At 43.1% G+C, this 287,641-nt stretch overlaps 12 protein-coding genes, 2 long non-coding RNA genes, 1 other non-coding gene and 1 pseudogene across 36 annotated transcripts; 8 read left to right on the forward strand and 8 right to left on the reverse strand.

The window, feature by feature from the left end:
* The first annotated feature begins 13,083 nt into the window (after positions 1-13,083).
* On the forward strand, positions 13,084-16,193 carry LOC147200786 (uncharacterized). Its single transcript, XM_086120558.1, has 4 exons — positions 13,084-13,495; positions 13,684-13,840; positions 14,181-14,468; positions 15,248-16,193. The coding sequence occupies exons 2-4, from the start codon at positions 13,766-13,768 to the stop codon at positions 15,845-15,847; spliced, it is 963 nt and encodes a 320-aa protein (XP_085976684.1). The 5' UTR covers positions 13,084-13,495; positions 13,684-13,765; the 3' UTR covers positions 15,848-16,193.
* A 581-nt stretch (positions 16,194-16,774) lies between these two features.
* On the reverse strand, positions 16,775-20,156 carry LOC147200787 (uncharacterized). 2 transcript variants are annotated; one of them, XR_015101876.1, is made up of 3 exons: positions 18,612-19,876; positions 17,232-18,360; positions 16,775-17,155 (listed from the first exon to the last, which is right to left on the reverse strand). It is a non-coding gene; the product is annotated as an uncharacterized LOC147200787 (long non-coding RNA). The 2 variants fall into 2 exon arrangements; XR_015101875.1 differs by lacking the exon at positions 17,232-18,360 and having other exon boundaries at positions 18,612-20,156.
* Positions 20,157-21,373: 1,217 nt separating this feature from the next.
* On the forward strand, positions 21,374-43,942 carry scrn2 (secernin 2). The gene is made up of 9 exons (XM_086120556.1): positions 21,374-21,604; positions 22,501-22,663; positions 28,773-28,954; positions 33,085-33,284; positions 34,096-34,311; positions 36,184-36,349; positions 39,380-39,545; positions 42,822-42,977; positions 43,281-43,942. Exons 2-8 carry the CDS (start codon positions 22,502-22,504, stop codon positions 42,972-42,974), a joined length of 1,245 nt encoding a protein of 414 aa, XP_085976682.1. The 5' UTR covers positions 21,374-21,604; position 22,501; the 3' UTR covers positions 42,975-42,977; positions 43,281-43,942.
* A 1,798-nt stretch (positions 43,943-45,740) lies between these two features.
* On the forward strand, positions 45,741-62,074 carry LOC147200789 (uncharacterized). Of its 5 annotated transcripts, none has more exons than XM_086120551.1 (5): positions 45,799-45,885; positions 45,957-46,017; positions 47,109-47,772; positions 47,852-47,941; positions 53,216-54,568. In XM_086120551.1, exons 3-5 carry the CDS (start codon positions 47,149-47,151, stop codon positions 54,416-54,418), a joined length of 1,917 nt encoding a protein of 638 aa, XP_085976677.1. In that variant the 5' UTR covers positions 45,799-45,885; positions 45,957-46,017; positions 47,109-47,148; the 3' UTR covers positions 54,419-54,568. The 5 variants fall into 5 exon arrangements, with proteins under 5 accessions (XP_085976678.1, XP_085976677.1, XP_085976680.1 ...); XM_086120554.1 differs by adding an exon at positions 61,243-62,074 and having other exon boundaries at positions 45,873-46,017; positions 53,216-53,419; XM_086120553.1 differs by having other exon boundaries at positions 45,873-46,017; positions 53,216-53,419; positions 53,495-54,568.
* Positions 62,075-64,923: 2,849 nt separating this feature from the next.
* LOC147200790 (uncharacterized) lies at positions 64,924-68,053 on the reverse strand. 3 transcript variants are annotated; one of them, XR_015101941.1, is made up of 6 exons: positions 66,896-68,053; positions 66,635-66,755; positions 66,391-66,530; positions 66,244-66,321; positions 65,282-65,385; positions 64,924-65,207 (listed from the first exon to the last, which is right to left on the reverse strand). XR_015101941.1 is itself a non-coding variant. In XM_086121229.1 (6 exons), the coding sequence occupies exons 1-6, from the start codon at positions 66,953-66,955 to the stop codon at positions 64,926-64,928; spliced, it is 816 nt and encodes a 271-aa protein (XP_085977355.1). In that variant the 5' UTR covers positions 66,956-68,053; the 3' UTR covers positions 64,924-64,925. The 3 variants fall into 3 exon arrangements, 1 of the variants encoding a protein (XP_085977355.1); XM_086121229.1 differs by having other exon boundaries at positions 65,282-65,416; XR_015101940.1 differs by having other exon boundaries at positions 65,282-66,321.
* A 4,713-nt stretch (positions 68,054-72,766) lies between these two features.
* Positions 72,767-81,851, forward strand: LOC147200791 (uncharacterized). 8 transcript variants are annotated; one of them, XM_086119461.1, is made up of 7 exons: positions 72,767-72,910; positions 73,689-73,750; positions 73,833-74,208; positions 74,302-74,448; positions 76,759-78,207; positions 79,577-79,645; positions 80,174-81,851. In XM_086119461.1, the coding sequence occupies exons 3-7, from the start codon at positions 73,867-73,869 to the stop codon at positions 80,192-80,194; spliced, it is 2,028 nt and encodes a 675-aa protein (XP_085975587.1). In that variant the 5' UTR covers positions 72,767-72,910; positions 73,689-73,750; positions 73,833-73,866; the 3' UTR covers positions 80,195-81,851. The 8 variants fall into 8 exon arrangements, 7 of the variants coding, with proteins under 7 accessions (XP_085975587.1, XP_085975588.1, XP_085975589.1 ...); XM_086119462.1 differs by having other exon boundaries at positions 73,689-73,738; XR_015101781.1 differs by lacking the exon at positions 72,767-72,910 and having other exon boundaries at positions 72,968-73,750; positions 80,174-80,293; positions 80,376-81,851.
* A 148-nt stretch (positions 81,852-81,999) lies between these two features.
* Positions 82,000-93,078, reverse strand: LOC147200792 (group XIIB secretory phospholipase A2-like protein). Its single transcript, XM_086119464.1, has 4 exons — positions 92,787-93,078; positions 90,390-90,478; positions 88,750-88,915; positions 82,000-82,806 (listed from the first exon to the last, which is right to left on the reverse strand). The coding sequence occupies exons 1-4, from the start codon at positions 93,046-93,048 to the stop codon at positions 82,688-82,690; spliced, it is 636 nt and encodes a 211-aa protein (XP_085975590.1). The 5' UTR covers positions 93,049-93,078; the 3' UTR covers positions 82,000-82,687.
* Positions 93,079-94,448: 1,370 nt separating this feature from the next.
* Positions 94,449-103,500, forward strand: LOC147200793 (uncharacterized). Of its 3 annotated transcripts, none has more exons than XM_086121185.1 (9): positions 94,449-94,605; positions 94,704-94,785; positions 96,341-96,700; positions 96,807-96,905; positions 97,018-97,404; positions 101,073-101,227; positions 101,329-102,500; positions 102,574-102,663; positions 103,262-103,500. In XM_086121185.1, the coding sequence occupies exons 1-8, from the start codon at positions 94,529-94,531 to the stop codon at positions 102,654-102,656; spliced, it is 2,415 nt and encodes an 804-aa protein (XP_085977311.1). In that variant the 5' UTR covers positions 94,449-94,528; the 3' UTR covers positions 102,657-102,663; positions 103,262-103,500. The 3 variants fall into 3 exon arrangements, with proteins under 3 accessions (XP_085977311.1, XP_085977312.1, XP_085977310.1); XM_086121186.1 differs by having other exon boundaries at positions 97,018-97,132; positions 97,295-97,404; positions 102,574-103,500; XM_086121184.1 differs by having other exon boundaries at positions 102,574-103,500.
* Positions 103,501-105,168: 1,668 nt separating this feature from the next.
* Positions 105,169-125,995, forward strand: LOC147200794 (sodium channel and clathrin linker 1-like). The gene is made up of 17 exons (XM_086119231.1): positions 105,169-105,197; positions 105,314-105,443; positions 107,475-107,597; positions 116,252-116,317; positions 116,520-116,590; positions 116,732-116,822; positions 117,800-117,882; positions 118,018-118,183; positions 118,328-118,426; positions 119,269-119,340; positions 119,486-119,560; positions 119,661-119,800; positions 119,903-120,095; positions 123,646-123,842; positions 124,416-124,494; positions 125,644-125,739; positions 125,948-125,995. The coding sequence occupies exons 1-17, from the start codon at positions 105,169-105,171 to the stop codon at positions 125,993-125,995; spliced, it is 1,758 nt and encodes a 585-aa protein (XP_085975357.1).
* A 109-nt stretch (positions 125,996-126,104) lies between these two features.
* Positions 126,105-156,646, reverse strand: LOC147200795 (integrin alpha-M). Of its 3 annotated transcripts, XM_086119399.1 has the most exons (30): positions 156,541-156,646; positions 151,872-151,989; positions 151,612-151,703; positions 150,747-150,829; positions 149,791-149,905; positions 149,546-149,676; positions 146,918-147,060; positions 145,947-146,103; positions 145,587-145,799; positions 144,438-144,555; positions 142,824-142,966; positions 142,155-142,301; positions 141,871-142,068; positions 139,223-139,353; positions 137,328-137,485; positions 135,542-135,708; positions 135,322-135,438; positions 135,160-135,230; positions 134,939-135,086; positions 134,564-134,662; positions 133,070-133,149; positions 132,915-132,992; positions 129,205-129,280; positions 128,834-128,941; positions 128,706-128,747; positions 128,502-128,627; positions 128,295-128,411; positions 128,146-128,211; positions 127,935-128,045; positions 126,105-127,847 (listed from the first exon to the last, which is right to left on the reverse strand). In XM_086119399.1, exons 1-30 carry the CDS (start codon positions 156,581-156,583, stop codon positions 127,662-127,664), a joined length of 3,582 nt encoding a protein of 1,193 aa, XP_085975525.1. In that variant the 5' UTR covers positions 156,584-156,646; the 3' UTR covers positions 126,105-127,661. The 3 variants fall into 3 exon arrangements, 2 of the variants coding, with proteins under 2 accessions (XP_085975525.1, XP_085975526.1); XM_086119400.1 differs by lacking the exons at positions 151,612-151,703; positions 151,872-151,989; positions 156,541-156,646 and adding an exon at positions 150,921-151,078; XR_015101773.1 differs by lacking the exons at positions 126,105-127,847; positions 127,935-128,045; positions 128,146-128,211 and having other exon boundaries at positions 128,502-128,614.
* Positions 156,647-161,181: 4,535 nt separating this feature from the next.
* Positions 161,182-165,442, reverse strand: LOC147200796 (nicotinate-nucleotide pyrophosphorylase [carboxylating]-like). The gene is made up of 4 exons (XM_086120419.1): positions 165,129-165,442; positions 162,413-162,723; positions 161,641-161,772; positions 161,182-161,564 (listed from the first exon to the last, which is right to left on the reverse strand). Exons 1-4 carry the CDS (start codon positions 165,394-165,396, stop codon positions 161,373-161,375), a joined length of 903 nt encoding a protein of 300 aa, XP_085976545.1. The 5' UTR covers positions 165,397-165,442; the 3' UTR covers positions 161,182-161,372.
* Positions 165,443-169,183: 3,741 nt separating this feature from the next.
* Positions 169,184-207,797, forward strand: ppp1r12c (protein phosphatase 1, regulatory subunit 12C). Of its 4 annotated transcripts, none has more exons than XM_086121231.1 (20): positions 169,184-169,523; positions 180,289-180,460; positions 180,542-180,672; positions 185,727-185,845; positions 189,208-189,367; positions 189,506-189,650; positions 189,742-189,816; positions 189,884-189,963; positions 190,461-190,549; positions 190,630-190,736; positions 193,280-193,413; positions 193,533-193,620; positions 196,511-196,628; positions 199,066-199,181; positions 200,329-200,375; positions 201,280-201,313; positions 201,539-201,643; positions 202,239-202,289; positions 202,402-202,452; positions 206,943-207,797. In XM_086121231.1, exons 1-20 carry the CDS (start codon positions 169,315-169,317, stop codon positions 207,027-207,029), a joined length of 2,118 nt encoding a protein of 705 aa, XP_085977357.1. In that variant the 5' UTR covers positions 169,184-169,314; the 3' UTR covers positions 207,030-207,797. The 4 variants fall into 4 exon arrangements, with proteins under 4 accessions (XP_085977357.1, XP_085977359.1, XP_085977360.1 ...); XM_086121233.1 differs by having other exon boundaries at positions 190,669-190,736; XM_086121232.1 differs by having other exon boundaries at positions 169,185-169,523; positions 190,461-190,573; positions 190,669-190,736.
* Positions 207,798-207,980: 183 nt separating this feature from the next.
* On the reverse strand, positions 207,981-220,559 carry LOC147200798 (rho GDP-dissociation inhibitor 1-like). The gene is made up of 6 exons (XM_086121235.1): positions 220,433-220,559; positions 216,970-217,158; positions 214,855-214,938; positions 213,721-213,797; positions 212,302-212,365; positions 207,981-209,562 (listed from the first exon to the last, which is right to left on the reverse strand). The coding sequence occupies exons 2-6, from the start codon at positions 217,154-217,156 to the stop codon at positions 209,363-209,365; spliced, it is 612 nt and encodes a 203-aa protein (XP_085977361.1). The 5' UTR covers positions 217,157-217,158; positions 220,433-220,559; the 3' UTR covers positions 207,981-209,362.
* Positions 220,560-224,078: 3,519 nt separating this feature from the next.
* LOC147200799 (5S ribosomal RNA) lies at positions 224,079-224,197 on the reverse strand. The gene has a single exon (XR_015101949.1). It is a non-coding gene; the product is annotated as a 5S ribosomal RNA (ribosomal RNA).
* Positions 224,198-224,550: 353 nt separating this feature from the next.
* LOC147200800 (5S ribosomal RNA) lies at positions 224,551-224,669 on the reverse strand (annotated as a pseudogene).
* Positions 224,670-226,154: 1,485 nt separating this feature from the next.
* Positions 226,155-231,159, forward strand: LOC147200801 (uncharacterized). Its single transcript, XR_015101923.1, has 2 exons — positions 226,155-227,324; positions 230,400-231,159. It is a non-coding gene; the product is annotated as an uncharacterized LOC147200801 (long non-coding RNA).
* Positions 231,160-287,641: the final 56,482 nt, after the last annotated feature.

A 287,641-nucleotide genomic window follows, 5' to 3' on the forward strand; every position in this document is an offset into this window, starting at 1 on the left:
TACTTTAGTGTTAATTTAAAAATTTAATTTAAAAAAAACTCTCCAAGTGTTAAATATTTAAACAGTGTTGATTTAACCCTGGAAAGTGTGGAGCTATATAAACTCAGAAAAAGTGTTTAACTCCGTGGGAGTCAAGTCAACATTGGACTTTTTACTTCTTACTTCTATGTCTACTGGCCGCCTATCCATCTACACATGATATGCCGTTGTAGCATTTCTTTGGAGGGCCACTATGTAATAAAACATCCATCCATTCATTTTCTGATCCGCTTATCCTCACAAGTGTCACGGGGCGTGCTGGAACCTATCCCAGCCGTCTTCGGGCAGTAAGCGGGGGACACGCTGAACCGGTTGCCAGCCAATCGCTGGGCACACAGAGACAAACAACCATCAGCGCTCACACTCACACCGAGCCATTACGTCGATTACGATTGACTGGTAGGTTGCGAACTGGTCCCAAGTTGATTGCGAGGGGTGTCGAGGAGAAAAAAAACACACAACCATTTGTGTGCGTCTTTGTGGATGTTAGTAATATCTTTTTTGTGTAAATGTACACTGCACCCTAATCATCCTATCAGTCTCATTTTCACAAAAGTATTTAAAAAATAAAATAAAATAAAGCAGGTAAATCTTTAACCTACGGTGGCGCGTGACCTGAGTCACCGGAAGTTGTTAGCACTCAGCAGGCTGCAATTGCAGCTTGTGATCGGAGCTGTTGCGCTGTATCTTTTATCGTTACCATTATTCTCATTCAGAGTTTGTTTCGTGTACAATTCACCGAGGGCATGGGCAAAGAATAGGAATCTGGAGTGCCAGGAGAAGCATTTTAAAATGGTACACGTGAGCTACGATAGTTAACAGGCTGCAAACGTGCGTCGCATGCCTCCGTATCAGGCTGTTGCTCATCACGGCGTGCGTGTGTACGTGTATGTGCGTGCGCGGTAACGGGTCGATCGCGGGACGTTGGTTGATGGAAAAGTAGATCTTCGGTCAAAAATTTTGGGCACCCCTGATTTAGATGTTCCATCAGTCTGCCCAGGCGTGTTTTTGGAATGTGGGAGGAAACCCAGAGAAATCCCACGCAGGCATGTGCAGAACATGCAAACTCCACACAGGCAGGCCAGAGATGGGATCAAACCCACAACCTCTGCACTGTGAGGTTGGCGCGCTAACCACTGGATCACCGGGCCGCGTAATAAAACATGTCGGAAATAATTGCAGCGATCAGAACGCAGTGACCTTGAGCAGCATGATCTTGTAGTTCCAAGACCGATCATCTTCTCTCGCTCTCCAGCAGGGCATTGTGTTGTGATCAACCCCCTCCATTAAAAAAAAAAAAAATCATTTTAGAAAAAAAAAGGTTTTGGAAAGAATGAAAACCTTTTTGGATGAGTAATTATACAGATTTTTTTTTCTAATGTAGGCTACGTGCATGACATGAAGAAATGCCGATCAGTACATAGACAGCATGTAATAGCAACTTCCGAATAGTTAAGACTCAGAAATTCTTTAATTGGTGACACTCCTGGGATGTGGTTTGAATTCAACCGATTTTGGTCACAGAACAGGACATGTTTCTGCTGCTATGGCAAATTGTTTTGCAAAAGTGTTTGTATAAACAGTACTGTATTTTATATTGACATTAATTCTTACAAAAGTCCAGAATCTTGAATATCTTGCTTGTAAGAAGACTGAGTTTGATGAACTGTTGCATTGATTGATTTGGATGCACATACCAAGTTTGAATGTCACTCCCTCTACCTTTGTGTCTTGGTTTCTTTCGGGGGTTTTTTTTTTTTTTTAAATTCAGTCCCCACTGGTAATTCCTTACCTGTCACAGCATGTTGGTGGAGCTTCTTCGAATCAACTTACAAACACAGACGCATTAGGACAGACTTATCATTGCTGCTCATTTTTGAAATACCAAAAATTTACCAAACGTAAAGGCAATTGGTCTGTTTAACACACGCCGATGGTCCGCAGAACTGGTCCCAAGTCGTGTAGGGGAAAATGGTGGGGGTGGGGAACTTGTGCATCTGTGTGCATGTAAGTAATATGTACATATATATATTAGTGCACACTGCACCCTAAGCATCCTATCAATTTAAAAATATATTCATTTAAAATCAAGTAGATGACGTCTAACCTTCGGTGATGCATGCCCTGCATCACAGGAATGTTAGCGGTCAGCAGTCTGCAATTGCAGCTATCGATCGGAGCCGTTGGGATAAATCAATTTTTATGTTTATTCCCTTTTACGGTTTGTTTGGTCTGCAATTCGCCGATGGCATGGTCATAGAATGGGAATCTGGAGCGCCAGGAGCATTTTATAACAGTACACGTGAGTTACGATCATTATGTTTCTGCACTTAACGCGCTACAATAATGCGTCCCGGTTTCCCTGTGTCAGGTTCCCCACTAAGGTAGGCAGTGTTTTCCTCTTTCCAAACTCAGTCTTATCTTGTCCATCCATCCATCCATTTTCCGAACCGCTTGATCCTCACTAGGGTCGCGGGGGTGCTGGAGCCTATCCCAGCCGTCTTCGGGCAGTAGGCGGGGGACACCCTGAACCGGTTGCCAGCCAATCGCAGGGCACACAGAGACAAACAACCATCCACGCTCACATTCACACCTAGAGACAATTTTTAGAGGGTTCAATCAGCCTGCCACGCATGTTTTTGGAATGTGGGAGGAAACCGGAGTACCCGGAGAAAACCCACACAAGGAGGCCGCAGCTGGAATTGAACCCGGTACCTCTGCACTGTGAAGTCGACGTGCTAACCACTGGACTACCGGGCCGCCCAGTCTTATCTTGTGTATAGTTTATTTTTCTGTTTCATTCATGTTGCTCATCATGGCATGTGTGTGTGCGTGCACGTGAGGTCATTGATCGCAGGAGGTTGGCTGCTTGAAAAGTCGATCTTCGGTCAAAAAAGGTTGGGCACCGCCAGTTTAACAGAACATGATTTGCTGCTGATTTAATTTGCTATGTATTGTGACGATAAAATCCATCCATCCATGTTCAGATCCGCTTATCCTCACAGGGGTCCGATCCCAGCCGTCTTCGGGCAGTAGACCCTGAACCGGGTGCCAGCCAATCGCAGGGCACACACAGACGAACAACCTTCCACACTCACACTCACACCTAGGGACAATTCTTGTTTTATGTTGAGAGGGAACAAATTTCATCTGTGCTGTATGTTACACATACAGAACATTTGACAATAAGGTTTATCCAATCCAATCCAAATTGAGAGTGTTCAATCAGCCTGCCATGCATGTTTTTGGAATGTGAGAGGAATACCGGAGTACCTGGAGAAAAACCATGCAGGCACAAGGAGAATATACAAACTCCACACAGGAAGGCCAGTGCCGGAATCGAACCCTGCAGCTCTGCACTGTGAGGTGGATATGCCTACCGGATGTCCACTGTGCACTAAAGATACAATTTGAGCATGTGTTAGAATCATGTGTTAAATATATTCAGGCGGCAAGACAATAACTAATTAATGAGCTCAGAGGTCAGACAGTGGCTTTGAATACTAGGGAAGACAGTTTTACCGAGAAATTCTTGTGAGTTATTTTGGGAAAGACTAGGGTTAAATGAGAGGTTCTGACCCACACTCCATTTCAGAAGATGGCGGCATTGCACCAAAAGTTATTTACCAACCGCCGAAAGAAGGGGGAAAAAAAGATGATGAACTATGACGCAGGGCACACAGAGACAAACAACCATCCACGCTCACACTCACACCTAGGGACAATTTGGAGTGTTCAATCAGCCTGCCATTTTTGGAATGTGGGAGGACACCGGAGTATCTGGAGAAGACCCACACAGGCCCGGGGAGAACATGCAGACTCCACACAGGAAGGCCAGAGCTAGATTTGAACCCGGTGCCTCTCCACTGTGAGGTCAACACGCTAAGTAGACAATGCAGAGAATAAAACCTAGCTGTTTTGTACCATTCTTAAATAGTGTTAAATCTTTGATTAAGATATCCTTTGACTTTTGGGTTGAGTGAACGCTGGCGCGTTTTGGCTGCCGCTGCTCAACCCGTATTATTTTGTGTTTTTTGTTATTGTAAAGTGTCCTTGGGTGTCTTGAAAGGCGCTTATAAATAAAATCTATTATTATTATTATTATTATTAACCACTGGCGCCCCGGGCCGCTGACTATAAAATCAAGCAAATAAATAAAATATCAAAGTCATTGGTATCTATTTCATCCAGAATCAAAAAGTACTCCAATTGCCGTATATTTGCAGTACAAAGCCATGTATGATGAGTTATGTTGTGGTGTTACAGATACATGTTTCATAGCTTGTTGACACTTTATCCTTGACACTGCGAACATGCTGATGTGTCTACACAGTTCCTGTTTCTTGAGCATGACTTTGTGGTCTGGAGCCTACACTAAAAGGGCTGCGGTTCCCAAAACAATCGTGTTCTTGCTGCGGTGTAAGTTAATAAATACAGTAGTTAATAGGTTTGATATTCATGTCACTGCAGTGTGCACGATTACTGTTGCAATTAGTCAGCTGAAGGTGAACATCACTTCCATGAGACATCAGAATGAATTCCTAAGCTTTGTGTCATAACCTTCCTTCTGTATGCATATGTTTAGTACACACAATTGCCCTGACAGCACTGGGTAGCTCCTTCAGCCAGAGACTGTTACACCTGCGCTGCAAGAAGGAGAGATACCGCCGCTTGTTCCTACCGACTGCTGTCAGGCTGCTGAGTAAAAAATAAAATGATGTGAAAAACAATTGTAAATAGCACAGCTACCTGATCTATATCTATAATTATATTGCACTTAATTGAACGGTGTACATTGAAACTGTAACATTTATTTTGTGGATGCAAACACTTTGCTTTTCTTCTTTCTTATTTCTACCCACAATCTTGCTGCTGTAGACTGTAGATTTCCCCAGTGTGGGACAAATAAAGGATATCTTATCTTATTTTAAAGTTCTGTATTTTATGCACAGGCATTAGTCGTTGATAAATCCCATGGGAACCTTCTCAACACCTTCTTCGAACTTGTCAGACTTAGGAGAGCAAGGCTAAAGCCTTACATCCCTTCCATCGGTGAGGAAAATCCAAATAATGTAAACAGCAAACACAGAAGTTATCGATTTTCTTATCCTCGTTAAGTATTCAATATCCCACAGAGTATTCTGGCCCATAGCGTTAAGATACCTTTTCCCCCTCAAACAGGTACTCAATCATCACACAGGTCGACCCCCCCCCCCCTTCTCCTGCCTCCTCTTTCAACTTCAAACCTAGTCATTTCTGCAAGCTGTGCTTTGATTGTGGCAAACACCTGTATTTTACGAAAGAAGACTTCCTCGCTAGCAACCGCCTCCGCAGTGGCGCCATCATTAACGTCTGTACGACTGATGCCGCCCATCTTCTCCTCCCATTTTCCCCCTCTGTCTTTTAAGCACAAATATAATTGCTTAGAGATGTCTAATTGCTTTACTTTGTCTAATTTTCAAAATCCCCTTTATGTTTTGTGTGTGTGTGTGTGTGTGTGTGTGTGTGTGTGTGTGTGTGTGTGTGTGTGTGTGTGTGTGTGTGTGTTAAAAATCTTAAAATAAATATGCTGTACATTACACACATGGCAAGTGTGGCCATGGACTGGATGCCAGAGGGTGGAAAGAGGAAGAGAGGTAGGCCAAAGAAGACGTGGAGACAGACTGCCAAAGAAGACCTCAGTGAGATGGGTGTCAGCTGGCATGGAGCAAGAAGGGTCGCCAGTGACCGGAACAAATGGAGGAGGCTCGTCGCCCAATGTTCCAAATAGGAGCGGGCGGAACTAACTAACTAACATTACACTTGAATTGTGTTTGGAACCACACGAGGAGCGTCCTATCTTCAAAGACTATATTTTTCATAATTCCCATTATGGCTTTTTTTTGTACAATAGTATTCATTAATTTGCCATTCTAGTTGTTATATATGTGTTTTCCAGAGAGATATAGACTCCATTCAATGTCTTTGGGCTCTTGATTTAAAAAATATGTAGATTAGTATATTTACATTGTTCTTCCAGGACTTCAAAGGTGGCAGCCTGAGTGTTTCTCTCACTTTTCTGTTTGGGTTGGGGTTTTCCACATTTTCTTGTCGTTTGGTGTGCATTGTGCATCGTATTTTTGGTGATTTTCGCTGTGGCGTTTGCTGTAGGGGAGTGTTGGTGCCTGTTGTTTTGCACCTTACATGAAGACAGCGTTTTTGATATCAGCCCCATTTTTGTGTGCGTGTGTGTGCGTGCGTGTGTGTAGGTGTGTTGGGCGGTGACTGTTGGTGCTGCTATGCTGTGAACGATGGTACAGCTGCGAGGGCTGGGTGAGAGGAGCTAATGATGTATTTTGAATCGGGAAGAAGAAAATGTCTGGTGTTTTATGATTGTATTATTGTGATTATTGTTGTGGTTGATGATGCTAAGATGATGATTTGTATTATTTTGAATATTGCTTTGTTTTTTATGATGTGGTTTCTGTTTTATTTGGAGTACAGTTTGTGTACATCACATTGTGCAGGTTGTTGTGTCTTCAATGGCTCTGTTAATAAGTCTCTGATTATGTTTGCTGTTATTTAGCCTGTCTGCAGCCAGGTCAGCATTCGAAAAGAGAATTTGTTCTCAGTGGCCTTATCTAGATAAGTAAATGTTAAATAAACAAATAAATACTTCTCTTTTTGTTTAGTGTGTGTTAGTGATGTCATTTGTGTTTGCCGTTGGCTCAGGGCGGGAATGGGGGGGATCTATTTCCCATGGTGTTTTTACTGTTTGTGTACAAGGACAGACCGGATGTGCAATGCCTGTCAGCACACATCAGAGATGAAAGGCCAACAGGGGTGTGTAAGAGGATGAGTGCCATTCAGGTAACAAGTTGTCTCCTCAAAAACCTCTCAAGAATTCATTTTGGGTGCCTCCGGCATTCCAACGGTGCCATGAGACTGTTCCCCGCAGACTTCATCAAAAATAACCCAAAAACAATATCAAAACAAAGAGTATCTTGTGCGTGATGGACTTTAGGCGTCTGTCATTGAGCTGCAATCATAAATATGACCACAGAAAAGTCTCACAGGTGAAACATGAGTCACCTTTGTTCATGTTATTACTCATTTAAATGTCAATGTAAAGCAGTTATTGGGACAACAGCATTCTGGTTTCGACAAAGGCAATGATATACAAAGCATGTTGCAATGCAGTTGAACAGGTCGTGCCTATTTGAGATTGGAATTCACTGGTGGCACATATTTGCTCCTATTTTTAACACAGATGAAGTTATTTCTTGGAACTTAACGCACATGCACACACACACACATATATACTGTACATATATATACAGTATATATATATATATATATATATATATATATATATATATATATATATATACAGGTATATATATATTTAATACACACACACACACATATACAGGTATATATATATATATATATATACATATGTATATATATTAGAGCTGTCAAACGATTAAAATATTTAATCTAATTAGAAATGTCATAATTAACTCAAATGAACAAAAAAATTAATCGTGATTACTCACACATTTTTAATCTTTTCTGAATTTCCTTTTACATTTTTTGTCCTATTTTCCCCCATTTTAATGCTCTCATCAACATGGAATCATGAATCCGTTTTCTGTGTGCCAAATGCAAATATTTACTGAAATAACAATTTCGATTTTCAATTTTACATGAACATTTTTCACTTGGAGCAGTTATTCACACATAATCTCTCACACAATATTACTGTCCATCAACAACAGTGAAAAAAATATTTTGTCACACAATAGCTGCTTTAACAGCTTTTTTTATGAAATCAAAACAGAGCAATATAACGTAAAGTGCACATCTAAGGTAAACTAGTACTCAGCCTATAGTGGATTTAAACCATGGTTGCATACTTCGTTTTTCTCAAGTTTGCTTTGAACACAGCAGTCTGTTTCTGTATGTTTGTTGAAGAATAACGAGACACCGGTGTTCGTTATGTGCCGCTGTATTCAAAACTGCCGGCCTACAAACAAACGCACGCACTTCCCCCGTGCTGCTGGGGCAAACCATTCGGAAAGAGGGGGGTTTCACTCCCCCTAACACAGTCAGGATATGTTGATTGTGTTGGTCCTTCTTGCGTGGAAGTCTCTCTACGGTTTTGTGTAAACCTCATTTCGGATGACTACACTTGGTTCGATGACAACACTGGAGACGTTTTATTTTCGCTAGGTCGCTACCACTGCAGCGCACTGTCACTGTCGGACAAACACAGAGAAGCTCCACCCGCTCTCTTTATATGGACACAGAACACTGTAACCTTCCACACAAAATTGTTCCAAACAAGTAACAATCGCATCAGTGGCATACATCGTATACCTGTATGATACAGAGAGAGAGAAGAACAGGTAACTTTGGTCTTGTCAGTGGAGCAATCTGGCAACTTTTTAAAAGTAAACTTTCCATTCATAAACTCTTTAAGTATCCGTTTTCGGTGTCTCGCGCTGCCGTGGCTGGCAAAACAGACATGGGCGTGGACTTCTGCAGCGCGCTTGTTGTTTTGTTTCTGGTGTATTTATAGAGCAACGTAACATCCGCTTGTGACGTATGCCGCGTTAATCTCGCGAGAAAATATTTAATCCCGTTAAAATTCAATGCCAATAAAAACGCGCTAAACTGACAGCTCTAATATATATATATATATATATATACACACACACACACACACATAAATAAAAAATCCTCATCTCACCCCTCGGGTGGTGTCCGTCCCTCATTCAGCTTGGGTCCTCTACCAGAGGCCAGGAAGCTTGAGGGTTCTGCGCAGTATCCTTGCTGTTCCCAGCACTGCACATTTCTGGACTGAGATGTCCGATGTTGTTCCCGGGATCTGTTGCAACCACTCATCTAGTTTGGGGGTCACTGCCCCGAGTGCTCCGACCACCACAGGCACGACTGTCACCTTTACCTTCCAGGCTCTCTCCAGCTCCTCTCTGAGCCCTTGGTATTTCTCGAGTTTCTCATGTTCCTTCTTTCTGATGTTTCCATCACTTGGGACCGCTACATCCACTACAACGGCTTTCCTTTGCCCTTTATCTATGATCACGATATCTGGTTGGCTCGCCATTACCATCTTGTTAGTCTGGATCTGGAAGTCCCACAGGATCTTCGCTCTGTCATTCTCCACCACCTTCGGAGGTGTTTCCCATTTTGACCTTGGGGTTTCCAGTCGATACTCCGCACAGATGTTTCGGTAGACTATGCCAGCCACCTGGTTATGACGTTCCATGTAGGCTTTCCCTGCCAGCATCTTACACCCTGCAGTTATGTGTTGGATCGTCTCAGGTGCCTCTTTGCACAACCTACACCTTGGGTCTTGTCTGGTGTGGTATATCTGGGCCTCAATGGCTCTGGTGCTCAGGGCTTGCTCCTGAGCAGCCAGGATGAGTGCCTCTGTGCTGTCCTTCAGGCCAGCCCTCTCTAGCCACTGATAGGACTTCTTGAGATCAGCCACTTCAGTTATGGTCCGGTGGTACATCCCGTGGAGAGGCTTGTCCTCCCATGATGGTCCCTCTTCCAGCGCCTCATCCTCTGTTCCCCATTGTCTGAGACATTCTCTGAGTACGTCATCCGTTGGAGCCTTCTCCTTGATGTATTCATGGAGCTTGGATGTTTCATCCTGGACAGTGGCTCTTACACTCACTAGTCCCCGGCCTCCTTCCTTTCGGCTTGTGTACAGTCTCAGGGTGCTGGATTTCGGATGGAACCCTCCATGCATGGTGAGGAGCTTTCGGGTCTTAACGTCCGTGGTCTGAATCTCTTCCTTTGGCCACCTTATTATTCCTGCAGGGTATATGATCACTGGCAGGGCATAGCTGTTTATTGCCCGGGTCTTATTCTTGCCATTGAGCTGGCTTCTTAGGACTTGCCTCACTCGCTGGAGGTATTTGGCTGTAGCCGCTTTCCTTGTTGCCAGTTCGAGGTTGCCATTGGCTTGTGGTATACCGAGGTACTTATAGCTGTCCTCAATGTCTGCTATTGTTCCTTCAGGGAGTGAGACCCCTTCAGTGCGGACTACCTTTCCTCTCTTAGTCACCATCTGACTACATTTCTCAAGCCCGAATGACATCCCGATGTCGCTGCTGTAGATCCTGGTTGTGTGGATCAGGGAGTCTATGTCCCTTTCGCTCTGAGCATACAGCTTTATGTCATCGATGTAGAGGAGGTGACTGATTGTACTCCATTTCTGAGGCGGTATCCATAGCCTGTCTTGGTGATTACTTGGCTGAGGGGGTTCAGTCCTATGCAGAACAGCAGTGGGGAGAGTGCATCACCTTGGTATATGCCACATTTGATGGACACTTGGTTAAGTGGCTTGCCATTGGCTTCAAGTGTGGTTTTCCACATCCTCATCAAGTTCGCAACGAAGGCTCTTAGGGTCCTATTCACCTTATACAACTCCAAGCATTCAGTGATCCATGTATGTGGCATCGAGTCATAGGCTTTCTTGTAATCAATCCAGGCTGTGCACAGGTTGGTACGTCGGGACTTGGTGAAAATGGTGACCCAGATGGCATTCCCTGGCCTGACTCTTCGAGTCAATGTTTGAAAGTAGTTCTTGCGTTTCCTCTAAAATGACAGGTCAAAGTCTACGTCTAGAATATCCCAACAGGCATCTGTACTTACACGACAACAAAGACGAGCTGCAGCTGAAGTAGTAGCTTCTGAATAAGTCATTAAAATAATGAAAATGCAACATCAATGTGTGGAAGAAATAAGAGAACTTGAATTTGAGGATGTAAAGAAAAGAGCACCACAATAAAGACTAACTTCGAGAAAAAGAGGAAATAAGCGGACCTCTTAAAATAAATGCAAAAGCACAATGCAGCACAAGCACGAGACGACTAGAGTCTAAGCAGCGAAGATGAAGAAAAGACTCCTGTTTCATATTCTGAAGACTAGATAGTTCACTCCCGCAACCAAGCATTCTAAATCATTTGCCCCTTCTCACATTGCAGCTCTCACAAGTCAATCTGTACTCCACCAAGCATCTGTGCCTAAAATGGCTATCTCAAATGCAAATGAAGCAACCTCCATTTGTCATGAAGCAAAGTGGTGGAGGACCCCAAAAAGCAGGCAGGAGAGAGGAGCAGCCCATGAGTAGTCGGCCGAGAGTCCTTTTAAAGCCACGAATTACCTAACGACCAACAGGTGTGCAGCTGCATGGAAAAGCCCCACAGTGCCACCTGTTGGTCACAAACCGAAACATGACAGTACCCCTCCCTCCCAGACGTCCCAAAGTTGTCAGAAGCCTTGCCTCGCCGGGGAACGGAAACAAAAGCGACGACGACCTTCGCCTCGCCGGAGAACAGGAACAAGAAGCGACGGCAACCCTTGCCTCGCTGGAGAACAGGCTCTTTCGGCTCCCAAATGGCTCCTCAGTTTTTTTGTTGCTTAAATTAATTTACTACCAAAAATAATGTAAAATTATGTGTAAAATGAATTACGAATGCAAAAAATATACAGTATATCAAATATTTATATGGCTTTATTTATATTCTTGTGAACATACTCAACATGGAGTACAACATGGAGTGCTGCAAAAAATAAATTACAAAGTACAAAAAGAAAGACCCATCTCAAAACAAGTCAAGAAAAAGTTCCAATCTCTGATTGTGTATATTTATAAGCTTTTAACTATTTACAGTCAAACAACATAAGTAAGCTTTGATTACCACACAACAAATTATAAATTAAAATTTGATATTTTAACCTTGCACAGTCTACACCCTGCCTTTGAACTATCAATTAAGTTGAAATGAGTCCAAATTTCACTGCGTTTCCTATCCATTTTCTCACCTTTCCACTTTGCACCGTGTTGTTTTTTTCTCTGCAGCGCTATCGAGCTCTCTCGTCTCCCTGTCTCTCCTGATAGTGTGCTGCTCACAGTGTGCTGCTGTGTCTCCAACTCCTCCCCCTTCTCTTCACTGCAGCGTGTATGGAACCCGCCCCTCCCCCTTCTACCACGGGTCTTGACCAATCACGTGCGGCTTTAACCGAAAGGGGGGAAAAAATAGGAGAAAAAAAAAGTCGGCTCCTATTCGGAACGGCTCCCTCTTAGGAGCCGGATCCCGTCGTTCACTTCAAAGAGCCGTCTCGAGGGCCCGGTTCGTTCGCGAACGACACATCAATAGAGCAGAAGGCACGGAGACCGAGAAGGAGAAGGGCGTCCCTTAGTGATGGGTCCATGAGGCCTCATGAGGCGTGTCGACACAATGACACACTGTGTTGATACTGTACTGATACTGTGTCGCTGACCACTGCCACCTGCTGGACCTTCAAAATCCCTGCAGCCAACCCACTTGACAGACTGAACAAACTGATTTGATGATGACGTGTATACAATGCACTACCTCACTCTACCCACAATAGCCACAAGCGCCATTGTTTATGTTGTTGTTTATGCTGTTTATATTGTTTATACTGTTCAGATTACATGTCTTTTTTATACAGGGTAGCTGCTATCCTTTCTTAGCTGTGTGTGTTTAATGCACAGCATGTTTGCATGCATGTATGCACTGAGGATTGAGAGGAAGAAATTTCATCTATGCTGCATGTCATACATAAAGCATATTTGACAATAAAGATGACATTGACCCTTGACAATATCATTCACATCCATGCATTCATATTGTATCATTCAATGTGTTTCAATAATGTGAAAATCATGGGAATGAGGATGCTTGTGGGCTTTGTCTTCACAAATTTTGATTTAGAAAAATAAGATGCTCCAGTGTTTTAAATTTCAGTCTGTTGCGTTTAATGCATGCTATTTCCCCTTTTGTGGAGAACACACACACACAATGGAATAAGACATGTCAAAAATCCGAGAGGCACTTGGAGAGACAAGTAGATTTTAATAAATACCTTATTCTCCAAAAGGAGATCAAAATGGCTCTACACGGCGGACAATTTGTATTTGTCCGGAAGCTGCTCCATAATATGCACGTACTGTAGCAACGTCACTCGAGTGAAGCGCGTCTCAGCAGTCGATAGTCTGCTGCTCTCTGCTGTGAGCGCGAGCACGTACTCGCGGCGCCAACCCAACCCACGCCACATATTAAGCTTTGAACTACGACAACAGCTAAACTAGCCTAGCCGATGTAATGATGGTCAGCAGACAAGTTTACGTTTTATGTGACTTTTAATAGCAACGTGGCAGAGTCATCAAACATGCGGTGTGCTCACTCGCAGTCACTTTCTGGAACTCCCCCTTATAGGCGGGACCTCTCAATCAACTGGAGTATGACGTACAGTTTCTGCCAGTCTTGGTTGGGTCATGTGAGCTGTGAGTATGTGAGCATACATGTGCTCCTGTCATGTTTTGTTTCCTGCTGTAATTTGGTTTGATACTTGTGATTTCCAGGCATTTTTACGGAAGAGGATTAGGGCCAATGAAGAAAGAAAAAATAAGGTTGGCAAGATTCTCACTTTAATCTCAGAATTCTGACTTTATTCTCAGAATTCTGACTTTAAAGTGAGAATTCTGACTTTAATCTCAGAATTCTGATTTTAATCTCAGAATTCTGACTTTAAAGTGAGAATTCTGACTTCAATCTCAGAATTCTGACTTTAATCTCAGAATTCTGACTTTATTCTCAGAATTCTGACTTTGTGACGTTTGTGGAGCTATGAATTGTGGGGGGACCGTCAGCGTGTGGCGTGGTTTGAAAGAAAGGACATCATGTCGTCACCCAGCGACTTTTTGCGTGGCCGAGGAGTGTCGGAGGACATCCTTTCACTTTTGGAGGAGCAGAGGGTGAGTAAACAGTGCGTCGTGTTTGTTCCATTTGGAGTTAACGTGCTCCATGGAGCTTGTAGCTCCGTTGCTAGTCCGAATGTCATGAATGGATGTACCCAGTTTACATTCGTGAATAAGTAGAACGTAACCAATTTAAATGGGTACGTCCCTGTGACGCCACACAACGTTGTTAAAAATAACACCACTCTCGACATCGAACCCCTTTGTGTGGATGACAGTGGCCGGCTGGAGCATCGTTGCAGCCTAATTACCGTGAACTGAACACACCTGTGGTAGTGTCGTAGCAAGTACTGTCGTGACGTGAGTGTATATTTTTTCTATTTGTCTTGTTGTGCAGATTGACAGTGATGTCATAGCACTGATGGACGATGCCACCCTTGCCAATTATGTCCCGTGCTATGGAGACCGTATAGCACTCTTCAATTTTTGCAAGACTCAACAGCTCCCATCCAAAAGAAAAAATGGACTTTTGGAAAAATTACGTGAAAAAATGAAAATCAGGAAAGAAAGCGGGAAAGAAGACACTTCCTCAAAGACACAACAAGCAAGACAGACGAAGAGGCAGAAAACAACGAGAAATTTTGCAATCGGATGGATACACAATGATGGAAAAATAACCAAACAGGTGAGGGAGAAGCAGGGAGGGGGTACCAGAAAACTTCAAATGTCCACAGAAGCTGGGTTGAAAGAAATTCTCAAGGAAGGAAAGAAACTATTTTTCCCCGATGGAATTTCTCCTAAAGGATCTGAATTGGACTTTCAGTTTGAGGTGTGGGATTTCAAACAAAACCTCACTGATGAAACCTGCCAATCCATCGGCAACATGTATGATGATTGGTTGTGTCACACAATGCCAGTGACTACAACTCTGAAATTGAAGAGGTCTCTGTCGATTCAAATGAAATCTACACGGCATTCGACATCTCTGTTGATTCAGAAATTACTTTTGGCTCCACATACAACACAGAGGGAGATGCAGACATCACACTTATCTATGATGGTCCACCTGATCCACAAGATGTGATGACAATAACTGTACACTACACTGACACATTGAATGATATGATCATAGCATTCTCTGAAAATGCAATCTTAAACAAATCACTCAATGTGAAACGCATACTCCCAGATAATACAGAAGAAGCAGGTGTTGCATCTGGAGTACAGAGAGATGTTCTCAGCTGCTTCTGGCAGGAATTCTATGACCGATGCACCCTTGGTACATCAATTAAAGTACCATTCATTCGCCATGATTTTCCTGCAGAAAAGTGGAAAGCAGTTGGGAGAATTATTTTAAAGGGATACCAAGATTGTTGCTACTTCCCAAACAAACTTGCATTTCCTTTCCTCGAGCAGGTGCTTTTCAACTGTGTCTATAGTGATCTAAAAGTCCATTTTCTGCAGTTTGTGAGCAGCCAAGAACGTGAAGTTTTGATGGAAGCAATGAAGGACCTTTCAGAAGTGGACCTAGATGATCTTGTGGAAGTTCTTGACAGCTACGGGTGTAGAAAAAGAATCTCTGCTGAAACCTTTCCCACAATACTGCAGGAAATAGCACACAAAGAGCTTATCCAAAAGCCCATGTTTGTGATTGACTGCTGGAGGGAGGTTACTCTTCACTGTGTCTCCATCAGTCTTGAAGCACTGAACAAGTTGTGCTCGGACTTGCAACCTACCTCAAAAAAAGTCTGCCAACTGCTGAAATTTGCAACTGATTTAACCCCAAAGCAGAAGGAAGTGATAAATCATCTGAAAAGGTTCATCAGAGAGTTGGATGAATTCAAGCTTCAGAGGTTTCTCCGGTTTTGCACTGGATCTGATCTTGTTGTAACCAATGCCATTCTTGTGGAGTTCCAGGAAATGACGGAGTTTAGTAGAAGGCCGGTGGGGCACACATGTGGAAAGGTTCTGTATATTGCTGACAGCTATGAAAAATTTCCAGATTTCCGATCGGAATTCAATGCCGTTCTTGAAAGCAATGTCTGGGTGATGGACATTGTTTAGCTTTTTCGTACCCGTAACTATGTTAATAAGCCATCGTAGGTTGCATCAGTACTACATGGCTTGGGTACATTACCGTGTTCACTGTTTACGATAAGTTTGTAGAAACAAACGTTGCATTGTTTGCTGTTTTTATAGTTACTGTATATAGAAATAACTTGCATTTGGTGTTATATTACAGTAATATACAGTTCTGGGGTTTTATATACAAAAAGGCCAAAGAAGTTATACATAACCATTGGATGGTTGTTTCAACAGCTATGCTGTATTATTTATATTTAGGTCCATGCTTCTATTATTAAAAGTAAGAATTTATTGTGTTCAATAAACTTACTCTTCATTCACTGTTTTTCTGTCTACACATGAATGTTGACGGTTAATATACTTGTGTGCAACGGTGAATGGTTTAATAACATTTTACAGATATTTCCTAATGGCTGTGAGGCACGTCGGCCTCACAGTGCAGAGGTGCAGGATTCGAATCCGATTCCGGCCTTCCTGTGTGGAGTCTCCGGCTACTCCGCATCCTCCCACATTCCAAAAACATGCGGGGCAGGTTAATGGGACACTCCAAATAATTGTCCGTGATTGTGACGGCAGATGGTTGTTCGTCTGTGTGCGCTGCGATTTGCTGGCAACCGGTTCAGGTTGTCCCCCGCCTACTGCCCAACAACTGCTGGGACAGGCTGCACAGCATACCTCGTGACCCTTGTGAGGATAAAGCGGATCAGAAAAATTGTGGAGATGTTTTCCATCAATATTAACAATAAGACATCCATCCACTTTTGATCCACATATCCTCCAGGGTCACGGGGCATGCTGTAGCCATGGCACTGTTGTTTAAAATTAAGGTTTCAGAAAGGGCAAGTCTGTGTACTTCCAGCCCACTGCTGAAAAGAGTGCAATCTAGAGAAGTCAAAAAACAACTGGTTTATGGAGCAAATTTGAAGCTTCATTTTCCCAAAATTGCATCGGTACACATGTCAAATAGACTTCAGTAATTCCTCTCTCAACTTAACATACAAGTCACTTGCATCCAATGGATCTGATGGCGCGTGCCATTCATTTTCCTCCATAAGCAAACAACACAGTTCAAATACAGTTTCATCACAAGGAAAATTTGCCTTTTGTAGTGCACTCTTCCATACATGCAGTGACCTCTTCCGTTCCAACAGGTTTTAATTGATCCTCGGCATTGTGCATCGCAGGGAATGAATACATGACGACTGGTCGACCCGAAGCTGTATCATGGTGCAATCTTGGTCTTATTTTGTGTGCGTTCCACGTGTTCACAACTTCATCCAGCTCATCCTGAACACAAAGCAGCATAGTTAAGTATTATATTTTCATTCGTCCAAAAACAATTTCTCCAGAAAAACTATTCTACCTGCACAAGATTAAGAAAGCAGAACCGGATAAGACTTATCCAGAAAATCTCCTGAAAAGTGGCCATCATCTTGAAGAGTTTGAAATAAATTAATCCAAAACTGTGCACTCTGTTTGCGAAGGGTGGACCACCACCCTTCAATACGCTGATTGGCTGTACTTCTTCCGTAAAGGAAACTTTTCTCCGCAGCAAAATTGTCTGAGTGGTTTCTACGCAAAAACATCTGCATCTGTTCGACACAAACATTTTTTGTGCCCCTGTCTGCACGGATCCTCTCTGGACACCCACCAATGCGTGAAACTGTTTTTATAAAATAACTTGCAACCACGTTAGTGTCACTGTTTGTGGTATAGGCTTCCGCCCATAACACATACCGACTAAAGCCATCAATACAGCCATTGATGCCAATCCCGTAGGGCTTTAATTTGTCATAGCCATCCAGGTGCCAAAGAGCATTTGGCCCCCGACAGTTGTATTGGCGCCTTCTTAGGCGCCGTGCTCTTCTTATTCCCACACCTACAGGGTCAACAAATTTTATAATTTGTCTTATTGTATCTTGTGACACAACAAATCCTTTTTGAATGGCACGCAGATGAAGCCAGCGATAACCTTGCATCTGTCCACTAGTCATGATCTCGTGCTGGACAAAAGCCAACACGTCTCCCAGGTCTGACTGGTTCTTTCTTCGAAAAAGACCAAGTCTTTTGCATATCCTTTTCAGAGTCCGAATACTTAAAATAGTTTGAGCATTATGTGCTAAAATTGCAAGTATTTCCTTATTGCTGAATCCAAGTCTAAAGCATAGCTTGATCAAGTCATCCAAATCTAGATTTCCAGCCACTGTTTGAGTTGCACCCTCCATCAATCACTTTATCTGCACAAGAAAAGAGACAACAATTACAATCTGACAAAAAACAACGGTGGACATTTTGAAAACATGACTGCATGACCGTATGCTTGTTAAAGTTTTTTAATAATGTTCTCGCTCATGGTACTGTGTTAGTTCAAACTCAAGTATACTCATCTTCAGTAAATAGAGGTGGGTGTGCACATACTTCCTACGACACGACCGCGTGATCAGTGTGTTCAGTTCACGGCAATTAGGCTGCAACGATGCTCCAGCCGGCCACTGTCATCCACACAAAGGGGTTCGATGTCGAGAGTGGTGTTATTTTTAACAACGTTGTGTGGCGTCACAGGGACGTACCCATTTAAATTGGTTACGTTCTACTTATTCACGAATGTAAACTGGGTGCATCCATTCATGACATTCGGACTAGCAACGGAGCTACAAGCTCCATGGAGCACGTTAACTATGGACACGATAGCCACCAAATGAAACAAACACGACGCATTGTTTAGTAAACAGTGTTTACTCACCCTCTGCTCCTCCAAAAGTGAAAGGATGTCCTCCGACACTCCTCGGCCACGCAGAGTCGCTGGGTGACGACATGATGTCCTTTCTTCCAAGACACGCCACACGCTGACGGTCCCCCCACAATTCATAGCTCCACAAACGTCACAAAATCAGAATTCTGAGATTAAAGTCAGAATTTGACTTTAAAGTGAGAATTCTGAGAATAAAGTCAGAATTCTCACTTTAAAGTCAGAATTCTGAGATTAAAGTGAGAATCTTGCCAACCTTATTTTTTCTTTCTTCATTGGCCCTAATCCTCTTCCGTACATTTTTGAGTACTTCGACTTCGTGTTTTTTCCATTGTACTCCTGTGTGTATTTTTTTGTTAAATACATTTTGGTCAATCCACCCTGCTCCTCCCTGCCTCCCTGCTTTTTGGGGTCCTACAACTACCATCATGCAGAACGTGACAAGATGAACACAAAATGTTCCCTGATTTCAGTTATTTTGTCAAATTTCTGAATAAAGAAGCAAGAATTGCATGTAATGCAATTACTTTGTTGCATGCAATGAAACCAACCAAACCAGATATGTATCAGTTCAAAACAAGACAAGAAGGAACAACATGCGTCGACCTCACAGTGCAGAGGTGTAGGGTTCGATTCCAGCTCCGGCCTCCCTGTGTGGAGTTTGCATGTTCTCCCCGTGCCTGCGTGGGTTTTCTCTAGGTTCTCTGGTTTCCTCCCACATTCCAAAAACATGTGTGGCAGGTTAATGAAACACTCTAAATTGTCCCGAGGCGTGAGTGTGAGCACAAATGGTTCTTCATCTGTGTGTGCTCTGCGATTGGCTGGCAACCAGTTCAGGGTGTCCTCTGCCTACAGCCCAAAGACAGGTGGGATAGATTCAGCACACCCTGCGATCTTTGTGGGGATAAAGCGGATCGAAAAATGGATGGATTATTCTTGAATATTTGTTTATGCTGACAAACTCCTGCTTCACACTTCAGCCCATTTACAGGTATCAGTAATACAGTAAAAGTAAGTGGAAATGTGAACATTTCGACCCAATTTACACTCTAAAATGTCTTGAAGATTAATAAGACATTAAAATATATAAGTCAATGTAAATTGAGGGGTTCGTAGGTTTTAGATGGATTGCTCTACGTTTAGAATGGGCAAAAAGGAGAGGACGACTTTCTTTGAACACAGCTCTTTTTGTTCTTTCTCCTTATAAACTGCATTAAAGGATTCCATCTCTCCATCTGTCATTCGTAAAGAAGAGCCATCCACTGAAAAACAACGAACCCCTCAACTTACATTGGTGGCAGCGGAGGGATTCGAACCCACGCCATCGAAATGACTGGAGCCTCTTCTTGACAGCCCCGTAGTCCTCCTTGACTGCGGGGGAAAGGCTATCCCAGTACCGAAATGAAGCCTCGGCTAACCTTGTCGGTAAAACTGAAGCCAGTACAGATGACATCGACACCTCAAAACGTCGAGACCAGCAAGTAAAAGACACGGTCCCATCTCCTTTAAAAGCTGGTGGTAAATCAATGTTGAGGCGGACTAGCTGAGTAATTTTCGCAGCAGCCATAGAAGCAGCAGTGGAATGAACCCCTCAACTTATATTATATATATAAGTATATATATATTAAGTATAAGTATATTATAATATACCGTATATAAAACTAGCTCTTGAGCACCACCTAATGGCCTTTTCTCTTCTACCTCTGTCTTGATGGCAAATTTCAGGTAGATCATGGGATTTTCTGAAAAATAGTCAGATTTATAATTTATTTGATCTGTTATGTTTGATTCGACTTTAAAATGCAGTAGTAAAAGCAAGAATTTTAAAAAATAGTCTCCAGACTTTTAAAAATAAGACTCCAGACTATTTTTTTAATTCTTGCTTTTACTACTGCATTTTAAAGTCGAATCAAACATAATAGATAAAATAAATTATAAATCTGACTGATTTTGTTTATGTCTACCTTGTAATTGTTAAGCATTTTATCACAGCCCGAAGATGCTTTCATCTAATGGGGTGTACCAAGGAAATCCTAGTCGGCCACGTCATATTATCAAGGGGAAAAATACACTATTATAATCAGGTTTCCTTTGGGATATAATTCTTTTTTTAACTTGACCCATTCAATAGCCGCTTACGCAGCTGGCATGTATCCTACCCTGGAGTGACTAAAAAGTCTATAATTAAGATTTGCAATACACAAATGATTATTACAATATAAGTGTGCTTGATTTAATTGTCAAGGATCAACATCTGTAAAAGATGTATTTTTCAGGTGCTGAAAAAATCCGGAACAGAATCAGATACTGAAAACTATATCATATGACAATTATAATAATAATAATAATAATACATTTTATTTATAAGCGCCTTTCAAGACACCCAAGGACACTTTACAATAACCAAAAACACAAAACAATACGGGTTGAGCAGCGGCATCCAAAACGCGCCAGCGTTCACTCAACCCGGAAGTCAAAAAGAAACCACAAGGGAGGGAGAGGGGGAGAAAAAAACACGCTCGAACTATTGAAATATATCGTAGTGGACAGTTCAGCAGATTTCTGAGCTGGACGAATTAAATTCTATGATGGTTCCTTTCTCATTTTTACTCGAAAGAAATGACAAAACTCTAAAAATAAATTGTCTTTCTTTTTAAATTATTGGTGCTTTTATGAACCTCCCATTCTTAAATGATTCAGTGAACATTTCGATCCGCGCACTAGTATCACATCAAAATGCTCAAACGACTTGCCGTAGTAGGCAATGGCTGCCAACGCTGCAGAGCTCACATGAGCGACAAGAGACCGTGATCAAATTCGTGTGCGACGAGAAGACACGAGTTCCTTAAGTACACTGTACTTAAGGAACTCGTGTCTAAGTATACTGAGTACAGTATACTTTAGGATTTCTTGGTCACGTGACTCTTGTGCCTCCAACCTATCATCTACCAGCTGGCCGTCAGCGCTCACAATAAAGTATACGACAGGTAAATGCTTTTTTGGCAGCAATAGTAACCGTTTTTGCCCTACTTTACACAGTTCTGAAAGTGGCAGGGTAAAGTCTCCCCCACTCAAAAAAAAAAAGGCTTGAGATATTAGACGACATGCGCATTTCATTTCTGCTAAACCGAGCATTATAATTCAGGGTTAATCTTAGTTAAGACAGCCAACAACCTGCCACCATCTCACATTTGCTTAATTTATTTCCGGAATTCAACTCTGATGTTGACACGAATGCGAAAATAAAGCGATGCCTCGTTCGGTAGCACCGGGATTTGTGCGGATTACAGTCAATAAAGTGCTCTCTGCACAAGACTGTGTCCTAATCCCGATTGTCGCTGGTATGGAAGAAGTGGTTGGTGTTTAGCTCTTCTCGGACTCAACAATCGAACGTGTGAGCTTTGCGTTGATCTTTTTCCTCGTCGACTGCACACACATGCATACTTGCATCGCTGCGCTCGCAGCAGAGGGAAAAGGTACTTGATAATCCATCCATATTTTCGGCACAACCACAAGGTACCATGTTGCAAATTTGGCTGCATTTCTATCGGGTACACACACACACACACACACACACACACACACACACACACACACACACACACACACACACACACACACACACACACACACATATATGTACCCGATAGAAAAAAAAAATATATATATATATATATATATATATATACACACACACACACACACTGTATATAAACATCAAATCCTCGTCTCACCCCTCGGGGGATGTCCGTCCCACATTCAGCTCGGGTCCTCTACCAGAGGCCAGGAAGCTTGATGGTTCTGAGTGCAGCAGGCCATATTTTGGAGAAATTTAGAGATCACTCGGTGAAGATAAGTTTTCTGAATTTTGTTTTTGTTTTAGGATGACAGGAGAGCCAATGTCATGTGACTGTTTTGTTTCATTACCTCCTGGCTCTCTTGATGACCATGTGATTTTTGGGAAGAACTCCGACCGTCCCCGGGATGAGGTGCAGGAGGTAGTCCACTACCTCTCAACATCCCACCCTCCCGGCACCATGCTTGAGGTAAGACCACATGAGTCATTTACTTCTAGTGATGCACATAGACATTTTGGGGGTTAGGTGCTTAACCAGCAGACGATCCAAAAGTGAAGACATAGCCACTTATTTGCCACACGTCACAAAGGCGCTCAAGCCCTTATAAAGTAAGAGAGGGGCATGTCATGTTGGACTCCAAAGTGTGCCATGCAAAGCCTTTGTAGCCAGCCCCCCCCCAAATCTGAAAAATTAAAATGGTGAAAATAAAAAAACAGTTTTACACTATAGCTCTACAAATTAGTACGACAGAACATAGTCCTCAGTCTTATCATATCTTCACACATGTACAATGTATTTTGAAAAAAATCTTGGAGTTCACTTTTCAGGGTCTTTAAACAGTCTTTGACCCCTGTTTCAAACAGCCATTCAGACACCAGCACTGTTAGCAGTGCTTATTTGAGAAAAAAAAATTAGAAACTGTCCACAATTCCTGTGTCAGTCTTGTTTTATATTATTACAGATTAGTTTAATGTTGTAAGATAATTTGCTTGATCTATTTCTATGCATGTATCTTTAATCGTGCAAAGTAATATTTAAATGAGGCAGTAATCTAATCAATATCTATTGATTGGGTAGTTTATTTCCCAATGTGTGTTGCCACATCCATTTTAAATGAAGCAGAGAAAATGAAGTTTCCACATGAGTCAATCGTCATGAAAACTTTGCTCAATGTGGAACTGCGGGTGGACTCTCAAGACTTTCAAACATTGACACATGTAGGAGACCCTGTGAATGTGAGTGGAGTTAACTGCTCAACATTCCAAGGTCCCAACTTGCATAATTTCAATTTGCTTTTATATTACAACAGCAGAATAAACAAACTGCTCAGTCAGATTTGCTGCCAATCTCCAGCTAATAATGCACACTAAAGCTTTTATTATTACTATAATGCTTCAAAAAATTAAATTAATGAGTCATATACACTTTCTTGTATTAATAAATCGACAAAGCCTTCCTGTTTATTTCATGGTAAGCGGCTACATCACCGCTTTCAAATACTGTATGGGTGACAGCATCGTGCTTGCGGACCTTTAACACTGAGCAAGTGCAGTGTAATCCATCCCAGAAGTGCCGGTTGAAGTGGCTGGGGAGAGGGAAATATGTTTAAGATGCTCATCCTGCAATTTAACCGCACATAAATGGAACAAAATTGATAGCTAGATGGGTCATTCACATGTTCTAACTGTTAATTGATTTAACTGATCATTTTAACCTCCTATAACACCAATTATGTATTGTTATTAGAGCTGTCAAACGATTAAAATATTTAATCTAATTAAAAATGCAACTGTCATAATTAACTCAAATGAACTAAAAAATTAATCGTGATTACTCACGCATTTTTTTTATAATTTCTGAATTTCCTTTTATATTTTTTGTCCTATTTTTTCCCCATTTTAATGCTCTCATCATGAATCAGTTTTCTATGTGCAAAATGCAAATATTTACTGAAATAACAATTTCGATTTTCAATTTTACATGTACATTTTTCACTTGGAGCAGTTATTCACACATCATCTCTCACACAATATTACTGTCCATCAACAACAGTGAAAAAATATTTTGTCACACAACAGCTGCTTTAACAGCTCTTTTTATGGAATCAAAACAGAGCAATATAACATTATGAAGTGCACATCTAAGGTAAACTAGAACTCAGCCTATAGTGGATTTAAGCCATGGTTGCATACTTAGTTTTTCTCAAGTTTGCTTTGAACACAACAGTCAGGCTATGTTGATTCTGTTGGTCCTTCTTGCGCGCAAGTCTCTCTACGGTTTTGTGTAGACATAATTTCGGATGACTACACTTGGTTCGATGACAACACTGGAGACGTTTTTTTTTCAGTGAGGTCGCTACCACTGCACCGCTGAACTCTCTACATGCCTCAGCGCACCGTCACTGTCAGACGAACACAGAGAAGCTCCACCCGCTTTATTTATATGGACACAGAACACTGTAACCTTCCACACAAAATAGTTCCAAACAAGTAACAATCGCGTCAGTGGCATACATCGTATTCGACAGGCTACCTGCTCTTTATTCACCAGAGGCTCATCAACCTAGTCTCTTATTTCTCTCCCGAAACAGTGTCTTCTCCCGCTTGGTGTACCTTAGCCTTCTCCGCTACGTACAATCTCTGTACACAGCTTGTAATGGAGGCTCTCAATGCAATGCGAATGATTTCAGCTTGAGTCGAGCTGTGGACAATGTTGACAGGCTTGCATGCAGTAGCCATACATTTAGCTATGGCTTCAGCAAATTTGTTCTTCGTCATGTCATCCATTTTCTTCGCTTTGAAATGATCCATAGCTGTCTGGCTGAGACGAGGGGGCGGAGTACTCACGTCAGCTGTGTGCTTGGCCATTAAGTGGTATTTCAGACTCGACGTGCTATGATGATAGCTCAGTTTACGACTGCAAAACATACAGGTAACTTTGGTCTTGTCAGTGGAACAATCTGGCAACTTTTTAAAAGTAAACTTTCCATTCATAAACTCTTTAAGTATCCGTTTTCGGTGTCTCGCGCTGCCGTGTCTGGCAAAACAAACGTGCGTGGACCTGTGCAGCGCGCTTGTTGTTTTGTTTCTGGTTTATTTATAGAGCAACGTAACATCCGCTGTGACGTGTGCCACGTTAATCTCGCGAGAAAAAATTGAATCCCGTTAAAATTCATTTAAATTAATGCCAATAAAAACGCGCTAAACTGACAGCTCTAATTATAATGCAACAAATAGTTGCATTATAATCACTGATAAAATAGTGGTACACTCACCTGATTTGTTTGCTCGCAGCGTGGAATAGGTTTCCACTCAGTGACTGTATGAATATGGGTGTGAATGGTTCTTTGTGTCTATAACAGTGTTGTGTCCAAGGACCGGCAACCCGAGGCCAAGGCCAAGGCCAAGGCCAAGGACTTGACTCAGAGGCCAAGGACAAGGCCAAGGACTTGGAAAATTTTCCGAGGCAAGGCCAAGGCCAAGGACTTGAGAAATTTTCCGAGGCCAAGGACCAAGGACTTGCCTCCGAGGCCAAGGCCAAGGACCAAGGACTGATTTTGAAACTGAGGCCTAGCCGAGGACATGTATAAAACAATGCTATCATACCACTTGGCAGGTCCTCATGATTTGCAACACCCCTCCATCATAACCCTTTGCATTCCCTAACGCTTGAATGAAGTGTTTTTATTCAAAGAGTAGAACAGTCAGGGTACGCGTTATTTATACTGAGGAAAAAAAATAAAATCATATGGTATACATTTATGAATTAATGTTTTAGTGCAGTCGTTTCTTAATATGAAGCAAATCAACACTCAACATGGATGACATGGCACGGAAGACAAGTTGAGAAATGACTTTGCATAGAAGTCAATCACTGACTGCAGAAAAAGCGGTAATCTCTCAGTGACAATTTTACAGTTTACCGGCAGCGAGTCCCAGGGACTCACTGATCAGAAAAGTATGAGTGCCATTATGGATTGAGAGAGTCCCAAATTTCGAATTCTGAAAGGGTCTACTTATTCAATTGCATATGATAATAACACAAACAACAACATATACATACAATGATAAACCAATGCTGCAAAAATTTAAATAATTCAGGAGCAGGCCTGAGGATTTCAGAAATTCATGGTAACCGTTTTTCGGTTCCGTCGGATTACCCAATGGGAAACCACGATAACAAATGTTGGGTTCCATAAACGTTCATCATGGGAACCCATTTTTCTATTTTGACTGATATTGATAATCAAGAATTCCGAAACTCAAAAGTATAATGTTTCAAGGGTCAATGTTTGAAAACGATGCATTAACAATGAACATTACATCAGCAGCTGTGTACTCCAGGTTTATTCCAAAAAATAACTGGATCAAAAACTGGTGTACTCGTGTGGCATCATCAGAGTATTTTTTTCCAATCCCACACTGCAAAGATTAATTGACTGGTAATCATTAATACAGGTAAGTATTGATGTGGCTTGACATCCTCTTCCCAAGACGATGCATGTGTAATCTACGATCAATTTGACGAAAGAATTTAACACACGTCATCATTAGTTCTACCAACAGTTAACATTAGCATCACTACACCTTGTGACGAATGTTTTATTCATAAAGTTACCATGCTACAACCAGTAAATTATACAATAACCAATGCTGTTTCATAATATTTTTCATAACGATTAGCCTACAAATCTAATGACCAACTTGCCTCTAAATCGCTCCTCTCGTCGTATCTTGCTCTCGTGTTCTGTGCATACATCCCAGGTGAGTTTAGTGATATGCCCTTTGGACGATTCATACGAAAAATCAGACTGGCATTCCCATTTCTTAAATATCGTAATCAGTAGACCTTGGTGAGTTTTTTTCGCCGCCATCTCAAACTTTCATCCGCGCGATTCCTCAGTTTGCGGACTAAAATAACAACCCGCATGCGCACATAACGTCATCTGTTGTGTCCGCCCCCCCCCCCCCCCCCAACACTGAAAACAAAACATAACGAAAGTAAATTAGAAGAAACACACTCACACACCACACCACACCACAAACACACATACAGGCACAGTGAAATCACGTTGATCACACAGTCAACTCGTGTGCGGTGACTTTTATGGTTAAACTATTTTTCGGTACCGTGAAAATGACGCCACGGAAACGACACGCTACCGGTAACGATTGTTACTGTGAAATCCTCAGGCTTGCCGTATTTTTTTTGTTTGTTTGTTTTGACTGAGAAATTTCCTTGCGTCCCAAAAACGCACATTGTTTGGAACTGTGCGTCCCGTGGGAAAATTATGCGTCTAGAGGTAACGAGATGGCTGAATCTCTAACCATTCTCTGAGTACTACTATTATTACCACTACCACTAATACTACATTAATTAATACCTTCAACTTCACAATAATAATAATAATAAATAATTAAATCAACCATGATTTTAAACTATGTATTATCAATATTCATTATTCCAAACATGAGAAAGCATTCAGCAAACATAACTGGAATCGAGCAAAAGGACTCCCAATCCCAACGGCCAAACCCGGAAGTGAACTGCCAGCATTATTGACTCCAGCTGTAACGCAAATTACTTGGTTCAAACAAACATTCTAGTGCGACCGCACAAACGTGACGACTGTGCAAAAATAACTAAATAAAAGACACCACTGTTACAGAAATACTTTACACGCTATTTAAACTGCCGATCGCGAACGCAACAAACCGTGATTGAAACTAACTGTGATGCCGCTCTTATAGGTTGCGCTAACTGTTGTCTGTCAGTGGCAGACCCGCCCCTTTTAAAGGGCCAGAGTTAATCCACCAATATGGGTTTCCTTGGATTGAATTTATTAGATTCCTTTGTGATTTTTGCGGTCCTTATACAAGGGTTTCGAGGCTCTAATCCCTCATTGTGTGTGATGAGGTCCTCGAGGCCGAGGACCAAGGATCGAGCCGGTCCTCAAGGCCAAGGCCGAGGACCAAGGACCGCCCCTCGGCCCCTGGTCCTCAAGGCCAAGGCCGAGGCCGAGGACCAAGGACCGCCCCTCGGCCCCTGGTCCTCAAGGCCAAGGCCGAGGACCAAGGACCGCCCCTCGGTCCTCAAGGCCGAGGACCAAGGACCGCCCCTCGGTCCTCGAGCCCGTCCTCGAGGCCAAGGACCGGCTCGAGGAACACATCTCTGGTCTATAATGCCCTGCGACTGACTGGCGACCAATTGAGGGTGCAGTTTGCCTTCCACCCGAATTAAGTAGGAACATTATTCAGCACCAGTGTTACTCTGTTCAGGATAAGCAGTGTTGAAAATGGATGGATGGCTGTAGCAGTATGTGATGGAGGGCACATGAAGTAGTTGACTTGTTGGTACTGTAATAAAGAAGAAATATAATGTACATATCTACCAATGTAATCAGAGGATGAGTTCATATAATCAATATTCTGCCTGCCAGCCACCTGAAAATGAGAATTACTTTGCTGGGACAGTACAAGTGTGGTGGGAGACTTCACAGCAGTTCAGCAGTCTTCAGTCTTCTTGATCTCATTCTCAGTTGATTACTTTCTACTATGTTGTCCCGTCTCTTCTATAGTGTACGCACATACAGATCCCTCAGGTTGAGCGTACACATGCAGTCATCCTGAGTAAACCAGCTTGGATGTGGGGAGCTGAAATGGGAGCCAACGATCGGGGAGTTTGTATCGGGAACGAGGCAGTTTGGACTCAGGAGGCTGTCATTCCTGGAGATGCTCTGCTGGGCATGGATCTTGTGAGGTGAGCTTCAACTGAATACATTGACACAGCATCTCGAGCAACTCAAGGCTACAGTATTTTCGTCAATGATACTTTGAAAGATCAGAGAAAGAATAATAGATTTTTCATGTGCTGGCACGTGCGAGCAGAATATTTTCTCTTTTAAATGATTATTCTTGAGGGCGGCCCAGTGGGCCAGTGGTCAGCACGTCGACCTCACAGTCCAGAGGTTGTGGGTTCGATTCCAGCTCCGGCCTACCTGTGTGGAGTTTGCATGTTCTCCCCGTGTCTGTGTGGGTTTTCTCTGACTACTCTGGTTTTGTCACGTTGCGTGGTGGACCCCAAAAAGCAGGCAGGGGGGAGGAGCAGGGTGGATTTGAAGAAGTGTATTGATAAAACAGAAAACTAAATCCAAAACAAAGTCATGAAAACAAAATGAATCCAAAGTAACTCTCAATAACAAAAACATGACCAAAACATGACTGAAACAAACATGACAGCAGCAAAAAGCAACAATGACCCAACACTGAGTGTTCGGGTGGGAGTCCTTTTATACAACTAATAATTACATAATGACCAACAGGTGTGCAGCTGCAGGGGGAGCCCTACAGTGCCACCTGTTGGTCCCAAACCAAATCATGACAGTACCCCTCCCTCAAGGGACGGATCCCAGATGTCCCAAAGTTGTCCAAAGGCTTGCCTCGCCGGTGAACAGGAACTAAAAGCGACGGCAACCCTTGCCTCGCCGGAAAACAGGAACAAAAGCGACGGCGACCTTCGCCTTGCCGAAGAACAGGAACAAGAAGCGACGGCAACCCTTGCCTCGCCGGAGAACAAGAACAAGAACAAAAGCGACGGCGACCTTCGCCTTGCCAGGGAACAGGAACAAGAAGCGACGGCAACCCTTTGGCTGGGCTTGGCCTGACGTGGACGGAGTTCGACGTAGCGGGGGACATGGGACAGCCGAACGTGAACAGGGGCTCGGCCTGACGTGGGCGTGGACGTGGAATGGCACGTCGTGGACGTGAATGTGAATCCGCTCGAACAGACACGTGACGAGCCTTGGCTCAACGTGGACGCGGACGGGGCTCGGCCCACCGTAGACGCGGCTTGACGAAACGAAAACATGGGACAGCCGCATCACCAGCGCTGCCTAAAGGGGAAAAGGGTGTCGGCCGCAAACGTGCTCCGCCAGGCACATGGTGGAATAGGGACCAGTCCTTTGTACCTGCGGGGTCCAGCTGGTCGGGTCATTCTGTCACGTTGCGTGGTGGTGGTGGATCCCAAAAAGCAGGCAGGAGGGAGGAGCAGGGTGTATTTGAATAAGTGTATTGATAAAACACAGAAAACTAAATCCAAAACAAAGTAATGAAAACAAAACTAATCCAAAGTAACAAACAAAAACCATGGCAGAAACTAAAAACTCTCAATAACAAAAACATGACCAAAACATGACTGAAACAAACATGACAGTAGCATACCAACAGCTAGTGATGTGCCCGACTGTCCCGAGGCTCTAATGCGTGTGCCGAGTAAACCGGAAGAAAATCTGCGAAGCGCGCATTGAGGCGTTTGTCAATTACGCTTATGGCCACGCCCGATGCCTCTGCGCGTTGCTCCGCCCGAAGCCTTGCGGGACGGGATTCCTACGTCACCGCCAACAAATAGTTTCGCGGGCGAATCAACATTAATTCAGTGCACCGGGACGACAATGAGCTGACAGGTGACACTGACTAGAGGTAAGATCGGGCCGCCCGAGCCCACGGGTCGGGTCGGGCTTCTCTCTCGCTGACTTTTTTTTTTTGTTCGTTACGAGGCCGTGAATAGTTTTGGCCACGAGAGACCATGGTTCGCAAAAAAACCCAGAAGTGGCCTCATCACAACACGTACTATACTAAACTCTCGCAATGTCAATTCAAAGAACTCCTTCATGTCTCTATGATCCAGCCGTCATTGTTCTTCTTTGTCTCGCTGCTTCTCTCTCATCAAGTGCCACGCTCGATTCTTAAGGATGTACTGCTACTGTGGTGAATGGCCCAATTTTCAAACCGTCAAAATGACGGAATGCCTTAAATTTTTCCTACAACTCTTAAAAAAAAAATCCGTCAATGATGGGAAATTGTCGGTTAATGTACCATCTGCTGAAACAGAAATACATGTTTAAAGGATGTAAATAATTATACAGACTTGTTTAACTTAGATTTTGTGGAAAAGACAGGCTTTAATTTGTTATCACAAATCACCCCTCCTCCTCCCGAGTCATCACAAATGACACAAATGCTTCGGGCTCGGGCCTGCAAATCAAGTTAATTGGTCGGGCTCGGGCCGGGTCGGGCTTAAATACCAGCGGGCCGGGTCGGGCTGGATTTTTTTGGCCCGATCTTACCTCTACATCAAATCCAGGGTATCATTTTAATCACTGTCGTGACATTTATTTTCCACATGATGGCGCAGGAGTACAAATAAAGCCTCATGATGCTTCGGCCCAGGAACGAACCAGTTGGATGGAAAGCCTCATTGCTTCATGAGGCTTTATTTTCCCATCACTACCAACAGCCACAAACAAACATGACAGCAGCAAAAAGGAACAATGACCCAACACTGAGTGTTCGGGCGGGAGTCCTTTTATACAACAAATAATTACATAATGACCAACAGGTGTGCAGCTGCAGGGGAGCCCTACAGTGCCACCTGTTGGTCCCAAACCAAATCATGTCAGGTTTCCTCCCACATTCCAAAAACATGCATGGCAGGCTGATTGAACACTGTAAATCAGGGGTGCCCATTACGTCGATCCTGATCGACCGGTAGATCTAAGACAGGTCCCAAGTAGATCCGAGGAGTGTCGAGGAGAAAAAAAAAAAAGAACCGTTTGTGTGTCTTTGAACATGTTAGTAATATATATTTTTTGTGTTAATGTACGCTGCACCCTAATCATCCTATCAATCTCGTTTTCACAAAAAAAAAATCTAAAAAAAATAAAATAAAGCAGGTAAATCTTGAATTTACGGTGGCGCGTGATTACGTCACTGGAAGTTGTTAGCGCTCAGCAGTCTGCAATTGCAGCTTGTGATCAGAGCTGTTGCGCTCTATCTTTTATCGTCATTATTCTCATTCAGAGTTTGCTTCGGGTACAATTCACAGAGGGCACGGAAAAAGAGTAGGAATCTAGGAGGGCACTTTAAAATGGTACGTGTGAGCTACGATAGTTAACTCATTCAGTACCAGCCAATTCTAGACCAAGTCTGAAAAGACGTTTAAAAACGTCTTTGGGAGTGTATGAGTTAACAGGCTGCAAAAGTGCATCGCATGCCTCAGTTTCAGGCTGTTTCTCATCATGGCGTGCGTGCGTGCGCGCGTGCGTGCGCGCGTGCGTGCGCGCGCCGGTAAGGGTAGATCCCGGGAGGTTAGTTGATGGAAAAGTAGATCTTCGGTCCAAAAAGTTTACAGCAGCACCCCTGCTGTAAATTGTCCCTACATGTGACTGTGAGTGCGGATGGTTGTTTGTCTCTGTGTGCCCTGCGATTGGCTGGCATCCGGTTCAGGGTGTACCCCGCCTACTGCCCAAAGACGGCTGGAATAGGCTCCAGCATCCCCCGCGACTCTTGTAAGGATAAGCGGATCGGAAAATGGATGGATGGATGAATGGATACTTTGAAAATAAACTGAGTATTGATACACGCTTTTTGCTAGATGGCCACTCCGCCTCCTAAAACATTCAAATCTCTAGATTGTGACGGCAATAATCCACATCTTCCTCGCAGACACCTTAAGCTTTCATCCAACATTCACTCACATTAACAATTGGTCAAAAATCCCTGCCTTCTTTTGCTGGAAACGTTTATTCATTTGTTACCTCATAGGGGTCAAACTCAGGTCCTGGAGGGCCGCTGCCCTGCATGTTTTCCAAGTCTCCCTGTTGCAACACACCTGATTCAAATGATCAGATCATCAAGCTCTGCGCAAGCCTGACATTGAACCTATTCATTTGAATCAGGTGTGTTGCAACAGGGAGACTTGGAAAACATGCAGGGCAGCGGCCCTCCAGGACCTGAGTTTGACACCTATGGTTACCTTGTCCCTGTTGTGCAGTATTATTTTTATGTTCAAGACAAACATGTGAAAGAAACCCATGATTTCTTGCACCTCAGGCTGGGCCTGGAACGTGGTGACAGCGCATGGGCAGCGCTCACTGTCATCACTGGCCTGCTGGAACGGCACGGACAAGGCGGTCAAAGCAGGGAAGATTCAGAACCTTTGAGCTACCATAACACCTTCCTTCTGGTGGACCGAAATGAAGCCTGGGTGCTGGAAACAGCTGGAAGACTGTGGGTGGCACGGAAGATCTCAGGTGATTACTCTTGGCTTGTTGGGCATTGTTGTCGCTAAGCCATTTTTCATGAAATAATTTGGCATGTAGCAGTCACAAATTGGGCAAGTATTATATCATAATTTTTTGAGTCTACATCACAACGAGGCCAAATTCAAAGTCACTGTTTTTGTCGGCCTTTGCCTTTCATTCATTTTCAGGCTATTGAAGCGCATAGGTGTCAAAACATGTCATCAACTCATTTTGACCAATGCTGTGCATATAACTGGAGAAAAAAATGGATTTCGACAGCATGAGACATTTTAATGGAGGATCGGTTTTCCCTTCCCCATAAAATCAGCAAATTTGTAAAAATAATGAGCAAATTTCATTGAAGGCTAAATTTACAGTGATAGTTTTGGTCTTGCTCTAAGATAAAAAAAAAACCCTCTGGTACTCTCCTGTTTCAAAAATTACAAAACAATGGTCACTTGTTGTCAAGTCACATTTGCTATTTATTTACAGATGCAAAACTTAATCATGTCAAGAAAAGGAAGCAAAATGAAAAAGAAGGCAATTTTTAGTGAAGGATATCATCGTTTTTGTCCTGACTGGTTCTGCTCGCTTGTCATAATTATGTTGTGCCACAATTCATAAGCAAATCCTAATTTCGTTTTCAGTGGTTTATTTATTTCATTATTATTATTATTATTTATTTTTATGATTTTGGTGGGTGGGGGGACAATTTTTACTTGTATCAGTCATTTCAGTGACCTTTCTGGGGTTGTCTTATTCTTTCACGAAAGGGAATGAAGAATTGTGTCCATGTGTAAAAGCCAATTTCCCTTTTCAGAGGGAGTGACGAACATCTCCAACCAGTTGACTATTGGCACCGAGATCTCCGCAGAGCATCCAGAGCTGCGGAGCGTGGCCCGGGCACAGGGCTGGTGGGATGGTGAAGGAAAGTTTAACTTCTCACAAGTGTTCGGCCTTGAGAAGCAACCTGTCAGGATGGAGCTTGCCAAAAAGCGCTATCAGGGGGGTGCAGAGCTACTACAGCAACATGACGGTGAGGGTTGTAGGCTTTCAAAGCACCCAGAAAAAAACAGCATTGGTTTTGTCTAGGGCTGTTTACATTAAAGAATGCATTCAAAGCTTTACAGATTAACTTAATGTGACATTCTATAAGCATTTGAATGCACACACTCTACTGTTAAATATTTTGCACAAGTTGTTGTTCTCTAACAAAGAGCTGAATGGCAAAATTCACAACAGGTGTTTGATCCTTGAATCGACCAATAAATGTCCTGGATCAAGTAGAGCTGATGTTTAAACAGTCGTCCTCATCATGCTGTTCACATTTTGACATCATCAGACAAGATGACACCCAAGAATGGCTCATCAGTATCTTGCCATTGTGATGTTTCAAACAGGAAGTTCTCATGGAAGTGGCCACTGAGCTTAGACTGTCACAGAGTGTCATCGGCAGGTTGCAACAGAGAGACCGGAAGATTCACAGAAAGATGTAGAAATGGATGTACTTTGGCCGCATCCTATGCTGATGACCACTACATTGTGAACAATTCCCTGAGAAACCAGATGGTGAATGCCACTCAACTCTAGGCACGTTTAAATTAAGGGAGGTGAGAGGCACCCAAGTGTCATGTCAGAACATTCAAAATCAGGGTGGTCAGCGTGCAAGGCATACTGCATGGGGCACCTGACCACACCACCGGGCACAGGCGTCATCGTGTTGCATGGGCCAGGCAGCATTTACACTGGACAAGGGACCAGTGGGCCTTAGTGCTGTTCTCTGATGAAAATCGATTCACGTTGAGCAGAAATGATGGCCTCCAACGATGTTGGGGACGTCAAGGAGAGCGCTATGCATCAGCCACTGTTGTCACCAGACTAGCTTTTGGTGGTGGCAGTGTTACTGTGTCGGCAGGTGTGTCCAGTCGGTATAGAACTCTCCTACACTTTGTGAATGGTACAATGACAAGCCCATCCTACCTGAATAACATTAATCCAGTGATTTTTTTCCCCAACATGAGTTTAATTTCATCTTCCTGGACGACAATGCTCCAGCACATCGAGGTCGCATCATCGGGGAAGGGCTGTTGGAGACTGTTGGACCTCAAATGGAATGGCTTGCACTTTCTCCAGACCTGAATCCTATTGAAAAACTGTGGGATCAGCTGAGTTGCCGTGTAGAGGCTCGAAACTCTGCAACACAAAACCTCAATGATCTGAGTGGCATGCCATTCGTCAGCAGAGAATAAGTCGATTTGTGAACAACATGAGATGCGGTTGTCAAGCTGTAATTGATGCTGAAGTGCACATGACGAGTTATTGAGATGTTGAATTTTTTTTTGTTGTGGTGCACCCACCATTATTAACTTTTGTTTCAATGAATTGTTTATGATGAGGAAATCACAATTGCATCCTTCTACTTAAATGTCCTACTTTCATGATACAGTCAAACCTCATTACAACGCACCTCGAGGGACATAACAAATCTGGATGTTATAACGGTAGTCTGCCAACTATGATGTATAATACAGTATGAACGTTTATAGATGTAACAACATGAACATGTAATCCATTATAAACATTGAAAATTGTGTACTGTATATGAAGAAAAAATGATTTTATAAGACATGAAACAACTGGCCATCGGGAACTTCGAAAAAATATGATAATTTTCCCAAATGGCAGTCCTGGGCATTATGGCCACCCGCTTTCGACGCATGACAGCTCCCCACCTGCACATCTAAGTTGGTAAACTTGAATGGGTTTTCTTGTCTTTCCCTGACATTGTCATGGGGTAGAAAGACTTTGGTATTTGGAAAACTATGTTGACTACATACAGTATTTTCTGTGCTAAACATGTACTATTGGATTATGCAGGAATAAACATGTTTTTTCCTGTATTTTATAGGTTCTGTTACAGCAGAAGTGATGATGTCTATTCTGAGGGACAAGCCCAGTGGCATCTGCATGGACTCTGGCGGGTTTTGCACCACAGGCAGTATGGTGTCTATACTCCCCAGAGACGCCAGCCTGCCCTGCATCCACTTCTTCACTGCTACTCCAGACCCCTCCCGGTTTGTCATCTACAAAACCCCCAAATTACCCAAACACATATTCCAAACATATTGAAAACAACAACAACAACAACATTCAGACCCTAAAACAGACAAGAAAGAAATGGCAAAAACCGGAGGAACAAAAAACTCTCGAGTGGTAAACTAGGTTTTTGGCAATTTATATGACGAGACTAAAGGCCTTTGGATTGGCAGACCGGTGTGGTGGTCCCACTTTTTAAAAAGGGGGACCAGAGGGTGTGTTCCGACTATAGGGGGATCACACTCCTCAGCCTCCCTGGTAAGGTCTAATCAGGGGTGCTGGAGAGGAGGGTCCGTCAGGAAGTCGAGCCTCAGATTGGGGAGGAGCAGTATGGTTTTCGTCCCGGCCGTGGAACTGTGCCAACAGCTCTACACTCTTAGCAGGGTCCTCGAGGGTACATGGGAACTCGCCCAACCAGTCTACATGTGTTTTGTGGACTTGGAGAAAAATGGATGGGACTGAAGGCTGTTCACATATTGAAGCTTTGAGTCTCTTGGTATTACCCACATGTAAAATTAGGAACAACAGGTATGAGAAACAGAAGCTCTCTGAAGAGTGCTGTATGTAATCTGTACTATGTATTTGTGAAAACCATTTTTGAAATGATTAGAAAAAGCAGAGAAGGGCATGTGACCCGATTTTGTCGGTCTGTCCTCCGTCTGCGCACGGGGCACCATTCCGTCATCGTCCCTCCACCCTTATTCATGAAATAATCATCCTCCATCCCTGTCTGTCATGGTCCTTTTAAAGCACTTTTGTTTTTACATTTCACCAATCCGCCATCGAAAAAAAGGCCGTGCATGACACCATGGGGGAGAGGATAACGGCAGAGGTTTCACAATTCATCAACATTATTTATAGCTGGCTAATTTTCTACTGTATTCCATTCACCTTACGGGCATCCACCTCTGGGTTAACAGTTCAGTTTGACAACCCGCTTGCCACCACACGTTCTTTGTGCACTTGTCCCCCACATAGCTATGTTTTACACATGTTTTACACAGCGAGCAGAGCTGAACTCTCAGTTAAAGGGCCAATACACGCAACAGGATAACAAGATTTCATTCTGCTCTGAGCGCAAATATTTTAATTCTACACACGCATTTGCACACCCACTCGAATCGCTATTCAAGTCGTATTTTAAAACCGGCAATAAAAAAGTGTCCAAGAGGCTAGCACACAATTTGATTTATTGTGCAACAATGTGGACCACTATATATAATATATTTTATTATTATTATTTTTTCTTCATGTTCGTCCCTTCCTACTTTTCCTCCTCAAATTTCCCCTTGTAGGTGGTATACCCCAAGAGGGACTTGTTACCCTTGAGGAAGACCAGCTTGTCAAAGCTGGCATTGGCCAGGGTGGTCCTCCTTGGCTGGAAGATGTTGCTGGCTGTTGAAAAAACCCCCATCTCCATAGCAGCGGGGCAAGGAAATGGGGTGCTATATTGTCCACCCATGCCTCTCTGTGCTCCGCCTGCGCGTTCCCAACGCAATACGCGGGGTTGTGTGATCAGTGGCGTGTTTGAAGCGTTGCAAGGTACTTTTTGTCCGAAGCACATTTCACCCGAGTAAGTTGAAATGAACTTTTGGCTGCCTTGCATCGGAAACGTGCATAGTTCGTCACACGCATGCCCATGAATAAGCAGACACAGCCGAATTTAAAAAAAACAAAAAACACCCACATATGGTGCGGGATGGGACCGAGAGGCATGCTACACAGCCAGCTTTCTTAACAGATTGTATTGTTTACAACAGTTTCAGTGTCAACCAAGACAGCACTTAGCTGCCAACACAACCATTGTCGGTTACCACACTGACTGGCAATGTGTAAATATTTGGGATGGAGGTGCGTGTTTCTCTCAGTCGTTAGTGAAATGGGTGTGGGTAGATGCTTGACCCTGTTCGGGACGATTACAGGGACGGACAAAAACCCACTTCTATCCTTGGTTTAGTCTTTCCTTTCCAAAAAAAACTTCTTGTCCTCCATCCCCAAAATGGGAGTCCGTCTGGGATGGACGGAGGGACCGTTCCATCCCATGGACGGAATTCCCATCTCTGAGAAAAGGTTTGTTTATTTAAATCCACACGGGAAAAAATAAATAAATCAAGATTTTAAAAAAGCTATGCAATTCAGCAGTTTCCTTCTTCATGGTTTGCTTGCTGCTGCGTTACAATGGAGATTGGGAAAAATCCGACTAATTTGTTCCTATTCAAAATACTATATTAAGAGAAAGGTCAAACAGATGCAAAATAGCATTGTTGCTTTTCCATTACAACAGGCACCAGTCAATTGGGGCGGAATCAACAGAACTAGGCAAGCCATCACTGTACAGTGCACATTTGTAGCGTGCGGGGTTCTGCCATAACATTTCACGAGTTGGTGAGTCTCGGCCACTGGTTTCGTTACGTGGTGTGGAGATGCCCCAACTCGGCCGCTTCCCCGAGTTGCTGCCAATGGGTGCGACTTGTTGTCGTCACCCCCGGTGTCCGAAGCCCTTTGGCAGCCGCCCCAACTCGCCGCTCATGAGCCGGGCGACTGCCAAGGCTCCGGGCTGCAGCTTCGGATGCCAGAGAGTGACGATGACGAGATGCAGGTGGCAGCAACATTTTTACCACAATCTTCACTATTTCATTCATTGATAAGTATGAAATCATAAATATGGTTAAGTATTGTTATAAAATGCACTATGTGTGCTGTATATACTGTGTTTTTATGAATTGGCGTATCGCAAAATAAACGCCTACATTTGTTGGCCAATCAGACATCAGTGATGTCACGGCCCTGCTCAGCCTCCATGTTAGAACCACCTCGGAGGAGGCTTTGAAAAGCAGTTCCATTTTGGAACCGCAAGGCCCTGAAAAAGTGTAATGGAGCTCGACTACTCAGGAATGGATACAATGCAAAAGTGGCTTTTGACTGTGCTTCAGCATTAGTGAGTTTATGTTTTTCCTTTCTCCATTTTTGTCATATTTCCCTACCCCCATCCTCCTTTGCACTTCCAGGTCCATATTCAAACCTTATATCTTCTCTGAGGATTACACCCCCGTGCTTCAGGTGGTCTCCCCGCACTTTGGGCCTGTCAGGAAGATGCCGCGCTCTCAAGTGGACCGCAGACATGACCTTTACAAGGCTCACCAGGAGGCACTTAACACCATGAAGACTGATCCGGTAGGTCAATTGCATGTTTTGTAGTTGAAAAGCAAAGTACAGAATAACACTGACTGCCTCGCAGTGCAGAGGTGAAGGGTTCAATTCCAGCCCTGGCTTCCTGTGTGGATTTTGTATGTTCTCCCTGTGCCTGCATGGGTTGTCTCCGGGTCCTCTGGTTTTCTCCCACATTCCAAAAGAACATACTTGGCAGGTTGATTGGGCACTCCAAATTGTCCTGAGGTGTGATTGTGAGTGCGAATGGTTGTTTGTCTATGTGTGCCCTGCGATTGGCCAGCAACCAGTTCAGGGTGTACCTCACCTATTGCCTGTAGACAGCTGGAAGGAGAAGCAGATTAGAAATGGATGGATAGATGGATCCACATAAAATGCATTGCTCACATGTACAAGTACACCAAACTTAAACAAACAAAAGTATATAGTCAAAGAAGAAGGATTATTGTTCAGTGTTTTGTTGAACATTGGCATAAGCTACAAACAACTGTGTGTATTTGGCACACAGTACCAGTAAGTGCAACGTCCATTGTACTATTATGTAATGACTCAAAGAAAACATTTGAATTATTTATAGAAACGATTTATCAATGTTCCATATTCCTGCCAACAAACAAACAGTGATGTGTTCCTCGAACCGGTCCTTGGCCTCGAGGATCGGCTCGAGGACCGAAGGTCGGTCCTTTGTCCTTGGCCTCGGAGTCAAGTCCTTGGTCCTCGGACACAATGAGAGATATGAGCCTCCAAGGTCTCGGGCCCCAAAGGTTAAAAGTGGGCCCGAGAACCGCAAAAATCATGAAGATAGCAAACAAAATCCATCCAGGGAAACCTATGTTGATAAATCTATCTGGCTCTTTAAGAGGGGCGGGGCTGCCACTGCTGCCACTGACAGGTGACAGTCAGTGCAACGTGTAAAGAGCGGCATCACAGTTAGTTCCGTTCGCGATCGGCAGTTTAAATAGCGTGTAAAGCCTTTCTGTAACAGTGGTGTCTTTTATTTAGTTATTTTTGCACAGTCGTCACGTTTGTGCGGTCGCACTCGAATGTTTGTTTGAAAGTAATTAGCGTTACAGCTGGAGTCAATAATGCCGGCAGTTCACTTCCGGGTTTGGCCGTTGGGATTTGGAGTCCTTTTGCTCGATTCCAGTTATGTTTGCTGAATGCTTTCTCATGTTTGGAATAATGAATATTGATAATACATAGTTTAAAATCATGGTTTTTTAAATTATTTATTATTATTGTGAAGTTGAAGGTATTAAATTAATTAATGTAGTATTAGTGGTCGTGGTAATAATAGTAGTACTCACAGAATGTTTGCAGATTCAGCCATCTCGTTACCTCTGCGTCCCGCGTCCTCGACGCATAATTAACCCACGGGACGCACAGTTCCAAATAATGTGCGTTTTTGGGACGCAAGGAAATTTCTCAGTCAAAACAAACAAACAAACAAAAAAACTACGGCAAGCCTGAGGATTTCACGGTTCACGGTAACAATCGTTACCGGTAGCGTGTCGTTTCCGTGGCGTCATTTTAACGGTACCGAAAAATAGTTTAACCATAAAAGTCACCGCACACGAGTTGACTGTGTGATCAACGTGATTTCACTGTGCCTGTATGTGTGTTTGTGGTGTGGGGTGTGAGTGTCTTTTTTATAATTTACTTTCGTTCTGTTTTGTTTTCTGTGTTGGGGGGGGGGGGGGGGGGGTGCAACAGATAACGTTATGTGCGCATGCGGGTTGCTATTTTAGTCCGCAAACTGAGGAATCGCGCGGATGAAAGTTTGAGGTGGTGGCGATAAAAACTCACAAAGGTCTACTGATTACGACATTTAAGAAATGGGAATGCCAGTCTGATTTTTCGTATGAATCGTCCAAAGGGCGTATCACTAAACTCACCTGTGACGTATGCACAGAACACGAGAGCAAGATACGACGAGAGGAGCGATTTAGAGGCAAGTTGGTCATTAGATTTGTAGGCTAATCGTTATGAAAAATATTATGAAACAGCATTGGTTATTGTATAATTTACTGGTTGTAGCATGGTAACTTTATGAATAAAACATTCGTCACAAGGTGTAGTGATGCTAATGCTAATGTTAACTGTTGGTAGAACTCATGATGACGTGTGTTAAATTCTTTCGTCAAATTGATCGTAGATTACACATGCATCGTCTTGGGAAGAGGATGTCAAGCTACATCAATACTTACCTGTATTAATGATTACCAGTAAATTAATCTTTGCAGTGTGAGATTGGAAAAAATACTCTGATGATGCCACATGAGTACACCAGTTTTTGATCCATTTATTTTTTGGAATAAACCTGGAGTACACAGCTACTGATGTAATGTTCATTGTTAATGCATCGTTTTCAAACATTTACCCTTGAAACATTATACTTTTGAGTGTCAGAATTCTTGATTATGAATATTAGTCAAAATAGAAAAATGGGTTCCCATGATGAACATTTACGGAACCCAACATTAGTTACCGTGGCTTCCCGTTGGGTAATCCGACGGAACCGAAAAACGGTAACCATGAATTTCCGAAATCCTCAGGCCTGCTCCCGAATTATTTAAATTTTTGCAGCATTTGTTTATCATTGTATGTATTTGTTGTTGTTTGTGTTATTATCATATGCAATTGAATAAGTAGACCGTTTCAGAATTCAAAATTTGGGACTCTCTCAATCCATAATGGCACTCATACTTTTCTGATCAGTGAGTCCCTGGGACTCGCTGCCGGTAAACTTTAAAATTATCACTGCAGAGATTATCGCTTTTTCTGCAGTCAGTGATTGACTTCTATGCCATGTCATCCCTGTTGAGTGTTGATTTGCTTCATATTAAGAAACTACTGCACTAAAACATTGATTCATAAATGTATATCATATGCTTTTATTTTTGTTTTTCTCAGTATAAATAACACGTACCCTGACTGTTCTACTCTTTGAATAAAAACACTTCATTCAAGCCTTAGGGAGTGCAAGGGGTTATGATGGAGGGGTGTTGCAAATCATGAAGACCTGCCAAGTGGTATGATAGCATTGTTTTATACATGTCCTCGGCTAGGCCTCAGCTTCAAAATCAGTCCTTGGTCCTTGGCCTTGGCCTCGGAAAATTTTCCAAGTCCTTGGCCTTGGCCTCGGGTTGCCGGTCCTTGGACACAACACTGCAAACAACCCCCCCCCCCCCCCCAAAAAAAAAACACAGCTGGGAGGACGCATAATAATGTGTCCAATTTTTCATGTTTGTTGTATATCTCTTTTTTTCTTTCTCTGGGCAGGACAAGGGCTTAGCCATCTATGGGATTCTGAGGAACCTTGAATCGCAGTGTCTGAATGAGATTTCAGCCATGTTGAGTGGAGAGATACCAGGCGATGAACTGGGAAATTTGTTTTTTGATTGTGTGGACACAGAGATCAAGTTCTATCAATGACAGGTGGGAGAAGCGGCCGGTTTGAAACTAAATTTTCTAGTACACTTTGGAAGATTGGGCTATTCAACAACTTTCCTGACGGCACATTAAAAATGACAATCTTCATCAAATCAATTAACTGTGTACATTTAGTTATGAACAACAACAACAATAGAGAACATTAAAATGACTGTTGAGTTATTTTCCCCACCCCATCAAGTTGGAACTGTTAGTCAGGTTAAAGGTCACGGTTTATGGTGTCAGTGTCTTATTCTCTGTCTGTTCATGAAGCTGTCACGTATGATGATCAACTATTTTGTCTTATAGCGACCTCAACCAGCTCATTCCTACCAGTGGAGAGTGTAAGGAAAGGCCGCGGAGAGCCTCAAGGAACGTTTATCCTCCAACTTGCCTCTGCCTCACTGTATACATCACTGATACCATTATATCATCACTTAAGACTAGATGTTTTAAAATGTCTGATCATCATTTCAACCCAGGAGTAATGACCTCTGTAGTGTTAAAAATGGGGTAGATGGCTCATGTAGCAGTGGTTTTACATTTCACTCTTGTATGGGGTATGTTGAAAGCAGGAATTTGTTGTTGGAAAACAACGGGTTTTCATGCGATGGCTACATGGGCAACATGAAATGAAGACTGCATAGAATGACACCTGTTTGGGTTCTATGTCTCAATAACAACAGAGGAAGTCAAATGAGTTTGAGGAAATCAGCAATGCGGAAGCACGGTCACCATAGTATAAATTGACTTTTTTTTTTTTTTTGCAAAGTATGAGAAAATAGCATGAAGTGTAAATGTCCTATATTTTATTGCTGAAGTCACTGCACATCTCAGGGTAGAAAAAAACCCTGGCTGTTGTGGTTTAAATAGTTTTTCTTGGCGTTAGAGAAAACAAATACATGAAGAATTGTGAAATAGTGAAACATGGAAAATAGAGAAAATTAAATAAAATAGCATTCATTACCAGAGATGGGCACTTTACCCTATTTTGTGGTCCGTCCTCCGTCCGTGACGTGGGGACCCTTCCGTCATCGACCCTCCGTCCTTATTCATATACTGTAATAATCAACCCCTTGTCCTTTTAAAGCGCTTCTGTCCCTCTAAATAAACCCTACCGTACCTAAACATAATGAGGAAAAAAAGTGTTTTAAAAAAAGGCTTCTCCCTACTACTATTCCTCAGCTTGACTGACCTGCCTTGATAGATATTTACAGGTATTTACATAGGTTGTGCAACAAATTTTGAGATATGCCAACAGAGTCTACACAAAGTACCTAACTATCAATTTGTGACTGGAAAACGGTTCGCAATGGTTACCATGCACAAATCAAGCACTAGCTGACATTCGCTGGTGGGGGAAAGGCTGGAGAGGATAAACAGTACATGCGGCGTGCTTTTTAAATAGGTCAGTGGACCCACTCCTGAACCAATCGCATGCCGGCAATCAGGTAGGGCTTCACGGCGCGGACACGGTGCTCCTGGAGGAAGATGACCATGGTGTTGATCACCCAATTTGCTACTTTTCTAAAAATGTTTAAAAACACCAGTTTCACTACAGCACCATTGAAAAAAGGCACTGGCATTGTTCTTGGCTTTACAGTATTTTGAAGTATACATTGGGGCCAGCTCTAGTCCAACTGTGGTATTTTGTGACCTCGAGCCTCTTGTGTTTTTGTCTCCGATGCAGAATAGTAAACCAACACCTGATGTGCTGGTCCTTATGACTCCAAGATTTCAATATTGACATTTGTTTTCAAGAGGGAATAGGGGGTAAATGTCAGATTTTTATAGCAGTTGTTGACAATGTTGGTCATTTGTTTTGTATCTGTTGTGCTGCCATTTCCTCTCTTCTTAGTGTGTGTGTGTGTTTGTGTTTGATTCAATGGATGAGGAGCTGTCTGCTCCTCAAATTGGGTGATAAACACCATGCTCATCCGCCTGCAGGAGCACTGTGCCAAAGAATACTGCATCCATGTGAAAAGGACAGAAGGAAAAAAAATCACAAAAATGGCTACATTTTCTCTTAGGTGTGGGGTGGCCAGAGAGTTACAAGGGGCCCTTGAACAATGGCGTTTTCGCAGTAGAGATGGAAAATTGCGTGGGGAAAAAAAATAAATATTCACGTTAGGCAGGCTTAGCATGTGGCAGCGTAAGATGGCTGCCGGGAGCTTCACAAGTAAACTGCATTGTTTGTCCATCCAAAAGTAGGTCTGTAATTCCAGCTCGTCGTTGTCCACTTTGAAGTGTAGTCTAGCAGATATAGTCGAAAAATATTTTAGTAGAAATACAACAAGAACTCTAGAATTTAGAATTAGACAGTAGATTAGTCGGTGGTGTTTAAATTTAGTAAATCAGAAATTAAAGGTACTGTGAAACAGAAAATGAAGAAAAAGTGGCAAAAGCAAAGGGACAAAGAGAGGAAATTGAGATTTACAGAATACAAAGGAAATGTGAAATGAGGAAAGTGGGGAACAGAAAAGATGAAAAAACAGTAGCCTGTTTAGGATGGACAAGCAAGATAGAGGTAAATATACCTCTGGGGAATTTCAATCAGTTGAGCATGTCTTATTTTGGGTGTGAGAGGTTTAGGTTTAGAGATATTTGATCGTAAGATTATTGGGGGTCGCGGGCGTGCTGGAGCCTATCCCAGCTGTCTTCAGGCATTCGGTCTGGTACACCCTGAACTGGTCAGGGCACACGTAGATGAACAATCATTCATGCTCATGCTCACTCCTATGGACATACTGTATATGTATTGATAACGTGTTTGGCTTGTTTTCTGTGATTTGTAATCTGATTTATACAATAAAGATTGTTAAAAAGAAGGAAGAAGAAGGCACTCCATCCAGTAGGCGGCGATAGAGGTGGAATATCAACAGACTTCATCCGACTGTTTGCAGCGCTTCAAACGGTGCGTTGGCGTTCACCACTGCCATCGCTACAACCTTGCAATTTGAGTGCAAATCATTTATTTTTGTTCAGTTATCGAGTGACCACCAGTGGCCCGTCTCCAATTGTCACCCAAGTATTGTCGGACGGAAAGGTAATTTGTGAAATCCAAGTTAATTTGTGAAATTAAGGGCAGAGGATTGCTAGCTAACCTGGTCTCCTAACTGATCTTTAACGTCATAGAATCTGCAGCTCAAAGTTAACTGGAACCGAGCAATTGTTGCGGGATAAATGATTCTGTAATTAGTAATGTTATTAACTGAGTTTCGAGCCGACGAATGCAAATGCAAAGCTTCAGAGCCCATAGTAAGGATCTGTGTAAACTTGTATAAATTCATTGATTTACACGAGGTCAGCATTATTAGACTTTATTTTAAAGGCAGAGAAAACCCACGCAGGCTCGGGGAGAAAATGCAAACTCCACACAAGAAGGTTGGAGCTGGGAACGAACCCTCCACTTCTGCACTGTGAGGCGGACTTACTAACCAGTTTACTCCTATGCCGCCTAAGGCATAAAAATAACGTCTTTCAAAGAGATTTATTGAAATTTACAGAGGAAGCAATGGAAAATATGAGCAGAGTGGCGGGTCGGCATAACATCACAAACGGCCTTGCCTGTGGACAGTCCAAAATGTGTGTGCGGATCACACAATTTACATCACATTTGGCAGAAGCATAGAAAAACATAAAATAAAGATGCACTTATGAATTTGAAAAATAGCTCTATTCGCCTTAAGGGTTTTGAGGTGTATTTGTCAACTATACATTCTGGAAATTAGTCAAGTATTATAGCGCATGTACTTGCGCTTTATAAAAATTTTGGAGTTGTGATCAAGACCATGACGTGGTTCTACATCATCAGTAGTTGTGTTTAGTGGTAAGGTGAATAATGCAAATGCAGTGATACATGGAAAACAATGTTGCCATCACCTCTCAAAATGCACCAACCATCAAGAGTGTGGCTGCTTGTGACAGCCAGTCAGCGGCGGATACACACAAACTGTGCCTCCCAATGATAACTGTAATATATACTTAAACACCCATTGAATGTTGATAAATGCTTGAATGGAAGCACAGCAACCTGGGAGTGAACGTGGGGTTCTTGAAATAATTCATTTGACAATGGTGTGTTCGTCTTCCTTAAATCTACACTTTTAATGTGGGTTCACTTTTCTTCCCCTGTAGTTTTTGCCGTTGTGTCACATGCTGGAGTTGCCGCGTGAAGATGCACTCAAAAAGACCTGAGTATGGCCAAAGGCAGCCCCATGGTGACAGAGACAGAAGATGGAGGGATGAATATGATAAAAGACAGGAAGAGAGGTATGAATACCATCGAAATGGACAGTGGGATTCCTATCATCACCATGGTCGAGATGGTCCTGGCAGAACAGAGAGAAGCAGCATAAGTACAGACTACAGCGACTCCCCTCAAAAGCTGTACTCTAAAGACTCCCTGGTCAGAGACAGAGACAGAGATGCAGATAGGAGGAGCCCAGTGAGGGGATGCTTGTCCTCTCAGGACAGGAAGGTTGCTGAAAAGAAAAGGCAAAGGTTCACAGATGACAGCCGCGATGCCTACAGCTACAGATTTGAGCCTGATTGCAAAAAATATAGGCAGTCGCCAGATCATTTTCCGAGGGATTATAAACATCCGTTGCCTCAGGAAGTCAGAAGGAGTATGCAAGATTCTAGAATCCAGCACAGACATGAAGAGTTTACTTCCAGGTACCACCAACCCTATGATTCCGGTCACAGACAGCTGTCAACGTATAACAAAGCGAGAGAGGATCAAGGAAGAAATCACAGTTACTCACCGGAAAGGAACCTTCCCCAAGATGACTCAAAAAAGGTAAAACATTTGGATCCAGAGTGAGAAAAGATCAATTTTTCATTTGTAATAATGTAATCTGATTTATGTCGGTGAATAGAGAGATGTCAAATCCAGAGAAAGGAAGAATAGCTCTCCTGCATATGGTACGGATCGAGCAAGGAATTATTTGGATGCATCTAAAAGACAGGTAAGTTGATCTCACACAAAGCAAGTCTTACTACAATACGAAAAACACTTCATGAAACATTGTTGGCATTAAGTCCCAAACCTGGCACCCATGCAGCGAAGCAGCTGTTGCCTAAGTCAAAACAAACTGCTGTGTTGAAGTTTGCCTTCACAAAGACAAGAATGCTCAGTCTGCAGTACAGCATGACAGAAAGTACACTTCTATATCATTTCAAAGTCATCAAACAACATCCACCTTGAATACAAGTGGCTTACTGATGATTTGGAACAAATTTGCTGGAATTGTGCTTGGATGCACACACACACACACACACTTCCGTTCCCACGAGTGTATAAATCTAAACCTATTAAACATTGTTAATACGATGAGAATTATATACAAAAATAAATATTTCTAATATTCATCTTAAAAAAAAAAGACATTACATGTTTTGGTTTTGGTGTTTATATGTTAATTCGCCATTGACTTTTAATGAGCCCTTTCATGCACCCTGTAACCTGATAACATGATTCTTGATTCTTCTTTTTGATGTCATCTTTAGAAACTCTCACATAATATTCGCTTCGTCGGGCAGCATCTACTTTCCCCGTTTTAGCGTAGTGGTGGATATTAGGTTTGCGGCACATATCGACACGAAAATAAGGACTTTTCTTTCATTCTTCAAATAAAAAAATGCAACTAAAACAGCATGATTTGGCACCTTGTATACATTTGAAACCAAAAGTTTACATATCAAAAAGAGAAGTTCTCTTTTCCTCACTGTCTGACATGATCCCAGAATAAGCTTTTCTTGTTTTCGGTCAAGTAGGTTCACTAAAATTACTTCAATTTGCTTCATGCCATAATCATGAGAAAATCTTTTTTTTCTTCTTCTTCTCCTTTTTTACTATTTTTCATTGCTCTCTTCAAAGTCCAAAATTATATATAGGAAGATTACTATGCCTTTAAAAAAAGAACTTTGAAAACTGATGATGCTATGTCTTTGGATGGTTCTGATCAGTTTGAGGACAACATTTGAGATAATTAGAGCCACGCTTGTGGGTATATTTGAAGGCACACCTGAGACACACTGCTTCTTTGTGTCATATCATGAGGAAGTCCAAAGAAATCAGTCAAGATATCAGGGAGTCAGTTGTGGACTTGCACAAGTCTGGTTCATCCTTGGCTGCAGATTCCAGATCCCTGAGGGTGTCGCGTTCATCTGTTCAAACAATAATACACTAGTATAAATGAGAATATCCAGCCACTATAATGCTGAGGAAGCAGATGGGTTCGTTGTCACAGAGATAAATGTGCTTTGCTCTGAATTGTGCGCATCGACCCAGGAACAAAACCAAAAGATTTTGTGAGATGCTGGCTGAAACGAGTTAGTGTCATTATCCACCTGATACAATGACTTTTTAGGCCATGCTGGCAAATAGAAGCCATTACTCCACAAGAAACAAAAAACAAAAAAAAATACATCACAGTCTGCAAATGCACACTGGAACAAAGACCTTTATTTTTTGGAGACGTCATGTGATCTGACGAAACTAAAATTGGAACTGTTTGGCCAATCATGAGCATCGTTGCATTTGAAGAAACAAACTGGGGAAGCTTACAAGCTCTATAACACCAGCCCACCCGTTAAATTCAGGGCTTGCAGCATCATGTTCTGGGTTTGTTTTGCTTAAGCAAGGACCAGTGCACTTCATAAAATAGATGGTGTCACGAGGAAAGAATATTATGTGGAAATACAAACATCAACCAGGAAGTTAAAGGTCGCATGCAGACGGGTCTGCCCAATGGATAATAACTTGAAGCATACTGCCAAATCTGTGGAAAGTGGCTTAAGGATAGCGGTGAATGTTTTCACAAAAACCTGATCACACTCGTATTAAAAATGTAAAAGCAGAGCTGAAGCGGCATGTGCGAGCAAGGCGCCTTGCAAACTTGACTCAGTTAGACCATTTATCTCGGGAGCAATGGACCACAATTCCTGGCAAATATTGTGAGAAGCTTTGTGGAAGGATTTCCAGAACGCTTGACCCAAGTCATACAATTTAAGGACAATGTTATCAATAATAATGAAATGTGTGTAAACTTCAAATTCTAAAGAAAATAATTGTTTACGAAAAAAACTTTCTCATGATTCTGGTATTTAGCAAATTGAAGTAATTTTGATCATCATAAATGACCTGGAACAGGAAAAGCTTAGTTTGACATGATACATGTCGTACAGTGGGGGAGGGGGCATGTCTTTTTATGTAGTGTGTGCGAAATTCAGTCATAGCACAAGCCAAAGTCATATCGAGTCAAGTTTTGGCCAAGCAAGCCTTCAAATTAGTGACAGAAGTCTGACTTGCAAAACCGTATTTTCCGCACGAAAAGACCCACTGGATTATGAGGCTCACCTTCAATGAATGGCTATTTTGTAAAAAAAATTTCATATATTAGACGCCTCGCACTAAAAGGCGCAATCTACAATGCGTCCATTAGATGGTGCTACGCTCGTTCCATTAAACTCGAGAGGCGCCCGTTCAACTTGAGAGGCGTTCATGACTGCCTCTGAAAATGTAAATTAACTATTACTGTACTTAAATGAAACTACGAAAATTGAAAATAATGCATCAAAACAGAAAATCAAGCGAGGAAATGACAAAATTAATTCTATATCCCCCCTACACAATTTATTTTGTGATTTCCTCGCTTGATTTTCTTCGTGGTTTTATTGAAGTAAAAATTAATTTACGTTTTTTGTAGGCGGCCGTGAACGCCTCTCGAGTGGAACGGAAGAAATAGGCGTTCATGACCGCTTCCAAAAAACCCATTTGCATTTCCTTTATCATAGCTCCAAGAGGACAATCAGATAAGATAAAATAAGAAAACCTTTAATAGTCTCACAGTGGAGAAATTCCCACTTCACAGCAGCAAGGTATGAGAGAGAGAGGTAGTAGAAGAAAATAAATAGGAGCTGCTGGAAAGGCAGCCATTCTCGCGGCGCCATCTTGAAGTCAAAATAACACAACAAGATGTCAGTCGTAATTATTTATTCCTTTATTGTGTATTCACAAATGATGAAATCACAATATAAATTCTGTAGGGGGGAATAGAATTAATTTTGTTATATCCTCGCTTGCTTTTCAGTTTTGATGTATTATTTTCAATTTTTGTCGTTTCATTGAAGTAATCGTTAGTTTACGTTTTTCGGTGGCGGTTTGAACGCCTCTCGAGTCGAACGGAAGAAAGCAATATTTTGACGGAGATAGACAAAAACGTACCTGTATTTGTTGAGACTGTTTTAAAAAATGAACACCACAGCTCTCCTTTTTTTCGGAGCTGCAACACATACTTATTTAATAAAGCAGCGACACAGTTCACTGAACCAACAGCAAGTTATAACATTGTCTCCAGGAAGGAGCCATCTTGGAGTCGACGTATTACCGTAATGACCATACAAAAGATGCACCGGATTTTAAGGCACTCGGTGAGCTTTTAAGAAAATGGAAGACTTTTTGGTGCGCCCAATAGTGCGGAAAATACGGTAATTAAACAGGTACGTTTGTAAATGGTAAACCATGAAGTTGGGGTTTCATTGTATTTTGGTCCTCTTTCCAAATTAGGCCACCAAAGTATTACAGTTAGGTGTGTGTCACTGAAAAGCAAAACCACCAAAATACCGTAAACATACAGTAATGAATACCTGTCTGACACTGGTAATCAGTACAGAGCATTATTATCTTTGTAAAGGCAGAATACTTGATGCGGCTGATTCATACCTACAGGTGTACCTAATGTTGGCTGCGAGTGAATGCCTGGAGTACAAGCCCCACTGAAATTGGGATGTTGTGTTGAACAGAATACAATGATTTGCAAATCATGTTCAACCTACATACACTGAATACACTGCAAAAACAAGACATTCCACATTCCAAAAAACCTGGAGCAGGTGGCAAAAAAAGACTGAGAAAGTTAATGAATGCTCTTCAAAGACTTTGAAATATTCCACAGGTGTTCGAATGGGCTAACTGGGAACGGGTGGGTGCTATGATTGGGTATAAAAGGTACAAAATGAGCTTCACTGAAATGCTCAGAGCACTTCAGAAAGCCAATGTCAGTAAATACAGTTTGGCGCTGCATCCGTAAGTGCAACTTAAAAATCAATTTCCAAAGCAAAAGCCATTCATCGACAACTTCCTGAAATGCCGCCGGCTTCTCTGGGCCCAACCTCATCTAAGAGGGACTGATGCAAAGTGGAAAAGTGTTCTGTGGTCTGACAAGTCCACATTTCAAATTGTTTTTGGAAATTGTGGACATTGTGTCCGCTGGGCCAAAAAGGAAAAGAACACTCCACACTGTAGTGGATGCAAAGTTCAAAAGCCATCATCTATGATGGTATGGGGCTGTGTTAGGCCAATGGCATAGCTAATTACACATCTGCGAAGGCACCATTCATGCTGAAAGCTGCATACAAATTTGGAGAAACATGCTGCCAGCCAAGCAACGTCTACATGGACGCCCCTGCTTATTTTAGAAAGAGAATCCCAAACCACATTCCGCATATGTTACAACAGTGTGGATTCGTAGTAAAAGAATGTGGGTACTATACTGGTCTGCCTGCAGTCCAGACCCGTTTCCCATTGAGCATGTGTGAAGCATTATGAATTATAAAACACGACAATAGAGACCCCAGACTGTTGAACAGCTGAAACTTTACATCAAGCAAGAATGGGAAAGAATTCCACCTACAAAGCTTCACCAAGTCCTCACTTCCCAAACATTTGAGTGTTGTTAAAAGGTGATGGAACACAGTGGTACACATGGCCCTTCCCCAGCTTTTTTTTGGAATGTGTTGCAGCCATAAAATTCAAAGTGAATGATTATTTAGTAGAAAGAATAAAGTTCATCAGTTTGAACATTAAATATCTTGTCTAGGTTGAACACGATTTGCGAACCATTGTATTCTGTTTTTATTTGTTTACTACAGCGTCCAACTTCATTGGAATTGGGTTTGCATATTAAACACATTTGAGAAAACATTGTTAAATAATTTTACAATTGCCGTGTTTTCTTACTAAATTGGATTGCAATGTAAAAATTTGCCATTTATGGAATGTATAGAATTACTGTATTCCATTTTGGTAATTATTGTTGCTCTGCACTGGGATTGCCCCAATATTAGATTGTGTGGGTGTACAGTACCAAATGAAGGGCATGGTTGCGTGTCTTCTGCATATCTAAGCAAGTGCAGGTGAAAATGGCATGAACTGGTTGCCTCTGTCCATCTCCCATCAGTCTTTGGAGGATGTGACCAAGCCCAGTCACGATGCACCTGAGAAGAAATTTTCCAATGGTTTCCAACTGTTCCTTGATGTACTCAATAAAGGCGTGGATGTGGACGTACTCAACCAGATTGTGTCAGGAAAAGGCTGTGGTCAGCCACCATCTGCAGCATCTTCCCACAATGCCGCGGATCATCCCTGCGTCCCAGGAGAGCAGGTAGGTCAACGAAATGTCAGCGAATGGAACGAAGAGAATTTTGGAGACGAATGCCACAGGCAGCCTTTTCCACAGTCCTTCAGCCCAAAGAGGAGCTCTCCTTATGATGACAGGTCAGTACAGAGGAGTGATGTAGGACAAAGCTGCACAAGGTCCAAGTTGCCTCCTGTGGCGGAGAAGAAAAGACTGACACCTGACGATGAGCACAAGCACCAGCAAATTCAGGAAGTATTGCAGGCCATTGGGGTGGACCTGGGATCCGAAGAGTTGGGCCAAATGTCGCACCGGATTAAGGAGCGATTATACGGGAAGAAAGAAAGCCACTGGAGCTACCAGAGTGCAGGCAGCAGGGAAAGGGTCACAAGATCAGCCTACTCTCCAAGTCGCCGCAGCAGGTCAAGGTCATCATCTTCCTCAGCCTCATCATGCAGCAGATCGAAACATTCATACAGTGACTACTCTGTTCACAGAGACTCGTACAATGCTCAGAGTAATTTCAAAGAGGATCAAGCCTGGGTCCCTCCCGCCACCAGCAACAGCAGAGCTTCACTAGATAATCAGAAATGTGAAATCCAAGCCACCGTTTCTCCAAACGTGACCTGCACGACTTTAAGACCCACAATGCTCACAACGCCAGCCTACGGTCCCGTGAATACTTCCCCAATGGTGTACCCGCCTCTGTTCCCTGACATTTCCAACGTCGGGCCCAGGCTTCTTTTTCCTCCCCTGCCGTCTTTGCCTCCTCACACTTCCCTGCTCCCTTTCCCCTGTCGGCCTCCCTTCATGACGTACTCTTGTCCATCGCCTTTGAATATCCTTCCATCTGTTCTCGCTCAAACGAGGCACCTTCTTCCGCCGCCAATGAGTAACATCCAGCCACCATTTTTAAACCTGCCAAATGCACCAATTGCGTTGCCCAAGATAGATAATCCTACAAAGTCTAAAATGTTACCAAGGCCTCGTTGTTTACTGGTAATTGATACAAAACAGCCCAGTTAAATGCTCAATTTGGATCTGAAATCTGTTTATTTCTGTGTACACATGGACTAAATTGTCAGCACTCTGTTCATGAAAGAAATCCACAATGGTCACTGCAATAACTTGTAACTGACAAGCGGGAATGAAGAAATAAAGCTCCTGAAAAACAAACCAATGAAAATTAGACATTGCTTTTGAACTGTGGGGTCAGTGAAATTAAACAAAAAAAAGTCATGGTACCCAACTTTATATTTTGTTCCCCAAACTTTTGTCCTAATCAAATGAGTTCTGCAACTGTAAATGAGACTTCTACTGCTGTCAAAAGGAATCTCGGCCCTCGAAAGCAAAGTGCCCTTCTTGTCTCGGGTTTGAAGGATGCTTTCTCCACATTTAACACTTTAGCTCCTTCCACAAATGTACAATTGACGTTAGAGTGAGGCCCATTCGAGGGCCACTTGAGAATGAATGTTGCCCCGAGTCAAGTGACTGATCGAAACTTCGCCTTTACCACTCAAAAATGCTGGAACAGGGGTCGGGAACCTATGACTCGCGAGCCAGGTGGGGCTCTTTTGATGATTGCATCTGGCTCGCAGATATAACAAAATATTCTCGCTTGTTAAATCCATCCATCGATTTTTCACTGCTCATGTCCTGTTCAGGGCTGCAGTTGGCTCCAATTGGATGATACTGGCCTAAGTTGGCTGTTGCTGGGTAACAGGTAGACACCCCCTTTTTGAATCAGTCCGCTCAGTCATTAGCTCAAAGTTAATCTTTCGACGAATAAGATGGCGAACAGAAAAAAGATGACGAGTATGGTACACTTCAGGACGAATGGACCGAAGGATTCGCCTTTGTGGAGAGAACATGTTCTCCGGTGTGTCTAATTTGCAATGACAAAATACCATCGATGAAACGGTCGAATGGAAAGCGGCACTTTGACACGTGCCATGCTACGTTCGCATCAAAATACCCTGCAGGAGACAGCAGAAAGGAAGCATGCAAGCTACTGAGCAGGGTGCAAGCTAGTCTGCAGCAACTCCGCATATGGTCTCTGCAAGCTGACTATAATTCCGCTATCTTTGCTGGATCTTGAGCAAAGGTGAGGAACGGAAAACCATTCACATTAATGGTGAGTATTATAACAAAATTATTTTTTAAAAAATACATTCAGAAGCTTATTATACTGACATTTTGTTGAATTCACTTTTAAAATAGTTATATATATATCATTGGCATTTCAATCACAGCGTGATTATCTGTTTGAGCCTGACTGGCACCGTCTGGTATGGCTAAAGAGGCCGATCCGGGAGTGACAGTCCCTGTTGCAGTGGATGCACCTGAACACACAGTTGGAGGGGTGCGCTTGTTTGTCCCGGCTGTTCTTTCTCCTGGCTCTCTTGTCTTCTGCCGATGCTCTCATCTTCTCCTCCCCTCGGCACAGACCACGTGCCAGTTCTTGTTTCCAGTTTGGGCGGTTCTGGGCCAGTGACTCCCATCCCTTCATATCTATCTCAACAGCGTTCAAGTCCCTCTTGCAAACGTCTTTGAAACGAAGCTGTGGACGGCCCTGTGTTCTCTGTCCAACTGCGAGTTCTCCATAGAGCAGATCTTTGGGGATCCTACCGTCCTCCATCCTGCGGACGTGGCCGAGCCACCGAAGGCGATGCTGACGGAGGAGGGTGTACATGCTGGGGATGTTGGCACGTTCCAAGACGTCTTTGTTGGTGATGTAGTCGGACCACTTGATACCAAGGATTCGCCTGAGGTTTCGCATGTGGAAGGTGTTGAGCCTCCTTTCTTGGCGTGCATACAGGGTCCAGGACTCACTGCCATACAGTAGGGTGCTGAGAACACAGGCCCTGTAGCCTGCCATCCTGGTGTTGGTCGTCAACTTGCTGTTCTCCCACACGCGTTTGGTGAGCCGGGCAAGAGTTGTGGTGCCTCGGCCGATCCTTCTGTTCAGTTCAGGGTCCAAGTCAAGCGAGTCTGTCACCGTGGAGCCAAGGTAAGTTAACTCTTTGACCACATCCAGCTGGTAGTTGTTAATGGAGATGGTGGGTTCGCTCTCCGTGTCCTGACTCAAGATGTTGGTCTTCTTGAGACTGATGGTCAGCTGAAAGTCGCTGCACGCCCTCGAGAAACGATCCATGAGATGCTGAAGATGTTCTTCCTTGTGGGCAGTGACAGCAGCATCGTCCGCAAACAGCATGTCTCTGATCAGGACTTTGCGGATCTTGGTCATGGCCCTCAGCCTCGCCATGTTGTGGAGGCCGCCGTCAGAGCGAGTATGGAGGTAGACACCCTCAGTGGAGTTCCCGAAAGCGTGCTTGAGCATGTCAGCGAAGTAGATCCCGAAGAGGGTCGGAGCAAGTACACATGCCTGCTTAACACCACTTTTCACTTCGAAAGAGGAAGATGTTGCGCCATCAAACTGGACGACACCCTTCATTCCGGAGTGGAAGGAACGAATGATGCTCAGCAGCCTCCCCGGGCAATCGATCCTGTCAAGGACTTTGAAGAGGCCATTGCGGCTCACAAGGTCGAAGGCCTTGGTCAGGTCAATGAAGGCAACATACAATGACTGGTTCTGCTCTCTGCATTTCTCCTGGAGCTGGCGGAGCGAGAAAATCATGTCGATGGTGGATCGTTCCGACCTGAAGCCACTCTGTGATTCGGGGTACACCCTGTCAGCGAGCCTCTGGAGTCTGTTCAGGACCACTCGGGCGAAGAGTTTCCCCACAATGCTCAGTAAGGTGATGCCTCTGTAGTTGTTGCAGTCATTGCGGTCACCTTTGTTCTTGTAGAGGGTGATGATGTTACAGTCACACATGTCTTGAGGTACCTCGCCGTCTTCCCAGCACTGGCAGAGTAGGTTGTGTAGGTGGTGCAGCAGAGGTTCTTTGCCGCTCTTGATCACCTCTGCTGGGATACCGTCAAAGGCCAGGAGCTTTCCCAATGGGCAGGCTGTCGATGGCTTTGCTGAGCTCCTCAAGGCTTGGTAACACGTCTAGCTCCTCCATGACGGGCAGGCGCTCAACAGACTCTAGGGTGGCATCGGAGATGGTGGTTTCTCTGCTGTAGAGGTCTGAGTAGTGCTTTACCCACCGCTCCATCTGCTTGCTCTTGTCTGTCATAGTCTCGCCTGTCTTCGTCTTGGGGGGGGGGGGGCTGTCTTGCCGTGTGAAGGGCCTATCGCTTTCTTGATCACGTCATAGACGCCTCTGATGTTGCCGGTATCTGCGGCTCGTTGGATGCTGTCACAGAGATCCATCCAGTACTTGTTGGCGCAGGCCTTGCTGTAGCCTGGACTTGACTTCTGGCAGCTCGGAGAGCCTGCAGTGTGGACTGGGAGGGATGCTGGTGATGCTTCAGCAGTGCTGTGCGCTTCGCTTCCATCACGGCACTGAGTTCTGTCACATTTGCCTCAAACCAGTCCTGGCTTTTCCTTGTTCTCTTGCCGAAGATGGAATAGGCAATGTCGTGGGTGGTGTTGCGGAGGAGGTCCCACGTTCCGCGTTTCCTTCTGGTGGTTTCTTCTCCAGGGCGTCTTTTAGGTGCCGGGCGAGGGCCTCCACCATGTCCACCTGGTTTGCCTTGGCTGTGTCGATGCGGGGCTTGCTTGGTGGCTTGGCTCGGTGCAGCTTCTTGGGCTGGAGTCGGATCTTGCAGCAGACCAAGGAGTGGTCTGTGTCACAGTCAGCGCTGTGGTAGGAGCGTGTGGTGAGAATGCTGCTTAGCTGCTTGCGGCGGGTCAAAATGAGGTCCAGTTGGTGCCAGCGCTTTGAGCGGTGGTGGCGCCAGGACACCTTGTGCTGTGGCTTGCTCTGGAAGAAGCTGTTGGTGACGCACACGTCTTGAAGTGTGCACAGTTCCAGGAGACGTTGTCCGTTGCTGTTCATGTCACCCACTCCCCAAGGGCACAGGCAACTGGACCGTGATGTGTGGTCGGATCCCACGCAGGCGTTGAAATCCCCAAGAAGAACAAGTTGGTCGGTGGTTGGAACTTTCTGGATGGCTGCCAACAGCTGGTCGTAAAACTTGTTTTATATATATATATATATATATATATATATATTTATCGGCACTGTCACCCTGTTCAGCGTCTACGCCCCTACTCTATACTCCACGCAGGAGGCGAAAAACAAGTTTTACGACCAGCTGTTGGCAGCCATCCAGAAAGTTCCAACCACCGACCAACTTGTTCTTCTTGGGGACTTCAACGCCTGCGTCCTCTCCGGATGGTGACTAGGAGAGGAAAGGTAGTCCGCACTGAAGGGGTCTCACTCCCTGAAGGAACAATAGCAGACATTGAGGACAGCTACAAGTACCTCGGTATACCACAAGCCAATGGCAACCTCGCACTGGCAACAAGGAAAGCGGCTACGGCCAAATACCTCCAGCGAGTGAGGCAAGTCCTAAGAAGCCAGCTCAATGGCAAGAATAAGATCCGGGCAATAAACAGCTATGCCCTGCTAGTGATCAGATACCCTGCAGGAATAATAAGGTGGCCAAAGGAAGAGATTCAGACCACGGACGTTAAGACCCGAAAGCTCCTCACCATGCATGCAGGGTTCCATCCCAAATCCAGCACCCTGAGACTGTACGCAAGTCGAAAGGAAGGAGGCCGGAGACGAGTGAGTGTGAGAGCCACTGTCCAGGATGAAACATCCAAGCTCCATGAATACATCAAGGAGAAGGCTCCAACGGATGACGTACTCAGAGAATGTCTCAGACAATGGGGAACAGAAGATGAGGCGCTGGAAGAGGGACCATCATGGGAGGACAAGCCCCTACACGGGATGTACCACCGGACCATAACTGAAGTGGCTGATCTCAAGAAGTCCTATCAGTGGCTAGAGAGGGCTGGCCTGAAGACAGCACAGAGGCACTCATCCTGGCTGCTCAGGAGCAGGCCCTGAGCACCAGAGCCATTGAGGCCCAGATATACCACACAGACCCAAGGTGTAGGTTGTGCAAGGAGGCACCTGAGACGATCCAACACATAACTGCAGGGTGTAAGATGCTGGCAGGGAAAGCCTACATGGAACACCATAACCAGGTGGCTGGCATAATCTACCGAAACATCTGTGTGGAGTATGGACTGGAAACCCCAAGGTCAAAATGGGAAACACTTCCGAAGGTGGTGGAGAATGACAGAGCGAAGATCCTGTAGGACTTCCAGATCCAGACTGACAAGATGGTAATGGTGAATCAACCAGATCTCGTGATCATAGATAAAGGGCAGAGGAAAGTCGTTGTAGTGGATGTAGCGGTCCCAAGTGATGGAAACATCAGAAAGAAGGAACACGAGAAACTCGAGAAATACCAAGGGCTCAGAGAGGAGCTGGAGAGAGCCTGGAAGGTAAAGGTGACAATCGTGCCTGTGGTGGTCGCAGCACTCGGGGCAGTGACCCCCAAACTAGATGAGTGGTTGCAACAGATCCCGGGAACAACATCAGACATCTCAGTCCAGAAATGTGCAGTGCTGGGAACAGCAAGGATACTGCGCAGAACCCTCAAGCTTCCTGGCCTCTGGTAGAGGACCCGAACTGAATGAGGGACGGACACCACCCGATGGGTGAGACAAGGATTTTTTCTTTTTTTTATAAAATATGGCTCTCTTAGTCAAAAAGGCTCCCAACCCCTGTGCTAGACTGACAGTTCAAGTTGATGAGTTGCCAATTGTGCCTTTTGGCTTTAACACGGACACCTTGCTGCATTCAACACAGGTGGGTTCTCACTGCACACCAGCAGCTATGCATCAAGCGTGGGAAAATATTTTCCTAAAAATGCAATCAGTAGCAAAGCGACTTACAAAATATACAAGGGCCTGTGTGGGTTTTCTCCGGGTACTCCGGTTTCCTCCCACATTCCAAAAACATGCATGGCAGGCTGATTGAACACTCTAAATTGTCCCTAGGTGTGAGTGTGAGCGCGGATGATTGTTCGTCTCTGAATGCCCTGCGATTGGCTGGCAACTGGTTCAGGGTGTCCCCTGCCTACTGCCCGGAGATGGCTGGGATAGGCTACTCCGAAACCCACAGTCACGGTTGAGCACGAAACAACTAGTAGCTCAGTGTCACATCCACAAACGGCAATTGCTATCACAACTTGAGATTGATGAGGTACAACACGGATTCCATGGTGAAGGGCCCCAGGCTGCCAGATCAGAGGAGGTTATACCAGAGATTTAGAGGCAAGCCCCCAATGAATGCAGATGATAAGATTGTGAGGCCAGCCCCAATGAATGAAATGCTGCGCGAGGCAGCAACTGACCTGAAAGCTAAGATCATGGCGCGAATGAAGGCTGGGCAACCTAGAAACCGATTACGACGGCGATGTGAAGTACCACCTGAAATTCTCATGGAAACAGTGAATGCAGCACTGAGGGCAGTAACGATCACGGAAACCAATGAGCTGATAGACGCTTCAGCGTCAGTGATCTTAGAGATGCGTGGCTATAAGAGCAACCATGGGAGCCATGAGATACTGTCAGGATCATTGCTCAAGTAACATTTATGCACTTACACAAAAGATGAGAGAAGACGTCTGTATGTTGTTTTCGCTTGCAAGGAGAATAGAAGAGTACTGCACACATACAATTCCCACAGCTAGACTAAGCAGCCTCTCCTAAACCCTCTCTTTTTATTCATTTTGGTATCAGGTTGATCAGAGGAAAGTACACTCATGATGTTTGTGGAAAGTTCCAACAAGGACATGAAAGCACAGTCAGTCTAGCAGAATAAGCACTTCTCTCTTGGATCTTCTTATCTTCGGTGACCAGCTGGGAGCTGGTGTAGAATAAAGCATGATAATAAATGTTTTACCGACAATTATTTTTTCAGATATGTGACCCACCATGGAAAAGACGGTTGGAGGCTAAGATCAAGGCGGCTCGAAAAGATGTGAGTCAATTGACGGAGGCCCAGAGAGGTGTGATGAAAAGGCCGATACCCGAGAGGTACATCCAGATGACCATACCTGTAGCACTCGAAACTGCCAAACAAAAGCTTCAAGCCTTGTCCAGTCGCCTAAAGAGGTACACGAAAGAGAATGAGGCCAGACGAATAAACAGGCTGTTCGCAACACAACCTGCGGAAGTGTACTCTCAGTGGCAGGGTTCTAACACCAGAGCAGACCCACCAAGACGGGAAACTGAAAGGTACTGGAAAGGCATATGGGAGAAGGAGGTCGCACATAACAGAGGAGCACAGCAACCTCCCTGAACAGGACCTTGTTAGCATAACAGTGACAGACATACAGGAAAGAGTCTCATAAAATGTGTGTGTGCGTGCGCGCGCGCGTGCGTGCGTACGCGCATGCATATACATATGTAATATATGTGTGTGTGTATGTATATTTATAAAAATTGATTTCCGTTGATTAATTATCAGTACATTATGTATTATTTTTCTCAGTGTCAAGTTATTTCAATGGCCATTGTGTGTTCTTTTTTCATTAACAAGTACCAACAATTTGTACAGGTGTGCATAATTGTTTTTCATTCCTACGTGCATACTAGCCATCAGTAATTTGTTTGACATATTTTCTTTTGAGTACTGGTAGTTTGTTTTGGCATATTTTCTTTTGATGTACTGTAAGTACACAGAAAATGCTTGTAAATATATGTATTGTAATACACTTGTTAATTTCTCTCAGTAAAAGGTTTGATGTGGAGTTGGGATTGTTTTTGTTTTTACTTACAATTAATCAAACTCTAACGGAACTACTGCATGTACATTTCACACATTTTTCTGTCAAGCTCAAAGACATCAGAGGTGATCAAAGGATATTTTTACATTGCAATATTTGTACTTTGCATGGTTAAACACGATGTAATTTCGGTCTGTGTTTTAGGGAGCAAAATTGGATCGAGTACCGCCGATTACGAACCATTTATTTTTGACTAAAAACCTTTTGAAAAAGATGGCCTTGTTTAAGCCTTAGTTCAAATTCTGCTGCACACAAAACCTGTCAGATGTTCCTTTCACGGCGAAACGTGCATAGTGATCATAGACATATTTTGCCTCATATGTAAGTTGAGGGGTCCGTTGTTTTTAGTGGATAGCTCTACTTTACGAATGACAAAAGGAGAGATGGAATCCTTCAATGCAGTTTATTAAAAGGGGGAAAAAAGACGTCTGCACCGCAGCACGTTCGAGAACACAACTCGTCACTAAAATCACTTCCTGCTTCTCTTACTTTAACAGCCAATCAGAACCTATCAACATAAAAACATGTCTAAGCAATTATTAGACAACAGAATATAATTTAGGTATGCTTAACATGAAATACAATGCTCAAACATAAAATGCTAATTAATTATATAACATAAGCTTACACATATACTGCCCCTATACTGTACTTCTAATGTATGAAACGTAGTGGATCCATTTCGACGTGTGTGTGTCAATTGGATTATGCCACGTTAGACAAGGTCAACGTCCTTTTTTAAATGTATTTGAAGGGAATGGAGAAAATGTCAATCTTTAACATGGCCATGCATTGAACTGTACACGATCGATCACAGGCAATGTAGGAGGACAGAAGTAATTCCAGCCAACAGGCGCGACAGATACTGCAACTTTGAACATCTCGTTTCGAAAGTGGTGATGTGGTAATAGCTGTTACGCTTTGACTTTGAAAGCCCTAACAGTATGGATGCCGGGGGAAATGTCGTTAGCTTAGGAAGCCTAGGGAAACGTGTGTGCGACGACTGCTAAGTAGTGATGGGTCCATGAGGCCTCATGAGGCGTGTCGACACACTGACACACTGTGTTGATATTGTGCTGATACTGTGTCGCTGACCACTGCGACCTGCTGGACCTTCAAGATCCCTGCAGCCAACCGACTTAACAGACTGAACTGACTGATAAATTTGTTTGTTTATTGAACATATAAAATATACAATACGGTAATAAATTGGCAAAAAGTGAAGGTAAGATATAAAAAAGGAAAAGAAAATAGTCATCATCACAAGTATATGTTCAAAGGAGTAGAAAGAAGTAAAAAATTTATCGAGTCGTACCCCTTCTTATATATGAATTGATCATTTTTCAAAATAGAAAAGAAAGTCTACATGTCAACAAATGCTTTTACCCTTATGTATGCTATACTTATCTATTTTTACAACTTTCGGTTTGTATATACATACTCATTGTAGCACATTTATATGTCGAATTTCTCATATTCATAATGGATGCTACATTTCATTAATATATTAAATAATCTCATCAATGTAATTCTGATGTATTGCTATATTTCATGAGTGTATCAAATTTATCAGTTTAATTCTGATTTGTGTAGTTTGTCTTCTTTCTTCTTTCTACCCACATTATTGCTGCTGTAGGCTGTAAATTTCCCCAGTGTGGGACAAATATCCATCCATCCATCCATTTTCCGAACCGCTTGATCCTCACTAGGGTCGCGGGGGGTGCTGGAGCCTATCCCAGCCGTCCTCGGGCAGTAGGCGGGGACACCCTGAATCAGTTGCCAGCCAATCGCAGGGCACACAGAGACGAACAACCATTCACGCCCACACTCACACCTAGGGACAATTTAGGGCGTCCAATCAGCCTGCCATGCATGCTTTTGGAATGTGGGAGGAAGCCGGAGCACCCGGAGAAAACCCACGCAGGCCCGGGGAGAACATGCAAACTCCACACAGGGAGGCCGGAGCTGGAATTGAACCCGGTACCTCTGCACTGTGAAGCCGACGTGCTAACCACTGGACTACCGGGCCGCCCTGGGACAAATAAAGGATATCTTAATCTTGGACTACTCTCGAATTCATTTTTGAACTTAGCAAGAGAGTTACTCATTTTCAGGTCCGTTTCAGAATTATTCCACAGATTTACACCTATTACAGATACGCTCCTTTGCTTGATGTTTGTTCGTGTTTTGGATTTTTTGTATAGGTTAGTACCCCTTAAATTATGACAACTTTCTCGAATTTCAAAAAAGCTTCTGGATGTTTTGGCAAAGGAGGTTATTGTGTGCTTTGTACATTAATTGGGCGATTTTGAAGTCAAACCAGGTCATAAGATTTCATTGTTTAATTTGATAAACAGTGGATTTGTGGGTTCCGTCTATTTGGAGCCAGTGATTGTTCTGATTGCTTTGTATTGTAGTTTTAAAACGGGGAGTGTGTTTTCCTGGCATTTCCCCATATTTCCACACAATAGGTCAAATATGGAAGTAATAAGAGTATAATGTGTACAAGGATCTCTTATCAGCACATCCTTAGTTTTATGGAGGATCCCTATGGTTTGGGATATATTTCTTTTAACGTTATCTATATGTGGCTTCCAGCATAGTTTTGCATCTATTACTGTTCCAAGAAATTTTCATAAGCTCATTCATCGATTTGATTTGATGATGTGTGAAGTGTATACAATATCATTCACATCCATGCATTCATATTGCAACATTCAATGTGTTCCAATAATGGGAATATCATGTGAATGAGGATGCTTGTGGGCTTTGACTTCACAAATTTTTATTGAGAAAAATAAGATGCTCTAATGTTTTAAATTTCAGCCTGTTGCGTCCCTTTTACAAGCAATTTCCCCTGCTGTGGAGAACACACGGTCACAAGGGATGGATGAGGCTGGCGTACAAAGGAACTCCTTTGCGAGGTGGGAGAGGTTTGGGAAAGAAGTGTGTTGGTCCTTCCAGTACAACAGCGGGTCCCGGTCACGCGCAATATTCCCCTGTGCCAGGTATCGCTGGACCTCAGACATTGCATCTGCTGTTGCACCACCTCTTCCCAGTCTCCCCACCTCATCATCCAGATGACTCCACAGGCCACCTAAAAAACAAAACCAAACAAATTGGCATTTAGAACAGTTTCCAATAACAAACTAATAATGATGAGTAACATACCTGATGTAGTTGCAGAGGGCTGCGATGATGGTCCAGGCTGGGCCTCGATGACACGCATGCACTCAGACCGCATTCTGGATATGGCCTTTGTGCACCTGGAGGAACTGCGGAATCCAAGTGATTTGAATCTGGGGTCTAGAAGTGTTGCTAAGGTTAACACACTCATAGACTCCAAACTGGAAGCAGTGTCTGTGACTCGACGCTTGAGGTGTTCATGGAGTTGTATGACTGGCTGTGTGTGCAAGGTTGAAGCGTGGCGCTCAAGTGCATGATAAAGCATTTTCATCATTGGGATGACCTTTGAACCTGAGACTTGCCTCTCTTCAGACAACTCCACTGTAGCTTGATGGAATGGAGAAAGCACTAGTAGTGCTTCTCCTATGATGGTGAACTCATCAGCTGTCGGTGGAGCCAAATCTGTCTTTAGGGAGGCCAGAGATACCCACACTGGTTCCCTCTCTCCATGCAGCCTTGACAGCATTTCATAGGTACTGTTCGAGCGTGTTGGCACCTCATTGATAAGTTTCAGGGTTGAACGTCCCATCTGTTGCTGCACCTGAGCAAGCTTCTCCTTGGCTGTAGCGCTTGAACGGAAATATGTAACAATGTGCCAAGCTTTGTTCGTAATGTCTAAGTGCAGGGACCTGATCGCATGATTTTCTAACTAATAAATTAAGACTGTGTGCAATGCAAATTGAGTGGTGTATTTGGAGGTGTCCAGTGGATGCGATCATGTTTGGTGCTGCGTCAGTCACAAGACACTTTACTTTGTTGGTTATGGCCCAGTCCTCCATCATGCCCCTTTTGACCTGGGCCAAATTGTCAGCAGTGTGATTCTGTGGAAAATATTGTACTCCCAACACTGATGAACACAACTGCATATTTGCATTAATGTAGTGACAGGTGAGTGCCAAGTAGGCCTCCATGTTCACAGAGGTCCACATGTCAGTTGTTATACTCACTGCCACAGCTTGCTGTACTTCCATTTTCACTTTTTCCCGTTCCTCCTTATATTTGTCGGCCACCATTTTCTTGATGGTCTGAAAATTAAACCAAAAGCAAACATTATATGCGATTCATCTACTACTTTATGGAACTTTCACACAGACCTTTCTTGTCGGCAAAACATATGAGGGTTCAAGGACCTGAATCAGTTCCTTGAACCCTTCACTCTCCACAATGCTGAGGGGCTGGCAGTCCTTGATAATGAAGTTCAGCAGTGCCTGATCGAGCAGCTGCTTCCTGGAAGCTTGATTGTCAAACATGGAGTGGAGAGTCAACCAACAATAATTACTGATTGCCAATTAATCATCAACATAGCAACCGTGAAAAGATGAGTGAACGTTTGTATACCTGGCGTAATCCTGGGTGTATCGCGAACTTCATTCTCATGCTTGGCCCGATAATGCCTCAGCATGATGGAGGTGCTTTTGTTGGTGTATGACAATTCGACCTGGCAAATTCGACATTTCACCTGCAATGAAATGTGAATAATAAGTAACAAAGAGTTACCTTGAAATGAATTTGAATTAGAATGGTACAACACATGTCAATAATCTGAGAGGCACACCTCTCGGTGACAGAAGGAGATTTGAATAAATAAATAAATAATACCTTATTCTCCAGGACATCAAAATGGTTCCACACGGTGGATGATTTGCGTCTCTGCTCCATAATTGGCAAGGAAGGCACGAACACGAAGTCTGTGCCACGGACTTTGACAAGCGAGCGTGAGTGAGGTCTGGCTTGTTTCGGCAGGTGGCATCGTGTCGCCAGACGCACTTCCTTATAAACACTGTGTGGCGGGCTTTTGCTGCGTCAACGCCCCCTGCACTGAGTCGACGCCCCCTGGATTGAGTGGCGCAGCCTGGACTGTGTCGACGCAGCCGATGCAGTCTAAACTGCGCCGGTGCAGTTCACGTGTCAATCATGTGATGTAATGAAGCAGCACATGCACCAACAAGTGGATTGCTCTGTGAGCCTGACGCATGCGTCAACGCATCGGTGTCGCTGGACCCATCACTAGAGCTAAGTCTATAATAAACGATTGCTTGCTTGAAACCGACTGCATCTTATTTACCCACATTACGACATGGTGTCAGACGTCGAACAGCGGTAAGAAGAGCACGAAGAGCAACTTTCGGAGCTGGGAGGGAAAAAAAATCTATGAATAAAGATGTCAGAAAACGGCAACAACGAGGCCGCAGCAGCGCCGCGGCAGCAACAAACTCCTTAGCTACCGACGAATGCCAACTTTCCTCCAAGCGCTACGTTCTCCATACAACCACCGGAAGCATTTGACTTCTCAAAGCCTCAAGATTGGGAACGGTGGATACGCAGGTTCAAGAGATTCAGACTGGCCAGCAACCTTTATCTTAGCACAGATGCTAACCAGGTGAACGCGCTCATTTACTGCATGGGGGATGAAGCAGACGACATCCTGCGTGGGCAAGATTTAACCGACGCACAGAGACAGCAGTACACCTCGGTAAAGAACACGCTCGAAACGTACTTTGTACTCAGAAGGAACGTGATATATGAGAGAGCTAAATTCAATCAGAGAGTGCAGCAACCAGGCGAGGCTGTTGACGTATTCATTACTGCACTGTATGCCCTGGCGGAAAACTGCAAATACGGAGCACTCCACGAGTTAATAAGGGACCGCATCGTGGTGGGGCTGAGAGACACCAGTTTATCTGAGAGGATGCAGCTAGACGCAGATTTGACGCTGGAAAAAGCAGTCAACATGGCAAGACAGTCAGAAATAATAAAAAAAGCAGCAAAACGACCTCAGAGGAGGAGGTATGATGGACATTGATGCAGTAACAAAACGAAGAAAAAAAAACCCATTAATACACAAGACCCCTGAACACCCAAAGCACTCATCAGCAAAGCCACAGGCATCATCATCGGATGGTCAGACATGCTACAGATGTGGAGAGTCACCCGGTCATGCCAAAGCACAATGCCCAGCTAGAGATGTCACATGTCACACATGTGGAAAGCGAGGCCATTACAGCAACGTTTGTAAGTCTACCAAAACAGTACATGTTGTAGAGACAGACTGTAATGAGGACACTCTCTTATTCCTTGGCTCAGTAGATGCAGGATTAGACCCATGGTTTGCTGATTTGACTATTAGAAACCACAAAGTCAAATTTAAGATTGACACAGGAGCTGACGTCTCAGTTATTCCGGCCCATATCTACCATGCCATTACAGAGGGCGCCTCTCAGTTAGTCGAAACCGACAGACCACTATTTGGCCCAGGTCGAATGCCCCTATCTGTGTTAGGCAGATACAGTGAGTCACTATGCAAGGGGGAGCGAGTGATACAGGAAGAGATTTATGTTGTCAATGACTTAAATGTAGCCTTGTTAAGCAGACCAGCAAGCATTAAGCTTAAACTAGTCTACAGGGCAGACACCATAGACTGAAAGTCTGAAATGGAAGACGCCTACCCAAAAGTGTGTCAGGGTTTAGGTATGATGCAGCAGCCATACACCATCAAGCTCAGGCCAGACGCCATTCCCTACTCCCTGGCCACACCAAGACGAGTCCCTATCCCTTTACTTGGAAAAGTGAAAGAGGAGCTCAAGCGAATGGAAGACATTGGTGTCCTATCCAGAGTGGAAGAGCCAACGGACTGGTGTTCGGGCATGGTTCCTGTGCCCACAAAGAACGGCTCAGTGCGCATCTGCGTCGACCTCACACGCCTCAACGAAGCGGTCTGCAGAGAGAGATACATCATGCCGTCAGTGGAGCAGACTATCGGCTCCCTGGCAGGAGCAAATTGGATGCCAATAGAGGATTCTGGCAAATCCCATTGTCCCCTGAATCGTCATTATACACCACATTCATAACTCCCTTTGGCCGCTTCCGCTTTAACAGATTGCCCTTCGGCATTGCGTCAGCCCCAGAACATTTTCAGTGACGCATGTCCATGATCATCGACGGGCTGCAGGGAGTCGTATGCCACATGGATGGTATCCTCATATGGGGTAGAGATCAACAAGACCACGACATCAGACTACACACAGTTCTCAACAAGCTCCAGGAAGCCGGGGTCACTCTTATCATGGAGAAGTGTGAACTGGGAAAAAGTGAAGTCAAGTTTCTGGGTCATATTCTGTCCGCAGACGGAGTGCAGCCAGACCCAGACAAGGTAAAGGCTGTCATGTCCATGAGAGAGCCGTCCAACACAGGAGAGGTTCGTAGCTTCCTGGGAATGCTAAATCAGCTGGGAAAGTACATTCCAGGCCTGGCAGAAAAAGACAAGCCGTTGAGAGACCTTCTCTCAAAGAAGAATCAGTGGGTCTGGGGATGTGCACAACAGAGAGCGTTTGATCAGCTGAAAAATGATCTCACATCACCGCCAGTACTGACACTTTACGACCCCAACAAAGAGCTGAAGCTGTCAGCAGATGCCTCTTCATACGGACTCGGAGCAGTTCTCCTACAGAAGGAGGAAGTGCAGTGGAAACCAGTCGCGTATGCATCACGTGCAATGACAGAGACAGAACAGAGGTACGCCCAGGTGGAGAAGGAAGCGCTAGGAGTGACTTGGGGGTGCGAGCGTTTCCGGGATTTCCTTATTGGGAGACATTTTGCCATAGAGACCGACCACAAGCCACTTGTCAGCCTGCTAGGTCACCAGGCACTTCCCGAGCTTCCTCCCAGAATCCAGCGATTCCGACTAAGACTCATGAGGTACAGTTACACTATCTCACACACCCCTGGCAAAGAACTGTTTACAGCCGACACACTCTCACGCTCACCTGTCTGCACAAACTCAAGCCTGAAACCGGCAGACAAAGACTTAATGGAAGAGACAAACATCTATGTGGATGAAATCATCGTTAGCATGCCAGCCAGCTCAACGTACATGGCACAACTGAGAGAACATCTGCAGGAAGACAGCGTTTGCTCAGAGGTCATGTCATACTGTCAAAAAAAATGGCCTGACAGCAGCAAGCTGACAGCTCCAGTTAAGGCTTACTGGCCTGATAGAGCCTTGCTTACAGTACACAATAATAATAATAATAATACATTTTATTTATAAGCGCCTTTCAAGACACCCAAGGACACTTTACAATAACAAAAAACACAAAACATTATGGGTTGAGCAGCGGCAGCCAAAACGCGCCAGCGTTCACTCAACCCGAAGGTCAGAAAGAAACCACAGGGGAGGGAGAGAGGGAGAAAAAAACCCACGCTCGAACTACCCTCATTTTGAGGATAATTTGAGTGAGGCAAAAAAACTCCTGCAGAAGCATATGACAGTTACAACAGGTCATAAGACATAAACAATGAAGACGGTGAAGCAAGGGAATGTATGAAGGACGGAGTGATGGTGGGGGACTAGCTTCCGTGCATACTTTCATCAGGGGAAGGTCGAGATAGCAGATGTTGTTTTGGTCGCAGGCTGCCCAAGAATTCAAGACAGCCTTGAGTCCGTGGCTTATGTCTCTTTAGTGGCGTCGATCAGCCCAATCCGTGATTTCAGTCAATATTTGAGCACGGATTCCAGTTTCTCCAAGTTCTTGACCATCTTGCAGAGACGCTCCAAAACCGCAACAGTTTGTGGTTGAGCAAAGTCTGAGTCTGAGTGTTGGACATCCGCACTATGCCAACCGGCAGCCTCTTCCCTTCCAATAGAGCCGCTCCCGTCTGTTGAATTTTGCGATAGATCAGGAAACTGCTAACACCAAACAGCAGCATACCTGTTATCGGAAGGCCGATAATGTAGATGTCATCCACATCCTCAACGGACAGTGTTGACAGGCACACCATTCTCCGCTTCTTCCAAGGATCTAGGGTGTACCCAGCAGCAAAAGTCCCCTGAGGGGCAAGTAGGCTCCCCACTGCCTGCTCTTCGCATCGAGAAAATGTTGTCGATGGCATCGAGAGACCAGCCAACCAATTCCATGTTTGTTTTTAGCATGAAAATACGACAGGAGGCTAGGAAAAGTCAGACAGAGACAGCACATGGACTGAGTGGCGAGCAGGGAAGGGTGGGGGTGGGGGTGGGTGCTTGGCTCTCGCCTTCGTCGAGAGCCAAGCACGAATAACAAACAATGGACAACTGCTCAGAGGCTCCAGACTAGTTATTCCCACAGCAATGCACAATTCTGTCCTCGACGCAATACATGAGGGACACCAGGGGGTGACCAAGTGCCGGGAGTGGGCCAGAGAGGCGGTATGGTGGCCAGAATTGAGCAGCCAACTAAACGAGCTGGTGAGAAATTGCAACACATGCATCAAAGAGCGTGCCAACCCTGTGGAGCCATTGATAGCCGGTGAACTCCCATAGAGACCTTGGCAAAAAGTAGGTTCTGATCTATTCTCACTCAACCACGAGACCTACCTGCTTGTAGTGGACTATTATTCTAGGTTTGTAGAGATTGCCAAACTAACTCCCACTCAATCTCAGAATATTATTGTGCATCTCAAATCGATGTTTGCTAGGCACGGAGTGCCTGAAATTTTTGTTTCAGACAATGCCCCTCAATACTCCAGTCGAGAGTTCAAAGACTTTGCTGCAGCCTACGGGTTCACTCACACTACTAGCAGCCCTGGGTTTGCTCAGAGTAACGGGGAGGCGGAGCGTCACGTGCAGACTGTGAAAAAGCTGCTAAAGAAGGCTCAGGATCCGTATCTGGCTCTGTTGGTGTATAGAGCTACACCGATCGGCAAACGGGTACAGTCCTGCGCAACTCCTCATGGGCAGAAGACTGCGCACCCCAATGCCCCTGCATCCTTCTCTTCTCGACCCAGAGCTTCCGGACGGCACTGTCATTGCAGCAAAAGAAAGGGAGAAGAGAGGTAAAGACACTGCAAGTTTCAACGACAGACACCGTGTGAGAGATCTGAGTCAACTCACTCCAGGACAACCAGTGTGGATCACTGATGCAAAGTCTCAAGGTACAGTGGTTTCCTCCCACTCAGCCCCACGTTCATACGTCGTGGAGAGCCCTTCAGGCACCCTCAGGAGGAATAGACACCATCTTGTCCCTTTTCCAGAGACTGTTCGACACACACCTCACACACCGACACCCAGCACTGCACCACAACCAAGTGAGCCTACAGTGGGTTCTCCATAACGCCCCACATCACGTCCAGCACCGGCTCCCGAGGGACACACAACCATCCGTCACACACCTGTCCTTGCACACACACAGCGTCATACCACTAGGTGTGGCAGAGTGGTGCGAGAACCTCACAGACTGGACTCGTGAACTGTGTGGTGGGAAGAGAAAAAAAATGATTGTTGGGAAAAAAAAGGTGAAACAGAAGGATTGTTGAATATCCAAAGTTGTGGAAAAGTAGGTTTGTTGAATATCCAGAATTCTGTTCACAATATTTGCTTCCACAGATATGTCTGTTCAGTGTTCTAGAAAGGGAGATGTGGTAATAGCTGTTATGCTTTTACTTTGAAAGCCCTAATAGTATGGATGCCGGGGGAAATGTCGTTAACTTAGGAAGCCTCGGAAGACGTGTGTGCGACGACTGCTAGAGCTAAGTCTATAATAAACTATTGCTTGCTTGAAACCGACTGAATCGTATTTACCCACATTACGACAGGTGAAACCCACAGATGGGTATCTACGGCTGTACAGCGTAACCAGGGTGTGTTTTTACTTGGAAAATACGAACGAATACTTTTGATAATTGTTTTTCTTTGCTTTACTTTGTACAAAAGCATTCAACGGGTAATTGTACACGCGTCATGAAATTATTCGTTCTTCCACACATTAGGGGGCGCCTTGAACTAAAAGCGGTCCGGAAATACGAAGGAGAACGTTTTTTGGTTTTTTTTGTATGTGTTGATCGTCAAATATGGTTGTTGTTATGGTTCAGCCCTCGCAGCACCCAGGTCATTAGGTACTCCTTTTGCAAAGATAACACGTTGCGTTACGAAATGCGAAGCGGTATATGCTCTTAACTCACGTAAACGGTCAAAGATACTTAAAAAGCTACTCAGCTAAGTCATCAGTAATACGCCGTTTAGCGGTTTGATCCATTCGTAATGCATTGTACGGTGTCCTACCGGAGCGGCTGTCACTCAGTTGGTAGAGCGCATCGTCCAATGACCGAAACGTTTTGGGTTCGAATCCCGGTTCCGATTGCCCGCTGTCGAGGTGTCCTTGGGCAAGACACCGAACCCTGAAAGGCCCCCAGTGGGCCTTACAGGGAACCAGTCGCCAACTGGTGTATGAATGTGTGTGTGAATGGGTGAATAAGAGCGTCTGTTAAGCAAATGTAGGCAACGTGATGATGTAGATCTAGATAAATACACATCATGTATGATTAACCACAGTATTATATTGTTGGGCTAGAATTTGATATGTATCGGCTACCACCTTGAACTCTTGCACATCCAAAAACTGGACTGTAATACTTACAGGCTGGAAAAAATAAGCGGCTTGGTTGGTCCATGAAGCATAGGCATTTTGAGTAAGTTTGAAGGTAAGTTACCTTTTATGGTGGCTCTAAACGAATATTGGGCATGCAAATGGTCGTTGCTTATTTATTGTCCCTCCCTTCTCAGGACTCACGCACGTGAAAGAGGTCGTTGTTGAAGAATGGATCCAGTTGCCTGGGAAGACGATTTTCTCTGTCAGCAGAGGAATCTGAATTCAGTTTATCCGAGAGACATTCGTCATATGGGAGTAGCCGCACCTCACAGAGATCATAGGGTATTTGATGGGGAGCCTCTGGAAGATGACATTGATCCGGAGCTGACCAGAAAAATGAATGTGCTTCAAGATATAGAAGAGCAAATATTAAGCAAGAAAGCTGACATTCTCGTCAAGACAATTAAAATGATTAAGAAGAAACTAACACCAGACTCGAAAGATGCAACTCTTCGAGACAGGGTGGATACGATTTTGAAGGAGCGACATTCTCTCAACTTTCTGTCAAAGGTGAGCATTAATGTATACGATGTCCACTGAGCAGTTAAAATATTACATAGTGTTGTTGGGACGATATTTTTTCACAATTTCTTTAAATCGCAGTGCAAGACATACGGGTCACCTACTGAGAGTGATGACTCTCCAAGTCATAGCACAGAGCAGCTGGAAGAACATCCCCTGAAGCTCCGAGTTGAGGCTTTAATGAGGCATAGGTTCAGTGACCTCAGTGGATTTACATCTAACAAGCTGGTTAGTACATTTGTCATTGTCACTCTTTGGACACAAGAGTGCATTTACTGTACACATTCAAAATTATTTTGTTAATACACATTAAAGATAAGATCAGTGGTGTTGTTACATTTTATTGTGGCAGTAACAACCCACTACAAATAAATCATAGATAGTTCAATATGGTATTCGGTAGGAAAGCCCCGATCGGAAATCAGGCCTGATCACGTCATTTGCAGCTGATGGGAATCAGGGGGAAAAATCTGGTTTTTAATTTTTCAATCCAAAGATACACAGATATCGCAAAAAGAAATTAATACATTAAAATTAATGTTTTATGCTAAGCATCGCTGCTTCACAGCCATAAACACAGCCAGTGTGGGATGATTTTGTTCGTATCACGAGAAACTAATGTGAAGCTCGCTTCCTGTAACAATGATAATGTGGAAATTGGAGACAGCACAATGGTGACATGCAATGTGTGCAAATTGAGCATTTCACATTGCGGAAAGGATAGAGCTGCCTTCAACATGAATTGGATGTTTGTGATATTGTATAATAACTACCCAGAGAGTAATTTTTACCCGTTCGCCGATTTTCTGAATTTTCGCTTTGTACTCGGGTTGACTTGGCCATTCAGGCAGACTTAGCATTTTGACAGACTGTCATTTTGGGGAAATGTTGTCACATAGTAAAGGCAAAAGTGAGTGCCTACACGACCACAACCAGCAAATGCACTCCTGTCGGAAGTCAAGCTACATCTACAAACATCTTTTTGATGGCAACTCTTCATTTGTCTGCTCGCTATAAAACCGATATGAACAGTTTTCATAATTTTCCCATCCCTCTAAAATATAGGGAAAAAATAGCATTGATTAATTTATTGTTAGGGGCGGCCCGGTAGTCCAGTGGTTAGCACGTCGACTTCACAGTGCAGAGGTACCGGGTTCAATTCCAGCTCCGGCCTCCCTGTGTGGAGTTTGCATGTTCTCCCCGGGCCTGCGTGGGTTTTCTCTGGGGACTCCGGTTTCCTCCCACATTCCAAAAACATGCATGGCAGGCTGATTGACCGCTCTAAATTGTCCCTAGGTGTGAATGTGAGCGTGGATGGTTTTTTGTCTCTGTGTGCCCTACAATTGGCTGGCAACCGATTCAGGGTGTCCCCCGCCTACTGCCCGAAGACAGCTGGGATAGGCTCCAGCACCCCCCGCGACCCTAGTGAGGATCAAGCGGTTCGGAAAATGGATGGATGGATAATTTATTGTTAATTAACTACAGTCAATCAATTGCTACGCATGTTCTGATCAGGATTTTTAAGCTACCGATACCACTCATTCGTGAGTGTGATCGGCCGAATGGGTTGAGTGTAAAATTTTCAATGTTAGAAGGACAGCGAGCGATTATTTCTTAATCCTTATTATTCAAAAACAGACCATTGCTTCAAATTTACAGTGCAGAAAATGCGCAAACAAATGATGATTCAGTTGGTCTGTAGCATGTCAGAAAATAGGGGGAAATGTGGATCGTTAGTTCCCCCAAAGGAAAAGCGCTCTTTGCAAATGTCATATACGGATTCAACACAAAGAAAATTACTAGTCATGTTCACATAAATCCTTGTATTCCAATTGGAATCAAACCAAATTACCAAATGGAATGCTAAGATCTTCCTAGCATACCTCACAGGGCAAATCACTATGTAATTTATTTTTTGGGGTACAAAGGGGTTGTTCTATTTTTGTGGCCAATCTTGCTGGAGTATGAAATTACTAATTTCATGATTCTGTTAATTAGTGTACATTTAATTAAGAAAATTTATAGAAAGAAAATAAGAAGTGTGCTTCCATCTGAACTCTGGATGGTACCCATGTAAATTTGAAGAAGAAATCTGATGTGACAGCAGTCCATGGCGCTCTGTTACATTGTAAATACGTGAATAATGAAAGATATACTGGACTGATTATTGAGATTACAACGGCGATCAAACTTGAATGTCTGGTACAGACAGCAACCACCACTCATTCTGATAATATTTGCAATCATGGAAAGTTTCCAATTTCTGAATTTAGTACAACAACGCTAGATGCTAATGCTCACCCTTTGCCGATAGCGACATTTGCTCCCAGAGAAGGCAAAGGCAATGCATGTCCATTGAAATTAAGCCATAGCTTGCTCAATTATCAATTGATTTTCATGAGGCCGACTGCAGTCTTGTGAGTAGATTGCAGCACATTGCCGAATTTAGCTAGCTATTCTCTGTCTTTTACTTGTTTCAGAGTTATGGATTTATTTAATCCATCAAGTCATTTAAGATTATATTTTGGTTTTTCCCAGGCCCCCGATCGTGAAATGGCCACCACATCTGGTACCCAACCTCCTCCCACTCAAAGCATTAGCTCAGAAATCCAGCAAGAAAATGTTTCCAACAAAGGCTTTGAGCGCTTCCTCAGCTTGCTCAACAAGGGAGTTGATATGGACCTGCTCACTAGGGTCGCCAGTGATAACAGTGAAGACTTTCATTTAGGAGAGCAGCTCTTCAACAGCCAGCACTCCGGTGTGGGGGATGATTCAGATCGGCCTCTTTGCCGCGAGAGCCTTCAGTGCAACGGTGAACCGCAGCTACCAGAGAATGGTGGAGAGAGGACAGCGCTCTCCACTAGCGAAGAGCACCCCAGGGACAGACCCTCACTGTCGGACAATGACAAGAACGGCAAAGACAAACGAGACCATTCTTTAGGTTCCACTAGTGGATACCAGTCTCCCCCGACAGAGGAGAAAACCAAGAAAGATGGAAAAGAAATGGTGCAGGTCGATGAGCGGTGCGAACAGCTCCAGAACATTCTCAACACTTTGGGCTTGAGCTTGGAAATAGAAGACTTGAGTAAACTAACAGACCGGACTCAAGAGAGGCTCTATGGGAAAAAGAATCAAAGAGAGCCAGTGGAGCAGCAGAGTCAAGATTACAGTACAAGTGGATCCTGCAAACCTGACATGAAATCCACTTCCTCCTCCTCATTGTCGCCTTCCAGAAGCTGTAGTCACAGTCCCTCTTCCAGACAGCTCTCCGGCAGCAGGGAGTCTCAGGATCCTCACAAGAAATACACATTGTTAGCATGTGATGGCGCAAGAAAAAGCAAAGAGAAATTATCACTTTCAGCGACAAGCCAAGATGGCTCACGAGAGCAGAAGACTTTTGGAAAAAACAAAGTTGCCAACATCTTGAACGAAATCCCTGTGGTTCGTTCCTATTGTGATCCTGATCCTGCTACTTCGTTTGCTTGCCCAGATTACAGTTTTCCCCATTTCTCTCACTACCATTCCTCCTACAGCCATGACACCAATTCTTATTGGACAAGCACTCTGGATGCCAGTGTCACCCCATATTATCCCAATCGTAATCCTGATTCACCGGACACCTACGACTCCCACGACACTATTTCCTCAGGAAAACGAAGGCCCCGCTTCATTCAAGATGTTCCCCTCGAGAATCCAGACCTGTCAACAAGTGAAGGTCAATTGGGCTCGGTTTCTCGTCCAAGGTATCTGCAGGTGGTCAAGAGGAAGCCGCAAATGTGGGGTGGTAAAAGGTTATTGAATGGGGAGCAAATCAAGGAAGACAAAACCAAAAGGCTAAAACTGATAGAGGAACAGGCGCGAGATGTGCAGACATTGAGGGCTCATCGAGAGACGAAAGCTTCTGGGAAGAAGGCAGGTCGGAAAGATGGCTCAAAGAAACAACGAACACCAACAGAGGAGGAAATTAAGGCAAACTGGAGAAAAAAGGTAACCTTTTCTCAAATATAGTTCAAGCTGAGTATATTGTATCAAAAGGCAAAATGACTACCGGTAATTTTGGAAAATCACTGCCAAAGGGCATAATAGTGAAAGAAATGGAAAAGACAGCGGCATGTCAGAACACTCAATAGTGTTCAGCTTCACCTCCAAGAAACACAGCACACAAATGCAAAACAACAACATAGGTTATTTTCTTTAAGCTTTAGCTGTTCGGTAACTGGCCACTCCTAACTTCAGGGGAATTTTTTTGCGTTGAATTCCCCTTCCATGAGTTTTCTACAAAGCTTAAATAGCATTTTTCTGTGTCATATTTGTCAAATCAATTCACAAAACACAACTGGCACTGTGGAGCAAACACATATGGAGCAGAAGAAACAGGGGAAGGAAAATCCCCCTATGAGGAAAAAAAAATCTCAGAACAGACTATAGGGAGGCCCATTGCCTTTAACTCATTCACTCCCAAAGACGTTTTTAAACGTCTTTTCAGACTTGGTCTAGAATTGGCTGGTACTGAATGAGTGAAAGGGGTGTTCACACGGCAGCTTTTACTCCGGTGTAGCACCGGGGCTGCTCCTCGTAGAGCATTCACACGTACAAAGTTATACCGGTGTAACCCCTGAAAACAGCTTAAACCGGAGCAAATTCAACCCTGCTCGGGAGGTGGTTAAAACATTTACTCTGGAGTAAATGCTAGTTTGCGGGGCAGCACCGATATAAAATGGGACGTGCGAACGCTACAGGGGTAGACTCGCTACGCGTGAGAAGAGTTCATTACATACGGGTATTGCATAACTTGCATCCTGGGTATTTTGCAGTTCTTTCCTTTCTCTCTCTCATCCTTTTACGGTGTCTGATAGACCACAGCGTTAATTTGTCTGGAGAAGTATAAACCATGGTTTTTCGATATGTCACAAACAAGGCGGGGAAAAGGAAGTACACGTTACGCATGCGCATGTTTTATTTCTGTATTATTGCTATTATTACTTATTATTATCGTATTGCACGGCCACATAAACTGCCGTGTGAACGCAAGTGGGGCTGCACCGGGGTTAACACGCGTCTCTTTAGTAAGCAGCTTTATACGTGTGAAGGCTCCACAAAATTTACACGGGTGTAAGATATATCGCAACAAAATACATCGGTGCAGCACCGATGCAAATGTGTGCCGTGTCAACACCCCTCAAGTCCACCTTGACTTTTATACAATCAATCTAAAAGTAGATCTATTTCTCTTGATAAATATTTTTTGAACCCATTCATCACAATCTCATTGAGATATTTATGCATTGCAGGAATTACTTCTATTAATGGTTTCTCTTGTCCACACGTTCTTTTAATTTTTTTTTTTTTTTTTAAGTTGGAAGCATTTAACCAGATGTCAAAGAACAAGTCTCGTGCCCAACCAAGTCCCTGTCCTGACACACAGGTAACTAACAAAAAATTACTCCTCAGAATGACAAAGTTGCTCCTCCAATGAAGTCATTGATGATCAAAAATGCTCCTTAAAGGGGGGGAAAAAAGTTATTTGAGCCTTGTACTCATATCAGTAATTGATTTTCAAAAATAATATGAAGTATGTAATTATCATATTATGAGTTATTGATCAAATTATATGTCAAGTATCTCTATTATTATTTTAAAACCTTTGTGAAAAAATTCAACAGCTGATGTACAGTGCCGAGGTCACAGTTCTATTGTATATTCCAGGACAATTACATTGAAGGGGCCAACGGGAAATCTTTTAGTTTGGGTTTGAAATAGATTTTTGGGGCACCTGTCCTGGAACTTGCCTGACACACTTCGTATGTCTATATTGACAGAAGAAGTGTGTTTACAAGAAAGATAGAAATGTGATCTTCATCATGGCATGCGTGTGTACGTGTCACTCAAAATCACGCATTTAATGTGTTTTTGTTTTGTGTGGGTTTTTCGTTTGTTTGGTTTTTGTCTGCAGATGTGTGACGTTGGACTGTGAACCATGACAACAGTTGGATGAAATGGTCAAAATCTGGTTTTGAATGCAATGATCCCTGAACAAAAAAAATACATGTTTTATAGTTGACAGTAAATACAGGTTTGTTTTGTTTTTTGCCACTCAGGACAGATTACAAATCGCATCATGAATTTGCTGAATCAGTGGTTCTCAATCCTTTAAGGGCCTCGACACACCAATCCGATGTCGGGAGTCGGGAAGTCGGTGTGCAACGTCTGCTTGGTGTCGGGCGCACCGTCATAACGTTGGAGCTGTTGTCGGGGCGTTTTGTCATGGCATCAGGCTGTCCTGACAAATGATCACTCTGATTCACTGTTAGCTCACAAATCAGTGAACGGGACAAACAAAAGTGATGTACGCAACAAACAGCAAAGAAGTTGGGCGGATGCTACAGTCCGTCACATTGACAAACGTCGGATTGGTGTGTCCGCACCCATTTGTACACAAAACGTGTATACGAAATCATGAGTAATTCTTTGAGCACGATGAGATTTATGATCGAGTTATTGAGAAAACTAAGGCGGAAACAAGCGGAAGACCGAAGGTAAGATGCGCCGGTATCATACAAGTCAAAAGTGTGGCTACAGTTCAGATTTTATGGTAGGCCCAAAGCTGAAGAAGGACTTTGCTATATGCAAGAATTGTCTTACGAAAATAAGGTAAACTGGAAGCACGACAAATATGCACAGCCACTTGTGACAGGATCACCCAGGGCTAGGAGTGAGCCAAAAAGCCGCTATCAGCTTTCCTCTTGGCCAGACCAGCATGGGTTCTCTACTTCAAGCAAAACTCCCTTTCAATCCCCGCCTGGGGCTAAGTCAGTCATGCACAGCATCTCTTTGTGTATGTGCAAAGCTCTCCGCCTGCACAGCGTAGTTGAGAATGATGGTCTTCGCTACATGATGCACACTCTGGAGCCACTCTGTCAAAAACATTTCAAAGAGAAAACAATTCCAGCTTTGTATGAGCAGACCAGAACTCAACACTTTTGATTCTCTCCTCTTTCATCTACAACTGCTTTAAACAATAAAGAGTACCAGTAGGCAGAAAAGTGGTTCAGATTGAATGACTGACTGTCTTACGTGTTGTGTTCTATTTTATTCTGACTTCAAGATGGCGCCGCGAGAGTGGCTGTCTTTACAGCAGCTCCAATACTTTTTGTTCTTCGACTTTCTTCCAACTTTGCTGCTGTAAATTGGGAATTTCTCCATCGTGATATGAATAAAGGTTTTCTCAAGTAATTAATGCTCTCGAGTCGTCGGAATGAGTAGGTCTTGCCTGTTACAGATAGACATCAAGAGCCACACTGTCTTTTATTACCATCACACGTACAGTGTATTTCATCAACAATTAGAACTCAAACCAAACGTGCTTCAAACTTGTGAAATGCGCGAAAACCACACTGGCGCGCATATTGTAGAAGTACTTCAGAAGGCAGTGGGCGAGAGGAAGATTGACACGAAAAAGCCTGTCAGTACTGATAATTGATTATTTTGTCATTTCTTGGTTAACTTTTCTTTTGATAGCGGCGCGGACACCCGCAGCGGCTCCTCTTGTTTTATGTTGAGAGGGAAGAAATTTCATCTGTGCAGTATGTTACACATACAGTACATTTGACAATAAAGCTTATCCAATCCAATCCAATAATACTTCTAATATGACTGTAGCAATGACACAACCTGGTTACCCGCATTGTTGGGGCGAAAGTGGCCTTCTTTCCTCCGCGTGTTCGTTTAATTTCGGGTGGTGAGCATATTGGCTATCCAAATACAAGTTGGGAGACGATGATCAGTGCCTTCGAAAGTTTTATTTGCAGAATATTCTGGGCACATGTGAGTTACAGACAATGGCTGTAGTAGATCACGAGTGCAAAGAAGAAACAAGGGATTCACAACATATTTATATCACCAGAAGGGCGGCACTGAAACTATGGTGCGGCATCAGGACTTTAGTTTCTCCGTTTTCAATGTTTTTTTCACCTATTAAATCTTGCATCACAAGATTCCCTGAAGGTGGCCACTGTTGCCAGGCTTCTTGCCAAGATTACAAGGATCTCAAACTACTTTCACAGGAGCACAATAGGCAACGGTGCATTGAAATGAGTGTGCCACTGACCTGATAAGAAAACATTTTATTCACTTAAAGACCAATTTGTCAAATTGAGCATTTCATTCAGTTATTCTTTCGCATAAACATAAGTCATTTAGAAAGTAGCGGGATATCGTTCACCTACAGCACAAACACAATACAATCGACTCAAAAAAGGTATTTGAAGCAAAACGAATGTCATGTCATCCCCACCTAAAATGATAAATAAAAGTGATAAACACCATTGTTTATAGGGAAGAGCAATACTTTCAAACTAGAATATTTCTACTCAGGAAACACCGTTGCAACTGTTATTGCAATACCACATCATACTTTTGATATGGTGATACAACTTCACTTGTCTTCTTAATAGGAACGTAATACGTGTTAGAGTTCATCTTTCTCTTCTCCTTGGCAGTAGCATGATGCTCTCTGGCTGTTCATGTAGGGTCTGCAGCCGAGAGTCCACACCGTGTTGAACAAAGTGTCTGCCACCGTTTCACATGCTGAAGAACAAGAGGTCCAGTGCATGTTAGTCTTTGCAGCAGAGTTGTCGATAGTACGTACCCAAAAAACACTGTAGTTTTTTTTTTTTTTTTTTTACATATCTTTACAAATCTGGGCCTTAACGGTGATTTAGTTGGCTTTTTAGCTCCATTTTGTTTGGCAGTTGTGATTAATCCTTATGAATTTCATTTCAACTCAAGTCAAGTACCGTATTGGCCCGAATATAAGACGGTGTTTTTTTGCATTGAAATAAGACTGAAAAAGTGGGGGTCGTTTTATATTCGAGGTCTAGACATTATACCCATTCACGACGCAAGATGGAACCAGATATCCATTGAAGCGAATGCTGAACTTGACTCACCAGGCCAAAGCGAACCCCTGTCACAAAGAATAAAAATAGCGGTAGCACAAAGAAGAAAAATTAAAAAATAGCGGTGAGAAAGAAAAGAGAAGAAAATAATAGAAGAGATAACAGAAAATGGAGAAACGTAGCAACAATCTGGAGAAAAGTGGGTCGAAGATCGGCCAGGTTAACCGGCAGCTGAGAAGAACTTATGGTGTAAACTTCAAGATGCTTTTTCTCTCAAATATATTGGTATAATCATATGTTTCAGATGTACTGTAATTATTTTCTGTATAAAAATTAACTTGGTGTTCAAAAAGACTTTTTTCAAACTTGAGTCTTGAAAAAGAGGGGGTTGTAGTGACTTCTATATACATAATTCACCACCAACTGCAAACGTGTGAATGCAATGTTTTCATATGCTTGTCAGAGAGTTCACGATCATTTGGTAACGGGGTAGAAATAATTGCAGTCCTTTTAAGGACCGCCATGTTAGTCTGCTTGTTTCTATGGAAACTGACTTTTGGCGGGTCTCGTTTTGCGCGGGGAGTTTTTTTGGTGTGCTAATAAAAACGACACACTCTCTTGGAGTGCGTACGTGAGAAATTGTCGCTTTCTTCGAGTTTCTATCATTTCCACACTGGTGACCCTCGACGTTTTTTGCTGGACGATTCCAGACCGCGAAGATGTCCGTGAACGCTGTTTCGCTCAAGCTCCCCGAGTTTTGGGAATCAACTGCGTCTGCTTGGTTCGCTCAGACCGAGGCCCAGTTCGCCCTACGCGACATCACTGCGGATACTACGAAATACTACTACGTTGTTTCCGCGCTGGGCAGTTCGACGGCGTCCAGGGTCGTGAGTTTCCTCAAGTCTCCTCCGACAGAAGGACGATATGATGCGCTGAAGGCTCACTTATTGAAAACCTTTGAACTTTCCGACGCTGAACGAGCCAACAAACTTTTCTCTCTCCACGGCCTGGGGGACGGCAAGCCCTCCGAGTTAATGGATCGTATGCTCGAGCTGCTAGGCGAGCACAAACCGGACTTTCTTTTTCTGCGCCAGTTACCCACCCAGGTGAGGGCAGCTTTAGCTAACACTGCTATCACTGACTGTAGAGAGCTCGCTGCGGAGGCTGATAAATTTTTCCTGGCCGGCCAGCAACACTGTGCAGCGGCTCTCCTCCCCGTGACTGCCGTTGGTGCCTCCGATGATTACGCACTCGTCGCGGCGGCTGTCCCTCACCCGCGGCCGGCTACTGGTTTATGTTTTTACCACGCCAAGTTTGGACCGAAGGCTAAGGGTGCCGCTCGCCGTGCTCGTTCGGCGGGCCGGGAAACGCCGCGGCCGGCGCTCATTAGTGGCCATGAGCGTCGTTGGCGGGCTGCTTTTCATCTGTGACTCTATCTCTGGACGGCGTTTCTTCTGCGAAGGGGCACAGCGCAGCATTTTGCCCGCATCGCAGATCGACATGGTAGCTGACAGCCACGGCCCTCCTTTGGCAGCTGCTAATGGGAGCCCCATTCGCACCTACGGCATGAGGTTCGTGGAACTGTGCTTCGGTGGGCAGCGCTTTAGTTGGGACTTTGTTACAGCGCGTGTCTATGTGCCTCTTTTGGGGCGGATTTTTTGTGCGCTCATGGACTTTTAGTGGATGTGAAAACGTTTAATAGACGCTGCCACTTTCTGTTCTTACGCGTGCACACTCGGACCGGCTGACGTCATCCGACTCTCCAGCATAGTCCCCCTCACAAACGCTTTCCATCGCCTGCTTGCCGAATTCCCTGCACTCACACAGCCCACCTTCACTTCAGCGACTGCCAGGCATGGGGTGGAACACCACATCGCCACGACGGGCCCACCGGTCTACGCCCGCGCCCGGTGCCTGGACCCGGCCAAACTGGCTGTGGCCAAGACGGAGTTCGACAACATGGAGCGCCTGGGGATTGTCCGCCGCTCTAACAGACCTTGGGCCTCTCCTCTCCACATGGTCCCTAAACCCGGTGGCGGCTGCCGCCCTTGTGAAGATTATCGACGACTCAATGACGCTACAACGCCCGACCGCTACCCTGTGCCGCACATCCAGGATTTCTCAGCTCACCTAGCCGGCAAGGTGATTTTTTTCCAAGGTCGACCTCGTTAGGGGCTACCATCAGGTGCCCGTTCACCCCCCTGACATCCATAAAACGGCAGTGATCACACCTCTTGGATTATTTGAGTTTCTGCGCATGCCATTTGGACTTAAGAACGCTGCTCAGACCTTCCAACGTCTGATGGACTCTGTGCTGTGGGACCTTCCCTTTGTTTTCGTGTACCTTGACGACATCCTGTTAGCAAGTTCTTCCACGGCAGACCACATGGCACACCTCCGAACCCTTTTTCAACGGCTCAGTCAACACGGACTTATCATCAACCCAGCGAAGTGCCAGTTTGGCCTCTCCACCATAGACTTTTGGGGCACAGGGTCACGGAGGCAGGCGCAGTTCCTCTCCCGTCCAAGGTAGAAGCCGTCACAGCGTTCCCACGCCCAGTCACCATGAAGTCCCTGCAGGAATTTCTTGGCATGGTGAACTTCTATCGTTTCATCCCGGGAGCGGCTCGCACTATGCAGCCTCTTTATGAGGCCCTTAAAGGCAAGAAGCCCAAGCACACTGTTGACTGGACTGAAAGCAGGGTCAGGGCTTTTATGGATACTAAAGCAGCTTTGGCACGAGCTACGATGCTGGCACATCCCTCCTCTTCTGCCCCTGTGGCACTGACCACGGATGCTTCGGACTATGTGGTGGGGGCGGTGTTTGAACAGTGGGTGGACGGTACCTGGCAGCCTCTCGCTTTTTTCAGTAGGCAGTTACGCCTCCCTGTGCGGAAGTACAGTACTTTCGACCGTGAACTGCTTGGGATGTACCTCGCCATCCGCCATTTTCGACACATGCTGGAAGGCCGCCGGTTTACAGTTTACGTCGACCACAAACCTTTGACCTTCACCATGTCCAAGGCCACAGAACCATGGTCCGCCCGACAGCAACGCCAGCTGACCTATGTCTCCGAGTTTACTACAGACATTCAACACGTGGCGGGGAAAGACAACTGTGTTGCTGACTGCCTCTCCAGAGCCATGGCTGGAGCGGTCCACCTGGGTCTCGACTATTGCAGTATGGCGAAGGACCAGGCTACCGACACCACAGTGCAGCAGTGCCGGTCGTCCACTACAGGTTGGCAGCTGAGGGACATGGTCTTTGGCAGCTCCGGTACCACTTTGCTCTGTGACGTCTCCACAGGCACCCCTCGGCCTGTGGTTCCCTTGAGCTGGCGACACCTGGTTTTTGATGCTGTCCATGGACTCTCTCACCCGGGGACCAAGGCCTCTCAAAGACTGGTGGCAGCCAAGTTCGTGTGGCACGGCCTGAAGAAGGATGTCAGAGATCGGGCTCGTGCCTGCGTGGAGTGCCAGCGGGCCAAGGTGCTCGCCACACCAAGGCCCCTTTGGAACACTTTCACGTGCCTGAGCGACGTTTTGACCATGTTAACGTCAACCTGGTTGGCCCCCTGCCCCCTTCTCGGGGGTACACTCACCTGTTAACTATGGTCGACCGCACCACACGTTGGGCGGAGGTCGCCCCGCTGTCGTCCATTACATCAGTCGACGTGGCACGGGCGTTTATTGGCACCTGGATATCCCGTTTTGGCGCCCCTTCGGATATTTCCTCGGATCGCGGCGTGCAGTTCACTTCTGAGCTTTGGACTGCAGTGGCAGACAGCTTAGGGGTGAAGTTGCACCGCACCACAGCGTATCACCCGCAGGGCAACGGCCTTTGCGAACATTTCCACCGGTCGATGAAGGCTGTTCTTCGTGCCACCTTGAAGGACGGCAACTGGATTGACAGACTCCCATGGGTCATGCTGGGCATCAGGACGGCGCCTAAGGAGGATCTCCGGTCTTCCTCTGCGGAGCTGGTTTATGGCCAGCCTCTGCGGATGCCTGGGGATTTTGTGCCGACTGCTTCTACTCCTTGGTCGGCCACGGCACAACGCTCCACCCTCTTGGACAATGCCAGACTCTTTGCCCCTCTGCCCACTTCCTGCCATGGTGTTCCAGGTTCCCACGTGCCCAAGGACCTACTATCAGTTGGTTATGTGTTCATTCGCGTTGATGGGCACAGAGGGCCCCTGCACCCTCCTTATGAGGCCCCCTTCCGGGTTTTGGAGGCGGGACAGAAACATTTTGTAATTGACATGGGGGGTAAACCCGAGCGGGTCTCGGTGGACCACCTCAAGCCAGCTCACTTGGACTTGGCCGGGCCGGTTGAAGTGGCTCGCCTGCCGAGGCGGGGTCGTCCTCCTACCGGACGCTTGTATCCTAGCCTTCTCCCCTCTGACCCCTTCCCCGTGCCTCCCCCCGTCTCCAGTTTCTACTGTTCCTCCGCGCCCACCCCCTAGGGATGCGCTTCCTCACTCCCCCGTCCTGCGTAGCCGTTACGGCCGCCGGATTGGCCCCCCACGACTTGAACTTTAGAGTGTCTATTTTTGTTGGGTTGAATTCTGGGGGGACGTGTGTAGTGACTTTGATATACATAATTCACCACCAACTGCAAACGTGTGAATGCAATGTTTTCATATGCTTGTCAGAGAGTTCACGATCATTTGGGAACGGGGTAGAAATAATTGCAGTCCCTTTAAGGACCGCCATGTTAGTCTGCTTGTTTCTATGGAAACTGACTTTCGGCGGGTCTCGTTTTGCGCGGGGAGTTTTTTTTGGTGTGCTAATAAAAACGACACACTCTCTCGGAGTGCGAACGTGAGAAATTGTCGCTTTCTTCGAGTTTCTACAATTTCCACAGGGTCGTCTTATAATCAGGCCAATACGGTACAACTTTATTGTCACTCATGAAAGCATTTAAAAGGTTTTTGATTTTTCAAACGCAGTTCATTTATCTGATTGCTCCATTTCAACCATCAGTGAGTTACAAAGGAATAAACATGTAAGATCACATTCAGCTGTAAAGGGGATGTGACCCCCAAAATGTTCTTTATATTATCTTTTATGCACCCCCACCAGTCTAAACATAGCCTTCTGATTAATATTACATTGATGGAATGAATTAATGGGGAAGTCAACACAAACATTTTCTTTATAACAATATGTTCTATGCAGTCCCACTCGTCAAAACACAGCATTCGGATTAATGTATTTGTGGAATATGAATTCAGCAGCAGCATCCGCTACTTCTTAATCCATCTCAGGGGGCAGCCATTCTGCCACTTGCTGTCGACCAATCATGGCTCAGCTTGCAAATGTCACATGACCAAACTTGGGAAAACAGTAGGCACTGTGATGTCATTTTCAGTTGACAGCAATTGGCAAAATGGCCACCCCCTGAGATGGATAAAAATAGGTGAGTTTTGCTGCTTAACACAAACATTATGAATCAGAATACCGCGTTTTGACTTATGAGGCTGTATCGAACATATTGTAAAGAAGGTTTTAGGGTTGACTTCCCTGTAAAGGCAGGTCAGTTTCCTACAATGTACAAGAGTGGACCTGTAACATTCAGCAAGGTGAGAATTGTGAACATGAGGAAATGGGATGGAAAGAGGATACCAACCTTCAACTTTGGACACAAAACCAAGGCTCTTCTTGAGATCGGTGCAGATGCTGTGGAGGCACCAGCGAAACTTGGAGTCACAGCGGTACTTGTTTGAGCCACAGGTGTCATAACACATGTCCAGCTGATTGCAACACTTGGTCATGGCGGGGATCCCCATATCCATCTAGGGCACAGCAAATGGTTGCTGTTATCACATTTGGCGCCATTGTTGGCACCCGTAGGCAAGAGCTTTGCTTGTTGTTGTTTTTGTCTTTTGTTTCGTCATTTGATGTTTGTTGTCCTTTGTGTGGACAGTTTTCCGCATTTTGCCGTGACATTTGGCGAACGAGAAGAATCTGCTTGATGGGTGCACCTTCTCAGCAGCACGCATGTACGAGCACTGATTTGGTTTTCGGCGACACGTATGCCGGTGCTATTTGACTGTCGCCGTTCAACAGCCGGGGTGCTTTGTGTTTTTTGCACCTGTAATGGGCAGCATTTTTTACAGCCCCGTTTTCTTCAGCGAAGATGTCGGCACTGTTGGACAGTCTGCTTTGGTGCAGCTGGATGGATGGCCGGTGGAGCCGAGAGAGGAGCATTGGCGTATTTGGAACAGAGAGTCACTCCTTGGAATTGGAGGGATTTACATGGGGATGGGAGAAGTGAACCAAACCAATCTCTTCTTTTTCTTTAATGGACACTACAGCTTCGTGTTTATTTTCAATCTTAGCTTGTAGTTGACGTGTGCACACTTTGAGCAGGACGTCTCTGACGCACTGGTAAAAGGACACTTTGATTCTCTCCTCTTTCATCAAGCAATGGTTCAAACAACAAACCGTATGCAGGAATAGAAGAAGAAGAAGAAAAACCTTTATTAGTCTCGCAATGGAGAAATTCCCAATTCACGGCAGCAAAGTTATGAAAGGAAGAAGTAGAACAACAAAATATAGGAGCGGCTGGAAAGGCAGCCACTCACGCGGCGCCATTTTGAAGTCAAAATAACAAAAATAACACAACACAACACATAGGACACAGACAGTCGTGCAATCTTCACCACATAGTGGTGATGATTGCATGACTGTCCGTTATGTTATTGTATTGTATTGTATTGGATAAACGTTATTGTCAAATGTACTGTATGCGTAACATACAGCACAGTTATGTGCTGTGATATGTTATTTTGTTATTTTATGTTAACTGTTCTGAAAAGGGCTTTGTTACAGCTGCAGCTTGTAACACTCTAGTTACAAAGTCAACGTCTTCGAAACCTGTGACTTGTTGGTGTTTTGTAAAAACAAAACACACAAAAAAAAAAGATAATATTTGATTGTGTAATATTAATTCATATTGAAAATGAAAACAATATGGGCTGCAGGATCTGGTCCAACTAACTGTCTCTGTTGCAAAGTCAACAGTGCAGTTGATTATTATAATACACAGATGTGACATCATAGTAATACATCAAAGTTTCATGAAAAAATATTAATGTTCCACTAAGAAACAGCGACAGCCTTGTTTCCAATTTTGATCTTTGGAACCAATGTTGAATAAAGCATAAGATGAAAAACAGGGTTTGACAACAAAGTTGTTGCCGTTTTTTAAAATTCTTTTGTATAAACATTTTGCATTAATTGCCATAAATGTTGTGAAGCACATACCCCTTCTGGAACAGGAAGCCCAAAGAAGTACGAGCTGCACCCATCAGGCTCAGGCATCTGGTACCCAGGACGTGGAAGTGGAGCATTACCTGAGAAAGGTGAAGAACTCGACATGTATACAAATTAGAGCTGTCAAACGATTAAAATATTTAATCTAATTTAAAACGCAACTGTCATAATTAACTCAAATGAACTAAAAATTAATCGTGATTACTCACGCATTTTTTATTGTTTCTGAATTTCCTTTTATATTTTTTGTCCTATTTTTCCCCATCTTAATGCTCTCATCAACATGGAATCATGAATCATTTTTCTATGTGCAAAATGCAAATATTTACTGAAATAACAATTTTGATTTTCAATTTTACATGAACATTTTTCACTTGGAGCAGTTATTCACACATAATCTCTCACACAATATTACTGTCCATCAACAACAGTGAAAAAAATATTTTGTCACACAACAGCTGCTTTAACAGCTCTTTTTATGGACTCAAAACAGAGCAATATAACATTATAAAGTGCACATCTAAGGTAAACTAGAACTCAGCCTATAGTGGATTTAAGCCATGGTTGCATACTTCGTTTTTCTCAAGTTTGCTTTGAACACAGCAGTCAGGCTATGTTGATTCTGTTGGTCCTTCTTGCGCGCAAGTCTCTCTACGGTTTTGTGTAGACATCATTTCGGATGACTACACTTAGTTAGATGACAACACGGGAGACGTTTTATTTTAAGTATGGTCGCTACCACTGCACCGCTGAACTCTCTACATGCCTCAGCGCACCGTCACTGTCAGACGAACACAGAGAAGCTCCACCCCCATTATTTATATGGACACGGAACATGGTAACCTTCCACACAAAATAGTTCCAAACAAGTAACAATCGTGTCAGTGGCATACATCGAACTGAACAGAATGCCTGCTCTTTCTTCACCAGAGGCTCATCAACCTAGTCTCTTATTTCTCTCCCGAAACAGTGTCTTCTCCCGCTTGGTGTAACTTAGCCTTCTCCGCTACATACAATCTCTGTACACAGCTTGTAATGGAGGCTCTCGCTGGCAATCCGTAGTGGAGTCGTTAGATGCAATGCGAATGATTTCAGCTTGAGTCGAGCTGTGGACAATGTTGACAGGCTCGCATGCAGTTGCCATACATTTAGCTATGGCTTCAGCAAATTTTTTCTTCGTCGTGTTATCCATTTTCTTCGCTTTGAAATGATCCATAGCTGTTTGTCTTAGACGAGGGGGCGGAGTACTCACGTCAGCTGTGTGCTTGGCTATTAAGTGGTATTTCAGGCTCGACGTGCTATGATGATAGCTCAGTTTACTACTGCAAAACATACAGGTAACTTTGGTCTTGTTAGTGGAACAATCTGGCAACTTTTTAAAAGTAAACTTTCCATTCATAAACTCATTAAGTATCCGTTTTCGGTGTCTCGCGCTGCCGTGGCTGGCAAAACTAACGTGCGTGGACCTGTGCAGCGCGCATGTTGTTTTGTTTCTGGTTTATTTATAGAGCAACGTAACATCCGCTGTGACGTGTGCCGTGTTAATCTCGCGAGAAAATTTTTAATCCCGTCAAAATTCATTTAAATTAATGCCAATAGAAATGCGCTAAAATGACAGCTCGAAGACAAATATTTCATGGGGTCAAGCACACATTGAGAAATGAGATATCACCATATGAAACCTATTTGCTATCGGATGAGGTCACAGTCCATTTTGTGACCCTCGCAGATGATAAGAACATTGATAATTGCAAGGAATTTACAACAGTGGGCCCCGTGAAAGGGTGTTGGACATTCTTTTTCATAAAGGTGATAAAATATTTTTTATTTTCGCTGTGACGTTTATGTATATATATTTTTGTCTCCGTCTGATCAGCATGACCAAATACCCTAAACCCTAAAACAATATAAAGCAATGCAAATTTTAAATGTTTTTCATCTGAAAACAGCACAACTGTGACAACACTGTATCACAAGAAATGCCAAATGTAACTTTCTGAATTAAAGGTTTTCGACAATAATCCGTTCCAGAAGGCTGTTCGAAAAACGATTTGTTCGAAATCCAAAACTGTTTTATTCGCCCATGATTAGGGGTGAATACACTATGCAGAAATAACATAAAAATAGTTAGATTTGCGTAAAGCACAACAGACAATAAAGTTGTGTCCAATCCAAAACATCCCCTCACAATGAACAGTACATGGGGAAGCTTCACTTGCACGTGTAAGGAAGTCAAGTCAAGGGAGTCAAGTAGCGTACACGGGTTTGCTTTGTCGAAAGCCGGTTTTCGGTCGCAACCCGAGGCGTAAAAATTTCACATTTTCTGGTTGAAAACCGATTTGATCGAGAAGAGAGACGTTCGAAAACCGAGGTTTGACTGTACTTTACCGTATCGGCAGCGGTATTGGCATAGTCCATCTCGTCCTCCCATGAACTCCAGAATTGAGTCAAAGTAGCCGCTGGCAGCCTCAAAGCCACCTCTCAGAGAGTTCAGGCCCCACTCGGTGTTCTCATCCTCCACAACATTAGATGCTGGAGACGGAGGCGATGCTGCTGTGCCAGTTTCTTCGGTTTCTTGAGTGACAGCACTGCGGAGGAACAGGAGCAGGAGGGGAGCAATTAGGGCCCAGCGGCTCATTCTGCAGCTCATAGAGTTCAATACACAAACTAAAACGCTCACAGGCTGAGTAGTGAAACTGCGTGACCTGAACTTTGAGCATGTAGACGTCAGGACAACCTCCGATGTGGAGGAGCAAAGTCCAGGTTTTGTCTTGCAGAGCTTGTAATCACGCTTTGTGATTAATCGCACACACTGATACTGTACCCGGTTCACTCTGGTTTAATTGGATTTTTCTTCTATCAATTTAGAACTAACTCTTTTTTAATCGCGGGTAACTTTTCTCAATTGTTCAGATGTGCTCCCGGTCCAGGGGTGTACGTACAGTCAATATTATATTGCATCTAATGAGGGAACGGGGATAACACAATAATAAAAAGTAGAGTCAGACAAATGCCTTTTTTGTTCACTTTCTTAAGTGCAAATCAAATATACGTATTTCTTTTGTTTTTAGGAGAGTTCAACAGTTTTGTGGTTTAGATTTGTTTCTCGGTGCTCTTTTTTTGACTGATTTTTAAAGACACAGACCTTGTCTTGATGTGCGGCGAGGTTCATGACTGTGGAGCGCAACGTGATCCTTATCCTCATAACATGACTGTTGTGGCATCGTACCTGCTGGACTTCAATGTGCACTTTTTATTTAGTCACAAGAGTCTGGCCTCAGACAAGCACTGTTCGGCGCAGATGCACTGTCACACAGGAAGTTCTGGAATATATTTCAAAATAAAAGTGAATTGCACTACTGTACAGTACATGGTAGTAAGTGGCACGATAGATTTTAAAATAAAACTCAATTGCATGGAACACTTTAAAATCAGCACCGCCGTAAAAAATAATACAAAGAATACAAATTGTTTTTCAGACAAGTTTTAAAGATGGCCAATGAGGGGTTTTGGCTAACGTTTCCCAGTTAATTTGGTTGCTTGGCTGCATTGTGTAATTTTTTTCTATTGTGGTTATTTCCAATATGCACGCCTATTTGTGGATTGTTTTCAGCATTTTTGGCCACGACATTTGTCAAAGGAGAAGAAACTGTGCTTGGTGGTTGCGCCTTCTCGGCAGCACTGATTTTGATTGGGAGGAATGGCGGTGCCATTTGACTGTAGTTGCTGGACAGCCCCGGCCGGGGTGCTTGTGGTTTTATTTATTTTTTTGCGCCTGATATGGCCAGAATTTTTCACACCCCCGCTTTATTCTTGATTATATTTATAGCTACTTAAAAGATGAAGTTCTCTACTGACTTGGCATTCGGTACCCAGTTAATTTAGTTGCATAGCATAATGTAATTGTTTCTACTGTAGTTGTTACCACTATGCACATCTATTTATGTTTCTCAAATCAGAACAAAAAAATTGTTGGTGGGTTGAGGATAAAAATTTCGAGGGACAGCGAACGCAGCAGTGCTTTGTGACGCAGAATTTACGGGACATTGCCACATTGGAATCGTATTTTGGCGTATACAATTAACTAGAGGAGAGTTTTGATTAAAACAAGTGTTAGGTTTCTTGTCATAATGGCTTTCACAAATCTCTTTGCAAATCTTTCTCACAATGGTGCGAAGATGAATGATCAGCCGTCAGTTACAGTCAGGTAAGCGCGGCAATCTTTGGTTAATTCATTCATTATTTAGGTTGCACTTACTTTTAGACTTCGTTAATGCTTCTCTGACCTGGTCTATTTATTTTCAGGGGCGACATTGACAAGATTCAAAGGAGTATAAGAGGCAAAAGGAGAGCGAGCAGAGGCCAGCGACTTGGTCCTCGTATAAAGGTATGTTCAACAGTTGTTTAAATCCTCATAAGGTCATTAAATTTTGCATAAACAATTATCCGCAACGTTAATGTACGTATATATTGCCATTAATGCTGCGTCTGGCTCTTCTCTTTATTTTATCCTTTGAGAGAAAGAGGAGAGCTTGCTCAGAGCAGGCTGCATGAGTTCCATGTCAGTCGATGGATGCTTAAACACCAGCTCAACTGTCCAATACAGGGGTTGCAGCATCGGGCTGTGTTTTTTATTAATTATTTTTATTTATTTTTTTGCTGCTGCAGGAGTGACTGGTGCACTTGAAAATAGATCGCTTCACGAGGAAAGAGCATAATTTGGAAAAAATGAAGCGACATCTTCAGACATCAGCCAGGAAGTTAAATCTTGGGTGCAAATAAATGGGTCTTCCAAATCCACAATAACCTAAAGCGGGGGTCGGCAACACGCGGCTCCAGAGCCGCATGCGGCTCTTTAGCGACATCTAGTGGCTCCCTGGAGCTTTATAAAAAAAAATTTGAAAATGGAAAAAGATTTTGATAGTAGGCTAATACAGCTTAAATAGATATAGATACATGTTGCAGCTCCGAAAAAGGAGAGCTGTGGTGTTGTTTTTTAAAACATACACTTTATTTATGTTTTTAACAGTCTCGACAAACACAGACACGTCTGTGTCAGACTCTCTGCCTTCTCTCTTCTCGTTCGACTCGAGAGGCGTTCAAAGACGGCCTCAGAAAAACGGAAATTAATGATCACTTCACTGACACTAAGAAAAGCGAAAATAATGCACCAAAACAAAAAAATCAAGCGAGGAAATTACAAAATAGATTTTATGGGGGCGTTTGTGAACACACAACAAAGGAATGAATAACAAACAATTCTGAGACAGTCCAGTCTCCTACATACATACAGCATGTGTTTCCTTCATTCTAAGTTTTATAGAAGGCTTTTATTTTTTTGCGGCTCCAGACATATTTGCTTTTTGTTTTTTTTGTCCTATATGGCTCTTTCAACATTTTGGGTTGCCCTGACCTAAAGCATACGGCCGAACTGGTTGTACAATGGCAACGTTTTATTTTTTGGGCTGCCATCTCAAAACTGTCATTAAAAATGTAAGAGCAGACCTGAGATGGCATGTGTGAGTAGCTTTGTGGAAGGATGTCCAACACGTTTGACCTCGCATTTAGCAAATACAAATACTTTTGGTAATTCTAACTGGCCAAGAACGGCAAACGTTTAAGCTTTCATGTCAGACAGGGAGGAAAAAGTGTCTTTTTGTATCATTTATGTATAACATGATTCCAACTGTATGTTTTATATTTCACACTGAGTTGGGAATTTGTGAGTAAATTGAGAAGATATCATGATTTCAGTTAACTGTATATCACTGCGACAGTTTTGGGGGGTATGATGCTGTGAGAATTTTCCATTGTTAGGTGATAACTCTCGCAGCACTTTTTGATGTTGGCTTTGTTTGTGAGACAAATAAAGGTTTACTTATCTTATCATATCTTATCTTTTCGTAATCTAGACAATTGATTTGTCTGTATCTCTTTCACAGAGGCAATGTAACTGGACAAAGGCAAGCAGAAGTGATTTTGATACATTTTCCCAAGATGATCATTCCAAGACTTTAGACTACCATGTGCAGATCACTGACCATGAGAAGATGAGGCCTGGCTTCACCGAGAGGGTAGCAAATAACTGTGCCAATGAGGCCTCGCACAGTGGCCAAAAATGTCAAACAAACCACAGCGTGAACCAGCAACAGCAGAGAAAACGCACCAAGCGCCAAAAAGGTCGACAACAGGAGCAAGGATGGCCTCAAAATCGAGCACGAAGCCATCCTACAAAAAGTTCAAGGAAACCTGAAGCCGGAACAGAACCCAGAAAGCATATGAAGAACAGAAATAAGACTCAGGTGAGATTTCTAATCGTGACGAATTAAAGTAGCGCAAGTTTGGGTTTACTTCTTACAACTTCACTTCAAATTCTACCGGCATGCTTCTAATTATTTCTCTTCTTAGCCCATCAAATATTTCTCACCGGAGTTCAGGGAGCAGAACATTGTGCTGGTGAATGAACAAATTGTCTGCCGACATTTTCTTCATGGGAAGTGCATCAAGGTGGGTGATGTTTTTGCGCACGTTAACTGAAAACTCGCATCAACCAAAAGAAAACATTTTAATAAAGGACGTTTTGAAAAGTTGCTGCTATCCCCCTCGCTCTCGTCCGCAGGGTGACAGCTGTCAAATGCAGCACATCGAAGCGCGGAACGATCTCATCAAAAAGCATTGCAAGTATTACCTGCAAGGAGCCTGCGTGAAAGGGGACCACTGCCCATTTATGCACAATATCCTTTGCAGTAGACCAAATAATGTCATCGTGGACTACAATTTGGTAACATGTAGCACGGGCGAGGCAACCAGCGTTTGGGGTAAAGTCTTGATCCACTTCGGACTCGTGCCCGAAGTACTTCAGTTCCATTTCCGTTATTTCCTGAACGGCTGTGCACAGTCCTTTCCCTGCAAATTTTTCCATAAAAAAGGAAAGTGCTGTAAAGGAGAGGACTGTCGGTTTTCTCACGAGCCACTTAATGACATCACCACGAAATTGTTGAATGAGGTATGTATACAAAGTTTGCTTGTTCACGTCGTGTGTCCATTTAAATTACAATTGTTAAAAAAAAAGTATGTCAACCCCTTGGAGCGACGAGGATTATCCATAAATTTGTGATCAAATTTGATTTGATCCTTATCACAAGTCACAACAAAAGATCAACAAAGTCTGCTTAACACCACAAAAAAAGAAATTTAAATTAACATTCATCAAAGTCCTGAATCAGCCAACCTGAGTCCAACTAAAGTGAGAATATTGCAGATGGTGGTTGCCCAATCAAAAACACACATGCCCCATAAAAACAACCACACACACACAGAAAAACACCTGTTTTGCAATATTATTCACTTGTATGAAGTTAGAAAGGGAAATAAAGGTCTTGCTAAAAGTTTGGATGTGCACCAGTCCATAGTAAGACTATTCAGCAATGGCGCTACTCTCCCTCAGCGTGGCCATCCTGTAAACCACAGGTGTCAAACCCAAGGCCCGGGGGCCAGATCTCACCCGCCACATCATTTTATGTGGCCCGCCAAAGCAAATTATGTGTATCGACTTCATGTTTCTCGCTAAAATACCAACATTGCAAACTGTCTTTTAAACACGTTGACCTATTGCAAGAATTTTTTTCCCAACCACCCTTTTAAAATAAACGTAATAACATTTGGGGGAAAAAACTGTTTTTATTGGCCTCTAGTTTCAAAACTAGTTATCCATCAGAATCAGAATCATCTTTATTGGCCAAGTATGTAGAACACACAAGGAATTTGTCTCCGGTATAACACGCTGCATTAGTATGATCGTAAACAACAAAATCATTGAACCATTTTAGAGTAACCAGTAGCAGTATTTGTAGTACAAGAAGAGTGACTATGTCAGTGACTGTTTAAGGAGTTAATGGCTAGAGGGAAGAAGCTGTTTAAGTGTCTACTGGATTTGGTGCGCATGGATCTGTAGCGTCTGCCTGAGGGGAGTAGCTGGAAAAGGTGGTGGGCAGGGTGCGGGGGATCCAGGAGGATTTTCCGTGCCCTTGTCTTGATTCTTGCAGTGTGCAAGTCCTCAAGAGTGGGTAGGGCAGTGCCAATGATTTTTTCCGCCGTCCTAACTGTCCGTTTAAGTCTGATTTTGTCCTTTTTTGTGGCGGCCCCAAACCAAACCGTGATGGAAGAACACAGGATTGATTCGATGACTGCCGTGTAGCACCTCCTATGGCAGACCATGCTTCCTGAGCAGCCTCAGGAAGTACATCCTCTGCCGGGCCCTTTTCAGGATGGAGATGGTGTTGACTTCCCACTTCATGTCCTGGGAGACTGTGATTCCCAGGAACTTGAAGGTCTCGACGGTTGACACAGGGCAGTTGGATAGTGTGAGGGGCAACTGTGGAGAAGAATGTTTCCTGAAGTCCACGATTATCTCTACAGTCTTGAGCGTGTTCAGCCCGAGGTTGTGTCGGCTGCACCAGAGCTCCAGCTGCTCCACTTGTTGGCGGTACGCAGACTCGTCGCCGTCTTTGATGAGACCGATGACCGTGGTGTCGTCTGCGAACTTTATGAGTTTGACAGCTGCATCTGTTGAGTTGCAATCGTTTGTGTAGAGAGAGAAGAGCAGTGGAGAGAGGACACATCCCTGTGGGGCTCCAGTGCTGGTGGTGCGTATTGATGATGTTGTTGCTCCCAGTCTCACCTGTTGTGTCCGTCCCGTCAGGAAGCTGAGGATCCACTGGCAGATCGTAGGGGACACACCGAGGTGGAGAAGTTTGGGGGTGAGGAGTTCCGGGATGATGGTGTTGAACGCAGAGCTGAAATCCACAAACAGAATCCTTGCGTAGGTCCCTGTGCTGTCGAGGTGCTCGAGGATGTAGTGCAGACCTATGTTGACTGCGTCTTCCACAGACCTGTTTGCCCGGTAGGCAAACTGGAGAGGGTCCAGCAGAGGTCCGGTGACGTTCTTTAGGTGGTTCAGCACAAGGCGTTCAAAGGACTTCATGACCACAGACGTCAGGGCGACAGGCCTATAGTCGTTCAGTTCCGATGTTGCTGATTTCTTGGGAACTGGGATGATGGTAGACTGTTTGAAGCAGGATGGGACCTCACACAGCTCCAGGGATCTGTTGAAGATTTGTGTGAAGACCGGAGCCAGCTGGTCAGCGCAGACTTTCAGGCAGGAGGGGGACACTTTGTCGGGCCCCGCAGCTTTCTTGATCTTCTGCTGCTTGAAGAGCCGTCTCACGTCCTGTTCGTGGATCTGTAGTGGAGAAAAAGAGGGTGGGGGTGGGGGGGTAGGTAGAGTGGTTTCTGGTAGAGGGAAAGGTAGATTTCCCTCTACCAGACTGGTAGAGGGTGTGTGTGGGAAATGGGGGTGTCCTTTTCAAATCGGCAGAAAAACATGTTTAGTTCATTAGCAAGACCCTTATTGTTCACTGTTTGGGGGGGGGGGGGGGTGGCATTCTATAGTTAGTGATTGCTTTCAGGCCATTCCATACAAATCAATTTGTTGTGTAGCCTATATTTAATATGAGACGATTATATATGAAATAATTAGTCATCACTGCCCTCCCAAGGAAACAATAACTAGGATATGGCCCGTGAGAGAAATGGGTTTCGACACCCCTGCTTTAAACATAAGAGCAAGAGCATTGTGCATTGAGTTCAGGGAAAATATTAAGACTTCCAGAAATCTCTGGCACGTTGACGTCTTTGTTGCCAAATATACACAAGTCAAACAGACAAGAATTAAAGTATTTGGAGGACACCAAGGAAGTCACTTTTGTCCTCAAAACAATTGCGATTGGGTTGAATTTAGCGAGAGAGTCCCTGGATGTTCTGCAGCACGACTAGGGACCGATTACATAGATGAAACCAAAAGTGTGTTGTCTGGAAGGAGCGCAGGACGCAAAATACATGGTGCGTGGAGGAAAAAAAAGGACCAAAATAAATCCATCCATCCATTTTCCGAACCGCTTGATCCTCAGTAGGGTCGCGGGGGGTGCTGGAGCCCATCCCAGCTGTCTTCGGGCAGTGGGCGGGGGACACCCTGAATCGGTTGCCAGCCAATCGCAGGGCACACAGAGACGAACAACCATCCACACTCACATTCACACCTAGGGACAATTTAGAGTGTTCAATCAGCCTGCCATGCATGTTTTTGGAATGTGGGAGGAAACCGGAGCACCCGGAGAAAACCCACGCAGACCCGGGGAGAACATGCAAACTCCACACAGGGAGGCCGGAGCTGGAATTGAACCCGGTACCTCTGCACTGTGAAGTCGACGTGCTAACCACTGGACTACCGGGCCGCCTTCCAAAATAAATAAATCAACAGCTGAATTGCTTAAACAGAAGAAAGTGTAGCCTCAGTAGTGGCCCAGTCAAAGCCCTGACCTCAACCCGATTGATGTACTGTGGCTAGACCTCAACAGTGTAATATCCCAAGAACATTGCAGAGTCTAAATGTCCACATACATTTTCCACCTTGCACTGTGATGTTTACATTGTTTCTTTCAACAAAATGGTATTGGTTCGACAAAATTGTTTCCATTGTTGTGACTTAGATGATCAGATTGCATGTATTGACCAATTTATGCCAACATCGAATCATTCCATAGGGGGTGCACACTTTTTCCCGCAGCTGTACTTTTGCAATGTGTTCCAAACTACTGCACAGTTCTTTCTCTACAGGTCATGGCGTTAGAGGTGGGGTATGCGAAGAAAAATGAGCAGTCTTCAGTTCAGCCCGTGACAGGAGATGAGCCAGAGGTCACGCAAGTTCCCAATCCTCCTGTTATACATCAAGAAGCAAATGAGGGCTCTGGTGAATTAGTACAGCCCTTCAAGTATGTGTTCACGCAATCGCTTGAAATCTAAGCACAATCACGTAGAATTTAACCTTTAAAAAGTTTGTGCAGCTGGACCCACTGTAGATTTTTTTTTTCAGGTTTAACTTTTACAACAGTGCCGAACCGAATGCAAATAACAAGGAAACGTGTTGGGCTGAACAAGTGGGGGATGTCACTAAAGAAGATGCTCAGGCATGTGAAGCAGCTTGCCAGTCTCCCTCAGTTGTCCCCTCCCCTGGGCTGCCAGTTTTATACTCTGTTGAGGCAGTAGTGGGACTAAAGTCGTCCGCTGTCTTTAAAACTCCCTTAAGTCCAAATCCAACCATGCTCTCTGTCCCTCCTGCCTCCTCTGGCTGCAGCGGCTTGTCAACCCATTGCGAAGTCCCTTACTCGGTTGACGTCCGCATGGCATCTAAATCCACAGAGATGGGTCACTCACCTACCGCTGCTGCACCAATGCCGCAGGTGGAATCTTACACTCCCACAGGCCAGCGGAGCTCTGCGAGCCTACGTAACAAAGCCTCAGATTTATCACGTCCACAAAATGAGCCTTTGAGAGAGACGACAGCCTGCCAAGTGGCTCAAGAGATTTACTCTGACGATACACCAGCGCCGACTTCTACGTCGAAACTCACTCAAGCGGAGAAGTGTGCAGCATACATGATAACCGGACGCACAAGACATAAGAGCTCACTCCATTGTCTTGAAAAAGAGGAAAAGCAGAATCCAACAACAGACACGACGTCGTCTGTAGACTGCGCTCAAATGCTCAAGTCCAGCAAGCTGGACTTCCAAAGCCTTTTTTCTAGCCCCCCTCATCTGTTATCTACCCCCAATCCGACAAATGATTTCTATCCTCTTAATCAGTCACTTCAGAGGTCCACACCGTTCCAAGAGAGTACCTCTGTTCTAACTGCACTTATCAACCCCTCCTCGGAATCCGCCACTTGCGGGAAACCCAACCTTCCCCTGCAGCGCCTGTATTCCAAAAACGCCAAATCTGCTCTCACTTCTCCGGCACCACAGGCATATTGTTCAAGTGGAACAACAACACAGTGTAAAACTGAGACTCCTAGCCTCCCAGCACTCGGTTGTAATAAAACCTTGAAAACGCCATTGAAAAGCCTTTTTGCGAGCAGCGTCCTTGACGCGCAGAGTTCAACAACCTTATCCACCCCCCGACAGCAGACTCAAGAAAATGCTCCCAGGGGGACACCCACCAGCAAACTGGCAACCCATCAGCCGCTCCACGGCGCACATCCATCCGTTGGTAAGAAGACCCCATTCAAGGCTTATGAGCACTATTATGAGTTCTGAAACAAGTTGTCTTTGTCATTCTGTAGATTCTTCACCAGCAGCCACTTCAAAATCAGTCCTGAAAACACTCTTCCTGTCCCTGAGCCCGTATCAGCAAGACAGCCAGTAATCGAATGGTATTATTCAATATCTAATATGAGAAGAGGACACACTCTTGTTAAAATTTATCATGTCCAAAGACTTCTGTAAAGTGCATGTAGGGATACACATGCACTTTGTAATGTCACGGTTGTGCCGTATTTATATATATATATATATATATATATATACAGGAGTATTATCGTCTCCTTTCTTTCTACCACATCAAGCTAACATTTTAGCAATGGTAGCTTATTTATATATATATATAAATTTTATTTTTTTTACATCTACTGCATGTCAAGTTGGAGCACAATGGCACTAACATTGGCGCTTTTAAGAGCATAAAAATGGCCTCGCCACGTTGAGGTTTGGACTGTGTTCAGATAACTGTAGATAAACCTGAAGCCTCACATATCCTGAAACGCAAAGGGTTGGTTGAACCATGACAGCTCCACTTGACCCATTTTAAGACTTTAAAAATCAATGTTTATTCTCGGTACAGTTGTTTTCTTTTGTATTACTGGATATTGAATATGATATTTTATAGCATGTGTTTTTTGTCTTTTGAGCACATCTTATAAAGTAATTAAATCTTGAAAATCAAGATGTGTTGTGGTGTATCTATCCATCCAGCCATCTCTTGTTTGTGCCACATATCCTCTTGAGCATTGTGCCTGGCTGGAGCCTATCCCAGCTGACGTCGGGGCGGGGAGGCGGACTGCACCCTGGACTTGTCGACAATCAGTCAGAGTGCACATCGTGGGAACCGAACAACCGATGCTGCTTGCACTGAAGTCGGGAATGTACTACATCAGCATCAGTGATTGTCATGGTGTAACTACGGAGTAAATAAAGCAAGTGCTTGCAGCTAATGGCGCAAATATTTTCACTTTTTGGTGCTTTGCAACATGTTTTATTCTTTCCACTACTCTTGCAGCCACAATTTGGAACTCTTAAAAACTGTCAGAGCAAGAATCCTGCTGCCTTTAAATTAAACACAGCTGAGCACATATTTTTTTCATGGGGACTGCATCTGTCATTTTTGACGTTTTTTTTTAAATACCTGCGCATTGGGATTCCTCAATGTGTCAATAGCTGTGAGGCCAGGAGATGTAATTTAGACAAGGTGAGCGAGATGGGCCACTGACTTACTTGTTTGCTTCCGGTCGACCTTGGGAGAAACATCAGGACAACAAATTGCACGCAACTCTCAACACCCTACCAAACTAACGGTTCAAAAGAACAGATTAAAATATAAATTCCAAAAGATGTAAAAGGATTCAAAAAACATGCATATCTAAAATACGTTTTTAAGAGGAGAATTTGTCTTTTAGATGTGTCGATGTTTTAGAAGTATCGACGTCAATTAAAACGATACCGTAAACTAATTTTTTTCACACTACCCGAACTCAAAAGGCTCACTCTTTTCATTACAAAGCCGTTTAGCGCAATTTACTTTTCGCCAGTAGGTGGCAACATTTGTCCCTGAATGGATATACCCGTAATCTGTTTCTTTCATTCTTGATTGTGTTTATGAGATTGAAAGCATAAATGAACCTTTTCTACTGTTCACTTATCACACCCTGTGATTGCTGTTTAGGACGCGTACTATTTTGTTTGCAGTAAAGGTTCACCAAAAGTAAAACGCTCATCAGATCCAATTCTTTCCGTGTGGACTGAAAGTTTGCATTGTTCATTGAAGTCCGGTGGAACACAATACAGTACACGGCATAATTTGACACAAAGCAGTATGTTCCTCTATTCCCCTTTAAACGCTGTGGCGACGTGGCTATTTTACAGCTTTATGTGCCTTCGCGACGACCTAATGAGCAGTGCTAAATCATTATTTACGTCATTTAAAAAGGTTTACATCTTCAGAGTATAGCTACTTGGTGGCAGCAGCAGCTCCTAACCGCGTGTGGCCTCAATCCAGCATTGAATTTGAAACCCGAAAGTGGGCAATCGTCATTCTTTTGTAGACGTATTCAAGGTGAACTAAATTTGTCCATCCTGTTTATTTGCGTTTGTGTGTTAAATGTTGACCACAGTATTTCATCGGATTAAATTTGATGTCTCACGTCATTTAACAATGTGAAAAGGAAACGCGCAGGCTGCGAGTCAATTTCCTGCCTGTCCGTTTAAAGGTCTGATACAACACCTTTGCCTCTTTCTGCATCAGATACAATTTTCGAGTCAATAAACATTGTCAAGAAGTTAAATTATCTGTGTAGATGCATTCTAATTTAATAGACTGGTTTGTGGCAAGGAGGAACCTCGATTTTAGTTTCGTTTAAGTTTAGTTTTAACATTTTTGCTTTAATGGATTTTCTTGCTGCTCCAAATTGGTTGGAACTTTTATTATTGGTTATTCAGTAATCTGCCTCACTATTACTGTATTACAATGTAAATATGACTGCTGTGGAACAAAAGGCAAAAGTAACATCCACAGTACAGTATGATAAATTTGTACCAGAATGAATTCATCTTCTTTTTTTTTTTTTTTTGCGTGAAAAGCGCTGATAACAGATGTCAAAGTCAAGATGGAGAGAGATGTCCAGGAGAATGAAAGGTACATAAGCTTTACTGGTGTCTGTAAAACCCACCCCAAACTTTTCTTTAATGTGATGGTGACGTGTAGAAATATGCAGTTATTGTTTTTGTTTTCCTAATATAATTCAATGACAGGCTCCACGTGAAAGAGTCACTGGGCAATGATCCTCAATCACTCCCAAAGACCTCAGAATTGGGGTGCAGCGCAATGGTGGAGGAAGAACTCATGAAGAACTATGAATCCCTAGTACAGCTGTTTAAACAGGTCTGTACATATGACTTGCCCAAATACTTAAAAGGGAATTTGATGACTCCAACATTTTGTTTACTGCGTACTGGTTGTCACTGGCCAGGGTAGATAATTTTATTCACCTACATGCGACCTGCATCTGATGTTTTAGAACAATCCGAATGGCTTGTTTCTGATTTTTTCAAATCCGACCTGTGATCGGACACCTATCTGATATTTTTATAATGCATCCACAGTCTGAATGTCTAAGTCACATATAGCCGACCTAGATGTGACTCCAGTATTTAGCTAGGTTCACACTGCAGGTCTGAATGCTCAATTCGGATTTTGGGATGAAATCCGATTCAATATTAAATATGAACGCTTGACTGAGAGCACTTCAGTGTTGATCTATAAGATTAAAAACAAGCGCTGTATCCAAAACTGCATCCAACTGGATACCCTCCAGTTGATGATATGATAATTTTGGTATCTATGACCATTTACACCACAGGTGTCAAACTCAAGGCCAGATCCCGGCCCGCCAGGTCGTTTTATGTGACCCGCGAAAAAATCATGTGTGTGAACTTGCTAAAATCTGTACCCAAATGTCAAATTGCCATGTGTAATAAATAACGTTGAGATTTTGTAAAACCGGATTGGCCCGAATATAAGACGATGTTTTTTGCATTGAAATTAGACTGAAAAAGTGGGGGTCGTCTTATATTCAGGGTCTAAACATTATACCCATTCATGACGCTAGAGGGCCCAGATACCATTGAAGCGAATGCTGAACTTGACTCCCCAGGCCAAAGTGAACCCCTGTCACGAAGAATAAAAATAAAAATAGCGGTAGCGCGAAGAAGAAAAATAAAAAATAGCGGTAAGAAAGAAAAGAGAAGAAAATAATAAAAGAGATAACAGAAAATGGAGAAACGTAGCAACAATCTGGAGAAAAGTGGATCAAAGATCGGCCAGGTTAACTGGCAGCTGAGGAGAAGTTATGATGTAATTTACATTTCAAAAACCAGAAGCCATTCAGTTACGAATGTGATTGCACTTTCGTTTACATATTTTAATGTTCAGATATCAAGATTTGAATGAGGCAAAATAGCATGCTTTTTCTCTCAAATATTGTTAATCATTTGTTTCAGATGTACTGTAATTATTTTCTGTATAAAAATTAATTTGGTGTTCAAAAAGTCTTTTTTCAAACTTGAGTCTTGAAAAAGAGGGGATCGTCTTATAATCAGGGCCGTCTTATATTCGGGTCAATACGGTAATTTTGTTACCCAGTTTACACTCACTTGAACAATAATTGAACAAACTATTATAATTGACTTGACTGATTTCAAAACTAGTAATCTATTACTTTGTTGAGTGCAAGTAATAATTTTGCGGTTTCACAATCATAATGGCCCTCCGAGGGAAGACGTAACTCAAAGTTGCCCCGCGACGAAAATGAGTTTGACATCCCTGATTTAAACAATAACTTGTATCAAAAATCTGTACCCAAATCATGCCTTTAAAACAACTGGTCAAATTTAATTGACTGTCACAAACAATCAATAAAATCAACTGAGCAATATAGTCACAGTTTGATCACGGCACAGTGAGCAACTGGTTAGCACGTCTGCCTCACAGTTGCAGAGGTGCAAGCTTCAATTCCGACACCGCCCTTCCTGTATGGAATTTGCATGTTTCTCCAGGTCCTCCGGTTTCCTCACACATTCCAAAATCATGCGTGGCAGGCTGACTGAACACTCGAAATTGTCCCCAGGTCTGAGTGTGAGCATGAATGGTTGTTTGTAAGTGTGCCCTGCGATTGGCGGGCAACTCGTTCAGGGTGTCCTGCGCCTACTGCCCGATGACAGTTGGGATAGGCTCCACTACGCCCGTGACCCTTGTGAGGATAAGTGGATTAGAAAATGGATGGATGGATTATTGTTGATCAATTTCATTGGACCTCATTAATTTGTGGAAGTGGCTATAATACTGTGTGATATATGACTTTGAATGTGTTTGACTTTAAAGTATGTCTGTGTTACGTGTTCTGCAATTGAATAGGAGCGCTTGACTGCCATGGAAATGTGGCAGAAAGCAGCACAAGAGGTGGAACAATTCCAGGAGCTGTACCACAAGGCTTTCACTGATGGACAGGAGGCAGATGCGGTGACACAGAAGTTCAAGGTATAATGATAAAAAATATAGTGTCTCAGAGCTGATTTTGAGTGGACCTGACGCGCCGTAGTCGGTGTAGTTTGACATACTGACCACGATGATGAAAGTGGACCACATCAGAATTTTTGTTCGTCTTGTCGCATATTGTGACATGTCCTACGTCGTCCTTGGACTGGTTCTTCATGCTTGACCAATAAGAAGACAGTGCCCTCCAATTTATGATGAGAGACTGGACGTGGCACACTCAATCACAATGTGGTGTACAGTATTTAAAGTGACTTGAACAACATCGGAAATACTGGAAATCATTTCAACACATGCTACATTTGCTAACTCCAAAGCTAGGGGCTAATTAGCAAACGGGGTGTCATTAAGCAAATCCATCACCTCATTTGGGTCCATAGCCACTCTCTCTCTCTGTCTCTGTCTGTGTCTCTCTCTCTATCTCTTTTGGCCTTTTCTGAACATAGAAACCACGCACATGCACATAATACTTCAGTCAACATGACTAAAGCTGCTTTTTCTGCCTCCCCGACCGACCTGTGCCCATGAACTGAATCTAGACGAAAACATGTGACGAATGGGCGGGGTCTTGTCGGTGACTTTTTATTTGGTCACACAGGGTTGGGCACTGCCTGATGGTTTTCTGTTTGTAAGCTTGAGTTACTCAGGTACACGTTGTCACAACGTCACTTGGCCTTCTATGTCCCACTGCATCCAGCCCTGCTCTGTTTTTGACTTTTTGTACATTTCTTTTGTACGTACAGACTTTTACTTCCTGACTTTCGTCTTCTGGATCCAAAGCCTGCTCCCTGCGTCACAATTGTATTCCTATCTGGCCCTCTGAAAAATCTTTGGAAATGGCTTTATCTTTTTGAGACTGATCAATATTAATCACCTTTTAAAAGGTTGTTCTTGAGTTACTTTTTTCACATACAGGGACAGTAGGTTGTGACTTTTTCCTCCTGATGAATAAAATCATCATGTCAAAACTGCGTTTTGAATATTCTGGGGTTGTCTTCTTGAGATATTAATGAGATAAATGTGCAATAATCCGTGAAATCAGGAAAGGGGCAAATACTTATTCATGGTGTAGGTTTATGCACATCCAATGTAAAGCGAGTGTACAGCTTGTTGTACAGTTATGATTTACTGGCCCCTCAAAAGAACGAAACACAGTCCTTCATGTTTTAATCATTGCCAAGAATTGATGACGCGCCTAAATTGTGTGACTCATCAGTGGGTGTGTCAAATTTATCACTCTCAGATTGGTCACTGGAAACGCACACTATGGCAGCTCATGGCACAGAACTGTCTGAGGATCTGAAAACAAGAATTAGTGCTCTATGCCAAATTGGCCAATTCTACATGAGTACTGTATTGCCAACACCCTGGAACTGAGCTGCAGCGTGGTGGCCATGACCATACATTGGTTTAACTGGACAGATTCTAATCATAACAGGCTTTGCCATGCTAAACCAAAATAGTCGAGGGCGCTTGCTTGGTTGTTGTTGGAAAATAGAGCTTTGAGCTCCTCGCATAGCTACAGAGGTTGAAGGAGTGTGGCTCACCCTGTCAGAGTGTGATCATGTTCGGCAAAGTAGGCATGTGAACTTTTGGTTGTCAGGTAAACATTGACAACATGAGAAATGTGTTAAAACTCAAAAGCCGAATGTGGTTTTGGCTGGAGGATCCAGCTCCTTGAAGCCATAAGATAAGATAAGATATCCTTTATTTGTCCCGCAATGGGGACATTACAATCAGAATTCAGAAAGGAAAAACGCTGAGTAGGGAGAGGGAAAAAAAACCACGCTCGAACTATCCTCTTCCGAGGATAATTTAAGTCCAGGATAAAAAAGACCCTAGCACATGAATAAGCATTAGACAGTTACAACAAGTCACAAGACATAACATGTATAAGGGGGGGGGGGGGGGTGAATGGTAAAGGGGAGAGGGGGGGTAGGGTAACCGCGACGCGGCTGACGATGACCAGCCGCACGGTCACCGTTGCGCTACGCATCATCGAACCACGTCACGGGGGAAAAAGAATCGGAGCGATGAAGACGGTGATAACAAGGATGTGTATGCGCGTGTGGTTGTCCAGTTGTGTATGTGTATGCGTGTACAGGTCATGAAGACAGTCCCGGCTTATCAGTCCATGGCCGAGAAGGAGGGGGGTTGGTGGTGGGGGGCCCTAGACTCCATGCGTATTTCCATCCAGGGGAAAGGCCAGATAGCGTTGTTTGTTTTGGAGAGACGGCCGCCAACAATTCCAGACAGCCTTAAGTCCTTGGTCTGTATCTCTCACTGGCGCCGATCAGCCAATCCTCAATTCCTTTTCGGAGCGAAAATTCCAACGTCTCCATGGTATTATCGATCGCGCGGAGTCGCTCCAAACCGCAACAATATTGCGGTTGAGCTCAGTCACCGCTTGAGTATGAGTGTTGGACATTCGCGCCAAGCAATCCAGAGTGACCGGCAGCTTCTTCACTTCCAATAGAGCTGCTCCCGTCGGTTGAATTTTGCGATAGAACAGCAAGCTGCCAACACCAAACAGCAGCATACCTGTTATCAAAAGGCCAATAATGTAGATGTCTTCCACGTCCTCCACGGACAGTACTGTCAGGCACACCGGTCTCCACTTTCTCCATGGATCCAGGGCGTATCCAGCAGCAAGTGTCCCCGGAGGGCAAGCAGGCTCCCCACTGCCCGCTCTTTCCGTTGAAAATTTTTTGTCAATTACATCGAGAGACCAGCCAAATAATTCCATGGTTAGTTCTTCGGATGAAAACACGGTAGGAGGCTAGGGAAAAAAAAAAGACAGAGACTGTACAAGACTAAGTGGCGAGCAGGGAAAAAAAAAAGGTGGGAGGGCACGGGGGAGCAGTGCAGAAGCGTCCGCCTTCGTCGAGAGCCAAGCAGAAAAAGGACCTGGAAAAGTACTCGCACCAAATAATTGAATGTACCTCTTACCCAGGTTATCACACATATTACAAGTTAGTTCAATTTTTGGTCAGACAGCATCCCAGTGGCCTGTAGAAACATGTGACCTTTCCACCAGAAATGCTTAATACTTCGCTGCACAACTGATGATGAACAAGAAAGTCCAGTTTGCTGATTACAAGCAGATTAGCGACATAGATTTCTGAAACCATGTCTTGTGGTCTGAGACCAAGATAACCTTTTTTGGTTCAGATGTATGCCAGGCTGATTGGGCGCTCTAAATTGTCCCTCGGTGTGAGTGTGGGCGTGGATGGTTCAGCGTAGAGGCGCGTCCTCCGGGTGGCGGATGGAGGAAGCTTCCTGGGAACTACTCGGGAGGTTGGGTCCTGACTTACAGGACCCCGTGGACCAGACACCCTGCAACCGCTTCGTGGACCAGTCGTCTCGGCCTGCCCTTGCCACTGGATTCTCCACGGGGCGGTGAAGATGGTGGACTGTGAGGTGTGCTCTCGCTTTCCACTTTAAACATCCCCTGCACAAGCCTTGCTTCCTGCTTGACCTCCCCCTGGAAACCTTTTCCTTCTCCCCTAACCTTCCTTCTCCCCTAACCTTAAAGTCCTACGGCGATGGTGATGGGGCGGTGGAGGTGATAAATGACACTGGGAGCCTCTATCTCTGATCTGCACGTGTGGCGGCCCTGGGGTGATGGTCGTTGTGGGTCGGGACTGGTGTGCGACGGCTCTCTTCGGCAGCTCCCAGGGTGTCTGGGCAGCCTTTTTAGGAACCGCACTGCCCACCTCAAATAGAGGAGGGCCCTAGAAAAGGTGGGCTAAACAAAGCTCGCTCCCACTACGCATGAACGGGTATCCGCGCCCGTTGTGTCATTTCTTTAGCGGACGAAATGAAAGAAGAAAAAAAGACGAAAGAACTAACCTCATAATTGCGGCCTGGAACGTGAGAACACTATTGGACAGACAGGATAATAACAGACCTCACAGACGCACAGCACTAATTGCTGAGGAGCTCTCTCGATATAGAATAGACATAGCAGCGCTATCCGAAACTCGACTACATGGGGAGGGATCCCTGGTCGAGGAGGGGGGCGGCTACACCTTCTTTTGGCGGGGGCTACCAGATGGTGGTCCTAGTCTTTATGGAGTTGCTTTTGCTGTAGAAACAACACTTCTCTCAAAAATACCAACAACCCCTGTGGGGATAGATGAGCGCTTGATTTCCTGGCGTGTCCCTCTAACGCATGGAAGGCATATGACCTTTCTAAGCACTTACTCCAACACTGGACTCTGACGAGGATTTAAAAGATGAATTTTACCGTAGACTGTCTGACATCATCCTGCATGTGCCGCGAGAAGATAAAATTATGCTACTCGGAGACTTTAATGCCCGAGTCGGCACTGCAAGACATTTATGGGAGGGAGTTCTTCGCCCTCACGGGGTTGGCAACTGTAACGCAAATGGGGTGAGACTTCTGACCCTTTGCTCACAGCACGGTTTAGCAATTACCAATACACTTTTCAGGATGAGGAATATGTATAAGACAACATGGATGCACCCTAGATCCAAGAACTGGCATCTGATAGACTACGTGATTGTACGACAGCACGATCGCAGAGACGTGATGGTTACTCGCGCTATGAGGGGAGCTGACGGATGGACGGACCATAGATTACTTAGATCAGTACTAAAACTGCGGATTAGAAAACCAGTGCGTAAAAGTGCACCTGTCCCAAAGCTGAACGTAAAAGCTCTGAAAGACACTCGCATAAGGCAAGAACTTCAAGATCGCTTGGATGAGCAGCTGAGGGGAGTCATCGAGACGACAAATCTAACATCTGGTGAGCTGATGACGGACTTCTGGGAAGAAATATCCCGTAAAATACTGGATACATCCAAAAACATACTGGGCAACCTGAGAAAACGTCACAGAGACTGGTTCGACGAGAACAGAGAAGATATACGCTTACTCCTGGATCAGAAAAACGAAGCACAAGCCCGAGTATTGAGATGTCCCACAGTCGCTAATAGAGAAACACTGTCGCAGATCAAGAGCACTTTACAGAGGGAACTGAGAGTAATTCAGAATGACTGGTGGGAAAGCCTGGCAAGAGAAACTCAGGGTATGCAGACACCGGAAACCAACAGCAATTTTACTTTGCACTTAAAGCTGCGTACGGACCTAAAAAGGGAGCGCAATACCCTGTCAGGAGTGCAAATGGTGAGGTCTTGTACACGGAGAAATCTGAGATACTGCAGAGATGGGCAGAGCACTACAGTAACCTCCTTAACCAAACTGCACCTGTGGACTGGGAAATTGTGAGGGAGCTTCCTCAGTTACCCATCATGAACACTCTTGATGAGGAACCAACATATATCGAAGTGAAAAGAGCTGTGGACTCCCTCAAACTCAACAGGGCTGCCGGACCAGACGGGCTGCCCGCTGATTTGCTGCGTCTTGGAGGAGATGCTGTGGTTGGTATTATGCATTTCATTGTAAGAGCCACCTGGAGGGAAAGAAAAATGCCTCAGCAATGGAAGGATGCAGACATGGTTAACATATACAAAAAGAAGGGAGACCGTTCGGTTTGTGGCAATAGTAGGGGGATCTCCCTCCTGGCATCCGGCGGAAAAGTGCTTGCTAGAGTTCTTCTGCTCAGGCTCGTTGATAATATATCTGAAGATGTGTTTCCAGAGAGTCAGTGTGGATTTAGGAAGGACCGTGGCACTGTTGACATGATCTTTGTGGCTCGCCAACTGCAGGAAAAATGCATAGAGCTGCATCGAGGTCTTGCCATGGTGTTCATCGACCTGGCAAAGGCCTTTGATACTGTGAATAGGCCCCTCCTGTGGGAGGTTTTACAAAAGTTTGGGTGCCCACCTACGTTTTTGGCAGTGGTGAAGGAGCTCCACGAAGGTGCTATGGCTCGTGTCCTTGGATCTGGTGAGAAATCTGACCCCTTCCCAGTTTGCTCTGGTGTTCGACAGGGATGTGTCATTGCACCGGTTGTGTTTAACTTATTCCTCGCAGCCATACTAACAGTGGAAACATTGGTCCGGAGGACGGAATCACTATGAAACAGACTGGACGGCAATTTATTCAATTTGCGACGCCTGAAGGCTCGAACTAAAATATCACAAGACTCCATGGTGGAATTGCTGTATGCGGATGACGCAGCTATTGTTGGGGCCAACACCATAAATCTACAGAACAATCTCTCTGCCATAGAGGAAGCTTATGCCAGAGCTGGCCTAACAATAAATGTCAACAAGACTGAAAGCGATGTACAGTGGCCAGGAGGGTGATGATGCTCCCACCTTCCTTGTACGAAATGAACCACTGAAAAACGTATCGAGTTTCGTATACCTCGGCTCAGTGTTGAACACTACTGGTGATATAACTGGAGATGTTCATCGCCGGATTGGATTGGCCTCGTCTGCATTTGGCGGGCTGTCGCAGAGGGTCTTTCTCAACAAGAACTTGAGAATCAAAACCAAGGTTGCAGTCTATAAGGCCATCTGTCTCTCAATTCTACTTTACGCATCGGAAACCTGGGTTTTGTACAGAAAGCATCTGAAGCTGTTGGAGAGATTTCACATACAATCTACAGCGCATCCTTGGGCTGAAATGGTGGGATAGGGTGACCCATATTGAAATACGCAGGCGTGCCGGTGTCGAGCCCATGGAGACTATGCTGGTGAGGAGGCAGCTGCGATGGGCGGGACATGTGCGAAGAATGCCGGAGAATAGACTTCCTCGACGTATGCTTTATGGTGAACTGGCCGGAGGCGGACGCAGGGCGGGGGGACAGAAGAAGAGATACAAGGATCTGCTGGCTGCCAACATGAGGGCCTGTAACATGGAGCCTCAACATTTCGAAGCACTCGCAGATAACAGGGATAATTGGAGGGATGCATGCGAGATGGGGGTAATCAATCATGTGGGGAGATTTGAGGATGCAGCAAGAAGACGCCGAGAGCGCCGACACCGAGTGAGGACCCCGGCATCTGGACAGAGACGAATTAGACTTCGATGCGATGTCTGTGGCAGGACATGCGCGTCAAGAATTGGCCTCTACAGCCACCGCCGTACCCACCTGTGATTATTTCCTGAAGCAGGAAGTGATGTCATCGTCGGCAACGACGGACAGCATTAAGCAAGTAAGCAAGCAAGGTTGTTCGTCTCTGTGTGCCCTGCGATTGGCTGGCAACTGATTCAGGGTGTCCCCCGCCTACTGCCCGAAGACGGCTGGGATAGGCTCCAGCACCCCCCGCGACCCTAGTGAGGATCAAGCAGTTCGGAAAATGGATGGATGGATGTTGTCAAGTGTGTGTTGCGGCAACCACATGAGGAGCACAAAGACAAGTGTGTCTTGGCTACAGTCAAGCATGGTGTGTCGTGGTCTCAGGCTGTATGACTTCTGTCGTGGGGAGGTCTAGTTTACTGAGAGAATCTTGAATGCCAACATGGATCATGAAATACTGCACTGAAACCTTCCCTTCACAAACTGGGCCGCTGGACACTGTTACATCCTTACAATGACCCTCCAAACACACATCCAAGACAACCACTGCCTTGTTCAAAAAGCTGAGGGTAAAGGTGATGGACTGGCCAAGCCAGTCCCCAGACTTAAACCCTACTGAGCATCTGTGGGGCATCCTCAAATAGAAGGTGGAGGAGCACATTGTTTTTTTTATCATCCATCAGCTTCATGCTATCATGAAGGAGTGAAAGATGATCCCGGTGGCAATCTGTGAACCTCTGGTGGATTCCATACCCAGAGGGTTAAGGCAGTGCTTGAAAATAATGGTGGCAGCCAGGATAAAATATTGAGTGTTTGGCAAAAATGTGGACATTGCATGTACATTGAAGCAAATCTTACTATATATATATCCTCCTGTCACAGACTATGACCCTCCCCTCATTATCCAACATCTGCATATTGCGTATTGCGTATTGCACAATGCACTACCTCACTTTACCCACAATAGCCACAAGTGCCATTGTTTATGCTGGTTGTATTGCCTATATCGTCTATATTGTTTATACTGTTCAGATTACATATTATGTCTTTTTATACAGTGTAGCTGCTATCTTCTTAGCTGTGTGGTTAATGCACAGCATGTTTGCATGCATATTTGCACTGAGGATTGAGAGGAAGAAATTTCATCTATGCTGCATGTCATATTTGTCACGTTTGCGAGGTGGTGGTGGACCCCGAAAAGCAGGCAGGTGGAAGGAGCAGGTTGTACTTGACGAATTGTATTAAACATAGAGAAAACTAAATCCAAAACCAACAAAGTCCAAAGTATCAAACAAAAATCATGACTAAAAATAAAACATAACAGCAACCGAAACATGACTGAAACAAACCTGATTGCAGCAAACAAACATGACAGTAGCCAAGAACAAACAATGACCCGACACTGAGTGCTCGGGCTGGGAGTCCTTTTCAAGCCGCTAATTATCTAACGACCAACAGGTGTGCAGCTGCAGGGAAAAGCTCCCACAGTGCCACCTGTTGGTCACAAACCAAAACATGACAATATGTAAGCATATTTGACAATAAAGATGACCTTGACCTTGATATATACAGTATACAGTATAAAATTATTTATATTTATATAGTAAGGTTTAAACTAAACTGTTGGTAAAAATGCCTTTGAGAACTTCAATTAAATATCTGGCCTTTCCCCTTTCCTCACAGAATCAGCTTGTTCAATTAATACGACAGTCATGTGAACTCAAAGGGATCCATGAAGAAATGCAACTGGTAAGCAAATTGGCAAAAGCTCTACTGCGTAGTTGACTTTGTAGACATACCAGTGGGTTAATTAAATCTATTCTAGACTCTAGAATTCATCAGACACCCACAATTCCTCGAGAATCTAGAGGAATATTTTGGCAGAACATGATAGTTACACTGGGTGGAATCATGACATGTATAGTGTATAGCAGCCTCTTGTCCTACGCAGACCAACAAACATCTTCAAATGACAGAAAAAGACCAGAATGAAGAGATAGAGGAGCTACATAGCCAACTCAGGTAGCTGCCACCACAGGAAAAATAAGAACAAAACACCACTTAAAAACGCCAATGATTTAGCATGTAGACCATTCCGGAAAGTTCTTTGTATTCACAAAAGCAAGGTTACGATCATGTTCTGTGTGTCTTGTTACTGTACAGAAAGACTAATTGTGATCTGAGAACTGCCGCAGACAAAATCGATAAAATGACTGAACAACTGGAATGTCTTGAGCGTCAGCTGAAAAGAAAGGTAAATATGTATTGTTCTTATCGGACAGTAAATTGACTTTGTTAGCTCACTTTGGCAAGACCAACATTTTTATCTACAAAGTGCACAGTCAGCTCAGTTATAAGCAAGCATTCACAGGTATCACAAGCTCCATGTTACACATTTTCAGATTCATGTTAAATATCCGTGCGGCCCGGTGGTCCAGTGGGTAGCGGGTCGATCTCACAGTGCAGAGGTACCGGGTTCAATTCCAGCCCCGGCCTACCTGTGTTGAGTTTGCATGTTCTCCCCGGGCCTGTGTGGGTTTTCTCAGAGTACTCCGGTTTCCTGCCACATTCCAAAAACATGCATGGCAGGCTGATTGAACGCTCTAAATTGTCTCTAGGTGTGAGTGTGAGCGTGGATGGTTGTTCATCTCTGTGTGCCCTATGATTGGCTGGCAACCGGTTCAGGGTGTCCCCCGCCTACTGCCCGAAGATAGCTGGGATAGGTTCCAGCATGCCCGCGACCCTTGTGAGGACAAAGCAGATCGGAAAATGGATGGATGGATGGATGTTAAATATCCACCCATCCATTACCTGAACTGCTTTATCCTCATGAGGGTTGTGGGTGTGTTGGAGCCAATTCTAGTTGTCTTAGGGCAATGGGCTGGTTGCCAGCCAATCGCAAACAACCATCCATCCTCGCAATCACGAGGACAAAGGACGATGTTGTAGAGTGTCCAATTAACTTACCATACATGTTTTTGAAATGTGGGAAGAAACCGGAGTACCCGAAGAAAGCCCATCCATGCACGGGAACAACATGCAAACTCCACACAGGTAGGCCGGAGCCCAGAATGGAACCCGAGACTTCTGCACATGCAACAATTGATTTCAAGAAAATTAATAATTTCCAGCCACGTTATCCATTACGATATTTGATCTTTTGGCTGAAATGTTGTTTACAATTCTTATGTTCTTGGTTGTGATTGTCTAAACTTTTTATTGAACATTTAGGAGGAGGATGTAGCAGAGGCTATGTGCCGTGAGGAAAATCAACCGCAACAGCTTCAGTCAGACCTCAGACAGCAAGAAGCAAAGTGAGCATGTGACAAACTGCTGCATCCCCTACAAAACCCCTCATACGGGTTTCTCTCTTCTGGATTCAGTCATCCGAACATTGATTAAATCACTGGGGGCTTTAACATTGGTTCCCTGTGTCGATACCTGCCTAGACTAAAAGCTGAGCTGGAGGAACAAACTGTCTTGGACCCAGAGTTCAGCGCCCTCCAGGCCCATTATGCTCCCCTTGAGCACGACACGCATGAGGTTCTGAACAAAGTCCAGTGCTGTGTGCAGGTGGCAGAGGCTTCGGTAGTCCAGACGCACAATGTGGTTAAGGTCTGCCTTTGTCACTCTTGAATCCCAACATGTCCTTGTTTATTCCATGAACACACTTCCGTTTTCAACAGAAGTTTAAGTTTTCCCTTTTTTTAAGCAACACTTGCAATTTTTTTGTGTGAGGTTTTTTTTTTTGCCTTTCAGGCTTTGAATAGAGAGCATCAGAAGACAGTGGATCTGGAGAATAAAGATAAAGCCATCCAACAGTTAATCCAGGAAGCTGCTGTCCGCACCAGGAAGGAGGTAATTGCGGAGAAAAATTGTGTTGTATTATTTGTTAAAGAAAGAAAAATCTGCACGGGTCACTGACATAACTTGCAACGATTAAAAAAAATAAAGTAATGAAAATCAGACATTGCTTTAATTAAAATCAAAATAGAACATGAAACCGGGCTGGTTCCTTCAACGTAACATTTTGTTGCACAACAGAATCGTATGATTTCTGTAACTGTCAATGAGAGTTCTGCAGCGGTCGACGGATATTTTGAAATGCTGCTCCTTGTCAGCAAAGTTCTGTAGCTGTCTCAGGTTTGAAGAGTGCCTTCTTCCACTCTTTCCAAAAATTCAATACGATTTTGATCAGGGCCCTCAACCAGGGTAGTCCAACTTCGGTCTTGCATGTTTTAGAGGTCTCCCTCCTCCGACATACCTGATTCAAATGATCAGCTCATCAGCAAGCTCTGAGAAGCCTGATAACGATCCTGATCATTTGAATTGGGTAGTCTGGAGGAGGGAGATATCTAAAACAGATTGAAGTGGGGCCCTCGAGGACTGGTGTTGGACACCCTTGGCGTAGACTCTCAAAGCTCTTAGCTGCACCTCTCACTGTAGGTCATTCAACAGGATAATGACTAAAACGGAAAAAGCTAACAACACCCACGGATGGCTAACAACAAAACATTTGACTATTCAGAGGTGGCCCTAAATCATATTGAACATCTGCAGAAGGAACTGAAACATGATGTCGAGAAAAGGCCCTTTTCAAACCTCAGACAGCGGTCCGATATAAGTCGCATAAGGATGAACCATTTGATTGCAGTCATTAAGACAACATTACTAATAACTATAACTTGTATATTTACCAGGTAGATCATGTGCGAGAGCAGTGCAACGTTGAACTCCATCAAATAGCACAGGAGCTATCCCATTTGCAAATGGTAAAACCGTTCGAGATCCCTCTTGCTTACTACTCATCTCGTGTTCCAGTCGGTGTGGAACCTGGTCTGGAACACGAGACCAGGTTCGTGTTCCAGACTGGTCTGTCCTCATTCTCTTGTTGTGACCTGCTCTGTCTGTCTCCAGGATTGCGCAATTAAACAGTCTCAGATTGAAAGGTGCAAGCTTGAGAAAAAAGCTCTTGAGAAGGAACTGGAGAAGGTGCTTTTCATGAAACGCATGTTGGAAGATTTATTTTTTTTTTTAAAGCTTTTGTGCTTGTACTTTGGCAATTTTTTTTTAATTTTTGTGTTTATTTCAGGTGACAAAGTACCGGGCAGAACAAGACCTTGAAAAGATGAATGCCCTTCACCAGAGGTGCCTAAATGCAGAGAGGGTAAGGGATGACATGAGCGTCACTCTGCAAAATGCTCAAAGCAAAGTGAAAAAGGTTGAAATTGAGTAAGTGGCAGTTGTTGGGGGTTTTTTTTCAATTCAATTGTTACACTTTGTTTCAAGCGACATAACTTCAAGTTAGCAGTTGCCCTTTTCTCTCATCTGCAGTAGCAATGAAGAATTGTCGCGCAGCCAGGCGGAAATACATCGTCTGCACAGCAGCTTGACTGCAGCCCAGAAAGACTGTGACCTTATCAGGGAGGAGCGCCTCCAGCTACAACAGGAGAACTTGCAGCTCCACAGGGAGATGGATGAGCTGCAGAGAAAAAACTTGCTTATCCAAAACAAAACCAAAAATCAGGTCAGTTCAAGTTTTTAAGGGAAAGATACAAAACCAGAAAAAGAAAGTGGGACCTTACAATTGGTTCACTTAGTAAAATATAGAATTGCTCCCGTTTTTAGCGGGCTTCAAATCCATTTCTATTATAAATCTGTAATGTACATTTGGCACCACTGCATCAGTGGTCTTGTTAGAGGTACCGAACCCAACTAATTCATATGCAGTTCACCGAACCCTTCATTACTGAAAAATTAAAATCTGATTCAAGAAGTGTTCCTTCAGTTTTGCCGGTGCGAGAATAGAGTTTGCTCAACTTTGCATGACAAATTATGCAGATAGGATGCTGAGTCCCATCACGTTCTGTGATGCATGTGAATCTGTGTGGTATTCGTCCCACCACTTTGGTTTTTTTTGCTCGACATCGTTAGAATGTATTAAAACATTCGACTTACTTTCACGACAGTCACACATTCACCACTGAGCAAACTAAATTTCCCGCAGCACTGATTGGACAAGCAATGTAATGTGATCATCTGCAGCCAATGATGCAAGCAGGCGTGTCAGAACTAATTGACATGTTGAGTCGGGTATGTCTCAACCTCCATGGCAGAAGCTGCGTCGAACCCCTGAGACCGATTCACCGAACCCCTGGGGTTCGATCGAACCCGGGTTAAGAATCACTGGTCTACATGGATTAAAACTGATACAGGAGAGATAAAGATATTGGTGACAGAAAACAAAACTTTACACCCCCATCCTCTATCTCAGAGTTGAATTTACACTGCCCAGTCATAAACAATTCATACTTAGTAATTTGAAATCAGAAGTCACTGATATGTTCTTGAATTGTGGTTGAAGTTACTACAAAGAAGGGTAACAAAACCTTGTTATTTATTACACATGACAATTTCAAATGTTGCTCTAGATTTTAGCAAGGCTCATGGAAGTTGACACACATGATTTGCTTTTATGAGCCACATATACAAATAATGGATCTGGCCCCCGGACCTTGAATTTGACACCTGTGCTATAACGTGAAAATAAAAAAGTCTTTTAAATTTGACGTAGCACAGAGAAAAGTGTAAACAACCCTGCCCAATATGAATGATTAAAGCCCCTCTTACCTTTTCACTCTCATCTGCCTGCCTTCCTGGTAAACCAGCCTAGGGTCGTTCGTGTCCATGGCAATGACATGATGTGCTGGCGTGCCACTGTGAAATGGACACAGACTCACGCATGCACATTCAGATGCTCATGAAATGCCAGACACAACCATGTCTATCAACACCTTTGATGGCTTCCTGCAGCTCTAACATTTCCCTATTATGGCGCACCTGCAGATGGGATGTGGTGGTGCCCTGATGGCTCGCGAAGCTGCAAGAGGGTTGTAATGAACCCCGCAATAACTCCCACCTCCACTTGTGCTCGTCTGTGTTGTGTATCTATTTACTGAGGGTTTTTTTTTCAATTCTAGACTGTACTCCTCCTGCAGGAGCTCAATCTGGAGTTGTTTGTTTTTATCTGCAAAAACGGGGTGCGATAAAAGGGGACCCGACGGACTCCCGCTCTATCTCCCCTTGTTGGCTGTCGTTTTCCATATCTCTTGTGTCTGTTCCATTTTATTGCACCCTGTGGTATAGCGACAATAAAGCTAGTCTGATTCTGATTCTGAAAAACAAAAACCCACGAATAATTGAGCACCAAATCCATTGGGATTTTTTTAATCCCCCAAAATTATTCAAAAACCACTGATTAATCTCCAATATGTCTTTTCTATGACAAAAACTGATTGGCTTGTACAAATATTGGAAAAAAATCAATGGGTGCCACACAGGGGTCCATTCAGGGGTCCACCACTCTGTTATCACTGTTCATTTAACCCTTTCAGGGACAGCGGTTGCTACAATGGACAATTTATCATGTTATCAGGTTACAGGGTGCATGAAAGAGTTCAAGTTTGATCCTCACATCTGCATGTATTTCCATATTCATTATTTCTGTACAGTTGCTGCATAAACTACTGCTCTGAGTCTGCTCATTCTAATTGGCTGATGTTGTAAAATGTACATTGCTTTTTTTCATGATTTGATATTCTTCTGCATGTGTGCTATTAATTTCCCCAGTGCAAGACTAATAATATTAAAGGCTCTTCTATTGTATACAGCAGTGGTCCCCAACCGCCGGTCCGCGGACCGGTACCGGTCCACAGGGCATTTGGTACCGGACCGCACAGAAAGAACTTGCCTTAATTCCGTTTCATTTATTTCGTAATACGAAAGATGTTTTATTTTGAAAAATTACCGGATTCTCCGTTACATCCATCTCTGTCACGCTTGACACGCGTCAAACCACGCTTCTGCGTTACGTGACCGATTACACAAAAAAAAAAAAGACTTAAAAAAACTGCTGGAGATCGCAAATGACGGCGACCTTAAAAGGACGTTCGAGACAACTGGATTAAAGTTATGTCTGAATATACTGAGATCGCCACAATAGCACTGTTGCTATTTCCGACATGCTACCTGTGTGAAGCGGGGGTTTTCTGCAGCAACGGCGACTAAAACAAAATTACAACGTAGACTCGACATAAAACACACACTTGAGGTGTCATTGTCTCCTATTACCACGAGATGGGACCGTCTGGTTGCAGAAAATCAAGCTCGGGGCTGTGGGAGGGGGGTGGTCACTTTCATGCTCTTTGAATTTGCATTGTATCGTATTTTGAATACATTAATCATTACCAGGCGGCCCGGTAGTCCAGTGGTTAGCACGTCGGCTTCACAGTGCAGAGATACCGGGTTCAATTCCAGCTCCGGCCTCCCTGTGTGGAGTTTGCATGTTCTCCCCGGGCCTGCGTGGGTTTTCTCCGGGTGCTCCGGTTTCCTCCCACATTCCAAAAACATGCATGGCAGGTTGATTGGACGCTCTAAAATTGTCCCTAGGTGTGAGTGTGGGCGTGGATGGTTGTTCGTCTCTGTGTGCCCTGCGATTGGCTGGCAACTGATTCAGGGTGTCCCCCGCCTACTGCCCGAAGACGGCTGGGATAGGCTCCAGCACCCCCCGCGACCCTACTGAGGATCAAGCGGTTCGGAAAATGGATGGATGGATGGATAAACATTAACATCGCGATCAGAGTGTTGCGGCCAGATTATACGCTCCTTGTGTTTATTGTTATTATATTTTGAAAACGCCACAGTTTTCATGCAGCTCATATCATATTATTTTGTTGTATTATTTCCGCCACACCCTAAATGCCGGTCCCTGAAAATATTGTCTGACATAAACCGGTCCGTGGGGCAAAAAAGGTTGGGGACCCCTGGTATACAGTACTATCTAAATGGCATCTAGGGATTGCTATGCTCTGCTGTGTTATATTAACGAGCCTTATAGTCACGAGTTAAGTTCTTTGTTTTGCATTTAGCCTCAGCTACAGAATTATTTGGCATTGACAGACAATTTCAGAGTGGAATTCCTTTTTCATCAATCAACAATTACAAATGACAACAAAAGTTATTGCCTACTTTTTCTGTTTGAATGTAAGAAAACTTCAGCATTTGCTGCCCGGTCCCAGATATTGCAGATGGCGCAAGAGTGCAAGTTGAAGGAGCAGGCATTTGACGCGCAAATGATGGTGCTGGAGGAGAGGAGCCGCAACTTAAATGCTGAGCGGATGCACCTCCTCGCTGCACAGCAGAAAAGTGTTCAACGCTCACAGGATGAAGCAACAAATATGACAAAGGCCTTTGAAGCCAAGATTCAACATCTCACGTAAGAACTGAACTGGCTGTGATATTCATTTTCATTAATTAATTTTGCAGGCTTGCTGGAGCCTATCCAAGCTGTCTTCGGGCAGTAGGTGGTGTACCGATCAACCATTCACGCTGACAACCACACAAAGGGACAATTTAGAGTGTTCCATTAGCCTGCCATGCATGTTTTTGGAATGTGGGAGGAAACCGGAAAACCCTGCACCTCTGCACTATGAGGCGAACATGCTAACCAGTCAACTATCGTGCTGCCTGACATTAATTAAATTAGTAATTTATTGGTTAGAGTCCAGGAGGGTGCCAGTTCAGGCACAATGCAAAGTAAACTTCATTACCGGGTACTTGTAAGGGGACAAACTTTCATGCAAAGCAATGAGTTTTGCTTGACTTCATGCTTCATTTGAGTGCAATCCTAGAGATTGTGGATGTGAATTAGTGACGCAAATATGTCACAGATTGAGGCTATTTAATCTGGAACATCCATTACACATGACCGACAAACTCAAACAAAATGTATGTTGACAGTTGTGTTTGCGGTTTGACTTGTCTGGAATTGTGTCATGCTCCATTTTAGGACAGAGATGAGTCAACACAAACGGCGATTACATGAGCTAGAACTACAGCTGAGAAATAACCAAGACACTATGACTGAGGTTTGTGCGACACACAAATAATACCTTGCATCTGCGATGGACTCTTCCACGTTCGGTTTAAGGTGACATGTTCACTTCTGGTCAGCATGTAAACACATTGTGACGACATGGGAAATGTGTTAAATCCCAAACCTGAGTTGACACTGAACATAATGGCGCACTGCATTGTCACTAGAAAGTGCCCCCCCCCCCCCCCCCCCCCAGTAATTTTAGGTCTCCTCATTTGTATGGTACAAACTAAAGAGAGTCTCATGGTGTTGACCTTCAAAGCACTTTGTGCCTCCTCCTCCTCCAAGATCAGCACCACCTCCTCACCACCATGCCTGGGATCCCCCATCCATCAATAGCTCCTCCAAAAATGGCCTTCACAGCTGATGTTTCTGCTGCTAACAATCATATGTATAATCATAATAATGATAACAACTATTGTGTTCTTAATACTATGTAGGTAATCTATGTAAAAAAATAAAAAAGATGGCATGAATATCTATTACGCGCACACACACACACACACACACACATGCACACACCCTGGGGGTTTTGGGTGTGAGATGCGATACGCTTAGGGTTTTCAGTCTGCCTCTTTCCTGAAATTATTGTTTGAACAAAAGCGACTATTTGACGAAGCATAAACGCGTGTCTGCCGCTGAGTCGTGTTCAGCCAGCCGTGTGTATAATAAGCGTCTGTGCATACATTTGGCTGTATGCATTCTAAAATATATCGGAACTAGGGCTGACACAAAAACAAACAAAAAAACAAACAAACAAAAAAACACCCCAGCTCAACTCGGCCTTGACCAGCCATTCGTGATTTTCCCGAAATTCTTGACTGCCACCACGCCCCTGCATCCCTCCAATAATGAAAGAAAAACTCACAGTGCCGCCCAGAACTGAATCCAACAAATGTATCGTAATTAAAGTTAAACTTTACCTAATGAAACACAATGAAAGAGAACTTAAATGAACTGATTTTTTTTTGGATGAAGCACAATGAAACTGGAAATCTCTCTCTTGCGCGCACATGCAAACACACACAGACACACACACACACCAACACACGCCCGTACACTTTTTTTTGTGGATGTGCCTTTAAATGTGGCCCAGACATTGTAGCCCTCCTTTCGCTCTCCTACTTTGATGTGTGTGCAGTATGAGAGTCAGCTAGCAGAGTATCAAGAGATGTCAAGTAGCGTCCAGAGGCGATTGAACCATGCTGAACAAAGGGCTGCAACTGCCCCACAACAGGTACGACATCCGCAATGTGACATCTGAATGACAAAGCACGCCCTGTGTATTTTATGTCCTTCAGCTGCCCTTGCATCATGTTATATTTTGCCATCATTCATAATCATGTATGAGGCCACCGACGCGATTATGACATATCTAATTATTCTGAAACTATCCGCCAAACTATCCAAATTCATATTGATCCCAATAATTATTTTCTCCACAGCTGTCCGTTTTGACATCCAAGCGAATGAACAACTTTGAGGCTGGATAAGGAAGATTTTGACTGCCCTATGTGTTTGTTTTAGATTTATGCTTGCTTGCTATATTGCACTTTGCTGCTGTAAAACTGGAATTTCCCCATGTGGAATGATTGACCGGCATCAAAATACATTTTTTAATGAATGACAAATCTTTCTTGACTTTGTGCCATCAGTCCATCGAACATTCTTCACTCATCACAGTTAATTCTGCACGGCCAGGAGGCTGACCGATCTCCAGACCTCCTTGTCTTAAAACCCTGGAGAACCCACGGGGTCAGATTTGGCCCCTATAAATTCTGCTACTCAAATGCTACCCTTAAATCCCAAAGGGTCAAATTTGGCCCTAATCTTAAATTAGGATGAAAGCATTGAATATTTGAACCCCCAACACACATATTTTGGTGTTCAGTGAACATATATCAGTCATTTAACGTATAATTCCTCATTTTCCAAAGAAGAAAAGGGTTCTTGGGTTCTCCAGGGTTAAGCCACTTCCTCCTGTTGTTCCTCGGGGGACACAGTGTAGCCAAGACTGTTGTGAGATGTTGTCCCTCCGGTGTGCCCACCGTCTGCCCCGAGACTCTCTTTCAGTTGAACATGCCAAATACACAAGGGACGTATCCAAAACACACCGCCGAGTAACCTCAGCTGGTTCTTTCTCAGAGAGCCACGCTACTCACACTATCTCTAAAGGGGAGCCCAACACATGCTGACCCAAAAAAAATGCTATCTTGCCCTTTCTGTCACCACGCAGTGGGGTCACGGGTGAGCTACAAAATACCACAGTTGCAGCTCAATGAAGCCAACAGGATTAATATATGAGGCTATCAATAAATAAGGTGATTTTGTTTTTGGTATAAGGAATTCCAACACAGATAGAAGCTTACTTTTGTTTCTTTTTTTCAACATAGCCTCCCGGCACTGTCACACTCTTTTCCCATCTGCACAAACTTCCATATTCCCTCAGTTTAAAAATCTTTGGACCGATGTCTCGTCAGCCACTCACAACACTTTTGACATTGTCACTTTCAAACTTTGTGGCTTTCGTGAACGTTTTTAAGGGACCAAACAGGTGAAAGTCTGAAGGGGCAAAGTCTGGGCTGCAAAGGGGATGAAAGAACAATTCCCAGCCCAGCTCGTTGATGGTCTGCACTGTTTGGGCTGCTGTGTGAGGCCTTGCGTTGCCATGATGCAAGATGACTCCTTCTGACTGATGACCCCTGCGTTTGTTCTTTGTTTTTTCTTGACCTGCCTCAGCCGTTTACAGTAGTTAGCACAAAGTTTGAAAGTGACAATGACGTCCTGTGAATACCTCCATTTTGTTGTAATAGCAGATTTCAGATTCTGTGTGTACCAACCAGCCAAGTCTAATGCTTGACAGATTCGTGACTTTCAATAATTGTCCAAACTATATATATACCTTTACTTATACCTGCTTCATGCCTCAATAACAGACATTTGACATCCTCAGCAGATCCACAACCCATCCTGTAGCTGATGTTGAGACAAAAAACATTCACTAAGACAAAATGCAGCCAGTATGAACCCCCATCCACATCAAATAGTCAACCGTAAATCACTCAAATAAATGACAGTGTATCATCGCACTGTTCTCTCGACAGTGTCGTCGTCTATGTCCATAAATTTGCTCAAGCGTATGAATCCCATCATGGTCATTTATTCCAGGGCTGCCTCTGTGTCAGCCGACTGGTTGTCTTCAAGAAGTGTTTTTTCCTCAGCAAGCGGTTCGCTCGCAGGCTGGCTGGCAAGGCCGTTGTCCTGAGCAGCAGTTCCCATCTGATGGGCAGCCTCCTCTTCCTGCTCTTGATAATACTTGACTGTTTTTCTCTTAAAGCATCCCAGCTTTGTTCATAAAACAAAAAAGCGAGAGGATAAACCTGAGTAGAATCAACCACTCGTTTGGAGTGACATTCACAAATTAGCACTCACCTTGTACATGATGCACGTCACGAGAATCAAAAGTGAAAGTCCGAGTCCAGTTCCCGTTAAAATTATGAACTGTGTATCAGGCGAAATAATGAACTCGACGTGAACTTCACTCTGTTGACAGTTTAAATACAATGATTACTTTTGTGAAATGATCAGGTTTGCGGGGTTTTTTTCTTTTTTGTTTCGGTAAAATTTGTACAGTAAAACATACCAATTTTGTTGTGGGATTGCTCTCTTTCCACATGGCGTCCCCCTTTTCATGTGCCAGTCCTTTATTCTTTGAGTCACAGTTGGAACATTTGGACATTATTTGCATGGAGTCGAAAGCATTTCATTGGAGCCGGATTGAGTTGAACCTACCTCTCGTTCATGAGAAGAATCCAGCACATATCGGTGTTTGTCGTAATCAATGTGGATCATGCTTTTGAACTTTACCTCTGCACTCTCTCCAGTATATCTTTTCAGAAACGCTTTATTCTGCGGAGCGGGGGTATAACATCAATTGCCGGATGAGACGCATTTAGCATCGCTTGTTTGTGTGAGCGCGTGCAGGAAATTCCTATTTACCTGTGCACGCTCTTTAAAATCGTTAAATTGTATGTCTCCGGAGAATACAAACTCAGTGGAAGATTCCTTTTCCAGCATCACATTATCACACTGAATGATTTTGCAGTGTTTTTCTGCTGAACAATACTGAAATAAATCAATGAATAAACAAATCTGTGCCATTGAACAATTCGTAACGACAACTGTGATACTGATCGGACTTACTTCAGAATGAATTCCAGTGATGTTTTTGCAATGAGTTTTGTTCTTAAAAAAAGAAGATAAGACGGAATGGCAATTGATGTAAACATTTGGACGGTGATCGGGTTTTATGGTGGTGTTATGAAAGTTACCTGTTGTACAAAGACTTGATAATTTTCCATTTCAAAGTTGTACTGGAGTTGAGTTGGAAAGCTCAGTGAGACATTGACAGGAAAAGCCTTCCAGCCCGGGTTATCCACCTGCCATGAGTGAGTGTGTTTTAAATGAGGACTTGCAAATGAGATTGATATCCTAGTGTCGATAGACGCCTGAAAGTCTGAACCGTTCGCCTGCACCTCTAAAGCTATCAAACTGCCCGTAGCAAGTGATAGCAAATAATCACTTCTGATCTTAGCTGTTAATTTGCAAAGCACAGTACTTGTCGTCGAATGACCATGCGCCATCGGCGGCTTCTGTTTAAACAGATGAGCGCCTATGCCACACACATACAGTCAAATTTCACCTTATATATGATGACCATTCTTTTTGGGTCTGAGTCCTCTTCTGTGAAGTTCAGATAAGTGGTGGTTTCCTCTTTCCTAAACAGAACAACACAAAAAATAAATTACCATGTACCAGTCAAATGTTTGGAAACACCCTCCCAGTTTTTTTTTCATAATAATAAAAAAATACAAGCCCTTAATTTTAAAACTGAAGTCATCGACATTCTGAAGAAATATTGATGGAATTATTTGGCAAACAAATGTTCATGAAAAACGTTTATAAGTTAAAGTAGGGCTTGCCCAGATCACAGTTTTCCACATCTTGGTGTTTTGTTTGTCAGTTTTATGATGTGGATCATGCTTTATGACCAATAATGACTCCGTTTCTAGCTTTGCATTATCAAGAGTTAGTAGCTTAAATTTCGTAACCTCTTAAGGTGTTGGAGACAATTTAAATGTGAAGACATACAGTTCACACACACACACACACACACACACACACACACACACACACACACACACACACACAAACAAACTCTATTCCATTGAAGTTGGAACATTGTGTTAAACATATATTAAAACAGAAAACACATGTTCAACCAAAATTTAAGGACACAGATACATAGTACACATTTTATAATAATAATAATAATAATAATGCATTTTATTTAAAAGCGCCTTTCATGCCACCCAAGGACACTGTACAGACAATAAGAAAATACAATGTAAAAATTAGTAAACGAGATATTATATAAAAACAGAACATAAAATCATAAAAACATAGGAAATGGAAGAGCTATGTGTTGTAGGCAATCCTGAACAGGTGTGTTTTTAGACGGGACTTGAAAGTGGAAAGAGGTGTGCAGTTTTGGAGGTCCGGAGGTAGGTTGTTCCAAAGCTTTGTAGCAGCGTGACTGAAGGCTCTGGCTCCCATGGTGCTCAGTCGGGCAGGGGGCACTGACAGGCAAAGGGAGGACGAGGATCTGAGGGAGCGAGAGGGGATATGCACCTGGAGAAGGTCAGATAGGTAAGGAGGGGCCAGGTTGTGGATGGCCATATATGTATATAGAAGCAGTTTGTAATTGATGCGATGTTGAACAGGGAGCCAGTGGAGCTGTTGGAGAACGGGGGTGATGTGCTGCTGGGAAGATGTTTTTGTGATGATGCGAGCAGAGGCGTTTTGAACCAGCTGGATTTTATGGAGGGACTTTTGAGGTAGGCCGAAGAGGAGAGCGTTGCAGTAATCAAGGCGGGATGTGACAAGACTGTGGACAAGAATAGCAGTGGTGCGGGGGGTGAGGGAAGGGCGAAGTCTGGTAATATTGCAGAGGTGGAAATAAGCAGTGCGGGTGATGGTGTTGATATGTGAGTGGAAGGTGAGCATGCAATCCAGGATGACACCCAGACTCTTAACCTGGGGGGAGGGGGACACTAGGGAGCTGTCAATGTTGAAGGAAAAACTGTTTACTTTGGATTAAGTGGATTTGGTGCCAAGGAGGAGGACTTCAGTTTTATTAGCATTTAATTTAAGAAAGTTTGTTGTGAACCATGTTTTGAGTTCGGACAGGCAAGAGGTGAGGGAGGGGGGTGGGAGTATGGAGTTTGGCTTGCAGGAGAGGTAGAGCTGGGTGTCATCAGCAAAGCAGTGAAAGTGGATATTAAATTTGCGGAGGATATGGCCAAGAGGCAGGAGGTAGATGATGAAGAGAAGGGGACCTAGGACAGATCCCTGTGGTACACCTGTGGTGACTGGGGAGGGCTTTGAGGTGAAGGATTTGAGCTGGACAAACTGAGTGCAGCCAGTGAGGTAGGAGTGGAACCAACTGAGGGCAGTGTGGGAGAGACCAATGGAGGAGAGTCTATTGAGGAGGATAGGGTGAGAGATTGTGTCAAAGGCGGCGCTCAAGTCTAAGAGGATGAGGATGGAGACTAAACCGGAATCAGATGCTATGAGGAGATCATTTACAATACGGATTAGGGCAGTCTCTGTGCTGTGGCGGGGGCGGAAACCGGACTGAAAGGGTTCATAGAGAGAGTGAAGGGACAGGTGGGAGTGGAGTTGAGCAGCAACAGTTTTTTCTAGGATTTTTGAGATAAATGAAAGGTTGGAGATGATGCGGAGGTTATCGAAGTTGTTGGGGTCAGAGCCATGTTTTTTCAGTGTGGGGGTGATAGCAGCGGTTTTGAGGAGTGATGGGACAATACCAGAAGAGAGTGAGGAGTGGATAATAGCAGATATGAGAGGAAGCAGGGAAGGAAGGCAGGATTTAACAAGGGATGAAGGGAGGGGATCAAGCTGGCAAGTGGTGGGCTTGGATTTGAGTATGAGGTTGGATAATTCAGCAGTCGTGGGTGGAACAAAACTGGAGAAGAAATGACAAGGAGAAGAAGGTTCAGATGGGGGGGGGGGGGGGGGCAGGCAGGTTTTGATGGAAAGTGTTCCATTATGGAGTTGCAGGTTGCTGTGGAGTACAGGTGGAGGGGGAGAGAATTTGGTGGCCGGAGGATTTTGTTCATGGAGAAGAGAGTTCTTGAATTTCCTTCGTTGGAGAGGATGAGGCCGGAGTAGTAGCTGGATTTGGTTTGTGCAATTTGGTCCTTGTATTTAGTGATATGGGTAGTGTACATGTCCTTATGGATGGTGAGACCGGTTTTCTTATAGAGTCGCTCAAGTTGGCGGTTTTTTGATTTCAATGACCTAAGAGCAGGTGTAAACCAGGGGGCAGATGTAGAGAATGAGGCAGTCCTGGTCTTCAGGGGGGCGAGAGAATTTAGAATATTTGTGAGGCAGGCATTGTAGTGAGCGGTGAGGTCATCCGGGTTTGAAAGGGCGTCTGGGGGCGGGGTACGGTCGATAATGGAGCAGAAGGTGTCAATGTTGATATTTTTGGTATTACGAAAAGAAATGAGGCGGGAGGTTTTGATTGTAGAGAGACGGAGTACGGTGTTAAAAGTGAGGAGGAGAAGGAAAAACATCAGCAGTGGGCTTGGAGGGGGAGAGGCCAGAGCAGCAGCAAACCAAGTCCAATGTGTGGCCTTTGATGTGGGTGGGGAAGTCAGTAAGACAGTGTATCGCGAGGCTCTCCAGGTAGGATGTGAAGTCTCTTGTGAGTGGCAGGTCGGGGTTGTCCATGTGAATATTGAAATCTCCCAGCAAAATTAAATTTGGCGAGAGAGTGGATAAGTGTGTGATTAAGCTGGAAAATTCATTGATGAAATCGCTATGTGGCTTCGGGGGGCGATAAACTGTGGCAATGATGGTTGGCGTGGGTCCAGGGAGTTTAAACACCAGGCACTCAAAAGAGCTTGATGCAGGAACGGACACTGGTAAGACTTTCCACTTCTCGCGGTGGATTATGCGAGGCCTCCTCCACGGCCGTTGCTACGGGGACGGCAGATGTAAACAAAGGAGTGGAGTCATTCAGAGCAGCGAAGTCGTTTGTTTGTTGCCAGGTTTCTGTTAAAACGAGGAAGTCAAGTTTGCGTTCGGCGAGGACGTCTTGAATGAATGAATTTTATAATTTATAATTAGTTTCCTGGTGTGTGTGCGATATACCAGCTACTGTGTTGCCACTGATGGGAGTAAAGTTACAATAACCCCCAAACTAACACCCACCTCCAATTTACGGATTGTAAATATGGCCGGAAAGAAAACTGAAATGGAAATATACTGTACGTATGGCAAAAGCACTTGTCTCACAATATAACAATCGTGTTAAAGAGGACTTACACTGTTATTGCCATTTTTACTTCAAATTGTACCGGTAGCGTCTTGGTCAGCAGAGACAGGGTGGAGTTGTTATTATCACTGAGAAAACGAAATAGGCATATTTAAAGTGTCATAAAATACTAAAACATGAATCAAACCATAGAAATGATATCTACCTTTCTCCAGTGACACTAATTGCAATAGTGTCATTCCACTGATACTCGGTACTGATGTGGAAAGAGCTTTGAAATGTTGCCTTCACATGCAGGAAAAAAGAATGATGTTAGAGAAGCAGAGAGCACACCAATTGTTTTGGTAAGTCATTGCAAGCGGATATTCAAGTTAGATTTAATGAGCTAAATCAGGGTGGGCCACTTAAAATGCTGAAGGGGGGGGCATCATTTTTCATCAATTCAACTGGGCCACATATTTCCTAACTAGATGCATGACAAAAACGGGCAAAATGTGGACTCTTAATATATTGAAAATACATTTTTCAAAGTCGGTATAAAAGATCCACTATCCTAACCCAACAACAAAGGGTTTGAAGCAAACAACACAAACAATCTCATACTGTAATGGGGTTTTTTTTTCAAATGCAAAAGGGCTCTCTTGCATCATAAAAATAACCATTCAAGGATGGCACAAAATTGCTGAACAAGAAAGCAACATTAATAAATCCCCTTAAAGTTAGGAGTGCCTCCCCAAGAGCCCTCCGTCATCTGTCAAAACAAATCGCTGCTACACGTCGTCATGTGTGAACATGTTATACATCTTTTAAAAGCTGAGTTTGAATGGTACCCCACATGTTACAATTGCCAAATTTGAACCGAAGCTTGGGGAGAGTTCTCCCCGGGCCTGTGTGGGTTTTCACTGGGCATTCTGGGTTTCCTCCCACATTCCAAAAACATGCATGGCAGGTTGATTGGACACTCCAAATTGTCCTTAGGTGTGTTTGTGAGCGTGGATGGTTGTTTGTCTCTGTGTGCCCTGCGATTGGCTGGCAACCAGTTCAGGGTGTCCCCCCCACCTGCTGCCCAAAGACGGCTGATAGGCTCCAGCACCCCACGCCACCCTTGTGAGGATAAATGGATCGGAAAATGGATGGATGGACGCATTTGTATTCTTTTACATATTTTTTTCACATTTTTTCTCATTTTCCTTTTTTTCCCAGGATTTCCCCCCCTGTATTTTGTGCAAAATATATTTTGAATGTTTATCAGTATACCAATATTGTTTCAAACGTTGCCCATTCGGGATCCATTGCAACCTGGTCATCAGAGATGTGTTCCTCGAGCCGGTCCATGACCAGTGGTCATGCTGTAAGGGGGATTCTCCCATCTGCAGGCCCTTCTCAAGGTTTCTCATTTTTCTCCAGACAGGGTTTTCTGAGTTTCAGGGGGATGTCATAGATACTCATCGACTGTGGGCAGCCCTTTGAGACTGTTTTTGATTAAGGGCTATGTAAATAAATGTGACTTGACTTGAATCAACGTTTTTTGCTGAATTGCTAGGGCTTTGAAAACAAACGACACCAAAAAAAAATCATGTTTTTTTTTAGGAGGCATTAATCAAAGTGTCACCTGGACTTGTACTTGTTTAAGTGAGCCCACCGACATTACGTTGGACATGTGGGTCAATCATGTAATGAGGCTCCCAGCAGAACTCACTATTGATTTGCTGCGAAACACAGGAAGGCTGATGCCACATATTGTTTTGTCAGTCACTCCATCCAGATCATCGCACTTGTGGAGCGTTCGTCTTGTCGCCTGTGTCATAACACAAAATAGGAACATTCTTTACTTTCTTGAAATCAAGCAGCGTAGTGATTATCATGTTATCAGGCTACAGGGTGCATGAAAGGATTAATTGAGCAAAACAACATTTAGTGACCTTGCATAGGTTGTCAGTTAAAAATAGTGAGCCAAAAGTAGTAACACATTTCTTCCGCATATTTAGTTGGGACGTTTTTACCCACTTAATTTATTTATTTTTTTATGTTGCTTGGTAAATATGAAATTGGTGTATTCATTTCTTAGAATTACCTGTGTAATAATCTGAAACATCCTGGAGTAGGAGAGTCCTGGCAGGTAGTGCATCGTTAGGCTGGTGTTGTACGAGTCGTCACCATGATTGGCTATTGTAATGGAGATATTAAAGTAATTTTCTTCAGCCACCAGTAACGTCGGAGTCCTAAAGGATACAGTGTATATTTTATATTCATGAAATTGCTGTGCTGTGCTTGCAAAAGATACAGAGTACTTACAAGAATTTGAAGTTTACTTCAATTTCAGCAATACAGGTGTCATTCTTTTTACACTTTCTTTCAAAAGGAACCTACAAATATAGTCGGAAAATTATTCGGGAATATTATTAGCGTCTACTAAAACCGAAACATTCGATTCATCATGGATGTCACAGCTAGCACCTCGACAACAGCTTGTGTTTTGCCATCTGCATTCAGGACAGCATCTGCACGGTGACTGTTCACCTGGGAGAAGTTTAATTTGATGCTGATAGGTGACAGGGTGTCTTTCACACATTTCTGTCAGGGGAAAAAGAACAACTGAAACATCATAGATCACAAATGCTCATTTCTTGTAGTATTTTCAAAACATGTGTGTGTGTCTGCATGAAGATGTTCATACTGGCATGTAGATGGGGTACAGGAAGCAAGTGTCTTTATCCAGCAGTTGATAGGTGAGTGTAAGATTCCTTGATTTCTTGTCACTTTGAGCGAAGAAACCTCGGTGTGATTGTCTCATGGGATCCACATCAAGCATGTACGAAATGTTTAGTCCTAATTTCATCGTTCCTGCAAAGACATGCTTTAGGATTACAGCGCATCCGCAAAGTATTCATAGCACTTTACTTTATCCACACTTTATGGTGGAAACTTATTCCAAAATTGAATAAATTGTTTATTTCCCTCAAAATTAAGCACAGACTCAGCAACTATCGTCACACATTGATTGGTGGATTGGATGGGAACATAGCCTGCTTTCGGATGTTAATGGAAGGGGAGCGCGCTCTTGCCTCTCTGGACTCACCATTCTCACGAGTGTTAGTGGTGTTGGAGTGAATTTCCGAACACACCCTAATCTTACATTGATTTGGATTTCTTGTTCTTGATTTCAGGTGAGTGCATAAATATTCATTAAAATACAATCAATTCTCATGAAAAATTGTGATATGGGATATATTTTGAGAGACCAAATTTAGCATAACAAATTCTGGTGTCAGTTTGCAGTTTAACAATTTTGTCTTCAAATTAACATACTGGTTAATGGGATTTGGATAGATGACTGAAACCCCCCCCCCCCCCCCCATATGTTTTCATAGTTGAAACCCAAAATTGAAGTTCATTTGACCCAACATTTGGATACAAATATTTAACTTTATGTGACTTTTATTTTTTTTTAATTTTGACAGACAGTAAAACATATTCGGAACAATTGTCATTATGATGCAGTACCATTCTACACCACTGCCGACTACAACAATAATAATGTTTTAGATTGCAGGTGTTAAACTCAAGGCCCGGAGGCCAAATTTGGCCCGGCATGTCATTTCATGTGGCCCGCGAAAGCAAATCCTGTGTGTCAACTTTCATGATCCTTGTTAAAATCTGTACCTAAATGTCAAAATGTCATGTGTCATAAATAACATTGAGATTGTACAATTATTTGTCACCTTGTTTACGCTTACTTTAACAATAACTGAATAAACTATTATAGTTGACTGATTTCAAAACTACTAATCCATCAATTTGTGTATAAGTGATCATACGATGAGACGATTAATTTGGTTTCACTGTCATAACGGCCCTCCAAGGGAAGACGTAACTCGAATGTGGCCCAATGTGTTTGACACCCCTGAATTAGTCTGTCAGTGTCAATCAAATTGAACAGTTATGCTTGTTAAGGCCAAATATTTGATGCAAAGCGATTCAATTGTGCTAAGCAATCATAATGTTGTGGTTGCTCAGTCGATATGCAGACCTCCACATAAGCAAGCAAATAAATAAATACATCAATAAAAAATGGGGATGCCTATCCAGCTGTTGGTTAGTTAGAAAGCTACGCCCTGATTCATGGATGATGATAGATAGCAAATCTCATTGTCGGGGAAACGGTTCTGTTGATGCTGCGGTAATGTGAATAATAAACGAATATAGCTGTACCTTGATCCTGAACCTTTAAAAAAAAGATTCTTCCCTGACCAATGTCCCACGCCTTTCAAATGTTAGGTGGAAAGTAGTTTCTGGATGTACAGTACATGTATTTTTTTGGATGACTCTGATCATATTATCTGCCTTTCTATTTGCTGTTTAAAATGTCAATATGACTGCTGTGAAAATAGGTACAGTAATTTAAACACCAAAGCTAGTGCTGGAGTTTTGCCTTTTTTGAGTTTAGCGGTCATCATTCTTACCTGCTTTACTTTTCGTTGTTTCTACTATTTCAAAGCAGGCTGTTAAGTTAACCATGGGTAAGATGGTGTCTGTGTTGGCCGAGCAGTCAATCTTATCAAGACTTATCTCCTTTGGTTGAAAAGACAGGCGAGCTAAAGCATTAACAATGGGCTTGGACCTGGAGAACATTGAAAAAAGAGATTTTAGAGTATGATACTTTTATTAAGTACAAGTATTAAGGGCACAAACAATGTTCAGATTCAGGAACAGTAACATGCGGTGAGGTTCATGGACTGGTGAGTCACTACTCCTCTGCAATCGGATATAAAAATATGAACCCAAATTTGAAGATGAGCATACTATCTTTCAATTTGTTTCATTCATTTTCTCATTCAATTCCAATACAATTTTTGAATAACAATATTTGTTTTCAAAGCTTCTAATTATGCTTCAATTAATTCCACGCTGTTCAAAAATAGTGATCGTAAGAAAAACAAAAGAATATTTAATATAAGATCAATATCATTGTTGTTGGGTAACTGAACTCTCTTTTAAAAATTAAAAAAAGCATTTTGTCAGGTCTATCAGGCAATCAAACCCTTGAGACAAATTTGAAAACTCAAGAGAGTCAAGCAGTTGGATGCATAACTGGAGCGCTGTCCTGAGGCTTGTATCTTCAGCATGATAAACTACTTTGATTGCACGCTATGTACGTATAATGAAGTCCTTGCAGTGTCACACTAGTAAGTTGATTATACATCGAAAAGCATAGGGCGATAAATTTTAATATACAATTACTCTGACAAACTTGGTCTTACATTTGGTATTTCATACTTTTTATTTTATGAAAGCCCTGACGATACAATTACTAAACATGTCTGGCCTCATAACCGTCTTATGTTTCTAACAAACCAATTCATGTTGAAATTGGGAAATGATTTGACCATTTATGATGAATTTATTGGAGGCAGTTGCTTCAATAAAAGCGAAAGGGAATGATCGCACAGGACTTCAGGTTAAAGATGGCTTAAGAGGTCTGCGAATTCTCAATCAGCCCATTCGTGCATTTGTGGCAATGTACACTATGTTTATGGGAAGACCACCGCACTTCTTCCATGCGTCTCCACATGCTGGCAGTGGCAGTACAGTAATGTACTTTCTTGACTCTGCCGTGCCGAGTCATTCTTTTGACCAGGCAAAAAGACTAAATATTTCGTTAAATATATTAGACAGATTGTGGAACGTCAGCATGTCCAATACATGTGATAAAACAAGGTTGTTTTGTGCTAGATTGTATAGCGTAGCTTTAAATTAAATTTGAGGCGGCAGAGAACCACAAGCTTTCTGTTGATACCCGACAGGATGTGGTTTTCCGCTTCACTGAGTTAACTTCTGAACTTCTGTCATTGAGATGTCGTGTCATCCTCTCAGAAAAGAATTTTGTTTCCAGGCACTTAAGTAAGAACTTCACATACATTCCTACTAGAAAGTGATCTTTATTTATTTCTCTGCCGTTTGAATATAGTACATCGCTGGCATTGGGCCTCCTATGTCACAATTTGGTAAATTTCATATTATTTTCACAAGTCTATAGACATTTCTGGTCAATCGACATGTTAGAATTTATTGACCGAACTAAAGTGATGCAAAAGGCTCTTGGATGATGCATTGTTATTGCTGTTTCTGAGTTCTTCAGAAAAAATGAGTTTGGAAGTACAAGCCAGGATTCAGCCCAACACCAGCAATATGTACAGTATATACTGTACATTACTGTATATTGAAAGAGAATACAGGATAATAATGACCATTTCAGCTGATGATTGACAGAATAATTATGCATTTGAAAAATAAGACGTGTTGCTGGTATAGATATACGGGTTATCATAGTACATACAGTATAGAATATTCATCATACCTTAAGACAACAGCTGCTCCATAGGATCCAACTACTATGTCTGGTAATGCGTCATCTTCCAGGTCTATGTTTCCATTTATGTCCTGTCCAAAGAATCTGATCCCATGTTTTACTTCTCGTCCGGTGATTCTCTGGATTGGCAGATAAATCTCTGGTATGTCCATGGCCTGTACACTCATTGGCCACAGCATTTGGAACATAGAGATCCAATACAACAGCTGATTCTACCTTTACAATCATAACGCAAAATTGGAGCGACACTGTCAGAGCGGTATTAATTAAAGCTTAAAAAAAAACTTTGTTTGTGGCTGGAGCTCAAAATCATTGAATGATGATTGTACTCATGTATGATTGCATCATACATGTGGTTACTTATGTATGATGCAGTGTGTTTCTATACTACTGCAAACTATAGTGGCAGGAACAATAGAAATAACACATTACTCATCATATTGCGCCTGCTCTCATTTTCACTGTTGGATTGTGCAAGTGTACCTAATGGTGTGACCAGTCATTGTATTTCAAGGGTGGTTTATCAAACCTTCATAATTAAGAGATGGTGGAGTGACACTGTACAAGAAACATGTCAGGAAGTTGCAGAGGGGGGTGCAACAATACATGTATCTCGAACCATTTCATACTACAGTAGGCTTAAATCAACATTATATTGTGTATTGTATATACTGTATTGTATCGTATTGACTCATTCGATACAGTCGTCCCGGTTTGCAGTGTGCAGTGTATGAAAAACACTTTTTTTTTTCTTTGATCAGTTTCACTTTGAGAGCCGCATTGTGGTTCAGTATCAACAGACCTAATCGTTACGCCCACTAATTGACATTGAAAAAAGAAAGGTCATGCATCAAATTGCTGCAATAGGTACAAAAGGAGAAAAACTAGTTTCTATGTTTGACATCATGCCAATTGCAGACACGAGGATGTTATGCACACAGCGTTCTTTGACAATTAACTTACATTCATAGTTTCCTAGTTACACCGCTGTTTCAAAATGTAAAATGCTGAACAGCACGCGTCTTTGAGTGGGGAATCGTGAGTTGCAAACAGGTGTGGGAGAGGGAGGGGAATGCGGAGCGGAAATGCCAAGAACCGGCCTGGGTCTCACATAATCGATCAAGAAAGACCCAGGGCGCATGCATGGTGCTACAATGGGGCTGGGGGTGCTATTGAAGTTTAAATAAATAAATAAATACATACATACATACATAAATACATCAACAATTGAAATTCCCCAAGTAAGTAGCCATTGTGTTCCAATACATTCCCTGTTTCCGTGTTTATGCTGCAGCTTGGGCCCGTGTGTGTTTGTGAGGGCAGGGAGGGGCAGGGGGAGTCTTTCAGTTACGTGTGTGTTCAGTTACAGATAGTACACGTTTGAACGTACAGTATTGACAAAACTTAGGCTGAATGCTGTAGACATAGCATTTTATGCAATAATGCCGGGGGAGGGGGTATTTAATAGCCAATGATATGCGCACGTTCCGTGGCATCATGGGAAAAAAATGCCAAACAGAAAACATACGCTTCAGACATCATTTAAAAAAAAAAAAGAAAGAAAGAAAATAAAAAATAGTAATTTAAATGTTGACTTTGATTTCCAACATCGTGGTAATAATTTTGGCCAAATGCTAAAAACATAGCATTTGGCCAACAATGCGCAAGTCAATCCTCTGTGGCATTATGGGGAATAAAGGCTGTTTTTAGCATTTACAGAGCATTTTAGCAACATGTTCAAACGTACATACATTGGAGCATGTTTTTCGGCCAAAAATGTTTACTTCATATTGGGAACTCCACGCTTCCCTTGTGGTGTGTATAATACCTCTATTGAAAAAAATGAGAGAACCTCTCAAGTGAAGTCATGAAAATCGTTTTTTGTTGTTTGGTTTTTTTTCTTAGGTCCTTCACATATCGATCATGCCCTCTCTTAGCCCCGCGTAAGAAAAAAAATCCTGGTGCTGTGGCTGCCAGGAAGCCCCTCTGAGCAGCACATGTCAGTCCTCACAGCTATGAGCTGCCTTTTTTATAAAAGCAAAAATCAAACTTTGGCTGTCCGCCAGACTGCTGGTGACATCATCGCTGGCTCAGCCCAGGGCCATCGCTATTCATGAAGGCCTCTCAACCCACTGCAGACAGTCATGGCCCACATAAGCTTCCCTTGTGTCAATCTCTACTTTTTAATATATACATGACATCATTGGAATTAAATAATGAATACAAGCACTATACATGATAATGTCATGGAATCTAATAAAAAAATCTAAGCAGATAATACGTATATACAGTACATAAATAAGACATGTTTATTAAAAATGGTTGTGTGCAATTGAGTAGTACGCAGAATTATAATTCTCCTATCATATAATATACTGCAACTGTCCCGCACTAACGTTCTTGACAAAATGTTTAAAAATTTGAAATTTCAGACAAACTCTGTGCTAAGTACAGTATAAAACTCAATTTTAAAAAGCATGAAAATTTTACAATTAAAATAAAACAAATTTTTGTAACAAGGAAGTATCCAACCGAAAGCGAACCGCAAATTTTGTGTATTGCACCCCAAGTTCTTTGACTTGTATTAACCAGTCACCAAGTCCATTCAAGTTACGTTGTAATACCAGATGTCTCACCTGACTAGAAACACTGCGCATCCCTTGGTGTCTGTCACCGAAGTAGATGTACACTGCTCCTGCATTAGCATCCTCGAGAGGGGCCCCAACTGCAACATCTCGCAGCCCGTCTCCATTCAGGTCTGCAAGGCTGGCTATGCTAGTGCCAAATCTCCCCATGGACAGTTGGGTAACATTTATTTCACTTTTCAGCAGCATCTGCAGAAAACAATCGCTTAAGCATATTCTTTCATTCATTCTTTCATTATTTCCTAGTATCCCATTCAGTTCTCATTCCGGCTCACCTCATCAGTCAGCCTGTAGACGTAGATCTGTCCCTCAGATTTTTCCTGAGGGTGGTAAAACAGGGGTGCTCCCACCAAGAGAAAGTCACTGTTACCATCGGAGTCCACGTCTAAGGTACAAAGGTCTGCCCCAAAATAGGAACCAATCTGAGGATTTTGAGGAACAAACATTTAATTTCTATTGTTCATACTGTTACTTTTCTTTATACATAATAAAACACTGCGGGTGTTTTAATGCACCGACAGCTACATCATCTGCAAGGGGAGAGCATGCAGTTTATCTGCCAATGACATAAATGGACCCCAGTGAGTCTATTTCTGTTTCTACAATGTAAAGCATAGCGTACTGCACCTGAAATGGCATGTTTGGGGTTTTTTTTTTTAAAGAGGAATGCTGTCTAGGATTGGACTTGAACAGATGACATATCGCACAATGGTGTACAAAGGCGCAAACACCCTGTTGCGCTCAATTCTAACTGTGCAAAGTCTAGCAAAATATCATATCCACCCATGCGGACAATGAGGCTGTGCTTTGTGTTAGAATTGGGCTGGGAACGAAAACAGGGCCCAGGATGTTAACGGCAACTTATGTGTATTTCAAAAAATGTCAGTAGGGATTTTATGCATAACACATGACTTCGTACAATACATTGTATGAACTTTACCAACCTGCTTCCCTTTTATTCTTTGGGCGACATTCCAGTTGTTCCCGGTGTGAGTGAAGACTACAATTTGTCCTACATGCTCAAATCTTGGTGCACCAGTGAAATATAGAAGAACCCCGTTCACCTGTGCCACAGAAACCGAATATCCTGCAAGAAAATGCACTTTAGAGTTTATATGTCACTGGAATGGCTTCTAAAGCTTTGAATGCAATAAATATGTATGTTGATTTGATTTACAGCTAAATTCTTATTCACTAAAGTAGTTCTACTTTTTAAATCTGCTTATCTTGTTCAGGGTCACAGGGAAGTTGGATCGAATCTTAGGGTCAGAGACAAGATACACCATGAATTCATTACCAGTCAATCACATGGCCGACACATGGCGACAACTACAAAAAATGTGTGGTATAAAATACATGCTAATTTTGTATAGTCCAAGTTGAGATTCAAATCTATGACTCAAAGGTTTATGCTTCAAGCATGATGCTAACATCAAAATGTTGCCAGTTATGTGGTTGATAAATTTCAATGCCCCCCAAGCATCTATTTATTCTAGTTTTATGTAGACTTGTTTCAACGCAGTATTGAGAGTATACAATGAAACCGTCAAAGTGAAATGTGAAAATTCAAGAAAAAAATGGAGAAAAAAATTCCCCCAAAAATCTGCATTATGTTGACAAACCTTAGAGGACTTGTGAATATATTTGGTGATGTGGTACAGAAGGGTACTAGTTATGGGCAAGAGGAAAAGAAAATGACATTGAACTGAAACCTAACAACGCAGAAAAACGGCATATATGTCTTTCTCCTCGGCCCTCAGTACAATAATGATAATGTAATGTGACAATTAGTTGACAGTATTAAAAAAAAATTTGGAATACGCATCGCAAAGGTTGCTCTGGTAAAATATGCATGTCCTCGTGTGTGTTTGCCACTGGATCTTTACACATCCTCAAGTTAATGTAAAGTTCAGAATGTTTGTTGTTGTTTTTTTTACTTTACTGTACAGCTATTACTTTATTTATTCATACACTTATGTCGTCTCAAGTTATGACAAATGCAAACATTGAAAAAAAAGGCAAGCTTCCGGCTTCTGACTGCAATGCTTGCAATATATATGGCACAGGTCATCAATGTGTGGTGAATTTTATTGCTGTTCAGTTTTATTTATTGTACACTTATAAGACAGTTAAGCATTTTAACATGTACCGGTTATTCAAACACTTAACAAATGTTTTATTGTATATAGTGTGACCCTAGAAATAGAAAGTACAGTATTGATTCATTTTCTTCTAATTATCCTGTTCAAGGTCATGGAAGAGCAAGGTACACCCTCGATGGTTGTTCTCACTTAGATGCATGGAGAAAGACCGGAGCAGATTCAAACCCAGAACTTCTTGACTGTGAGATAGCCGTGGTAACCACATGCGCCAGGAGCATTACGTTTTATATTGTGTTGGTGGGGGCTAAAAGAACAACAGCGGTTGAGGCGTGTTGAATTGGATTGTGATTATGAAGGTCCCACTAGAAAAGGATGTCAGGAGATTTCGAAGCACACGTGGCCGCTGATGTGTCTTATTCCAATACTAATAAAGGATTTAAAAAAAAGAAATGATACCCATGTAAGAGTCCATCTGCATTTGTGAATCTTCAATCTGTGTCTCAGTTTGATCTTGACGCTCGTACAGAGCACCACGCCAGCTGTTTGAGCCCACTGCACCCAGAATCAAAGTGTCCTGTGATTGGGAATCAAAGCATTATATTTCACTTTGGAGCAGGTCATGCTTGAATGGCAACCCTCAAAAATCTCTAGCGGCACAGCAAAAATGACATGATGGGCCTTATTTTGGTCGAGTGGCGCCTGTGCGAACGGTGTTAAAAACGGGTGTTGACGTCATTTCCGTTGCATGTTGAATCTAGTCGAACGTGCTTGGGGCCGTGTTGCGCTTGTCTGCTCATGCCGCCGCACTAAGCAGCCTCGCCTCTGACACACCTGATAATTTGGTGACAGAAAATAGTCTGCCCCTGACGTAAAAACGGGTGCATCGTTATTTTCGTGCCGGGACAATGGTCTAGTTCAGTTTGTGAATTTGGTAGACACACAACGCCTCACTCTCGCAATTTGGTGTCGAAAGGTAGACAGAATTTTAGACTGGCTAAAAGATGATCTATTTTGCGGCACAGGTGGTCAAACGTGATTTTGGTGTATTTAATCGAAGGACGCACGATCGGGAGGTGCAAAGAAGTCCCCAATTTCCCACATTTTACACACACAGCCAACTACATTATCCCGAAAGTAAAGATATTGCCGTCACGCACGAACTCCGGCAAGTATAATTTCAGTTTCTGCAATGTTCAAGCACGGCATACTTATTTGCGTTTCGACCGCCCTGATTTTAATGTAAATGAGAGATGCCGTGAGGATTGGCTGGGAAAACATTACGTTCCCTCCCACGATAACTCAGAAAGGCACAAAATATTTACCCACACAAAACCTAGCAAAACACCAAAAGAAAGAAATCTCCACCCACGCACACGGGTAGACTGCGTTTGGTCATGCTGATATTCGCAAGCAGAGCCCTGAGGCACACTGATATTATTTTCCGTCACGAGCATCTATCAGTACAAATCAAAATAGCGGTCCCAGAGATGCTTAATTCATATGTCACAAATGCAAGATTAATCAGAATACCGTGTTTAGACTAGTTTGTGCACGTAGAACACATATTAGCGTTCAAAAAAATTTGGGCGAACAGATGTTGTTTACCTTGTAGAATGCAGCACTGAATCCTCTCTGAGACATTTCATTGGTCATGTCTTGTGCCCGAGCCACTTTGGTGTCTCCTTCTATGTTAAAGATGTGTTTTTGAAAGTTTTCCAGTAATCCTGTGAGCCCCTGGTAATTCTCAATTTTAAAGGCATATTTGTCCTTTGGGTCTGAAGCAATCATCTTTAATTCATTTAAGTTCTCAATCTTCACCTGAAACCACAACAACGAGATTAGAACTGATCTCTGTATTTAATTTAACTCAATTCCCCTTCCAGATTCCAATTTTAGTTCAAATTTAGGATGAGGTTGTTCAGTCTAGGAGTAAATGTTTTCAATAATAAAAGGAATTTCCCTCACCCCGATGACAAATCGAATGATGCGTTTTTCGGTGTAGGTGTTGATAATCATATTTGCATCTTCATCCGTGTCACTCGGATCTCCATCTGTGATCAGGACCAGAACTTTCACTGCATCGGATGAGGCACCTGCATCTTTATTCTCAAAGAGGTTTGTCCTGTTGGGGCCCCAACAAAAAGTTTCAAAATTCATGAAATAATATTATTTGTGAACTTGTTGAAAATTATTCATTCATTCATTCATCTTCCAAACCGCTCCATCCTCATTAGGGTCGCGGGGGTGCTGGAGCCTATCCCAGCTGTCTTCAGGCAGCAGGCGGGGGACACCCCGAATTGGTAGCCAGCCAATCGCAGGGCACACAGAGACGAACAACCATGCACGCCCTCACTCACACCTCGGGACAATTTAGAGTGATCAATCAGCCTGCCATGCATGTTTTTGGAATGTGGGAGGAAACCGGAGTACCCGGAGAAAACCCACGCAGGCCCGGGGAGAACATGCAAACTCCACACAGGGAGGCCGGAGCTGGAATTGAACCCGGTACCTCTGCACTGTGAAGTCGACGTGCTAACCACTGGACTCCCGGGCCGCCCTGTTGAAAATTAATATATATTAATATGTAATTATTATTCTTTTCTTTTTCCCTTTTGATTTAATTCTGTTCAGGGATCACCTCAGCGAATGATCCTCTCCTGGCTCTCCTTGTCCTCTGCATCATCTGCTCTAACTCAAACCATCTACAAAGTCTTCCCTCACCGCTTAGACTACATACGGTGCATGAGGAAAGTATTTCACAGCCCTTCAGTTTTTTCCATGCTTTGTTATGTTACAGCCTCCTCCCAAAACAGAATTTATTCATTTTTCCTTCAAAACTCAACACAAAACATCTCATAACTATTAGATGAAAAAAGATGAAAGATGAAAAACAATGGTTCTCAAGTTTGGTTGAAAATTGTCTTCATATCACTTACAATACAAATTCGAGGGCTTTGTGGGTGTTGGTGAGGGTCAGCATATGACGTTCCTCTCTCAGCTTTTGGCGCGCACGCCCACTTTGATAGTCAGTAAAATCAAAGACTGTTCTATGAGACGTGGCGAACTGAACTGCTGCAAACTGAAAAACATACAATGAGCGTTCAAATGTAAAATATACAGTGGAACCTACAGAAAGTCAAACATCTCAAACATTGCACAAGTTGGACAAATATGCCTCCAAATCAAACTTGATATCATGGTCTCATAAGACCCAAGCACTGTGAGCATCTAAAGCGGAGGACCTCAGTTGGAGGACCGAGGCGCCTTCCTGAAACAGAGCAATTATTGTTAAGTGGTGAATAGGCTTTCACTTTTGGAGCACTTTTCCACCTACAAGGCGGTCAAAGTGTGTCACACTGAATCCTCATTCACCAACTTATGATGCAGCATCAGGAGCAACTGGCATTGTAACACCCCATGTCCTTGAGTATCCTGCTCAAGGACACTGAGAAGGTCACGGTCAGGGGATCAAACCCACAACTTCTGGGTTGGAGAAGTCGACCACGCTACTACTGAACCATGCGGCCACAATTAGATGAGATTTTTTTGGTGTGAATGCCTGTAAACATTTTGGGTGATCTTGCATCTTTTCTGGTCATGACAGTAGTACAGTACTGTATATTAATAATACACAGTGACCAATTTTATGCATTGTGACTCGACCCACATAGCAAGACTGCGCAATTCAAATTGTATATAGAAAGCAGTTTTTTGAATGCAGCCAGTGGATGAGTGTGAGAAAGGCAGGCTAGGAGGGGAATTCAAGGGAGAAAGATCAGATCCATTCTTATTCCGTTTCTTTTAAAAGTGAGTACAACCCTCACATGTTTGTAATTATTCTATCATATCTTTAAACGGGAGGCCCGGTGGTCCAGTGCTTAGCGCGTGGACCTCACAGAGGCTCTTCCTGTGTGGAGTTTGCATGTTCTCCCTGGGCCCGCGTGGGTTTTCTCTAGGTAGTCCGGTTTTATCCGACATTCCAAAAACCTGCATGGCAGGCTGGATGACCAGTCTAAATTGTCCTAGGTGCGAGTGTGAGCACGGATGGTTGTTCGTCTCTGTGTGCCCTGCGATTGGCTGGCAACCGGTTCAGGGTGTCCCCCGCCTACTGCCCGAAGACAGCTAGGATCGGCTCCAGCACCCTCCGTGACCCTTGTGAGAATAAAGTGGATCGGAAAATGAATGAATGTATATTTATATATATTTTTTTCTCTGGAGGCGCAGACCATGGTCTACTCAGATTCAATGCCCCTCGAATCCCGTGGGACATGAGTGAAGTTCTTCCAGGAGGTGGGAATTTCAACTCCTTCTGACAGCGGACCCACCAGACCTCACAACGTGTTTCGTGTGCCAGGCCAGAGTGGCATCTTCCCCCACCATTGGAGCCAACACACCACCATGTGGTGATCAGTTGACGGCTCTGCCCCTCTTCACCCAAGTGTCCAAGACTTGCGGCAGCAGGTTAGATGACACAACCACAAAGTTGATCATCAAACTGCTCCCTAGAGTGTCTTGGTGCCAAGTGCACATATGGACACCCTTCTGTTTGAACATGGTGTTTGTTATGGACAATCCATGGCAAGCACATTCGTCTAATAACAGAACACCATTCCAGTTCTGGTCAACGCAAGTAGGGGGCTGTCTTTCCAATCATGCCCTTCCGGATTTCACTGCCATTGTCCATGAGTCCAAGTGTCCAAGTCCCCCAGCAGAACGATGGAGTCCCAGGAGGAACGCTCTTCAGCACCTCTTCTAAGGACTCCATAAAGGGTGGATACTCTGAACTGTTGCTTGATGCAAAAGCACAAGCAAAAATCAGGACCTGTCTACCCATCCAAAGCCGAAGGGAGGCTACCCTCTTGTCCACTGAGGTGAACCCCTACGTACAGGCACTGAGCCAGGAGGCAATAAGTATGCCCAAACCTGCCTGACGCCTTTCTCCATGGGCAACTCCAGATTGGAAGAGAGTCCAAACACTCTCAAGAGAACTAGTACCAGAGCCTAACTGTGTGTTGAGGCGAGCCTCGCGATGTCTCGTCAGAACTTCTTGAGCTCAAACATCCGCTTGGGCTCCTTGCCTGCCAGATAACAGAGCACACTCCAAATCCACAAGTGCCAGTTTCTGTAGCTGGGGATCCGACTGCCAAGGTTTTTGCCTGAGGCTGCGACCCAGATCACATTGCACCCGATTTTACAGTCCCTTTCACAGGTGATGAGCCCTCAAGAAATTTTATGATGCTATAGCTTCTACTTACAGGCGCTTGTCTTTGAGCCCCACCTCCAGGCCTGCCTCCAAAGGAGCCACACTGGCCCATGTTTAGGTGAGAGAAGATTGTGTCCATTCATTTTGCTATTTATGGAGGTCTTTTGAGCCATGCTTTTTCTGGTCCCTCACTTAAGACCTTTTTGCAATAAGTGACAGTGACAGGGGCATAATGCCCCAGACACTAAGCTCCTTGGATCCTTGGGATGGACAAACCCCTTCACCATTATAAAGTGACTGTTCGGGCAGGGGTGGATTAATTCAACTGCAAACATCACAACTCTGTCGATGTGCCACTGACCTTGATCGATGTGTTTTTGAGGCTGTTCATGATATCCAGTATGAAATCTTTATTTTTTTCAAAGTCTTCATCATCCATACTCCTTGACCCATCAAAAAGGAAGACGAGATCTACAGTCTTCTTTCTACATTCTATGTGGAGAATATATTAATTGCTTGCAGGAAACAAAGATGTAACACTAGGAGACAATAGGACTTCAGTTTTTATTTGAAATAGTTAGCGATTTAACATTTAATATCTTTTACCTTGAAAAATCGGTTTGAAAGAGGTGATTTCCTGTAGATCGTCTGTCATCTTGTAGCACACACTGTTCAGGTAGGAGTTATCATAACATTCGTGAGCTACATAGGGGCTGCAAACCTGGGAAAGATTAGATCCAAAAATGAATATAATCTCAACAAATTTTGTGGCTAGATTATATTTAGAGCAATAAAAAAAAAACATTTGGTACACACTTGTGATCCATGTAAAGAAACACGAAGCCTATAGCGGTGGTTCTTAACCTGGGTTCGATCGAACCCTAGGGGTTCGGTGAATCGGTCTCAGGGGTTCGACGCAGTCTCTGCCATGGAGGTCAATTAGTTATGACACGCCTGCTTGGCCATCACTGGCTGCACATGATCACATTACCGGTACATTGCTTGTCCAATCATTGCTGCTGGAAATTTAGTTCGCTCAGTAGTCAACGTGTGACTGTCGTGATAGTACGTCCAAATAATTAAAAAAAAAAAAACCTCATACTTATGTCTTGAAATTTTATTTACCGGTACTTTTTTCCTATTTTTAATAAACGAATTTTTCATGTCTTGAATTTGTAAAAAGTCATAAAGGTTAAGAACCACTGGCCTATAGTGATGTGTGTGAGCTTTATTATTTGCAGAGACCGAAATGAGTTACACGATATTCTGAAAGCGTGTGCTGACTAGGTGAAGCAAAATTCAATTCCATTAATTTCATTATTCAAAGAAAAAGACAATAACGTGTTTTGAGATATAACAAAAAAAGACAACAGTAAAAAAAATAAAACATGACGAGAAAGATGCAAGAAGCAAGAAATATTATTTGGGAATGACAAAATGTGAGCATTTATATTCATTCACTAAATGAAAAAGACAATTGCATGGCATTAATTAAAATCCTCTTCAGATATCATAAATAAATAAAATAAAAGCAGAAGTCAAATCATTTTTGGTATCCTTACAGTGAACTGGGAGTGTATCGGGTCTTCGGCTATGGACAGTCCAAGGTGCTTGACTTTTATGCCTTTGTCTTCAAATGAGAGTCCTGTGACAATAACATTTCAGTGGTACTATTATTACCTCTGCCATGTGCACGTGTGAAGATGAGATTACACAAAAACTATAGTGACCCCCACCTCTTGCGCTTTGCTATCCATCCATCCATCCATTTTCTAATCCACTGATACTCACGAGGGTTGCAGGTGTGCTGGAACCTATCCCAGCTTCCTTTGGGGAGTAGGCTGGGTTCAACCTGAACTAGTTTCCAGCCAATCACAAGGGCATGCAGACAAACCATTCTCACTCACAGTCAAATCTAGGGACAATTTAGAGTGTTCCAATAATCTGCAATGCATGTTTTTGGACTGTGGGAGAAAACAGTATTTAAAATAGAACACCAAGCATTTAGTTTTAAGATGAATAAATATCTGACTATCATTATTGATTTTATGTTTGGGTGTTTGAGACCATTCTGCATTTTGAGGAATTCTAATAGGACAGTCCTGTCCCTCAAATGGATCATTGAACTAGAAAGTCAAATATACAAACATAGTTCACTTTTGTCAGAAAATGTTTCCACCATTTCTGCTATTAGGATAACAATGAAAGGCTCTTTGTCCGGGAACAGGCTGCTAATTGCAGAAACTGCAGCTTGCCACATTGTGATTGGATAGAAAAAAAATAGAGATACTTTCAACTTTTTTTTAGCTTCAGCATAGGTGTGTTCTGAGTACTAGTCTGTTTATTTTTTTCTGCATATTAACACTTCCATATTATATTTTTTGCGAGCTCGTGACTCCAAGGCTTTATATTCTTTGCAGACTGTACCTTGTGGGTTGAAGCACTTGATAGTTTGGCTGTGATCTGGTTTGCATACTGCCCCAGTTCCATTATTCTGAAGCGGTGCAGTGACAAGTATCCTGAAGATTAGAGAAAACACCCATATGGATGTTAATCTCAATTAGTTAAAGTGTGATGCCGGTGAAATGTTCTCTCTTTCAAATATTGATGTCTTAAATAGCAAGCGTCGGTCAAGAAAACTACAAAAATATTTGGAATTAAAAGCAGAAGAAGAAACTCAAGCATACCCCTTCTTGGAGCCAGACACATACTGAAGCACTTTGTATCCAAAGAAAGCTTTTTGATCGCCATTGTAGACTTTGGGATTTGTGGTGTCAACGTTGAATGCCAAAGACACAGGGAGAGCTACAGTTTGTAAAAAATAAAATAAAATAATATAAAAAAGTCATGATCATTAGTCTGGCTGAGTATTGTAAATATGAAAAAATAAAACATTAAAACAGAGCATTTCTGGATTTAAAATAGAGAGCAGTGATAAAATTACAACAACATTCTGTTGAAGTGAATTCACATCTGACAGTGATGAAAAAGACATCATGAGACACATGTGCTCGTTGGACAGTTTGAATGTTACAGATCCCTATCAAGTGCCAGGAGCGGTTTTTACAACGATGGCGGCGGAGGATGGGGAGAACGACATTGGTGAGTCCTTGCGATTACACAAAGGCTTAAAGGTTACAAGTTTAGGGTACGGAGACGTGTGTACTTAAACGAGCATGGTTTACAAAAATATTTTTGGCAAACATATGTTACTGGCAGAATCAACCAAGTTGCCTCATAGCAGCTTGGTTGGACTGCACCGGGCGCTCGCCGTAAGGCCCGCCACAGGCTTGTAGGGCATCCTACTTCTGTAGCACTTACCTGTCGGAGATTGATCTTACAAGAGAACATTTATAATCACATTCTTACAGAAATGTGCACTTCTTCCAGACTGATTGGTACAACTGTATGCCACACTTTTTTCACCCTAGACACAGAAGATAATGTGAAAACTGTGAGGAGAAATCAATGTATTCAATTTTGGCACGCTTAGCGAGTGGCGATGAAAGATGGCCACCAGTGGCTTCACGTCTTGCTACAGTGAGTTAGAGGCATTTTTACTCCATTCATACTTAAGTCTGTGGCCTTGACAGGCTCCTTTTTATGTATTTCTAAGGGAATTATTGTTCTGTTATTGTTTTTAACTCTCACATACAGGGAGGGGCCTAGGAGGCTCTGCTCTCTGAGGAGAAGAACAGGGAGGGACTGCATTTCAAGAACAGCTTTACTGAAATGCCTTATGGTTTATTTCGAATACCATCCCCCTTTGCTGAACCACTTTATTCTCACAAGGTCTTCGGTCAGTAGGCGGGGGACACCCTGAACCGATTGCCAGCCAATCGCAGGGCACACAGAGACGAACGATCAGCCTACCATGCATGTTTTTGGAATGTGGGAGGAAACCGGATTACCTGGAGAAAACCCGCACAGGCATGGGCCAGAGCTGGGATCAAACCCACAACCTCTGCACTGTGAGGTTGACGCACTAACCACAGGACCACCCGGCCGCCTTGAATGCCATTAAATATATAATTAAATGTGTTGAGCCTGCACTTCATGTTTTAGTAGGGCTGCATTTCAAAATGAAAGCAAGTCAAAAAAAAGTGACTTTCCCCTTTTCTATTAAGACTCGGGACAAAACATTAAAGAATCAAACAACTGAGGATATTTTACTTTACAGTTTCGAATTTAGGTTTGCTCAAAACCTTTACGTCAATTTTTCTCATAATGGCCTGTCACGTTTGCAGTGCAACCTCGATTCACTGGACAATGGATTTAATGGACAAAATCTGCAGAAAGAGATGAGCATGCGCACGCTCCACAGTCGCTGTCTGAATGCTCATGGTGCTCACGGGTGTCTTGAGCCTTTCATATTGATTTTTTGGTACATTAACAGTGATAATTTTACAGTTTACCACCAGCGAGTCTCAGGGACTCGCTGATCAGAAAAGTATGAGTATGCATTTCGAGAGTCCCAAATTTTGAATTCTGAAATGGTCTACTTATTCAATTGCATATGATAATAACACAAACAACAACATATACATACAATTATAAAAAAATGCTGCAAAAATTTAAATAATTCAGTAGCAGGCCTGAGGATTTCGGAAATTCACGGTAACCGATATTCGGTTCCGTCGGATTATCCAATGGGAAACCACGGTAACTAATTTTGGGTTCCGTAAACGTTCATCATGGGAACCCATTTTTCTATTTTGACTGATATTCATAATCAAGAATTTTGAAACTCAAAAGTATAATGTTTCAAGGGTAAATGTTTGAAAACTATGCATTAACAATGAACATTCCATTAGTCGCTGTGTACTCCAGGTTTATTCAAAAAAATAAATGGATCAAAATATGTTGTATTCATATGGCATCATGAATACAGCATACCACAAAATCACTGTATTTTTTCCAATCTCACACTGCAAAGATTAATTTACTGGTAATCATTCATACAGGTAAGTATTGATGTGGCTTGACATCCTCTTCCCAAAACGATGCATGTGTAATCTACTATCAACTTGACGAAAGAATCTAACACACGTCATCATTAGTTCTACCAACAGTTAACATTAGCATGACTACACCTTGTGACGAACGTTTCATTCCGAAAGTTACCATGCTACAACCAGTAAATTATAGAATAACCAATACTGTTTCATAATATTTTTCATAGCAATTAGTCTAACAGTGATCCATCGCTATTTCGCGATTCGTTTATCGCGGCTTCAGTGCGTCGCGGATTTTTTCAAACATATTCTTTAAAAAAATGCGAGGAGCAGCGAAAGTCAGCAAAACACCAGTGAGTCACATAGAGCAACATATACAGTAGTGTGGGATGAGAAGATGCAGCAAAGCCATGATTGGCTGTGCATCTTCTTTCTGTTTTATCACGTGGGTTACTCTCTGATCTTTAATCGGTGTCTAAGTGTTGTTAACGATGGGTGCTAGTGTGTGTGTGCACGCGCGTGCGTGTGACTGAGAGAGATAGAGAGAGAGAGAGAGAGAGAGCGAGAGAGAGAGAGAGAGAGAGGGAAAGAGAGGAGGCTTTTAAGAACAAAAGCAGGTCTCTTCCATCCTTAATTGTCTAATCATCCTTAATTGAGAATCCTAAACACGTCTGCTGCACGGCCGCGGGATCGCTGGCGTGTGTGTGTGTGCGCGTGTGTGTGTGTGTGTCGTACTTTTTTTTTTTTTTTTGACCGAGAAATTTCCTTGTGTTCCAAAAACGCACATATTTGGAACTGTGCGTCCCGCGGGAAAATTGTGCGTCTAGGACGCGGGACGCAGAGGTAACGAGATGGCTGCATTAAGGATAGTCTGGTCACTGGTCACTTATTAAGTTGGAGACAACCTTTGCCGTCGCTACTGTGAAGATCATGGCATTTCACTGTCAGTCTCTCTCCCCCACTCTTTCATCTTTCTCTCTATGGTCGGCTGCGCTGCAGTGAGCGATTACCACCTGAGATGCATACTCAACAATACTTAACCATATTTACCATTTCAAATGTAGCTATGGATGAAATAAGTCAAGCTTATCAGGACGCCGGGTACTTTTAAGTAAAAGAGAGCAAGTTCTGCTTTTGAATATCAGTCAAACTTTATATGTCGAGGCTTTTTTCATACATAACAATGTTACTCAAACTGCTTCACATTCAAGCATCTGACATTCAATAAATCTCTGTTTAATTTGGCATCTGATTATTCCTACACATTGCTTAACGCCATTGGCTACAATTAACTGTGATGAATTGTCCTGTTGATTTGGTGGTTTATGGCCCAGACTAAGTGGGAATCCATTATGGAAAAAATAAGAGTGCTTATGCTGACGGAAAAAAAAAGATTTCTTTTGAGTTTGCAACAGTATTAGGCCGGAACAGTCATGACATCATCATGCATGGTTTTATACATGACCGGTCGCAAATGAAGAAGGTTATGGGATCTACATGTGCAGTATTCAGCATCTCTCCACATTTTCTTCAGACCCCTGTCAATGCAAGCACTGAACTCAATCCTTCTCTCACTTTGCAGGTCATTCATCCGTCTCTGTATGCATTTAGAGATCACTACCAGGCTCTTATCAAATAGTGACAATCCTAAACCTGCGTTGAAAGATGAATTCATTCACATTTCCTGTTTTACATTTACTCACCACTTGCGCTGACAACCTCTTATGAGTGTACTTTGTTCTCCCTTTCCTCTTTTTTTTTGATCAATTGATAATGTTTTTAGCTCGTCTAAATGAAATGTGTTCCAAGTAGCACAGATACAAAAGTGTACTGTATAACTTGAGTTCGTGCTATCACTGATATAAAAAAGGTATGGGTTGCACAGCTGATGAAGTTATAGACATTTACTGCTAACCTTGAAATAATGAGCGCATACACCAGTCGTGCTCAAACAACAGCCATTTTCAGCCCATTGTCCATTTTACAGCTGCCTGCGGCATATACTGTACTAAAAATAACATTTGACATGGCCTGCAATGCTATTAAAAAAAATAATTAAAAAGTGGGAGTGGGCAGCCTTAGAAGTGTTGTTGTCGATGAAGTGGGGGGGGGGGGGATGTAGGTAATGTGGCTACCATGACTAATAAACTTTTCTATAGATGCAAAGACACAAATTAACAGTGCAACGGGGCACAGAATTTCATAATGGAGAATAAAAAACCTGAAACAAAAATGTTTTCCTGGTTTCTTTCTTCTTTTGCTTCTTGTCTTCATGCGGCCCGCAAAGGAAAACGTTTGGACGCCTCTGATACACACCAAAACACATTTTATTTCCACATCTGTATCTTTGATTTATACATACAAAGTGTCTTATTTCTAACTCAAAAAGAAGATAACTTACCAACAACCCACATGAACAGGAAGAGGCGAAGCAAAACACACATCTTTCTTGTTGCACTTCTTCATAGAAAAGGCAAGGCGCAGTCTGGGGCCTGCGTCTGTGCAATCCTTCCGGCCTAAGGCGTTTCCTTAACAGGTGGTTGTGACACTTTTGGGTAGAACTCTGACAGACTTTCATTACCACAGCTCTCTGCAATGTTCAGTTACCGATACATAAAGAGTATGACAAAGGACACAAACCAACATAAATTGTGTTTTAAAAAATCAAACTATATCTACAAAGCCACCTAATTATAATTTGTTTCCGCTCTTTGGTCACACTTTCACTTTGTATGTCTGTGACTTTTGTATGTCAGAATCACATCCTGTGAAATGGTCTTCCTCTTATGCGATGTCAGATTTGAGAACTGAAAGAATTGAACAAACATGAACAAAGAGTTTTCAGTTTCTGTTTATTCCCTTTAGCCAATGAGCAATGAACTGTCGATATTGTTTCATAATTTTACAAAATGTTGAACACTATTAAAAACTCTCAAATTTACAAAGAGCGAATCTTGCAGAAATGGTTGTACAAGAAGTCAATTGTTGGAGCACTTGAGAAATGATGAAAATGTCTTGAAAAGGGGTGTTTTGAGAGTAGTTCGGTATTGAAAATACAAAAAAAAGTGAAAAATTTAATCTTCATTTTCCTGATCAAAAAATACATCAAGACAGTTTTTGAATGAAAAATGGCCTATCACAGCCAGACGATCCCCTTAAGAAACATCAACGTTGTTTGTCAGTCTTTGCTAGCTACTTGCAAGCAAAAAATGTGGTTTAAAGGTTAAATACGTTCAGATTTCAATTAATTGAGTGAAATTATGTTTAGTGTTTGGAAATCTAAAAAAACATGAACTCTTACCAGATGAAAATGAATCATAAAGAGTTTATGCTTTACTTGGGGAAACGGTTGCAAAACAAACACACTCCATGTTTTAAAACTACAAAAAAAAAAGCAATCAGAATAATCAATAGATCTAAATATACAGAACCCACGAATCCACTATTCCTCAAATCAAACTCAATGAAATTCTATGACCTGGTTGACTTTAAAATCGCCCAATTAATGTACAAAGTACATAATAACCTCCTTTGCCAAAACATCCAGAAGCTTTTTGAACTTAGCGATAGCTGTTATAATTTAAGGGGTACTAACCTATACAAAAAATCCAAAACAAGAACAAACATCAAGCAAAGGAGTATATCAGTAATAGGTGTCAATCTGTGGAATAATTTTGAAACGGACCTGAAAATGAGTAAATCGCTTGTCGAGTTCAAAAACAAATTCAAAAGATTTGTACAAAAAAACGACACAAATCAGAGTTAAGCTGATAAATTTGATATATCTATAACTTATAGTAATACATCAGAATTATAAATATGAGGAAATCGATATAAATATATGCAAAAGGGAGTATGTATATACAAACCGAGAGCTGTAAAGAGAGATTAGTACAGTACACATAGGGATAAAAGTATTGATGATATGTTGATTTTTCTTTTAATGTTGTATTGAAAAAGGATCAACTCATATGTTGCTAGAGAACAAGGGGTACTAGACAAGTTTTGTTGGGGTCAGAGTGGCCTCCTCTTCCCCACATGTTTGTTGAATTTCGGACGAGGAGGATGTTGGTAATCCAAATAAAGGCTGGAGGCGATGAACAGTTCCTTTGAAGGGTTTAATTTATTTTTCTGCAGTTTACGAATCGATCTGGGCTCCTGAGGGGTCCAAATTTGAATCAGGAAGCGTAGAAGAAACACATTCATGAGATTATATCGAGACAATATGATAATGAGAGGCGGGGAGGTACGCCTCTCATGCAAATCCTGGAAACAAAGAAAGTAACATGTCATCTGACCCGGTGTGGCTGGACGAAGTTGGGAGTGGTGAGGTGAGACCAAACCACCACTACCCACCATTTGGTGTGACGGCAAGTTCCAGAACCCCCGCTGTGCATACATCCTGAGATAAGAGGTCTTCCCAGGGGGGCTTAATAGCAATCAGGGACCGACCCAAGGTGCGGGGGGACAACAGAAGACACTTGGGGGGCTGTTAATCAACCAAGGAGGAAGAAGATACGAGTCAACACTACATACGTTGTTTTAAGTGTGCAAACAGATGTTCAGGAAAGAGACTAGGATCAATAGTACTCATAGTAAGGCGCAGTCCCTCAATAGCTGCAACACAGAAACTTAGAGGTAACAGTTCCTCTTTTGATGTTGAAATGTCCTCTGGAGGGGTCCTAAAAGTGGTGGGTGTGAGGGGGTACCAAAGTTGATTGTAATCACAGTAAGCAGGAAATACCTTCAACAGCATTCTACATTGTTTCTTTCAAATCCAACTTACAGAGAGGAATGATATGTTAACAGTTTCTTCCTCCTACTCCTTTGAACATAGAATTGTGATGATGACTGTTTTTTTCTTTTCCTTTTTGCTTGCCTTCACTTTTGTTAATTTATTGTTGTATTGTGTTTTATATGTTAAATAAAATAAAACAAACAAACAGCTGAGCCGTCTTTCTCAGGTTTTCTGCCACTTTGTTTGTAGCATCAAAATTGCATAAGTCAAAGTGATGACTTGATGATGACTAGTACTTTGGGATTCTAATAAGAATGAAGAACGGCGGGATGATGCAGCAGTGGAAGGTATCACAATTTGATCCAAAAATGACTGAGGCAATTATACTTTGTGGAGAATCTTACACACTGTAAATGTTGCGGGTTGTTGTGGTGGTGGCAAAAAGTTAGACCCAAATGCATGGAGACAAGGCAGAATGAACTCAAAACAAAATGCATTTCATTTGTAGGAATAAGGCAAAAAAGCAGAATCAAAAATACAAAATTAAAAGAAGTCCAAATAAACCCAAGTCAAAGTATTAAACAATCACAGATAACTAACTAGAACATAGATACAGTATGTGACAACCATTATGAACTGCAACCAAAACAATCTGACAAAGACTGAACAACAGCAGGGAAGAATGCTGAATTCGAGGAAGGTTGGAAGACTTTTCCGACATCCGACCAGGAAAAGTGCACTGGAACGCCGAGAAGCAAAAAAAAAAAAAAAAACTTCACTAACCAACTTCAATCTGATGTCATTCGAGAATGCCAATCCTCATGGAGACACAGACCGTGAATGGCAAAACTCAATTAACAAGATTATAAACACATATTCATCTATCCTTGTTTATTATCACATGAATGTAGTTATTCAAAAGTAAATAAGTAAAAAATAAGTTCATGAACACAATCTGATTTGTACTGACTGCGTGAAGTGATGTTGTTACCTCGCTGCATGAGGGCAATTGGTGAAATGAATGAAGTGCTTTGAAGATAAGATAGTCCTTTATTGATATCAATTACGAAGAAGGTTTGCTGCAGGTCAACATGTGTTGTGATGAACCAGAACAGCAATTTATCAGAATCAGCCATCTTTGTTGTTTACAGAACATGAACCTAGAAGCTTTGAGGTCAGAACTGAGACAATCAGAGCAGGAATTAGTTTCCCCACCTTCCTCGAATGCAACATAAATACAAGTACAGTGGTACCGCTACTTAGGAAATTAATTAATTAATTGGTTCTGAAATAAATTTCTTAAATAGAAAGTTTTGTAAGTAGAGACACGTTTTCCATGTAAATGCTCTAATCTGTTCCAAGCCCCCCAAAATTCAGACATAAATGTTTTCTAAAGCATCAAAATGCATCAAAATATGTAAGAAATACATTTTACAATTAGATTTTTGCACAATAAATGAGAGTTGTGCAAAATGTAAAAAAAAAAAAAAAAAGAACAGAGTAAAGAATAAAAATGGTAGTCATTTAACTTTTAACTGCATCCTTGTCTGGGTTTTTATTTTTATTTTTTGCCCTCTTTAGTTCATGTTCTCTCTCAGAAGTGGGTTTTGCCTGGCATTTTGTAAAGAACTGATCCAAGGACGTTTGCTTTTGTCGGCTTTTAACAATCCTTTGAAAATGTCCAAGGCAAACATCAGCAAAGTGAGCGATCACCGAACTGGTGAACACTTTTTCTGGGTGATTCACATTTACGTAAAACTAACGGAACGCCTCATGGCCCGAGGGGCAAGTGACGAGGACGCCGCATAGACACGTCTATCTATTTATCGATCTACACACATCGACACATTCGGCCGAGGTCCCTCTTAGCCAATAGGATCCCAGGAAAATGCTCATTAATAGCCAATGGCAGAGCAGCTGTAAGTATGTTGCGTTCAGGAAACTTGGAGCTGCGACAAGAAGCCTACACTGTATTTTTACCTTTCGTGTCTTGACATTTCTTTCGTAACAAGAGGCAATATTTTCTTGTTGAGACTTTTCGTAACTTGAAAATTTCATTTCAAGAGACGTTCGTAAGTAGAGGTACCACTGTAAACTGATGAGACAACAAGGCACACTTGGACAAGACACAAAGAGGAGGGAGCTGATTGGTTGACACAAAGGACCACGATGACCAGAACAGGTGGAAACAAAACCGAGGAAGGCATAAAAAAATGGCACACAAAGAAACACGATAAAACATGAAACAAAACCAAAAGCGATTGAAACAACAAAACCAGGATTGTTGAATATCAGCACACATCTGTTACCAGTTAAAGCTTCTCAGATTAACTCCGAAAAAAATGTTGGCTCTTCTAAGTAGGCTTTTGTTTTTCCTGGCATAATACGTCTCCTATAATTTCTTATCTGTGACCAGTCTTTACTGTATGTAGTTTAAAATTCAATTTTTGTGAATGTACAATACATATTGGTGCCGATCCTTCACAGAGGTCTGACTAAGAAACAGGCTTTTGAACCTTTAATGAGAAATCCACAACCGGGCACCCTTGAGTAATACAGCCCAGGGAGATAATGTCCACACATGGAGAGAAATACTCTGCTAGGTTTTCTGGTGTCACTCCTCCACTGGCTTCTATCAGCAGAGCTTGGAATTCTTGCTTCAGAGCACCAGCTGCAACATGGAGCGCCTGTAGTATATTACATTGTTTGAAGTTGATCTTTGCAAGGAAAATATTGCAAGTTGTGTAATGACGTTTTGTGTACCTGTGGCTGGAAATTATCAAGCATAACAATATCTGCTCCTGCCGTGGCTGCTTCCACGGCTTCTTCTGAGGAGCCACACTCCACTTCAATCTTACTGCTGAATCCACATACTGACCTGGCAGCTTTCACAGCCTGGAGAGCAGAACATCACTGATTGATTGATTGATTTTTAGTCAATTACCTTCAGTCAAAAAAAAAAAGTCACTACAGAATTTTACAGAAAAACAAAGCCAACTGAAAAGGCGTAGGGTCAAGTTGCAGCTTATCAAGCCTCTGCCCTTTTATTCAAAGCAAATGTAAGCAAATACAAATCACTGTGTCGATACACTTTCTTACATAATAGTAAGCATAGAAAAATAAATACCGTTAATTAAAATGGATTTCAATTGGATAATCTCAAAAATGGTCACCTTCTTGAAATAATGGTCAACGTCAAATTTTGACAAATGTTTTAAAATTCTAAACATTTCATGATGCTGGCTATCAGCTACATCCTTCAATCCCAGTCAAGAACAGTGATGACTGTCGAACATCAGGTCAACGTCTTCTTAGAGGAAATTCATTAATTGCTGTCAGGCGAACAGTCTCAGGGACAGTGTGCCTTTCACACCCAAAGTCAGCTGAGATAGGCTCCATCCCCCCATGACCCTGAATAGAGTCAGGGGCCAGGGGGGGGGGGGGGGGGGGTGGATGAAAATTTTACTTGCACTGTCTGAAATGTTAGGGGCAAAGTGGCACCATTATGGAGTCGTCACGAATGTAGCATGCGCACCTCTGTGATGTTCCCTGAAGCCCAGACATGGTTGTCCTTCAGCATTACCATTCCACTCAAGTCCTGCCTGTGCATGGACACATCACCCACCAGCATAGCATACTTCTCCACCAGGCGGAAGCCCGGTGTTGTTTTACGTGTGCCTGCCACTTCTCCATGCCATCCTCCTGCTCTTGCCATTTTCCGGAGTTGAAAACATCGAGTGGCGATCCCTGAGGCCCGGGAAAGACAATTTAGAGCTGGCCTTTCACCCAGGAGAAGGCATCTGGCCGGGCCTCGCACCACAGCAATAAGTGTGACAGGATCTGCGCCTATGGTTCACAATCAGTATTATACAGTTAGGTCTACAAGTATTTTTATGATAATGCTAACAATGTTTTCTTGCCATTACATGTAAGCATCCATATATGTGATGCACAGAATGTATGTAAGCATATAACAGTCTAGGGCAGTGGTTCTCAATTATTTTCTGTCATGCACCCCCAAGGAAGAGGAAAACATCTCGCACCCCCCCACGACTATAAATAGTATCATTTGTCTATAAACTTTTGCGTAAGACGAAGGCGGACGCTTTTGCTTTCTGCGCTGTCCCCCACCCCACCCCCACCCTTCCCTGCTCGCCACTCAGTCCTTGTGCTGTCTTTTGTCTGACTTTTCCTAGCCTCCTGTCATATTTTCATCCTAAAAACAAACATGGAATTGGTTGGCTGGTCTCTCGATGCCATCGACAACATTTTCTCGATGAGAAGAGCAGGCAGTGGGGAGCCTACTTGCCCCTCGGGGACTTTTGCTGCTGGGTACACCCTAGATCCTTGGAGGAAGCGGAGAATGGTGTGCCTGTCAACACTGTCCGTTGAGGATTTGGACGACATCTACATTTTCGGCCTTCCGATAACAGGTATGCTGCTGTTTCGTGTGAGCAGTTTCCTGATCTATCGAAAATTCAACCGACGGGAGCAGCTCTATTGGACGAGGCTGCCGGTCTAAGGATGGCATAACGCGGATGTCCAACACTCAGACTCAGACTGTGCTCAACCACAAACTGTTGCGGGTTTGGAGCGTCACACCAGGATGGACAACAACTTGGAGAAAACTGGAATCCGTGTTCGATTACTGACTGAAATCATGGATTTGGCTGATCGACGCCACTAAAGAGACATAAGCCACGGACTCAACGCTGTCTTAAATTCTTGGGCAGCCTGCTACCAAAACAACATCTGCTATCTCGACCTTCCCCTGATGAAAATATGCACGGAAGCTAGTCCCCCACCATAACCCCCTCCCTCATACATTCCCTTGATTCACCGTCTTCATTGTTTATGTCTTGTGACCTGTTGTAACTGTCATATGCTTCTGCAGGAGTTTTTTTGCCTCACTCAAATTATCCTCAAAATGAGGGTAGTTCGAGCGTGGGTTTTTTTTTTTTTAAATCAAAGATGATGTCTCGATTAATGGCTACAATGAGCACGTTTTGCAATGCACAGCTTTTCGAAGCGAGGTTTGAAGCAGGACACAGCAACTCTCGGCTCCTGCTCAATGTGTAGCCGGAACCCATATTTTAGTTTACTGAAGTAGCAGTCACAAAGCGGCATGATTGTTGACAATATTCGGCACGTTTTCGCTGAAAAAAAACTCAAGCAGTTTATCAGCGTGATTGGGATGTAATGTCTTTAAGTGACGCCTTAATTTATTTGGTTTCATGCTGTCCGCTACCAAAATTTTTAGATAGAGTAAGCACATCGATCTTTCCTCGTCTGCCACCGCAGTCACATTGAAGCCAAGCGCTACATACGCCTCATCATATTTCCTCCCTGAGAATGCTCCCTGCGCAAACTCTGCCAATGAGAGCACCACTGCCCCCTAATGTAGTGGAGGTGCAACTGCACGTTGTTTTAGGACAGTAAAAAATTTAAAAAGCATGTTCCCCGAGGTCAAACGCACCCTGCTTGACGGAGCCTTGCGCCCCCCCCCCAGCGGGGCGCGCCCCACTATTTGAGAAACACTGGTCTAGGGAGAGCATATTGGCCTTCCCACAATAAGTCAAACATGGGATCGGCCTCTATTTTTACTTTGAGTTGTATTCAACTGTGGTTCTCCGAACCAAATCTCCTCTTTCAATCGCAAATGAACGGCAGTGAGTACCAAGCTCCAATGTCAAACAACTACAGAAGATTATCCTCATGTGAGTGGAAAGCCTTTGGGCTGGGAGGCCAAAGTTTCGCCATATCCCCCTCATCCATCATATCACAAAGTAATGGTGTTTGTGTCGTTTTTTTAAGTGGGGAACTGGCAATAAGTCAGAAAACCATTTTATTTACATTAAAAAAAGATCCAGCTGTCTTCGGGCAGCAGGAAGGAGACACCATGCACTGGTTGTCAGCCAATCGCAGGGCACACAAACAACCATTCACTCTCATAATCACACCGAGGCACAATCTAGAGTGTTCCATAGAGTCTCCCAGGGGTACAGGCACCCCCAATTGAGAATCACTGTTATATGTTTTCTAAATAATAACAAGTCGGAGGTCGATCAGCTTCTCAGAACAGATTGCCGTTGACTTTGGAATCCACTGCATGCTCAGAGTTGTTCTGCATGTCTCTTCTTTTCTTCAAGGTTTGTGTATGAAAATACTTCACTTCATACCCATTTGGAGCTCAAAGTGAATCGATTTTTGATTTTATTTTTTTCGATAATCTGATAAGATTCAATACTGACCAATTTCGTCTCCATCCTGGTAAATCCAATCCACGTTACAGCCGACCTCAGTGAATACCGCTGTAAAGAAGGGACTTCCTGCCAAGATACTGTGTGGGCTTTTACACAACAACCTTGCCTCCACCTCCTGTGACCCCACACACACTCCTGCAGGATCAAAGTTTGGCGTGTCCTCGGCAAGCCATGCCTTTGCCAGTTGCATCACAGCATGAGGTGGGATAGAGTGGGCGGGCGTGTGTTTGGCGGGCGACATTCTGTAATGATTCATGAAACAAATTAAATGAGAGGTTGGCCCATTGACACTGAAGCAGAAATTGAAGCGGAAAAATAATTCAAATGTCTTTGATGTTTGATTTTACTGTGTCACACAATTTGTGTAGGAACTGATTTGGACCGGACATTTTAGAGGTAATGTACAGTAAATTTGTACGTTCTTTGTTTTTGCCTTTTTTCTCCTCAGAAAACTGCATACACATCAACAAGAAATACACGAAGGCTATGTTCACGGCCCAAGATAATTCTGATTTGTTCTGCCCATATGTCACATGGATCAGAATTTTTTTCATGCAACATGAACAGTACAATCCCCTATTTTATACATATATATATTTATACATATATGGCCATCCACAATCTGGCCCCTCCCTACCTGTCCGACCTACTTCAGATCCCCACTCGCTCCCTCAGATCCTTGTCCTCCCTCCGCCTGTCAGTGCCCCCTGCCCGCCTCAGCACCATGGGAGCCAGAGCCTTCAGTCGCGCTGCTCCAAAGCTCTGGAACAATCTACCCCCGGACCTCCAAAACTGTACAGCTCTCTCCACTTTCAAGTCCGGTCTAAAAACACACTTGTTCAGGACTGCCTACAATACATAACTTTTCCATTTCCTCTGTTTTGTGATTTTATGTCCTGTTTTTATACAATACTTCTTTTATTTATTTTTAATTTGTATTGTCTGTACAGTGTCCTTGGGTGGCATGAAAGGCGCTTTTAAATGAAATGTATTATTATTATTATTATTATTTTACCCCGCGACCCTAATGAGGATGAAGCGGTTCGGAAGATGAATGAATGAATGAATGAATTATTATTTTACATCTCCGACCCGGATTTTCATGTGTGGCCAGGTGCGCAGCTACATGGTGGCACTCTGTGGCCAACAACTCGCGTGACTACATTTCAATTTTAGCTAGCTCGCGTGAACACAATCGGAGTGTGAGATGTCTAAAAGATCGATCGAATTACGTGAAGATCAAGTACATCAAGCGAGAATGGGACAGAATCAGACCTACAAAGCTTCAACAATTTCTGTCCTCAATTCCTAATGTTGTTAAAAGAAAATGTAATGTAACACGGTGGTAAACATGACCCCGTTCCAGCATTTTTAGAGTGTGTTGCAGCCATAAAATTAATGATTAATTAGTGAAAACAATAGAGTTCATCAGTTTGAAGGTTGGACATGGTTGGGAAATCGTTGTACTCTGTTTTTATTGATTCCTGATTGGAATTGTGTTTTTCTATTCTGTTTGCTGAAAGGCAACAGGTGAGTAGCCTATACAGGTTTATTCTATCTCATGGAAGACCATTTGACTGTTTTCCCTCTTACTCTACATTCCAGGTAAGACATATTTGTAATTGATAAAGCATTGTCAAAAGATTTTGGAAAAATTAGGTAATTTCCCCCGCTACGGCCTCATTGATGCTACCTGCCCACACTTTCCAACCGCAAGAGATATGAACCTCATGCATTCCAGTATTGCACCACAGTTTGAATGTTTAGGTCGGACTCCCTGGACCTGCTGTCCAAGATCCTCAAACTGGACTTCCACTCTTCTCGTACCACAGCCCTGCTTGATGATTTCTCCTTCTCAGCCCCAAAGTATTTTCAAAAATGTAATACTCATGATCTTATCTCTACAAATATGCCCCCCCCCCCCATCCCCACACCCAAATAATAATTTTGCTGAATTGGAAAGACTTAATAAAAGTATCACTAAAACATTGGTACAACCTGTTAGCTGAACACGCAAATTAGGATAAATGTTTATTTATAATAAAAGATCATATCACCCATGATATCAACGGGTTCAATGTTCATGCATTACTATTGTCAAGAGGAGTGTTCATCCTTAAAAAAAATCTTTATCATTATCTCTCCAAAACTAATTCCACACCCTATATGCCTGTCCAAATATCGATCAGCACAACTCCATCTACCATGCTTTTTTTGGTCTCAGTTTGTTGGTTACTTCTATAATTGTAACCAACAATTTTTACAGACTGTTCTGTACTCACTTTCCTTTTTTTTGGCCACTATTGTTAAAACAAGTGTATGCCTTTCCTTTGTTGGTTTCAAATTGTTGGCAAGTGTTACAGAGTCATTTGCTTTGTACCCAACTGTGTGCATTTGTATAAGATACGATGACACTGCATACAGATGTAGTTATGAACCTCATTAAATGATCATGTACTCACCTGAATGCTTGCGAGGCTATAATACAACTCTCTATGCAACACAAATAAATGGCATTGAGATGCTTACTTACCTTTTTGTGTGATTCAGCTTTTCCTTCCTCTTACTGACTGTTTCTACCACAGAAAATGTGATATGGAATTTGACCCTCAGTGCACGTTGGAATGTTTATGAGCAACAAAGAGCTAGTGTTAGCACTGTAGACATATTGATTGTTATTCTCTACAGGCATGATAATGAATGAACTATTCAGGGCAATGTGCTAGAGAATCGATGTTGCTCATCTATTGCTCGTCAAGCATAATAATGCATTTTTTTAAAGGCGCTTTTCTTGGTACTCAACGACACTATAAAATGTTTTATTTTACCTTCAATAAAACAACATTAAAAAGTGGAAATGAAAGAAAGAACGAAAAATTTCATATTTTAATTTAAATAAACAGCAGAATGGGGAGGGGCAAAAAGACATTATGTTGAGTAGAGTCAGTTTTGAGTCTTTGCTTCTGATTTGAGGTGGTAGTGAGTTCCAGACCCTGGGAGGACGGAAGCTGAAAGCAAATGTTAGGGTTGTACATCTCTCCAAAAAAGATGATTTGATACAATTTTTGATGTGTGGGGTGCAAAAACGATTCAAGCACAATTTCATTTGAAAGTGGAAAAAAATTAATTAGGTTCGACTCAGTGGGATTACAATTCGTTTCAATATGGTCCTGCTCAATTCGAGAGGGTATGATGCAATGACGTTTTAAGTGTCATTTTATATACATTTTTCTGAATTTGTCAGTACAGTAATGTAAATGCACCATTTATTTCTCAGATATCTCTCCAATCAAAAAACAATTCGATATGTATTTTGCTGGATTTCAAAGTGTAGTAATTTGAATTAGTTCGATTTGATGTACTTATGTCTTGTCAAAAATGATTTTCTGATTTAATTTTTTTTTGTTACACCCTGATAGCTGGGATGCCAAGTGTGACTCTTATCTTTTGATACTGCTGTGGTACGGATGAAAGATGAATAGTAACAAGCAGATATTTTATATATAAATCAAGGGTAAACTGAAGCCTATCTCAGCTCCGTTTGGGTGCTTTGTGCACCCCACAGTGGTCACCAGAAAAACACAGTTGAATAAGACGATAAGTAACGATAGCTAAATGTTGAAATTATTTTTGCAGTTTTCTGCAAAAATAATTTTTAAATTATTCAACGTATACAATATGACCCAATGAACACACTAAACATTATGGCAAACCGCTTGAAGTTTTACATTTGATACTCAACTAAAGTGAAAAAAACTGACGCACGACGGTAGTATGCCCTTTGTCCTCACGACTCTACAATGAATAACAATACCAGTGACATTTTTTGTCACAATGCCGACTTCGACTGTGCACTACGACTAGAGACTTGAAATTCGACTAGTGAACATGTTTCACGTTCTATGGCAAGCCATTTGAGCATTTATTCCAAATCCCTGATATCAGACATAAGTGTGTTACACTAGTTCGATCTCTTTCGATATCTAATCTGTGAAGTGTGGCGTGCGACTCTCTCACCAGCACTGCGCGAGCACGAGCACGAGCACGCGCTGAGGCTTTCTCTGTGCTGTACACTGCCAGAGACCAGGAAGTGAAAGTATACGCGTGGAGGGTGTGTCTTTCGCTTCCTGGCTATGTTTTATTTTCAATAACACAGTCCTGCTTGGATAATCGAATGGGCGACTCGGCGAGGACCAAGCGGCGGGAGCAGCTAAAGCGCTGGGCCGGTTCCTGTACCGACAAAGCGTCGGCCTTGCCCCGGCGAAGATGGCGAGGCAATGCCTTGGATAGAGGAAGCGAGGAGCCGGAGGCCGACCTGCAGGACCCGCCGACCGAGCAGCCCATTTTAAGGGGCGATGAAAGCAGCCCACTTCTCAAGAGACGGTGAGTAAAACCTCTTTGGAGAACAGTTGAACACAACTTGACAGCTAGCTGCTCTGCTCGCTAGCTTCGCTCCAAGATCCCTAAGTGAATGGGAAGAGGACTTGTGTGGGTGGGTGGACTACAAATGCACTACATCAAGTTCCCTTTTAGCTTTATTACTGTACAGTACCCCGTGCATTAAAGCCATTTACGGTCAAAGTGACGGGTGTGCGAATTCGGAAGGCCCTTGATATTTGTCCGAGCTGTTGGTGATGGGTACATGGAAGCGTTGCTCCACATTTGGCAAGCTGAATAGAAACTATGTTGTATTGTGTTGCTGTTGCTCACCGGACACCTGCTGGAATTTACACATCATTGCGTTGCAGCCAACTCACGTACAACATTATTGATTATTTATGTTTTTATTGTATGCTTCCTTAATCCAGTTTTAAAATGTCTTTGAAATATGCAATTGATAGTTAACGTGTCATAATGTGAACATCGCAGTGAAAGTGTTGCTCATAGTTTTAAAACATTTATTTTTACTGACACATTTATATCAAAACAAAAACATTTCAGTGTTTTGGAAGTCCGCCAATTCCTTTTCTGTCAAAACCAATTTCTCTAGCTTTGGAAAAGACTTTTCCACAATAATTGAAGAGTCGGGTGTGCCTAAAAACAGTGGAGACAGCCAAAGGTGGTTCATATATTTACATTAAGTATTAAGGAAATATACGAATAGGGTGGCCCGGTGATCCAGTGGTTAGCACGTCAACCTCACAGTGCAGATGTACCGTGTTCAATTCCAGATCCGGCCTCCCTGTGTGGAGTTTGTATGTTCTCCCCGGGCCTGCGTGGGTTTTCTCCGAGTACTCCGGTTTCCTCCCACATTCCAAAAACATGCATGGCAGGCTGATTGATCACTCTAAATTGTCCCTAGGTGTGAGTGTGAGTGCGGATGCTTGTTTGTCTCCGTGTGCCCTGGGATTGTCTGGCAACCGGTTCAGGGTGTCCCCCGCCTACTGCCCGAAGACAACTAGGGTAGGCTCCAGCACCCCCCCCCCCCCCCCCCCCCCCCTCCGCGACCCTTGTGAGGATAAGCGGATTGGGAAATGGATGAATGGATTCATGAATTAAATATACTTTACATTTTCTATGCAAACCTGACTGTTCAGCAAAACATGGAATGGCTCATAGAATTCAGAATTGTCTGATGTTCAAAACCGAAATAGGCTCATAAAAACAATATTAATATATGCAGTAATAAGGCGTACGAAAAAAAGTAGTGTGTTTCCGGGAACCCGACCGACCGAGGATTTCTACGTTGAAAAAAAACTATGGTCGGCATTTTTTTTCAAACAACCCTCTACATTTTTGTGTAGAGGGTTTACATCGGTGCAAACTCTCGCGATATTCAAGTTGAGCGCGTGCGTCGTTTGCCCTGTCGTCTGTCAACAACATTGAAACATGGCGGCGGCCGCGATCTGCAACAACAGTTTAAACCGCGTTTTCTATGTTACAGTTGCATGCTTGCACTGTAATGTTAAGAAAATAGCATCATTGATGTATCGAAAAAAATCATCGAACTATTTGATAAACACCACGGGCCGAGTAAACACCGAGGGCGGAGGACGACATCGGCGGAGGCGGCGGTGCGCCCCCGAGCCCGGAGCGGGGAGAAAACTAAATAAGTGTCGGCGGCGCCGGCCGCGGAGCGGCGGGTTCAATGTCTTCTTGTTTTATGTTTTATGGTTATTTTGTTTAAATTTTTGATGGAAAAAAAAAGATTTAAAAAAAAAACTTTGTCGGGCCTACCGACCCTATGCTGAAATTTCATGTTACCGGAAACACACTATCTTTTTTGTTTGGCCTAATTTTACAGTTTACCCCCAGCGAGTCCCAGGGACTCGCTGATCAGAAAAGTATGAGTCCCATTATGCATTTAGAGAGTCCCAAATTTTGAATTCTGAAATGGCCTACTTATTCAATTGCATATGATAATAACACAAACAACAACATATACTGTACATACAATTATAAACAAATGCTGCAAAAATTTAAATAATTCAGTAGCAGGCCTGAGGATTTTGGAAATTCACGGAAACCGTTTTTCGGTTCCGTCGGATTACCCAATGGGAAACCACAGTAACTGATTTTGGGTTCCCTAAACATCATCATTTTTCTATTTTGACTGATATTCATAATCAAGAATTCTGAAACTCAAAAGTATAATGTTTCAAGGGTAAATGTTTGAAAACTATGCATTAACAATGAACATTCCATCAGTCGCAGACAAAAATGCTTCCTAAAGCATAAAAATGCATCATGGTCAATGATAATTTTACAGTTTACCACCAGCGAGTCCCAGGGACTCGCTGATCAGAAAAGTACAAGTCCCATTATGCATTTCGAGAGTCCCAAATTTTGAATTCTGAAATGGTCTACTTATTCAATTGCATATGATAATCACACAAACAACAACATATTCATACAATTATAAACAAATGCTGCAAAAATTTAAATAATTCAGTAGCAGGCCTGAGGATTTCGGAAATTCACGGTAACCGATATTCGGTTCCGTCGGATTATCCAATGGGAAACCACGGTAACTAATTTTGGATTCCGTAAACGTTCATCATGGGAACCCATTTTTCTATTTTGACTGATATTCATAATCAAGAATTCTGAAACTCAAAAGTATAACGTTTCAAGGGTAAATGTTAGAAAACTATGCATTAACAATGAACATTCCATCAGTCGCTGTGTACTCCAGGTTTATTCAATAAAATAAATGGATCAAAATATGTTGTACTCGTATGGCATCATGAATACAATATACCACAAAATCAGAGTATTTTTTCCAATCTCACACTGCAGAGATTAGTTTACTGGTAATCATTAATACAGGTAAGTATTGACGTGGCTTGACATCCTCTTCCCAAGACGATGCATGTGTAATCTACTATCAATTTGACGAAAGAATCTAACACGTCATCATGAGTTCTACCAACAGTTAACATTAGCATGACTACACCTTGTGACGAATGTTTTATTCCTAAAGTTACCATGCTACAACCAGTAAATTATACAATAACCAATACTGTTTCAAAATATTTTTCATAGCGATTAGCCTATAGATCTAATAGCCAACTTGTCTCGTAATCGTGCCTCTCGTCGTGTCTCGCTCTCGTGTTCTGCGCATACGTCACAGGTGAGTTTAGTGATACGCCCTTCCGACGATTCGTACGAAAAATCAGACTGGCATTCCCATTTCTTAAATGTCGTAATTAGTACACTTTTGTGAGTTTTTTTTCGCCGCCATGTCAAAGTTTCATCCGCGCGATTCCTCAGTTTTCGGATGAAAATAGCCACCCGCATGTGCACATAATGTTATCTGTTCCGTCCCCCCCAACACTGAAAACAAAAGTAAATTCGAAGAAACACACTCACACACCACACCACAAACACACACACATACAGACACAGTGAACTCGCGCTGATTACATAGGAGAGACTTGATCGCGTACAGTCAACTCGTGTGCAGTGACTTTTATGGTTAAACGATTTTTCGGTACCGTCAAAATGACGCCACGGAAACGACACGCTCCCGGTAACGATCATTACTGTGAAATCCTCAGGCCTGCCGTAGTTTTTGTTTGTTTGTTTTATTTTGACAGAGAAATTTCCTTGCGTCCCAAAAACGCACATTATTTGGAACTGTGCATCCCGCGGGAAAATTATGCGTCTAGGACGCGGGACGCAGAGGTAACGAGAGGGCTGAATGCTGAATAAAAACAAGTTACAAGCAGTTAAAAAGAAACTCGACCCTCGCAGACTGGGTCTGGTTGTAATCCGCCACACTTTCAAGTGCATCACCACGTTTATTTACATCAAGACGGAGCATGTGCAGACAGTGTATACATGACTTCTGATCGGATTGGCAAAAATATACCACCCCTGTCAATCGGAATCACATTCCGTTCGGATTCAGTCTCTTCATTCTGACTGAGATGGAGCGCTTTCATGCGGTTTGGAAATTCAATTTCATTCTAATCGGATTACATTGCGCCATGCAAGCCCAGCTATGGATGATCAAATCCATGACCAAATTTGACAACATTTATCTTTGTTGACATTGGTGTGTGTAAACACTTTACGTGAAATATTTGCTGCATCTGCTTACTACAGTCGATCACGTTCCAAACATTACCACAACTCTGAATAAAAAGATGTAGACCGAAATGCAATCCACTTCTGCATACCTGAGTGGAGCGACGGGACTGGCGCAAGAGTCGAGAGCGAGCCTTCCTCTGAGACTCAGATTCCTCATCTCTTACTGGAGCCTGAAACCTGAACAAACGCAAAGAAAGGACAATTCAAGGAAGAGACACACATGCGTTTAGTGCACCTTTTGAAAAGTTCCTTTAAGAATTCACTCGATAATCAGTATGTGGTTGTGCATTTCATACTTGCGGCGCTCAGTAGTTGGTGTGTTGGGACTTTCAGATGTACTGTCCCTCGTATGAGGGGTGGGCTGGACTCTTGCAGTGCGAACCGCCTTGTCCTGCTCCTTGTCTTCCTCGCCGCCTCTCTCGTCTGATGTCTACAATGCGAAAATACAAACACCACAAATTTCAATGGCCATCCATCTACACAACACTTTGCACAGATTTGATCAATTAAGATATCCTTTATTTGTCCCACACTGGGGAAATTTACAAGCATCATTTAGCCCCTCCTCCCCACTAAATAAGTGAATGCAAAATGTTGAACAAGACAAATGTGGTTAGAGTGAGGGAAATAACTTTTTGATCCCTGCAGAATTTGCAAATGTGTTCACTTTTAATGAAATAAACAGTCTCGTTTTTGGGTGGTTGATTGATTATGATAATGTACAAAATGTCTGTGAAAAATGCATGGGAAAAAAGTGATCCATTTTATTGTATGAACAGAAAAAAACCCACATTTTATCTTCACTAGAGTTGCGGATGTGTTGGAGCCTATCCCTGCTGACTGACTGTGTGGTAGTAGGCGGGGTACACCCTCGAAACTGCTCGCCAGTCAAGCGTATACAAGATGTAAAATGTTGTGCATTTTATTGGATAAAATAATTATTTGATCCTGAAAAACTCCGGCAAGTCTTGCTCCCACAGATTGGCTGGTGTCCATGTGTCAGACAATCAACTACCGGTACTTACCAAGACATCTGATTCCAACCCGTTACAAGTACACATAAAGCTCAACCGTTCCAATTCCATGCGGGTAGATTTTACACAGAATACAGACACACGTCAAAGCCAGGGAGAGGGCAGGCAGCTAGTGTTTTCTTTTCAAATCTTGCCAACATCTGTCACGCATTGCAGGGTAGAGAAGTTCAATCAAAACAGCAACAATGTGCCAATGAAGTAATCAGGAACTAAGACGCATTGTTTTGGAAAATGTGTGTAAATAGGGTTTAAGTTCAATACATTTTACAATGCCCTGTCACCTGAATGTTACATATATGAGCAATAACCAAACCATAGATTCTTGAACAACTGCCGTGACATATGAGGGGGCTTTTTGATATACAGTGGCACCTCTACTTATGACATTAATTGGTACTGGAAGAAATTTCTTAACGAAAGCATTTTGTAGAGACGCGTTTTCCATGTACCGTATTTTCACGACCATTCGGTGCACCGTATTGTTGGGCGCAGTCTCATTAACGGGTGCTATTTCTGTATTTGACACATAGATAAAACACACTGTATTATTGGGCGCAGTTTTACAGTGGTAAAACATACGCCAGCTTAAACATAGGCATGCATGCGCGCACGCTAAAAACACGTTAGCTTGAAGCATACGGTAGCATGCCAAGAATTGAATGTGTTTTTAGCTTGTATCCGTATGGATACAAGCTAAAAACACATTTTTAAAAAGGCAACGGAAGCAAAACTGAGTTCCGTTGTATTTTATTTAGCCATCGTACAATGTACTCACGTTTTTCGATCAATCATCACCCAGAAATCCATCAAAGTCCTCATCTTCTGTATCAGAATTGAACAATTGTGCAAGTACCGGTAATCCATCAAAAACGCCGTGTTCCCTCTCGTTGTCAGAGTCACTCTCATTGCCATGTGGCTCCACAGAAATGATGCCGGCTTTGCCAAAAACTCGAACAACGGTGCAAGCAGACACGTTCGTCCAAGCAGACACAATCCATTCGCAAATTGTGGCGTAACTCGTCCGGCGCTGCCTCTCACTCTTTGTAAAGTTGTGTTTGCCATCGATCATCCATTGTTCCCATGCCGCTCGCAACTTTACTTTGAACGCCCGGTCGCAACTTTACTTTGAACGCCCGGTTGATGCCGATGTCCAGCGGTTGGAGTTCTTTAGTCAAGGCTCCGGGAATAACGGCAAGCTCAGAGTTCATTTGCTTGACTTGGTTTTTCACCGCTGCTGTGAGATGGGCACGCATGCCAAAAGCATAACCGATGGCTTGAAGTTTGAACTGAGCTTCGTAGGCGTGTCTCCTTGTAGAATTTATTTTCGGGGGTTCTTAGAAACCAAAACCGAAGTTGTTTTGCAATAATGCACATAGCCACACTCTATACAGGTGTTGGTACCTGCTAGGGGCGTCCCTTTAGCGTCCACTTACACGCCCACCCTTCACTCATTGGCAGACTTCTTCGCCGCATGCCTGTCCTCACTCACGTCTGCCTTTTCTCTCTCTCTCCATATATGTATATATACACGCCCACCCTTCACTGATTGGCCGACTTCTTTGCCGCATGCCTGTCCACAGTCACTTCCGCCTTTTCTCTATATAAACAGCGTGTCGGCTGTCAGTCAGGTTTTGGAACTCGGCGCATACACAAGACGCTCCGCATCATAAGGCGTCCTGTCCATTTTGGAGAAAATTTAAGACTTTTAATGGCGCCTTATAGTCGTGAAAATACGGTAAATGCCCTAATTCATTCCAAGCCCCCCCAAAATTCAGACAAAAATGCTTCCTAAAGCATAAAAATGCATCATGGTCAATGATAATTTTACAGTTTACCACCAGCGAGTCCCAGGGACTCGCTGATCAGAAAAGTACAAGTCCCATTATGCATTTCGAGAGTCCCAAATTTTGAATTCTGAAATGGTCTACTTATTCAATTGCATATGATAATCACACAAACAACAACATATTCATACAATTATAAACAAATGCTGCAAAAATTTAAATAATTCAGTAGCAGGCCTGAGGATTTCGGAAATTCACGGTAACTAATATTCGGTTCTGTCGGATTATCTAATGGGAAACCACGGTAACTAATTTTGGATTCCGTAAACGTTCATCATGGGAACCCATTTTTCTATTTTGACTGATATTCATAATCAAGAATTTTGAAACTCAAAAGTATAACGTTTCAAGGGTAAATGTTGGAAAACTATGCATCAACAATGAACATTCCATCAGTCGCTGTGTACTCCAGGTTTATTCAATAAAATAAATGGATCAAAATATGTTGTACTCATATGGCATCATGAATACAACATACCACAAAATCAGAGTATTTTTTCCAATCTCACACTGCAAGGATTAATTTACTGGTAATCATTCATACAGGTAAGTATTGATGTGGCTTGACATCCTCTTCCCAAAACGATGCATGTGTAATCTACTATCAACCTGACGAAAGAATCGAACACACGTCATAATTAGTTCTACCAACAGTTAACATTAGCATTACTACACCTTGTGACGAATGTTTTATTCCGAAAGTTACCATGCTACAACCAGTAAATTATAGAATAACCAATACTGTTTCATAATATTTTTCATAACGATTAGCCTATACAGTGATCCATCTCTATTTCGCGGTTCGTTTATCGCGGCTTCAGTGCATCGCGGATTTTTTCAAACCTGTTCTTAAAAAAAAACGCGAGGAGCAGCGAAAGTCAGCAAAACAACAGTGAGTCACAGAGAGCAACACATACAGTAGTGTGGGATGAGAAGATGCAGCAAAGCCATGATTGGCTGTGCATCTTCTTTCTGTTTCATCACGTGGGTTACTCTTTGATCTTTAATCGGTGTCTAAGTGTTGTTAACGATGTGTACTCGTGTATGTGTATGTGTGTGTGCGTGTGGCTGAGAGAGCGAGAGAGAGCGAGAGCGAGAGAGAGCGAGAGAGAGAGAGAGAGAGAGACGGCTTATGAGAACAAAAGCAGGTCTCTTCCATCCTTATTAAGGATTCCTTAATTGTATAATCATCCTTAATAGACGAATCCTAAACACGTCTGCTGCACGGCCGCGGGATCGCTGGCGTGCGTGTGTGTGTGTGTGGGTGTGTGTGTGCGCGCGCGTATGTCTGCCTGCGTGTGTGAGTGTGTGTGTGTGTGTGTGTGTCATAGTTTTTTTTTTTTTGACTGAGAAATTTCCTTGTGTCCCAAAAACGCACATTATTTGGAACTGTGCGTACCGCGGGAAAATTGGGCGTCTTGGACGCCGGACGCAGAGGTAAAGAGATGGCTGATATGTATTTATCATTATTAAAACAACCACAAGAAAGTTGTAAAATGTCTCTACACCAGTGTTGATTCTTGATCACTGGTGTCAAAATCGAGGCCCTGGGACCAGATCTGGCCTGCCACATAATTTTATTACGTGATGTGCAAAAGCAAATCTCGCCTGTCAAATTCCATGATGCTTGCTAAAATCGAATCTACTAAAATTTCTAATTGTCATATGTAATAAATAATACGGTTGACATGTGCAAACATTCTCTTCAGACATTATTACAATAACTTGAAAAATAGTTTAACAGTTATTCCAAACGTCTGATTTCAAAACTAGTTATCCATCAATTTTTTTTGTACTGTTTATTTGATATGAGGAGGTGATAAACATTTATTTGGTTTTGCAGTCATAACGGCCCTCTGAAGGAAACCGTAATTACAATGCGATCTCTGACAAAATTAGTTGACACCCCTGTCCCAGATGTATTTTTGTATTAAGGAATTGAAAACAAAAGTGTTACTTGTTGATATGAGCTCAAAATGATCCCACACAGTGGAATCCCTACTTTTTTGGGGGCTCTTTATCAGAGTGGCTTCAAGGGAAGAATTGAAAAGCGATGCAATTCTTGTGGCAGAGACTCAACCCGTTGACAGATGTGCTTCCTTTTAAAGTTCTACACTTCAGTGACAGTATTGATGAGCGATACAGCTGCTGAATCGGTGAAGTGATTATATTAATTTTATTTTTCTTCCAAGCGATGTACAGTATATACGCACCAACGCAAGGCTTCACTCTTACACATGCGCTGATGCATCAATGTTGCGAATCCATCACTCTAAGCTACCTACTATCTAATACTTTTCTGAGAGTTTGCTTGTGACAACTATCATTATACTTCCCCATTCCCGCACAATTTGCAGTCCGCTTGTGTTTTTGAGCAGTCTCGAGCAAGACATTTCCCCGAAACAAATGAGATTCACAGAGGGGGGGGGGGGGGGTGTCCAATACAAATATAAAGATAAGAAATACACCACACCATAACATGCTGTTTCGGTCTGGGCAATACAATAAAGTGCCTATTCCCCCAACACATTTTTTTTTAATCCCCCCCTCTTGCTTATCGAAAAATATTATTCATCAGAGGTTTTGTTTACTCCTATCCCCATCCCCCTTATGTGGCTTTATTATTATTATTATCAATTATTAAGCTGGCAAAAATAGGATGGCAAAACACATGGTTTGGACCTCACGGAATGTAGACACAACAAGAAAAACGTCTAACTTCATTTGTCTTTACAAAACCCAGACAAATAAGATAATGTCACAGTTTATCAAGTGATACAAATGTTTGTCTGAGACCAATAAAAAAAGTGATTTTCAACATTTAAAATATAGTACAGGACGGGGGCCCGGTGGTTGACTGGCTCGCGTGTCGGCCTCACAGTGCAGAGGTGCAGGGTTCGGTTCCGGCCTTCCTGTGTGGAGTTTGCATGTTCTCCCCGTGCCTGCGTGGGTTTTCTCCGGGTACTCCGGTTTCCTCCCACATTCCAAAAGCATGCGCGGCAGGCTGATTAAACACTCTCAATTGTCCCCAGTTGTGAGTGTGATTGCAGATTGTTGTTCATGTACGATTGGCGGGCAAGTTGTTCAGGGTGTCCCCCAGCCACTGCCCTAAGTCAGCCAGGATAGGCTCCAGCACGGCCCGCAATCCTCATGAGGATAAGCACATCAGATAATGAATGGATTGTCTACGGGACTATTTTGTCAGACTCCACAGTTATTCCTGCGACCACTGTGGTTTTTTCTCTAAGAGGGGGTACCAGCTCCACGGCTCCATGACGCTAATGAGGAAAAATGTTATTAAAAAAGGATGAATGACAGAAATGATCAAATCTGAAGGGCGGCCCGGTAGTCCAGTGGTTAGCACGTCGGCTTCACAGTGCACAGTTCAATACCAGCTCCGGCCTCCCTGTGTGGAGTTTGCATGTTCTCCCCGGGCCTGCGTGGGTTTTCTCCGGGTGCTCCGGTTTCCTCCCACGTTCCAAAAACATGCATGGCAGGCTGATTGAACACACTGAATTGTCCCTAGGTGTGAGTGTGCGCGTGCATGGTTGTTCGTCTCTGTGTGCCCTGCGATTGGCTGGCAACTGGTTCAGGGTGTCCCCCGCCTACTGCCCGAAGACGGCTGGGATAGGCTCCAGCACCCCCCGCGACCCTAGTGAGGATTAAGCGGTTCGGATAAAATCTGAAACTGATAAATGTGTCATAAACCAATATTCTGTCTGTCATTCTGTTTAGAAAAAGGGTGAGGTTTGACAGAGCTGCAGAGTTCCTGGCTGCGTGTGCCAGCGGGGACACAGAGGAGGCCCAAGTCATGCTGCAAGAGGCCAAGGAGATGATGAGCAGCAACAAGGAGGATGGGGAAATTATTAATTGCTCCAATGCTGATGGGATAACTGCGTTACATCAGGTGAAGCTTCTTTTACCACCGGAGTTGCTCCCTTACTGTTTGATGAGAACAAAACTTACTTTGTAAATCTAATCCTGCCAGGCCTGCATCGATGGCAGCATGGAGATGGTGTCTTTTCTTTTGGAGCATGGTGCCAACGTAAACCAGGTTGACAGTGAGGGCTGGACACCCTTGCATGTTGCTGCCTCCTGCGGCTACCGTGATATAGCAGAGTATGTCGCTCTTATCGGCGCTCTTCAACACTGTTCAAAGTCTGCGATTTTGTCACAGCTGTACTAGATGTAGACATCTGGATAGTTGTCACAGTGCCTGCCCCCCCCCCCCACCACATACTGGCATTTTACAGCCTTATTGCAAAACTGAATTACATGGGTGTCATCAAGGAAATACCAACAGAACTGTAGCGACGCCACTCGAGCGAAGACACCTCAGCTGTCCATAGTCCACTGCCCTCAGCTGTGCGCACGTGAGCGCGAGCACGTACGCACGTGGTTCAACCAATCAGCACCAACGCAACCACGTCACAGATCAAAGAAGCTATGAACAAACGACAACAGCTAAGCTGAGCGTTGAGTGGCGCAGCTACAGAACGATCAGATGTCAGTAAAACTTATTTAATAAAGCATTAATAAACACAGTTCACTTAACCAACAGCAAGTTATAACATCCATCCATCCATTTTCCGAACCGCTTGATCCTCACTAGGGTCGCGGGGGGTGCTGGAGCCCATCCCAGCCGTCTTCAGGCAGTAGGCGGGGACACCCTGAATCAGTTGCCAGACAATCGCAGGGCACACAGAGACGAACAACCATTCACGCCCACACTCACACCTAGGGACAATTTAGAGCGACCAATCAGCCTGCCATGCATGTTTTTTGGAATGTGGGAGGAAACCGGAGCACCCGGAGAAAACCCACGCAGGCCCGGGGAGAACATGCAAACTCCACACAGGGAGGCCGGAGCTGGAATTGAACCCGGTACCTCTGCACTGTGAAGCCGACGTGCTAACCACTGGACTACCGGGCCGCCCAAGTTATAACATTGACTCGTTATCAGTGAACTCTCTCGCCACTGCTCTATTTCCGTGTTCAACTGCGTAACCCGATCGCCTTAAGTTTGAACTCTGCGTTGCAAACATGTCTCCAGCAAGGAGCCATTTTGGGATCGTCAAATTACCGTAATAACCATACACAAGGCGCATCGGATTTGTGAGCTTTTAAGAAAATGGAAGGCTTTTAGGTGCGCCTTTTAGTGCAGAAAATACGGTACTTCTCTGTTTGACACACCTTTGGCAGGAATTACAGCCTCAAGTGTTTTTGAGTTTAATGCCACAAGCTTTGCACACCTATCTTCGGGCCCAGTCCTCTTAGCAACACCTCTCAATCACCATCTGGTTTGATGAGTCATGTTGGTGCACAGTCATTTTCAAATCTCTCCAGAGATGCTTGATCGGCGTTTCAAATCTCGGCTCTGGCTGGCCTACCCAAATCCAGAGTTGCCTGGAAACTGCAGTTTTTGACACCTCGGCTCTGTGCTCATGGTCATCGTCGATGAACAGTCACCCCAGTCTGAGGTCAAGAGCACTTTTTTTTGCAGTTTCCTCTCAACCCTTTGGAGTCTCCAGGTCGTACCACTGAAAAAAACATCCCCACAACATAATAGCTGATCTGCAGTGTCTGGTTTCCTCCATACATGCCTGGGATCCATGCCAAATAATTCAATCTCTGTCTCATTAGACCAGAGATTTTTTTTTTCATGGTTTGAGAGTCCTTTAGTTGCCTTTGGGCAAACTCGGGCGGGCTAGCCTGCCCCCTATACAAAGAAGTGGCTTCTCTCTGACCGCTCTTCCATTTTGGCCTGACTTGTGGATTGCTGCAGGGTCGGTTCTCCTCCTCGAAGGGTCTATTCTTTCCACAGAGGAATGCTGGGACACTGACAGAGTGACTTTGGGGTTCTTTGTCGCCACCTTGACTCTGGTTCTTCTCCACTGATCGCTCAGTTTCGACTGCAGGCCAGCAGGAAGAGTCCTGATGCTCCTGAACGCTTCCCATTTGTGAATGATTGCGACCACTGTGCCCTAACAGAACCTTACCCATAAACCGTTCCTCTGAACCACACGTGTCAAACTAAAGACCCTCGGCCCGCCACGACATTTTATGTGCCCTACAAAGGCAAATCAGGTGTCGACTTCATGCTTCTAGCTCACATACCAAATTTGTAACTTTCAATAATGTTGAGATTGCAAGCATCTTTCTCACCAATCCCCCTTTTAAAAGGCATTGGGAAAAAAAGTTAAATTTTAACGGGCTTCTGATTTCAAAACTCGTCATCCATCAAATTGTTATGTAATGTAGATAATATGAGGCAACCATACAGCACATGTATATGGCTTCACAGTCATAATGGCCCTCTGAGGGGAAACCATCACAGTATGGCCCGAGTTTGACACCTACCCCCCCCCAGCTCGAAACAATCCTGTCTAAAAGGCAGTTACTTGGATTACATACTTGAGTTGTGCTCTGAGATGCACAGTTAACTGGGGGACTATACATGATGCACTCACTGACACCATCACGGACTACATAAACTTCTGTGAGGAGAACACCGTACCCACCAGAACTGTGCGGTGTTTTTCCAACAACAAACCATGGATTAATCCCGACATAAAGGCCCTCCTGAAGGAGAAGAAGAGAGCTTTTATGTCGAGAGACAGAGAGGAGCTGAAGGCCGTGCAGATTCGGCTGAGAAGAAAGATCAGGGAGGGGAAGAAGATATACAGGATGAAATTGGAGGACCAGTTGCAGGCCAACAATGTCACTGGTGTCTGGAGGGGCCTGAAAACCATCTCAGGCCATGACAGCCCAAAGACATTGACTGAGAAGGACAAGAACTGGGCAGATGGACTGAACCGTTTTTTCAACCGTTTCGACCAGTCGTCTGTCCCTTCCCCCAACCACCAACTGCAACCACTCTCACTGAGGACTTCTTCTCCTCCCCCTCCTCTTTCGACCAGCTCTCATCAACCCAGTCTGTCACCTGGTTCCTGCCTGTCCGTCACAACAGAGCAGGTGAGGAACCAACTGAGGAAGATGAATGTGAGGAAGGCAGCAGGTCGAGACAAGATCAGTTCCCGGCTCCTCAGGACCTGCTCTGACCAGCTGTGTGACATTGTCCAGCACATGTTCAACCTGAGCCTGAAGCTGGGCAGAGCTCCACAGCTGTGGAAAACTTCGTGCCTGGTCCCAGTGCCCAAGACCCCCCACCCTAAGGAGCTGAACAGCTACAGACCGGTGGCGCTGACATCTCACCTAATGAAGACGCTGGAGAGACTCGTCCTCGCCCACCTTCGACCGCTGGTGAGCCCGGCACTGGACCCGCTGCAGTTTGCCTATCAGCCTGGCATCGGCGTGGAAGACGCCATTATCTACCTCCTCCACTCAGTGCTGTCACACTTGGAGAAGGCTGGGAGCACTGTGAGAATCATGTTCTTTGATTTCTCCAGTGCCTTCAACACCATCCAGCCCAACTTGCTGGCAGGCAAACTACAGAACGCCGGAGTGGACCACCATCTCACAGCATGGATCATAGACTACCTCACAAATCGGCCGCAGTACGTGAGGTTGCAGAGCTGTGAGTCGGACAGGCTTCTCTGCAGCACTGGAGCGCCGCAGGGGACTGTTCTGGCTCCATTCCTGTTCATCCTCTACACCTCGGACTTCAGACACGCCACTCCAAACTGCCACCTTCAGAAGTTCTCCGATGACTCTGCGATTGTTGGCCTCATTACAGAGGGGGACGATCGGGAGTACAGGGGAATGACGAAGGACTTTGTGGACTGGTGCCAGCAGAATCTCCTCCAGATCAACCCTAGGAAAACTAAGGAGTTGGTTGTGGATTTCTGCAGGAAACAGTCCTCACCAGCACCGATGAACATCCAGGGTATGGACATAGAGAGGGTGACCTCCTACAAGTACCTAGGTGTTCTTCTGAACAACAAACTGGACTGGTCTACAAACACGGACACCCTGATTAGGAAAGGACAGAGCCGACTCTTCCTACTCAGGAAACGGAGGTCTTTTGGGGTTCAGGGGTCGCTCCTTAAGACTTTCTATAACTCGGTGGTGGCCTCGGCCATCCATTATGGCATTGTCTGCTGGTCAGGCAGCATCTCAGCCCGGGACAGAAAAAGACTGGAGCGACTGGTCAGGAAGGCCAGTTCTGTCCTGGGCTGCTCCCTTGACACTCTGGAGGAGGTGGGCAACAGAAGGATGATAACTAAGCTAAAAGCTATGATGGACAGTCCCTCCCACCCTCTCCAGCCCGCCCTGACAGCACTCGGTAGCTCCTTCAGCCAAAGACTGTTACACCCGCGCTGCAAGAAGGAGAGATACCGACGCTCGTTCCTACCAACTGCTGTCAGGCTGCTGAATAAAAAATAGCAACAATAATATTAATAATAATTAAATGATGTGGAAAACAACTGTAAATAGCACTGCGATTTATCCATTCTGTATTTATATTGCACTTAATTGAACGGTGTTTGTTTGTTTTTTTCTTCTTTCTGCCTACATTCTTGCTGCTGGAGGCTGTAAATTTCCCCAGTGTGGGACAAATAAAGGATATCTTATATAGCTGGTGTGTGCCTGTCCTAATTGTGTCTCATCAACTGAATTTACCACTGGGAGGAGACTGGGTTTTTTTTGGGGGGGGGGGGCTTCATTTGAGTTGTAGAGACAGCTCAAGGATCATCTCAACTCAATATTTAGCTTCATGGCTAATACTACATTGTGATTCCTTAATCTTTTATTTTCAATCGTTTTGCAAAAATCTAAACCAGAAAAAGAAGCATTGTAATTATTGGGTTTCATGAATACAATTGATTGAAAAACAATGTAATTGTCAAATTTTGTAAGACGACTTGAACAACGTAAGGGAAAAAGCGAAGCGCTGTAAATACTTTTGTGATGCGCTTTATAACGGCATATCTCGATGCCAGAGTGTTCTCTGGGTGCCAGGCTATTTCTGCATTCAACAATGCTATTATTGTTGCAGTGTTTGGCAGGACAGCATCTCAGCGAAACAATGAACACGCTGGGCTGGCCACACAGTGCAGAATTTGAAACCGTGTAGGTGAAAACTGAAAACACATGGTCGAATTTTATAGCTCAACAATGAAAATTGATGTCAGCTTTGATGTTTCCTATTACCAGTAACGGCTGGTTTATTAATTTTTAAATGGTTTCTCTCTCTGTGATTGATTTGGCAGGTTCCTTTTGCGACGCGGTGCTGCTCTCGCTGCTGTCAACTGTGATGGTGACGTCCCCATGGACATCGCTCTGGATGAAACCACTGAAGCCCTTCTCCAGGAATACACTCTGAGACAAGGTCAACATTCTTTGGCGACAAAACAACACGCTAGCTCAGTTTACAGTACCGGTAAAGTGACACAATTTTGGATCCAGGTCTCTCAACATAAAGAGCAAATGGAATCTGATCATGTCAGATTAGAATGAGACCTTTTACAAATGTGGACACCAATCAGTGACTTCATTTGATGAGCAACGTTTTAATTCTGAGGAGAAATCATTTTGCAGGTTGATCCCAAGGCCCTGAAGCAAAGGCTTTATTCAACAACAACAATGCGACAGTATAACAAATGATCAATTGTTTTCCATTTTCTCGGATTCACATTGTGAACACCAGCATTGACACAGTTCTAGCCGGGCTTCTGTGAAAAGTGTATTCAATCACCCAAGCACTTAACTTCCGGTGTTTGACGACGGCTTAGGTTATTTTACCAATTATCACGGCTCCTCCATCTGCTGTTCATTATGACTCGCCGTCCCTTTGCCAGAACGATACTTGCAAGACATGTAGGTTATTCGCCGCCATGGAGGCAATGATTACAGACTGAGGTGCAACTGTGCAACTTTTTTAGCTGCACTAGTAGCCAGCCGAAGCTCGCTGCTAGCTAGCTGCTTTCGGCGTAAGTAGCACCTCAGCATGTTAAAATACTGTCAGTGGCGGACCCTCAGGGCCAGCAAGGCCTTCTCTGCTGGCCTAAACATTCATACAATAACATAAATTTAATTCATGTTATTTTATTTTCATAAATATGTAAACAAAATTATTCCCTGTATTCTTTACGTCATATTATTTCCACTTAGTCAAGTGGCTTTGAATGTTCAATGTTATTTTAAATAACATTGAAAACCACTCGATAAATAACGTATTTATTATGGTAGAGTTTTTAACCAATCATATTTCAGCTAGCTTGTGTTGCCAGGTAAATTAAATTTTCTTGGGGCCTTCAGATTATATAGAGCAGTCCCCTGTGCGCTGTAAATGAACGGGCACAGTCAGGTTGCAATAGCCAATCAGATCACGAGTGTGCGCACCGGGGCCAGCTCGAACCTTACGTCGAGACTGGACGTGCGCGTTCTGTGATTGGATTAGCGCCTGCTTAGAGGGAGCTATCACTGCATCCATCCATTTTCCGAACCGCTTGATCCTCACTAGGGTCGCGGGGGGTGCTGGAGCCTATCCCAGCCGTCTTCGGGCAGTAGGCGGGGACACCCTGAATCAGTTGCCAGCCAATCGCAGGGCACACAGAGACGAACAACCATTCACGCCCACACTCACACCTAGGGACAATTTAGAGCGACCAATCAGCCTGCCATGCATGTTTTTTGGAATGTGGGAGGAAACCGGAGCACCCGGAGAAAACCCACGCAGGCCCGGGGAGAACATGCAAACTCCACACAGGGAGGCCGGAGCTGGAATTGAACCCGGTACCTCTGCACTGTGAAGCCGACGCGCTAACCACTGGACTACCGGGCCGCGCTATCACTGCATTTTAACCCAAAACGGCCGAAGAAGAAGACGTTGATCTGGTTGCTGAACTACTTTCCACACAATTTGCAAGACGGACCTTCCACGAAAAGCTGGATATTGTGCGAAGAGGTCGCCCAACTCCTGCGCTAGCTAGCCTGTCCCAGCAAGGAAAAGGGTTTGTCCGTCATTTTCAGACGAGCAACTATGAACGGTACCCGTGGCTCTGCCTCTGAGAAACGCTGCAAATTGTACTGCTGGAAATGCCTATTGCTTGCAACGGACCGATTTGGTGTTTGGAGCCACATTGGATTTACCCATTTAAGTTGTTTTACCAAGGCAGCAAGGAAACATCAGAGCACGGCTGGGCACTTACAAACTACGGTGCGTTTAAAAACGTTTAGGGACACTCGCGTAGATGTGCCGCTCAGTGAACAGGCACATTGGTGAGTTAATGAATTTTATTTTACATTTCTTCTTGTCATTTTATTGCGTTAGTCTTAAATTAATGGTAATGAAATAAAATGACAAAGCTACAAAAATGTATCAAATAAATCTGCTCACCTGCAATTTATAATGGCGCATTGTAGTCACCTTCGTGCACTAAAGTTCGTTCAATCTCAGCTGCTCAACATCGTCAGCTATTTGCTGTTGTGTAGCCGATTCTCAAAATTCAAATGATCTGTTTACTTTATTTTCAACGAATAGTTTGTTTTGCTATTGTTTGGTTGGTGTCTGAAAACTGCGACATTGCGCAATTACTGGACAGACTTGTTTAAGATTAAACAGCGTAATTTGGGTGGCATTTTATTTAGTATTTTTAAATCATCTTTTTATTTTTGACAATATCTATATATTTAGTTTCCTGCTCTTAATTGTGAATGCATACTTGATGGTTTTAAATGCTCCTGAAATTAAGTGCTGCTTGACGAGCCTATACTGTATTGTGTTAATGTATGTGACGTCACTGAAGGCCTAAGGTTGAAATGCACGGCCCGCCACTGAATACTGTACATGCATCCAGCCCAGCGAAGCTTTTTGGGTTGGTCTTCGCGGTTCAGTTATCGGAAAAACTTAAAAATGTGTGATTCTCAGTTTTGCAATTTAAATAAATATCCCGATGCGATAAAGAGTCAGTCTATGGCAAATAAATGGTAAAATGTGTACGAATATTCTAATTGTACAGGGTGACCATCAAATGTGGGTACACGGTAAAGAAAAAAATCCCGCATCATTCTTAAAACAATGTAATTCTATTGGAATCTTGATAAATACTATTTTCAACAGAATTTCCATAATTTTCAATGGATAATTTGATGCGCTTTGCTAAATTCAGGTGAGCTTGATGGAATAGGTGTGCATTGCTGTCGATTTCAGCACACTGTCCCATGTGGTTAAAAACTGTCATCTTTATCAAGTACACTTTCTCTTTTAATATACTCCAGAAGACAGGAAGGGGAGAAATGTCTGGTGAACGTGAAATCTGCGCACCGAGACTTTGTGCACACCCTGTATATTATATTTATTGGAATTATCAGTCTTTTTGTTGGATTGTTTTATGTTGATCTATGTTCTTATAGCTGCAGCTGTTGTTAACATGCTTAAAATTCAGTTGAGTTGAGTTTTGTTTATTATTGTTTACACCGTTTATTATTTAGATCAGTGTTTGTTGCCTGTTACTGTCAGTCATGAAGGGTTTTATGTGCATTTTAAGCACACATGCACGTAGGTTTTTTTCAGGCGTTTACTTGATGTAATTTCGGATTAAAGTAATTGTAAATAGAGCGACAAAAGAAATTGGATACAGGCAGGAAATCTCATTTAAATTAATTAATCGAGCCTTTGCGTTGTCTCGGTATAAGTCACAATTGAATATAAACGGATTTCAAAGCATTTGTATCTTGCTTGTGTTTTAGGTGTGGACTTGGAGGCGGTAAAGCGGGTCGAGGAGGAGCAGATCACAAGAGATGCTCGGACCTGGCTGACTGAGGGACCGCCTGCTGACGTACGACATCCCAGGACTGGAGCCACTCCGCTACATGTGGCTGCAGCCAAAGGCTACGTGGAAGCTCTCAAGTAAGCGTCTTTTTGCAATTTTTCAGAGAGGACACTTTGAGTTCATTTTGTGTCTGCCTCGAGAAGAGTGACCCTCCCTCGGTACGTCATCATGAGAAAATCCCTGCTGATACTATCTTGTCACTTCATGCTGTCCAGGCTACTGTGTCAATGTGGGCTCAATGTGTCAGCGATGGACTTTGATGGGTGGACTCCTCTTCACGCTGCTGCACACTGGGGTCAGGGCGAGGCCTGTCACATTTTAGCTGAACAGATGTGCAATATGGAAGCCCGCAGCAGCTCAGTGAGGCTTCCCTTTTCCACTTTTCATTCACAATGAATTGTATTTTGGACTATTTATACTTCATCATTGCAACGTACTGTATATTGTGCAGGGTCAGACACCTTTGGATGTAGCAGATGAAAGTGTGGAGGAGCTCCTGGAGGATTTAGCTCAGAAACAGGCCAATGTGAGACATTTTTCTTGAATTAATCCCGTCAGAAACCCAAATCACTAACATCTGGGTGTTTTCACAGTGGCGCAATGAGCAGTCCATACGAGAGCGGCAAAACCAACAAGGTGCCACAACTGTAAATGCGCAAAATAAAAAGCGGAGGTTAGTATTCACCCAAATGCTTCTTAAGCCTTGCAAACATTTGGTTCTTTTAAATTTTAATTAGAATTGTTTATAAATGGATGTCTGTCACTGTCAGGCTGATAATTGACTGATGGCCATTCCTCTCAGCCAAGCTGTCATTGGCTAAAGTTTATGTTACCTTGAAAAGCATAAGCCGTTTCTCAAATTTATTATCGGATTTGATAATAATCAAAATTCTAAAACGTATTAGACCTCTTCAAAATACACCTTGAATGTTTTAAGTGTCCTCTCATGGCCACCACCTTATTTTGATGTGTTATATTATTGAATCTTCATGTTGGTGTCCTTGTATATCTCAATTCATAGCAAAATGACATTTGTTGGACTGAAATAAGTCTGCACACTCTTGAGGGTTTTTTTTTAAAATTGTATATTTTCATGGTGTTCACAAAATTCAGTGGCACCCAGGGAAACACTCTGCATGCTAATTTCTTCCTCTACTTTGATGTCATTAGGAGCTCAGTGTGCAGGATGAGCAGTAAAGAAAAGTTGAACCTGCAGGACCAATCAAAAGAAAGGGGTGTCTCGGCAGGCCTGGAACTAAGTGAGGATAGGGAGAACAGTCCCGGTAAAACTGCTGTTATGACTGGCTTGTAAAAGTTATTTGTTTTCCATTCTTGTCAGCGTTCAGGCTCAACCAACAGTTTGTTGTTGTCTCTCCAGAGAGCTCCACTGTGTCCAGTCCAGACACTGAAAGTGGGACCACATCTGCAGTCAGTCAAGTTGACAAGGTGAGATTTACATTTGTGGGTTCATTCACTGTACAGTGCAGTGGCTTGATGCTGGTCTGTCAAGGAGGGGACTCTCAATTTCGGCCTACATCATAAAATGTGTCCGTTTATTTATACGTGAATTCTACTCTCGGAAACTGTGGTGATATAAGTCAGTCTGCGAAGACAAGCAACTACAATAAAACCCACCAGAAATAAGAGATTAATTTGTCGCTAGTCATTTCCAACAAAGAGCGTGTCACTTAAAACGATTGAAGAAGTCTCCAGTTCAACTCAGAACAGAATGAGAATTGAAAAATGCTCCCACGGATGCCTACACCAGAAGATCGGTGATTGGCTCATTTCGCTGTCAATCAAAAAGACATTCAGCCTCAGACAGATCATCCAATCATGATGCAGAAAAGCTGAGCATCCGGGCCCGCCCATTAACGTCCACTGTCCATAGACTCCCAGAGACGCTGAGCGTCCAATGGGCGGGACAAAACCAGCATTTATCCAATGACTCGTCTCGTATGTATTGGGACTACTCTCTCGACCCCCAGCGTCCGCGCTGTCGACGCTCAGCGTCTACACACATTTTAGAGCACAGTGAAGCTGTGGGAATGAATGAGAAGAGAGTCGTGTCATAACCAGTAATAAGAAGCTGATTCGGAACAAAAGTCGAGCGCGTTGTAGCACATATTTAGTCAATGACATGTACACACAATTGTATGTACACACATATATTTGATCACTTATTTTTTGACATTTTAGTGGAAACTGAGCTTCCCTTGCAGTCTTAGAGCAATCGCCTCTGGTACAGTGGTACCTCTACTACGAACGTCTCTTCATACGAAATGTTCAATTCCGAAACATCTCTTCAGGAAAATATTGCCTCTTCTTACAAAGGAAATTTCAAGATACGGAAGGTAAAAATACAGTTTGGCCCACTACACGCAGCTCAGACTTTCTTAAACACAACGTACTTATTGCTCTGCCATTGGCTATTCCGGATTATCATCCTGGCGTCCCAATGGCTAAAAGGGACTTCTGCCGTTTGTGTCTGTGTGTGGAGATAGTTAGGTGTCGATGCATTGTCCTCGTCATTCGCCCAGGAGGTGTTCCGATGGTTTTACGTAAATGTGAATCACCGGTGTGTTCACCGGTCGGACGATCGCTCACAATGCTGATCTTTGCCTTCGACGTTTTCGAAGGATTGTTAAAAGCCGACAAAAGCAAACATCCTTGGATCAGTTCTTTACAAATCACCAAGCAAAAACCACTTTGACATGAGAACATGAACTAAAGAAGGCAAAAAAAAATGAGGATGCTGTTAAAAGTTAAATGAACATCATTTTTATTCTTGATTCTTCGTTTTTTACATTATGCACAACTCTCATTTATTGTGCAATGATCTAATTGTAACATGTATTTGTTACATACCATGATGCATTTTTATGCTTTAGCAAGCATTTTTGTCTGAATTTTGGGGGGGCTTGGAATGAATTAGGGCATTTACATGGAAAACGCGTCTCTACAAAATGCTTTCGTTAAGAAATTTCTTCCAGTGCCAATTCATGTCATAAGTAGAGGTACCACTGTATATCAAAAAGCCCCCTCATATGTCACGGCAGTTGTTCAAGAATCTATGGTTTGGTTATTGCTCATATATGTAACATTCAGGTGACAGGGCATTGTAAAATGTATTGAACTTAAACCCTATTTACACACATTTTCCAAAACAATGCGTCTTAGTTCCTGATTACTTCATTGGCACATTGTTGCTGTTTTGATTGAACTTCTCTACCCTGCAATGCGTGACAGATGTTGGCAAGATTTGAAAAGAAAACACTAGCTGCCTGCCCTCTCCCTGGCTTTGACGTGTGTCTGTATTCTGTGTAAAATCTACCCGCATGGAATTGGAACGGTTGAGCTTTATGTGTACTTGTAACGGGTTGGAATCAGATGTCTTGGTAAGTACCGGTAGTTGATTGTCTGACACATGGACACCAGCCAATCTGTGGGAGCAAGACTTGCCGGAGTTTTTCAGGATCAAATAATTATTTTATCCAATAAAATGCACAACATTTTACATCTTGTATACGCTTGACTGGCGAGCAGTTTCGAGGGTGTACCCCGCCTACTACCACACAGTCAGCAGGGATAGGCTCCAACACATCCGCAACTCTAGTGAAGATAAAATGTGGGTTTTTTTCTGTTCATACAATAAAATGGATCACTTTTTTCCCATGCATTTTTCACAGACATTTTGTACATTATCATAATCAATCAACCACCCAAAAACGAGACTGTTTATTTCATTAAAAGTGAACACATTTGCAAATTCTGCAGGGATCAAAAAGTTATTTCCCTCACTCTAACCACATTTGTCTTGTTCAACATTTTGCATTCACTTATTTAGTGGGGAGGAGGGGCTAAATGATGCTTGTAAATTTCCCCAGTGTGGGACAAATAAAGGATATCTTAATTGATCAAATCTGTGCAAAGTGTTGTGTAGATGGATGGCCATTGAAATTTGTGGTGTTTGTATTTTCGCATTGTAGACATCAGACGAGAGAGGCGGCGAGGAAGACAAGGAGCAGGACAAGGCGGTTCGCACTGCAAGAGTCCAGCCCACCCCTCATACGAGGGACAGTACATCTGAAAGTCCCAACACACCAACTACTGAGCGCCGCAAGTATGAAATGCACAACCACATACTGATTATCGAGTGAATTCTTAAAGGAACTTTTCAAAAGGTGCACTAAACGCATGTGTGTCTCTTCCTTGAATTGTCCTTTCTTTGCGTTTGTTCAGGTTTCAGGCTCCAGTAAGAGATGAGGAATCTGAGTCTCAGAGGAAGGCTCGCTCTCGACTCTTGCGCCAGTCCCGTCGCTCCACTCAGGTATGCAGAAGTGGATTGCATTTCGGTCTACATCTTTTTATTCAGAGTTGTGGTAATGTTTGGAACGTGATCGACTGTAGTAAGCAGATGCAGCAAATATTTCACGTAAAGTGTTTACACACACCAATGTCAACAAAGATAAATGTTGTCAAATTTGGTCATGGATTTGATCATCCATAGCTGGGCTTGCATGGCGCAATGTAATCCGATTAGAATGAAATTGAATTTCCAAACCGCATGAAAGCGCTCCATCTCAGTCAGAATGAAGAGACTGAATCCGAACGGAATGTGATTCCGATTGACAGGGGTGGTATATTTTTGCCAATCCGATCAGAAGTCATGTATACACTGTCTGCACATGCTCCGTCTTGATGTAAATAAACGTGGTGATGCACTTGAAAGTGTGGCGGATTACAACCAGACCCAGTCTGCGAGGGTCGAGTTTCTTTTTAACTGCTTGTAACTTGTTTTTATTCAGCATTCAGCCCTCTCGTTACCTCTGCGTCCCGCGTCCTAGACGCATAATTTTCCCGCGGGATGCACAGTTCCAAATAATGTGCGTTTTTGGGACGCAAGGAAATTTCTCTGTCAAAATAAAACAAACAAACAAAAACTACGGCAGGCCTGAGGATTTCACAGTAATGATCGTTACCGGGAGCGTGTCGTTTCCGTGGCGTCATTTTGACGGTACCGAAAAATCGTTTAACCATAAAAGTCACTGCACACGAGTTGACTGTACGCGATCAAGTCTCTCCTATGTAATCAGCGCGAGTTCACTGTGTCTGTATGTGTGTGTGTTTGTGGTGTGGTGTGTGAGTGTGTTTCTTCGAATTTACTTTTGTTTTCAGTGTTGGGGGGGACGGAACAGATAACATTATGTGCACATGCGGGTGGCTATTTTCATCCGAAAACTGAGGAATCGCGCGGATGAAACTTTGACATGGCGGCGAAAAAAAACTCACAAAAGTGTACTAATTACGACATTTAAGAAATGGGAATGCCAGTCTGATTTTTCGTACGAATCGTCGGAAGGGCGTATCACTAAACTCACCTGTGACGTATGCGCAGAACACGAGAGCGAGACACGACGAGAGGCACGATTACGAGACAAGTTGGCTATTAGATCTATAGGCTAATCGCTATGAAAAATATTTTGAAACAGTATTGGTTATTGTATAATTTACTGGTTGTAGCATGGTAACTTTAGGAATAAAACATTCGTCACAAGGTGTAGTCATGCTAATGTTAACTGTTGGTAGAACTCATGATGACGTGTTAGATTCTTTCGTCAAATTGATAGTAGATTACACATGCATCGTCTTGGGAAGAGGATGTCAAGCCACGTCAATACTTACCTGTATTAATGATTACCAGTAAACTAATCTCTGCAGTGTGAGATTGGAAAAAATACTCTGATTTTGTGGTATATTGTATTCATGATGCCATACGAGTACAACATATTTTGATCCATTTATTTTATTGAATAAACCTGGAGTACACAGCGACTGATGGAATGTTCATTGTTAATGCATAGTTTTCTAACATTTACCCTTGAAACGTTATACTTTTGAGTTTCAGAATTCTTGATTATGAATATCAGTCAAAATAGAAAAATGATGATGTTTAGGGAACCCAAAATCAGTTACTGTGGTTTCCCATTGGGTAATCCGACGGAACCGAAAAACGGTTTCCGTGAATTTCCAAAATCCTCAGGCCTGCTACTGAATTATTTAAATTTTTGCAGCATTTGTTTATAATTGTATGTACAGTATATGTTGTTGTTTGTGTTATTATCATATGCAATTGAATAAGTAGGCCATTTCAGAATTCAAAATTTGGGACTCTCTAAATGCATAATGGGACTCATACTTTTCGGATTAGCGAGTCCCTGGGACTCGCTGGATGTAAACTGTAAAATTATCACTGAGCATTGCTTTGCTAAAATTGTAAAAAGAATCACAGCTACTGCGTAAATAGACAACTGACTTCTATCTTGATAAATCTCAAGATGTTGACGGCGATGTACGTGCCACATGTCTGTACAAAGATTGTTCTGATGAAATGTGGAGACACATGTTAATGGCAGATCGGAATTGATCACATCACATGTCAACATTTGACCAGAGATCTTCAGTCGGAATGATTTAAATCGAAATATCAAAAAGTCAGCACACATTGAATTTCCCAAGAACAAAATGAAGCTTTGCCTAACTGATGTTTTCTCATTCGCGTGTCATGTGTATAAAACAATGACAATTACAATCCACTGTAATTGCTGGCCCAATTATTTTCTGTTGACCACTGTCCTTTTTCTGCTTTGTATTGGATTGAAGCTTTATTATTTGACTACTTTCAACAATGACATTAGGGCATGCCAACCATTTGACTCCCCAATAACAGAAGTCTGACCTGATTAATGAAATTAGAAGCGACCGCTTCAGTTCATGTCGATAAGTTAATGCTACAGTGGTGAAGCATCGCCTGCTGTGAATATTCAGCTGAAGACATTTATTCATCTCCTTGGTAAAAGCAAAATTTGAATTAACCTTGGTGCCGACAGACCTCATTAACATGGGTGCTTAATCCCAGTCTTGCTCATGCTTGTGAACGCCACTTCCTCTAGAACAGGGGTGTCAAACTCAGATCCTGGAGGGCAGCTGTCCTGCATGTTTTCCAAGTCTCCAAGTTGCAACACACCTGATTCAAATGATCGGATCATCAGCAAGCTCTGCGGAAGCCTGACATTGAACCTGTTCATTTGAATCAGGTGTGTTGCAACAGGGAGACTTGGAAAACATGCAGGACAGCGGCCCTCCAGGACCTGAGTTTGACACCTATGCTCTAGAAGACAACTGAAAAATCTTTGGGAATTGTGCTTTGGCTATTTCAGGGTGTGACCTTAACAGACCTAAAGGAAGCTGAGAAGACTGTGTCTAAAGCTGCGGATCCCCTGCCTCGTAACATTCAGCCCGTCAGCCCCATCATCACTCTCACGCCTGCTGAGAGGGGTGAGTTTGGTTCTGTAGACATTCCATAGCTACTCTGTGTTTTCTGTTCATCTTAACATTTCTACTCTTGTACCCTAGTAAGAATGAAGTACGATTTTTTTCCATTGCTATCATTCAGTCACTTAAATATAAACAGGCTAACATTGCTCATCAGAGCTCACAATTTTTTTTTAACCTGACAAGTCAAGATGTTGCCATGTGCCACTGATTGAACATATAAAAAAAATCCAATTATTAAATGAAAGGTTAAAAGAAAAGAGGCAGCAACAGATTTCGTTCTTCGATACAAATGTTCTGTCGACATTCCATAGCTACTCCGTTGTCTGTTCATCTTAACATTTCTACTCTTGTACTCTAGTAAGAATGAAGTATGATTTAAAAAAAATTTTTTTTTGGTACATCATGAACTTCCCTTGCTAACATTCCGTCACTTATTTGCTCACAAGTTAAGATGTTGCCATGTGATTGAACATATACAAAACAAATCAACACACTATCAAAAAGAAACGCAGAAGAACGGCAGCAGTAGATTCAGTTGTTCGATTCAAATGTTGAATAAGAGTAGTGGTCGGCTTAATGGTCGGCTTTTAACGCCGGAAAACCTTGTGGTTTTGTGCACGTTGGTGAAAGAAGTCTGAGCGTAGACTCCCGAATGCTTAGCAAGTCTTCGAGGAAGTCAGCGGCTTGGGGTCGCCAAAAAAACCCCCCACAGACAATACTTGGGAGCATGTAACCAAAGCAGACACTATTGAGGCTGGAACACGTGACAGTAATGTGGCAAGACACAGTGTGGAAGTCAAGGATCGTATGGCACAGAAGTATTAGAGAAGCTGCCACCAAGCTGATGTGGCTCAGGTGAGGGTCCTGGTTTGCTGGCGCCGTCTGCCCATTGGTCTGAAGGTGGTCGCCGGACAAAAGGCTGATTGAAGTCTCCAGCATGCGACAGACGGCCTTCCAGACATGAGATGAAGTACGGCCTCCTGTTGGACACAACGTCCATGGGGATTCCGTGGAGCCCGAAAACATGCTGGACCAGGAGGTTAGCATTGTCTAAGGCAGTTGTGAGTGGAACAAACTGAACTACCTTTGAGGACCGATCAACGATAAAATATTTTGTCAAACGTAGCAACACAAAATTACTACAAAAAAAAAAAAAAAATAAACTATCATGCACTCAAGCAAATAAAGTAGCAAGTGAAAATCACCTTGCGGGAAATGCTTGTGACAACAAGGAGAAAGCAGGTCATCAGGTCACTCTTGAGACTGGAATGCATGGCAAGAGGGGGAAAAAAAAGCAACGTGGCCAGACACAATGTGAAAGTCAAGGATCTTCTGGCACAGAACAATGGGAAAAGCTGGCACCTACTCCAGCAGATGTGGCCCAGGTGAGAGGGTGAGGCTCCGCCCCTGAGTTCGGCCCTGCCACTCGCCATGCTCCTGCGCTGCAAAAGAGGGCGAAGGGGGCAGGGGAGGAGCAGAAGTAGGCAGAGCAACATGGCAAAGGCGAAACAGAACCATGACAATAAGTGTATTTATTCAATACTTCTCTTATTTCATGTGTAATTTAATTAGTATTTCTGATTCATAAAAAAATGGTAAACGAAATTGTGACTTTATAATAAAAACAAATTTTGATGCTCTATTTTGGCAAAATTGCTCATCCCGAAAAAGGAGTAGGAATTTTTTTTATTTAAAAAAAATACCTGTATATATATCCCTAATTCTGAATAGACTTGTCTTAACTAATAATGAAATAGGAAGCATGTACGGTATACTTCAAAGAGCCAAAAATAAGAAGTCCGTGTTAAGTAACCACGAGATTCAAGATATGGTTGCCAACTGCTTCATCATCCTTTATTTATTTTTTTTGCTTCTACCTGATTGGTATGTTTTTATTTATCACTTGTGTTTACAAATATTTTTAAAAATAAAAAGTTTTTATATTCAAAATCATGGCCATTCCACAAGTTTCATTCCACTGCTTTAAGTGTCTGACGCTTTTTATGGTCTTAGATTTTTTTAAATACCCCTTGTCCCCTCAAAAACCTTCTGTTGTTTCTAACATCTTCTGAGTGCTGTGGCAAAGTAAATTTTGTACATTTCCTGTGCTGTTTTGAATTTCACTACTGTAACCCATAACATTTGAGTATATTGAAATTGATCAGTAGTTCATTGGTTGGTTCTATGTATCCAACTTGATTAATAATTTTGATTGCATTATTTGTAACTTCAGGATTGGATAAGTGTTGCTTTTATATCTGATGCTCCATATTTCCACACTATAAATCATATTTGGCAGTGAGCAGTAGCGTGTGTATGATACCACGATTGGCTTGAGAAAGATATTATAGGCTGTTCACATTGGAGTTTGATATTTTTGTAGTTTGTGATTGGTGTGATTCATCAAGAGTGTTAGCACCTTCCCCATGTGTTCCAGATACGGACCCAGTGAAGCAGGAGGAGCCTGAGGGAGACAGGCGTCTGGGAGTGAAGGACAGGAGGCGAGCGAGAAAAGAGAGACGCTCCACTGGCGTCACTCAGCCGAGTGGAGAGGTGGGAAGGACGTTCGCCGCACATTCACGGTCCAGCAGTTGCAAATTCACCCTTACATGTCTTTGTTTTCCAGAGCCAATCATAAAAGTGTTTTTTTGTTCTCATTTCTTTTTTGCTGCCAGCAATAACAGACCGAAAAATCTGTTATTTTATTCATCATATATTTGTTTCACGGGCAGAACATGCAAACTCCACACAGGAAGGCCGGAGCCCGAATCGAACTCTGCACTGTGAGGCTGACACACTAACCAGTCATCCACTGTGCAGCTATTTGTTGCAGACATCGTGAAATGTGTTGATAAGGTCATTCCATGGATCTGCCATTCAAAACAAAGCAAGTCCTACTTGAGCAATGCAAGTTGTGCAAGGAACTGATCGGGATGTCACTGTTTTACACACAACCTAAAGTCACAGTTAGTTTAAAAAAAATGTTAAAAAATAATCATCATAGTTCAACATAAATGAAACCTGACTGTGTTATACATTCAATTACTGGTAACACAAACACACATGAGAAGGATAGATTTCCTTAAAAGCATGGCACCACACAATGCATTCGGGAAACCTCCCAAAAGATTTTTTTAAACAACATAGGTCATGTATGTATGAATTGGGGGGGGGGGGGGATGAACCCCATTATCTGCGTGGAATGAGGACCAGGCCAGCCTGTGAATAGCAAAAATCCGCTTATTATTGACACCTCTTGAAATTTTTTTGGTTTTGGGGGTTGAATCGGTAATCAGTATTTTTTTTGTCTGCCAAAAATCTGCATCAGCCCCCAAAATCATAGCAGTTGGAGCCTACTCACATTATATGCGTATCAAATTTTTCATGCCTGATCTCCTCCATCCTGACACATACCACCCGTTTCCCGCGGTGGGGCAATCCTCCCTGACCGGGATTTGAACCCACATCCCAGTCTTCGAAGGCAGTAGCCTAAACCAGTGAGCCATTTAGCTGTTACAGATTTCCTTTTGAAAGTTGCATTAAAACTTCAACTTCAAAATACATCACCCTGAGTAAAAATTACCCCAAGTACCCAGCAAGTGGGTCCGGAAAACAACACACGGCATTTTCGATGTGTGTTTGAAATGCAAATATTTGAAAATGTCCTTGGTGTGTTGCTGACAACCAATTTGTGTTTCAGAATGATGAAGAGGATGCTCATTTGGATGATACAGACAACTCCTCAACGTGAGTTATAGCTTTCTATGGCACCTGATATTATATACAGTATATTGTTTTATTGTCTTAGTAAAAGTATAATCTGCCGTGATAAGTTGTCAGTGGCGGGCCTTGACTCGGCACCCAGCCCCGCCAAATGCTGGCTACTCTCAGCCTTCGAGCCGCCTCTGTCTATTCAATCTGATTTTATTTATTTATCGACTGACTGATTGACTGACATCAGTCATAACCAGACATTTCAATTCATTCCATTCGGCATCTACCAGCAATCCTGAGTCTGAAGGCTCAGGGAAATTCCATTCCTATGGCAACACATAGAAGCTGAAATCCTGAAAATGCTGTCCAATGTTTTTTAGTCATCCTAAGAGGTATTTGAGCCATGCTTTGTCTAGTCCCAGGGCCTGTTTGTCATGGGTGACCTTGCCAGGGCCGCAAAGCCCCAGACAACTTAGCTCTGAGGATCACTGGGACACACAAACCCGTCCAGCGTGAAAAGGCGACAGCCACTGTAAGCTATAGAATTTGGTTGGTTGGTTGATTATTTTTTGGGGTCAGTACTGCAAATAAGGGGCTTTGGATTGTTGCATCACATGGACTCAGCGCCTCTGAGTGAGAACACTGCATGACTGATGTGAGCTTCTTGCGTGCCAAAACAGTTCCATCGTGTTATCAATAGTGCATCCAGTTGGTTCTGTGTACCAAGCTGAGTCATGCCTCTAAATCCTTTTGAAGGAATTTGAATCTGTCCCCAAGTATCTTCACGTCGCTCCAGTTGGTCTCTCGGACGTCTGCGAGCATATTTAATGTGCGCCCTGCTTCACTTGCAATGAGATATTTTTTTTGTGTTCATTCATTAAGACAAGTAAAGCAGTTGTAATCTGTGTTGCCATCTGTGTTCTATGTTTCTCTGCAGTGCGAGTGGATTAGGGGACGCTGACTACAGGATGGTACGTGTCTGAGCTCCTCCCCATGCAGAAGCTTGTACATACCTAAAATAGGAAACACAGCAGTGCTCTTCTGGCTTCAGCTAGAAGTGAACAGAGTTGCCGGATGTCCGGAATGCTCATCAAGTTATTTCCAGCCGACTCTTTTTGCGTGGACATTCCTACCTTCAGCAGAACCTCCCTCTTCTGATCAATGACGGGTGATACATTTGTGTGCTTCCCCTCCAGCTCTACTTCCAGATATTGCAGCAGAACCTCGCACTGAAGGACAAGCTGCAGGAGATGGAATTGTTGCTCAGCCAAAACAAAGTGGAGCTGGAAAGACTCAAACAGGTCGGGCCAGTTTGTCGGTTTGATTCGGAAAAACTAAGTTTAGCTCACTATATCGTGAGGACCCGGACAGCAGGGGAGGGTTGCAAAAGGCTGGAAAATTTCCAGAAAGTTCCCGTTAGAGTTCCATGGGAGATGAATGCTTTCATGCACCCAGTAATGACAACCTGAAACCCAACAACATGATAAGCTGTCCACTGTAGCACTGTAGCCGCTGACCCTGAAAGGGTTAATATGCTGAAATTTGGAAATATTCCACAATGGAAACTTTCCAACCTAGGAATAAAGGGCAATTTAATGGTAAGGTCAAATTCAAGGATAAATATCAAGAATTTGTCCTTTTGTTGAGCATCTAAAAAAAATCTTACATGAGTGTCGGTGGATGAGAAAAAAACCCACTTGTGAAATTGGGTTACTTGTAAATCCAGGTACCGTTCTACTCGGCAACCTCACTTCCTGGTTCGGCCCACTCAATTTTCGTTCATTTCCATTTGATGATCGAAAGTTGATTTCCAACGATGAAAATTGCTGGAATTGTTCAACGTAAAGCTCGAAGCACAAGTACGGAGTGTGACTTGACAAATTCTCTCTGTGACAGAGTCAAGATAGCAGTACAGAGAGGCCTGCCCTTTTGGAGCTGGAGAGATTTGTAAGTGCGCTCCACCACAACACAAGCACGTCTTTGTGCTCTTGTGAATGACGAAAGGCAAAAAAAAGTTTTTCTTCTGTGGTAGTCACTTGACTTTTGTGTTGCGTTTTAGGAGAAGTTGGCCCTCCAGAGGAGAGCAGTGGAACTGGAAGACGAGTTGAAGGTTCTGACTGACTTCACGATTCTCACAGTAATACGTAGAGTTCACATGAAGAAGTGCAGCTGGGGGTCACTCGTAAGAGTGTAGACGATGAATAGCGACTTGGCAGAAATGCCTGTGTTACTCACGCTCACCTCCAGGGGCACCACATGAAATTTTAGAACGTTTTTGCAGGGTAATTGACGAAAAACCTCGCAAAATCAGTCTAAAAACCATGAAGGGGCTACATTGCGCTCATTGACACACATGCGTTGACAGACTCGTAAATTCAAGTATTCAAAGTAACAGAACGTAACATGTTGAAAGCAACCCCTCCACCCCACAGTAACACAGATCAAAACCTCCATAAGCCACTTGATTACAAAGCACTGTATCCTAACAGTGCTTAAAAAAAAGTTCCTTCTCATCTTTCAGGTTTGTGTTTGTTTCAGGGTGCAGACCACATTTGGGGGGTTTTTTTCTTGATGAGTGTCGTTGTTTTAAATGATTCTTTACAAGGATTTCTTTTTGCAGTTGTTGATACTTATTCATCGTGCAAGGCCACACGGTCTTGCCTTCAATTTAAGTTGCACTGTCATTTGTGACCACTATCAGGAATGCTGATACAAGCTGCAAAGTTTAACCAAAGTTGAACTTCATTGTCTTGATTAAGAATTTCGACATACCTTAAAGAATTCAGGCTGTAAGATAATGCTAATTATGTAAGAGGAGCGGCTTGGTGCAGCAATTTGCCTCCATTTACATATGATCTGATTCGTCGACTAATTCCAACTACAATTAGTGACTTGTAAGCTATCCATCCACCCATCCATATTCTGATCCGCTTATCCTCACAAGGGTCGCAAGGCGTGCTGGAGCCTATTCAAGCTATCTTCGGCAAGGGGAACACACCCTGAATTGGTTGCCGGCCAATCGCAGGGCACACATTGACGCGCAACCATCCGCGCTCACACTCACACCTAGGGACAATTTAGAGTAAATAATTAACCTATGGTGTATATTTTTGGAATGTGGGAGGAAAGCGGAGTACCCGGAGAAAACCCACGCAGGCACAGGGAGAACATGCAAACTCCACACAGGAAGGCCCGAGCTGGAATCGAACGCTGCACCTCTGCACTGTGAGCCCAACGCGCTAACCAGTCGCCCACCGGGCCGCCCACTTGTCAACTAGCAAAATAATAACTTGTGTGTCAACTATCAAAATAATACTCTGGCAGTCCGAGTTGAGACTTGTCATTGCATAGCCTACACATCCTGGGTTAGTGCTCAACATTAAGCTTTTCATGTGACATGCATAAAATTTGCCAGAGAAGACAGAAAATGAAACCTGAATTCGAAATGGGTGTGTGTTTGCATGTTTGCCTATGCGCGTGTGCATTTGTGTACGTGTGGCGGGGTTATAACCTCCGCCCTTCGAACTGAAACTGCTGCCACACCGTCGCAAACCCTGATAATACCCTCTTGAACCGCCAGCGTGCATGGGTCTCTATGCACAGATATTAACCCTCATGCAAATCAAATGTAGTTTTGTCCTAGGCGATGTGGTATGACTACTCCGTCAGACATGCGTCAAAAATGCAAAGTCTGCCATTGCAATTATCTGCAGCTTAATAAATCATCTTATATAAGTGACCACCTACCTGTCTTTGCAGTTTTTCATAATTATTTTGATAGAAAAGCTAAGTCAACAACTCGCATAACAGAAATAAGCCTAAGAACCCAACGCTCCATCGATGCTTTTAAGCAAGACCTAGAAAAACAAAACTGGACCGAGGTCTACTCAAACGAAGACCCAGATACAGCTTTTGAAGTATTTCAGTCTACCATAATCTCCTTATATGATAAACATTTTCCATTAACTAAAGTCTCCAAAAAGTATAAAGACCCAAGTAAGCCATGGATAACGAAAGGCATAGAAAACGCATGTAAAAAGAAAAACAATTTATATAAATTGTTTTTAAAATTGAGAACTGAAGAAGCAGAAAAAAAATAAGACCTATAAAAATAAACTAGTAAATATTATAAGAACCAGTAAAAGAGATCATTATCATGCACTATTAGAGCAGAATAAAAGTAACACACAAGAAATATGGAAAATACTTAATCAAGTAATCAGAAATAGTTCTAAAAAAATGTATTATCCAGAGTATTTTATCAAAGGCAAAAATACTATTCTGGAAAAAACTGCAGAAATAGCAACTGAATTTAATGAGTCTTTTGTCAACATCGGCAGTAACCTAGCAAAACAAATTCCTGATCCAACAAACTTGTTTGAAATAGATAGATACGTAGAAAAAAACTCCTCCATGATGTCCCTTACTGCTGTAAAACAAGAAGTATCACAAAACTTTTAAAAATAAAAAGTCAACTGATTGCTTTAATATTGATATGACAATAATAAAGCAGATTATAGAATATGTAGTGCGACCTTTCACGCACATATGCAACCTGTCATTCAAAGCTGGTATCTTTCCATCAAAAATGAAAATTGCTAAAGTTATTCCAATCTATAAAAGTGGAGAAAGACATCTGTTAACAAATTATAGACCAATATCACTACTACCACAATTTTCAAAAATATTAGGAAAACAATTTTCTCGCAGACTTGATAGCTTTATACAAAAGCACGCGCTGTTAAGTGAGAATCAATATGGCTTCAGGGAAAAACAGACCACCTCAATGGCAGTTATGGAGTTTGTGGAAGCAATAGCCACTAATATAGACAACAAAGAATTTACTGTTGGGGTTTTCCTAGATCTAAAAAAAGCTTTTGACACAATAGATCACAGTATATTATTGAAAAAACTAGAAAGATATGGCATTAGAGGTGTAGCTTATAAATGGATAAAAAGTTATTTAGAAAACAGATATCAGTACGTGCAGCTCAACAATAAAAAAAACTAATCAACTGAAAATCACTCATGGAGTTCCTCTGGGGTCAGTGCTTGGTCCAAAACTATTCATCTTATATATAAATGATGTCTGCAAGGTCGCAAAAAAATTTAAATGTGTCCTATTTGCTGATGATACAATTTTCTACTGTTCTGGAATAAATCTGAAACAGCTCCTGACAACCGTAGAAAACAAATTAAAAAACTGGTTCGACAGAAATAAATTGTCACTTAACCTGAAAAAAATCGAAGTTAATTGTTTTTGGCACAAGACCAATCAAACACCAAGCTAAAATTATGGTAAACTCAATTGAGATAGAAAGAGCGTATGAAACCAAGTTTCTCGGATTAGTAATAGACTCAAAACTATGTTGGAAGCCACAAATCGATAACGTAAAAAGAAAAATAGCCAAAACCGTAGGGATCCTCTACAAAACCAAGGAAGTGCTAAATAAGAGATCTTTGTACACATTATACACTTCATTATTATTACCATATATGACCTACTGTGTGGAAATATGGGGAAATGCCTGTAAAACAAACACACTCCCTATTCTAAAACTACAACAAAAAAAACAATTCGAATTATTAATAGATCAAAATATACGGAACCCACAAATCCACTATTTATCAAATTAAATACGATGACTTTTTATGACCTGGTTGACTTTAAAATCGCCCAATTAATGTACAAAGCACACAATAACGTGCTCTGCCAAAACATTCAGACGTTTTTCGAAATTCGAGAAAGCAGCTATGATTTAAGAGGTACCAACTTATTCAAAAAACTCAAAACAAGAACAAACATCAAGCAAAGAAGTGTATCTATCAAAGGTGTTAATCTGTGGAATAATTTCGAAACGGACCTGAAAATGAGTAAATCGCTTGCTGAGTTCAAAAACAAATTTAAAAAAATAGTACAAACAACCTACATCAATCAGAGTTAAATTGATAAATTCTAAACATTAAATATAATGATAAATCAGAACTAAGTTGATAAATAGAGAAAGGTATTGAAATATCCATTATGAATACAAGAGAAAATTGACACAAGAGTGCCAGGGTGTGGATGTATATAATCTCGATACAAACCAAAAGTTGTAAAAATATCACGGTTCAGGGTAAAGTATGAGCCTTCATGGAGACTTTTCTTCTTACTTTTTTTCTTTTCTGATTGATATAAAAATGATTTACACATAACGGGGTAGGACCAGATAAGTTTTTTACTTCTTCCTACTCCCTTGAACATAATAACTGTGTTGAATGAAGACTGATTTCTTTCTTTTTACTATTTTATCTACCTTATTTTCTGTCAAATTATTCCTGTATATGTTTTATGTTCAATAAACAAACCAAACCAAACCCAATGCTAAATTAATACGTTTGCATGTGCTCCTCTGACAATGCACAAAATAAACAATGCAGCATTTTAATTGGTTTGGCAGACGCAATCCTCCTGCTTGTGTTCACTCAGGAAATGAGCTTCCACATCCGTTTGGGGTGGAAATCAAGTTTACTATGGCCGCCAGTCCAAGTTTTTTGTTTTGTGTGTTATGTAATCCTGCTTAAGATTTGACAGCAGCTTCTTGTTCTTTTCCAAAGGTTCTGGGAGACCTGAAAGCAGACAACCAGAGGCTCAAGGATGAGAATGCTGCCCTCATTCGAGTCATCAGTAAACTGTCCAGATGAAAAAGGAAAAGAAAAGGAGGAACTTAACGTATTAATAGGACAGAGCAGAGTTACAATTATGTCAAACACAGCCAAGTTTAACTGAACAGAATTTCAGGGCTATTGCATATTTACTGTATGACGACAAAGCTGAAGTGCACCTTCTGTGGGTGGGGTGGGGGGGGGGGGGCAGGGCTGCATGTCGCTCCTGTTCACATCCTCTTCTAGATTCCGTTTTATAGTTGTTTTTAACTGGAATATTTTACAGGGCTTCTCTCCCTTTTTTGTTTTTGTTTGTACAAACTTTTAAGAGACTAAAAGCCATGCTCTTTCATACTTTTGACCTCCGACGGTGGAAAGGAAAAAAAGAAACTGCGCTTGGTTAATAGGAAAACAAAAATGTGCCAAATCCGGCCCAAATTGAACAAATGAATGAATGTTTGTCAGGGTAAATCTGGACTTTTTTTCTTTTTTAGACTGCTGCAAAGGCGGACCAAATGTGTAATGTTTATTTCTGTGTGCGTGTACAGACGTGTAAATGGTGTACATACAGGCAAGATCATTGGCATTTCATGTTGCACTTTTCGAACTGGAGGTTTCTGAATGCATCATCTTGGAAGCAAAGTATACCATTGACCCCAGAATGGATTTCTACTTTTCAGTCGACAAGGCCGGACTGTTCGCCGTTTACTGTACTGCCATTGAAAGAAACGCATTGCATGTCAACTATTGTGTTGCTGTGCCTTTCAAGTATTCTATTTTGTCATAACAGATTAATATTAAGCATAACATCATGATTCTGACTCATTCTTATGTAATTTGTTGTACATATTAGCTTTTGGGAAAAAGTAGCCAAAAACATGTTGCATGGTCAAAAGTCTTACTGTACAGTTAGAATCAGCCGCACAACAAAGCGGAGTTCCACAATAGTTGTGCGCAATTGTTCCAAGTCAAACCACCACAATTCAGTGCCCAAGTTGAGATAAATCTTTATTGACCAAGAACAATCACAAATGATATCATGTACAACCCCACCAGCATGCCAGTGATTTCATAGAAACTATACAATGTGAAGGAATGTATGGCGCAGGAATACATACAGTAGCTTCCATGAGAACAACATAAAGGCTCAATTACATCCATATGCGCTGGACCAGCACAAGTTCATTTAGGGTTTGTTACCGGTCACTTGTTTCAGTGTTCAATTGAAATCCTACTGCTTTAAGGGTTATGTGACTGTTGTCAATGCATTTAAAATAAAAAAAACGGGCTCGCGGCCGATCCTGACGCCATCAATGTCGCCCAGCGGCGGCCCGCTGACTGCAAGCATGATCCAATCGGAATCAGCTCGGGGGGTGTTGCAGGAGGGCACGTGTACGTTAAGGCAAAAGAGGAACACCACCAGAGCAAATAAGACAAAACATTTGTGACCGTTTTTATTTGGACACGATCATTTGTAATAAGGCTTCAGGCTTTTTCTTGTTTTTCTCCAATTCTTAACATTCATTACCCTGCAATTATATAAGAAGGGTTCATTTTGGGGAGCATTGGCCATGTGCACAGCTGACAAGTAACCCGTCGAAACAATCTCCACATCAACAGGGCTACAGGTGGGTGTTAGTTGATAGCGAAGTGAGCCCTTGACTTTCAGGCTACCTGGCAGCAAAACTGCACACAGGGTGAGACTAGTCTTGCTTTAAACAATCATAAGGCAGGTTTGGATGACCAATCGGTTCTGGGGCCACGCTCCCATTTGAAAAGGGAGTGCAGGACGACATGCGGAGCAGCTCTGAATGAAGGCAGGTATTGGTCATTTTATCAAAAGAGCAAGCAGGAAAGGAATAATGGATGTGGTGGGGAGACAGATGATTATCGGTGAGGTTGATACAGTCACACAACCAGTGATACAACTAGATCGAAAGGCAAACTCAAGTTGATTGTACACTTGCTTTAACCATGTACTTCATTCTGAGAGGAAGACAGCATTCTGTTGAAGCGGCGACCAGCAAAAGCAAGAGTGGAGTGAAGCGGGCGGCGGGGTTGCAAAGGGGCAGTGACGTTCCACCAATCCAAGCTTAGTGAGGTGATGTGATTGGATGGACCGGGGGCGAGGGAATAGTGCTGCTACTGATGCTAGGAGAAGTCAAAGGAATGTCAGGGTGTTAAGACAAACGAAAGGAGGCGTAAACAGACAAGGCATAACAACATGAAATGTACATTGGTTAAAAAAAAAAAAAAAACGGGAAGACCCAAATGGCGGAAGGAGACTGCAGGATTGGGTGGCAGGGCGGCAGGTGTCTCACGACAGACAGCGGGTAGACATCTTTCACTTGCCGCACACTCAAAGGCTCGGTTTAGTCTTTCCAGTCTTTCTTGATGTTGAGATTCCACTCCCAGCTCAGGTGGTCGTGCTTGTCGTCATCGGTAAACTTGGATTTGATGACGTAGTTGCCGCGGGCCAGCAAGCCTTTCGGGGCCTCCTCCACCGTGGTCACAAAGTCATATGCAGCCGGGCGCGGCCCGTAGCTGCCCACCATGTAGTCCGACTTGTCAACTGTGGACACAGAGCGGTGGGCATTACAAGGGAAAAAAAATAATAATAAAAATAACAGTGTACAATGCAGGCGGCCCGGTAGTCCAGTGGTTAGCACGTTGACTTCACAGTGCAGAGGTACCAGGTTCAATTCCAGCTGCGGCCACCCTGTGTGGAGTTTGCATGTTCTCCCCGGGCCTGCGTGGGTTTTCTCCGGGTACACCGGTTTCCTCCCACATTCCAAAAACATGCATGGCAGGCTGATTGAACACTCTAAATTGTCCCTGGGTGTGAGTGTGAGCACGGATGGTTGTTTGTGTCTGTGTGCCCTGCAATTGGCTGGCAACCGATTCAGGGTGTCCCCCCCCTACTGCTCGAAGACAGCTGGGATGGGCTCCAGCACCCCTCGTGACCCTAGTGAGGATGAAGTGGTTTGGAAGATGAATGAATGTACAATGCACAACAAAGAACATCTGAAGAGCTCTTCCGTAATGCCATTGCTTATGTTGGGAAAATGCATATTCACCCAGACCGTCATCGAAGTTACCCATCCCTGCTCAACAAAGACAATGCAGCACCTTCTGACCTTCCCTTTACCTCTCCATCAACACCCGGAAGGCAAATAATCCATCATGTCCGAAGAATGAAACCATACCGTTGCTCACAATTACTCATTTGCGTCTAAAGTTGATCTTCCCCTACTCTTTCCCACAACATTGGGTGGCTCATCACCTCGAGCGTTCCCACAATGGCCCCCACTTTTCCTTCATTCCTCAGGCATCTTTTCATCCTCTAGAATTCGACTGAACAACCTTGTCAAAAGGTCCACAGCCACCTCTGTCATCATTTGCTTCCATTTTGGTCTTTGCCCCCTCCAACTATGTTCTGGCATTGGCTGTTCCTTGCCTCATTTTTCCACTTCTTCTTAGCTAAACCTTTTCCTTGTCTGCTTTCCTACACTTTCTGGGCCCACCACTTAGTCTGCTTCTCCCCTTTGCTATGAGAATACATTCTAAGTACTTTCCTGCCTGTCTCTCGGGTCAACTTGGCTGCAGTGGAAGTCTTGAGGAAGCTCCTGCTGACCACTCAGGGCCCGTCTCACCTCTTCTTGCAATAGCTGCATGACATGCTTCCTTTCTCAGCTTCCACCACGCGGCTCTCTGCTCTGTCTTTGTCTTATCTTCCTCGCCCTCAAAGTTATCCTACACACAGCTGTGTACTGTTTGACATTCTCCCCGACAACTTACAGTGAGTAACCTCTTTCAGATGACATAGTCTGCACAAGATGTCACCCGCCTGCGTGCATCTACCTCTGTCTTTGTTTCTCTCCTAACAACCACGTCTGTAGTCGCGCGATGTTTCAGCCTCTTTTGGATTTAAGCCAGTGGAGTCAAACTCATTTCACATGGTGGGCCACATACGCCCTCGGGAGATGTCAAGTGGGCTGGACCATTAAATCTGCTATAAATAACCAAAATAATATGTCTTTCGTTTGTTTTGGTCTAAAGAAGCACAAGAACATTGGAAAAATGTTGAAATTGAATGAGCATATCTTTTCCAAAACATTTAATGAAGCACCTTAAGATTTCCTTAGACAAATGTGCATTTTTATCATTCACATATATATATGCATTGCAACTGATCCCACTGATTGTACAAAGGCACAAAACTTTAACGAGTAATTGGTATTGAAAAATATAGTAATGTATTTTAAGATTAAACGAGATTTGTAAAATGAATTTTTCAACCATTTAAACGTGTATATACAATCTAAATTTAATCCCTGCCTACACCTTAGAAACTAAGGAGAGTGCTCTTAAATGTGTAAAGAATAAAGTATTCGCATTTCCTTGAAGCATCAGCTGTGTTGGGTCTGTCTCAGTGACATACTGAGACTGCTGTTGTCTTCTACTCTGATCAAAACACTGTGTCCCCCAGCAGACATTCCGTGAATTGCACTTTATTGAAAATATTCATTCCGGTTCTTTTATGCATTTTTTTCTTCACTTGTAAATGATCTTGCGGGCTTGATCGAACCTCCTTGGGGGCCCGCGGCCCGTATGTTTGACACCCCTGATTTAAGCACTCACGGCAGCCAAAGCTGAGGATGGGGATGAGGTGAACGACTAACACTGAGAGCCTCTACAGTTTCTTTTCTAGTTCACATCCTCCCTGTGGAGCAGAACCACGACTTATATCAAATGATTTCAAGTTTTATCCTCATCACTCGATGTGACCCTCTTTTCACCTCCAGGACATTCTTAACCAACTCTTGCTTTGAGATAACCCTTACTCCATTTCTCTTCCCATCTCCATCAAGGTAAAACAAGTTGATACGTGTCCCTTACTTCTAGACTTACTGCCTCTCCATCTAATTTCCTAATCATCGTGGCAACCAACTCCCTAGCCTTTGCTGTCATAGTCCCACTGTTCAGGTCTAGGCAGCGTGCTTCCCTCTTCTCTTTGCATCCATGGACTCACTCTCCGCCTCTCCTCCATCTACGACCAACAGCAGCTGGACTTCCACTGACGGCATGTAGATTAACCGGGGCTGCGGACACTCCAGTATGAAATTCTTTGGAATGGCTGCTCAGAATTGTCCGGCAAAATTTAAAGCCGGTTCCCCTTTGAATTTATCTGGATTTGGGACCAGGCTAGACTATGTACTGGTTTATGCCCTGTTTGGGTGGGTGCCTTCTGCTGGCACATTTCTGTTGGCTAAAAACAGTATTTAAAAAAAAAAAAAAAATCGTCACTCACTTTTCATTCCTTTCCTGGATGTCTGCTGCACATATTTCAGACCTGAAACAATCTCCCTGTTTACCTGAGGAGGCAAGAAAAATAACATTGTGCTTCAGTTGAGTAAGTAGGTGTTATTTGTTGTTTTGAAGACATCAAATACAGCATTGGCTTCTCACAAACATCTTAAAATTTAGAAGGATGCTGGAAAACGCTGCAGGAAAAAGATTTCTTTCAAGGTACACAATGTACTCATGTTACCACAGGAATCAGTGGTTGCTTCCCATACGCTTTCTCTACTCAACTGACAACAGACAAAGACAACATTTTTTAAACCATTGCATTTACACTTATTTGGCCTAACAAAAGGATAACACAGGTCAGGATGGGGGCTGTGTGCTTGCCAAAGCGACAACATCAATAATTCCTTCTAAGCTGCATTTTTGTGGTACTTTCACTTTTTATTTTCATATTCTCATTTAAAGAAATGGAAACGTTGATTTGGCACGGGCTTAACAGAGACGGGAGAAAAACCCAAAAGACCCCCAAAAAATAATGCAAGGCGAGCACACATGCCGTGAAATCACGGTCACACGAACGTTGCTCTTCTACGAGCAGTCCGTGAGCGCTGTCCACTCATCACCTTGCCAATCCGCTCGCAACTAAATCGAGGAGGAAAGGAGCGTCGATGCATTCCTGAGCAAGATTGTTTCCGCACAGTTGAAGCATATTATCGGGGCGCTCGTATGATGTGTCAATGGCTCGGTCAACATAGTCAGAGCCCCCCGCCATGCTTTAGTTAATTTTTTTTTTCAACAAAAAGTGAGTTATGAAATTTCACTTTGTCCTGCTTTTTCAAGTTGTTTAACTGATCTGACAGCTTAAAGGGCAAATCAAACCCAACATTTTTTTCAAAATATCTTCTATGGAGATCCACTTATCTAAACACGGGATTCTGATTAACATTGCGCTTGTTGGAATGTGACTGAAGCAGTAAAATTCGCATTTGGCCACTTGCTGTTGACCGAATAGGACATCACATTTCGTTATGGCTCAGGTAACAACCATTGTTACAACCAACTCTGCTTCAGGAGAGCCGTAGACACCTCAGTGTGAAGAAAATGCTTTAAATTAAGACTGAACACAACTGAGGTAAGAGTTTAGTTTTGTGTGTGTGTGTGGCCGGGAACCAGTTCTCTAACATGGTCCCTGTTATTACATAAAACAAGATACTCGGGTTGTATGAGATTGTGTCCACACCAAATTGTCAGGGTAAAAATAAATAAAACCCGAAAAAGGAAAAAAAAATAGATATGTACAAAACGACAACTATTGTGTTTAAATCTCTTTAAGTGTCAACAGAGATGGTCCGAGGTATGCACATTTGTGGCCATAATGTGGAGTGTGTAAATACACAGCTGGAAGAAGAGCCGCTCTCACCTTAAAGCTGATCTTTATTTTGTATTCAACTCCTTCCTTTAGAACAAAGGCCTCATTCTTGAAGGATTCCAAGTCTCCTGGTGGAAATCAAAATAAAACAGGTATCAACATACACCATATCAGGTATCGTGACCAACGTTATCGCCGTCATCAGGAAAATCACAACAGCGGGAAAAGAAGTGTAAAAATAAAAAATCTATCATAGAAAGCATTATTTTAGCAAGTTTTATTATTAATACAAAACATCCATGAGGCGTGTCAGGAATCAAATGCAAACGACAAATGACAACTGTTCTATTCAAATTAATCCCCCTGGAGTCGAGCGCACTTTCCCAGCCATCTTTGCGTTATCCCGGTTCATGCCCAGCTCATTTGCGATCATTCCAACTGTCAAACGACGATCGCTGCACACCATCTGCCTCACATGCTCAACGTTGGCCACCGCTCTGCTCGTTGAAGTTATAACATTGACTCGTTAACGTTGAACTCTCTGGCCGCTGCTCTATTTCCGTGTTCAACTGTAAAACCGATCGCCTAAAATTTGAACTCTGCGTTGTCAGCATGTCTCCAGCAAGGAGCCATTTTGGGGTTGACATATTACCGTAATGATGACCATACACCAAAGCGCATCAGATTTGAAGGCGCGCTGTGAGCTTTTAAGAAAATGGAAGGCTTTTAGGTGCGCCTTTTTGTGCGGAAAATACGGTAGTTGAGTAGTTACTTAAATAAAAGTTCTAAAATCGATGAATAATTGTTTTAATAATCATGATTTCAATCTCAATCAAAAATAATTGTGATTATTATTTTTTCCCATCATGATCCTACTGGGATGTGCCAAGATGTCATCACTGTGCACTGCCTGCACAGTGAAAATGTTTTAATTCAGGTGAAGCTTTAGTGGCGCGATATGCTATGCTAAGTGCAGTGCGAAAGGGCCTTCGCAATGCTGTTTGGATTATAATTGGATTTACACAATGTAAAATGCTCGGCAGTTTCAATAGTCCAAACAGGCAATGGTGTGCTACCGACCTGTATATTATTGCCAAGTAAGCATTTTACTCCTCCTTGTCTTGCTAACATACATGTAAGAAAATAGGGCAATTCTGCCACATAAACCATCCTCCTGGGACTCACCTTGCAAGTCCAGCACCAGAGGATCTGGGGCGCTTTCACACATCAGAGCCATTTGGGTAACCTGGACATTGGGAACGTTGGGGTCTGACAAGAACAGAACAAGCATGAGCTCCTGCATTTCTGACATTACACATGAATTATGCATTCTAAATGACTTGCGCAAAAAAAATAAAAGTCTTCACAACCCACATTTAATGTTATGGAGATGCATTTGCTTATGGTGTCAGTTATATGTACAATGTTTTTGTGTAAACTACAAAGTATAGACAACATGCTATAATTCAACCTTTCAATAATAAATAATGCACACTTGACAACAATATACTAAAAGTATTACCGAGTCGTCCGTCTTTATCACTTTATACAAACTGTAACGTATTCAGGGATGAGAGTGGCTAGTGATGGAAAAAGCGGAAGGGGCGAGGCTTCTTACAAAAGTGGCACGAAACATGCTGAAGATGAGCACCAACATGCAACTTCAAATTTGCTGCTCAAAATCAAAACTAAAAAAGGACACACATTACCTGCCATATTTAAGATGTGTTTATTACTTGTATTCATAAAGTGTTGTTTAAATGTGATAAAAAGCTGTTGATTCTTACCTCATACAGTGACAGTGAAGTCCCACACTGTTTACTATATATGGGTTATGAATGTATTTTATTATATAAAGTGGATGTCTATTTACAGTATATCCAACAATATATAGTTTCATGATGTAGAATACTTTATTTTCTCTTCCTTTTAAGCTTTTTAGCAAGCGCTAAAAGCTTATTGGTCCTCTCCGTCTTTTTCCACTCTCTTTTTAGCCAACTCCTCTTGTTTTTACACATGCTGCAGGCTGTCGAAAAGCACTTGAGATCGAGTAATTACTTTTCAGTAGAAATGTCTGTTTTCGGTGTTTCACCGAGGTTGCGTGACTCTTTCCATCCTCTCGATCCGTATAGAATGACATCGTCACACACTGTACACAGAGCTTTACCGGCGACATCGAGCTTTTTCACGAAATCCGACACAAGCACAATGGTTCCTCTTTACTGTTTCCTACTGGGGACACCGTCAGCTTTCTATCCAACCCGTCCCATCGAAACGTGTTTTTCAGATCCGCATCTATCTGACCCACTTTAGCTTCGTCGCGAGTCTCGATAACATTCGGCATTCGCGAGAAAGGGGTTTAGGAAGGCGAACACGGATTGGTTGTGATTTGTATTTGCCGATATAGCGACCAATCACAACAAGTAAGACGTTAGTTTTAGCCCATATAGGAAATAACGACAAACTAACGCTTCGCGATAAAAAACGGGATTCAAAATGGATGCTTGCAAACGTTACTTGTAAACGTTACGAGCCCCGAATCTGCCGAAGACAAGTCCGGACCCCACCCCCCGATTTTTTTACGGATTTGGAACAATATAAAATATGTCAATTTTGACTGGGAAAAAGCGGAATTCCGCCAAAAAATCGCATCCCTGCGTATAAGAAAACATATGGTTGAGTACTTTACTTTTTACTTTATACATTGCTCCAGTCTGTACAAATACCATTGTAAATGTCAGATTAAAAGTTTTTAAAAAACTAATTCTTGTCATCTGTTGAGCCCATCGTTTGTCTCAGAATGTCCTAAATAGAACATGAATGAATGGCAGTGCACTAAACTGTTGTTTGTGCATGCTTTTGAAGTTAGTGAGCTCGATTAAGCTTCTCTGGCAAAGGGCATACTTATTGTGACCAGCAAAGAGGCATTGCCCCGATAGCTCATGTTCGGAATTCAAACACAGAATGTCAAAAATATGATTTTGTATGCTCCCTGGAAGGACACGATTACATTCCACTTATTCGCTGAGTCAAGAGTTACAACTTCAACTTGCAACTCATGACTTAAATCACCTTCACTTGGCACCTCGACTGTTGGACCATATATTTGCCTAACTGCCAAATGAGACGCATTGCTCTCTTTTAGAATGCTTTTGGGAAAGGTTTAATGTAATCAAGTGATGGCTCACACACACAAAACAACAATCAGATTTATCAATATGATGTCATAATTCCTCATATCTGCCCGATAATTATCGCGCATCCCTTAAAACAACAACAGAAAGAAAGCAGCTGCATTACCAGCTTCAGACACTCCAGTGCCGAGTAGGGCTTCCTTGTATTTACGTAAGCTCTCGTCATCCTTATCCATCTCATGGATCTCCTGCACCGTTTTTTGGGCAGGTGCCTTGTAGTTCACAATCTCTGGCTCCTCATTTTCTGCGGCGATGGCTGCGAGCTGCTCTGGAGTAACGTCATCCTCAGCCATGTCTGGTGAGAACAAAAATTATATACAGTACACTGATAAAGAAAAAAGGGTGAAAACAAAACAACAACAAATGTTGGACCCATGCTCAAGATGGACATTGGCCTACTAGGAAGGAGGTTGCGCTGCCTGGAGAAACAGAAATCCACAACGATAAAGAAGAGGAAGGCTGAGGAACTGCGTGCAACAGTCTGACTCTGTAGCTGCTCTGAGCGCAAAAAAATGGCAGCAGCGCCCGTCCTTAAGCTGCTCCTGATGCTGCTGACCTAACTGTGACTGTTACGTGACATCACATCAACTCACTTCTCTGAAATTACATCACCCCTGTGTGAGAGTCATGAAGAGGGGTTAACAATTAGCCAACTGCACAGGTTTGCATTGGACAGATAGATAGATAGATAGATAGATAGATAGATAGATAGATAGATAGAAAGAACACAAATGTAGCCTCTTCTATCTATCTATCAGCGGTACAATGAAAAATGACCACATTTTATGGCAAAGATGTGCATCATTACTGCATGAGGGATAACCTTTATTTATTGATAGTCATTCTCTCATGTCGCTTAAGCTGCACTGTCTTCATCGTAGTGTGTATTTTGGGATTTTTTTTGCATCATTCATTTAAAAAAAATTGGTTAGTTGTTACATTTTAAGAGGTATGTGTTTGTGAGGCATGCTGCTCCAGTTCTGATGGAGCGTCTGGAGTTTTGTTCCGACCAAAGATTATTTTGATTGCACTAGATGTTTAAAAAGTGTTTTGAAAACATCCCGATGAAAGCCCTAATGAAAATGACATTTTGTTTAAGAAGTAATAGACTTTGACTGTTAATATATAGCACTGTGTTCCTATTTGATAATTATTTAAGTTGACAGACGAAGAAGACAGAAAGGAGTGGCTGCCAAAGAAACGCACATCTGGTTCCTGCACATCCTTGAGCAAGGTAGTAAACCACACTCGTGCAGTGGTTCTTAACCTTGTTAGAGGCACCGAACCCAACCAATTCATATGCACAGGTCTAGTACCCGCCAGTCTAGTACCCGCACTCTTTTACAACAAAGCCACACTGTTGTAACATGTGCAAAATGTGGTTTGGCATCGTCTCAGTGAAATAAGCAGGGGCGTCCATGAAAAAGATGTTGCTGGGATGGCAGCGTATGTATCTCAAAACAGATCTGTACCTTTCAGCATACATGGTGCCTTCACATATGTGGAAGTTACCCATGACATTGGCACAGCCCCACACCATCAAAGATGCTGGCTTTTGAACTTTGTTCCCATAACAGCCCAGATGGTTCTTTTCCTCTTTGGCCTGGAGAACACAACATCCAGAAACCCTTTTGTCCTTTGCATCAGTTCATCTTAAGGGGTGTTCACACAGCAAGATTGCTTTCGTGCTCTGTCGGACTTCCGTCATGTGTTTGTTTAATAACGACACAAGACTTTGCTGGTAACATCTTTCCTTTTGTAGAAGACTGGATGGACTGTCTCGGAGTTGTTTGTGTAGTTTGTTCATTTGTTGTGTGTTCACAACCCCCCGCTCCCCATATAATTTATTTTGTGATTTCCTCTCTTGATTTTCTGTTTGGCGCATTACGTGTTTGCTTTTCTGAGTGTCATTGAAGTCATTGTTGATTTAAGTTTTCGGGGGCGGTCACTCTCGAGCAGAAGGCACGGAGACCGAGAAGGAGAAGGACGTGCCTGTCCAGTAGTCGCTTGAGTTGTGTGTACGTTTTAAAAAGAACCAACACGACAGCTCATTTGTTTTCTGTCGTTTTGCCCCGCTGCAGAAACTGCCGTGTGAACGCAAGTGGGGCTGCACCGACGCTGTGCCGGTGCAGACACGCTCAGTGGCTTTGTACGTGTGAACGCTCCACACAATTTGCTGCGGTGCAAAATATATCGCAACAAAATACATCGTTGCAGCGCCGGAGCAAATGTGTGCCGTGTGAACACCCCTTTAGATGAGCTTGGGCTCAAACAAGCAGGTGGCGTTTCTGGGTGCGGTGGAGAAACAGCGGCTGCTTTGCATTGTACCGAGTTTTAAGTTGCACTGATAGCTTTAGCGCCAAACTGTATTAACTGACATTCTCAGTTAGCCTGTTCACCTATCGAATGTTCCAAACGGTGTTTGATGAGCCTTTCTAAAATTTCTCTGTCCTTTTCACCACCTGTCCCAGCTTTATTGGAACGTGTTGCAGTCATAAAATTCTAAATGAATGATCATTTGCTAAAAACAATTAAGTTAATAATTTTAAACATAAATATCTTGAATTTGTAGTACATTGAATTAAATATAAGTTAAACATGATAGTCAAATAATTGCATTGTGTTTTTTAAATGTTCAACACAATGTCCTGTGTGTGTGTATGTGTATTTTCCCGCCTAACACATTTCAATGAGAAAGTGTGACCCAAACCGCCGTGTATAACCTATGAGAATTATCCCGGGTTTGCTCCCATTTGTGGATAAGAAATACTCCTTCCCCATACCTCTTCTGGCCTGCCCAAACTAGCAGTCATCGGAGGAATGTCTGCAAGTTACAAAGAGAAAACACTAACGACCAAACGTGTGCACTCCAAAGCGTGTCAGAGCACAAGTCAATGACATGCTGATGCCTAAATCACGGTGTGGCTACAACATTTTCCCAATTATTAACATGAAGGTTGTAACAATATTAAGTCTATATGGTGTTGGCATCATACCCGGTGTGAATGCATTATGTAACTTCAGGCCAAAAAAACCACACCAAAAAAAAAACGGAATCGCATTTCTCTTTAAAGAAATGGATGATTCGCTGATAGATGACTGGGGCATGTGACACTGAAACGGTGAGGATTTAATAAGATGTGTGCAAAAAGAACCACACATCAATAGATATATTTATATTCCAACACCGCAATGTTTTGCAACGGTGGAGCAGAACCTTCTCGCACTAACGCATAATGAATAATAGCACATCAGGACGACGATAACTGCACTAAAAGAAGTATCAAGTTTGAGTTATACCTTGCTGTTGTATTAGCGGTGAAATAGTTTGACTAAATGATCTTAACTTTTTACTTTGCGCCGTCGATTTCCGACAGGGTGGGGTTGATGACAGGGACAAGAGGCTAATTGCTAATGTGGGCTGAACAATTCAACCAAGCTAACCAAAGCCAGCAGGCTCACGCTGCACTTGGCAAGTTATAACCTGCTTAGTGGGTGAGGAGACATGAGTGGTTTAGAAACCCCTACGAGACAACTGTTCCCCCTGAATAGAAAGAGAGCAGACAAACCTTTTTTTCCAAATCAGAGGCGCTTCCAGGTGCCTTAATAAGTACGTTCGTTGTGCGCTGCTGTGTAAGTATGGCGAATAACGGAACGGCGCCGCCCGGTGCGCCACCCGCCCTCGCAGCATTTCCGGGAATAAAACTACGGCGAGGCAAAAGTCTCAAATGTATTGAGCAACCTTCACCCTCCGCCTGCCCCACCCTACCCTCTTCCATGGTGTTTGGTGCAAACGTTTTCATAACCACAGTTGCAGTGTACGGCACTATTTTTGGTGCGACATAAATGTACCTAAATACATAGTCTATTCTCATGGCATCGGCCTACGCATATTTTTTTTTAACATACATTTTAGGTCAGAAACGGTACTCACTGGCATTTGTTACATGGGCCTTCAGTCGGGGTTTCCACCGCGTAATCTCTCTTTTACTTCCACTACTGTGTTACGCTATTATTCCTCTCCTCTTAGTTAGATTTGATCGATAAAGTGTTATTCATCTCTGTTAGTTAGATTTGATTGTTACAGTATTAGTCCTCTCAATTGTTACAGTATTATTCCTCTCCTCTTAGTTAGATTCGATCACTAAGGTGTTATACCTCTCTGTTGGTTGTGTTTGTTCAGACACTTGAAAGAAACAATGTAGAAAGTTGTTGAAGGTATTTCCTGCTTACTGTGATTACGAAACCGGTGATCACCCCCACCACTTTCAGGACCCCTCCAGAGGACATGTCTACATCAAAAGAGGAACTGTTATCCTTAGTTTCTGTGTTGCAGCTATTGAGGGACTGCGCTTTTCTATGAGTACTATTGATCCCAGTCTCTTTCCTGAACATCTGTTTGCACACTTAAAACAACGTATGTAGTGTTGAATCGTATCTTCTTCCTCCTTGGTTGATTAACGGTCCCCCAAGTGTCCTCTGTTTTTTCCCCCGCACCTTGGGTCCCTGATTGCTGTTAAGCCCTCCTGGGAAGAACTCTCATCTCAGGATGTATGCACAGCGGGGTTCTGGAACTGCCGTCACACCAAATGGTGGGTAGTGGTGGTTTGGTCTCACCTCACCACTCCCAACTTCTTCCAGCCACACCGGGTCAGATGTCATGTTACTTTCTTTGTTTCCGGGATTTGCATGAGAGGCGTACCTCCCCGCCTCTCATTATCATATTGTCTCTATATAATCTCATGTCTGTATTTTCTCTACGCTCTTCTGACGAGATCTGAGACTCTCAGGAGCCCGAATCGATTCGTAAACTGCAGAAAATAATATTAAACTCTTCAAGGTACTGTACATCGACTCCAGCCTTTATTTGGTGAACCAACATCCTCATCATCCAAAATTAACGAACACGCGGGGGAAGAGAAAGGCCGCTCTTCCCCCATCAACTGTCATATCAAATATTATAGAAACCATCATACTCTACAAAAATATAACGATACACAACTGTGCCAGCAGTCAAGAATCAATATTTATCTAATAACATGACAAAAAACCCAAATACGTTTAAATAAAATACATACAGAGATGTCAAGCAACAAAAATACGTTATTAAATTACTTAATCTAATATGGGGTAGGCGGCCCTCCAGTGGTTAGCAGGTCGGCTTCACGGTTCGATTCCAGCTCCGACCTCCCTGTGTGGAGTTTGCATGTTCTCCCCGGGCCTGCGTGGGTTTTCTCTGGGTGCTCTGGTTTCCTCCCACATTCCAAAAAAACATACATGGCAGACTGATTGGGCGCTCTAAATTGTCCCTAGGTGTGAGTGTGGGTGTGGATGGTTGTTCGTCTCTGTGTGCCCTGCGATTGGTTGGCAACTGATTCAGGGTGTCCCCCGCCTCCTGCCCGAAGACGGCTGGGATAGGCTCCAGCACCCCCCGCGACCTTAGTGAGGATCAAACGCTTCGGAAAATGGATGGATAATATGGGGTATCTATATATTAGTGGTTATTTTTCCAGCCTATTTTAGACTTCTACTCTTTACATTTTACCCAAATATCTCTACTTTCTACTCCTTATAAAAAAATATAGTATATATATATATTTAAAAGCCTCGTTACGATTTCATTTTGGATTGTATTCTTTCCATTCATCGCTGTTCAAAACGCCAATCCGGAAAAAATGCACGAGGATAGATCGAGCGATTTTGATTGTGGTTGGGTGAGAAGTATAACATGTACCATTCCAAAACGCTATTGGTTTGTATGCAATAGATTGCATCTGCACGACGCAAATCAACAAACTTATGTCAATTCGCCACACTCAAACAAGTGCTGACGCTTTGCAGGAAAGATGTCCGTGCCCCGGCAATCAAGTACAGTACCAGTAGGGAGGAGGTTTGTAGCCAGAAATGCCTGGCAACAATCGCACATCCCTGGTCGTACTTGGAGGAGGTTTGCTAAAATAACTGTTAAGAAACGACATATTATATCCTCATTTCTGTAATGATGTGATGTGTTCTTTATTTTGAACGGATCTGGCAACCCAATATACTACGCCATATGCGGTCTGTACTCGGCGCGAAATACTTCTTTTTCCTGTTCAGTGGTGACGAGAAGCGGCTGCTCTCTGTGCAGACGGCAAATAAACATGCCACGAGTTTGAGTTAAGCAAGAAAATTCATCTCTCGTCGTTATTCTCCTAAATACATCCCGAACGAAGCGCACATCTCAACAATAACTCATTTCAAATGTGAGTGTCAACAGCAAATGCCTTACAAAAACTCGCCATCAAACTTAAAAAGCATATTGAGGTAATCCGAAAAGTTTATTTTCAAGGAGTGTCGAGGGGGTGAAATTGAATTAGACTTTGTTACCAGGGTTACTTCAAACTTAACAGCGCGTGTCGACTGGCATCCTTCTGTGTGTGTGAGAGAGAGAGAGAGAACAGCGAACTACTCATGCACCACGAACAAGTGTAGTGTGGGTTACATTGCCCTCTGCTGGCTCAGTTGTAAAAAGGCAATCATACAACATTAACAGATTTCAGACAAATGTTAAAAAGCGAGTTTAATTTATTGCTACAAGTCAGGGGTGCCCATTACGTCGATCGCGGTCGACCGGTAGCTCGTTGACTGGTCCCAAGTTGATTGCGAGGGGTGATGAGGAGGACAAACAAACAAACATGTAGCAAAAGTTCAACTCGTTCCTTTAGTTACCGCGAGACGTTCACCTTCGCGCTTGTAAGGATCGCGTTATTACAACCCTTTTGCCCGTTTTCCGAGTCTGCGTCCTGCTCAAGGTCATTCCTGAAGTTCTCAGTTCTTAGGCTTGTGTCCTCAAAACTCCTTTGTACCAACTTATAAGTGACGATTCCTTAAGCCCTCGAGTTGATGACAAAAACGTGAATACAATGCGGTGTGCTTGTCGTATTGAGTCAGTTGCGGGCCGTGTTCGTGAGCAAGTTAGCCACATTAGCCCGTTAGCATCCAGCAGGCGGAAATCCCAAACTGCTTCATGTCCAAGTGCGATCATGACCGATCCCCGTGAAGACGGCTCCCTCTGTTGGACATTAATTTTATTCCAAAGAGACGTTGATCTGTCAAATCAACGTGAAGGAAACGATTTCAAACCACAGGATAAGTGAAAGTTGAATGACAAATGAAAGCCAAAATTTAAGGAAAGAGCAGTGATTTGTGTTGTGAATTGGAGGTGGGTGCAAAAGCTTACAGCACCTGGTATTCCCAGGCGGTCTCCCATCCAAGTACTAACCAGGCCCGACCCTGTTTAGCTTCCGAGATCAGATGAGATCGGGCGTTCTCAGGGTAGCATGGCCGTAAGCGAGAAAAGATGTGAAAATTGTCCCCATTATAGCTGACAGGGCACTTCCGGGTCGGGGGCGGAGTGGTGGGGTGATTTTTTTTCATTTAATCGCCTCCTCCCGAGTGCACGATGGAGGGGCCCGCTCCCGTGGTGGTTTGAGCGCTCAGCCTGTCACGCTCGCATACGGTCCGCTGCGAGCAAGCAGCTCTGCGGTGCTTGATGTCTGTTTGAAAGTGTGCTTTTCCAGCGGAGGTGCAACACATAAATAAGAGATTTAAAAATGTCAGTTCAACGTTGTGGGTCTCCCAGTTAAGGCTGAGGTAAAAAAAATTGAGTAAAGGAAGCGCGAAAGAACGTTCACGTGGGTGCAAAGGCTTACAGCACCTGGTATTCCCAGGCAGTCTCCCATCCAAGTACGAACCAGGCCCGACCCTGCTTAGCTTCCGAGATCAGACAAGATCGGGCGTTCTCAGGGTAGCATGGCCGTAAGCGAGAAAAGAAGTGAAAATTGTCCCCTTTATAGCTGACAGGGCACTTCCGGGTCGGGGGGGTACTAACCATCCAAGTACTAACCAGGCCCGACCCTGCTTGGCCTCCGAGATCGGGCGTTCTCAGGGTAGTATGGCCATAATAGTGATGTGTCGTTCGCGAACGAGCCGTTCTTTGAAGTGAACGATGGGAGCCGGCTCCTCATTGGGAGCCGGTCCGAATAGGAGCCGACTTTTTTTTTTCTCCTGTTTTTTCCCCCCTTCGGTTAAAGCCGCACGTGATTGGTCAAGATCCGTGGTAGAAGAGGAAGGGGAGGGTTTTACACACACACACACACACACACACACACACACACACACACAGACACACACACACACACACACACACACAGACACACACACACACACACACACACACACAGACACACACACACACACACACACGGGCACACACGCTGCAGTTTAGAGAAGGGGGAGGGGTTAGAGAAGAGACACACAGCAGCACACTGAGCAGCACGCAAACAAGACAAACAAGGAGACGAGAGAGTTAGTTAGCGAAAAAAACAACACGGTGGAAAGCGGAAAGGTGAGAAAACGGATAGGAAACGCAGTGAAATTTGGACTCATTTCAATTTAATTGATAGTTCAAAGGCAGCGTGTAGACTGTGCAAGGTTAAAATATCCCATCGATCAGGCTCCACAAATAACCTGCACAGGCACATCAGAAAAGTCCACCCATCAGTACAATTTGAAGAGAAAAGACAAGCAAGGGAACCAGCTATTAATGAAGGTGCTAGTGTGTCTGCAACTGTTGCTGCTGCTGCAATGTCACAACTGCCTAGATGTACAACCCAGAGCTCTATGAGCCACTTTATGCAAAAAGCTATAAACCAGCAAAACAGAACACAATTGACGAGGAACTGGGTAAAATGATTGCAAGTGATTTTCAGCCATTTTGTGTTGGCTGTGTGTTGTCGCAACATCTGAGAGAATCTTCTCCAAAACAGGGCAAATATTAACAGAGAGGAGAAACAGGACTTATGTTGTTTTACTGTAAATAGTTAAAAGCTTATAAATATACACATTCAGAGATTGGAACTTTTTGTTGACCTTGTTTTGATATGGGTCTTTGTCTTTTTTGCATTAGTAATTCATTTTACGCATAATATTACGTTATTTTTGTTAGTAAATTAATTTAAGCAACAAAAAAAACTGAGGAGCCATTTGGGAGCCGAGCCAAAAGAGCCGGCTCTCTAAAAGGAGCCGGAATTCCCATCACTAGGCCATAAGCGAGAAAAGACGTGAAAATTGTCCCCTTTATAGCTGACAAGGCACTTCCGGGTCGGGGGCGGAGTGGGGTTATTTTTTTTCATTTAATCACCTCCTCCCGAGTGCACAATGGAGGGGCCCGCTCCCGTGGTGGTTTGAGCGCTCATCCTGTCAGGCTCGCATACGGTCCACTGCGAGCACGCAGCTGCGGTACTTGATGTCTGTTCCAAAGGTTGGTGTAACCCAGCCTTGATAAGACTGTTATTTTATTGTTAGTTTCTGTAGGGTGATATTTGTTTGTGATACTGCTGTTTCCGAGGGACAATGAACGCACCGCAGCGCTCGGAGCGAGGACCCGTTAGCGAGAGAGACAGAACATTCTCGCACTTTCCCAGGCGGGTCGAAACGAAAGAACGATAAATGAAAACTTGTCCTTGAACCTCTACCTGTACAAGATAGTGAAGTTAAATCCTGTGGCAATCTATCTTTTTTTTCTTTCCAAGGCAAGAGAAGGGTTTAGAAGAGATAACGTTCCTGGTGAGTGTTTTTTGTTAAATATGTCCGATTAGCATTTCTAGCATTCGATTTGTAACATAAAAAAACAGTCAGGAATGAAGTTGGTGAAAATGGAGATTGTTGTTCTGTTGATATAAGATATAACTGTGCCGTTATAAAAGAAAGAAAAAGGGATAAATATCTCCGTCACTTCCGGAGTGAACGCTGGTGAATTTTTGGACGCCGCTACTCCCCGTGATTTTTTGATTTTTAAGTCAATTTTTTGATCTTTTAAAGTTGACATATTTTTGTCGACCTGCTTTTATGGTCACTGAGTGAACAACGATCAATCCACACTCGATCGGTCGAACTGTCATTGCCTGTCATCGAGTGTTGAGTTGCCGTCGAGTTGTGGCTAGGCTAGCTTACCTGCTACCTGTCGCTGCTTCCCGACTTTATTACTCCAGTCCAGCTATGTCGATCAGCTGTGAGTGGCTTGCTTTCTGCTGGTTGGTCCTGTCTGTTCTCCACCACCCATTGGAAGCGCTTTACCAGTATGCTGCCACTGAGCTCAAACTCAATTTTAATCCACACGGTCCACCACCGCCTGCTCTGCTCCAACACCCGGACATCCTTTACGTGCCCCGGCGAAGGTGCACTCACCGGGGCTCACGTCGAAACTATCAAACTCCAGCTCCATCAGGTCGTTCTGGTCCACCGCTCGCCACCCACGGAAGAACACCGGACGCCGTGCGGATGCCTCTGTGTTGACACGCGTCCCGAGCTCGGATAGCATCGCGGTCGCTCGCAGCTGCACTACTGTCAACGTCGGCCTACTGAACATCCGTTCCCTTACGAGCAAGGGCCAGTTCGTCCACGACCTCCTGACAGACCGTGAGTTTGACATTCTGTGTCTGAGTGAGACCTGGCAGCAACCAAATGATTATGGTACTCTTAATGAAGCTAATCCACCGGGCTTTGTTTATCACGCTGTGCCTCACACGACTGGGAGGGGAGGTGGCCTTGCGATGATTCTGCGCGAGGATTGGAAATTTTCACCCGTAAATGTGCCTGCTTTTTTATCTTTTGAAGCTACAGTTATACAGTTCTCTGGATCAACTCCCACACTGATTGCCACTATTTACCGTCCACCAAAACCAAACAAGCATTTTATCACTGACATTACTACACTCCTCACTCATCTGTATACACTATCACCAAATGTGATTCTCTTAGGAGATTTTAATATACACATGGACAATATCAATAACTCACTCACCAAAGACCTTACCTCCTGTCTGGACAGTTTTGGTTTTCAACAGTTTGTCAACTTTCCCACACACAGTAAAGGACATATTCTGGACTTGATCTGCTGTATAGGATTATCACCAACAAACTGTAAAACCGATCTCCTCCCATACACAGATCATCTATTGCTTTCATTCAATGTTAACCTGTCCTTTGTCAAATCCAACCCACAACGCATTATACATTTCCGTAAAATCAAGGACATTAACCCGGACAATTTAGAATCACTTATCAACAACCTCCCCAGTACTGATTGTCTTTCTACAACAGATGAGTTTTTGACACACTACAATACAAACCTCCATAACATTCTCAATACCCTGGCCCCACTCAAAACCCGAACTGTCTCCTTCAACCAAACAGCACCCTGGTTTACCCCTACCCTCAGACAACTTAAATCAAAAGGCCGTCAACTTGAAAGATTATACAGAAAAACTGGTCTCACTATTCATAAAGAAATGCACACTACCCACTTCCTCCATTACAAGGACTCAATATCCAAAGCCAAATCAATCTACTCTGGTTTAATCAGTTCCAATGAAGGTAACCCCAGATCACTCTTTTCACACATTTGTAAACTCACCAAACCTGCTGACACTCTTCCCTTACATCTCTATTCCACAGATTTTTGTAATACTCTGGCCTCATTTTTTACATCCAAAATCCAATTTATCCACCAGCAGCTCACCCCTTCATCTGCTCCCAACCCTCCTTCTCCATTCTCCCCGGTTCCTACACACCTGTTCTCTGCATTCACCTCACCATCTGTCCACCAAATCTCCATCTTAATCCAGAAGTCCAAATCCTCTACTTGTCAACTTGACCCTCTCCCTACTGTTCTAGTCAAAGCTTCTATCCCGGCCCTCTCCCCTCTCATCACTAACATTATTCAAACTTCCCTCTCTACTGGCATTGTACCCTCCCATCTCAAAACTGCTGCTGTCACTCCCATACTGAAGAAACCTGGCTCTGATCCCTCCGACTTGAATAACTTTCGTCCCATATCAAACCTCCCGTTCATCTCCAAACTTCTAGAAAAAACAGTAGCTGCTCAACTTCACACCCATCTTTCCTCCAATAACCTCTATGAACAATTTCAATCTGGCTTCCGTCCCCTCCATAGTACCGAAACTGCCCTCCTCAAAATATGCAATGACCTTCTTCTCTCTGTCGACTCCGGTTCACTCGCCATCCTCCTCCTGCTTGACCTCAGTGCAGCCTTTGACACCATCTCTCACTCCATCCTCCTCGACAGACTCTCCTCCATTGGCATCACCAGCATCCCCCTCTCCTGGTTCCGCTCCTATCTTTCTGACCGCACCCAGTTTATCCAGCTCAAATGTTTTAGATCTCACCCCTTTCCCCTCACTTCAGGTGTTCCTCAGGGTTCTGTCCTTGGCCCCTTGCTGTTTCTAATCTATCTTCTCCCCCTTGGTAATATCTTCAGGAAACATCACATTCACTTTCCCTGCTACGCGGATGACACCCAGCTCTACATCTCTACCAAACCTAATACCATACTCCCACCATCCTCCCTAACCAACTGCCTGCAGGAATTAAAATCTTGGTTCACCTCAAACTTCCTCAAATTGAATAGCAATAAAACTGAACTCCTCCTCATTGGCACCAAATCCACCCTAAACAAAATAAACAATTTCTCCATTCCCTTTGACAGCTCTTCCATCTCCCCCTCTCCTCAGGTCAAGACTCTGGTTGTCATCCTTGATAGCACCCTCTCCTTCACCTCACATATCAACCACATCACTCGTTCTGCATATTATCATCTTAGAAACATCCACCGGCTCCGCTCTTCTCTCACTCCTCAGTCCACTGCTATACTTGTTCATACCCTCGTCACCTCGCGACTCGATTACTGTAATTCCCTCCTGCTCGGTCTCCCTCAAAAAACCCTCCATAAGCTTCAGCTGGTCCAAAATTCAGCCGCCCTCATTATCACACTCACACCATACATAAACCATATTACACCTGTCCTCCAACAGTTCCACTGGCTCCCCATTTTACACCGCATTCAATATAAAATCCTGCTCCTCACATTCAAATCCATCCATAACCGAGCCCCTCCATACCTATCTGACCTCATCCATATTCCTACACCTGTCCGCTCTCTTCGTTCTTCCTCCTCTCTCCTCCTCTCTGTCCCCCCTGCTCGCCTCGTCACCATGGGAAACAGAGCCTTCAGTCGCTCTGCTCCCCAGCTCTGGAACACACCGCTGACCTTCGTAATACGGACTCATTAACACATTTCAAATCCAGCCTCAAAACACATCTGTTTAGACAAGCCTACTCAGTCGGACCATAAAGCCATTATTTTTATTTATTTATTTTTTTGTTGTATTTTTTTCTTATTTTATTTGATGCTGTTTTTAACATTGTGTTTGTGATTTTAACTGCTTGTTGTAAGGTGTCCTTGAGTTTCTAGAAAGGCGCCCACAAATAAAATGTATTATTATTATTATTATTATTATTATAAACCATTGTACCGACACGTGCGCTCCATAGCAGGTGTATTAGCATCAAGCTAAGCTAACGTGCTCACGGCGAATAGCGCTGTGGCCTTCGTTCGAGCCAATTTTAGAAAATCGTTATTTTCCCTAGCCGATTATTGCCACGTTTAGTGAATGCCTTGCGCATTTTGTGCAGGCTGTTTTTTTTGGGACTCATAGACCATCAAAAGATTGGACTACGTAGTCTGGAGATTGGATGCCACGTGGGACGTTGGTGAAGGACATCTTGGACTTCAAAGCCACCCGTCCCCTGGAGGGTGTAGGACAGTTGAAAGGATTTCCCTCTTTTTTTTGTTGAATCTGAGATCTCAGTCGTTTTTTTTTTATGGGTCAGATCTGATACCAAAAAAAACAACTGATAAGAACTGATAACAATTTAACTTACTGTATGTTTTCTTCCTTGTTCATCTTTATGCATTCTGGTTCCGTTTCCCATCTACTCCTATTGTAAATATTCACTCAATATATTTTTTTATAAAAACCTCAGTGTGTCTTCTTCCTGTTGGAGGTTTCCCCTTGACTCTAACTAGAGTCTGCTGTTGCCAATCTCACTGTGACCATAAGTAGTGCACCCTAACTCAAATAGATTTGATAAATTGACACACTTTCCCTTGACTGACAACTTAATAGAAGGGTGCCACTAGTAGCTGCACCTAGGGTGGCTACATTGGCTTTTCCAGTGGAGGTGCAAAAGCATCCAGCAGGCGGAAATCCCAAGCTGCTTCATGTCCAAGTGCGATCATAACCGATCCCCGTGCAGACGGCTCCCTCTGTTGGACATTAATTTTATTCCAAAGAGACGTTGATCTGTCAAATCAACGTGATCATTTTGACTAGCTTTCAGTTGTTTACACCTCGACCTGACCAACTTTCTGGCAATAAAACCCCTCTTCGTTTTTGGTGTCTGTGTGTGGTTCTTGTATTGATCTCTCACGAAACCTAACACTTTAATTCACATTCGACCCAAACTCCTCGTTTGGAGCGTCCCTCGCGCCGAAACGGTGCAGCATCGGCGGTGCCGTGGGCATAAACAACTCGGTACGACATTTCGCGCGGGTGGGCGTGAGATTTTCCTCCGCTTCACTGGTAACCCTGGATACTCTCCGCCGTACGGGTGCCGTGCGCCCCAAACCCGAAGCAATGAGGGACATTTTAGGGCGGTCGGGTTCGGGTAGGGGTAGGGCTCGGGCTCGGGCTCGGGCCGCCCGATCTTACCTCTGCTCCGGCGGGGCCAAGCGGGTGGCATCCGTTCGGTCCCGGACCTTCGTGCTGTTTGATTACCAAAGGACTTATGCACACACTTCAACGTGTATTTTGTTCAGGATGACCTCCTGAAGCCTAAATGAGCATTAATTTGATCACACAACTCATGCCTATGAAGATACATTCAAACTCACAAAACGTGCTCAGCTCGGGCTGAAAATGCATTTAAAGCAATAAAAACTCAAATTGAGTGTCACACCTAAACCAAAGGACTTATGCACACATTCAACATGTATTTTGTTCAGGATGACCTCCTGAAGCCTATATGAGCTTTAATTTGACCACACAACTCATTCCTATGAAGATACATTCAAACTCACAAAACGTGCTCAGCTCGGGCTGAAAATGCATTTAAAGCAATAAAAACTCAAATTGAGTGTCACGCCTAAACCAAAGGACTTATGCACACACTTGAACATGTATTTAGTTCAGGAGGTCATCCCGAAGCCTAAATGAGCATTAATTTGACCACACAACTCATTCCTATGAAGATACATTCAAACTCAGAAAACGTGCTCAGCTCGTGCTGAAAATGCATTTAAAGCAATAAAAACTCAAACTGAGTGTCACGCCTAAACCAAAAGACTTATGCACACACTTCAACATGTATTTTGTTCAGGATGACCACCTGAAGCCTTAATTAGCATTCATTTGACCACACAACTCATTCCTATGAAGATACATTCAAAGTCAGAAAGCGCGCTCAAGCTCGGGCTGAAAATGCATTTAAAGCAATAAAAACTCAAATTGAGTGTCACACCTAAACCAAAGGACTTATGCACACACTTCAACATGTATTTTGTTCAGGATGACCTCCTGAAGCCTATATGAGCATTAATTTGACCACACAACTCATTCCTATGAAGATACATTCAAACTAACAAAACGTGCTCAGCTCGGGCTGAAAATGCATTTAAAGCAATAAAAACTCAAATTGAGTGTCACGCCTAAACCAAAGGACTTATGCACACACTTCAACATGTATTTAGTTCAGGAGGTCATCCTGAAGCCTAAATGAGCATTAATTTGACCACACAACTCATTCCTATGAAGATACATTCAAACTCAGAAAACGTGCTCAGCTCGGGCTGAAAATGCATTTAAAGCAATAAAAACTCAAATTGAGTGTCACACCTAAACCAAAGGACTTATGCACACACTTCAACATGTATTTCGTTCAGGATGTCCTCCTGAAGCCTAAATGAGCAGTAATTTGACTACACAACTCATTCCTATGAAGATACATTCAAAGTCGGAAAGCGCGCTCAGCTCAGGCTGAAAATGCATTTAAAGCAATAAAAATTCAAATTGAGTGTCACACCTAAACCAAAGGACTTATGCACACACTTCAACATGTATTTTGTTCAGGATGGCCTCCTGAAGCCTATATGAGCATTAATTTGACCAAACAACTCATTCCTATGAAGATACATTCAAACTCACAAAACGTGCTCAGCTCGTGCTGAAAATGCATTTAAAGCAATAAAAACTCAAACTGAGTGTCACGCCTAAAACCAAAGGACTTATGCACACACTTCAACGTGTATTTTGTTCAGGATGACTGGAAGCCTATATGAGCATTAATTTGACCACACAACTCATTCCTATGAAGATACATTCAAACTCACAAAACGTGCTCAGCTCCGGCTGTGAAAATGCATTGAAAGCAATTAAACTCAAATTGAGTGTCACGCCTAAACCAAAGGACTTATGCACACACTTCAACATGTATTTTGTTCAGGAGGACCACCTGAAGCCTATATGAGCATTAATTTGACCACACAACTCATGCCTACGAAGATACATTCAAACTCACAAAACGTGCTCAGCTCGGGCTGAAAATGCATTTAAAGCAATAAAAACTCAAATTGAGTGTCACGCCTAAACCAAAGGGCTTATGCACACACTTCAACATGTATTTAGTTCAGGATGTCCTCCTGAAGCCTAAATGAGCATTAATTTGACCACACAACTCATTCCTTTGAAGATACATTCAAACTCACAAAACGTGCTCAGCTCGGCCTGAAAATGCATTTAAAGCAATAAAAACTCAAATTGAGTGTCACGCCTAAACCAAAGGGCTTATGCACACACTTCAACATGTATTTAGTTCAGGATGTCCTCCTGAAGCCTAAATGAGCATTAATTTGACCACACAACTCATTCCTATGAAGAAACATTTAACTCAAAAAACGAGCTCAGCTCGGGCAGCAAATGCATTTAAAGCAAAAAAAAACTCAAATTGAGTGTCACGCCTAAACCAAAGGACTTATGCACACACTTGAACATGTATTTATTTCAGGATGTCCTCTGAAGCCTAAATGAGCATTAATTTGACTACACAACTCATTCCTATGAAGATACATTCAAAGTCAGAAAACTTGCTCAGCTCGGGCTGAAAATGCATTTAAAGCAATAAAAACTCAAATTGAGTGTCACACCTAAACCAAAGGACTTATGCACACACTTCAACATGTATTTTGTTCAGGATGACCTCCTGAAGCCTAAATGAGCAGTAATTTGACTACACAACTCATTCCTATGAAGATACATTCAAAGTCGGAAAGCGCGCTCAGCTCAGGCTGAAAATGCATTTAAAGCAATAAAAACTCAAATTAAGTGTCACACCTAAACCAAAGGACTTATGCACACACTTCAACATGTATTTTGTTCAGGATGGCCTCCTGAAGCCTATATGAGCATTAATTTGACCACACAACTCATTCCTATGAAGATACATTCAAACTCACAAAAGGTGCTCAGCTCGGGCTGAAAATGCATTTAAAGCAATAAAAACTCAAATTGAGTGTCACGCCTAAACCATAGGATTTATGCACACACTTCAACATGTATTTTGTTCAGGATGGCCTCCTGAAGCCTAAATGAGCATTAATTTGACTACACAACTCATTCCTATGAATATACATTCAAAGTCAGAAAGCGCGCTCAAGCTCGGGCTGAAAATGCATTTAAAGCAATAAAAACTCAAATTGAGTGTCACACCTAAACCAAAGGACTTATGCACACACTTCAACATGTATTTTGTTCAGGATGACCTCCTGAAGCATATATGAGCATTAATTTGACCACACAACTCATTCCTATGAAGATACATTCAAACTCACAAAACGTGCTCAGCTCGGGCTGTGAAAATGCATTTAAAACAATAAAAACTCAAATTGAGTGTCACGCCTAAACCCAAGGACTTATGCACACACTTCAACATGTATTTTGTTCAGGAGGACCTCCTGAAGCCTAAATGAGCATTAATTTGACCACACAACTCATTCCTATGAAGAACCATTTAACACAAAAAACGTGCTCAGCTCGGGAAGAAAATGCATTTAAAGCAAAAAAACCTCAAATTGAGTGTCACGCCTAAACCAAAGGGTTTATGCACACACTTGAACATGTATTTAGTTCAGGATGGCCTCCTGAAGCCAAAATGAGCATTAATTTGACCACACAACTCATTCCTAAGAAGATACATTCAAACTCACAAAAGGTGCTCAGCTCGGGCTGAAAATGCATTTAGAGCAATAAAAACTCAAATTGAGTGTCACGCCTAAACCAAAGGACTTATGCACACACTTCAACATGTATTTAGTTCAGGATGTCCTCCTGAAGCCTAAATGAGCAGTAATTTGACTACACAACTCATTCCTATGAAGATACATTCAAAGTCAGAAAGCGCGCTCAGCTCAGGCTGAAAATGCATTTAAAGCAATAAAAACTCAAATTGAGTGTCACACCTAAACCAAAGGACTTATGCACACACTTCAACATGTATTTTGTTCAGGATGGCCTCCTGAAGCCTATATGAGCATTATATTGACCACACAACTCATTCCTATGAAGATACATTCAAACTCACAAAAGGTGCTCAGCTCGGGCTGAAAATGCATTTAAAGCAATAAAAACTCAAATTGAGTGTCACGCCTAAACCAAAGGACTAATGCACACACTTCAACATGTATTTTGTTCAGGATGGCCTCTGAAGCCTAAATGAGCATTAATTTGACTACACAACTCATTCCTATGAAGATACATTCAAAGTCAGAAAGCGCGCTCAAGCTCGGGCTGAAAATGCATTTAAAGTAATAAAAACTCAAATTGAGTGTCACACCTAAACCAAAGGATTTATGCACACACTTCAACATGTATTTTGTTCAGGATGACCTCCTGAAGCCTATATGAGCATTAATTTGACCACACAACTCATTCCTATGAAGATACATTCAAACTCAGAAAACGTGCTCAGCTCGTGCTGAAAATGCATTTAAAGCAATAAAAACTCAAACTGAGTGTCACGCCTAAACCAAAAGACTTATGCACACACTTCAACATGTATTTTGTTCAGGATGACCACCTGAAGCCTAAATTAGCATTCATTTGACCACACAACTCATTCCTATGAAGATACATTCAAAGTCAGAAAGCGCGCTCAAGCTCGGGCTGAAAATGCATTTAAAGCAATAAAAACTCAAATTGAGTGTCACACCTAAACAAAGGACTTATGCACACACTTCAACATGTATTTTGTTCAGGATGACCTCCTGAAGCCTATATGAGCATTAATTTGACCACACAACTCATTCCTATGAAGATATATTCAAACTAACAAAACGTGCTCAGCTCGGGCTGAAAATGCATTTAAAGCAATAAAAACTCAAATTGAGTGTCACGCCTAAACCAAAGGACTTATGCACACACTTCAACATGTATTTAGTTCAGGAGGTCATCCTGAAGCCTAAATGAGCATTAATTTGACCACACAACTCATTCCTATGAAGATACATTCAAACTCAGAAAACGTGCTCAGCTCGGGCTGAAAATGCATTTAAAGCAATAAAAACTCAAATTGAGTGTCACACCTAAACAAAAGGACTTATGCACACACTTCAACATGTATTTCGTTCAGGATGTCCTCCTGAAGCCTAAATGAGCAGTAATTTGACTACACAACTCATTCCTATGAAGATACATTCAAAGTCGGAAAGCGCGCTCAGCTCAGGCTGAAAATGCATTTAAAGCAATAAAAATTCAAATTGAGTGTCACACCTAAACCAAAGGACTTATGCACACACTTCAACATGTATTTTGTTCAGGATGGCCTCCTGAAGCCTATATGAGCATTAATTTGACCACACAACTCATTCCTATGAAGATACATTCAAACTCACAAAAGGTGCTCAGCTCGGGCTGAAAATGCATTTAAAGCAATAAAAACTCAAATTGAGTGTCACGCCTAAACCATAGGATTTATGCACACACTTCAACATGTATTTTGTTCAGGATGGCCTCCTGAAGCCTAAATGAGCATTAATTTGACTACACAACTCATTCCTATGAATATACATTCAAAGTCAGAAAGCACGCTCAAGCTCGGGCTGAAAATGCATTTAAAGCAATAAAAACTCAAATTGAGTGTCACACCTAAACCAAAGGACTTATGCACACACTTCAACATGTATTTTGTTCAGGATGACCTCCTGAAGCATATATGAGCATTAATTTGACCACACAACTCATTCCTATGAAGATACATTCAAACTCACAAAACGTGCTCAGCTCGGGCTGTGAAAATGCATTTAAAACAATAAAAACTCAAATTGAGTGTCACGCCTAAACCCAAGGACTTATGCACACACTTCAACATGTATTTTGTTCAGGAGGACCTCCTGAAGCCTAAATGAGCATTAATTTGACCACACAACTCATTCCTATGAAGAACCATTTAACACAAAAAACGTGCTCAGCTCGGGAAGAAAATGCATTTAAAGCAAAAAAAACTCAAATTGAGTGTCACGCCTAAACCAAAGGGTTTATGCACACACTTGAACATGTATTTAGTTCAGGATGGCCTCCTGAAGCCTAAATGAGCATTAATTTGACCACACAACTCATTCCTATGAAGAACCATTTAACACAAAAAACGTGCTCAGCTCGGGAAGAAAATGCATTTAAAGCAAAAAAAAAAAAACTCAAATTGAGTGTCACGCCTAAACCAAAGGACTTATATAAGCACACACTTCAACATGTATTTAGTTCAGGATGTCCTCCTGAAGCCTAAATGAGCAGTAATTTGACTACACAACTCATTCCTATGAAGATACATTCAAAGTCAGAAAGCGCGCTCAGCTCAGGCTGAAAATGCATTTAAAGCAATAAAAACTCAAATTGAGTGTCACACCTAAACCAAAGGACTTATGCACACACTTCAACATGTATTTTGTTCAGGATGGCCTCCTGAAGCCTATATGAGCATTATATTGACCACACAACTCATTCCTATGAAGATACATTCAAACTCACAAAAGGTGCTCAGCTCGGGCTGAAAATGCATTTAAAGCAATAAAAACTCAAATTGAGTGTCACACCTAAACCAAAGGACTTATGCACACACTTCAACATGTATTTTGTTCAGGATGGCCTCTGAAGCCTAAATGAGCATTAATTTGACTACACAACTCATTCCTATGAAGAGACATTCAAAGTCAGAAAGCGCGCTCAAGCTCGGGCTGAAAATGCATTTAAAGCAATAAAAACTCAAATTGAGTGTCACACCTAAACCAAAGGATTTATGCACACACTTCAACATGTATTTTGTTCAGGATGTCCTCCTGAAGCCTAAATGAGCATTAATTTGACCACACAACTCATTCCTATGAAGAAACATTTAACTCAAAAAACGAGCTCAGCTCGGGCAGCAAATGCATTTAAAGCAAAAAAAACTCAAATTGAGTGTCACGCCTAAACCAAAGGACTTATGCACACACTTGAACATGTATTTATTTCAGGATGTCCTCTGAAGCCTAAATGAGCATTAATTTGACTACACAACTCATTCCTATGAAGATACATTCAAAGTCAGAAAACTTGCTCAGCTCGGGCTGAAAATGCATTTAAAGCAATAAAAACTCAAATTGAGTGTCACACCTAAACCAAAGGACTTATGCACACACTTCAACATGTATTTTGTTCAGGATGACCTCCTGAAGCCTAAATGAGCAGTAATTTGACTACACAACTCATTCCTATGAAGATACATTCAAAGTCGGAAAGCGCGCTCAGCTCAGGCTGAAAATGCATTTAAAGCAATAAAAACTCAAATTAAGTGTCACACCTAAACCAAAGGACTTATGCACACACTTCAACATGTATTTTGTTCAGGATGGCCTCCTGAAGCCTATATGAGCATTAATTTGACCACACAACTCATTCCTATGAAGATACATTCAAACTCACAAAAGGTGCTCAGCTCGGGCTGAAAATGCATTTAAAGCAATAAAAACTCAAATTGAGTGTCACGCCTAAACCATAGGATTTATGCACACACTTCAACATGTATTTTGTTCAGGATGGCCTCCTGAAGCCTAAATGAGCATTAATTTGACTACACAACTCATTCCTATGAATATACATTCAAAGTCAGAAAGCGCGCTCAAGCTCGGGCTGAAAATGCATTTAAAGCAATAAAAACTCAAATTGAGTGTCACACCTAAACCAAAGGACTTATGCACACACTTCAACATGTATTTTGTTCAGGATGACCTCCTGAAGCATATATGAGCATTAATTTGACCACACAACTCATTCCTATGAAGATACATTCAAACTCACAAAACGTGCTCAGCTCGGGCTGTGAAAATGCATTTAAAACAATAAAAACTCAAATTGAGTGTCACGCCTAAACCCAAGGACTTATGCACACACTTCAACATGTATTTTGTTCAGGAGGACCTCCTGAAGCCTAAATGAGCATTAATTTGACCACACAACTCATTCCTATGAAGAACCATTTAACACAAAAAACGTGCTCAGCTCGGGAAGAAAATGCATTTAAAGCAAAAAAACCTCAAATTGAGTGTCACGCCTAAACCAAAGGGTTTATGCACACACTTGAACATGTATTTAGTTCAGGATGGCCTCCTGAAGCCAAAATGAGCATTAATTTGACCACACAACTCATTCCTAAGAAGATACATTCAAACTCACAAAAGGTGCTCAGCTCGGGCTGAAAATGCATTTAGAGCAATAAAAACTCAAATTGAGTGTCACGCCTAAACCAAAGGACTTATGCACACACTTCAACATGTATTTCGTTCAGGATGTCCTCCTGAAGCCTAAATGAGCAGTAATTTGACTACACAACTCATTCCTATGAAGATACATTCAAAGTCGGAAAGCGCGCTCAGCTCAGGCTGAAAATGCATTTAAAGCAATAAAAATTCAAATTGAGTGTCACACCTAAACCAAAGGACTTATGCACACACTTCAACATGTATTTTGTTCAGGATGGCCTCCTGAAGCCTATATGAGCATTCATTTGACCACCAACTCATTCCTATGAAGATACATTCAAAGTCAGAAAGCGCGCTCAAGCTCGGGCTGAAAATGCATTTAAAGCAATAAAAACTCAAATTGAGTGTCACACCTAAACCAAAGGACTTATGCACACACTTCAACATGTATTTTGTTCAGGATGACCTCCTGAAGCCTAAATGAACAATAATTTGACCACACAACTCATTCCTATGAAGATACATTCAAAGTCAGAAAGCGCGCTCAGCTCGGGCTGAAAATGCATTTAAAGAAATGAAAACTCAAATTGAGTGTCACGCCTAAACCAAAGGACTTATGCACACACTTCAACATGTATTTTGTTCAGGATGACCTCCGGAAGCCTAAATGAGCATTAATTTGACCACACAACTCATTCCTATGAAGATACATTCAAACTCACAAAACGTGCTCAGCTCGGGCTGAAAATGCATTTAAAGCAATAAAAACTCAAATTGAGTGTCACACCTAAACCAAAGGACTTATGCACACACTTCAACATGTATTTTTTTTTCAGGATGACCTCCTGAAGCCTATATGAGCATTAATTTGACCACACAACTCATTCCTATGAAGATACATTCAAACTCACAAAACGTGCTCAGCTCGGGCTGAAAATGCATTTAAAGCAATAAAAACTCAAATTGAGTGTCACACCTAAACCAAAGGATTATGCACACACTTCAACATGTATTTTGTTCAGGATGACCTCCTGAAGCCTATATGAGCATAATTTTGACCACACAACTCATTCCTATGAAGATACATTCAAACTCACAAAACGTGCTCAGCACGGGCTGAAAATGCATTTAAAGCAATAAAAACTCAAAGTGAGTGTCACACCTAAACCAAAGGATTATGCACACACTTCAACATGTATTTTGTTCAGGATGTCCCCCTGACACCTAAATGGGCAGTAATTTGAATACACAACTCATTCCTAAGAAGATACATTCAAACTCACAAAACGTGCTCAGCTCGGGCTGAAAATGCATTTAAAGCAATAAAAACTCAAATTGAGTGTCACACCTTAACCAAAGGACTTATGCACACACTTCAACATGTATTTTGTTCAGGATGACCTCCTGAAGCCCATATGAGCATTAATTTGACTACACAACTCATTTCTATGAAGATACATTCAAACTCACAAAACGTGCTCAGCTCGGGCTGAAAATGCATTTAAAGCAATAAAAACTCAAATTGAGTGTCACACCTTAACCAAAGGACTTATGCACACACTTCAACATGTATTTTGTTCAGGATGACCTCCTGAAGCCTAAATGAGCAATAATTTGACCACACAACTCATTCCTATGAAGATACATTCAGAGTCAGAAAGCGCGCTCAGCTCGGGCTGAAAATGCATTTAAAGCAATAAAAACTCAAATTGAGTGTCACGCCTAAACCAAAGAACTTATGCACACACTTCAACATGTATTTTGTTCAGGATGACCACCTGAAGCCTAAATGAGCATTAATTTGACCACACAACTCATTCCTATGAAGATACATTCAAAGTCAGAAAGCGCGCTCAGCTCGGGCTGAAAATGCATTTAAAGAAATGAAAACTCAAATTGAGTGTCACGCCTAAACCAAAGGACTTATGCACACACTTCAACATGTATTTTGTTCAGGATGACCTCCGGAAGCCTAAATGAGCATTAATTTGACCACACAACTCATTCCTATGAAGATACATTCAAACTCACAAAACGTGCTCAGCTCGGGCTGAAAATGCATTTAAAGCAATAAAAACTCAAATTGAGTGTCACACCTAAACCAAAGGACTTATGCACACACTTCAACATGTATTCTTTTTCAGGATGACCTCCTGAAGCCTATATGAGCATTAATTTGACCACACAACTCATTCCTATGAAGATACATTCAAACTCACAAAACGTGCTCAGCACGGGCTGAAAATGCATTTAAAGCAATAAAAACTCAAAGTGAGTGTCACGCCTAAACCAAAGAACTTATGCACACACTTCAACATGTATTTTGTTCAGGATGTCCCCCTGACACCTAAATGGGCAGTAATTTGAATACACAACTCATTCCTAAGAAGATACATTCAAACTCACAAAATGTGCTTAGCTCGGGCTGAAAATGCATTTAAAACAATAAAATTTCAAATTGAGTGTCACGCCTAAACCAAAGGACTTATGCACACACTTCAACATGTATTTTGTTCAGGATGACCACTTGAAGCCTAAATGAGCATTAATTTGACCACACAACTCATTCCTATGAAGATACATTCAAACTCACAAAACGTGCTCAGCTCGGGCTGAAAATGCATTTAAAGCAATAAAAACTCAAATTGAGTGTCACACCTAAACCAAAGGACTTATGCACACACTTCAACATGTATTTTGTTCAGGATGACCTCCTGAAGCCCATATGAGCATTAATTTGACTACACAACTCATTCCTATGAAGATACATTCAAACTCACAAAACGTGCTCAGCTCGGGCTGAAAATGCATTAAAAGCAATAAAAACTCAAATTGAATGTCACGCCTAAACCAAAGGACTTATGCACACACTTCAACATGTATTTTGTTCAGGATGACCTCCTGAAGCCTAAATGAGCAATAATTTGACCACACAACTCATTCCTAAGAAGATACATTCAAAGTCAGAAAGCGCGCTCAGCTCGGGCTGAAAATGCATTTAAAGCAATAAAAACTCAAATTGAGTGTCACGCCTAAACCAAAGGACTTATGCATACACTTCAACATGTATTTTGTTCAGGATGACCTCCTGAAGCCTAAATGAACAATAATTTGACCACACAACTCATTCCTATGAAGATACATTCAAACTCTCAAAACGTGCTCAGCTTGGGCAGGAAATGCATTTAAAGCAATAAAAACTCAAATTGAGTGTCACGCCTAAACCAAAGAACTTATGCACACACTTCAACATGTATTTTGTTCAGGATGACCACCTGAAGCCTAAATGAGCATTAATTTGACCACACAACTCATTCCTATGAAGATACAATCAAACTCACAAAACGTGCTCAGCTCGGGCTGAAAATGCATTTAAAGCAATAAAAACTCAAATTGAGTGTCACACCTAAACCAAAGGACTTATGCACACATTCAACATGTATTTTGTTCAGGATGACCTCCTGAAGCCTATATGAGCTTTAATTTGACCACACAACTCATTCCTATGAAGATACATTCAAACTCACAAAACGTGCTCAGCTCGGGCTGAAAATGCATTTAAAGCAATAAAAACTCAAATTGAGTGTCACGCCTAAACCAAAGGATTTATGCACACACTTTAACATGTATTTTGTTCAGAAGGACCACCTGAAGCCTAAATGAGCATTAATTTGATCACACAATTCATGCCTATGAAGATGCATTCAAACTCACAAAACGTGCTCAGCTCGGGCTGAAAATGCATTTAAAGCAATAAAAACTCAAATGGAGTGTCACGCCTAAACCAAAGGACTTATGCACACACTTCAACATGTATTTAGTTCAGGATGACCACCTGAAGCCGAAATGAGCATTAATTTGACCACACAACTCATTCTTATGAAGATACATTCAAACTCACAAAACATGCTCAGCTCGGGCTGAAAATGCATTTAAAGCAATAAAAACTCAAATTGAGTGTCACGCCTAAACCAAAGGACTTATGCACACACTTCAACATGTATTTTGTTCAGGATGACCACCTGAAGCCTAAATGAGCATTAATTTGACCACACAACTCATTCCTATGAAGATACATTCAAACTCACAAAACGTGCTCAACTCGGGCTGAAAATGCATTTAAAGCAATAAAAACTCAAATTGAGTGTCACGCCTAAACCAAAGGACTTATGCACACACTTCAACATGTATTTAGTTCAGGATGTCCTCCTGAAGCCTAAATGAGCATTAATTTGACCACACAACTCATTCCTATGAAGATACATTCAAACTCACAAAAAGTGCTCAGCTCGGGCTGAAAATGCATTTAAAGCAATAAAAACTCAAATTGAGTGTCACGCCCAAACCAAAGAACTTATGCACACACTTCAATATTTATTTAGTTCAGGATGACCACCTGAAGCCTAAATGAGCATTAATTTGACCACACAACTAATTCCTATGAAGCTACATTCAAACTCACAAAACGTGCTCAGCTCGGGCTGAAAATGCATTTAAAGCAATAAAAACTCAAATTGAGTGTCACGCCTAAACCAAAGGACTTATGCACACACTTCAACATGTATTTTGTTCAGGATGACCACCTGAAGCCTAAATGAGCATTAATTTGACCACACAACTGATTCCTATGAAGATACATTCAAACTCACAAAACGTGCTCAGCTCGGGCTGAAAATGCATTTAAAGCAATAAAAACTCAAATTGAGTGTCACGCCTAAACCAAAGGACTTATGCACACACTTCAACATGTATTTTGTTCAGGATGACCACCTGAAGCCTAAATGAGCATTAATTTGACCACACAACTCATTCCTATGAAGATACATTCAAACTCACAAAACGTGCTCAGCTCGGGCTGAAAATGCATTTAAAGCAATCAAAACTCAAATTGAGTGTAAGGCCTAAACCAAAGGACTTATGCACACACTTCAACATGTATTTTGTTCAGGATGACCTCCTGAAGCCCATATGAGAATTAATTTGACCACACAACTCATTCCTATGAAGATACATTCAAACTCACAAAACGTGCTCAGCTCGGGCTGAAAATGCATTTAAAGCAATAAAAACTCAAATTGAGTGTCACGCCTAAACCAAAGGACTTATGCACACACTTCAACATGTATTTTGTTCAGGATGACCACCTGAAGCCTAAATGAGCATTAATTTGACCACACAACTCATTCCTATGAAGATACATTCAAACTCACAAAACGTGCTCAACTCGGGCTGAAAATGCATTTAAAGCAATAAAAACTCAAATTGAGTGTCACGCCTCAACCAAAGGACTTATGCACACACTTCAACATGTATTTTGTTCAGGATGACCTCCTGAAGCCTAAATGAGCATTAATTTGACCACACAACTCATTCCTATGAAGATACATTCAAACTCACAAAACGTGCTCAGCTCGGGCTGAAAATGCATTTAAAGCAATAAAAACTCAAATTGAGTGTCACGCCTAAACCGAAGGACTTATGCACACACTTCAACATGTATTTTGTTCAGGATGACCACCTGAAGCCTAAATGAGCATTAATTTGACCACACAACTAATTCCTATGAAGCTACATTCAAACTCACAAAACGTGCTCAGCTCGGGCTGAAAATGCATTTAAAGCAATAAAAACTCAAATTGAGTGTCACGCCTAAACCAAAGGACTTATGCACACACTTCAACATGTATTTGTTCAGGATGACCACCTGAAGCCTAAATGAGCATTAATTTGACCACACAACTCATTCCTATGAAGATACATTCAAACTCACAAAACGTGCTCAGCTCGGGCTGAAAATGCATTTAAAGCAATAAAAACTCAAATTGAGTGTCACACCTAAACCAAAGGACTTATGAACACACTTCAACATGTATTTTGTTCAGGATGACCACCTGAAGCCTAAATGAGCATTAATTTGACCACACAACTCATTCCTATGAAGATACATTCAAACTCACAAAACGTGCTCAGCTCGGGCTGAAAATGCATTTAAAGCAATCAAAACTCAAATTGAGTGTAAGGCCTAAACCAAAGGACTTATGCACACACTTCAACATGTATTTTGTTCAGGATGACCTCCTGAAGCCCATATGAGAATTAATTTGACCACACAACTCATTCCTATGAAGATACATTCAAACTCACAAAACGTGCTCAGCTCGGGCTGAAAATGCATTTAAAGCAATAAAAACTCAAATTGAGTGTCACGCCTAAACCAAAGGACTTATGCACACACTTCAACATGTATTTTGTTCAGGATGACCACCTGAAGCCTAAATGAGCATTAATTTGACCACACAACTCTTTCCTATGAAGATACATTCAAACTCACAAAACGTGCTCAACTCGGGCTGAAAATGCATTTAAAGCAATAAAAACTCAAATTGAGTGTCACGCCTCAACCAAAGGACTTATGCACACACTTCAACATGTATTTTGTTCAGGATGACCTCCTGAAGCCTAAATGAGCATTAATTTGACCACACAACTCATTCCTATGAAGATACATTCAAAGTCAGAAAGCGCGCTCAGCTCGGACTGAAAATGCATTTAAAGCAATAAAAACTCAAATGGAGTGTCACGCCTAAACCAAAGGACTTATGCACACACTTCAACATGTATTTAGTTCAGGATGACCACCTGAAGCCGAAATGAGCATTAATTTGACCACACAACTCATTCTTATGAAGATACATTCAAACTCACAAAACATGCTCAGCTCGGGCTGAAAATGCATTTAAAGCAATAAAAACTCAAATTGAGTGTCACGCCTAAACCAAAGGACTAATGCACACACTTCAACATGTATTTTGTTCAGGATGACCACCTGAAGCCTAAATGAGCATTAATTTGACCACACAACTAATTCCTATGAAGCTACATTCAAACTCACAAAACGTGCTCAGCTCGGGCTGAAAATGCATTTAAAGCAATAAAAACTCAAATTGAGTGTCACGCCTAAACCAAAGGACTTATGCACACACTTCAACATGTATTTTGTTCAGGATGACCACCTGAAGCCTAAATGAGCATTAATTTGACCACACAACTGATTCCTATGAAGATACATTCAAACTCACAAAACGTGCTCAGCTCGGGCTGAAAATGCATTTAAAGCAATAAAAACTCAAATTGAGTGTCACGCCTAAACCAAAGGACTTATGCACACACTTCAACATGTATTTTGTTCAGGATGACCACCTGAAGCCTAAATGAGCATTAATTTGACCACACAACTCATTCCTATGAAGATACATTCAAACTCACAAAACGTGCTCAACTCGGGCTGAAAATGCATTTAAAGCAATAAAAACTCAAATTTTAAAAAACTTTACCAGTGTAGGCAACTTAATAATAATAATAATACTAATAATACATTTTATTGATAAGCGCCTTTCAAGACACCCAAGGACACTTTACAATAACAAAAAACACAAAACAATACGGGTTGAGCAGCTGACATGTCTGTCATTTTCTTGTGAGAATTAATTTTTTTCCAGAACAACACTCACAAAATTAGATATAGGTCTACATGACTTCCAACATTGTGATGTGCACTCACAGCAGCAATACCAGTCTTCGGCCGCTCAATTCATGCAAATTCTTCTCAAGACACTGCTCATGGTACCACCTTTCGCACTGGGTCTCGTCAAAAGGGGGCCGGGGGGAGAGAACCCTAACATCGCAAGATTATATGTTCGGAAATTTCAATCAGGATAACTCTAAGTTGCTTTTAAAATTCAAATTTTTTCTTTTACTTGAACCAACCCAATTTCAATGATGCATGCAAAGCATCATGAAGACAATGTCGATGCAAGATAAATTGTGTGTTCTTCCATTGTAAAAATCACTCGTTTTGTCAGAGGACCTTTTCCAGGTGGTTTTGCCATTTAGAGCATGCCACAGTGCATGGCGAGAACAAATACGACAACATGACGGAATATCAGTGAACATTAAACTTAAAATTCACAGTGTGTAAATATGGGATTGAAATTTTATCTTGACATTTTATTTTCATCGGAGCAGTGAATAACACGAGATTTTTCGTTGTGGTACAAGTCATAAAAAATGACTTTCTCATAAGCTTTCAGAATTCATCCCTGGTATCAACACTTCCTCTTCATGAAGTAGTTTGAAACAAAATATATCTTTGGCATCATTTCTGGATGCCACAATTAAACATTTTTTGCATGGGTGATCATCATCCAATAAACCTGCTGTGGTCAGTATTTCTGACGATTGTCTTGTTCTCTTATTTTCCATCGCCACATAATGTTCTAAAATTGATGCACGGAATGTCTGGGGAAGGCCTTCATCAGTTCCACTGCCATCTGAAAAAAAATAGCTTGTTTGTCTTGTGGGAGTGACAAAACTGTTTCGGGCGAACAATTTGAAAACACAATTTGTACAAGGCTGCATAAAGCTGGACGATCGCTTGGTTGTGCGTTGACGTTTTGGACCCTGTGTTGTCAACCCGCGCCACTTTCGGCCTGCCTGGCTTGGAGGAGCTCCGGCGGGGACAAACTGGCGGCATCGCTTCTATACCGGCCCGTCGCGGGCGTATTCGACGAGGTTTATTAGCCCGTTGCTTGACACCCGCGCCCCTCCCGGCTTCCCGCAAGATCCCCCTGATCAGAGCTGCATTGCGATCCGCTAGGAGCAGCCGCGCCCGGGCCGTGTTTTGCAGCGGCATTGTACGATATTTCGCGAGGATGGCCGTGAGCTTTTCACCCACTTCGCTTGCAACCCGGGCCACGTTGGACCGACGGGCGCGGCGAAACTCCGGCGAGGTCAGGCGGGTGGCGTATTTTCCTTCACAGAATGTCGCGCGGGTGTGCGTCGAAGTTTTCTGCCCTTTGTGTTAGGGTCCATTGTTTGTCCACAGTGTCGACCCTCCCTTTTGATTTTGCGCCCGGGACCTAACCGACGCTGTCGCTTGGCCCCGCCAGAGCTGCGCCGTGCCTGGCGGGCCGGCAAAGGCGAGTGTTGCAAGCGAAGAGGTGGAAGACCTCGCGCACACCAACACGACCTGCCGGGAGCAAAGCTGCTGCCCGCTCGGCTCCGCCAGAGATGCACCTCGCTTTGAGGGACAGGGGGCGCGGTGTGCAATCAAAGGGAAGAAAAACTTGGGAATCAAACCGCGCGAAGGTCCGGGACCGAACCGATGCCACCCGCTTGGCCCTGCCGGAGTTGCGCGGGGCAGGTAGGGCCGAGAGTGGTGTGTGTGATAAGCGAAGCGGAGGAACAGCTCGCGCCCGCCCGTGAGAAATTTCGGACAGAGCCGTTTTTGCCCACGGCCGAGCCGGAGTTGCTCCGCTGCGGCGCTCAGGCTGTTCCGACGAGGATGTTGGGGCGGAGCGCTGGGAGAACCGCGGGTGTTAAGCAAAGTGTTCGGCTTCGTGAGAGATGAAGAGAGGAACCACGCGCAGACACAAAAAGCACAGAAGGGTTTTATTGCCAGTAAGCGAGACAGGCCGAGGTGGTCACAACTGAAAGGTAGTCAAAATGATCAATTCGAGGAGTGCAGGAATCCTGGAGCGGTACGGCGTCGTCGACACGGCAGGAAGGATCTCTGACGAAGTGACAATGGGTGGCTCTTCAGGCTGGCTTTTATGCTGCAAGTGGCAGATGAGATAATGACTCGCAGGTGTGTCGGGGAGGCAGGTGCACTGATTAGAGAAGCGCCCATCCCACACTGAAAAAGGTAACAATAACTTTTTGGGAGCGGCAAATTCCCCCACAGGAGAACAGAGAAATAGTGGTTTGATTTCGTGGCGCAATGCATGAGGCGTCTGACTACAAATCAGGTCATGCTCGGCCAAAGAGAGGGCGTCCACCAGGTTGAAAAAGAGATGAAGAGCAAACACTGTCAATACATAATAAAGTTTCTCTGTCCCAATATCCAAAAAAAAAAGCCCAGTCCGAAGTAGCAAGATTAAGAAAATCTTTTGAAAAAACGCTCACATGAGGCGGATTTTGAGCCTTGCCTATGCAGTGATATTAATAATAATTGTAATAATAATCATGAAAAAGTGTGATGGTGGCGTGGCATTCATTTATCTTTTGAATTGGTGCGTTTAGATTTTTGTTTTTTGCTTTTCCTTGTATTTGGGTGTAGTTTCAAGCGCAGCTCATGTTCACACAACGCACATTTTATCTCATTATTTTTAGAGGGTCACAGGAAATCATATGGAAGGCTGCAATGGCCAACTCTCACCAGCAGAGGCTATCGTAAAGTGCTGGCCGTGCATGGACAAATAGGGCTCTCGCATTTCAGAAAGCACAAGAGTGACACAACGTGGCATCAGCTCTGAGCAGCAAATATTGTCAATTCATCGTCAATTTTTTCCGTCCCAAGAACCCCCCAAAAAAGTCAAAAGAGCCAAGATTTTTTAAAAACGCTCACATCAGAAGGATTTTGAGGCGTGTCGATGCAAAAAAAAAAGAAAAAAGAAAAAAGACAATTAAAAAGTGTGATGGGGACACGACGTTCTTTGAATTCTAAATTGATATATTTCGATTTTTTTTGCTTTCACATGTATTTGGTTTGAGATTCGATTTCAGCTCATGTTCACAGGGCGGACATTTTATGTTGTTGCTTATTTTTAGAGGGTCATAAAAAAAATCCCAGACTTGACTTCTTCGTTTACAGTTGACTGAATAGGGATGATTGTTTTATTTGGGAGCAGAGAGATGTTGACTTAAATTCGCGGAGTTTATGATGCCACGGATAACGTGTCTCAATACGATTCAGTATTCGTTCGCGGAACGTCGCGCGGCTGGAAGCCGACGTTTTCTGCCCTTTGCGTTCGAAACCATTGTGTGTCCACGGTGCCGCCCCTCCCTTTTTTTGTCTCTTTTTCAGTGTGGGCTGGGCGCCTCTCGAATCAGTGCACCTGCCTCCCCTACACACGTGCGAGTCTTCATCTCATCTGCCACTTGCACCATAAAAGACAGCGTGAACAGCCACCCGTTGCCAGTTCGTCAGCGATCCTTCCTGCCGAGCTAGCTGCTGCCACGCCGTTACGCTCCAGCATTTCTGCACTCCTCAACGTGATCATTTTGACTAGCTTTCAGTTGTTTACACCTCGACCTGACCAACTTTCTGGCAATAAAACCCCTCTTCGTTTTTGGTGTCTGTGTGTGGTTCTTGTATTGATCTCTCACGAAACCTAACACTTTAATTCACATTCGACCCAAACTCCTCGTTTGGAGCGTCCCTCGCGCCGAAACGGTGCAGCATCGGCGGTGCCGTGGGCATAAACAACTCGGTACGACATTTCGCGCGGGTGGGCGTGAGATGTTCCTCCGCTTCACTGGTAACCCTGGATACTCTCCGCCGTGCGCCCCGAACCCGAAGCAATGAGGGACATTTTAGGGCGGTCGGGTTCGGGTAGGGGTAGGGCTCGGGCTCGGGCTCGGGCCGCCCGATCTTACTTCTGCTCCGGCGGGGCCAAGCGGGTGGCATCCGTTCGGTCCCGGACCTTCGTGCTGTTTGATTACCAAAGGACTTATGCACACACTTCAACTTGTATTTTGTTCAGGATGACCTCCTGAAGCCTAAATGAGCATTAATTTGATCACACAACTCATGCCTATGAAGATACATTCAAACTCACAAAACGTGCTCAGCTCGGGCTGAAAATGCATTTAAAGCAATAAAAACTCAAATTGAGTGTCACACCTAAACCAAAGGACTTATGGACACACTTCAACATGTATTTTGTTCAGGATGACCACCTGAAGCCTAAATGAGCATTCATTTGACCACACAACTCATTCCTATGAAGATACATTCAAAGTCAGAAAGCGCGCTCAGCTCAAGCTACAAAAGCATTTAAAGCAATAAAAACTCAAATTGAGTGTCACGCCTAAACCAGAGGATTTATGCACACACTTCAACATGTATTTTGTTCAGGATGTCCTCCTGAAGCCTAAATGAGCATTAATTTGACTACACAACTCATTCCTATGAAGATACATTCAAAGTCAGAAAGCGCGCTCAAGCTCGGGCTGAAAATGCATTTAAAGCAATAAAAACTCAAAAAGAGTGTCACACCTAAACCAAAGGACTTATGCACACATTCAACATGTATTTTGTTCAGGATGACCTCCTGAAGCCTATATGAGCTTTAATTTGACCACACAACTCATTCCTATGAAGATACATTCAAACTCACAAAACGTGCTCAGCTCGGGCTGAAAATGCATTTAAAGCAATAAAAACTCAAATTGAGTGTCACGCCTAAACCAAAGGATTTATGCACACACTTTAACATGTATTTTGTTCAGAAGGACCACCTGAAGCCTAAATGAGCATTAATTTGATCACACAACTCATTCCTATGAAGATACATTCAAAGTCAGAAAGCGCGCTCAGCTCAGGCTACAAAAGCATTTAAAGCAATAAAAACTCAAATTGAGTGTCACGCCTAAACCAGAGGATTTATGCACACACTTCAACATGTATTTTGTTCAGGATGTCCTCCTGAAGCCTAAATGAGCATTAATTTGACTACACAACTCATTCCTATGAAGATACATTCAAAGTCAGAAAGCGCGCTCAAGCTCGGGCTGAAAATGCATTTAAAGCAATAAAAACTCAAATTGAGTGTCACACCTAAACCAAAGGACTTATGCACACATTCAACATGTATTTAGTTCAGGATGACCACCTGAAGCCGAAATGAGCATTAATTTGACCACACAACTCATTCTTATGAAGATACATTCAAACTCACAAAACATGCTCAGCTCGGGCTGAAAATGCATTTAAAGCAATAAAAACTCAAATTGAGTGTCACGCCTAAACCAAAGGACTTATGCACACACTTCAACATGTATTTTGTTCAGGATGACCACCTGAAGCCTAAATGAGCATTAATTTGACCACACAACTAATTCCTATGAAGCTACATTCAAACTCACAAAACGTGCTCAGCTCGGGCTGAAAATGCATTTAAAGCAAAAAAAACTCAAATTGAGTGTCACGCCTAAACCAAAGGACTTATGCACACACTTCAACATGTATTTTGTTCAGGATGACCACCTGAAGCCTAAATGAGCATTAATTTGACCACACAACTGATTCCTATGAAGATACATTCAAACTCACAAAACGTGCTCAGCTCGGGCTGAAAATGCATTTAAAGCAATAAAAACTCAAATTGAGTGTCACGCCTAAACCAAAGGACTTATGCACACACTTCAACATGTATTTTGTTCAGGATGACCACCTGAAGCCTAAATGAGCATTAATTTGACCACACAACTCATTCCTATGAAGATACATTCAAACTCACAAAACGTGCTCAGCTCGGGCTGAAAATGCATTTAAAGCAATAAAAACTCAAATTGAGTGTCACACCTAAACCAAAGGACTTATGAACACACTTCAACATGTATTTTGTTCAGGATGACCACCTGAAGCCTAAATGAGCATTAATTTGACCACACAACTCATTCCTATGAAGATACATTCAAACTCACAAAACGTGCTCAGCTCGGGCTGAAAATGCATTTAAAGCAATCAAAACTCAAATTGAGTGTAAGGCCTAAACCAAAGGACTTATGCACACACTTCAACATGTATTTTGTTCAGGATGACCTCCTGAAGCCCATATGAGAATTAATTTGACCACACAACTCATTCCTATGAAGATACATTCAAACTCACAAAACGTGCTCAGCTCGGGCTGAAAATGCATTTAAAGCAATAAAAACTCAAATTGAGTGTCACGCCTAAACCAAAGGACTTATGCACACACTTCAACATGTATTTTGTTCAGGATGACCACCTGAAGCCTAAATGAGCATTAATTTGACCACACAACTCATTCCTATGAAGATACATTCAAACTCACAAAACGTGCTCAACTCGGGCTGAAAATGCATTTAAAGCAATAAAAACTCAAATTGAGTGTCACGCCTAAACCAAAGGACTTATGCACACACTTCAACATGTATTTTGTTCAGGATGACCACCTGAAGCCTAAATGAGCATTAATTTGACCACACAACTCATTCCTATGAAGATACATTCAAACTCACAAAACGTGCTCAGCTCGGGCTGAAAATGCATTTAAAGCAATAAAAACTCAAATTGAGTGTCACGCCTAAACCGAAGGACTTATGCACACACTTCAAGATGTATTTTGTTCAGGATGACCTCCTGAAGCCTAAATGAGCAATAATTTGACCACACAACTCATTCCTATGAAGATACATTCAAAGTCAGAAAGCGCGCTCAGCTCGGACTGAAAATGCATTTAAAGCAATAAAAACTCAAATGGAGTGTCACGCCTAAACCAAAGGACTTATGCACACACTTCAACATGTATTTAGTTCAGGATTACCACCTGAAGCCGAAATGAGCATTAATTTGACCACACAACTCATTCTTATGAAGATACATTCAAACTCACAAAACATGCTCAGCTCGGGCTGAAAATGCATTTAAAGCAATAAAAACTCAAATTGAGTGTCACGCCTAAACCAAAGGACTTATGCACACACTTCAACATGTATTTTGTTCAGGATGACCACCTGAAGCCTAAATGAGCATTAATTTGACCACACAACTAATTCCTATGAAGCTACATTCAAACTCACAAAACGTGCTCAGCTCGGGCTGAAAATGCATTTAAAGCAATAAAAACTCAAATGGAGTGTCACGCCTAAACCAAAGGACTTATGCACACACTTCAACATGTATTTAGTTCAGGATGACCACCTGAAGCCGAAATGAGCATTAATTTGACCACACAACTCATTCTTATGAAGATACATTCAAACTCACAAAACATGCTCAGCTCGGGCTGAAAATGCATTTAAAGCAATAAAAACTCAAATTGAGTGTCACGCCTAAACCAAAGGACTTATGCACACACTTCAACATGTATTTTGTTCAGGATGACCACCTGAAGCCTAAATGAGCATTAATTTGACCACACAACTAATTCCTATGAAGCTACATTCAAACTCACAAAACGTGCTCAGCTCGGGCTGAAAATGCATTTAAAGCAATAAAAACTCAAATTGAGTGTCACGCCTAAACCAAAGGACTTATGCACACACTTCAACATGTATTTTGTTCAGGATGACCACCTGAAGCCTAAATGAGCATTAATTTGACCACACAACTCATTCCTATGAAGATACATTCAAACTCACAAAACGTGCTCAACTCGGGCTGAAAATGCATTTAAAGCAATAAAAACTCAAATTTTAAAAAACTTTACCAGTGTAGGCAACTTAATAATAATAATAATACTAATAATACATTTTATTGATAAGCGCCTTTCAAGACACCCAAGGACACTTTACAATAACAAAAAACACAAAACAATACGGGTTGAGCAGCTGACATGTCTGTCATTTTCTTGTGAGAATTAATTTTTTTCCAGAACAACACTCACAAAATTAGATATAGGTCTACATGACTTCCAACATTGTGATGTGCACTCACAGCAGCAATACCAGTCTTCGGCCGCTCAATTCATGCAAATTCTTCTCAAGACACTGCTCATGGTACCACCTTTCGCACTGGGTCTCGTCAAAAGGGGGCCGGGGGGAGAGAACCCTAACATCGCAAGATTATATGTTCGGAAATTTCAATCAGGATAACTCTAAGTTGCTTTTAAAATTCAAATTTTTTCTTTTACTTGAACCAACCCAATTTCAATGATGCATGCAAAGCATCATGAAGACAATGTCGATGCAAGATAAATTGTGTGTTCTTCCATTGTAAAAATCACTCGTTTTGTCAGAGGACCTTTTCCAGGTGGTTTTGCCATTTAGAGCATGCCACAGTGCATGGCGAGAACAAATACGACAACATGACGGAATATCAGTGAACATTAAACTTAAAATTCACAGTGTGTAAATATGGGATTGAAATTTTATCTTGACATTTTATTTTCATCGGAGCAGTGAATAACACGAGATTTTTCGTTGTGGTACAAGTCATAAAAAATGACTTTCTCATAAGCTTTCAGAATTCATCCCTGGTATCAACACTTCCTCTTCATGAAGTAGTTTGAAACAAAATATATCTTTGGCATCATTTCTGGATGCCACAATTAAACATTTTTTGCATGGGTGATCATCATCCAATAAACCTGCTGTGGTCAGTATTTCTGACGATTGTCTTGTTCTCTTATTTTCCATCGCCACATAATGTTCTAAAATTGATGCACGGAATGTCTGGGGAAGGCCTTCATCAGTTCCACTGCCATCTGAAAAAAAATAGCTTGTTTGTCTTGTGGGAGTGACAAAACTGTTTCGGGCGAACAATTTGAAAACACAATTTGTACAAGGCTGCATAAAGCTGGACGATCGCTTGGTTGTGCGTTGAAGTTTTGGACCCTGTGTTGTCAACCCGCGCCACTTTCGGCCTGCCTGGCTTGGAGGAGCTCCGGCGGGGACAAACTGGCGGCATCGCTTCTATACCGGCCCGTCGCGGGCGTATTCGACGAGGTTTATTAGCCCGTTGCTTGACACCCGCGCCCCTCCCGGCTTCCCGCAAGATCCCCCTGATCAGAGCTGCATTGCGATCCGCTAGGAGCAGCCGCGCCCGGGCCGTGTTTTGCAGCGGCATTGTACGATATTTCGCGAGGATGGCCGTGAGCTTTTCACCCACTTCGCTTGCAACCCGGGCCACGTTGGACCGACGGGCGCGGCGAAACTCCGGCGAGGTCAGGCGGGTGGCGTATTTTCCTTCACAGAATGTCGCGCGGGTGTGCGTCGAAGTTTTCTGCCCTTTGTGTTAGGGTCCATTGTTTGTCCACAGTGTCGACCCTCCCTTTTGATTTTGCGCCCGGGACCTAACCGACGCTGTCGCTTGGCCCCGCCAGAGCTGCGCCGTGCCTGGCGGGCCGGCAAAGGCGAGTGTTGCAAGCGAAGAGGTGGAAGACCTCGCGCACACCAACACGACCTGCCGGGAGCAAAGCTGCTGCCCGCTCGGCTCCGCCAGAGATGCACCTCGCTTTGAGGGACAGGGGGCGCGGTGTGCAATCAAAGGGAAGAAAAACTTGGGAATCAAACCGCGCGAAGGTCCGGGACCGAACCGATGCCACCCGCTTGGCCCTGCCGGAGTTGCGCGGGGCAGGTAGGGCCGAGAGTGGTGTGTGTGATAAGCGAAGCGGAGGAACAGCTCGCGCCCGCCCGTGAGAAATTTCGGACAGAGCCGTTTTTGCCCACGGCCGAGCCGGAGTTGCTCCGCTGCGGCGCTCAGGCTGTTCCGACGAGGATGTTGGGGCGGAGCGCTGGGAGAACCGCGGGTGTTAAGCAAAGTGTTCGGCTTCGTGAGAGATGAAGAGAGGAACCACGCGCAGACACAAAAAGCACAGAAGGGTTTTATTGCCAGTAAGCGAGACAGGCCGAGGTGGTCACAACTGAAAGGTAGTCAAAATGATCAATTCGAGGAGTGCAGGAATCCTGGAGCGGTACGGCGTCGTCGACACGGCAGGAAGGATCTCTGACGAAGTGACAATGGGTGGCTCTTCAGGCTGGCTTTTATGCTGCAAGTGGCAGATGAGATAATGACTCGCAGGTGTGTCGGGGAGGCAGGTGCACTGATTAGAGAAGCGCCCATCCCACACTGAAAAAGGTAACAATAACTTTTTGGGAGCGGCAAATTCCCCCACAGGAGAACAGAGAAATAGTGGTTTGATTTCGTGGCGCAATGCATGAGGCGTCTGACTACAAATCAGGTCATGCTCGGCCAAAGAGAGGGCGTCCACCAGGTTGAAAAAGAGATGAAGAGCAAACACTGTCAATACATAATAAAGTTTCTCTGTCCCAATATCCAAAAAAAAAAGCCCAGTCCGAAGTAGCAAGATTAAGAAAATCTTTTGAAAAAACGCTCACATGAGGCGGATTTTGAGCCTTGCCTATGCAGTGATATTAATAATAATTGTAATAATAATCATGAAAAAGTGTGATGGTGGCGTGGCATTCATTTATCTTTTGAATTGGTGCGTTTAGATTTTTGTTTTTTGCTTTTCCTTGTATTTGGGTGTAGTTTCAAGCGCAGCTCATGTTCACACAACGCACATTTTATCTCATTATTTTTAGAGGGTCACAGGAAATCATATGGAAGGCTGCAATGGCCAACTCTCACCAGCAGAGGCTATCGTAAAGTGCTGGCCGTGCATGGACAAATAGGGCTCTCGCATTTCAGAAAGCACAAGAGTGACACAACGTGGCATCAGCTCTGAGCAGCAAATATTGTCAATTCATCGTCAATTTTTTCCGTCCCAAGAACCCCCCAAAAAAGTCAAAAGAGCCAAGATTTTTTAAAAACGCTCACATCAGAAGGATTTTGAGGCGTGTCGATGCAAAAAAAAAAGAAAAAAGAAAAAAGACAATTAAAAAGTGTGATGGGGACACGACGTTCTTTGAATTCTAAATTGATATATTTCGATTTTTTTTGCTTTCACATGTATTTGGTTTGAGATTCGATTTCAGCTCATGTTCACAGGGCGGACATTTTATGTTGTTGCTTATTTTTAGAGGGTCATAAAAAAAATCCCAGACTTGACTTCTTCGTTTACAGTTGACTGAATAGGGATGATTGTTTTATTTGGGAGCAGAGAGATGTTGACTTAAATTCGCGGAGTTTATGATGCCACGGATAACGTGTCTCAATACGATTCAGTATTCGTTCGCGGAACGTCGCGCGGCTGGAAGCCGACGTTTTCTGCCCTTTGCGTTCGAAACCATTGTGTGTCCACGGTGCCGCCCCTCCCTTTTTTTGTCTCTTTTTCAGTGTGGGCTGGGCGCCTCTCGAATCAGTGCACCTGCCTCCCCTACACACGTGCGAGTCTTCATCTCATCTGCCACTTGCACCATAAAAGACAGCGTGAACAGCCACCCGTTGCCAGTTCGTCAGCGATCCTTCCTGCCGAGCTAGCTGCTGCCACGCCGTTACGCTCCAGCATTTCTGCACTCCTCAACGTGATCATTTTGACTAGCTTTCAGTTGTTTACACCTCGACCTGACCAACTTTCTGGCAATAAAACCCCTCTTCGTTTTTGGTGTCTGTGTGTGGTTCTTGTATTGATCTCTCACGAAACCTAACACTTTAATTCACATTCGACCCAAACTCCTCGTTTGGAGCGTCCCTCGCGCCGAAACGGTGCAGCATCGGCGGTGCCGTGGGCATAAACAACTCGGTACGACATTTCGCGCGGGTGGGCGTGAGATGTTCCTCCGCTTCACTGGTAACCCTGGATACTCTCCGCCGTACGGGTGCCGTGCGCCCCGAACCCGAAGCAATGAGGGACATTTTAGGGCGGTCGGGTTCGGGTAGGGGTAGGGCTCGGGCTCGGGCTCGGGCCGCCCGATCTTACTTATGCTCCGGCGGGGCCAAGCGGGTGGCATCCGTTCGGTCCCGGACCTTCGTGCTGTTTGATTACCAAAGGACTTATGCACACACTTCAACTTGTATTTTGTTCAGGATGACCTCCTGAAGCCTAAATGAGCATTAATTTGATCACACAACTCATGCCTATGAAGATACATTCAAACTCACAAAACGTGCTCAGCTCGGGCTGAAAATGCATTTAAAGCAATAAAAACTCAAATTGAGTGTCACACCTAAACCAAAGGACTTAGGCACACACTTCAACGTGTATTTTGTTCAGGATGACCACCTGAAGCCTAAATGAGCATTCATTTGACCACACAACTCATTCCTATGAAGATACATTCAAAGTCAGAAAGCGCGCTCAGCTCAGGCTACAAAAGCATTTAAAGCAATAAAAACTCAAAAAGAGTGTCACACCTAAACCAAAGGACTTATGCACACATTCAACATGTATTTTGTTCAGGATGACCTCCTGAAGCCTATATGAGCTTTAATTTGACCACACAACTCATTCCTATGAAGATACATTCAAACTCACAAAACGTGCTCAGCTCGGGCTGAAAATGCATTTAAAGCAATAAAAACTCAAATTGAGTGTCACGCCTAAACCAAAGGATTTATGCACACACTTTAACATGTATTTTGTTCAGAAGGACCACCTGAAGCCTAAAAGAGCATTAATTTGACTAAACAAATCATTCCTATGAAGATACATTCAAAGTCAGAAAGCGCGCTCAGCTCGGAATGAAAATGCATTTAAAGCAATAAAAACTCAAATTGAGTGTCACGCCTAAACCAAAGGATTTATGCACACACTTTAACATGTATTTTGTTCAGGATGACCTCCTGAAGCCCATATGAGAATTAATTTGACCACACAACTCATTCCTATGAAGATACATTCAAACTCACAAAACGTGCTCAGCTCGGGCTGAAAATGCATTTAAAGCAATAAAAACTCAAATTGAGTGTAAGGCCTAAACCAAAGGACTTATGCACACACTTCAACATGTATTTTGTTCAGGATGACCTCCTGAAGCCCATATGAGAATTAATTTGACCACACAACTCATTCCTATGAAGATACATTCAAACTCACAAAACGTGCTCAGCTCGGGCTGAAAATGCATTTAAAGCAATAAAAACTCAAATTGAGTGTCACGCCTAAACCAAAGGACTTATGCACACATTCAACATGTATTTTGTTCAGGATGACCTCCTGAAGCCTATATGAGCTTTAATTTGACCACACAACTCATTCCTATGAAGATACATTCAAACTCACAAAACGTGCTCAGCTCGGGCTGAAAATGCATTTAAAGCAATAAAAACTCAAATTGAGTGTCACGCCTAAACCAAAGGATTTATGCACACACTTTAACATGTATTTTGTTCAGAAGGACCACCTGAAGCCTAAATGAGCATTAATTTGATCACACAATTCATGCCTATGAAGATGCATTCAAACGCACAAAACGTGCTCAGCTCGGGCTGAAAATGCATTTAAAGCAATAAAAACTCAAATGGAGTGTCACGCCTAAACCAAAGGACTTATGCACACACTTCAACATGTATTTAGTTCAGGATGACCACCTGAAGCCGAAATGAGCATTAATTTGACCACACAACTCATTCTTATGAAGATACATTCAAACTCACAAAACATGCTCAGCTCGGGCTGAAAATGCATTTAAAGCAATAAAAACTCAAATTGAGTGTCACGCCTAAACCAAAGGACTTATGCACACACTTCAACATGTATTTTGTTCAGGATGACCACCTGAAGCCTAAATGAGCATTAATTTGACCACACAACTCATTCCTATGAAGATACATTCAAACTCACAAAACGTGCTCAACTCGGGCTGAAAATGCATTTAAAGCAATAAAAACTCAAATTGAGTGTCACGCCTAAACCAAAGGACTTATGCACACACTTCAACATGTATTTAGTTCAGGATGTCCTCCTGAAGCCTAAATGAGCATTAATTTGACCACACAACTCATTCCTATGAAGATACATTCAAACTCACAAAAAGTGCTCAGCTCGGGCTGAAAATGCATTTAAAGCAATAAAAACTCAAATTGAGTGTCACGCCCAAACCAAAGAACTTATGCACACACTTCAATATTTATTTAGTTCAGGATGACCACCTGAAGCCTAAATGAGCATTAATTTGACCACACAACTGATTCCTATGAAGATACATTCAAACTCACAAAACGTGCTCAGCTCGGGCTGAAAATGCATTTAAAGCAATAAAAACTCAAATTGAGTGTCACGCCTAAACCAAAGGACTTATGCACACACTTCAACATGTATTTTGTTCAGGATGACCACCTGAAGCCTAAATGAGCATTAATTTGACCACACAACTCATTCCTATGAAGATACATTCAAACTCACAAAACGTGCTCAGCTCGGGCTGAAAATGCATTTAAAGCAATAAAAACTCAAATTGAGTGTCACACCTAAACCAAAGGACTTATGAACACACTTCAACATGTATTTTGTTCAGGATGACCACCTGAAGCCTAAATGAGCATTAATTTGACCACACAACTCATTCCTATGAAGATACATTCAAACTCACAAAACGTGCTCAACTCGGGCTGAAAATGCATTTAAAGCAATAAAAACTCAAATTGAGTGTCACGCCTCAACCAAAGGACCTATGCACACACTTCAACATGTATTTTGTTCAGGATGATCTCCTGAAGCCTAAATGAGCATTAATTTGACCACACAACTCATTCCTATGAAGATACATTCAAACTCACAAAACGTGCTCAGCTCGGGCTGAAAATGCATTTAAAGCAATAAAAACTCAAATTGAGTGTCACGCCTAAACCGAAGGACTTATGCACACACTTCAAGATGTATTTTGTTCAGGATGACCTCCTGAAGCCTAAATGAGCAATAATTTGACCACACAACTCATTCCTATGAAGATACATTCAAAGTCAGAAAGCGCGCTCAGCTCGGACTGAAAATGCATTTAAAGCAATAAAAACTCAAATGGAGTGTCACGCCTAAACCAAAGGACTTATGCACACACTTCAACATGTATTTAGTTCAGGATGACCACCTGAAGCCGAAATGAGCATTAATTTGACCACACAACTAATTCCTATGAAGATACATTCAAACTCACAAAACATGCTCAGCTCGGGCTGAAAATGCATTTAAAGCAATAAAAACTCAAATTGAGTGTCACGCCTAAACCAAAGGACTTATGCACACACTTCAACATGTATTTTGTTCAGGATGACCACCTGAAGCCTAAATGAGCATTAATTTGACCACACAACTAATTCCTATGAAGCTACATTCAAACTCACAAAACGTGCTCAGCTCGGGCTCAAAATGCATTTAAAGCAATAAAAACTCAAATTGAGTGTCACGCCTAAACCAAAGGACTTATGCACACACTTCAACATGTATTTTGTTCAGGATGACCACCTGAAGCCTAAATGAGCATTAATTTGACCACACAACTGATTCCTATGAAGATACATTCAAACTCACAAAACGTGCTCAGCTCGGGCTGAAAATGCATTTAAAGCAATAAAAACTCAAATTGAGTGTCACGCCTAAACCAAAGGACTTATGCACACACTTCAACATGTATTTTGTTCAGGATGACCACCTGAAGCCTAAATGAGCATTAATTTGACCACACAACTCATTCCTATGAAGATACATTCAAACTCACAAAACGTGCTCAACTCGGGCTGAAAATGCATTTAAAGCAATAAAAACTCAAATTTTAAAAAACTTTACCAGTGTAGGCAACTTAATAATAATAATAATACTAATAATACATTTTATTGATAAGCGCCTTTCAAGACACCCAAGGACACTTTACAATAACAAAAAACACAAAACAATACGGGTTGAGCAGCTGACATGTCTGTCATTTTCTTGTGAGAATTAATTTTTTTCCAGAACAACACTCACAAAATTAGATATAGGTCTACATGACTTCCAACATTGTGATGTGCACTCACAGCAGCAATACCAGTCTTCGGCCGCTCAATTCATGCAAATTCTTCTCAAGACACTGCTCATGGTACCACCTTTCGCACTGGGTCTCGTCAAAAGGGGGCCGGGGGGAGAGAACCCTAACATCGCAAGATTATATGTTCGGAAATTTCAATCAGGATAACTCTAAGTTGCTTTTAAAATTCAAATTTTTTCTTTTACTTGAACCAACCCAATTTCAATGATGCATGCAAAGCATCATGAAGACAATGTCGATGCAAGATAAATTGTGTGTTCTTCCATTGTAAAAATCACTCGTTTTGTCAGAGGACCTTTTCCAGGTGGTTTTGCCATTTAGAGCATGCCACAGTGCATGGCGAGAACAAATACGACAACATGACGGAATATCAGTGAACATTAAACTTAAAATTCACAGTGTGTAAATATGGGATTGAAATTTTATCTTGACATTTTATTTTCATCGGAGCAGTGAATAACACGAGATTTTTCGTTGTGGTACAAGTCATAAAAAATGACTTTCTCATAAGCTTTCAGAATTCATCCCTGGTATCAACACTTCCTCTTCATGAAGTAGTTTGAAACAAAATATATCTTTGGCATCATTTCTGGATGCCACAATTAAACATTTTTTGCATGGGTGATCATCATCCAATAAACCTGCTGTGGTCAGTATTTCTGACGATTGTCTTGTTCTCTTATTTTCCATCGCCACATAATGTTCTAAAATTGATGCACGGAATGTCTGGGGAAGGCCTTCATCAGTTCCACTGCCATCTGAAAAAAAATAGCTTGTTTGTCTTGTGGGAGTGACAAAACTGTTTCGGGCGAACAATTTGAAAACACAATTTGTACAAGGCTGCATAAAGCTGGACGATCGCTTGGTTGTGCGTTGAAGTTTTGGACCCTGTGTTGTCAACCCGCGCCACTTTCGGCCTGCCTGGCTTGGAGGAGCTCCGGCGGGGACAAACTGGCGGCATCGCTTCTATACCGGCCCGTCGCGGGCGTATTCGACGAGGTTTATTAGCCCGTTGCTTGACACCCGCGCCCCTCCCGGCTTCCCGCAAGATCCCCCTGATCAGAGCTGCATTGCGATCCGCTAGGAGCAGCCGCGCCCGGGCCGTGTTTTGCAGCGGCATTGTACGATATTTCGCGAGGATGGCCGTGAGCTTTTCACCCACTTCGCTTGCAACCCGGGCCACGTTGGACCGACGGGCGCGGCGAAACTCCGGCGAGGTCAGGCGGGTGGCGTATTTTCCTTCACAGAATGTCGCGCGGGTGTGCGTCGAAGTTTTCTGCCCTTTGTGTTAGGGTCCATTGTTTGTCCACAGTGTCGACCCTCCCTTTTGATTTTGCGCCCGGGACCTAACCGACGCTGTCGCTTGGCCCCGCCAGAGCTGCGCCGTGCCTGGCGGGCCGGCAAAGGCGAGTGTTGCAAGCGAAGAGGTGGAAGACCTCGCGCACACCAACACGACCTGCCGGGAGCAAAGCTGCTGCCCGCTCGGCTCCGCCAGAGATGCACCTCGCTTTGAGGGACAGGGGGCGCGGTGTGCAATCAAAGGGAAGAAAAACTTGGGAATCAAACCGCGCGAAGGTCCGGGACCGAACCGATGCCACCCGCTTGGCCCTGCCGGAGTTGCGCGGGGCAGGTAGGGCCGAGAGTGGTGTGTGTGATAAGCGAAGCGGAGGAACAGCTCGCGCCCGCCCGTGAGAAATTTCGGACAGAGCCGTTTTTGCCCACGGCCGAGCCGGAGTTGCTCCGCTGCGGCGCTCAGGCTGTTCCGACGAGGATGTTGGGGCGGAGCGCTGGGAGAACCGCGGGTGTTAAGCAAAGTGTTCGGCTTCGTGAGAGATGAAGAGAGGAACCACGCGCAGACACAAAAAGCACAGAAGGGTTTTATTGCCAGTAAGCGAGACAGGCCGAGGTGGTCACAACTGAAAGGTAGTCAAAATGATCAATTCGAGGAGTGCAGGAATCCTGGAGCGGTACGGCGTCGTCGACACGGCAGGAAGGATCTCTGACGAAGTGACAATGGGTGGCTCTTCAGGCTGGCTTTTATGCTGCAAGTGGCAGATGAGATAATGACTCGCAGGTGTGTCGGGGAGGCAGGTGCACTGATTAGAGAAGCGCCCATCCCACACTGAAAAAGGTAACAATAACTTTTTGGGAGCGGCAAATTCCCCCACAGGAGAACAGAGAAATAGTGGTTTGATTTCGTGGAGTTCGTGGCGCAATGCATGAGGCGTCTGACTACAAATCAGGTCATGCTCGGCCAAAGAGAGGGCGTCCACCAGGTTGAAAAAGAGATGAAGAGCAAACACTGTCAATACATAATAAAGTTTCTCTGTCCCAATATCCCAAAAAAAAAGCCCAGTCCGAAGTAGCAAGATTAAGAAAATCTTTTGAAAAAACGCTCACATGAGGCGGATTTTGAGCCTTGCCTATGCAGTGATATTAATAATAATTGTAATAATAATCATGAAAAAGTGTGATGGTGGCGTGGCATTCATTTATCTTTTGAATTGGTGCGTTTAGATTTTTGTTTTTTGCTTTTCCTTGTATTTGGGTGTAGTTTCAAGCGCAGCTCATGTTCACACAACGCACATTTTATCTCATTATTTTTAGAGGGTCACAGGAAATCATATGGAAGGCTGCAATGGCCAACTCTCACCAGCAGAGGCTATCGTAAAGTGCTGGCCGTGCATGGACAAATAGGGCTCTCGCATTTCAGAAAGCACAAGAGTGACACAACGTGGCATCAGCTCTGAGCAGCAAATATTGTCAATTCATCGTCAATTTTTTCCGTCCCAAGAACCCCCCAAAAAAGTCAAAAGAGCCAAGATTTTTTAAAAACGCTCACATCAGAAGGATTTTGAGGCGTGTCGATGCAAAAAAAAAAAGAAAAAAGAAAAAAGACAATTAAAAAGTGTGATGGGGACACGACGTTCTTTGAATTCTAAATTGATATATTTCGATTTTTTTTGCTTTCACATGTATTTGGTTTGAGATTCGATTTCAGCTCATGTTCACAGGGCGGACATTTTATGTTGTTGCTTATTTTTAGAGGGTCATAAAAAAAATCCCAGACTTGACTTCTTCGTTTACAGTTGACTGAATAGGGATGATTGTTTTATTTGGGAGCAGAGAGATGTTGACTTAAATTCGCGGAGTTTATGATGCCACGGATAACGTGTCTCAATACGATTCAGTATTCGTTCGCGGAACGTCGCGCGGCTGGAAGCCGACGTTTTCTGCCCTTTGCGTTCGAAACCATTGTGTGTCCACGGTGCCGCCCCTCCCTTTTTTTGTCTCTTTTTCAGTGTGGGCTGGGCGCCTCTCGAATCAGTGCACCTGCCTCCCCTACACACGTGCGAGTCTTCATCTCATCTGCCACTTGCACCATAAAAGACAGCGTGAACAGCCACCCGTTGCCAGTTCGTCAGCGATCCTTCCTGCCGAGCTAGCTGCTGCCACGCCGTTACGCTCCAGCATTTCTGCACTCCTCAACGTGATCATTTTGACTAGCTTTCAGTTGTTTACACCTCGACCTGACCAACTTTCTGGCAATAAAACCCCTCTTCGTTTTTGGTGTCTGTGTGTGGTTCTTGTATTGATCTCTCACGAAACCTAACACTTTAATTCACATTCGACCCAAACTCCTCGTTTGGAGCGTCCCTCGCGCCGAAACGGTGCAGCATCGGCGGTGCCGTGGGCATAAACAACTCGGTACGACATTTCGCGCGGGTGGGCGTGAGATGTTCCTCCGCTTCACTGGTAACCCTGGATACTCTCCGCCGTACGGGTGCCGTGCGCCCCGAACCCGAAACAATGAGGGACATTTTAGGGCGGTCGGGTTCGGGTAGGGGTAGGGCTCGGGCTCGGGCTCGGGCCGCCCGATCTTACTTCTGCTCCGGCGGGGCCAAGCGGGTGGCATCCGTTCGGTCCCGGACCTTCGTGCTGTTTGATTACCAAAGGACTTATGCACACACTTCAACTTGTATTTTGTTCAGGATGACCTCCTGAAGCCTAAATGAGCATTAATTTGATCACACAACTCATGCCTATGAAGATACATTCAAACTCACAAAACGTGCTCAGCTCGGGCTGAAAATGCATTTAAAGCAATAAAAACTCAAATTGAGTGTCACACCTAAACCAAAGGACTTATGGACACACTTCAACATGTATTTTGTTCAGGATGACCACCTGAAGCCTAAATGAGCATTCATTTGACCACACAACTCATTCCTATGAAGATACATTCAAAGTCAGAAAGCGCGCTCAGCTCAGGCTACAAAAGCATTTAAAGCAATAAAAACTCAAATTGAGTGTCACGCCTAAACCAGAGGATTTATGCACACACTTCAACATGTATTTTGTTCAGGATGTCCTCCTGAAGCCTAAATGAGCATTAATTTGACTACACAACTCATTCCTATGAAGATACATTCAAAGTCAGAAAGCGCGCTCAAGCTCGGGCTGAAAATGCATTTAAAGCAATAAAAACTCAAATTGAGTGTCACACCTAAACCAAAGGACTTATGCACACATTCAACATGTATTTTGTTCAGGATGACCTCCTGAAGCCTATATGAGCTTTAATTTGACCACACAACTCATTCCTATGAAGATACATTCAAACTCACAAAACGTGCTCAGCTCGGGCTGAAAATGCATTTAAAGCAATAAAAACTCAAATTGAGTGTCACGCCTAAACCAAAGGATTTATGCACACACTTTAACATGTATTTTGTTCAGAAGGACCACCTGAAGCCTAAATGAGCATTAATTTGATCACACAATTCATGCCTATGAAGATGCATTCAAACTCACAAAACGTGCTCAGCTCGGGCTGAAAATGCATTTAAAGCAATAAAAACTCAAATGGAGTGTCACGCCTAAACCAAAGGACTTATGCACACACTTCAACATGTATTTAGTTCAGGATGACCACCTGAAGCCGAAATGAGCATTAATTTGACCACACAACTCATTCTTATGAAGATACATTCAAACTCACAAAACATGCTCAGCTCGGGCTGAAAATGCATTTAAAGCAATAAAAACTCAAATTGAGTGTCACGCCTAAACCAAAGGACTTATGCACACACTTCAACATGTATTTAGTTCAGGATGACCACCTGAAGCCGAAATGAGCATTAATTTGACCACACAACTCATTCTTATGAAGATACATTCAAACTCACAAAACATGCTCAACTCGGGCTGAAAATGCATTTAAAGCAATAAAAACTCAAATTGAGTGTCACGCCTAAACCAAAGGACTTATGCATACACTTCAAGATGTATTTTGTTCAGGATGACCTCCTGAAGCCTAAATGAGCATTAATTTGACCACACAACTCATTCCTATGAAGATACATTCAAAGTCAGAAAGCGCGCTCAGCTCGGAATGAAAATGCATTTAAAGCAATAAAAACTCAAATTGAGTGTCACGCCTAAACCAAAGGATTTATGCACACACTTTAACATGTATTTTGTTCAGAAGGACCACCTGAAGCCTAAATGAGCATTAATTTGATCACACAATTCATGCCTATGAAGATGCATTCAAACTCACAAAACGTGCTCAGCTCGGGCTGAAAATGCATTTAAAGCAATAAAAACTCAAATTGAGTGTCACACCTAAACCAAAGGACTTATGAACACACTTCAACATGTATTTTGTTCAGGATGACCACCTGAAGCCTAAATGAGCATTAATTTGACCACACAACTCATTCCTATGAAGATACATTCAAACTCACAAAACATGCTCAGCTCGGGCTGAAAATGCATTTAAAGCAATAAAAACTCAAATTGAGTGTCACACCTAAACCAAAGGACTTATGCACACACTTCATCATGTATTTTGTTCAGGATGACCTCCTGAAGCCCATATGAGAATTAATTTGACCACACAACTCATTCCTATGAAGATACATTCAAACTCACAAAAGGTGCTCAGCTCGGGCTGAAAATGCATTTAAAGCAATAAAAACTCAAATTGAGTGTCACGCCTAAACCAAAGGACTTATGCATACACTTCAACATGTATTTTGTTCAGGATGACCACCTGAAGCCTAAATGAGCATTAATTTGACCACACAACTCATTCCTATGAAGATACATTCAAACTCACAAAACGTGCTCAGCTCGGGCTGAAAATGCATTTAAAGCAATCAAAACTCAAATTGAGTGTAAGGCCTAAACCAAAGGACTTATGCACACACTTCAAGATGTATTTTGTTCAGGATGACCTCCTGAAGCCCATATGAGAATTAATTTGACCACACAACTCATTCCTATGAAGATACATTCAAACTCACAAAACGTGCTCAGCTCGGGCTGAAAATGCATTTAAAGCAATAAAAACTCAAATTGAGTGTCACGCCTAAACCAAAGGACTTATGCACACACTTCAACATGTATTTTGTTCAGGATGACCACCTGAAGCCTAAATGAGCATTAATTTGACCACACAACTCATTCCTATGAAGATACATTCAAACTCACAAAACGTGCTCAACTCGGGCTGAAAATGCATTTAAAGCAATAAAAACTCAAATTTTAAAAAACTTTACCAGTGTAGGCAACTTAATAATAATAATAATACTAATAATACATTTTATTGATAAGCGCCTTTCAAGACACCCAAGGACACTTTACAATAACAAAAAACACAAAACAATACGGGTTGAGCAGCTGACATGTCTGTCATTTTCTTGTGAGAATTAATTTTTTTCCAGAACAACACTCACAAAATTAGATATAGGTCTACATGACTTCCAACATTGTGATGTGCACTCACAGCAGCAATACCAGTCTTTGGCCGCTCAATTCATGCAAATTCTTCTCAAGACACTGCTCATGGTACCACCTTTCGCACTGGGTCTCGTCAAAAGGGGGCCGGGGGGAGAGAACCCTAACATCGCAAGATTATATGTTCGGAAATTTCAATCAGGATAACTCTAAGTTGCTTTTAAAATTCAAATTTTTTCTTTTACTTGAACCAACCCAATTTCAATGATGCATGCAAAGCATCATGAAGACAATGTCGATGCAAGATAAATTGTGTGTTCTTCCATTGTAAAAATCACTCGTTTTGTCAGAGGACCTTTTCCAGGTGGTTTTGCCATTTAGAGCATGCCACAGTGCATGGCGAGAACAAATACGACAACATGACGGAATATCAGTGAACATTAAACTTAAAATTCACAGTGTGTAAATATGGGATTGAAATTTTATCTTGACATTTTATTTTCATCGGAGCAGTGAATAACACGAGATTTTTCGTTGTGGTACAAGTCATAAAAAATGACTTTCTCATAAGCTTTCAGAATTCATCCCTGGTATCAACACTTCCTCTTCATGAAGTAGTTTGAAACAAAATATATCTTTGGCATCATTTCTGGATGCCACAATTAAACATTTTTTGCATGGGTGATCATCATCCAATAAACCTGCTGTGGTCAGTATTTCTGACGATTGTCTTGTTCTCTTATTTTCCATCGCCACATAATGTTCTAAAATTGATGCACGGAATGTCTGGGGAAGGCCTTCATCAGTTCCACTGCCATCTGAAAAAAAATAGCTTGTTTGTCTTGTGGGAGTGACAAAACTGTTTCGGGCGAACAATTTGAAAACACAATTTGTACAAGGCTGCATAAAGCTGGACGATCGCTTGGTTGTGCGTTGACGTTTTGGACCCTGTGTTGTCAACCCGCGCCACTTTCGGCCTGCCTGGCTTGGAGGAGCTCCGGCGGGGACAAACTGGCGGCATCGCTTCTATACCGGCCCGTCGCGGGCGTATTCGACCAGGTTTATTAGCCCGTTGCTTGACACCCGCGCCCCTCCCGGCTTCCCGCAAGATCCCCCTGATCAGAGCTGCATTGCGATCCGCTAGGAGCAGCCGCGCCCGGGCCGTGTTTTGCAGCGGCATTGTACGATATTTCGCGAGGATGGCCGTGAGCTTTTCACCCACTTCGCTTGCAACCCGGGCCACGTTGGACCGACGGGCGCGGCGAAACTCCGGCGAGGTCAGGCGGGTGGCGTATTTTCCTTCACAGAATGTCGCGCGGGTGTGCGTCGAAGTTTTCTGCCCTTTGTGTTAGGGTCCATTGTTTGTCCACAGTGTCGACCCTCCCTTTTGATTTTGCGCCCGGGACCTAACCGACGCTGTCGCTTGGCCCCGCCAGAGCTGCGCCGTGCCTGGCGGGCCGGCAAAGGCGAGTGTTGCAAGCGAAGAGGTGGAAGACCTCGCGCACACCAACACGACCTGCCGGGAGCAAAGCTGCTGCCCGCTCGGCTCCGCCAGAGATGCACCTCGCTTTGAGGGACAGGGGGCGCGGTGTGCAATCAAAGGGAAGAAAAACTTGGGAATCAAACCGCGCGAAGGTCCGGGACCGAACCGATGCCACCCGCTTGGCCCTGCCGGAGTTGCGCGGGGCAGGTAGGGCCGAGAGTGGTGTGTGTGATAAGCGAAGCGGAGGAACAGCTCACGCCCGCCCGTGAGAAATTTCGGACAGAGCCGTTTTTGCCCACGGCCGAGCCGGAGTTGCTCCGCTGCGGCGCTCAGGCTGTTCCGACGAGGATGTTGGGGCGGAGCGCTGGGAGAACCGCGGGTGTTAAGCAAAGTGTTCGGCTTCGTGAGAGATGAAGAAAGGAACCACGCGCAGACACAAAAAGCACAGAAGGGTTTTATTGCCAGTAAGCGAGACAGGCCGAGGTGGTCACAACTGAAAGTGGTCAAAATGATCAATTCGAGGAGTGCAGGAATCCTGGAGCGGTACGGCGTCGTCGACACAGCAGGAAGGATCTCTGACGAAGTGACAATGGGTGGCTCTTCAGGCTGGCTTTTATGCTGCAAGTGGCAGATGAGATAATGACTCGCAGGTGTGTCGGGGAGGCAGGTGCACTGATTAGAGAAGCGCCCATCCCACACTGAAAAAGGTAACAATAACTTTTTGGGAGCGGCAAATTCCCCCACAGGAGAACAGAGAAATAGTGGTTTGATTTCGTGGAGTTCGTGGCGCAATGCATGAGGCGTCTGACTACAAATCAGGTCATGCTCGGCCAAAGAGTCAGCGTCCACCAGGTTGAAAAAGAGATGAAGAGCAAACACTGTCAATACATAATAAAGTTTCTCTGTCCCAATATCCAAAAAAAAAAGCCCAGTCCGAAGTAGCAAGATTAAGAAAATCTTTTGAAAAAACGCTCACATGAGGCGGATTTTGAGCCTTGCCTATGCAGTGATATTAATAATAATTGTAATAATAATCATGAAAAAGTGTGATGGTGGCGTGGCATTCATTTATCTTTTGAATTGGTGCGTTTAGATTTTTGTTTTTTGCTTTTCCTTGTATTTGGGTGTAGTTTCAAGCGCAGCTCATGTTCACACAACGCACATTTTATCTCATTATTTTTAGAGGGTCACAGGAAATCATATGGAAGGCTGCAATGGCCAACTCTCACCAGCAGAGGCTATCGTAAAGTGCTGGCCGTGCATGGACAAATAGGGCTCTCGCATTTCAGAAAGCACAAGAGTGACACAACGTGGCATCAGCTCTGAGCAGCAAATATTGTCAATTCATCGTCAATTTTTTCCGTCCCAAGAACCCCCCAAAAAAGTCAAAAGAGCCAAGATTTTTTAAAAACGCTCACATCAGAAGGATTTTGAGGCGTGTCGATGCAAAAAAAAAAAGAAAAAAGAAAAAAGACAATTAAAAAGTGTGATGGGGACACGACGTTCTTTGAATTCTAAATTGATATATTTCGATTTTTTTTGCTTTCACATGTATTTGGTTTGAGATTCGATTTCAGCTCATGTTCACAGGGCGGACATTTTATGTTGTTGCTTATTTTTAGAGGGTCATAAAAAAAATCCCAGACTTGACTTCTTCGTTTACAGTTGACTGAATAGGGATGATTGTTTTATTTGGGAGCAGAGAGATGTTGACTTAAATTCGCGGAGTTTATGATGCCACGGATAACGTGTCTCAATACGATTCAGTATTCGTTCGCGGAACGTCGCGCGGCTGGAAGCCGACGTTTTCTGCCCTTTGCGTTCGAAACCATTGTGTGTCCACGGTGCCGCCCCTCCCTTTTTTTGTCTCTTTTTCAGTGTGGGCTGGGCGCCTCTCGAATCAGTGCACCTGCCTCCCCTACACACGTGCGAGTCTTCATCTCATCTGCCACTTGCACCATAAAAGACAGCGTGAACAGCCACCCGTTGCCAGTTCGTCAGCGATCCTTCCTGCCGAGCTAGCTGCTGCCACGCCGTTACGCTCCAGCATTTCTGCACTCCTCAACGTGATCATTTTGACTAGCTTTCAGTTGTTTACACCTCGACCTGACCAACTTTCTGGCAATAAAACCCCTCTTCGTTTTTGGTGTCTGTGTGTGGTTCTTGTATTGATCTCTCACGAAACCTAACACTTTAATTCACATTCGACCCAAACTCCTCGTTTGGAGCGTCCCTCGCGCCGAAACGGTGCAGCATCGGCGGTGCCGTGGGCATAAACAACTCGGTACGACATTTCGCGCGGGTGGGCGTGAGATGTTCCTCCGCTTCACTGGTAACCCTGGATACTCTCCGCCGTACGGGTGCCGTGCGCCCCGAACCCGAAGCAATGAGGGACATTTTAGGGCGGTCGGGTTCGGGTAGGGGTAGGGCTCGGGCTCGGGCTCGGGCCGCCCGATCTTACTTATGCTCCGGCGGGGCCAAGCGGGTGGCATCCGTTCGGTCCCGGACCTTCGTGCTGTTTGATTACCAAAGGACTTATGCACACACTTCAACTTGTATTTTGTTCAGGATGACCTCCTGAAGCCTAAATGAGCATTAATTTGATCACACAACTCATGCCTATGAAGATACATTCAAACTCACAAAACGTGCTCAGCTCGGGCTGAAAATGCATTTAAAGCAATAAAAACTCAAATTGAGTGTCACACCTAAACCAAAGGACTTATGGACACACTTCAACATGTATTTTGTTCAGGATGACCACCTGAAGCCTAAATGAGCATTCATTTGACCACACAACTCATTCCTATGAAGATACATTCAAAGTCAGAAAGCGCGCTCAGCTCAGGCTACAAATGCATTTAAAGCAATAAAAACTCAAATTGAGTGTCACGCCTAAACCAGAGGATTTATGCACACACTTCAACATGTATTTTGTTCAGGATGTCCTCCTGAAGCTTAAATGAGCATTAATTTGACTACACAACTCATTCCTATGAAGATACATTCAAAGTCAGAAAGCGCGCTCAAGCTCGGGCTGAAAATGCATTTAAAGCAATAAAAACTCAAATTGAGTGTCACACCTAAACCAAAGGACTTATGCACACATTCAACATGTATTTTGTTCAGGATGACCTCCTGAAGCCTATATGAGCTTTAATTTGACCACACAACTCATTCCTATGAAGATACATTCAAACTCACAAAACGTGCTCAGCTCGGGCTGAAAATGCATTTAAAGCAATAAAAACTCAAATTGAGTGTCACGCCTAAACCAAAGGATTTATGCACACACTTTAACATGTATTTTGTTCAGAAGGACCACCTGAAGCCTAAATGAGCATTAATTTGATCACACAATTCATGCCTATGAAGATGCATTCAAACTCACAAAACGTGCTCAGCTCGGGCTGAAAATGCATTTAAAGCAATAAAAACTCAAATGGAGTGTCACGCCTAAACCAAAGGACTTATGCACACACTTCAACATGTATTTAGTTCAGGATGACCACCTGAAGCCGAAATGAGCATTAATTTGACCACACAACTCATTCTTATGAAGATACATTCAAACTCACAAAACATGCTCAGCTCGGGCTGAAAATGCATTTAAAGCAATAAAAACTCAAATTGAGTGTCACGCCTAAACCAAAGGACTTATGCACACACTTCAACATGTATTTTGTTCAGGATGACCACCTGAAGCCTAAATGAGCATTAATTTGACCACACAACTCATTCCTATGAAGATACATTCAAACTCACAAAACGTGCTCAACTCGGGCTGAAAATGCATTTAAAGCAATAAAAACTCAAATTGAGTGTCACGCCTAAACCAAAGGACTTATGCACACACTTCAACATGTATTTAGTTCAGGATGTCCTCCTGAAGCCTAAATGAGCATTAATTTGACCACACAACTCATTCCTATGAAGATACATTCAAACTCACAAAAAGTGCTCAGCTCGGGCTGAAAATGCATTTAAAGCAATAAAAACTCAAATTGAGTGTCACGCCCAAACCAAAGAACTTATGCACACACTTCAATATTTATTTAGTTCAGGATGACCACCTGAAGCCTAAATGAGCATTAATTTGACCACACAACTAATTCCTATGAAGCTACATTCAAACTCACAAAACGTGCTCAGCTCGGGCTGAAAATGCATTTAAAGCAATAAAAACTCAAATTGAGTGTCACGCCTAAACCAAAGGACTTATGCACACACTTCAACATGTATTTTGTTCAGGATGACCACCTGAAGCCTAAATGAGCATTAATTTGACCACACAACTGATTCCTATGAAGATACATTCAAACTCACAAAACGTGCTCAGCTCGGGCTGAAAATGCATTTAAAGCAATAAAAACTCAAATTGAGTGTCACGCCTAAACCAAAGGACTTATGCACACACTTCAACATGTATTTTGTTCAGGATGACCACCTGAAGCCTAAATGAGCATTAATTTGACCACACAACTCATTCCTATGAAGATACATTCAAACTCACAAAACGTGCTCAGCTCGGGCTGAAAATGCATTTAAAGCAATAAAAACTCAAATTGAGTGTTACGCCTAAACCAAAGGACTTATGCACACACTTCAACATGTATTTTGTTCAGGATGACCACCTGAAGCCTAAATGAGCATTAATTTGACCACACAACTCATTCCTATGAAGATACATTCAAACTCACAAAACGTGCTCAGCTCGGGCTGAAAATGCATTTAAAGCAATCAAAACTCAAATTGAGTGTAAGGCCTAAACCAAAGGACTTATGCACACACTTCAACATGTATTTTGTTCAGGATGACCTCCTGAAGCCCATATGAGAATTAATTTGACCACACAACTCATTCCTATGAAGATACATTCAAACTCACAAAACGTGCTCAGCTCGGGCTGAAAATGCATTTAAAGCAATAAAAACTCAAATTGAGTGTCACGCCTAAACCAAAGGACTTATGCACACACTTCAACATGTATTTTGTTCAGGATGACCACCTGAAGCCTAAATGAGCATTAATTTGACCACACAACTCATTCCTATGAAGATACATTCAAACTCACAAAACGTGCTCAACTCGGGCTGAAAATGCATTTAAAGCAATAAAAACTCAAATTGAGTGTCACGCCTCAACCAAAGGACTTATGCACACACTTCAACATGTATTTTGTTCAGGATGACCTCCTGAAGCCTAAATGAGCATTAATTTGACCACACAACTCATTCCTATGAAGATACATTCAAACTCACAAAACGTGCTCAGCTCGGGCTGAAAATGCATTTAAAGCAATAAAAACTCAAATTGAGTGTCACGCCTAAACCGAAGGACTTATGCACACACTTCAACATGTATTTTGTTCAGGATGACCACCTGAAGCCTAAATGAGCATTAATTTGACCACACAACTAATTCCTATGAAGCTACATTCAAACTCACAAAACGTGCTCAGCTCGGGCTGAAAATGCATTTAAAGCAATAAAAACTCAAATTGAGTGTCACGCCTAAACCAAAGGACTTATGCACACACTTCAACATGTATTTGTTCAGGATGACCACCTGAAGCCTAAATGAGCATTAATTTGACCACACAACTCATTCCTATGAAGATACATTCAAACTCACAAAACGTGCTCAGCTCGGGCTGAAAATGCATTTAAAGCAATAAAAACTCAAATTGAGTGTCACGCCTAAACCAAAGGACTTATGCACACACTTCAACATGTATTTTGTTCAGGATGACCACCTGAAGCCTAAATGAGCATTAATTTGACCACACAACTCTTTCCTATGAAGATACATTCAAACTCACAAAACGTGCTCAACTCGGGCTGAAAATGCATTTAAAGCAATAAAAACTCAAATTGAGTGTCACGCCTCAACCAAAGGACTTATGCACACACTTCAACATGTATTTTGTTCAGGATGACCTCCTGAAGCCTAAATGAGCATTAATTTGACCACACAACTCATTCCTATGAAGATACATTCAAAGTCAGAAAGCGCGCTCAGCTCGGACTGAAAATGCATTTAAAGCAATAAAAACTCAAATGGAGTGTCACGCCTAAACCAAAGGACTTATGCACACACTTCAACATGTATTTAGTTCAGGATGACCACCTGAAGCCGAAATGAGCATTAATTTGACCACACAACTCATTCTTATGAAGATACATTCAAACTCACAAAACATGCTCAGCTCGGGCTGAAAATGCATTTAAAGCAATAAAAACTCAAATTGAGTGTCACGCCTAAACCAAAGGACTAATGCACACACTTCAACATGTATTTTGTTCAGGATGACCACCTGAAGCCTAAATGAGCATTAATTTGACCACACAACTAATTCCTATGAAGCTACATTCAAACTCACAAAACGTGCTCAGCTCGGGCTGAAAATGCATTTAAAGCAATAAAAACTCAAATTGAGTGTCACGCCTAAACCAAAGGACTTATGCACACACTTCAACATGTATTTTGTTCAGGATGACCACCTGAAGCCTAAATGAGCATTAATTTGACCACACAACTGATTCCTATGAAGCTACATTCAAACTCACAAAACGTGCTCAGCTCGGGCTGAAAATGCATTTAAAGCAATAAAAACTCAAATTGAGTGTCACGCCTAAACCAAAGGACTTATGCACACACTTCAACATGTATTTTGTTCAGGATGACCACCTGAAGCCTAAATGAGCATTAATTTGACCACACAACTCATTCCTATGAAGATACATTCAAACTCACAAAACGTGCTCAACTCGGGCTGAAAATGCATTTAAAGCAATAAAAACTCAAATTTTAAAAAACTTTACCAGTGTAGGCAACTTAATAATAATAATAATACTAATAATACATTTTATTGATAAGCGCCTTTCAAGACACCCAAGGACACTTTACAATAACAAAAAACACAAAACAATACGGGTTGAGCAGCTGACATGTCTGTCATTTTCTTGTGAGAATTAATTTTTTTCCAGAACAACACTCACAAAATTAGATATAGGTCTACATGACTTCCAACATTGTGATGTGCACTCACAGCAGCAATACCAGTCTTCGGCCGCTCAATTCATGCAAATTCTTCTCAAGACACTGCTCATGGTACCACCTTTCGCACTGGGTCTCGTCAAAAGGGGGCCGGGGGGAGAGAACCCTAACATCGCAAGATTATATGTTCGGAAATTTCAATCAGGATAACTCTAAGTTGCTTTTAAAATTCAAATTTTTTCTTTTACTTGAACCAACCCAATTTCAATGATGCATGCAAAGCATCATGAAGACAATGTCGATGCAAGATAAATTGTGTGTTCTTCCATTGTAAAAATCACTCGTTTTGTCAGAGGACCTTTTCCAGGTGGTTTTGCCATTTAGAGCATGCCACAGTGCATGGCGAGAACAAATACGACAACATGACGGAATATCAGTGAACATTAAACTTAAAATTCACAGTGTGTAAATATGGGATTGAAATTTTATCTTGACATTTTATTTTCATCGGAGCAGTGAATAACACGAGATTTTTCGTTGTGGTACAAGTCATAAAAAATGACTTTCTCATAAGCTTTCAGAATTCATCCCTGGTATCAACACTTCCTCTTCATGAAGTAGTTTGAAACAAAATATATCTTTGGCATCATTTCTGGATGCCACAATTAAACATTTTTTGCATGGGTGATCATCATCCAATAAACCTGCTGTGGTCAGTATTTCTGACGATTGTCTTGTTCTCTTATTTTCCATCGCCACATAATGTTCTAAAATTGATGCACGGAATGTCTGGGGAAGGCCTTCATCAGTTCCACTGCCATCTGAAAAAAAATAGCTTGTTTGTCTTGTGGGAGTGACAAAACTGTTTCGGGCGAACAATTTGAAAACACAATTTGTACAAGGCTGCATAAAGCTGGACGATCGCTTGGTTGTGCGTTGACGTTTTGGACCCTGTGTTGTCAACCCGCGCCACTTTCGGCCTGCCTGGCTTGGAGGAGCTCCGGCGGGGACAAACTGGCGGCATCGCTTCTATACCGGCCCGTCGCGGGCGTATTCGACCAGGTTTATTAGCCCGTTGCTTGACACCCGCGCCCCTCCCGGCTTCCCGCAAGATCCCCCTGATCAGAGCTGCATTGCGATCCGCTAGGAGCAGCCGCGCCCGGGCCGTGTTTTGCAGCGGCATTGTACGATATTTCGCGAGGATGGCCGTGAGCTTTTCACCCACTTCGCTTGCAACCCGGGCCACGTTGGACCGACGGGCGCGGCGAAACTCCGGCGAGGTCAGGCGGGTGGCGTATTTTCCTTCACAGAATGTCGCGCGGGTGTGCGTCGAAGTTTTCTGCCCTTTGTGTTAGGGTCCATTGTTTGTCCACAGTGTCGACCCTCCCTTTTGATTTTGCGCCCGGGACCTAACCGACGCTGTCGCTTGGCCCCGCCAGAGCTGCGCCGTGCCTGGCGGGCCGGCAAAGGCGAGTGTTGCAAGCGAAGAGGTGGAAGACCTCGCGCACACCAACACGACCTGCCGGGAGCAAAGCTGCTGCCCGCTCGGCTCCGCCAGAGATGCACCTCGCTTTGAGGGACAGGGGGCGCGGTGTGCAATCAAAGGGAAGAAAAACTTGGGAATCAAACCGCGCGAAGGTCCGGGACCGAACCGATGCCACCCGCTTGGCCCTGCCGGAGTTGCGCGGGGCAGGTAGGGCCGAGAGTGGTGTGTGTGATAAGCGAAGCGGAGGAACAGCTCACGCCCGCCCGTGAGAAATTTCGGACAGAGCCGTTTTTGCCCACGGCCGAGCCGGAGTTGCTCCGCTGCGGCGCTCAGGCTGTTCCGACGAGGATGTTGGGGCGGAGCGCTGGGAGAACCGCGGGTGTTAAGCAAAGTGTTCGGCTTCGTGAGAGATGAAGAAAGGAACCACGCGCAGACACAAAAAGCACAGAAGGGTTTTATTGCCAGTAAGCGAGACAGGCCGAGGTGGTCACAACTGAAAGTGGTCAAAATGATCAATTCGAGGAGTGCAGGAATCCTGGAGCGGTACGGCGTCGTCGACACAGCAGGAAGGATCTCTGACGAAGTGACAATGGGTGGCTCTTCAGGCTGGCTTTTATGCTGCAAGTGGCAGATGAGATAATGACTCGCAGGTGTGTCGGGGAGGCAGGTGCACTGATTAGAGAAGCGCCCATCCCACACTGAAAAAGGTAACAATAACTTTTTGGGAGCGGCAAATTCCCCCACAGGAGAACAGAGAAATAGTGGTTTGATTTCGTGGAGTTCGTGGCGCAATGCATGAGGCGTCTGACTACAAATCAGGTCATGCTCGGCCAAAGAGTCAGCGTCCACCAGGTTGAAAAAGAGATGAAGAGCAAACACTGTCAATACATAATAAAGTTTCTCTGTCCCAATATCCAAAAAAAAAAGCCCAGTCCGAAGTAGCAAGATTAAGAAAATCTTTTGAAAAAACGCTCACATGAGGCGGATTTTGAGCCTTGCCTATGCAGTGATATTAATAATAATTGTAATAATAATCATGAAAAAGTGTGATGGTGGCGTGGCATTCATTTATCTTTTGAATTGGTGCGTTTAGATTTTTGTTTTTTGCTTTTCCTTGTATTTGGGTGTAGTTTCAAGCGCAGCTCATGTTCACACAACGCACATTTTATCTCATTATTTTTAGAGGGTCACAGGAAATCATATGGAAGGCTGCAATGGCCAACTCTCACCAGCAGAGGCTATCGTAAAGTGCTGGCCGTGCATGGACAAATAGGGCTCTCGCATTTCAGAAAGCACAAGAGTGACACAACGTGGCATCAGCTCTGAGCAGCAAATATTGTCAATTCATCGTCAATTTTTTCCGTCCCAAGAACCCCCCAAAAAAGTCAAAAGAGCCAAGATTTTTTAAAAACGCTCACATCAGAAGGATTTTGAGGCGTGTCGATGCAAAAAAAAAAGAAAAAAGAAAAAAGACAATTAAAAAGTGTGATGGGGACACGACGTTCTTTGAATTCTAAATTGATATATTTCGATTTTTTTTGCTTTCACATGTATTTGGTTTGAGATTCGATTTCAGCTCATGTTCACAGGGCGGACATTTTATGTTGTTGCTTATTTTTAGAGGGTCATAAAAAAAATCCCAGACTTGACTTCTTCGTTTACAGTTGACTGAATAGGGATGATTGTTTTATTTGGGAGCAGAGAGATGTTGACTTAAATTCGCGGAGTTTATGATGCCACGGATAACGTGTCTCAATACGATTCAGTATTCGTTCGCGGAACGTCGCGCGGCTGGAAGCCGACGTTTTCTGCCCTTTGCGTTCGAAACCATTGTGTGTCCACGGTGCCGCCCCTCCCTTTTTTTGTCTCTTTTTCAGTGTGGGCTGGGCGCCTCTCGAATCAGTGCACCTGCCTCCCCTACACACGTGCGAGTCTTCATCTCATCTGCCACTTGCACCATAAAAGACAGCGTGAACAGCCACCCGTTGCCAGTTCGTCAGCGATCCTTCCTGCCGAGCTAGCTGCTGCCACGCCGTTACGCTCCAGCATTTCTGCACTCCTCAACGTGATCATTTTGACTAGCTTTCAGTTGTTTACACCTCGACCTGACCAACTTTCTGGCAATAAAACCCCTCTTCGTTTTTGGTGTCTGTGTGTGGTTCTTGTATTGATCTCTCACGAAACCTAACACTTTAATTCACATTCGACCCAAACTCCTCGTTTGGAGCGTCCCTCGCGCCGAAACGGTGCAGCATCGGCGGTGCCGTGGGCATAAACAACTCGGTACGACATTTCGCGCGGGTGGGCGTGAGATGTTCCTCCGCTTCACTGGTAACCCTGGATACTCTCCGCCGTACGGGTGCCGTGCGCCCCGAACCCGAAGCAATGAGGGACATTTTAGGGCGGTCGGGTTCGGGTAGGGGTAGGGCTCGGGCTCGGGCTCGGGCCGCCCGATCTTACTTATGCTCCGGCGGGGCCAAGCGGGTGGCATCCGTTCGGTCCCGGACCTTCGTGCTGTTTGATTACCAAAGGACTTATGCACACACTTCAACTTGTATTTTGTTCAGGATGACCTCCTGAAGCCTAAATGAGCATTAATTTGATCACACAACTCATGCCTATGAAGATACATTCAAACTCACAAAACGTGCTCAGCTCGGGCTGAAAATGCATTTAAAGCAATAAAAACTCAAATTGAGTGTCACACCTAAACCAAAGGACTTATGGACACACTTCAACATGTATTTTGTTCAGGATGACCACCTGAAGCCTAAATGAGCATTCATTTGACCACACAACTCATTCCTATGAAGATACATTCAAAGTCAGAAAGCGCGCTCAGCTCAGGCTACAAATGCATTTAAAGCAATAAAAACTCAAATTGAGTGTCACGCCTAAACCAGAGGATTTATGCACACACTTCAACATGTATTTTGTTCAGGATGTCCTCCTGAAGCCTAAATGAGCATTAATTTGACTACACAACTCATTCCTATGAAGATACATTCAAAGTCAGAAAGCGCGCTCAAGCTCGGGCTGAAAATGCATTTAAAGCAATAAAAACTCAAATTGAGTGTCACACCTAAACCAAAGGACTTATGCACACATTCAACATGTATTTTGTTCAGGATGACCTCCTGAAGCCTATATGAGCTTTAATTTGACCACACAACTCATTCCTATGAAGATACATTCAAACTCACAAAACGTGCTCAGCTCGGGCTGAAAATGCATTTAAAGCAATAAAAACTCAAATTGAGTGTCACGCCTAAACCAAAGGATTTATGCACACACTTTAACATGTATTTTGTTCAGAAGGACCACCTGAAGCCTAAATGAGCATTAATTTGATCACACAATTCATGCCTATGAAGATGCATTCAAACTCACAAAACGTGCTCAGCTCGGGCTGAAAATGCATTTAAAGCAATAAAAACTCAAATTGAGTGTCACGCCTAAACCAAAGGACTTATGCACACACTTCAACATGTATTTAGTTCAGGATGTCCTCCTGAAGCCTAAATGAGCATTAATTTGACCACACAACTCATTCCTATGAAGATACATTCAAACTCACAAAAAGTGCTCAGCTCGGGCTGAAAATGCATTTAAAGCAATAAAAACTCAAATTGAGTGTCACGCCCAAACCAAAGAACTTATGCACACACTTCAATATTTATTTAGTTCAGGATGACCACCTGAAGCCTAAATGAGCATTAATTTGACCACACAACTAATTCCTATGAAGCTACATTCAAACTCACAAAACGTGCTCAGCTCGGGCTGAAAATGCATTTAAAGCAATAAAAACTCAAATTGAGTGTCACGCCTAAACCAAAGGACTTATGCACACACTTCAACATGTATTTTGTTCAGGATGACCACCTGAAGCCTAAATGAGCATTAATTTGACCACACAACTGATTCCTATGAAGATACATTCAAACTCACAAAACGTGCTCAGCTCGGGCTGAAAATGCATTTAAAGCAATAAAAACTCAAATTGAGTGTCACGCCTAAACCAAAGGACTTATGCACACACTTCAACATGTATTTTGTTCAGGATGACCACCTGAAGCCTAAATGAGCATTAATTTGACCACACAACTCATTCCTATGAAGATACATTCAAACTCACAAAACGTGCTCAGCTCGGGCTGAAAATGCATTTAAAGCAATAAAAACTCAAATTGAGTGTCACGCCTAAACCAAAGGACTTATGCACACACTTCAACATGTATTTTGTTCAGGATGACCACCTGAAGCCTAAATGAGCATTAATTTGACCACACAACTCATTCCTATGAAGATACATTCAAACTCACAAAACGTGCTCAGCTCGGGCTGAAAATGCATTTAAAGCAATCAAAACTCAAATTGAGTGTAAGGCCTAAACCAAAGGACTTATGCACACACTTCAACATGTATTTTGTTCAGGATGACCTCCTGAAGCCCATATGAGAATTAATTTGACCACACAACTCATTCCTATGAAGATACATTCAAACTCACAAAACGTGCTCAGCTCGGGCTGAAAATGCATTTAAAGCAATAAAAACTCAAATTGAGTGTCACGCCTAAACCAAAGGACTTATGCACACACTTCAACATGTATTTTGTTCAGGATGACCACCTGAAGCCTAAATGAGCATTAATTTGACCACACAACTCATTCCTATGAAGATACATTCAAACTCACAAAACGTGCTCAACTCGGGCTGAAAATGCATTTAAAGCAATAAAAACTCAAATTTTAAAAAACTTTACCAGTGTAGGCAACTTAATAATAATAATAATACTAATAATACATTTTATTGATAAGCGCCTTTCAAGACACCCAAGGACACTTTACAATAACAAAAAACACAAAACAATACGGGTTGAGCAGCTGACATGTCTGTCATTTTCTTGTGAGAATTAATTTTTTTCCAGAACAACACTCACAAAATTAGATATAGGTCTACATGACTTCCAACATTGTGATGTGCACTCACAGCAGCAATACCAGTCTTCGGCCGCTCAATTCATGCAAATTCTTCTCAAGACACTGCTCATGGTACCACCTTTCGCACTGGGTCTCGTCAAAAGGGGGCCGGGGGGAGAGAACCCTAACATCGCAAGATTATATGTTCGGAAATTTCAATCAGGATAACTCTAAGTTGCTTTTAAAATTCAAATTTTTTCTTTTACTTGAACCAACCCAATTTCAATGATGCATGCAAAGCATCATGAAGACAATGTCGATGCAAGATAAATTGTGTGTTCTTCCATTGTAAAAATCACTCGTTTTGTCAGAGGACCTTTTCCAGGTGGTTTTGCCATTTAGAGCATGCCACAGTGCATGGCGAGAACAAATACGACAACATGACGGAATATCAGTGAACATTAAACTTAAAATTCACAGTGTGTAAATATGGGATTGAAATTTTATCTTGACATTTTATTTTCATCGGAGCAGTGAATAACACGAGATTTTTCGTTGTGGTACAAGTCATAAAAAATGACTTTCTCATAAGCTTTCAGAATTCATCCCTGGTATCAACACTTCCTCTTCATGAAGTAGTTTGAAACAAAATATATCTTTGGCATCATTTCTGGATGCCACAATTAAACATTTTTTGCATGGGTGATCATCATCCAATAAACCTGCTGTGGTCAGTATTTCTGACGATTGTCTTGTTCTCTTATTTTCCATCGCCACATAATGTTCTAAAATTGATGCACGGAATGTCTGGGGAAGGCCTTCATCAGTTCCACTGCCATCTGAAAAAAAATAGCTTGTTTGTCTTGTGGGAGTGACAAAACTGTTTCGGGCGAACAATTTGAAAACACAATTTGTACAAGGCTGCATAAAGCTGGACGATCGCTTGGTTGTGCGTTGACGTTTTGGACCCTGTGTTGTCAACCCGCGCCACTTTCGGCCTGCCTGGCTTGGAGGAGCTCCGGCGGGGACAAACTGGCGGCATCGCTTCTATACCGGCCCGTCGCGGGCGTATTCGACCAGGTTTATTAGCCCGTTGCTTGACACCCGCGCCCCTCCCGGCTTCCCGCAAGATCCCCCTGATCAGAGCTGCATTGCGATCCGCTAGGAGCAGCCGCGCCCGGGCCGTGTTTTGCAGCGGCATTGTACGATATTTCGCGAGGATGGCCGTGAGCTTTTCACCCACTTCGCTTGCAACCCGGGCCACGTTGGACCGACGGGCGCGGCGAAACTCCGGCGAGGTCAGGCGGGTGGCGTATTTTCCTTCACAGAATGTCGCGCGGGTGTGCGTCGAAGTTTTCTGCCCTTTGTGTTAGGGTCCATTGTTTGTCCACAGTGTCGACCCTCCCTTTTGATTTTGCGCCCGGGACCTAACCGACGCTGTCGCTTGGCCCCGCCAGAGCTGCGCCGTGCCTGGCGGGCCGGCAAAGGCGAGTGTTGCAAGCGAAGAGGTGGAAGACCTCGCGCACACCAACACGACCTGCCGGGAGCAAAGCTGCTGCCCGCTCGGCTCCGCCAGAGATGCACCTCGCTTTGAGGGACAGGGGGCGCGGTGTGCAATCAAAGGGAAGAAAAACTTGGGAATCAAACCGCGCGAAGGTCCGGGACCGAACCGATGCCACCCGCTTGGCCCTGCCGGAGTTGCGCGGGGCAGGTAGGGCCGAGAGTGGTGTGTGTGATAAGCGAAGCGGAGGAACAGCTCGCGCCCGCCCGTGAGAAATTTCGGACAGAGCCGTTTTTGCCCACGGCCGAGCCGGAGTTGCTCCGCTGCGGCGCTCAGGCTGTTCCGACGAGGATGTTGGGGCGGAGCGCTGGGAGAACCGCGGGTGTTAAGCAAAGTGTTCGGCTTCGTGAGAGATGAAGAGAGGAACCACGCGCAGACACAAAAAGCACAGAAGGGTTTTATTGCCAGTAAGCGAGACAGGCCGAGGTGGTCACAACTGAAAGGTAGTCAAAATGATCAATTCGAGGAGTGCAGGAATCCTGGAGCGGTACGGCGTCGTCGACACGGCAGGAAGGATCTCTGACGAAGTGACAATGGGTGGCTCTTCAGGCTGGCTTTTATGCTGCAAGTGGCAGATGAGATAATGACTCGCAGGTGTGTCGGGGAGGCAGGTGCACTGATTAGAGAAGCGCCCATCCCACACTGAAAAAGGTAACAATAACTTTTTGGGAGCGGCAAATTCCCCCACAGGAGAACAGAGAAATAGTGGTTTGATTTCGTGGCGCAATGCATGAGGCGTCTGACTACAAATCAGGTCATGCTCGGCCAAAGAGAGGGCGTCCACCAGGTTGAAAAAGAGATGAAGAGCAAACACTGTCAATACATAATAAAGTTTCTCTGTCCCAATATCCAAAAAAAAAAGCCCAGTCCGAAGTAGCAAGATTAAGAAAATCTTTTGAAAAAACGCTCACATGAGGCGGATTTTGAGCCTTGCCTATGCAGTGATATTAATAATAATTGTAATAATAATCATGAAAAAGTGTGATGGTGGCGTGGCATTCATTTATCTTTTGAATTGGTGCGTTTAGATTTTTGTTTTTTGCTTTTCCTTGTATTTGGGTGTAGTTTCAAGCGCAGCTCATGTTCACACAACGCACATTGTATCTCATTATTTTTAGAGGGTCACAGGAAATCATATGGAAGGCTGCAATGGCCAACTCTCACCAGCAGAGGCTATCGTAAAGTGCTGGCCGTGCATGGACAAATAGGGCTCTCGCATTTCAGAAAGCACAAGAGTGACACAACGTGGCATCAGCTCTGAGCAGCAAATATTGTCAATTCATCGTCAATTTTTTCCGTCCCAAGAACCCCCCAAAAAAGTCAAAAGAGCCAAGATTTTTTAAAAACGCTCACATCAGAAGGATTTTGAGGCGTGTCGATGCAAAAAAAAAAAGAAAAAAGAAAAAAGACAATTAAAAAGTGTGATGGGGACACGACGTTCTTTGAATTCTAAATTGATATATTTCGATTTTTTTTGCTTTCACATGTATTTGGTTTGAGATT

Source organism: Hippocampus guttulatus, chromosome 9 (assembly GCF_054856545.1).
Source record: "Hippocampus guttulatus isolate MCC_2025c chromosome 9, RoL_Hgut_1.0, whole genome shotgun sequence".
Lineage (NCBI taxonomy): Eukaryota > Metazoa > Chordata > Actinopteri > Syngnathiformes > Syngnathidae > Hippocampus > Hippocampus guttulatus.

What these genes read in the sequence shown, in the direction of transcription:
- LOC147200792 (XM_086119464.1), bottom strand. Translation starts at nt 93,048, where the DNA reads ATGAGCTGCAGAATGAGCCGCTGGGCCCTAATTGCTCCCCTCCTGCTC. An exon ending in GGCTTCCTGTTCCAGAAGGG is followed by an intron (nt 88,916 to 90,389) that starts GTATGTGCTTCA and finishes GCTGTGCCCTAG; the next exon opens with ATGGATATGGGGATCCCCGC. An exon ending in TTTTGTGTCCAAAGTTGAAG is followed by an intron (nt 82,807 to 88,749) that starts GTTGGTATCCTC and finishes CTTGTTCTTCAG; the next exon opens with CATGTGAAACGGTGGCAGAC.
- LOC147200798 (XM_086121235.1), bottom strand. Translation starts at nt 217,156, where the DNA reads ATGGCTGAGGATGACGTTACTCCAGAGCAGCTCGCAGCCATCGCCGCA. An exon ending in CACTGGAGTGTCTGAAGCTG is followed by an intron (nt 214,939 to 216,969) that starts GTAATGCAGCTG and finishes TGTTCTTGTCAG; the next exon opens with ACCCCAACGTTCCCAATGTC. An exon ending in TCTGGTGCTGGACTTGCAAG is followed by an intron (nt 213,798 to 214,854) that starts GTGAGTCCCAGG and finishes GATTTCCACCAG; the next exon opens with GAGACTTGGAATCCTTCAAG.
- LOC147200789 (XM_086120552.1), top strand. Translation starts at nt 47,149, where the DNA reads ATGCACTCAAAAAGACCTGAGTATGGCCAAAGGCAGCCCCATGGTGAC. An exon ending in CCCAAGATGACTCAAAAAAG is followed by an intron (nt 47,773 to 47,851) that starts GTAAAACATTTG and finishes GTCGGTGAATAG; the next exon opens with AGAGATGTCAAATCCAGAGA. An exon ending in TGGATGCATCTAAAAGACAG is followed by an intron (nt 47,942 to 53,215) that starts GTAAGTTGATCT and finishes ATCTCCCATCAG; the next exon opens with TCTTTGGAGGATGTGACCAA.
- ppp1r12c (XM_086121231.1), top strand. Translation starts at nt 169,315, where the DNA reads ATGGGCGACTCGGCGAGGACCAAGCGGCGGGAGCAGCTAAAGCGCTGG. An exon ending in AGTCCCGTCGCTCCACTCAG is followed by an intron (nt 193,621 to 196,510) that starts GTATGCAGAAGT and finishes TGGCTATTTCAG; the next exon opens with GGTGTGACCTTAACAGACCT. An exon ending in GGGACGCTGACTACAGGATG is followed by an intron (nt 201,314 to 201,538) that starts GTACGTGTCTGA and finishes CTTCCCCTCCAG; the next exon opens with CTCTACTTCCAGATATTGCA.
- LOC147200796 (XM_086120419.1), bottom strand. Translation starts at nt 165,396, where the DNA reads ATGAATCATTACAGAATGTCGCCCGCCAAACACACGCCCGCCCACTCT. An exon ending in CTTCAGGGAACATCACAGAG is followed by an intron (nt 161,773 to 162,412) that starts GTGCGCATGCTA and finishes TCTGCTCTCCAG; the next exon opens with GCTGTGAAAGCTGCCAGGTC. An exon ending in TTGATAATTTCCAGCCACAG is followed by an intron (nt 161,565 to 161,640) that starts GTACACAAAACG and finishes AATATACTACAG; the next exon opens with GCGCTCCATGTTGCAGCTGG.
- LOC147200794 (XM_086119231.1), top strand. Translation starts at nt 105,169, where the DNA reads ATGGAGAGAGATGTCCAGGAGAATGAAAG. An exon ending in CTCAGACAGCAAGAAGCAAA is followed by an intron (nt 117,883 to 118,017) that starts GTGAGCATGTGA and finishes ATACCTGCCTAG; the next exon opens with ACTAAAAGCTGAGCTGGAGG. An exon ending in AGCTATCCCATTTGCAAATG is followed by an intron (nt 119,341 to 119,485) that starts GTAAAACCGTTC and finishes GTCTGTCTCCAG; the next exon opens with GATTGCGCAATTAAACAGTC.
- LOC147200791 (XM_086119461.1), top strand. Translation starts at nt 73,867, where the DNA reads ATGGATCCAGTTGCCTGGGAAGACGATTTTCTCTGTCAGCAGAGGAAT. An exon ending in CTCTCAACTTTCTGTCAAAG is followed by an intron (nt 74,209 to 74,301) that starts GTGAGCATTAAT and finishes TTTAAATCGCAG; the next exon opens with TGCAAGACATACGGGTCACC. An exon ending in GTCCCTGTCCTGACACACAG is followed by an intron (nt 79,646 to 80,173) that starts GTAACTAACAAA and finishes TTTTGTCTGCAG; the next exon opens with ATGTGTGACGTTGGACTGTG.
- LOC147200795 (XM_086119399.1), bottom strand. Translation starts at nt 156,583, where the DNA reads ATGTGTGTTTTGCTTCGCCTCTTCCTGTTCATGTGGGTTGTTG. An exon ending in CCTGTTCATGTGGGTTGTTG is followed by an intron (nt 151,990 to 156,540) that starts GTAAGTTATCTT and finishes TACAAACTGTAG; the next exon opens with CTCTCCCTGTGTCTTTGGCA. An exon ending in ATCAAGTCTTTGTACAACAG is followed by an intron (nt 128,748 to 128,833) that starts GTAACTTTCATA and finishes TCTTTTTTTAAG; the next exon opens with AACAAAACTCATTGCAAAAA.
- LOC147200793 (XM_086121184.1), top strand. Translation starts at nt 94,529, where the DNA reads ATGGCTTTCACAAATCTCTTTGCAAATCTTTCTCACAATGGTGCGAAG. An exon ending in CAGCCGTCAGTTACAGTCAG is followed by an intron (nt 94,606 to 94,703) that starts GTAAGCGCGGCA and finishes ATTTATTTTCAG; the next exon opens with GGGCGACATTGACAAGATTC. An exon ending in GAATTAGTACAGCCCTTCAA is followed by an intron (nt 101,228 to 101,328) that starts GTATGTGTTCAC and finishes TTTTTTTTTCAG; the next exon opens with GTTTAACTTTTACAACAGTG.
- scrn2 (XM_086120556.1), top strand. Translation starts at nt 22,502, where the DNA reads ATGACAGGAGAGCCAATGTCATGTGACTGTTTTGTTTCATTACCTCCT. An exon ending in GGTGGCACGGAAGATCTCAG is followed by an intron (nt 33,285 to 34,095) that starts GTGATTACTCTT and finishes TTCCCTTTTCAG; the next exon opens with AGGGAGTGACGAACATCTCC. An exon ending in ACACCATGAAGACTGATCCG is followed by an intron (nt 39,546 to 42,821) that starts GTAGGTCAATTG and finishes TTCTCTGGGCAG; the next exon opens with GACAAGGGCTTAGCCATCTA.
- LOC147200786 (XM_086120558.1), top strand. Translation starts at nt 13,766, where the DNA reads ATGTCGTCACCCAGCGACTTTTTGCGTGGCCGAGGAGTGTCGGAGGAC. An exon ending in CACTTTTGGAGGAGCAGAGG is followed by an intron (nt 13,841 to 14,180) that starts GTGAGTAAACAG and finishes CTTGTTGTGCAG; the next exon opens with ATTGACAGTGATGTCATAGC. An exon ending in ATGGAAAAATAACCAAACAG is followed by an intron (nt 14,469 to 15,247) that starts GTGAGGGAGAAG and finishes CATTTTCTGCAG; the next exon opens with TTTGTGAGCAGCCAAGAACG.
- LOC147200790 (XM_086121229.1), bottom strand. Translation starts at nt 66,955, where the DNA reads ATGGAGCAGAGACGCAAATCATCCACCGTGTGGAACCATTTTGATGTC. An exon ending in AAGTACAGCAAGCTGTGGCA is followed by an intron (nt 65,417 to 66,243) that starts GTGAGTATAACA and finishes CAACACTTCTAG; the next exon opens with ACCCCAGATTCAAATCACTT. An exon ending in GCCCTCTGCAACTACATCAG is followed by an intron (nt 65,208 to 65,281) that starts GTATGTTACTCA and finishes TTTGTTTTTTAG; the next exon opens with GTGGCCTGTGGAGTCATCTG.